Below are 284282 nucleotides of genomic sequence, written 5' to 3' on the forward strand. Positions count from 1 at the left end.
AGGGGACTCTCCATCTCCGTGTGCAAAGCCACACCGAGCCTCAGTCTTTCAGCAGGCGGCGGAGCTCCTCAGAGTGACCCTTTGGATGAGGACTGTGCGTGGGTGGACACAGACCTGGTCCACACTTTGGCAGAGAGGGGCTCAGAGTGGCTCTGCAGGTGTGGACGCCCTGCAGGAGAGGAAGGAGTGGAGGGGAGAGGGCCATTTTCCAAGCACAGGAGGGTGACGGGACCTGGGGTTTGGGTGTAGAAGGGAGGAGGCTGAGCTTTGCCTTGGGGTCTGAAGGGCCCAGGTGAGCTAGAGGGAGGCTGAGGGCCTGGGAGGAAGAGGAGGCAGGAGGAGGGTGGTCTGGGCTCCACTCTGCAAAACTGGTGGTTCCAGCCAAGTTTACCTCCCATGCTTTCTGAGGCAGGACCCCAACCACGCCAGGGCCCCAGGAGGCTCCTCACTGTCCCCACACGGTCCCTCTCCTGGCTGTGAAGAGCTGCAGGGCATAACTACACTGGGCCACCGTTGAGGGAATGTGCTTCAGAACCACAGGTGGGTTCTGACACTACAGTGCGCGCACACACACACCCCTCCTTCCTGTGAACATGACCAGGCCTGGAGTCTCAGGAACGTCGTAGAGTGAAGACAAGACTGTGCTCAGTCGGGAGGGCCCCGCACCAGCTCCAGCTTCCTGGGGGAGGAGAGGTGCAGGGACAGAACCCGGGAAGTCGAGGTAGAGACTGGAGCCCTGTGGCTGCAGGCAAGGGACAGCTGGGACATCGTGCTTGCAAACTTGCTTAAGGCCTCCAGACAGCCAGAGAGCAGAGTTCCATTGTCCTAAGCCACCGGATCACAGTGCTGGGTGGCGGCAGCTTGGGGAGCAGAGGTGGGAATCAGATGTCACTCAGAAGACCCAGTGGGGGAGCTGCTTTCCTGCCCACCGACGCTGTCCTCACTGCCAGCCACCTAAGTGGAACTCGGTTTGCTCAGCATCCTTTCATTTCTCTTTGGATGTTCACAAAAGAATAAAATGTGTTCTAAGAGGATTCTGGAGAGTCAAAAAAGATACTGTCACTTATCTGCTTTCAAAACAGAATTTCTCAAATAAGTAAAGAGAAGTACTTACGGACCTCGTGGGGCGTTTCGCCTCTTTTCCACATGGGACGACTTTTTGATGGGGTGGTAGTTTAACACCCCTGTGGCCCTCCCTGCTGGTCCCCTGACGTGGGTGTCCCGGCTGCAGCACTGTGGTCAGGGACGCCTGGTTGTCCCTCAGTGCGGCACTGAAGTCCAGGAACGTGTCTCTGACCACTCAGCCTCGTTCAAGCTGTCAAACACAGGTTCTCTGCGTGTGCACCACGTGAACGTCCTAGCTCTTCCTTGAGTCCCCACAACAGAACTCCTGGCACCTGTGGTCGCTCACCCTGAGGTGCGTGAGGATCCTACCACGCCAGGTTCACCATCTCCACAAATGCTCCACCCTAGGGAAGAACAGCTGAATCCTGGTTTCCTCAGAGAGACGAGCAGGAAGTGAGTTGCCTTGGGTTCCCGGGAGGCTGGCCTGGGACTCACACTGGGCTTGGGGCCTGAGATGCGGAGCAGACCCAGGCTCCGGGGACACAGCAGGTCCTCCTCCCCAGCCAGGTCCCTCGTCAGAGCGGCGTGTGTGGCACTGATTGTAGGTGAAGCCAAACTGCACGGCCCTTGGGGGCTGCCTCGACCTTCCCTCGCCACCTCATCCCACACACCGTGTCCACCTCTCCAGAGCTCTGGGCTGCCTCTGCGGGGCTCCCCTCTCTCAGGGATGCTTGGTCGCCCTTCGGAGGAAGGAGGGTCCCTTGGTTTGGGGACGTTGCGCTCCAAGGCCAGGGACGGTCTGGGCCTGGAGTCCCTCACAGTTACTCTTGTATCACACGAGACACGACTTCCCTGTGGATCTTCCAAATACCCACATGACCTCGATTTCCAGACGTCGCTTTCTCATGATTCAAAGGCCATGCTCATCCCAAGTGCTCACTTCCCCGGAGCTTCGGAAGAGCCTTTGGTTAGGAACCACAGGTCACCACCAGACACCCCAGGCCTGGCCATGTTCTCACTGAGAAGGGACCATGTCTCTGTGCTGTTTACCTCTTACCACGTTCAGGTGACAGCACCTGGGATGTCCATCTTGTTTCAGAGATGAAGTTACTTTCCGTGTGGTTTTGGGGGAGAAGAGACAGAAGTCTGGCCTCCGTTTCAGGCCTCCATGGGTTCTGATGTGTCCAGCAGCTCCCAGCCCAGCCCAGCCTCACCAGGATGCTGGGTGGATGAAGCGGGGGTCCCAGGTCGGTCTCTACTTACTATACCCAGGAGAAGGAAGTTACAGGAGGGAGCGAAGCATTGGCCAAAATGGGTGTTTGCTTTTTGCCATTCAGTGTCACTGGGCAGAGAAGGGCAGGTATGGAGCACAACTGGGAGCTGGCCAGGCCCAACATCCCAGGGTTTGCTGGCCCCTCCGTCCCACACGTCGCCCCAGGGAGGCACAGGAGCTGCTGAAACCCAGGGTGGTCCAGTCGCCTGGTGGCCCCAGCCATGGGTGGCTGCCTGGGACAACCTGGGTCTCCGCAGCGTGTTCACTTTGCAGAGGACGGTCCCTGTAACCAGGCGGCAGGAACGCAGGCCGAGCCCGCTGTGTGCTGTGTCTGCCAGGCTGGGGCCCCCACCTCGCGGCCTTGAAGGACCCACCCTCCTTCTCAGCAGCCGTCTCTCCTTGAGTCATGTCCTGCGGGCTGGTCACCTGAGCTAGACACTGGCTCCTCCAGGAGCTCATGGCCGTGTGGGCAAATCCGAGTCCACTCAGGGCCTGGCTAGGCTACAGGCACTGCCTTCAGCCAGTGGACACGTGCAGGACTGTGCTCCTGCCGCCATGTGGTTTGGGGCAGCATGGTGAGGAGGGCAGCCCTCTCCCGTCCCTCAGCTGGGCACTTCAGCTCTGACCTCCAGGCGTATCGTGTGAGCACACCACACCGTGCTCAGGGCAACACCACAGGCCCAGAGTGAGCGAGGGAGGTGCGTGCGCCCAGGAGGTCCACAAACAGGGCTGCCCAAGCACAGCCCGAGTGTGCCGGGCCCGGCCCCCAGGCCTGCCACAGAATGGCCGCTTCTCCGAGTGTCCCAGGTGATGCCATTCCTACCATGCTGGCCTCAGAGCTGGCGGCTGTGACCTCAGATCTTCAGACAGTTACCACCCAGCAGGCATGGCGAGGGAGGAGCCGTGCTCCAGTTAGGGCACGTCCTGCTCACCAAGGAGCGCGGACAGACCCAGGCAGGCGGGATGCGAGCGAAGACCCCCTTTCCGCAGGAGCCTGCGGGAACCCATATTCATGGTACTCATGGCGCAACAGGAGGAGGAGAGACCAGGATGAGAAATCACAAGGCTGATGTAGATGCAGTGAGCTGAGTGAAGGCAGGGGTGGGCGGGAGGCTCTCTGTCCTGCCCCAGGATGTCCACTCAGGAGCCCATGACCCCGTCCCCTCTCCCCTGGCCAGCCCCAGGATGCCCACTCAGGAGCCCATGACCCCGTCCCCTCTCCCCTGGCCAGCCCCAGGATGCCCATTCAGGAGCCCATGACCCTGTCCCCTCTCCCCTGGCCTCTCCAGGATGCCCACTCAGGAGCCCATGACCCCGTCCCCTCTCCCCTGGCCAGCCCCAGGATGCCCATTCAGGAGCCCATGACCCCGTCCCCTCTCCCCTGTCCTGCCCCAGGATGTCCACTCAGGAGCTCATGACCTCATCCCCTCTCCCCTGGCCTGCCCCAGGATGTCCACTCAGGATCCCATGACCCCGTCCCCTCTCCCCTGGCCTGCCCCAGGATGTCCACTCAGGATCCCATGACCCCGTCCCCTCTCCCCTGGCCTGCCCCAGGATGTCCACTCAGGAGCCTATGACCTCATCCCCTCTCCCCTGGCCTGCCCCAGGGGTGCCCCTCAGGACCTTGCCTCCTTGGTCCACCTCTCCACCCCTCCACCTGCTCTCTTACTCACCTGGGCGGCAGCAGAGGGTCTGGGTGAGGGCTCTTCTGATTAGCTGTGTGTCTGACATGAACTTTTACAAAACAGCGCCCACACCCACAGAGGCTGGTGGGTGTGGTCATGTACAGACATTTTCAGAGCCTGGCTGGTTCAGGGCTGGGACAGCTTGTCCCTACCCTCCTCCTGGTGCTTCCCATGGGCCCACCAGCTGGGGTCATGGTCAAGGCAACCCTGAGTTGCTCATGGAGGCTACTTCCTAGTGCAGAACCAGCTGGGGAAGAGGCCTAGACGGTCAGAAAGCAGGTTGGCAAAGTGAGATGAGCCCACATAGCCCAGGGCCCTTAGTCCTGTGGACTGAGCGGGGGTTGGTGTCAGTGTCCTGGGCTCCTGGACTCAGCATTCAGAGGAGCTGGGCCCCTGCCCTGCTCCGTGAGCAGGTCAGTTTCACTCTGTCCCTGTCTGGCTGGCGGCTGCCTTCCTTGGCCTCGTCCACCAGAGGCAGAGCAGCTGCAGTTCAGTGTTTTGTTTCTGAACCTGGATTGATCGTGTTCCTAGGAGGCTCAGGTCCTAGAGTCATTTTTTAAACTGACTTTTCATTTTGATGCTAATCCAAAGTAAATTATTTTTACTCGTTAAGAACAGACACTTTTCAATGGTGAAAATGTTCGGTTAAAGATGTAATCATGGCTAAGATCTTGCCTCTTATGTGTGCTTGGGCATCTTAGAAAACGTGTTTCTGTTGAGGAAGGTCTGAGCGTCTTCCACACTGCCAGGTGCTATCTGCTGGGGTCTCATGGCCCATCCCCTTGGCCACTGACAGCACTTGACTCTTTAAAGAACTGGGTCAGGGAGGAGGCCAAGGGCAAGGCTGGCCTCACCCACACTCTGTTCTGAGAGGCAGGACCTAAGCCAGGAACCAGGGCAACATGGGGAGTTTAGAATAGCAGAGTCACACTCTCCTGCAGTCCTGGAGCTGATGTGGGATGCCCAGTGTGATCCCCGGCAGCCCCTGCTGCCCCTTCCAGCTGCAGCTGCTGGGCTAACCAGTCCCACCGCAGTCCCCGGCCACGTCCTCCCTATGTGGCTTCACAGCATCTTCTCTGGGTTTCCCCCCTGTGCCTGATTTCCCTTTGTAGAGACACCCATCACCTGGGCAGGGGCTAACTCAGCAATGTCATCTCACTCAGTTCCTCCATTTCCAAGTGAGGTCACGTTCCTAGAGGCTGGAATCCCGGACTCCAGCCCACGAGGCTTGCAGCGTCGAAGTTCCACCCACACAGCAGGTATTATTCCCTTGGTTCCCTTTCACTGCAGAAGAAACTGGTTCAGAAAGTCGGGGAAGCCTGAGGAAGCCTGGACCAGGCTCTGAGCCCCCGTGACCCAGCCTGGGGCCTGGGGTCTCTTCCCTATGGCAGGCCTCTGTCCACCCACTGTCAGGCTGGAAGGGATCTGCTGCCCTCGTCAGGAAAGGACATCTTGGCCCCATGCCCAGCCTCGGGGTGCACCTGCCTGGGTGAATGCACACAGAGCCCCTGCTTCCTCCTGCAAGTGCAGAGGCTTGCTCTCTGTGGCCTCCCCTGGAGGGAGGCCCAGCGCTGGAAGTCTCCTCAGGAATACCTGCCCTGCTACCTCACCATCCGGCGGGTGGGGATGGCCTGGATGCTCCCTGGGCTCCGGGGGGTTGGATCCTGCTGGACCTGGCGGGAGGGGGGCATGAGGGTCTTGCCGGTATGTGTGCTGGGTGCCACACTAGTGACCCTAGGCGCCATCAAGCACCAGCTTGGCCCAGGTGACTCACATGGCGGAAGTGATGCTCTGGCTGTTCTGGAGGCAGAGTCTGCATTAGTGTTGGCAGGCGAGGCTCCCTCTGAGGCTGCAGGGGAAGGTCCTTCCCGCCCCTGCCAGCTCTCAAGTGCAGCCGCCCTTGGTGGCTCTGGCTTGGGGCTGCATCCCTCTATTCTCTGCCTCCATGCCCACATGGCCATCTTGAAATGCAGCCAGAAGTAGCAGTCTTCCTGGTTCTAGCCACTGCTTAGCCTGCTTCAGGTCGTAGGCATGGAAACCTGGGTCTGGCCTAGAGTGATCTGAGACCCAGGGGAACCAAAGGTCTCGGATGAGTGGAAGCAGGGGGAGGAGGGAGGGCCTTGCACCCTAGATCAGAAGCAAGGCTGCTGCTGACATCTGCAGGAGGGCCAGGCGAGCCCTGGTTCCTCCCTCACTGAAGCCCTCCACTCACCCTCTCCCTGGCCACTCCCAGCTGGGCAGACCTGCTGAGCACCTGTCTCCTGTTGGTTCCCCAAAGACCTTTCCTTTTGCCCAAGCCTGGTGGGTTGTTACTGGCTCCCAGCCAGGCTGGGCAGCCTGTATCTCTCCCTATGCCCCCTGTTATTTCCTCTTTGGGGTCTCTCCTCTTCCTAAACTGACACTGTCATGAGGACCAGGCCCACCTAAGGACTTGCGCTGACTGATTATGTCTGCAAGGCCCTGTTTCCAAATGTGGCCCCCTTCCCAGGTTTGGAGGTGAGAGTTTGTCTCTCAGGAAGCCCAAGAAGCAGGATGGCCCCTGTGGTCTGTCTACCAGCACCAGGGTCTGGAAATCCTCCAGTGTCCCTCACTCTGTGCTCTTAGCCATCCCCATAGTAAAGCGGATGGAAATTTCACCCAGGAAACCTTTGTCTTCACCCCTGAAAAGCCACAGACCCTGTGAACTACCAGCAGTGACTATTCCAGTAGCCCTTCTGGGGGTGTCAGCAGGAGCCCAAAGGCCTCTGCGAGATCCTAACATTGGACCCACACTCTTCTCCTAGGACTGGAGAATATAAGTCGCTTCAGGTAAGTGTAAGTACTTGGCCAAAGTATTACTTACAATGTTAAAAGACCAGAAACTACCTGTGCCACCCGGGAAGGACAACTCACCATGGTGACCACAGACTGGACTGTGTAACTCCTGTGGGTCGGAGGTGAGGTGCAGGGTGTGACTCAGTGGCGGAGCACCTGCCCAGCATGCGTGAGGCCCTGATTCCGTCTCCAGCTCCACAAAGAAAAAAGGAAAACAAAAACAAAAAATGTAATAAGTCAGAAAAGTGAGGAAAATCCAGAAGCTAAAACTGTGTATACAGAATAATCCACTTATACAAATACCTACATAAGAACTCGAGAAACTATATCAAAATGCTAATGGTAGTTCTCTCTGGGTGGCAGAATTAGAAGTAATTTAAATTTCTCCCACATACTATTCTGTTTTCTTAATTCTTGGCAGTAAACAGTAGTTGGATTTATGGGGAACAAAGGCAGGAAGCATGGTTTCTAAACCAGCCCGAGGTAGGTTCTGACAGACCCAGAGGAACTAGAGATTCCAGCCCAGCACTCTCGGCTCCTGGGAGAGGCCCCACACCAGCGCCAGATCCCAGGGCCCCGAATCCACCCGCTGGGGACCCGCAAGGAAAGCAGCACGCCCGGGCCTGGCCGCTGTGGGCACCTGGGGCGTGAGCTGCTTCTGCAGCAGCGTGAGTCTCCGGGCGGCCATGGGGGCGCTGCTCTGGGCAGGGTGGGTGGGCAAGTCCACCGGTCATCATGTTCCTGAACTGAGCCCTCCAAGGTCACCTGGCCCAGGACCTCCGCCCTTCCCAGGATGCAGAGGGGGCGCTAGAGGAGCTGCCCATGTGGTGAAGGCCTTGGTCTTCACCTGGCCTGCCATGGCCAGGGCCCCAGTCCCTCCAAGCGTGGCCCCTCAGGCTCTCCTCTGACCCCAGGTCCCTCCTCCAGACAGCTGGAAGGGAGCCAGTGGCCGGGAAAGCTGCGGCATTAATGGTGGCTCACATCAGCCTTCAGCTGGTACGAGGCCCCCTGGCACCATGTGCCAAGCACAGCAGAGGGTGGCACCAGCATGCAGTGCCTGGGGAGACAGAGCTCACGCCCAGACCCTGGCCGGCTCCAGCTTCCTGGTGACCCTTCCAGCACAATCACACTGCTCCACCAAGAGGTGCTGCTTTCATGAGGAAGGGAGATTTTTAGCTAATCTGAAATTTCTGGCCATATTTATGTAAAATATAAACTTTCAAAATCGCTTTTCTGTGAGATGAGCCCTGGCCTTGGCTGAGCCCCCTCCCCTCTCGTTTGGCCCCCGCCACCCATCCCGCCCGCCACCTCCCCATCGGACCCTTGCCCCTCCTCCTGATCTCTGGGCCTGCACTCCAGGAAAGCAGGCAGACTGGTCGCTCGCAGACCTTCCGCTCCTGCCCTCCAGGGGACGCGGGTGGTGGTGAAAGGAGAGGCTGAAGCAGGAGGGCAGCCTGTGCAGAACCCAGCCACTCCTCACCCCGCCCACCTGCAGGCAGGTCCCCGTGCTGAGCGCAGACCCTGACGCGTGGCAGAGAGGGGCAGTCCACTTTATCAACAGCCACCGTAGGGCTCCCGCCGCAAAGATCACAGTGTGGAAACAAAAGAATCCACGCTGCAGAAGGGATGGTCGGCCGCAGGCCAGGGCCAGTGCCGCCCTGCAGCTCACGGCTTCTGAGGGAACAGTGGCCGTTCACGTCCAGTGTCCCAGCCATGTTGGTCAAAGCTGCAGCCCAGCCTCTGACCTCTGGAACCTCAAAAGATTCTCAGGACACTGTTTTGCACTGGTTCTCTTTTCAACGTTTATTTTTATTTCAAAATTGAAAACTATTAGAAACTCTATAATTGCTAGATTTAATGTCCCATCTAGTCAAGTTTACTAAACTCTGGACTAACCTTTTCCAGCCTGCCCAAACGTTTAGCCTTAAAGTGCATTTGGCGCCTCTGGAGAGACATGGATTTTTTCCTAGACAAGGTTTTTATGGTTTCATTTTGTGACATTTAACTGCAAGTTTGATGAAGAAACCACAAAACCTCATGAACCCATATGCAATAATGTCAGATGAAATCCGCTGATTTCGTTCTGGCCTCAGTATTGCCATATGACTTCAGTCAAAACCATACACATGGGCTCAAGAGCCAAACTGGAGCCCAAGTGAGTGATCGGGGACCCCACTCACGAACGTCTCCAGAGGTCCTTGGGTGGACATGGATCACTGCCGCTGGCCTCCAAGGGGGCCCAGTCCAGAACTACCAGAGGGCCTGAGGGCCTGAGACTACAGAGGGTGTGGGTGTAATAAATGACCAAAGAAGTATGCAAGCCTCTTGCACCGAGCTGGCTCCTGGGGACCAGCCCCAACGTCTGCTCTGCCTCTGCCCTGAGTGGGGCCCACAGCCCACCAGCAGCAAGACAGAGAACCAGAAGGCCATGGGGCCTCCCAGGCACCAAGTGGACACTCTCCAAGCTCAGCCACCTCACTGTTTGAAACCTTGTGGACCACCTGTGAGGATGCCCAGCTCCACGCGGAGTCCATCCACAGACAGGTGAGCAGGTGGGCGTGCTGAGCCCGTGGCCCTCAGCCAGCCCAGCAATGTCATGAAAGACAGCCAACCCGTCCCACCCTGGAATTCCGCACACCCTCCAGTATACTGTCGTCCTTCATCCTTGGAGACAGACTCCAAGACCCAGAGAGGGTGGAACTCGGTAGGTACTGCATTTTTCCTATACCTACCAATGATTAATTTATAAAGTAGGCCCAGTGAGAGATTAATAATGGCTAATAAAATAGAACCACTCTTACTATGTCCTCTAATTAAAGTGATGAATATGGCCTTTCCCTCTCAGTCCCTCTCAAAATACCACACTGTCTTGGACCCGCCTTCCTCCTGTGGTGCTGTGGATGTGGATGTCAATGCTGCGTGGTCAGCTGTGGGGTGAGTGACAGGCGTTGTGACCTAGTGTCAGGGCACTGAGCAGGGTCACATGAACAGCACTGTGTTTCCAGCACCCAGCCAGCTGCTCCCCGATTGACGGGAAGTGGTGGACACGGGGCAGAACACTGGGCAGAGGGAAGATCCACAGCTCCAGGTGGGACAGAGGCACAGCACAGGTTTGTCATGCTGTTCAGAACGTCAGGTCATTTAAAATGAACACACTGTATTTCACCGAGTTTTCAGTCAACATTTTTGAACTAGAGTTGATTCCAGATAACTGAAACCTCTGCAGAACTGTACAAATACTAGTGAGTAACAAGTAACCCCACTGGGATTTATTATGAGAATGCACCAGACATGGAAGGAATCACAGAGAACAACATAAAAACAAGAGGCTACTGTACACACCCATTCGCACACGCAAACACATGCACACACTACATTCTATACATGTGCAAGCACATGTGCACACATGTCACATATCTACACATACATGAATACACGTATGTGAATACCTCAGTCATGTACACCACACACATAAATAAAATACATGTTGCGAGCCCACATACCTACGTTCACACACATGCACACACACAAGCGTGAACTCACATCTATGCAGACATGTATACTCACATAAAGAGACACTGAGAGGTTTTAAGGAATCGGTCACATGTTGTAGGGCTGGCAGTTCTGGAGTCTGCAGGCCCGGGAGGCCAGGCCCTCCTCCTGGACCTCAGCCTTGGTCTTCTCTGTCCTTGGTTCTCTGCACAAGGTCCAGCCACTCTGGGGGGCATGTAGTGGGCTCCTGTCCACCGAGGTCAAGGCAGTCTTGTTTACACAAACCTGCACGGTGATGCTCAGATTGGTGCGTCACCAGACGCTGGGTGCCAGGCCCAGCCAAACGGCCACAGGGTCAAGCAGCATACCCACCGATTAACTCATCAGACGTCAGAGCGGGCGCCAGCCGTGAGGGCACAGAGGAGCTGGCATTGCAGAGCACCCCGGCTTCTGTGCTGCAGTCACCCCCACAACGATGCCTCTTAGCACAGGCGACAGAGGACCTGGGGGCTCTGGGGCTGGAGCATTCCATCTGTGGGCGAAATGCAGGCGCCATGACAGTGTGGCCCTGCTCGTGCTGTGGGTCCCTCATGGAGACCAGCGTCCTGGACGAAAGGCAGTTGGCACTTGGAACCCGTTTCAGCTTCTCATAGGGACTCGTGGCCGGAGGAGCTGCTGGACAGGAGCACTGGTGGGATCCTGCAGAGGTCGCGTGGCCTGAGGGCAGCCCCGAGGTGGGCATGTGGCAAAGAGGGGGTTGTGGTCACCTGCACACCTCTTGGGCCCTCCGCCCACCTGACCCACAGAGGCACTTCCTCCTGGTGGCCAGTGGCCTTCTCTCAAGCCTCATGGAGTTGGTGGTGTCTAGCCAGGATGGGGTGCACACAGCACAGGACTGGGTCCCTGCGCTGACCCTCAGGGACTTTCCACCATTTCAGTCCCACTCCCTCAATTTCCTGCTGTGGGACTTATGGCCCGTGGTGGGGCCCAGCATCGTGTCACCAAGGTGGTCTGCGGACCCAGTGTGCGCTGCCCTGGGGTGCCCCTGCTTCCACCAGAGCCCTGTGAGGCTCCCGTGGAGAGCAAGGCTGTCCAACACGAGGGTGCTCTTGACACCAGGTGGCCACACCAGCATGTTGGGAGTAAGACCAGGAAGCTCTCCCTCCCGTGAGCGCAGGACCCGAGAAAAGAGGACGGCCTCGTGGGCACACACTCCTGCCCCAGGACCAGGCTCCGGCTGCCAGGCTCGGGCTGCCAGGCTCGCTCAGCTGTTCTGGCTGTGAGTCCTGCCTTGCTCCCGGCAGGCTCCGTGGGCAGGAGGCCCCCGCAGTGCTCAGCCTGGGACGGGTCCCCACCTGCTCACCTGGGCCCTCGCACAGCAGTTCCATGAATCAGAACTTCCCCCAGATTCCTCTGGGTGGTTCACCTCCAGCTAGGGTGGAACTGCAGGTGTCCCTTTAAAGCACTGAGCATTGCCCAGAATTCACGGTTGGGTGGGGTCTTGGGTGGAATAAAACTTTACAAAAGCCCGAAATGCTGGCTACTCAACCCAGCCGGCCACGCGGCATCCTGGTTCACGGAGAGAAGGTGCCCTCACCGTCCCTGGAAGCCCAGCCTGGCCGACGGCCTCTCCCACCCCAGGTGTGGTTCTGCTTCCTAGGCTTGTTCCTATTACCAGGATTCAGATTGTCATTTGCACATTGAACTGTATTTGAAAGACTGAATGTCAGTGTTGCAATCCGTGCCGTTTCTCAGGCGCGTGGCTGGCTCAGATGATATCTGGGTGTAAACTGTGGGCAAACCACGGTGTCCCCACGTGCTGTGTGGTCTCGGCAGCCCCCGGGGCCACTGACCTCCCTGGTGAGAGCTGCTTTGGGCTCTGTGCTGCAGAGGGGCATCTAACCATCCTGGGGCCCAGGGGTTCTTCTGGGGGCAACACCCTGGGCAGAGAGCCAAAAGACAAGGGTCACTTGGCTCAGGGACAGTGCTGGGCAGCACGAGCTGTCACGAAGGGCATGGCATGTGGACTCAACCGTTTGTGTGCACTCACAGCCGAGACTCAGCCCAGGGCCCTGGTGGGTGCAGGTGATGGAACAGCACCCAGCTCCCCGGGCTCCCTCTGTACCCAGTGCCCTCTGGAGTCTGCCCTGAGGCAGGATGGGTGGGTATCGTCATCTGCATTTTCACAGTGAGGCTGCTTGGAGCCCCTGGGTTTGAGTCACGTGTCCAGTCGCTGAGTCAGCAGTTGTGTCCAGGCCTGAGAGCTGAGTCTTCTTTCTGGACTTCGCTGCCCTAGGTATCCAGCTGGGCCTGGGCACAGGACCTGGGCTGCTGGGTGTGTGGCTGCCTCTGGGGCTCTGTCACTGCTCACCTGAGTACACAGGTAGTGCTCGGCAGACCCCGGCCACCCCACTCACTCAGGTGGTCTCTTGCAGAAGAGACAGGCGCCACGGCCCGCTGTGCAGGGGCCCCTTTCACGACTGTGTCCTGTTTTCTGCTTCTGAGCCCAGATGTACCCAAGGAAGTCCAGGAGAAGGCAGCAGCAAGGGCTTCCAAACTCCAGCTTTTCTGCTGCACTGGGAATGTCCAGGGTCTGCAGGCCAGGCCGCCCCCACGGGCATGCCAGTCCCAGAGCCACCGCAGAGCGAGACCGCAGACCTTCCCTCTTCCCGTTCTGCACTCTCACCTCCAGCCCCGGGAAGCCTGGGATTCAGGGCTCCATCCTCGGCGGTTGGCAGGGAGGGCGCTGGCTCGCACAGATGTCCTCTCCACCCGCCTGAGGTCAGAGCTGAGTTCTGCGGGACTGGGAGCCAGCACCCTGGCACACAAGGCCCAGCTCGGGGAACAGAAGTTCCAACCCTTCCCTACACCTGATGGCTATTGCAAAGCACCTTCAGATACGTTTCGGTGAGAATAAAGGAATTAGGAACATGTGCACCGTAATTTCCTTTAAAACCCACTTGGATTTCAAGATTGAGGAGCAGAGTGATATTGCCTCCCTAAACGTGATCAGGGACTGACTAGTTCAAATCCTTAAAGCGTAAAGAAGCGTAAACAGCCGTTGTGGGGGATGGTGCCACGGGCGCTCAGCCCCACACAGACCCTGCAGACACAGGGACTCAGAGTCCCCGGCTGAATCACGGCTCAGCGCGGCCTCACTGGGGCCCACATCGTCCCCGCACTGATGGACGGGGACTGTGGCGTGATGCCCGAGGGGCAGGGACTGACGTAGACTTCGTGTTCACGGGATGCCTTTCCTTTCTGTCAAAGGCACGTCATTTTTGTTTCCTGAGTCAATGGGGGCCCCATAGAAAAGCTTTTCATAGCTTACAAAGTGCTTCTAGAATAACAGGATAAAAACGAGTCCATTACACAATCAGTTCAAGTAGAAGCTTTGTCTAGAAGACATGAAACACAGTTGAGGTGGAGTTGGTGATCAGAGTGTGTGCAGCGAAGCTCCGACTGCCGAGGAAACCACAAATGTGTCTGAGCTCCTGGAAACCACGGTGAAGGGAGGAGCAGAATCACTACAAGACTCTGCTCAGTTGTGCAGAGAGAAGCCACCTGGGAGCCCTGGAAGGGCTTGGTTCCCTCAGGGACGAGGCACAGGTCAGCCTGCTTCCCCTCGGGGTCCTGGGGCCCTGTCTCCTTCCACGTGGCTGCAATGCCAGGAGGACTAGGCTCGCCTAGCTCCTGTGTCCCTCCTCCCGCAGAGGAGAGTTCAAGGGTGTGCACTCTGAGTTTGCTCACGTCTGCGGTCCATGAATTTTGATAGCGGGTGTTCGCATGGTTACTCAGTCATAATACTTTGTAATTCACTTCATAATTTCTTCTTTAACCAATGATTAATTCGGGAATGTGTTTTTTTTAGTTTCCAAATACTTGATATTGCTATGTGAATGCTAATTTCCAACACAATGTTACTGTGGCCAATGAATCAGGTCTGTGACATCCAAGCTGTGGAATTTGTCAGGACTTCCTTTGTGGCCAAGTTCTTGTTTTTAATTTTAATGTTTATACCCCACTGTCTTATTATCATATTACATCTCCTTTTTTATTTTTTATTAATTAATTTATTTTATTTGTTCCAATTACTTGTACACAGCAGTAGAATGCATTTATACATTTTGATAGATCATACATAACTGGAGTGTAATCTCTCATTTTTCTGATTGTATGTGTTGCAGGATCACATGGGTCATGCAGTCACACATGCACATGAGGGAATAATGTCTGGTTCACTCTACTGTCCTCCCTTCCCCACTCCCCTCTACCTAATATAAAGTAACTCGATTCTTCCCCAGCCCCCACTTATTGTGAATTAGCATCTGCATATCAGAGAAAATGTTCAGCCTTTGGTTTTGGGGGTTTGGCTTATTTTTTTATCCTGAAATGTCCTCTTACAGAGACGTTGGAAGTGTGGCACGGAGTCCCCACGTCCATCCTTGGGGGCTGACTTTTCACCGTGTCACCTCCTCGACTTTACTTCTCGTGCACATTCCAGGCACACGGGCGTGCACACGCACCTTGCTCTTTCTGAACCCATCACAGGGAATGCTGGGAGGCCAGGGTTTTGTGCTTACCATGCACGAGGCCCCAGCAGGCCAGGAGAGTCACCCCTGCTCAGGCCATCATGACACTGAGACCCCAGGCTTCCCGCTCGCTATGGGTTGCCCACGTCACCACCTCCACTTGCTCTGTGGACACTCTTTCCTCCAGAACTCTTTGAGGATCTTGTGAATATTTGATAGGTCAGATCACCTTTCACGCTGCAAACCTCTAAGTGACGTGAAAGGGCACTTGGAGTCTCCTCAACATGTCTCTATGAGTCACTGAGTAAGAGCTTCCGGGACTTCTGGCATTTTCGTGCAGGGGGTTCTTCCCCACCACCCCTGGCCCTGAGGCCTCTAGTCCCAGGGTCAACAGTTATCTCTGGTCAGGGGCCCTTGCCCTGCAGGGTGCTGCAGACACAACCCCCCAGCCCTGGGGATCTGGGCTGCTCTCCGGCCCTGCAGCTGCCCCTGCTTACTCCGGCAATGGCAGACTGGGGCTGTCCCCTCTCTGCATGTGGTGGCCGTGCTCCTCCAGAGTCCATCCCTATGTGGGCACTTGCCCCGCTGGGTCTGGCTCCTGGGAGCTGGTCCCCATTCCCCTCTGCTTCCTGTCCCAGGTTCAGTGCAAAAAGACCTCAGTGGCCAGCTCATGACCAGATGCTTCTTGCCACCAACAGGACTGGATAGGGTCTTAGCTGAGAATAAAGTTATGCTTGAGTATAACTTTGCATGACATCTAAAATTACTGTGTGCTTTGAGTTTGTCCCGGTCACACTGAAAGCCACACTTAGGATGAGGGAAGCCCGTGTCACTCACAAGAAGCAGTCGATCGGCTCACCTGGGAAAGGGGCAGACGGTGAGCAATCCTGCACTCTCACTGAAAGCAAAGACGGTTCCTTTTTCATGGTTTTTGCTTCAAAAGAATGTACAGTGCACAGACCGACTCGGCTGGTCTACGGCTTGCACATCTTAACTGAGCCTGCCTTTTCTTAGCTTCTCCTGTCCTTCATTCCTTGAGGTCTCCAAGCTCATGTAGGACTACAAAGCAGTTCCCAGATGACTTAGAAACCGTGCAAAGTGTGTGAGCCCCGGTGATTGGGTGCTGACGAGCTGGTGATAGCTGGGTACACTCAGCAGGCTCCACGGCTTCTGTCTTCACACCACAGGCACAAGCTACCCAGGAGGCCTGCATCCCCAAGACCCTCTCCTCTATGTGGGGTTTCCACCCCGCAGGTTCGGGGATCTGTTGGGGCCTGGGAACATGTGTCCTGCAGACAAGAGAGCAAGAGTGTGGGTGGGTGTGATGTCCATGGTGCACACGTGTGCAGAAAGGCGTGCTTACACCTGTGCATGTGTGGTTGTGTCCTAGACCAGGTGTGTGTGCAATCCCCGTGCGTGGGTGATGTGCACGGTTGGCTGTTGACATGGACGCCCAGTCCACTGGCTGCCTCTCTGGAGACGGCTCTGCACACCAAGGGAGAAGCATCGGGCCCTCCCCTGCTGCGGGGCTGCCGCGGGGCTGCCGAGGGGAGTCCACAGCTGGTCCCAGCTGCAGGCTGGGCGAGGCCTTGATCTGTAGCCCTTGCTGGAGGCGTTTGGACCTGTCTTCTGAGGCACAGGCCCAGCTCCCAGGCAGCTCTGAGCCCTTGCCACACAGCAAGGCCTGCCTTCCCGTGCCCAGGTGTGACCCTGCGCTGCACGTCCCCTCACAGAGCTCCACGCCCAAGTGGCCATGCACACACAGGGCCGTTCCATGCCATTTCCCTAACCCTAACTTAAGTGAGGAAGGGTCACAAATGACCCCACCTGTACGCCAGCAGTGCACACCCAGTGCACACCCAGCACAGTACCAGGTGTGCACAGACGGAAGGCTGGACACCGTGTAAAATGCAAACCCCAGAGCAGACCCCAAAATGGGCCTGGCGCAGGAGACTGGTGTGAGGAGGGGCACGTGGGACGGGCGGTGGGGGGCCGGAGCGGTCGGGAGGGGAGCTGACGCCACGGACCCCTGCGGGTCCTGTGAGACCCTCCTCAACACCTCCCTCTCCATCTGAATGGCCTCAGGGTCGCCCGGGGAGCATGGGCTCCCGCCGCGCTGTGGATGGTCGGTCCGGGCAGGCCCCACCACTGCGAGGGTGCTGCAAGGGCGCTCCGAGGGCGCTCCGAGGGCTCCGGGACGCTACCACAGGGCGGATTGCTGGCAGGCTGCCGGGCGGGGTGGGGACCTGGGGAGGCAACGAGGCAGCTCTCCATCCTCCGCGACTCGGCGGCAGCCCTTCAGCAGATGCTCCCTCCTTGGAACCAGGAATGATACCCACACGGTATGGGTGGCCCGAGCTGCAGGACACAGGGAGTCCAAACTCAGGGCCAAACCTGGGTCTTACCTGACGCCACCCAGCGTTTCTTGTGGCTGAAGGTTGAGTCAGGACAGGTCAACTGGCCGCCTCGAAGGAGGGTGGGCTCTGGAAAGCCACTGTCCTCACCCACCAGGCTCACAGGCTGCAGGGCAGAAGATGAGCGCCCACCAGCCAGATCAGCACCCTGTCAGCATTCTGGGGAGCGTGTCCCTCCCAGCTCCCAGGGGACAGAGGTGACCCTCTCCGAGAGCTCCAGGACGTCCACACCTCCCACCCATGCCATCAGCTCTGAACCCGCTCGCCTGATGAGCACATGGCTTAACCACACGACCACACGTGACAAGCAGCCACGTTTATGCTGTGGCACCCACACAAGGCATCTAGATTCCTCCTGGATAAGTACCAGAAGGACAGAAGACGGATGAAGTACCCACATCCAGTGCCACCACTGACCCTACCTGAAGGAGGCGCCCTGTAAGGCTGGCTCCTGCACCTGGTGGGAGTCTGTGTCCCCGAGCGTGTGGACACACACAGTGGAAAGGTAGTGAAGCCTGCTGCAGTCTCGTCCTTGGCAGGCTCCTTCTCTGCCTCCTGCCAAGCCTGCAGCAGAGTGTCCAGGGCTGGGGAGGCCACGGTCACCTCCGGCTCTTGAAGAGTGTTAAACATGACCATCTATGTTATGTTTATATCTTATTCAAAATATAAAATATGTTAAACAAATATCCTTTTTGATATACTTTTCAGGGTAACATAATTGGGGATTTTTTTCTAATATTTTCAACAAATATTATGAAATAGATCTGCTACCACCATGCTGGAAACTGTTTTTACCTATACTTTCAGTCAAGCTGAGGAAGTAATTAGAAAGACTTTTTTTAAAATCTGCATTGCTGATTAGGTCAGATGATTAGTTTATCCACATACCTGCATAATTCCACTCTAATTTTATTAAATATGGAATAGGAATATCCACTCTAATTCACCTCCATTAGTCTTTGCACATCTAAGCCCATTTATAAAGGCCTAATTCTCTGGGGTGCTTATTTGGGGGCAATATAAAAGTTACCTGGGCACCCAGAACAACAACAAAATTTTACTTCCTTGAGTAGAACAGGAGATGACCTATTAACTTTCAGAATTTACCTTGGAGATTAAATGGGATCCATTTTGTGAAAACCAGCTCCTCCTGGTTTTCAGGAGCTCAGAAACCCATGCATGCACATGGGTGCTAATGCAAGCCATGCGTGGCACTTGGCGCCTGTTGATGCCAACCAGAAGCAAAGTGTGGAGCGCTCACAACTGTCCAGGGACACTCACTTCACATTTGCAAGATTTAAGAATCCAGGGTCGTGTAAAGTGCAACCCACTGTCCTGTGACCACTTGCCAGTGACTCCGTATGCTGTGCAGCTCTGGATCCACCCACGGGCTCCCTTGGGTTGGCCTTGTGCTTGCCTCCCCGTCTTCTCGGGCGACCCAATGGCACCACAGTGGCACCGCCATGGGGAGACGTCTTGGTGACCTGGAAGAAGCACAGCCTGAGGAGCACCCCAAGGAGGGCTGGAAATTGGCCGTGAGATGCCACTGGACATTGGACTTCCCACGGGCCCACGGAGCACTCTGCTCAGTTCCACATCAGCAAGCCTCTTCCGCGGGGCATGCTGGAAGCCCTGCTGCCGACCTGCCCAGAGCTCCCGAAACTGGTCACCTCGGACACTGGTCAGAAGCTGGTCACATCGGACACTGGTCAGAAGTTGTTCACATCGGACACAGGTCAGAAGCTGGCTACATCGGACACTGGTCAGAAGCTGGTCACATTGGACACTGGTCAGGACCTGGTCACATTGGACACTGGTCAGAAGCTGGCTACATTGGACTCAGGTCAGAACCTGGTCACATCGGACACTGGTCAGAAGCTGGTCACATTGGACTCAGGTCAGAACCTGGTCACATTGGACACAGGTCAGAAACTGATCACATCGGACACAGGTCAGAAGCTGTTCACATCAGACACTGGTCAGAAGCTGGTCACATCAGACACTGGTCAGAAGCTGGTCACTTTGGACACAGGTCAGAAGCTGGTCACATCGGACACTGGTCAGAAGCTGGTCACTTTGGACACAGGTCAGAAGCTGGTCACATCGGACACTGGTCAGAAGCTGGTCACTTTGGACACAGGTCAGAAGCTGGTCACTTTGGACACAGGTCAGAAGCTGGTCACATCGGACACTGGTCAGAAGCTGGTCACTTTGGACACAGGTCAGAAGCTGGTCACATCAGACACAGGTCAGAAGCTGGTCACTTTGGACACAGGTCAGAAGCTGGTCACATCGGACACTGGTCAGAAGCTGGTCACTTTGGACACAGGTCAGAAGCTGGTCACATCAGACACAGGTCAGAAGCTGGTCACTTTGGACACAGGTCAGAAGCTGGTCACATCGGACACTGGTCAGAAGCTGGTCACTTTGGACACAGGTCAGAAGCTGGTCACATCAGACACAGGTCAGAAGCTGGTCACATCGGTCACAGGTCCGAGTGCACACTCTCCTTTTTTTATCAGCCATGTGTAGCTAAACACGTATGACAACGTGTTATCAGCCCGATCTTCAGAGAATCTGTCAGAGGAGACACAAGTGCTAGGTGACGCGGCTTCGTCCAGAACCTTAGAACATGAAACAGGCGGGAAGTCCTGGGCTGTGGCTCCGCCCTCCTCCGTGGGCTGAGTGCTCCGAGGTTAGAGATGCACGTCGAGTCCATCCACCTCGCCTCTCTGGATCTCTTGGCCATGCACAGCAGGTTGGAGGCATGGGATCCAGCGGCCAGTGCCAGTCACATGTTCACGCTGACCCGCTGAGTTCACGCCTCCTTCCGCCCCTTCTGCAGGCTCCACGCCACTGGTCCTGACCACCCTCATCCCTGAGCAGGCCCCACTATTCTCCTGTCTCTTCTTCCCCTGGCCCTCAGGACACGACCTTAAAACCTCTCACTTTTCGTTGAGCTTAAATCAAATGGTCCGTGTGGGAAACTTGATATGGACTGAAGTGTGTCACCCCAAATATGGCCGAAGCCATTTTGTGTCACAAAAATGTGACTGAAGTCCTCGCCTTAGCATGAGGTGTTTGGAGATGAGGTCTTTGGGGAGAGCAGGTTTAGAGGAGGTGAGGAGGATGGGCCTCTGCTGTGTGTCTTCACCATGTGAGGGACAGACAGTGAACCGTGCACAGGCCAGGAGGCGAGGCTCAGCAGAGCCCACCACCATGGCACCCTGGCCTCGGACCTCCAGGCCCAGACCAGGAGGAAATGAACCCCAGTTTCTTAAGTGCCCATTGTGTGGCATAAGAACAAGATGGCGGCACTTATATAAAAATAATTATGACATCGATAGACTGTGTGTCCTGTGGATTAAAGACGGGGCGAACATCATATCATGCTGATTCTGTTCAGCTGATAAGAGGCAAAAATTGACATGTGGGTATTTCTGCATCTGCCTAAAGAAAAGTTAAATACTGTGACATATGAGTATCTTATTTTACTATTTTAATTCAAAAGTTGATTTTTAAGGAAACATCAACAAAAAGAATGTGTAGCTGTGTTCAAACAGTCAACATGCATCTGGATGCATTCACATGTCAAGAACCAGTTCACAATTCTTGTAGGAAACATTTGTATCTGTGTCTGCTTCATAATTTTCCCTACAACTGGGGCAGCACCAGGAATAACAGAGACCAGGTGTTTGCCGTTCGGTGGCCAACCACGCGCCTTCCAGGACCCTGGCTCTGGACAGTGGCAGATCCCACCCCTCTGTTCTGTCAGTCTGGAGATTGGGAACCCTCTCAAGAGCTTCAGCCCCACAGAATATACACCTCATTTGGGAATCAGGGGACATAGGTGTGTCTTCTCTGCTTTTGGATGGAATGGAAATGGAAGTTGGTTTCAAAGGAGGGTATCCATCAGCCCTGCGCCTATTGCCCCTGGAGCACAGAGCGTGTGTTTGCTGTTTATTTTGTATTATTTCGTATTTGTCAGTATTGTCCACGTCGGTAGGGGATATACTAGAAGAGCCGGACACAGCAGTCAGTCATGAAAGGGGAGCTTTTACATCAGGCGACTTCACAATCCTGCAGAAGGAGAGAGAGGAGGAGAGAGAGGAGGAGAGAGAGGAGGAGAGAGAGGAGGAGTCCATTGGCAAGTGTGGGTGGCCTTCGTGAGAAAGAAGGTGTCTTTCCCAGGATAGGAAAACAAGTGGCTGACAAGAGAGTCGTGTGCCGGTGAGAGTGTCACCAATGACACTGCCACATACGGACCCTGGGACATCCACTCATCCAACCCTCCAACCACCAGACCCGCATCTGTAGGCCAAGGACAGTTTTCTGAGTGCCTCTCTCACACGGGCCTTGCTGGCAGCTGTGCTGGCAGCTCCTACGAGCAAAATGTGAAAAATGTCATTGTCCTCAGCAGTGGAGGATCCCAGAAAAGGACAAGCAAATGAACCAGTGGAAGCGGGTCTTGCTCTGTGAGAAAGAGGAAGATGCTGTGGCCCGGACACAGAGCGAGCCCCCAGGAGCTGCTCCCCGGAGGTAGTGGCTTCAAGGGCCTAGTGGCTGCTCCGTGGAGTCCAGAGGGAACAGCAGACTCAGACCTGATGATGGGGAGGAAGTCCCTGCGGTGCGTCCTCAGACGGGCCGTGCCGGGCTGCTTCGGCACGGACCAGAGACTGCTCTGGATTTGAGCCAAAGGACTCTCACGGAGCTGGTGTGGGGCTCTCTGGAGGGAGCCGCTCACCCTGCAGCCCGAGCACAAGGAGGGCAGAGGAAAGGCAGGCGCGGTGGGGCTTTCTGTGAGCTCCCCACGCTGCAGAACAGATGCTGAGAACAAGGAGCTTCTTGAGGCCCAGAGGGGTGGAAATGGTCAGCCTTCCACATACACACATGAGAGCTGACCAGCTCTGGGAATGCTGGAAGGGCCCAGAAACCAGGCTGCAGCTGCCCACCGTGCCAGGAAGACCCCTCAGGAAGGCAGGACTCCCACCTAGGGCTGCAGGACCTGTCCACCGCTGCACTGCCCCAGGTCCTACTCCAGGCCCAGGCCCAGCAGCTGAACTTGCTGCTCAGGAGAACCTTCTGGGGCAGGGTTCCAGGGTCAGGAGCCTGTCGGGAAGGGGCACCCAGAATCCCCATGCCCAGGAGTGAGGGGTCTTGGGGTGCAGCCTGGAAGAGGACAAGGAGCAGCCTCAGGTCTGTGAGACAGGAGGAGAAGGAGCACCTGGCTCCAGAGGTGGGTGGTGAGCTGCCTACCAGGGTCCTGGAAAGCAGGGCGACCAAATCAGGTGTGGTGGGAGGAGGGCAAGCCGGGCCAGAAAAAGGCGTGGAACCCTCCTGGAGGAAAGAGAAGCCTGAAGACAGAATGAAGACAGGAGCTGCAGACGGCCACTTCTGTCCCTTCAAAGTGAGGTTCTAGATTCACAGTAAAACTAATGGATATGATTTTCAATTTTTTTGATGCATGGCTCTTTGGACAGGGGTAGGACAGAGGAAAAGGATACGTGGTCTCTCTGTTTTTTGCCTGACAAGGCTCACAGAGGAGGACATTCCCAAAGCGACCGCCAGGGGACAAGCCCCAGGGCTCTCTGTGTGGAGGAACCAGGCATGGTGGTGGGCACACAGGGTGGGTCTGGGCTGGTTGGCACTGCATGTGTTCCTGATGGCAGGTCATCTCCAAGCAGCCCTGATCTGGAAGGAGGCAAGCTGAGCGGGCAGCAGGACCTGGGGAGCTGGTGTGGGCCTCGGCAAGGGCCCCTGTGCCTCTGGGGGGGCTAAAGCCGGCGAGCACAGGGCACTATAAGGAGGAGCTTCTCAGCGGCAGCACACACTGCTGCTCCCGGTGGAGAGGGAGCTGGCCACTGGAGGTCAGTGGGAAGCACTGCGGCACCCGTGGCCTTCTGGGGAGACCTGGGGCCCTCGTGCTCCCTGCGGGGAGGATGGGCCAGTGGCTTTGAGAAGCTGGAGGGTGCTGAGCCCTCCCCTGGAGCCTGGCCTATCATCCTGGGAGGGGTGGAGTGCTTCTCCAGCAGGACACAGGCACCCAGGGGTGACACGCTGCTCACAGTCACAAACGCTGGGCAGGCCGAGGGCTGGTACCCTCCCAGGCCAGCTGAGCCACACCAGCGATGTGGCCCAGCCCCCACCTCCTTCATGGAAACGCATCGTCCGTTGGACCAACAGCAGTCCAGACGCATGGATGGGGCCCGGGGTGGGCCACCTCGCCGGGCCGGGAACAGAGAAAATGTTTCAGAGAAGGAACTTCTATGTCGGCCAAAGGGAAAGAAAGACTGGGACCACGTCCAGTATTCTTTGTAAACTCAGGAATATTGGCAGTGAGCCTTGGAAGCTGAAAGAGGTGGCCAGAGGAGATGAGTGGTGGCCAGGTCCACCTCCATCAGCACACACGGTCTGACAGAGAAAACTCCCAACAGAAGGCTCTGTAATTATTGGACATGCGTCTGACTTATGAGCAAGTAAGAGTGCTCAGGGACATTGGTCTGTGGGGCTTTCCAGCACCCGGAGGTGGCCTGCTGGGACTGTCAAAGGTCTTCCTTCCCAGGCCTTATTTACAGGAATGATTTTCCTTTTAATAGTCAAGTCGCATTTCACTGACAATACGGAACACAGACTCCATGTCTTACTCTGCAAAGAGGAAGCCTGGGGCTGCTCAGCATACACACAAAATCAGTTCTTTGGCATGTCCTTCAGGTATGGAAGTCTCAAGGCCCTGAGAAACGGCCAAAGCGCCAAGCGGCTCTCCTGGTCACAATCAGAATGGGAGTAGAGAAAAGAGCTTTTACCGACTGAGATGATGGAAGCAGACTGGTTGAGGGAAATAGCCTCCTTTAATCACAGTGGGGGGTCTTCCTTGCCGTGAGCTGAAAGGCGTCAACACTTCCTTGGTAAACCTGAGATTTGACCCGTGACCCTTGAGACCGCCTGTCCAAGTCTGCTCTTTCTCCCCTCCCTGTGGCAGAACCCGTCCAGCTCCTCCTCCACCATGTCTGTGGCTCTCTTCCTCCTGCTCCCTTTCCCCCTGGGAAAAATTTCCACGACTGAGCACCACTGTGCAGGCTGTTAAAAGGCCACTACTCTCTGACCTGGGAGGGCATTCCAGGGTGGAAGGGCCTCAACCAGGAGGGAGAGGCTCCAGGAGCAGGCGAGAGCATTAAGAAGCCACAGCAGATACCAGAGAAACATGGGGAGAGGTGGGCGCTGCAAGTGAACGCCACCCTCCAGGTTTCTGGCTGTGTGACTCTCAATGCCCTGGCTTTCATCAGAACAAGGGAGCCTTTCCTGTGGTCCCCGTATTTCCTGGCACAGGAGGGTACCAGGTGGGCTGCTCCCCTCCTGAGCCTGGACTCCCCTGGAGCTGACAGATCCCGCACACTTTGGTGGCAGGCCCTGAGCATCCACCTGCCACAGGGCCTCCCTGGTGCCTGGCAGCACCCCTGAGCTGCGGAGGGGGAACGTGGGAGGACAGGCCAGGGATCAAGGTGGAGTCCCTGCCATGGCCTCCGCTCAGCATACACCCTCACACTCAGGAGGTATGAACTTGGTGTTCAGAAAGAAAAGACTCAAGGCAGTTTGATCACCTGTTTTATTTTAATCTATGAAAAATGATTAATTTCGAAGTTCAGCAATATAAAAGAGTATCCAGAAGCAAGGAGGCTCATCGCTGTTTCTTAGACCACGTTGCAAGCGTTGAGCTGGCTCGGGACCCAGGCTTGTTCTTTACCTTTGCAGTTTTAATGAGCACAGGCCTCGCGAGGCCTCCACACACTCTCAGGGTCTTGACTGCACCGGACACGGGTGGGCAAGCCACGAGGGCCTCTCCAACAGAAGTCGGATCTGGCTGGCCTCACACCTCCTGCTTCAGGCTGGGTCTGAGGGTGGCAGCTGTCCATGGGGCCAGGGGATGGCTGGGTGCTCACAGTGGGCACTCAGTTGCTGGCCCTCCTGTCCAGCACCCTCAGGTGGACTCCCATTGGCCAGGCCCCTGCCTGGAGGCTTCAGCAGTGTGAGGAGCGGGGCGCCTGCAGTCTTTCTTGGGGCCAAGTCCACACCCTGCCCACGCCTGAGCCGATATGCCTTCCCTGGGAGAATGTTGGTCATTGATCATGGGCAGCTTTCCCTTCCAGGGGCCCTCGGGACAGAGAAGCAGGCTGGCAGGAGCAGGCCAATCACCAGCACTGGGTCCACTTCTGAAGGAGGGCCCCTCTCGGCTGCCCGCCTAGACTCAAGGGCAAGACTTCTCTGAACCCAGGACAAAGTCACACAGAGGCTTGAAAGGGGAGGTGAAGACAGCTGAGTGCTCTCCCCGGGCGCCCAGCCATTACTGCGGTCCTTCCTGGTTACCTGGCTCGTGGTGTGCGAGAGGCCTCTGGAAAGCAAAGTCACACAAACCAACAGGGTCCCGAGAGACAGCCAGTCCGAGCACAGTAATGCAAGACCTGCAAACTCCCAGTACAGCGGAACTTCTACGGAGCCCCAGCCAGGGACAAGAGCGCGGAGCGGCAGAGGGCCCAGAGGGTGCAGGGCAACGTGGGCAGAGCAGGAGCTCCGCGCCTCCAGACTCCTCTCCACCAGGCCCAGGCGTCCAGGGTGGAGGGCACGCGTACAGCGCGAGTACTTTTCCAGAGCCAGCCTCCCGTTTCACAGGTCCAGTCTGTTTAAATATCTCATTTCTACAAAGTGATTTACATTTAAAGTACAAAGTGCAAATACTATGTGTGTCTGCTGTTGAATTGCTCTTTGGTGAGGGAGATTCCCACATGTCTGGAAGCCGCCGTGGAAGGTCCGCTGCTCATCCTTGCTTCCTGGGCTGGAAGAGAGGAGAGGGAGAGACGTGAAGAGGGCGCAGGTGCCTCTGCGGACAAAGACCTGCCTCTGGGAGAGAGATGACTGGCCACGGGACGGGAGGGCGGTTAAAGCAGCACAGGGAGGGAAGAGTGGACGTGGGGCGGGTGAGAGCGTCCTGGACGGCCAGCACCCCTGCCCTTCCTGAGACAACCAGAAGGCCCAGGAAACGTCAGTCGAGAAAACTCACATCGACTTCAGGTATTTTGAGTGAACTCTACCTTCATGTTCTGCAGACTTTCTGTTCCCTTCCATTCATTACACAGACACGGTTTTATAATCTAATTTATGCTTCAACGAGGATAAAGGTGCAGTTGCTTTTTAAATTTTCCTTTTCATCTTTTCAAAAAATGCACCTTAAAAAGTGTTTTGGGGGCTGGGGAGATAGCTCAGCTGGTAGAGTGCTTGCCTTGCAAGCACAAGGCCCTGAGTTCGATCCCCAGTACCACAAAAAAAAAAAAAAAAAAAAAAAAAAAAAAAAGTGTTTTGGTGTGGGTCTCTCCCTCCATCAGCACCAGACTTTCTATTAAGGTAACTGAGGAGCAGGGAAGCAGGAGGCCTGGACTGTCTCCAAGGCAGGGATCCCTACAGGATCAGGTCCATCCCGTCTTCTGTCGAATTATCTAGGATTATTAAACTTTAAGTCTAGGCACCTTCTGGGTTGGCTTATGTTCCCCTTGATAAAGATTTGAGGGGGAGATGAGATGAGAGAACTGAACTACACCGAGCCGAGGACAGGTTTGCTTGACTAGTCATCAGTAACGACAGCCATCAGAGAGAACTGCTGAGGGGGCATGCTCTGTGGCTGCTTCCTACATCAGCCGCAGCTCCGACACACCAAGGGAGTTGGCATTGTGATTGAACATTAGCTCTGTGCGTCCGCCATCACCCTGCCTTGATGCCTTGCCTCTGGTGACCCACCAAGTGATGGGCTTTGGTGGCGGGTACCACTCTATTCCTCAAAGACGTACCGATGGACTTCAGCTATGGCGTCACCAGCAAGGGCCAGCCCTTACTGCCAGGATGGTGCCTGCACAAGACCAGCCAGGCTACCCCTTCAGGGACAAGGAAAACTAGGGACGCTGCTCTGGCTGCTTCCCCTGGGACAGAGCTGAAGAGTGAGGCTGCTGTTGTCTAATGAAGACCATCCTGGGGAGCCTGGGGGCTCAGCCGGACACCTGCTTTCTCAACAGCCTGGTTCCCAAGTGGTGTGCATTGGGATTTAAAGTTAAAACCATAAACATTTGCTGAACAAATCACGAGCATTTCCTGAAGAAACCATTTTAAATGACAACCAAGATGTGTGTCTGGAGGTCTCCACTTACAACCCAGGGCGAGCCCAGAGGCTGGCTGAGGGTGCCCTGCTGGCATCGGGCAGGGGCAACAGCGCAGGGGAGAGACTCGCCTGGCTTCCAGGGAGGGACAAGTGTCTGCTGGAAAATGGCCTCTGTGCAGGCTGTGGCCCGGGTGCTGGAGAGACACCCGATGGCAGCCTTTAACTGCACCATCCATGTGCAAATCAGAAACACAGAACATGCTTATAAACACACAGGCAGGAAGTCGGGAACCCCTCTGGGGGCCAGCGCCCGCAGCCTCAGACTCTCCAGGGGAAAGGCGCATGACGTGAATGCGAGTCTCCTCACCCACCCACTGCTTAAATGCAAGAGACGGACTTCAAGCACCCAGACAACAGCTTAAAAAAGTCACCTCCACTCAACGCGACTCAGAAATCATCCTTAAAATACTTAAATTTCAAATGATAAAAAGAGGGCAAAATCTGTAAGTTAGTGATTCAGCAAGTCGGTGGTTTCAGGCAGCATCTTGACAGACGGGCAGGCGGTGGGGGTGGGCTCAGGGACGGGTCCCCCGTGAGGCTTCTTCCTGGGCAGGTCCTCCTCCTGCATCTCCGCATTCTGTGAGTGGTCCAGCAGATCGTTAAGGCTCCAGCGGAGACGCACTTACCTGCCTAGGCGAGGAGCCCTCGGCGCTGCCTCTGGGGGCTGTCAGGGGAAAAAGACAGTTACCGAGGGAAGGTCTCACTGGGCGCCAGGTAAGCTGGGGCCCAACTGCCCAGCGGGCGCTGCCGACGGGCGGGCTCGTGTGCGTGAAGAACACGGACACCTCGAGGCCGCGGGCTGTGAGGCTGCTTCTCAAGCACACATACAAATGCTCTGGTCAACTTGAAAGCACGCTTCATTTTACCTAAATCCCTGGGCCAAGTCCTCCGACCCCAGAGAACTTTCTTCTAGAACTTTCCCACACTTTCCCAGAGGAGCCTAGATTCTGTGGATGAAGCCCCGAGTCAGGTGCCATACAAGGTTTTGGAATCTTTGGGTTTCATGTTAAAATCATTAAAAACCACCACGTGTGTCTCAAAATGACTTTCCCTGAATCTTGGGGTACAACTGACACTGCAGGGAACTGTGCCACATGCTCCCTGGCTTCACTGCCCAGGTCCCAGTAACACCCAGGGGTCCCTCCTTCCTTCTCTCACCCCGAGCATCCATTCCTGGGTGTCCCAGCAACTCCTCCTGTGGAGTCCTCCTGCCTCCACCTTCCTGATCCCTGTCTTTGCTCAGTGCTCCTCCTGGTCCACCTGGCACCGCCCTCTCCTTCTCCCAGGTTCTGGGGGCGACTCTCCCCCTCTCCTGGCTTCCTCTTATCTGGAGGGCAGCCTCTCACTCCAATTTCTTTGCCCTTTCTCCTTCCTCCTCCCTGACATGGAACACGGCCCTCCTGGGTAGACGCAGGCCTCGTCTTCTTTGCATCTACGGCCACTCACTGGTGGTGCCCAGGGGCATGCAGGCCCACGTCTCCTTCAGACGGCCTGCCCCAGTCAGATTCTCTCCAACAACACTCGACGCACTTAGATGTGTAAGTATTCCCGACTCTCAGGGAATAGGACAGGCTGGACTCTCCGTCCCCTCCACGCCTGCTGTCCCCTCTCCCAGGACAAGCTGGTCCTGTTCCAGAGCCTCTAGGGCCTTCCCTGAACTGTGTGTTGGCCGGACACACCCTGACTGTACCCCAGCCCTCCAGTCCACGCCCCTGCTCACAGGGACGGGACCCCCACAGCCCCCTCCCCCCTCCTCGCCCAGCCCTTCCCACCCGTGACCTGCACCAGGTGGCAACCAGGGATCCCTTTAAACAGGAGTCAGGACGTGTCCTTCCCACCAGACGGTCTCCTGCTCAGAGGGCCGGCTGGGGTCTCCTGGACAACTCAAGGCTGGGTGCTTCCTGTCCCCACAGGTCCCCTTGGTTCCAGCGTGAGCCCTGCAGGGTGTGTGGCTTGTTGATTTTACTGACTTATTTTGGCAACGTCCAGGACAGGGGCACTTAGGGAGTAAAGTGCCTTCAGTTCACCAACAGATGAAAGGTAATGTTTGTCCACCAAATGCCTTGATTAATGCTTGATTTATATCTACTAAAATGAGTGGGGAAAATGAGATTATTCTATTTTCCTACTCTATCTTCCTTGCCATGCTGAGGCAAATAGAAACCAGTGGAAAGGGTAAGAGGCAAATACGTGTAGCAAACTGCAGACATTAAACAATCAGGAGTTTTCTTTTTCTCATTTGCAGGTTTTAATGACCTAAGTATTAGGATAACCACTGATACTTTTCTCCCTTATTTTGCCTGAAATGACTACTTTAGAAAAAAAAAATGCATGGTGTAGTGGTCACACCTAAAATCCTTGCAACTGCGGAGGCTGAGGCAGGAGGATGAAAGGCCAGTCTCAGCAACTAAGCATGACCCTGTCTCAAAATAAAAAATTAAAGAGGGCTGGAGATGTAGCTCAGTGAGTTCTTGGGTTCTACTCCCAGGACCACAAAAATAGATGGGTTCATTGACAGATAAATAGAGGGATAGATAGCTGAGAAAAAAAAAAAGGATTCAAATCCAAAGAGTACTACAGTGGTTCTTTCACTCTCTTCTGGGCCAGTGCGGCTGTTCAGCAACGGTCTGTTCTTTTTTCTTTTTTCTTTTTTGGCTTTGTCGTATGACTCGTAATTTGAGGTAGCTATAGGTTAAAGGGAAATGACGGTAAAAAAGTTAATATCCATAGGTGTAAGACAAAAGCTTGCTCCCTTGATGGAAAGAGTAGGAACTTCATAACCTCTGACAGGACATTCCATTCAAGACGGGTTATAGGGAAAACACCATGCAAAACACAGGAAGGGAGGAGGAAAATGTCATTAGAGGATCTCAACGGAACAGAATGCAAATTATCAAAATAAATATCCAGCACGGCCACGCTGATGAACACGGGACCCAGGGAGACCACCAGGGAGGGGGAGGGACATGTCTCCCGCCACCCGCGTGGGTGCAGGACATCGGGGGCGGTACAGCTCTGGCACTGCAAGGTGGGACCAGCCCCAGCCACCCTGGCGGCACCGCTTTCAGACAATTGTTTCTTCCTTCTATTTTTATAATGTGATCGTTTAGATCAAGCTTTGCAATGTGTCGTCACTGCACTAATTTAAGTGTAAAATCATTTGTGATCGCTTCAAATCAATGTGGCTGATTTAGAAAGTGCAGGTACATGATCCCATTGCCAGAGGACACCCCTGTGCACCTGCATGCAGACCTGCACGCCTGCATACGTCTGCCTGCACGCTGGCCTCAGCCACTCCACGTCCCTGGGAGCCAGCAGCACACGAGCAACAGAACAGCTGCGTATCTGCATCCGGTCAGTCTGTCCCTCAGCTGAAGCATTTCTACCGGATGAAATGAAAACCAAGAGGGACACCTGGCACCTCTGCATCCCACTCCTCCCTGTGATGGGCGGACACCCCCCCAGCTCCTCAGTGTCAACAGATGCCCTGGTCCCCTCGACCCAGGCAGCAGTGCCAGGAGAACAGCGCCTGCCCGGACTGTGGAGCAGACCCCGCCTGCTGCAGGACGAGACCGCTCTGCTGTGAACCAGAGGAGGTGCGTGACCCTGAGCCAGGGAGAGTCTGTGGTCACTGTGCTGCAGCCGGACCCACGAGGGCGGCCAGCTCACACGACAGGCTTCCATCCGTTGGTGCTGTGATGAGGCCCCTCTGAAGACCCCCCTCTGCTGCTGCCAGCTCTTCGCACTCTCCAAACCCCAGCTCCTCCTGGGCCCTGGCAGGCCCTGCGTGGGACAGGCCACGTCGCACCTGGCTGTTCACACCAGCTTCCAAACACTGCCCCGAGAACCCAGCTTGTTCTTTGGAAGCCAGTCCGGGGCAGTGGGCTGATGCCCTTGGCCTGGGTGTATCGACACTGTCCTTGATGTTCTGCATCTGCAGCTGCGACATCTGGGGCCTTGCTGACCATGAGGAGCGGCCGCTCTGGAGAGTGCCTTTCACACACATGCCGGCCCACCCTGCCTGGCACCGCAGCCTGCTCTGGGGAAGCCTGCACACAGGCCTCACCCTCCTCCCCACCAAGCCTGGCGCGGGGTGCCCCTCATCGTGGGATCTGAGAGAATCAGACTCTTCCAATGGCAATCGAACCTCTTGGCCCTGTGCACCTCAAAATCACGTATACACGCACTATGCTGGGGCAGAGATGGATGCAGGACCATCATGGAGTGGGGCACTTGGGCCAGGACAGCGTCCATGCTCACAGTACGGGAAGGACTTCATGCAGTTCCCAGTTGTCCACCAGGCTGGCCACAGCGACTCCCGTGGAGGGTGCAGGTGTGGTCGAGAAGCCCCCCTGCTCCCCGCAGTGGGACTCTGCTTCAGCCCCCTTGGAGGTGCCCGCGAGGTGTGCCGTCCCCTGCACAGGCCACTAGTCCACGCCTCCACATGGTTCCCTGCACTTTCGACCCCTGCACAGCCCCCTGGGATTCCAGGTGTGCCCCCGAGGGCCCTGCTGCCTGAGACCAGGGGACTCATTCTCCCTCTCGCGGCCTCTCCAACTCCTGTGGTGTCAGGCACCATTCTGGGGGCCGGGCCACAGGCCCCGTGGACCCAGGGCCCAAGGGTGGAACGCACAGGGACAGCACCAAGGGTCCGGCGTGCAGGAGGAGAGGCTGTGGCACAGCACAGGGTGGACAACTCCTGAGAGCCCTCTGCCCAGGGCCAGGCCGGCGTGGAGCCAACCGGGATGGTCGAGAGTCAAGCAGGTGTCTGGTGGAGAGTGTTCCCGCCATACCAGGAGGGTCCAGTGACAGCAGACGCTGGTGACAGGCTGGGGACACGCAGAGCAGGGCCAGCGAGGGCCGTCCTGCGGCACTGACAGGAGCAAACTGTTCTCCCTCCAGGGAGCCGGGCCCTCGGGGAAGTCCTCACTGCTGGGGCTCTGACCAGGCGGAGGCCGGCTCTCAGGAGGCCGCTGTGGGGGCCAGGTGCGAGCCCCACCCATCTGCACGCCCACTCTCTGCGTCACTGCTTCTCTCCCGCCTCCGCCTCCCCCGACGCCTGGGCGGCTCTCCTGGTCCGCCCCGTCCAACTTCAGGCTGGCCAAGGCTCGGCCTTTCTGTACTCACTCCTCAAGCCTCAGCAAGTCAGGCCTTTGGGGACCAGCACACCCCTCCTCCCAAGCCCCATCCTGGTCCCTCCTCCAAGACGGTCTGGGGTCCTCCACGCCATGCTCCAGAGCTAGGCAGCACACCCAGGAGGCAGCACCTCTGAGTCCAGGCCTGGCCACCGGCCCAAGCCAGTGGCTGCAGGCAACACCTCCAGCGTCCCCTCTCCAGGGCAGAACAGGCTCCGCCGCACCGTCAGGCAGTCCAGGTTCTCCACAAAGGCAGCCCCAGCTGAGCGACTGCAGAATCCTGAAGCGGCTCTCCCTGGGGTGCTGCGCCGTCCAGAGGCTGCTCCTGGGAACCTCCTGCAGCGGTCGGCTCCGCGCCTCCGACGCAGTGGTGTGGACACTCTGAGCTTGAGCTGACCTGGAGGATGGAGGCACCGGGTGCCTTGGAGCTGCTGCCGTGGGTCTGGTCCCTCTCTCCGCCCTGGGCTGTGAACTTGGGCTGGACCTGCCTGGGCCCCGAGCCCCGGAGGGACACATGCTCTCCTTTCCACCCCTGGCGTGGGGCCCAGACCACTGTGCTTCTGTGGCTTTGTAGCTGATGCGCTTCTCTCTTCGTACACACAGTGAGATCCACCCAGCACCTGTCCCCTGGGGTCCACCACCATCCCCAACGTCTTCCATGAGCGAACGACAGAATCGTGTTGCGCACAGAGGGACCCATGGCAGGAGCATGCCCGACCCTGGGGGACACACCACCCTTCCTGTGCTGACGGCCTGCTGGGCAGAAGCCTCCCCAGTGCGCCATGGCCAGCCTGAGTGCCGCAGCCTGCTGACCCCAAAGGCTAGCCCTGCAGTGGGCACAGAGTGCCGGTGCCGAGCTGCCCGCGTGCCAAGGCTGAGACGACCCACATTCCGAGGACAGTCCCCACAGTGCCACGGCGCACAGGACAGAGCCGCCGGCTTCCCCGTGAGGACAGGAGAGCTGGGCGCCGTGGCCGCGCCTGCACGCCCAGAGGCTGGGGAGATGGAGGCAGGAGGATCACCGTTCAGAGGCAGCTTCAGCGCACAGCAGCACCCCGTCTCTGGACTGGGAGCGTGGCTCAGTGGTTAAGCACCCCTGGGTTCAGTCCTCGTAATAAGAAAAGGGAAAAAAGAAAACCTGGGAGTAGGCCACGGGGTGAGAACCCGCGAGGGGCACGTCCTTGCAGAAGCCGCTTGAGACTCCCGAGGGACCCCGACTCCTGAATTCTGCCACGCGGCTGCTCTGGTCTTGGAACACCAGCTGACGGCCGGAACTCGTCCGGCTTCAGCCTGCACAGGGCCTCTCCGCTGCTGCAGCTGAAGGGAAGGACTCCGCAGGCCCGAGTCCACCACACAGTGGGGCCACTGCTGCCCAGCCCTCTGGGACCCCTCACGGCTCTGGAGGCTGGCCCCGCTGGGGGCTTTATTCCTACAACGGCACTAGGCCTCCACGTTCCTGGGACCCTAAGCAGCAACCAATGCCAAAGAGAGTGAGGCAGGAGGTGAGGAGGGGCCCCGTCTTGGGCCACAGGCAGTTGGGCGGGGTCAGCAGAGAAGAGCCCAGAGCCCCAGACGGAGTTTCCTCAGCACAAGCAGGTGAGGTGGGGTCCAGCTCCTGCAGCAATGGCCGAGGGCAGGTGCTAAGGGATGTCTGGAGGGTGCAGGCGCACTGATGTGGACAAGGGCCCCAGCCGCTGGGGGCTGAGACAGTGCCCCGCCTGCACCTCCCTGGTCCTGTGGCAGCAGCTGCAGAAGACCAGGCACAGTGGTGGGGACCTCATGCCTGAGCGTGCTTGCCCACTGTGAAGCAGTGGTGACTGATGACCTCACCACCCACGACGGTGGCCAGTATAACACAGCCGAGGTAGCACACAGCCTCGCGTGGACGGGCGGGGTCGGTCAGAGCCACCCGCTGCTCCAGGCAGGACAGGAATGTGCTGCGTCCTGCTCTGGAGCACACACCTGCTGGGCTTCCTGTCCTCCTGAAAATCTGCTTTAAGGGCAGCTCCTGCCACCCTGGCCAGAGTCCTTGACAGACACTTAAATAATAATGAGGTTTGTTCCTTGGCCCCTCAGGCTGTGGCAAGATGGGCAACTCCAGAGCGCCGTCCAGAACAGAGGGCGGCTGAGGTTTCCACTGGTCTTCAGGTGAGACCTGGTCAGGAGAGCAAGCCATGCCAGTACTGCAGAGGTGGCCATTCCAGGCTGAGCTTCCGTTTTCCCAGACGTGACTCCTCACAGAGGAATCAGCAGAGGGCTCACAGGGAGAGGTCCAGTGGAAGCTAAGCTGGTCGCATAACACGGAGACAGTCGCAGTGTGGGGACAACACTGGGTCATTGCCTTTCAGGAGCCCACGCAGAGCACAGTGCAGAGGAGCCATCTCACAGGCCACTTCATGCAGGGGGACACACAGCCCGCCACTCACTCGGCTGGGAAACATGCCCAAACCAGACGCCTTCCCAAGGGTGACCTGAAGCTGACCACAGACTCCTGATTCGAGAGGACGGCCAACACTGCACAGCACTGGCCCTGCCCAGACGAGGACCCAGCTATGCCCCTGAGGGACTTTCCCCCACAGCACATGTGTGGCCAGGGCGCCTGGGCTCAGACCTGGCTTCTCCCCGCATTGCCTGAGAACGTTAGATCCTACTCTCCTGGGACTCTGGCTGCCCATGGCAGCTGGCTACCTATGCCAGACCCACCTCAGAAGATACTGGACTGCTAAGTCAGCCAAAGCCATGGGAAGAGTAAGTCTGGATACTGGTGATTTGTTGTTCTGCTTACCCACTGGACTGGACATGTGGTTGAAGCCTGTGCTGTGGGTAAGTGAGCCATGTCCAATGGCACCTGAGTCATGCTTTGAACATTGAAAGGCAAAACAAGGTTGGAAATTTGAGCCCTGTGATCTGAACAGCGAGAGGCTCAGTCCAGAGCCATGCTCGGCTCATAACATCTACCCTGCCCTCTCGGATCCTGACCAGCTGGCCTGCTGCCCAAGGTCTATGATTCCTACAGCAGTGGCCCGCAAGCACCATGTCCTGTTTCTCAAACGTGGTACCAGATGCAGACTTTAAAACTTAGGAAGTGAACACACAGACATCACACTCAGACAGGAATCACATGGATATCACACCCAGACACGCAGGGAGGGCAGACAGGAAGGGAACACACAGATGTCACGCTCAGACACGCAGGGAGGACAGACAGGAAGGGAACACACAGATGTCACGCTCAGACACGTAGGGAGGACAGACAGGAAGGGAACACACAGATGTCACGCTCAGACACGCAGGGAGGGCAGACAGGAAGGGAACACACAGATGTCACGCTCAGACACGCAGGGAGGACAGACAGGAAGGGAACACACAGATGTCATGCTCAGACACGCAGGGAGGGCAGAAGGAAGGGAACACACAGATGTCACGCTCAGACACGCAGGGAGGACAGAAGGAAGGGAACACACAGATGTCACGCTCAGACACGCAGGGAGGACAGAAGGAAGGGAACACACAGATGTCACGCTCAGACACGCACGGAGGGCAGACAGGAAGGGGACACACAGATGTCACACTCAGACACGCAGGGAGGACAGAAGGAAGGGAGCACACATCACGCTCCAACACAACTTGGCACTCCACACAGGACGTGAACAGACATCATGCTCCGACACAGGCGTGGGGATGTGGGGCAAGGCTCACTGTGGCGCTTCCGTGTGCTGGCTCTGCCCTCCTCCTTGGTGGCCCCCAGACAGCCCGTCAGCTCCTGCACAGAGAGGGCCTTGTTGTTGTTCACGTCGCAGTACTCCACGAACTTCTTCACACATTTTTTGGGCTTGGATTTCTTCCGAAGGAATCTCTTGAAGGGTTTGATTTCCTTCTTGCCGATGTCCCCGCTGGAGTTTTTATCAAGCAGCTTGAAATACCAGTGCACGACCCTCTCCTCCAGGGTGTGGCTGGGGTCTGGTTCTGAGAGCCTGGAAGGAAGAGGCTTGTTGGATGCAGAAGCTTCCCGTCTCCACCCAGCCCCCCAGGGCCTCCACCCTGGGTTCACCCCGTTTGCACTTACATCTGAGACTGACTGACAAGACAGAAAAGGTGACCAGTAAATGCTTTAAAGTTGGTTCAGGATCACGAATGCCACCGTGATTGTGTGCACGTCAGGCATGTGCCTGGCCACATGCTCAGGGAGAGAAGGTCCAGGGCCTGGGCACCATGACAGGCAGGTAGGTGCGCCCACCAGCACCCTCCTGTCACCTCTGGCCTCTCAATGTGATCAGTCTCCAATCATGTAATGCAACACATGGACACGTAAAGGGTCATCAAAGGATCCACAGCAAAATTCCTTAAGGTTGCAAGTAGACAACCCCTTGGATTAAAAACTGTTTGCTATTTTAAGAAATGAGAAGGTAGGGCTAGGGTTGTGGTAAGCAGCAGAGCACTTGCCTAGGTACCTGCAAGGCACTGGGTTCAATGCTCAGCACTGCATATAAATAAAATAAATGTCCACTACCAACTAAAAAATATTTTTAAAAAGAAGAAGAAATGAACAGGTAAAAGTTGCCTGAAGCCTGGCTCTGAGTCAGACTTGGCGGCGGCAACTTCCCACGCGGGCGGTGGCTGTGCATGCCCACACCAGCCTCCCACGGGCTCTGCACGCCACCGTGCCGGGTGAGTGAGCTCTGCTCCTGAGTGCAGCCAGGAACCGTCCAGTTTGCTGACACTGTGGACAGGTCTCCCAACTTGCAGAGGAACTTCTCAGAGAGCAGGTCACTCGCTGCCTTCACCTGCAGCTTCCAGGGGAGAACCCTCCCTCCAAGAACACGAGATGTAAAGTTGCAACTCAGTGATGTTTGGCTTAATTTAATTCAATTTTCCACCCATTCACGACCTTTTCCATTAGTGTTGCCTTCCCTGTGTCGTCTTTACTAGAGACGAGAAGATGGAGGTGCTTCAGCTAAGAGACCAAAGGCTAACATCAACCCGGGTGGATGGGAACATTGAGGGCTTGAGGACAGGAGAGGGAGAAGTCCAACATTCATGAAAACACAACATTAGAATCTCCACCGGAAACGCTCGTTTAAAACACACGGAAGCCTCATTGCTAGTTAGCAGGAGGGACAGACTGCTAGGGTTGCTGGACAACGATGCATGTGGAGCCTCCATCCTCCATGTCACCTGTGGGGTACCAAGCGCACTTGCTCCCAGCCCTCGGGCAAGCCTGCAGCACACCAAGGGGACCCTCTGGGCACTGAGCCGAGTGACCGTGCCCCCTGCCTGCTGCCACCCAGCCACACTTGGAAACTGGCGAGGTGGCTCATTTCATGAGCTTCGAGTTTCACAGTAAGCAAATCACATTTTGAGAGTTTTAAGTGGAACATGTAATCCCAGGGATTTAAAGCCCAAAAGATAACTGTAAAATGGGATCTGAGGCATGGGACCATCAGGAGTAAGGCCTGCCCCCAAGCCCAGTGACCCTTGGAAAGGAAAGGCCAGGCCTCTTCCCTGCGGCAGCACAGAGAACCTGCCGGGCAGCCTCTGGTCTGGAAGGGGCTCCTTCCTTCAGCCCAACTACTTCCAGACGGGAAGTAGTAGAGGCCCAGCCTCAAGGGTCTGCTGCTTCCCGTGACTCTGAGCCCCATGCCCTTGAACGCCTGGGGCTCCTTGCCAGCACACTGCTCTGCGGGGAAGCACAGCGTACCTGCCCGACGGGGAGGAGGGGTCGGAGACGGCGTGGACCATGTCTGTAGACAGCGCATCCAGGATGCTGGTCAAAAACTCATGCTTTTTGGCACCAGGACAACCTGAAAAAAAAAAAAATTCACGAAGGCTAACAGATTTTTCTCCACAATAGAAAGGAATGTTTCCGTGTTTGGAAATTCTAATGTCGGGCTGCCTTAATGCTAATTAGCTAATTTTAATGCTTATAGGTGCTTTGAAATATGCATTTTTTAACATTTCAAATCAGGTATTATTGAATGCAATATCTGACATTTAGTAATTACATGAGACTAAGATCCACACAGTATCTCAGTCGCGGACGCAGCAGTCCATGGCGTTGCTGTCCTTGTCCCACACCAGGCAAGCGAGGTTTAACACAGGAAGCACACCAAGCTCTGCACGTGCGGGAGCTCCAACCCAGGTGGCAAGACGGAGGCTGGTGGCACCACCAAGCCCTCCTGTGGCCACAGCACCATGGCCATAACAAAACAGGAGGTGCTCTGGAGCTTCTCTTAGGAGCAGAGCTGCACATGAGCATCAGCTGGACGGGAGTTAGCACGAGCAAACCCGGAGCTGATACACGCGGATCCCCAGGGTCCAGGAGTAATCCAGCGATTCAGTTCATCTAAAGGTTAAAATCCCACAACGTACTGCACACACAAAAACCATGTCAGTACCAGTCTTGCGCGACCCACGTGGAATTCCCTAACCCTCTCTACCCCTCCACGTCGGAGACCTCCTCGCCACCCTGAGTTCAGGATCGAGAGACGGCCCCTCATTTTGGGGTCTTTCCTTCCTGTGAGTTCCCCACCATGCCTGACACCAGCACGCAGGACTGGGTGGGCATGGTGGCAGCCCCTCAGCCTTACTGCACAGGACAGCCTGAACCGTCCCCCCTGCACAGGCCCTCCAGCCAGAGAAGACCCAGCAAGGCTGGCTGCACAGAAAGCCAGCAGACGAGACTGAGGAGGACGGTGCCAGAGCAGAGGGCAGAGGGGTGGCGCCTGTGCCCCTGACAAACCGGCAAACCAATAAGCACATCCACATTTGAGAGACAGGAAGAGAGACGGAGCGACTGAGACCCTTGGTGGATAACTGCTGACAGGCCACCGTCGTGGGGTGGAGGACACGGTGCCATGTCCAGTAACCAGCATGTGCTGGGTTCTCCTCACACGTGGAGTCCAGGGTGACCTGCCAACAACCCCCCAGGTCCCCGCTGCTCCAGACCCTGTCCTGGCAGGGTGGGGTGGCCTCGGACAGCATGGAGTCTCCTCAGCGGTGAGACACAGTGAAGGGGAGACGCCCTGTGAATAGCCTGGACACTGCTGTGGACAGGGTGCCACGGGCACTGAGGCACTGGTTCTTCCCAGCTGCTGTCAGGAAGCCAGCCGTTCGGACCACAGTAGGGACAGAGAACACAGGAAGTGACCTGCCGACACGAGGCACCTCTCAAGACATCCAGGGCCCTGTGAGTCACGGACAGGAGTTTGGGCTCATCTGAGGAAAGCTGGGAGCCTTGGAAGACGTGGAGCAGGGCAGTCAATGTGGTCCCTGAAGGTGTCACGATGTCCCTCTGCAGACTGTAGATAGTGCGGAGGACCAGAGGAGGTCAGCTGAGGCCAGTGCATGTCCAGGGAGGACCAAGAAGGGCCCTCGGAAGCTGGCTCAGGAGAAACCATGCGGTAAGAGGGCCAGAATCGAAGGGCCTCCTGAACACCAGTTCTGGCTCAAACCCCGGAACATCCTAGTAAGAGGCTCATGCCTTGCACTTCTGTAGCCACGGAAGTGTGAGAAGACATGTCCTGAGCCCCCCACTTCCTCCAAGGAGCATCTGAGGGCTCCTTCCATCTGGCTCTGCCTTCCGTTCTAACATTATAAGTGAGCTTAGCCATAGAGGAGAGCTGATCAGAAGGGAAGTTTCTTCTGGCACTTGTATTTTAAGACCCCAAATCCCCGCAGGCTTTAACAGGTACACAAGTCTCCCCGCAAACCAGAACCTGGCCAGCGTGTCCTCCCAAGGGCAATGGCTTAGAATTCACAGCCCCGAGCAGGGCAGAGTGTCCGTTTCTGAGCACCTTCTAGGTGTTTTGTGATGGATGCACTGCTCATGACCACTGTGAGGAAAACTGATTCAGAGTCCCAGCGAAGCCTCAGCTGAAGCCCATCAGGCCCGACTCACCTGGAACTCTCCAGGTGGCACAGGTGAGAAGGGCCCACTCTCAAAGGAGGTGCAGGAGAGGCAGGGCCTCCCACCATGTGCCTGTGCTCCACCAGCTCCCGGCTGCTCTTCCTATTGTAGACATGCATTTCCAGATCTCAGCTCCTTCCCACTATTCCAAACTACGCATGCCTGGCGTGTGGTGTCCCCCAAGGAGCCCATGCCCTAGGACACGCTGATGAGACCAGCTCTGTGGAGGAGCCGCAGCCTGCAGGGGCTCAGGAGGCCTCCGAGGAGACGCGATAGAGAAAGGGTGAAGGCCCTAGTCCCTGAAGGACCCCTCTGCTCCCACAGGCCTCGCCGCCTAGGGGAGCAAGGAGAGCAGGCCTGGTGCCCATCGTCTCAAAGGGCACTGGTTCTCCTGTGCACACTGGGGGCCCGGCCAGAGGCTACCTGCAAAGCTATCCTGCTGCATGCTGGCCAGGGCTGCTGCTTCTGGTCAGATTGAAGCCAGAATTGGGGACAGGCAGTTAGTGTAGAATAGGGGATCAGGTCACATGGAGGAAATGGAGGCCATGAGAGCCATCTGCCTCTGGAAGTTGGAGACCGTCCCTGGGAGAATGGAATGTCAAGGATCTCGGGGCCCATTGTTTACCAAGTTTACCCGCCGTTGTCAAGGACTGCAGGCAGGGGCTGCTAATGAATGCCCCTGAGCCCTTGCCTGCCGGGCTCACTTTGGCCTCCCCCTGCCATCTGCAGCTCACCTTTCTGCTATGTCACTGGCAACGCCTGGGCCTGGGCACTGTAGGCAGGAAGGAGAGAAAAGGCGGGAGAGAACAGAACAAAGGGGACCCCAATCTGTAAGGGTCGCAGGGCCTCTCACTTCTCTGGAACTCTAGAACACCGGCATGGCCCCTTCTCCCTCCCGGGAGACTCTGAGTTATTACCTCTAAGTGAAGCCTGCTGAATATGCTCGATGCTTCTCTGATGTCATACTTCAACACCTGAGGAAGCAGCACTCGTCACCGGCAAACGGCAGGATCGCGATGAGCTCAGGTGATGACGTCACGGCCCCTGCGCCCCGTACGTGAGCCCCTCTGAGGAGTGTGGGAGCTGAGGCCCCGCGGGGCGGAGCATGGCATCTGCTCGCCACCCACCATGGAGGGGCGGCGCTGCTTGGAAGAGCCCCCGAGGGACCGGGAGCTGGCTGCCCGCCCGTCTCCACTGCCCTCTCCTCGCAGCCGTCCTGGAATCCTGAGGGCCCTGCCCAGCAAGCCTGCCCCGGGCCGTCTCCGGCACTCCCTCTGTCCTCTCAGCAGCCTGCTGCACTGCCCTGGTGCACCTGGCTGAGGGTGTGGCAGAATTCCAGCCTCGGGGTGGCCTGCCTGGGCTCTCCTGCTCTGATCTGAAGGACCCAGTGGATGTCCAGCCCATAGTTTGCTGTGATGAACACCCCAGAGCCAGTTTGCCTTGAGTCCAGGGCCTGGTGCTGGGACCTCCCTTACTCAGGAGGGAAGCCAGCGCTGGCCAGCATGCATACAGCGACAGCAGCCTTTTCAGATCCAGGAGGGCAGCAACGGTCATGCTGACACTATCCACAAACCTAATGACAACCAGGATGGAATTAGTGGCTTTGGTGTCCATGCTGTTGGCAGCTTGGCTGCAGGGCCAGGTCCTCGGGGCCTAGGCCTGGTCTTCACTACCCTCCCTGAGGCCCGATGATGTGTCATGAGCTACTCAGTCAGAGACTGACCATCAGCATTGCCCAGCAGGGCCCTGAGCGACTATCCTCCTCCAAAGAGCTGGTGGCCACTGCCCCTCGGTCCCCTGCATCAGTTCCGTGAGGACCAGGAGGGAAGAGCCAGCGATGCTCTTGTGGGGCCAAGGCACCAGACATGCCCACAGGGGGCCCAGCAAGCCCCACGGATGCCCAGGGGTCGGCACAGACTATTTCTTATCTCCCTTTCCCCACACCTGCAGCTTAAGGAATGCTTTCAAGTGGAAGAGGAACTTTCCTAAAGCCTGGCTCACTTATTTCTACCATCAGTGGTTTGCTCTGCAATATTGCCACCTCATGTCTTCTGTGACAGGTTTGAGAATATGAAGCTTAGCAAGATTTTACACACACACACACACACACACACACACATAAAATCACAAACCTCTAAAAATTTATTTATTGCTGTCATAATATCACTAAGCTTCCACTCCACAGCGAATGCAATGTCCACTGGAAGTCACACTTAGAGCTCCTTAGCCTGCATCTGACTGCACATAAGGACATGTCTGCCTCAACTCTCAGAACACGGATGAAGAACAGGCCCTCTCCTGGCAGCCCCTGCGTGTGCAAGGAAAAATGAACCCTGCGCTTCCTAAGTGCGGTGAAAAGCGAGTGGATGCGGGAGTCTCCTCTCACTGGTTCCAGGATGGGCCTTGGGAGGGCTTCCCAGCTCCCTCCTGACCCTCCATGCTTCTCTTCTCCTGTGCTGTCCAACAGACTTGGACAGATCTCGCCGTCCCCTACGGCCATGGAGTCTGCTGGGGATCACTAGGGAATCTAACCAGTAGCAATAGCATCCCAGGGGGTGCAAGTGCCCAAACCCCTGCAAGTGTCAGGGTCCACCGGGGAGCACAGAGGGGAGAGAGCAGCAACATTCCTGCAAGCTCCAGCAGATTAGGACTGAGTTTTCCAGCTGAAACAAACGAGGGATGAGAGCAGAAGCATCCCTGTGATGAAGAGCTTTCCTGAAGCAGGGACTCCGGTCAGCCCAGCAGTGGAACTGAATGCCTGCCACATAATTTCCAGAATTTCTGCATTTTAAGAACAATTCCCAGTTCTAATTATTTTCAGTGCAAAAGCTACATTCATTTTGGATAAGGAAATACCTTAAAAAATAGCTGCACCGTTGGGTCCCTTTCCCTCGCAAGGGGACATCAGCAGGCCACAGTGGGTTCAGACCACTCACAGGGTGGACCTCACAGCAACACAGGTCTGGCACGGTCTGGAGGTGGCTTCAGGACTGTGCTAGCTGTTTTCTGTGCATCTAGATGACACCCTGGGGCCAAGAAGTGGAGCCAGACGATTGCTTGGCTCGTCAAGGGGGCGTGAGACTGGCTCTGCGTGGACCTCAACACGGAGGTGAGACTGGAACCCTTCCAGGACAGGAAGCGTATTTTCCATCCAGGTCCATAAAGGAAGCCAGGACTTCGCCAAGCGAATGCACATGGTGGAAGCATACAGGGTCATTCTCTCTAGGAGAGTTTGCTCCTCCCTCACACCCCGCCCTGTCCCCTGTCCTCCTCTGAAATTTGACCTCTCCTCTCCACATTAATGACCTGGGAGGAGGCACTTCAGATCGCAGGGCGGTCTTTGTGCTACAGGCTGGGTTCTTCCAGACCCCACATTCCAAGTCCTTTCCAGTCATTTCAGGCCCAAGGCAGGGGAGGTTCTCTGTAGTTAAGTTGAATGCTGGGTGTTCTGAACTGGCTCACTCTCTGTAGTTAACCTGAGTGCTGGGTGTTCTGAACTGGCCCACTCTCTGTAGTTAAGCTGAGTGCTGGGTGTTCTGAACTGGCCCACTCTCTGTAGTTAAGCTGAGTGCTGGGTGTTCTGAACTGGCTCACTCTCTGTAGTTAAGCTGAGTGCTGGGTGCTCTGAACTGGCTCACTCTCTGTAGTTAAGCTGAGTGCTAGGTGCTCTGAACTGTCCCACTCTCTGTAGTTAACCTGAGTGATGGGTGTTCTGAACTGGCCCACTCTCTGTAGTTAAGCTGAGTGCTGGGTGTTCTGAACTGGCCCACTCTCTGTAGTTAAGCTGAGTGCTGGGTGCTCTGAACTGGCTCACTCTCTGTAGTTAAGCTGAGTGCTGGGTGTTCTGAACTGGCCCACTCTCTGTAGTTAAGCTGAGTGCTGGGTGCTCTGAACTGGCTCACTCTCTGTAGTTAACCTGAGTGCTGGGTGCTCTGAACTGGCCCACTCTCTGTAGTTAAGCTGAGTGCTGGGTGTTCTGAACTGGCCCACTCTCTGTAGTTAAGGTGAGTGCTGGGTGCTCTGAACTGACTCACTCTCTGTAGTTAAGCTGAGTGCTGTGTGCTCTGAACTGGCCCACTCTCTGTAGTTAAGCTGAGTGCTGGGTGCTCTGAACTGGCCCACTCACTGTAGTTCAGCTGAGTACTGGGTGTTCTGAACTGGCCCACTCTCTGTAGTTAAGCTGAGTGCTGGGTGCTCTGAACTGACTCACTCTCTGTAGTTAAGCAGAGTGCTGGGTGCTCTGAACTGGCCCACTCTCTGTAGTTAAGCTGAGTGTTGGGTGCTCTGAACTGGCCCACTCTCTGTAGTTAAGCTGAGTGCTGGGTGTTCTGAACTGGCCAACTCTCTGTAGTTAACCTGAGTGCTGGGTGCTCTGAACTGACTCACTCTCTGTAGTTAAGTTGAGTGCTGGGTGCTCTGAACTGGCCCACTCTCTGTAGTTAAGCTGAGTGCTGGGTGCTCTGAACTGGCCCACTCTCTGTAGTTAAGCTGAGTGCTGGGTGCTCTGAACTGGCCCACTCTCTGTAGTTAAGCTGAGTGCTGGGTGTTCTGAACTGGCCCACTCTCTGTAGTTAAGCTGAGTGCTGGGTGTTCTGAACTGGCCCACTCTCTGTAGTTAAGCTGAGTGCTGGGTGTTCTGAACTGGCCCACTCTCTGTAGTTAAGCTGAGTGCTGGGTGCTCTGAACTGGCCCACTCTCTGTAGTTAAGCTGAGTGCTGGGTGTTCTGAACTGGCCCACTCTCTGTAGTTAAGCTGAGTGCTGGGTGTTCTGAACTGGCCCACTCTCTGTAGTTAAGCTGAGTGCTGGGTGTTCTGAACTGGCCCACTCTCTGTAGTTAAGCTGAGTGCTGGGTGCTCTGAACTGGCTCACTCTCTGTAGTTAACCTGAGTGCTGGGTGTTCTGAACTGGCCCACTCTCTGTAGTTAAGCTGAGTGCTGGGTGCTCTGAACTGGCTCACTCTCTGTAGTTAACCTGAGTGCTGGGTGTTCTGAACTGGCCCACTCTCTGTAGTTAAGCTGAGTGCTGGGTGCTCTGAACTGACTCACTCTCTGTAGTTAACCTGAGTGCTGGGTGTTCTGAACTGGCCCACTCTCTGTAGTTAACCTGAGTGCTGGGTGCTCTGAACTGGCTCACTCTCTGTAGTTAAGCTGAGTGCTGGGTGTTCTGAACTGGCCCACTCTCTGTAGTTAAGCTGAGTGCTGGGTGCTCTGAACTGGCCCACTCTCTGTAGTTAACCTGAGTGCTGGGTGTTCTGAACTGGCCCACTCTCTGTAGTTAAGCTGAGCGCTGGGTGTTCTGAACTGGCCCACTCTCTGTAGTTAAGCTGAGTGCTGTGTGCTCTGAACTGGCTCACTCTCTGTAGTTAAGCTGAGTGCTGGGTGTTCTGAACTGGCCCACTCTCTGTAGTTAAGCTGAGTGCTGGGTGCTCTGAACTGGCCCACTCTCTGTAGTTAACCTGAGTGCTGGGTGTTCTGAACTGGCCCACTCTCTGTAGTTAAGCTGAGCGCTGGGTGTTCTGAACTGGCCCACTCTCTGTAGTTAAGCTGAGTGCTGTGTGCTCTGAACTGGCTCACTCTCTGTAGTTAAGCTGAGTGCTGGGTGCTCTGAACTGGCCCACTCTCTGTAGTTAAGCTGAGTGCTGGGTGTTCTGAACTGGCCCACTCTCTGTAGTTAAGCTGAGTGCTGGGTGTTCTGAACTGGCCCACTCTCTGTAGTTAAGCTGAGTGCTGGGTGTTCTGAACTGGCCCACGCTCTGTAGTTAAGCTGAGCGCTGGGTGTTCTGAACTGGCCCACTCTCTGTAGTTAAGCTGAGCGCTGGGTGCTCTGAACTGGCCCACTCTCTGTAGTTAAGCTGAGTGCTGGGTGTTCTGAACTGGCCCACTCTCTGTAGTTAAGCTGAGTGCTGGGTGCTCTGAACTGGCCCACTCTCTGTAGTTAAGCTGAGTGCTGGGTGTTCTGAACTGGCCCACTCTCTGTAGTTAAGCTGAGTGCTGGGTGTTCTGAACTGGCCCACTCTCTGTAGTTAAGCTGAGTGCTGGGTGTTCTGAACTGGCCCACTCTCTGTAGTTAAGCTGAGTGCTGGGTGCTCTGAACTGGCTCACTCTCTGTAGTTAACCTGAGTGCTGGGTGTTCTGAACTGGCCCACTCTCTGTAGTTAAGCTGAGTGCTGGGTGCTCTGAACTGGCTCACTCTCTGTAGTTAACCTGAGTGCTGGGTGTTCTGAACTGGCTCACCCTCTGTAGTTAAGCTGAGTGCTGGGTGTTCTGAACTGGCTCACTCTCTGTAGTTAACCTGAGTGATGGGTGTTCTGAACTGGCCCACTCTCTGTAGTTAAGCTGAGTGCTGGGTGTTCTGAACTGACTCACTCTCTGTAGTTAAGCTGAGTGCTGGGTGTTCTGAACTGGCTCACTCTCTGTAGTTAACCTGAGTGCTGGGTGTTCTGAACTGGCCCACTCTCTGTAGTTTAGCTGAGTGCTGGGTGTTCTGAACTGGCCCACTCTCTGTAGTTTAGCTGAGTGCTGGGTGTTCTGAACTGGCCCACTCTCTGTAGTTTAGCTGAGTGCTGGGTGTTCTGAACTGGCCCACTCTCTGTAGTTTAGCTGAGTGCTGGGTGTTCTGAACTGGCCCACTCTCTGTAGTTTAGCTGAGTGCTGGGTGTTCTGAACTGGCCCACTCTCTGTAGTTAACCTGAGTGCTGGGTGCTCTGAACTGGCCCACTCTCTGTAGTTAAGCTGAGTGCTGGGTGTTCTGAACTGGCCCACTCTCTGTAGTTAAGCTGAGTGCTGGGTGCTCTGAACTGGCCCACTCTCTGTAGTTAAGCTGAGTGCTGGGTGTTCTGAACTGGCCCACTCTCTGTAGTTAAGCTGAGTGCTGGGTGTTCTGAACTGGCCCACTCTCTGTAGTTAAGCTGAGTGCTGGGTGCTCTGAACTGGCCCACTCTCTGTAGTTAAGCTGAGTGCTGGGTGTTCTGAACTGGCCCACTCTCTGTAGTTAAGCTGAGTGCTGGGTGTTCTGAACTGGCCCACTCTCTGTAGTTAAGCTGAGTGCTGGGTGCTCTGAACTGGCTCACTCTCTGTAGTTAACCTGAGTGCTGGGTGTTCTGAACTGGCCCACTCTCTGTAGTTAAGCTGAGTGCTGGGTGCTCTGAACTGGCCCACTCTCTGTAGTTAACCTGAGTGCTGGGTGTTCTGAACTGGCCCACTCTCTGTAGTTAAGCTGAGCGCTGGGTGTTCTGAACTGGCCCACTCTCTGTAGTTAAGCTGAGTGCTGTGTGCTCTGAACTGGCTCACTCTCTGTAGTTAAGCTGAGTGCTGTGTGCTCTGAACTGGCTCACTCTCTGTAGTTAAGCTGAGTGCTGGGTGCTCTGAACTGGCCCACTCTCTGTAGTTAAGCTGAGTGCTGGGTGTTCTGAACTGGCCCACTCTCTGTAGTTAAGCTGAGTGCTGGGTGCTCTGAACTGGCTCACTCTCTGTAGTTAAGCTGAGCGCTGGGTGTTCTGAACTGGCCCACTCTCTGTAGTTAAGCTGAGTGCTGGGTGCTCTGAACTGGCCCACTCTCTGTAGTTAAGCTGAGTGCTGGGTGTTCTGAACTGGCCCACTCTCTGTAGTTAAGCTGAGTGCTGGGTGTTCTGAACTGGCCCACTCTCTGTAGTTAAGCTGAGTGCTGGGTGTTCTGAACTGGCCCACTCTCTGTAGTTAAGCTGAGTGCTGGGTGCTCTGAACTGGCTCACTCTCTGTAGTTAACCTGAGTGCTGGGTGTTCTGAACTGGCCCACTCTCTGTAGTTAAGCTGAGTGCTGGGTGCTCTGAACTGGCTCACTCTCTGTAGTTAACCTGAGTGCTGGGTGTTCTGAACTGACTCACTCTCTGTAGTTAAGCTGAGTGCTGGGTGTTCTGAACTGGCTCACTCTCTGTAGTTAACCTGAGTGCTGGGTGTTCTGAACTGGCCCACTCTCTGTAGTTTAGCTGAGTGCTGGGTGTTCTGAACTGGCCCACTCTCTGTAGTTTAGCTGAGTGCTGGGTGTTCTGAACTGGCCCACTCTCTGTAGTTTAGCTGAGTGCTGGGTGTTCTGAACTGGCCCACTCTCTGTAGTTTAGCTGAGTGCTGGGTGTTCTGAACTGGCCCACTCTCTGTAGTTAAGCTGAGTGCTGGGTGCTCTGAACTGGCCCACTCTCTGTAGTTTAGCTGAGTGCTGGGTGTTCTGAACTGGCCCACTCTCTGTAGTTAACCTGAGTGCTGGGTGCTCTGAACTGGCTCACTCTCTGTAGTTAAGCTGAGTGCTGGGTGTTCTGAACTGGCCCACTCTCTGTAGTTAAGCTGAGTGCTGGGTGCTCTGAACTGGCTCACTCTCTGTAGTTAAGCTGAGTGCTGGTTGTTCTGAACTGGCCCACTCTCTGTAGTTAAGCTGAGTGCTGGGTGCTCTGAACTGGCTCCCTCTCTGTAGTTAAGCTGAGTGCTGGGTGTTCTGAACTGGCCCACTCTCTGTAGTTAAGCTGAGTGCTGGGTGTTCTGAACTGGCCCACTCTCTGTAGTTAAGCTGAGTGCTGGTTGTTCTGAACTGGCCCACTCTCTGTAGTTAAGCTGAGTGCTGGGTGCTCTGAACTGGCTCCCTCTCTGTAGTTAAGCTGAGTGCTGGGTGCTCTGAACTGTCCCACTCTCTGTAGTTAACCTGAGTGATGGGTGTTCTGAACAGGCCCACTCTCCGTGGTTAAGCTGAGTGCTGGGTGCTCTGAACTGGCCCACTCTCCGTAGTTAAGCTGAGTGCTGGGTGTTCTGAACTGGCTCACTCTCTGTAGTTAAGCTGAGTGCTGGGTGTTCTGAACTGGCCCACTCTCCGTGGTTAAGCTGAGTGCTGGGTGTTCTGAACTGGCCCACTCTCTGTAGTTAAGCTGAGTGCTGGGTGCTCTGAACTGGCTCACTCTCTGTAGTTAACCTGAGTGCTGGGTGTTCTGAACTGGCTCACTCTCTGTAGTTAAGCTGAGTGCTGGGTGTTCTGAACTGGCTCACTCTCTGTAGTTAAGCTGAGTGCTGGGTGTTTTGAACTGGCTCACTCTCTGTAGTTAACCTGAGTGATGGGTGTTCTGAACTGGCCCACTCTCTGTAGTTAAGCTGAGTGCTGGGTGTTCTGAACTGGCCCACTCTCCGTAGTTAAGCTGAGTGCTGGGTGTTCTGAACTGGCCCACTCTCTGTAGTTAAGCTGAGTGCTGGTTGTTCTGAACTGGCCCACTCTCTGTAGTTAAGCTGAGTGCTGGGTGCTCTGAACTGGCTCCCTCTCTGTAGTTAAGCTGAGTGCTGGGTGCTCTGAACTGTCCCACTCTCTGTAGTTAACCTGAGTGATGGGTGTTCTGAACTGGCCCACTCTCCGTGGTTAAGCTGAGTGCTGGGTGCTCTGAACTGGCCCACTCTCCGTAGTTAAGCTGAGTGCTGGGTGTTCTGAACTGGCTCACTCTCTGTAGTTAAGCTGAGTACTGGGTGTTCTGAACTGGCCCACTCTCCGTGGTTAAGCTGAGTGCTGGGTGTTCTGAACTGGCCCACTCTCTGTAGTTAAGCTGAGTGCTGGGTGCTCTGAACTGGCTCACTCTCTGTAGTTAACCTGAGTGCTGGGTGTTCTGAACTGGCTCACTCTCTGTAGTTAAGCTGAGTGCTGGGTGTTCTGAACTGGCTCACTCTCTGTAGTTAAGCTGAGTGCTGGGTGTTTTGAACTGGCTCACTCTCTGTAGTTAACCTGAGTGATGGGTGTTCTGAACTGGCTCACTCTCTGTAGTTAAGCTGAGTGCTGGGTGTTCTGAACTGGCCCACTCTCCGTAGTTAAGCTGAGTGCTGGGTGTTCTGAACTGGCTCACTCTCTGTAGTTAAGCTGAGTGCTGGGTGTTCTGAACTGGCCCACTCTCTGTAGTTAAGCTGAGTGCTGGGTGTTCTGAACTGGCCCACTCTCTGTAGTTAAGCTGAGTGCTGGGTGTTCTGAACTGGCTCACTCTCTGTAGTTAAGCTGAGTGCTGGGTGTTCTGAACTGGCCCACTCTCTGTAGTTAAGCTGAGTGCTGGGTGCTCTGAACTGGCTCACTCTCTGTAGTTAACCTGAGTGCTGGGTGTTCTGAACTGGCTCACTCTCTGTAGTTAAGCTGAGTGCTGGGTGTTCTGAACTGGCTCACTCTCTGTAGTTAAGCTGAGTGCTGGGTGTTCTGAACTGGCCCACTCTCTGTAGTTAAGCTGAGTGCTGGGTGTTCTGAACTGGCCCACTCTCTGTAGTTAAGCTGAGTGCTGGGTGCTCTGAACTGGCCCACTCTCTGTAGTTTAGCTGAGTGCTGGGTGTTCTGAACTGGCTCACTCTCTGTAGTTAACCTGAGTGCTGGGTGTTCTGAACTGGCCCACTCTCTGTAGTTTAGCTGAGTGCTGGGTGTTCTGAACTGGCCCACTCTCTGTAGTTAACCTGAGTGCTGGGTGTTCTGAACTGGCCCACTCTCTGTAGTTTAGCTGAGTGCTGGGTGTTCTGAACTGGCCCACTCTCTGTAGTTTAGCTGAGTGCTGGGTGTTCTGAACTGGCCCACTCTCTGTAGTTAACCTGAGTGCTGGGTGCTCTGAACTGGCCCACTCTCTGTAGTTAAGCTGAGTGCTGGGTGCTCTGAACTGGCTCACTCTCTGTAGTTAAGCTGAGTGCTGGGTGTTCTGAACTGGCCCACTCTCTGTAGTTAAGCTGAGTGCTGGTTGTTCTGAACTGGCCCACTCTCTGTAGTTAAGCTGAGTGCTGGGTGCTCTGAACTGGCTCCCTCTCTGTAGTTAAGCTGAGTGCTGGGTGCTCTGAACTGGCTCCCTCTCTGTAGTTAAGCTGAGTGATGGGTGTTCTGAACTGGCCCACTCTCCGTGGTTAAGCTGAGTGCTGGGTGTTCTGAACTGGCCCACTCTCTGTAGTTAAGCTGAGTGCTGGGTGTTCTGAACTGGCCCACTCTCTGTAGTTAAGCTGAGTGCTGGGTGTTCTGAACTGGCTCACTCTCTGTAGTTAAGCTGAGTGCTGGGTGTTCTGAACTGGCCCACTCTCTGTAGTTAAGCTGAGTGCTGGGTGTTCTGAACTGGCCCACTCTCTGTAGTTAAGCTGAGTGCTGGGTGTTCTGAACTGGCTCACTCTCTGTAGTTAAGCTGAGTGCTGGGTGTTCTGAACTGGCCCACTCTCTGTAGTTAAGCTGAGTGCTGGGTGTTCTGAACTGGCCCACTCTCTGTAGTTAAGCTGAGTGCTGGGTGCTCTGAACTGGCCCACTCTCTGTAGTTTAGCTGAGTGCTGGGTGTTCTGAACTGGCTCACTCTCTGTAGTTAACCTGAGTGCTGGGTGTTCTGAACTGGCCCACTCTCTGTAGTTTAGCTGAGTGCTGGGTGTTCTGAACTGGCCCACTCTCTGTAGTTTAGCTGAGTGCTGGGTGTTCTGAACTGGCCCACTCTCTGTAGTTAACCTGAGTGCTGGGTGTTCTGAACTGGCCCACTCTCTGTAGTTTAGCTGAGTGCTGGGTGTTCTGAACTGGCCCACTCTCTGTAGTTTAGCTGAGTGCTGGGTGTTCTGAACTGGCCCACTCTCTGTAGTTAACCTGAGTGCTGGGTGCTCTGAACTGGCCCACTCTCTGTAGTTAAGCTGAGTGCTGGGTGCTCTGAACTGGCTCACTCTCTGTAGTTAAGCTGAGTGCTGGGTGTTCTGAACTGGCCCACTCTCTGTAGTTAAGCTGAGTGCTGGTTGTTCTGAACTGGCCCACTCTCTGTAGTTAAGCTGAGTGCTGGGTGCTCTGAACTGGCTCCCTCTCTGTAGTTAAGCTGAGTGCTGGGTGCTCTGAACTGGCTCCCTCTCTGTAGTTAAGCTGAGTGATGGGTGTTCTGAACTGGCCCACTCTCCGTGGTTAAGCTGAGTGCTGGGTGTTCTGAACTGGCCCACTCTCTGTAGTTAAGCTGAGTGCTGGGTGTTCTGAACTGGCCCACTCTCTGTAGTTAAGATGAGTGCTGGGTGCTCTGAACTGGCTCACTCTCTGTAGTTAAGCTGAGTGCTGGGTGTTCTGAACTGGCCCACTCTCCGTGGTTAAGCTGAGTGCTGGGTGCTCTGAACTGGCCCACTCTCCGTAGTTAAGCTGAGTGCTGGGTGTTCTGAACTGGCTCACTCTCTGTAGTTAAGCTGAGTGCTGGGTGTTCTGAACTGGCCCACTCTCCGTGGTTAAGCTGAGTGCTGGGTGCTCTGAACTGGCCCACTCTCTGTAGTTAAGCTGAGTGCTGGGTGCTCTGAACTGTCCCACTCTCTGTAGTTAACCTGAGTGATGGGTGTTCTGAACTGGCCCACTCTCCGTGGTTAAGCTGAGTGCTGGGTGCTCTGAACTGGCCCACTCTCTGTAGTTAAGCTGAGTGCTGGGTGCTCTGAACTGGCCCACTCTCTGTAGTTAAGCTGAGCGCTGGGTGTTCTGAACTGGCCCACTCTCTGTAGTTAAGCTGAGTGCTGGGTGTTCTGAACTGACTCACTCTCTGTAGTTAAGCTGAGTGCTGGGTGTTCTGAACTGACTCACTCTCTGTAGTTAAGCTGAGTGCTGGGTGTTCTGAACTGGCCCACTCTCTGTAGTTAAGCTGAGTGCTGGGTGTTCTGAACTGACTCACTCTCTGTAGTTAACCTGAGTGCTGGGTGTTCTGAACTGGCCCACTCTCTGTAGTTAAGCTGAGAGCTAGGTGCTCTGAACTGGCCCACTCTCTGTAGTTAAGCTGAGTGCTGGGTGTTCTGAACTGGTTCACTCTCTGTAGTTAAGCTGAGTGCTGGGTGTTCTGAACTGGCCCACTCTCTGTAGTTAAGCTGAGTGCTGGGTGTTCTGAACTGGCCCACTCTCTGTAGTTAAGCTCAGTGCTGAGTGCTCTGAACTGGCCCACTCTCTGTAGTTAAGCTGAGTGCTGGGTGTTCTGAACTGGCCCACTCTCTGTAGTTAAGCTGAGTGTTGGGTGTTCTGAAGTGGCCCCCTCTCTGAAGCTGCTAAGGCTGCTAAAAGCTGGCAGTAGAGCTTTGCAGAGAAAGTCTGCGGAACATCCTGCCACTTGGCTGTTGGCCGTGTGACCTCTGTCCAGCATGTGGTGCCCGAAACGTTCCATGTTATGGCTGAAATGAGGTAGTTGTGGATGGGGATCCCGTGGGGTGGGCTGCCCCTGGCGCTGTGTTATGAGGAGGCCGCAGGAAACCCGGGTTCACACCTCATGGCTGCGCAGTCGTCTCTGACCCAGGGACTACCAGCACTGCAGCTCTGACCCCTCTTCCCACCAACACCCCACCTGCCCACGACGGCAGGCCTGGGACAGCCCACGTCAGGTCTCACCCTGCTGCTCTCCGTCAGTCACAGTGTGACCTCCAGGACAGCAACTGCTGCAGCACATCAGGAAGGAGAAGGCAGAGGCGAGGGAAGGCTACCCGCGGGTTATGGAGCTCACGTCCCACAGGCTGGCACGGGGAGTCCAGTGGGGGCGCCAGGTGGTGCTGGTTGTTTGCTGCAGCCCCTGTCCTGGGCACCACGAAGCCTGGGCCTGCCTGGGCGTGACTGCTAGAGCTCCCCAGGCCCTGGGTGAAGGCTTGAGCAGCCGGATGGCCCCTTGTCTGGAACACCAGGGCCCCACCCTCCCGCCCCACAGCAGAGCAGGCCCGTGGCTTCACTGTTCAGTGCCCGCGGGTCTGGGGCCAGCCTGATGAGGGAGCAGTCTTCGTGTCTGTTTATGTGCCTGCCCCGGTGCCCCACAGTGAGTCCCGGGAGAGTCACGCCACAGGCGTGTGTCAGACCAGGGACCTTCCCCTTAGCAAGACGCCGCCTGCAGAACTGGTCAGGCCAGGACTTGCCTCTAGCCACCTTCAAGGTCAAGGTCTTTATTTTATCACAAAACAGTGAACAAAATACGGCTGACGAAGTCAAAGTGCTGGTAGGGAAAGGAGGTTCACCTTGGGGGCAGCTGCATCGCCCAGCAGATCCAGGGCCAGAGCACCTTCGCCGCTCGGTGCGCGTGAGCACAAGGCACCCGTGCTCCCTCAGGACCTGCTCTCCCTCCCCAGGTGCGCGACCACCAGCTCCACGTGGGGAACGCGGCCCGTGAGCCCCTTGCCTGCCTCACCACCTCTCACCACCTGAGTCTGGGCCTCCTCAGAGGGTCATGGAATCCCTGGTAGATGTCGGACGGCCACGCGGGAGCCGAGGAGAATCAGGCCTCCAGGTGGAAGCTAAAGGGGCTTTGGATCCCCTCCCAGGAGACAGGGCCGACCGGGGTCTGCGCACTTGTTCTCACAACAAGGATGGACACAGCGCCCTCGGCATCAGTACTGTCCTGGGAATGTCCGTCAAGAGGCCCTTCACTAGTGGGCACCCGAAGGTCCCAACCCCTTGAGCCGAAGGTGAGCAGCCCTGTTGATGGAACTGCAGCAGCCTTGTGCTGAGAGAACTCCCCACAGGCTGTCGGGGAGGCCACCTGGCGGTCCACACAGGGCTGCCCTGCGACCAGTCCCGTGGCCCCTGGGTGTGGCACCGAGGGGCATGTGAGCCGCACACTCCTGCGGGAGACTTCCCAGAACCATCGGGACCCTCAGGGGCTGCCAGTTCCGGGTCCAGGGCCGAGCCTTGGAAGTGCCAGCACAGGGCTCGTCCAGCGGCAGGGCTTCTCTTTGGTTTCTCCATGTATTTCAAGGAGTTCCCGAACAATTCCCCTTGGCAAAGGCTGGCTCTCTGAGGTGCCCACTGCAGCCTTGCAGGGAGCAGGCCCTGGCCAGATCCTGAGACGGCTGCCCACTGAAACCTACTGCCTGAGGAAGAGCCCTGTAAAGACAGCGGTGGGCAGCTAATGCTGGCCACCACCAGTCGCTGACGTGTGACATCCCACACACAGACACAGCCCATGCCAACAACACAGCCATCCTGGGGCGCAGCATTTGTGTTGCTCTCTGCTCATGAGACAGCAAAGCAGTGGGTTAACCCACAGTGTGAGCGGCACCAGCAATCCCCACCAGGGTGCAAAGCCCTCAACCACAAGCACACGGTGCCACCCAGAGAGACGCACCAGCCAACAGGGACGGCCTGGCTCCTCTGAATGCCCTCCTGGGTTCACACCTCCGCCTCTGCTGCTCTCCGCCCTCTGCCCATCTGCGCTCCTGGGGACTGGCCCCCGTCCTGCCTGCAGTCTGTACTGTCCTTCCCTCAGGGTGATCCTGGAAGCTTGTTGAGTGGCTTACAATTTGTTCTCCGCTTTCCTTACTAGAATTCAAATTGTGCGCTCAGGGCCCAGCGTCCATTTCCCTGTGAGCCTCTGAGCCCACATTGCGGAGAGAAGTTGGCTAGAAAGCCCTGTGCACAGGATTTAGCCTGGTTCCCCCAGGGGCTCCGCTGCTGCTCAGTCTTGCAACTTGCTCATTGAGATTAAGAAATGGGGGAATATACTCCAAGCCTCTGGGGAGGGGAACTGTGGGCGCCATTTCCCAAGGTTTCGCGTGTGTGGCTTCCCCCAAAGCTCAGGGTTATCTGAATGTGGCCTTTTCCAAACTACATCTTCTGGATGACCCCAGCTTATCCCTGCCTGGAGAACAGAAGAGCTAAGCTGCGCAAAGGAGAAACTCGGGTCCCTTTATCCTGGTGTTTTCAAAGAGAAGGCGGCAGCTGCCCAGCTTCCTCATGGACACTTTCTGGTGAAGGACACAGTGAACCCCTCGTGTCCAGAGCTTTGGGCATCTCCCAGGCATCCCTCCCATCCTGATGATTCCCGTTCAGGGAGCATCAGAAGAGGACGGGGGACACTTCAGGGCAATGGAGGAAGTCAGAGAAGTGGATTGGGACCTCCATGTGAAGACGTGAAAGAGGGCCACCCACATTCTTGTGGTTTGGGAAAAGGAGGAGACCAAATCTGGCCTGCTCAGGGCTGCAGGATCCAGCAGAGAGGAGCACACTGCTCTGACCGCCCCTGGGTATGTCCCTCTGCAGCTTGGGCAGCAGGCAGAGACCCCGGGGCACTCACAGAGGAGCAGAAGCAAGAAGGAGCCGCCAGCCCTGCCATCTCGGCCCAGGGCGAGGACGTCGCCCCCAGGGACGGCCGTTTCCCAAGCCCCAGCAGCCACACCAGAGCAGGAGACTGCACACCACACCGAGAGCAGCCAGGATGAGCCCTGCCCCAGGTGGCGGCCATGCTAAACGCTGCGCCCAGGAGTGGACAGGGATCTCCGGGAGAGCAGAGAGCCTCAGGTCAAGTTGCAGGGTCTCCACTTGTAGGTGGTGATCTCTGTGGAGACTCCGGCAGCCCTGTTCACACGTAAGAGGAGTGCAGGCTGGGCACCTGTGGGAGGGATGGGGCCGAGTGTCCCCTGTGCTGCCTGGCACAGCCCAGCTCTTGGTGCCAAACTGGGACCCTTCCCCTGAACCCTGCACCCTGCCCCACGTCTAGACGCCGAGGCTGCTGCTTCTCTCCACCAGCCTCCCAGGCACCTGCCCTGGCTCCTACGGGAACGTCACAGACTCACCGACGCGGGAAGCAGACACCCAGGCCTGTTGTGGAATGAACTGCTCTTGCTGGCTGCGGGGTTTACACCCTCAGGCGCGTTAACCAGGACAGAAGCCCAGCCCTACGCTGCGTGTAGGAGCAGCTGCTGAAGGCAGGCTTCCGGGGAAGGGAGTGCTACGGATTCACTGCTCCATCCTCGGCACCCTCACGGCAGGACCAGGCCCTTGGTTGCCTAGCGCAAAGGCAGCCAGCTGGAACAGGCCCGGCCTGCCGCCTGGTGCTGGCTGGCAGCGTGCCCTGCAGGGGCCGGGCTGTGGCACCCCTGCCCCCTCCCGTGTTCCACCTGTGGCTGCCGCTCCCCACAAGAGCAGGGGGTAAGAGCTGAGGGCCCTTGGGAGCCAGCGCCTCAAGGCACCCTCAGCAGCGCGAGGCATGGTACCTGGGCAGCCGTGCTGCCGTTAAAGGGCACGCCTGCTCCCCACACTGCCCCCAGGCAACGCGGCGACCACTGACAGAAAGCGCTCTCGAGAGCTCTGCACGCGGGCATGCCCTCCACTCTGCACTCTTGCTGCCTCAGACTGCAGCAGAGGCCAGCTTGGGGAAGGCCGCCCTGCGGTGCGTCTGTGCACGCAGGCCCCGCTCGCCCAGCTCCAGGAAGACGCCAGACACCTCGCAGAGCACGTACCCTGCACAGCGACACCAAAGGTGAAGTAGCAGGGAGGCGCCCACCCAGGAAACGAGGGCCGGGAAGCCTGGTGGGAAGCCGCTGTTTGATTCCGAAGCAAAGTGCGCTTTGGCCCAGGTGAAGCCTCAGTCTGGCTCCAGCAGCCAGCGTGGAGAGGGAGCCACAGACCCAGCTGGAGCCAGGGTGAAGAGCGCAGGTGCAGTGCCACTTCCTGGTGAAGACAGGGGTCTTCCCTTCAGTACCGCCTCAGCCACAGCTCAGAGAGGGGCAGTGTGCTCCCTGCCCATCAGCACACTGTCCAGAGGCGGTCTGTGCAGCTGATGCACCTGCAGGCTGAGGAAGCCCTGGCGCCAGCACCATCGCCTCCCTAGAGGAGAAGCCGGTGGTCGTGTGGACACCCAGCTCACGCTGACCCCAGGTCGACAGGCTGCAGGTCAGAAGCAGGGCCGCACCTCTCACGAGACTTCCTCCAAACGTTTTCCTCAGGCTGGACACCGTCTCTCCGCCAGGGCTCTAGGGCCCACAGTGCAACTCCCCTCTGAGCAGGTTAAACGAGGAGCTCTTCATCCTGACCTAGGAACCTAAAGGCCACCCCACGTGGAATGGTTCCCCTGCGGAGGTGGCAAGTGGGCCACAGCTCTCCCTGGACACAGTGAGAACGGAGCGACCCTGCCCGTCTGCAGCCACACTCCAGCCTAAGGTGTGCAGGCCCAGCCTGCCTTCCCAGACCAGCAAGACCAGTGCTGAGGCTGCGGTGCTGGCTGAACACTCCAGACGCACAGGCCAGAACACACCTAGGTGACAGAATGTGTGCTACCGTCAGTTTCAGACCGACGGTCACTCAGTCACTCAGCCCTTCCGTCCGGGTGACAGTTAGAGAACAGGATGGACATGAGAATGAAGCTGTGTCCTGGACTTCCCAGGGGCCTCACCGCCGGGCTGGCCTTGCAGAGCCCTGGTGCTCCGGGCAGTTGGCTGGGCCCCTGCTTGCCAGGGACTGAAGCAGCAGCCGGGGGTCCAGTCCTCTAAGGCAGCTGCAAAGCTGACCACTTGCCCAGGCAGCATAGCAGCTGGCGGCCTGCACTCCAGAGTCCGAGGGGGCCCGTGACAGGCTGCTTGAAGCACAAGCAGACTCCCTTCCTCCTCCGGGGCCCACTGCCCGGAGCCGAGAAGGCCCAGAGCTTGTCTGTTTGTTTGCTCTGGCCCTGGGCTGGCCTTCCTGGGCGGTGGGGGGGACTGGGGCGGGTTCTTGAACATTGCAAAGGCAGAAGAGCGGCTGGCAGCGTGGACAGGCACATCAGCCTCCAGTGGCTGTGGCCCGGATCCCACTGCTCGCCTCTGCTGTGCACACGTCCCCAGCGAGTGCAAAGAGGATTAGAGCTGCAGGGCAGAGGGCACACCTGTGACAGACCAGGTGGTGGCCAGGCGTCCGCCGTGAGCGTGGAGCTCAACCGGTTTCCTTTCGATAAATAAAGAGTAAAACAAAACCACCAAGAGCAAATGCCAAGGTGAGCGAGGCTTGCGTCCTGGGAGCAAGATGAGAGTCAGGACCAGCTCTCTGTCCACAGCATGTGGAGGGCAGGCCTCCTGGCCTCCCTGGGTATGCTTCTGGGTGGTTGTGTGCCCCGGGCCTGCCTGGGTGCTTCCGGGTCACTGTGTGCCCCGGGCCTGCCTGGGTGCGCTTCTGGGTGTCCCCGACGTGGTTCACAACTTCCTCTGGGTTGCTTCTCACATCACGGGGGTTCCTAGAGGTGCTCTTGTGATGACACGTGAGGTGAGCGCCATCTCTCAAGCCTGCGTGCAGCGTGACTGACAGGCCTTGTAGGACCTGGAAGGATTGCTGTCACCGCGGTCACCCAGGACGCAGGACACAGCTCACGTGGTGCACGGCCGTAATGCAGAAGCCCCCTCTCACAGCAGGCACGCTAAGCAGATTGGGACTGTGATGCTCCAGGACCTCAGCTCTGGGTGCTCAGGGGCACCCTGTGCTGTACCAGGGCTGTGGGGGCCACTGTCCACTCCTAATGACAGAAGCTCAGCCAGAGTGTGGCCGGCTGTGCTCCTGCCAGGCACTCTGATGACACTGCCAATACAGAGCTTCCTCCTGGCCACCCCAGCGCTGTGGCTCCACCTCCTGAAGCTGACCTGCCTCCCTTCCCAGGGCCCAAGAGCCCCTGTGGGTCTTGGCACGTCCTCCACGCCTGGCCCCTTCATGTGAAAACCAGGCACGTCCTCCGCAATGCTGGCAGATTCCCTTCTCGGCCAAACCTGTGAGCCCTAATTCCTTCACAGACACGTGTGACTCTTGTAAACTTCCAGTCTCCCTGTCCTTCGAGAGCTTTGCACGGTAACCTCGGTGGTTTCCTAAGTCTCCCCTGACTGGCGCCTTAGGGAACCTGTGCAGATACGCCCTGGACAGGAGAGTCCAGGGCAGGTGGACAGGTCGCTGATCCATGCATTCCTGCTGCGTGGACAGGCGAGGAGCTGTGGAAGCCGCTTTCTCACTGGGGCGTCTGGAAAGGCCTCTGGGCATTGCTCACCCCGCAGGGCCAAGGCCGGCGGCGGGGGCTCTGCCTCCACCGGCCACCATCTTCCCACATCTGCCCTGTCCTGAGTGGTGGCGGATACGCGGCCCTGGCTGGGAGGGCTGCCCTGTGCTCCCTCCACACTGTCCCTTCTGTGGGCTGCAGGCACCAGGGCCCAGACACGGCTTCTAGCACCTGCGTGCCTGGCTCTCCTGTGGAGGAGGAGGCATGAGGAGACGGTGAAAGAGAGGCTGTGAACCGAGGTGGAAGGCATGGTGGCAGCCCAGCTCCAGCTGTACTGGCTCTCCTGACGCAGGACAGCCTCGCCACCTCCATTGAGTCGGAGTTCACTGCTGCCCAGAAACCATGCCGGCACGGACGCTGGCGCTGGTGCCTTCTGAAAAAGTAGCTCATGAATCGGCACAAGACCTCAAGGGTGACAGCCACAGACGCGCGGTGCTCAGTGGACGGGTGACAGGGGCAGCAGGGGCAGCGGAGGCACAGGCTTCTCCTGTTCTGTCCTCTCTCCTTCAAAGAGATCGCTCCGCTAGAGAAACCGCAGACCAATTCTCCTAACGTTGGAGGCAGAAGGCGCTGACCTCCCACAACCTAAGGGGGCGGAGACGCCAGCCCACACACGCCTCAGAGCGCGCCGCAGGCCCCCACCGTCACGCTTTGTGACAGAAGATCCACGGTTCTCAGCTGGCCAGACCCCACGTGCACGATCAACCAAATAAGGAGGCGCCCAGAGAAAAGCAGGGCCAGGGGGCAGAACCGAGCACTCCGCAGCCCGTCTGCAGGAGGAGGCTGTGGTGTGGCCCTCCAGGGCCCTGAGGTCGACTGAGGGCTGCCAACACTTCCTGACCTGCCAGAGGGACAGTGCTGGGTTTCTAGAGACTCCTCAATTCAACAGGTCGGAGGAGAAGCGCGCCACGGGGAGCGCATTCTAGAAGTGTGCCGGGCCTCTGCAGTTCCGCCTTACCCACGTTTCTAGCCGCTTCTTGCCACCTGATTACCCAATGCGTCCAGGTGTCCCACCAAAGGCTCATGGACATGGGCACACAGGTCTGGGCTTGACCGGCTGCCTTCTGGAGAAGCGAGTTCTAGGACGAAGTTAGCTCCATTCTTCCCACCAGCCCTGCCCCTCTCAGTCCTGGCCTGTTCTAGAGGAAATGGCCCCAGGCCTGGCCAGCATCCTCCATGGGTGGCTGGGCATGGCCCTGCTCACTGTTGGGGCCATGAGCTCCCAGGCACCCCCACAGTGCTACTTGGGTGAGGGTGAGGCATTCCTCACGTGGGAACCTGGAAATCTGGAGAAGCCCTTGAAGAATCCCCCACACCACGGACGTGAAGGAGTCTTAATGCATGCCAGTCTCCCCTTTGCTTGGGCTTGTAGTCGCCTGCAGCGTTGGTCTCTGAGGACGTCCGTTCTAGGGTACTGAGGCTGGGATCCGAAGGCCTGGCTCCACTGCGGGCTCGCGTTCTCTGGAACCCCCGGCTTAGGGCCACCTATGCAATAGGTATTTGCTCACAAATATTTGCCAACCTGCTCCCCCTGGCCTCATGGAAGGGTCCTTTCAGCTTCACTCTCTAGGACACTGCGTGCACATCACTTCCAAGGCCCATATTGCAGGAGGGTTCTGCTCTGGCCATGGTGCAGGTTCAGTGGATCCCGATCAGGTGAGGAAGCCCCATTCACAGCCGTGAGCTGGGTCACTGAAGGCAAGCATCATTGCCAAGTGTGTCCCACACTGGAAAGTTTTCCAAGTGGTTAAAGATTTTAGATAAACTGCTTTAGTAAGGAGGAATCCTTGCAACGGGATAATTGTTCAGCAACAAACTTAACATATTTGGTGGTGTCTGAGGACGGCTTGTCCTCAGCTATTTAAGCTGTCTCTGAGATGCCGCTTACACTATTAATCTGTCTGACAGCTGCTCTCTCAGGATTAATGTGGATCTAAACTCTACTCAATCTCTCTTCTGCACTGTCCTAACTTTCAAAGCCACAGAGGCTGAGTGGACCTGGAGGCCAGGACCCCACCCTGCAGAAGAGGCTCCCAAAGCCCTCTGCCTCCTCGGGTGTCTTTAACTGGCCTTGAGATCCAAAAGTCTGGTCAGAAGAGACAGCAAACCAACCAAGTCACGTTCCCTCCAGAGGACGTGCTGCGGGACCTGCCGGCAGGAGGTGCAGGCTGCCGTGGACCTGGGAGGGCTGACCTGAGGGGGCCCAGTCCAGGCAGGAGGGGCTCGGGCAAAGGTGCTCCAGAGCAGCACGGTCACCAGGCTCACCAGATGGCCCGCGAGGAACGGGGCCCTCCAGCGCGCGGCCCTTCTCAGCTGCATTCTCGTCCCACGGCGTCTACCCTGGAAGGCACCCGCAGGCAGAAGAAAGCGCCTCGCGCTCAGAACCCCTGGGGGAAGCGGCCCTGGGAACCTCGGCTGCCGGAGCTGACGGGTGGAGGAAGCGTGTCCCCGCCCTCCTCGGCCTTCAGGGCAGGCCAGCCTGCGTGTCTTCAGTCTCTTTTCGTTCTTATTGTATGGGGAATGGCTGCTGCCATCTTTTCTTGTGCCCTCTCCAAATTCTCCTCATCCTCCTAAAAATGGAACAGAACTATCGGCTGAACTCACTGTCCTGATGAAAACTCACCAACAGCCCTTGCCACTCTCTGGCTCCTGCTGCGGTGCACCTCCTGGCCCACTGACACTTCTTATGTGAGGGGACCGTGGGCATCAAACAGAGGGGCTGCTTCCAGGCGGCCCTGTGCCAACCCACAGCAAGCCAGCACCAGTGTGGTCTGCTGTCGTGGCTGTGAGGCGGAGCCAGCATCAGGGTCCCACAGGCGCTGGTCTCCACGCCCACACCTTCCACACCTTCCCCACCCTCGGCCGGCCCTAGACTCCGGCTCGTCCTGGCTCCTGAGCCACATGGGTGACCCACAACTGGCCTCTTGCCAACATTAGCCCTCCTTTGATAAAAGGATCCAGTGACCCACTATTTTTTTTTCTGGGCTTTCTAAAAGATACAAGTGTCCTCTGAGGAGTTAGTGATTCCATTATTCCACAAACTTAGTTTTATATCTTGACAAAAATATGGCTGAAAATAAAATCCTGCAGGTCGGGTCCCCTGGGCCTGGTGGCTTGACATGCTGACTCAGTGCTCTGAGGCACAACGGCTCCCTCAGCCTTCAAGGCTGCGTCCTCTCACACCAACATGCCCCTGGTTCCTAGTGCCCTGTCCACGGCCTGTGGGGAGGGCGCCGCTGTGCTCCTCCTCACCTGTGCTAGGGACAGAGGGCAGGCAGAGCTGCCCAGGGCACATGCGGAGCGCGGCCTCCTGAGCTGACATCTTAGCCTGGAAGGCTGCACCAAGGGGCAGCAGGGCCTCGCTGCCCGCTCAGCTGAACCGTAGACCTGGCTGCGAACCCAGCAGCTGGTCTGACGGCAGGCATCCTACAGGGCGACGTTTTAAGGAGGAAATGCTGACACTCGTTTGCCTTCAGAAGCCTCAGGCTGCAGAGGATGATCCTGCTGGCCGCCTGGCTGCCCCGCAGGCAGGTACACAGCCACACCGTCATGCGCACAGGGTCTAGTCTCCTCAGGAAAACACTGAGCCTCGCTGCCGCAAGGCGAGAGCCATTTTCTAAGTCACGAGGCAACTTGGCACCATGCTAACACACTGCTCAACAACCCCAAGAGAGGCCTGGAGGGCATGATCATGCTGCAGGTGCAGGGGGGCCCGGGCTGTCCTGCTGTGGACAAGGAGCCACTCTGGCTGCTTAACCCTGTGGCAGAGGGACAGGGCTGCCAGAAACATGGGGGACAGCTGCTGGCCCAGAGCAGAGAGCTAGGACAGGAGCCATCTGCAGGCTGCCCAGGGCTCTGGAAGGAGCTCCCCCACTGCCACCCCAGGGCACGAGCCCATGTGTCCACAGAACCCACAGCTCCACAGACTGCCGGAAAAGAAAGGCTAAGGGGACCGAGACTTCCTGTGGATGCATCAGCTCACAGAGAGCGAGCTCCTTCTTGTTCTGCTGACTGGTGGGGCTCATGTTACTACCACTTACGTTTCAATAGCTAGAAAATCCACTATTCTATAGAAGATGTGAATAAATATTTGACATCCAACACCCCAACAAGGAAGCTGAGTGTGCAATCTTCTCAGCTTGACGTGGAAGGAGGGGCTACCACTGAGGGAAACACAGAGAAGGAGCGTAAGGCGAAACCATAGCAGGAGAAAACACATCAGCCTATACGTCACTTGGCGTGCTCGCCTACGCAGTGTTGCTGCGTTATTTTGGAAAGAGATTTCTCTTCTCCACCAAGAACAGCCTGTATCCTGGAGCTAATTTAAGAGTCACTTGGCTTTTTTGCCTAATAAGGATAATTATCTTCAAATAATGAAAATGATGGAGTGGGCGTGAGCACAAGTTCCAGACTTCCTGGAGCACAGCCCGGCGCACCTCCCCAGGGCCGCAGGACATCGGCACTGCTGGGAGCCCGATGGGCCGCAGCCTCCGCAAGAGGCCCAGAGTCCTCCTCCCGCACCCTGCAGAGGGAGTGCTGTCCCCGCAGGGGCTCATCTGACGCTCGGACACGCCCTCTGGTGCTGTTTCATGTCTCTCGGTAGCGATGGCCTGTCGTTACCAGGAGATGAAGGACCAGTCTTCAGTTCAGATCTCCATCTAGTGCTTAGAGGGTGGGGTTCTGCCCCCAAAAGGGCTTCCTACCAAGTGCAGCCTGGGGGACCAGAGGGTGCCCTTTCCCAGTGGAGGGCAAGCTCCGGGGACACTGCTGGGTCACATTCATGCTAACCCCAGTGCAGACGTGCTCAGGAGTCATGCGGCTTCACGGAACCCAAAGAGGGAAGGAAAAGCTCACCGTCAGTGGAGCGCCTTGGGCTCTCCGGGAAGTGCGCCAGGCACGTGAGATGGAGGACTCGGCGTCCTCGGCCCCGGAGCCCAGCCAGGCAGAGCCCACCCAGGTGACATGTGTGCACGAAGCACATCCTTTCTTTTTCAGAAACGCATCACCTGACCTCAGGGGCTGGGGCCTCGAGCTGCAGGGCGGCCTGGCCCGCAGGAGGCCCTGGGCTCCACCTCAGCTCTGCAGGCATACAGACTCGGCCTCCGACGATGGAGAGGAGGCCGTGGGGGCTGAGCGCCCTCTCAGGATGAGGCACCAGGGCACGAAGGCCTGTCTGGAGTTGGCGTAGAGGCACCCTGGTGGTCTGCCCTCCTCATACCCAACTTCTCCTGGGCAGAAGGAAGCGCAACTGATGAAACAGGAAGCAGCTGGTCAGTCACCCAGCAGAATACAGGGTGGCAAAATAAAGCCACCGCAGGCCCTCCAAACCTGAGGACCCTGGGCGACCCGAGCCGGGCAGCCGGAGACCTTGAGCATGGAGGCTCTGCCCTGCCTGTCCCCTCTGCCAGGCACCTTTGCTCTCAGGGCTGCCGAGCAGGTTGGAAGCACGCGGGTAGAGTTCGTGTGACTAGGCATCCTGGCCTTCCCTGACTTCGTTTGTAAGCAGGGAACATCTTACTTTGCCAAGTTAAAACCCTCTTTATGATGGTACCACAAATCCTACAGGAACCACAACAGTTCTCTGAAGGGGGCTTTATCCAGACCTTCAAGACAGATCAGATGTGCAGCCTACATGGAGGAAGTAACCAGTGATTTTCATGGTCTCGGGGACAAACTGGAGATATTTAAGAAGAAAGGAGGCTCAAGATGAAACAGAGTAGCAAGCGGCTTTGGAGCATCATCCCGAAGTCTTCGGATTTACCCCGTGATGTCAGGGCACGGGCTGCCTCCAGGGCCCGGGGAGCTGTGGGCCCAGGGCCTGGCTCCCCGGGGCTGCGCTATACTGGGCAGCAGGTGCCGTCTCACACGACTCCTGGAAGGACGCTCTCCCCTGCGAGGCTCCGGTGTGACTGCTGATGGCTGCCTTCCTGGCACATCAGATACCTGTGCACTTCTGGGCTCAGAGAACTTTCCTGAAGCGCCTGGTGGGGAATCCTCACCTCCATTCATTTAAACTTGCTGCCTATGCTTCACTTCAAGTGGTCCTTTGCAATTACTTACCTAACACACAGACTGAGCCCCTGCTTCCTTGAAACTAGCCCTCAGCTGCTCCGCCTGCTAGTTCAACGCTAAGGGAATGCCCTGGAAATATGTAAAGGCCGCTCGCTCGGGCTGTGCGCTTCAGAAGCCCAGGAGTGGTCACACTGGTCTGGGAGTGGCAGCACTGGTCTGGGAGTGGCCGCACTGGTCTGGGAGTGACCCTGCTGCTTCCTTCCCATCACTATTGCTCTCTCGCTTGGTGCTCCTCACGCTGCGGCCTGCAGTGTACAGCAGCCTGAGAAGCAGCCCGTGTGCTGTGGGCCTGAGTCGCCCTCTGCCTCACCACCCTTCAGGAGGAGCCGGGAGGCTCCGGTCCTCGCAGTGCTGGGCCTGGGAGCAGGCAGACACTCCCGTGCCATGCCTGTGGAGACCCTGCAGTGGCGGCGATGCCCGCCGGCTGTGGGCGATACTCACCCTGCAGTTGCCGGCCCTTGTACAGGTCCCGTGCTCTGGTGGGGTGCGCCCGGGCTCTGTCATCACACTTGGGCTGCTCGTACCTGGGGAGGGAGAGAACAGATGCCTGAGGGTCCTCTGAGCTGTGGTGGCCTTTGTCCCGTAAGGACCAAGACGTCTGGTCCTCGGGTCACGCGCCTGTGGTGTAACTGCCTTTGCTACATCGTGCACACGTCCCCACAGTGGACTGAAGAAGCCCCTGCAGCTCTTCCCGCCAGCCTGCCTCACTCTGTCCCCACCTCTATCACACGACTTTACAAACAGCAAGCACTCCGCCACTGGACCCCAGGCATGGGCGGGTCAGGATGGGGACAGGAGGGGCATGAGTGTGAGGACAGGGTACAGATGGGGACAGGGGCTTGGCCACTGGACTCCTCCAAATAGGGGGCAGTGGTGAAGTCTCAGAGTCTCCCACTGGTACACGACTCAAAGTCCAACCCCTTTCCAGTCCAGTGTGTGAAGCCACAAGTGTAAAAAGAAAAAGAACGAGCCATCAGGTTCCACCTGGATTCAGTCAGGAGCCACAGAATCCTGTCGCCTGAAGGTGTCGGGCCCAAACCCAGATGCACCGCCTGTGAACAGCCAGCGACGTGTGTCCACAGCCCCACAAGGCCACTTGGCTCTGGCACTGTGCTGGGTGCTGGAGCTGGAGCCAAGGCTGTGCCCACACAGGGGTCCAGGCAGGGCAGAGGCCGTGAGCGTGGGGGCAGCAGCCGGCCTCAGGCCCCCTCCACGACAACCCTGTCGCTACTCAGGCTTCTCAGCTGATCCCCGGTGAGGACCCGGCCAGCACAAGGGGGTAGGTCCTTTCCTGGGAGACAGGGGAACCCTCGGGGGCAGCACTTGAGCCGAATCACAGGTTCTGGGGGATGCACGTCCCTTGACTCCCCCGCCCCTCCTGGGACCCATGAGGTGCCTGCAGCCCCAGCCTGGCCTGCACCTGCCTGCCTTCCGCGGGTCCCTCCTCAGTCCTGCACACCATCTCCACCCATCGGCTCCTCCTTGTGGACAGGGTCCCATGCAGGACATCAGTGCAGGCCAGGGTCAGGACAGGCCAGTCGAACAAGGAGACACAGAGCTGTGGGAGCCAGCCAGGGCCAGGGTGCAGGAGGACTGCCCTGGGCCGGGGCTTGCAGCTCGAGGCACCGCAAGGCCCTGGGTCCCTGCTCTCCCTCCGTCCCTTCTCACGCCCTAAGAAGGGGCTGCCAGTCACAATGACTTCACAGAGATCATGCCATAGTCCCGTTTTCCATTAGTCACTTGTTTTCCAACCTTCAAAAAGAAAAGAAAATGAATTTCTCCACTGGGGACACTTCAGAGTCTTCTTCCACTGGTGTCCCCAGAGTCAGGGCCAGGCCCAGGGCAGGCCCAGCCCAGGGCCCACACACCTCTGCCTCCTCCTGCCTCAGCGGAGAACTTGGAACCTCGCACACAAGCTTTGCATGTCTTCTGATGGACACTGGCCAGAAAAGGATCACATTTTACCCAAAGCTGTGAATTGAGATTTCCTGTCCAGTAACAGACGACGGAGACTCCAGATCACAGCCTCCCCTGTGCACCTGGGCCACAGCCGGCAGAGGGGGGCAGGACGCACCCAGGGGCCAGGACGTAGCTAGTGGGAAGCACTTGCTGGCCCCGGGCGAGGCCCTGGGTTTGAGACCAGTACTGCAAAAACAAGACAATGGAGATGCACCCAGAGGGGAGGGCGGACGCCCGCCTCCCGAGGGCTGCAGAGCTCTGCTCCTCCTGAGGAGAGCATGGGCAAGCCGGCCTGCATGCTGGCCGCGGCCCGCGTCTGTGGAGGGGAACGGGCTGACCTGATGGCTACCCTAGAATGGGCCACCTCGCAGCCGTGAGGTCTGAGCTGCCGAGGACGGGCAGTGCCGGCACCTCCAGCCTGGACTGCAGGCAGGGCTCCCGTGCCTGACCGGGCCTTGGTGCCGAGCGTCCGCACCTCCCGAGGCTTGCCCTTTTGCAGGGTCAGACAGCTGAGCCAATCCCTGTGGTGCATCCAGACCCCTTCCGGATCTAGCTCTCCTCACGGGGTAGAGAGGCATCGCTTCTAACCCGCGTCCAGCATCTTCTAACTTTGAAGCCATGAGGAAGCTAGCCACTAGGGTCTTGCTCTAAGAGTGGGCCGGGGGTATCGCAAGGATCCCAGCACTGAGGCCTAAGTAAGCCTGCAGGGAGGTGGACCTGCCCCTTCCAGAGCTGAGCAGAATGCCCTCGTGAGCAGAGATGGTGCTCTCGGGGAGGGCTCGGTGCCCCGGGGAGGGAAACACGCCCTGACCTGTCTCCACTCCCTCGGTGGCGTTTGTTTCAACTTGTTTGGTCGGGGGTCTGGCTGCCCATCAGGCCGACTGCCATGCAGAGTGGTTTCGTACCCATGGGGTGACTTGCCCAAGGCCCTGGACCCAGCTCCGGAGTCGGGAACTGAGGTGACCTCTCAGGACTGTGGACAGCAGCTTCACCAGCACCACCAAGGGAAGGGTCTCTTCCGGTTCCTGGGTAGCAGCTGGGTCTCGTCTGACCTGTGCTGACCCAGTAGCCCTTCCTGCTCTCTGCCGAGGGCAAATCTGCCCCACCCTCCCATCCTGGATGCCACCAGCTGGGGGCACGGGCTGGCTCATGTGCCTGGGCCCTCCCTTCAGGGATCTGAAAATTATAGCTGAGGGTTTGATGCCGACACAAAAGGCAGGAGAATCCGGAGGAGCCGAAGCATCCCCTGCAGAGGAAATCCCCTGGATTTCCACCCTGGGTCGGAGGGAGCTGCTCCCTCACTCACAGCACACAGGCAGGTCTATGACCAAGGCCCCTTTATTCTTCTGCTTGAGGACACAAGGCAGAGAACAGAATGGACTTCCAGGCGGTGATGCATTTGATTCTCACAGCTGCTACCACTGTTGGATTTCCAAACTTTCTTCCCCATCAGAAGACACAGGATCATTGAGGGGAACAAACATTTGAGCTCTCTATGCGAATGCAAATCCAAACTACGGAGCACTGCCCGGAACTCCTTCCTTCAGGAAAACAGTAAGGAATCTGTGCTCATGCAACAGAGGGCAAGTGAACAGCCATGAAGGTGGACGCTCCTGTGCCCTGGCTGCTCAATCCCAGCAGCAGAGCAGGAAGAGACCCTTGAGGCTGATCTCCCCAGGCGCTGCTGAGCCGATGTTTCTGACAGACTGCTGGGCACTGAGGATCCACTGCTGGGCAGCTATCCAAGTCCTAACTCTGTCTGGGTTCTTCTTGGAAATGGGCTTTTTTCCCCCCAGAGAGAGAGAGAGAAGCTCCTGTGACCTCTGATGCTGTGGTATGTGGGTGGGTCGCCTGGGTCTTCTGCAGCTAGCCTGTACCTCAGAGGGGAGCCTGCTCAGGAGGCCATTGGAGCAGCTTTGAGACCATCTGTGGCAACAGCACCAGACCAGGGACCAACTGAAACAGCTTCTATACCTCCACGCTCCTGGTCAGGAGCTTAGCCAGCTCCTGGTCAGGTTCACCTGGACCCTGCTGCGTGGGCCGTGTTAGCCCTGGCTGGAGCTCGCAGCCCTCGCTCCCTGGCATCTGCAGGTCCTGACTTCCACCTGCATGGCAGGGGTTGCCCTGGCTCTGCAGGCTGCACCCCTGGCTCTGCCCAGCTGTGTTCGTTTCCTCTGGGGAATTTGTCACCACCCAGAACGCTGACCAGTCCTCTGACCAAGTGTCTGTGGCATCTCCTGCTTCACTAGGAGGAAGCTTCACTGGCAGGGTGTCCAGCCTTCTGCTCACTGGGTATCCCGGCTCCTAGGACCATGGAGGGCATTCAAATGCTTGCTGAAAGAAAATCGAAGGCACTGCGGCCAGGAGGCGTCCCAGAATCAAGAAGACCTACGCCTCTCTGCAAGATGGTCCCAGGCTTCCCACCAGGGCCGGAGGGCAGGCACACCCAGCCTGCTCCGAAGGTGCTGATCTCCCACACGCACGCCGCTGCTCCCGCTGACCTCTGCAACCCTGTGCCCTACGCCCCCACTCAGGACTGCACTCAGTCCCCACCTGGAAACCCAGGAGGGCCAGGACCGGCTGCAGCAACCCCACCCCCTTCCTGGCAGCCCCGGGAGAGGCCTGCCCCTGGGCGCGGCAATTCCAGTCCATGGAGCGGGAGGCTTCCCTTGCCCTCAGAGTCTTTCTTCCAGAATCTGCTGTCATGGCTTCATCTGATGCTTCAAGAAGGCCCAGACAGGAAGCCGCAGAGTGGGGAGGAGAACCAGCAGCCCTGACGACCGTCTTTGGTCACTGACGTCACCGGGAGTCCCAGTCCTCAGAGAGGGGGAGCTGGCACCTTCTGAGGGAGGTGGGGTGGAGGGCCTGCAACCCCTTGCCCAGGGCAATGCAAGCCCGGGAGACGGGGCTGCAGTGCTCCCCCGTCCTGGAGCAGCCTGGGCCTGTCCTTGGGTTACTGTGGAAGGAGACAGGACGGAGAGGAACCACACGCCCCCGAGCAGCCCTCTCCTTGGCTCCGGTGATGTCCTATCCTGAAGCGGGAAGACGAGGGGCTGCCCACGCTCAGGTGAAATGGAGAGGGAAAACCTCGGCTTCCTTTCCGTCCTGAGCCAGATGAAGGGGGCATGTTAGGAGAGCCCGCGTCCAACCAAAAGCGTTCCCGGATTCTCCGGGATGACGTGGTAAATGCCGGTCTCATCATTCCAGAGCCAGTTTGAGGAGCCCTGGTTGTGACAGCGTAAGGATCTTCCTTGGCCAGCACTAAGAGAAGGCCTGCCGGGAACTCTGCGCAGGAGGGACCAGAGCTGCAGCTGGCATAAGCCCGAGGGGAAACAGGCTGCAGCGCCCAAGCATGCAGCACCCTGAGGTCTCTCAGAGAACCACGCTACACGCCGAGGCGCAGGACAGAGTCACAGGTCAAAGCCTGGAAAAGGTGGACGCCGTCTCCAGGCCGGGCAGCCGGCGCTGGCTCCCGAAGCCCCACGGCTGCCCCAGTGCCCTTTGTGATGCTCTGAGCCAGCTCGCCACATGGGGTGCGGGTCAGAACACGCTGTCTTTCCACGGCAGCTGGGGTGGCGGTGCTGGTCACGGGGTTGGCTCCGACGTGAGGGCATTACTACGATTTCCTAAGCAGGGCTCCCACGGCAGCTGGTTCCACTGAAGGGGCCCGAGGGTGGCGGGTTTGGGCTCGACCTCAATGAAGCAGACACTGGCTGGTCGCCTGCCCTTCCAGCTCCTGGGTCTACACTGCCAGCCAGCCCTCTACTCCCCGTTTTCACACTTGAGTAAAGGGGGGAAATTATTTAGGGAGTGTTACACCCGGGCCAGAGATGAAATCGGATTAAATCTGAGACGTTCGAGAGCCACATTTTCACTTATGTGTCAACTATTTTATATGGATCTAGGAAAAATCAAAGGCACATTCATGTGACAAAGAGCTGCTCAAAGGTGCCCACGGGGACCGCTACCTCCGCGGGCCAGCAGCCTGCCTTCAGGGCTGCGGAGGCGGCTGTTCTGCTCAGACTTCACGGACCAGGAGTGGACGAGCTACGTTTATAGGTCAGATCCCGGTCACTTTCATTGCTGCTGCTTTAGCCTCTTCTCGCTGTCGTCAAGGTGAGAATTTCAGGATTCAAGGACTTTAATTCCACAGGAGCCTCAGCATCTTAAATGCCTGGTCTCCTCTGTGAAACTGGGAGTGAGAGGAAGAGACCCCCACTCTCCACTGTGGCGTGCACTCGCCAAGGCACCAGGCTGGCGCCAACCACCCTGCCAGGAACTGGGTTTTCAGGCCTGCCCTGCCACCTCTGCTGACCACTGGACATACACTGTCCCCCACTTCCTGATGGCTAAAGCCGCTCATCCTAAAGACAACCCAGGCAGAGGACAGAAGGACACTCAGGGTGCGAGGCCCCCAGGCCTAACAGGTGCCCATGACCACGGTGTGTGCGGAGGTGGCCCTGCACTCCTGGTTTCCATACCGGAGCCTTGCCCACCATCCCATGGCGTGGGGCTGTACTTTACCTGGTGGACGTGCCGGGGATGGGGCGCCCTGTGTCCACCAGCACACACCAGCAGTACCCCGTGGACGGGTGGCACTGTACTGGCTTGTAGAGACCCCCGTGGGCACACTCAGGGATGACCACGTTGTCATTCTTGGGCTGCCGGGCTTCCTCCAGGGCAGACTGGTGTTCCTGGTCACAGGAGGACACTGCAGAGGAGAAGCAAGGGAGAGATGTGAGCAGGCGGAGGAGCCGGCCAGACCAGAGCCGGCCAAAGGCACAGCTGGGAAGGCAGGAAGTGGTGGCCCAAGAGAGGGCTGTGGACAGGCTGGGGACCAGGGAGGCGGGGCAGCATGGCCATGCCGCCTCCCAGCCGCTCCACCCAGGGGCCGTCCCTGATCTGCAGCAGTGAGCACACTGTGACACTCCTAGTGGACAGGGAAGCTCACAGGCAGCACCGTCACCTGGACACGTGTCCCGAGTGAATGACCCCACACCCTCCCAGGTGCATGGGGTGCCAGGCCAGCGGAGGGACACAGACCCCTCTAGGCCTCAGCCACAGGCCTGGAGGCTGGCGAGCGTCTGCAGCCAGGGTCCAGGTGGGGCCACCCCAGGGGACCACACCGAACGCTCCCAGCATGCCGTTCTCCACCGTTCACACCTCCCTGAGGGCACCAGGAAAATACCCACTTTCCCACAAGAGCCCCTTGATGTCCAACCTCAGCAGGACAGGTTCTCAGTGTCCACAGTGTGGTGGCCCCGTACAATGCAGCTCACTGTGACAATCCTTAAACAGCCAGGTCACCAGCCGTTGGGAGACAGTGTGGTGTTGGGAACCTGTGCCTAGTCCTGTGTGCCTGGCGTGAAACCAGATCCAACGATGGGCACAACCCCAGGAGCCCGTGTTCAGTGCACAGAGGCCCACCCTCCTGCAGCTCCAGCTAGCTCCTCCTCTGTGCTCAGACTCGTCTGGCCTGCGTCCACCTGTGTGTCGGCACACACACGCTCTGACTGGCCCACGCCTGGGCTCAAACCAGTAGGCACCTAGGAACCAAGGCCCTGACTCGTTATGGTCACAGCAGAATCACAACAGAACGGTCCAGAAGAGTCTCCATACAGGCTGAAAGACACACCGCAAGATGTGATGGCAGAGGGTGGCCAGGGGTCCTCGCCCAAATGGGAAAAGGTCTGCCATACCCTGTGCTTTAAACCCACATGAAAATCATTGACTCCAGTTTTCAGGGTTTTTCCCATGAACGTGGTTTCACACAGGAAGCCCGAGGAAGCTGCTAAAGGGGCCTCACGCCAGCCCCACCCCAGCCAGGGACAGCAGGTGCAGCATGTAACATGGACAGCACCTGACGCAGGTGACCATCCTGAGGGTCAGGGGAGACTGTGGATGGAAATGGTGGCATGTGGACTGTGTCCACCAATGTTCACTATCACTTTTATTATTTTTCCAGTGCTAAAATGATACCTGGTGTGGAGAAGGCAATCTTGTCTGAGATAAAAATCACAGTCAGGGCGTCTACAGGTAAAATAACACCCAGACTCTGGCTTGGCCAGTAAGCTCACTTACAAATAGGGGTGATCACATATCTAATTTTATAGTTATCCACCTACTCACTATATCACCAAATGTTGCTGTTGGACTTTCAAAAGCACAATTTGTATTCCCTGAAAGAGAACAAGAACCCTTTTCATTCTTCCCTTACATTTCTATTCAGAAAGGACTAAGAGTGACTCCCCTGTGGAGGCCTCAGCTTGAGGCGCAGATGATAAAGACGGGGCTACATCAGGCTCTTTCCAGACTGACTTCTTCAGGATGGTCTCAGAGCAAAGGAGTTGCTCAAACCTCAAAGTTGGCGTTCAAAACTGGCTTACGGCAAGAGAAAAGAAGGGGAAAATGTGCATTAATGGAAGTCTTCTATTGTTTCTTTTAAGTTGCACACATTTTAGTGTGTACTCTAGATTTGCACAGCACATGCACAGATACATAAAGAGAAATCTACCATGAGTAATGTGCTGTCTTAAAGAGGCATCTGCCCAACTACCATAAAAATGACAATGAATCCTATTTCTTTTCCAATTGCCACATAAGTTAATTTAAGACCATGTGAAGAAACTAAGGAAGATGGTTGAACTCTGTGTTTTTGCTCTGTGGATGTCCTCTCCATGGAAGGAAGTCCTCCTTGTGGAAAGAAGTAAGCACTATGGAATTAAAGTGCTCTCTGTGGAATTAAGTCCTCCTTGTGGAAGGAAGTTCTCTCTGTGGAAGGAAGTCCTCTCTGTGGAAGGAAGTCCTCCTTGTGGAAAGAAGTAAGCACTATGGAATTAAAGTTCTCTCTGTGGAAGGAAGTTCTCTCTGTGGAAGAAAGTTCTCTCTGTGGAAGGAAGTTCTCTCTGTGGAAGGAAGTCCTCCTTGTGGAAGGAAGCCCACTCTGCTGTCAGTGCATAATTAAATGTCAGTGTACCAGTTGATGAGGATGGAAACTTCGCTTCAAGCAGACATCTCTGGACAACTCATGGCTCACTGTCCTGTTTGCTTGGCACTTGGTCAGAATTTTTATTAGTGCACAGAATTTGCAGTGTGATTATCTGGCCACAAAACACTTTCTGTGCTCTATCCAAGGACATACTGTATCTATGGAAGTGGTTCTGGAAAATTCTTGAAATGTCCCTCCTGAGGGTTTTATGTCATATTTGCAGGATCCTCATGAGCAAAACAGGACTGATTAAGTCAACAGTCTCTTAAAATCTCCTGAGCATCCTATAAAGTAGCAGAGTCAGAAGAAGCCCTGAATCTGTGAGCACTTGTGCGATGCGGACGGCTTCCTGTGTGACTTCATGGGTAACCTGGCTCTGTGCAGAGAAGTCAAGCTACCTAGGGAAGACACCCTTGTTTTCGTCTAGAAGGACCACAAAGAAGGTGGTGGTCTTGACACAAATCCGTATAACCCAGGGAGCAGAGGCCAAGCAGAAATGATCCACATCCACACTGGGGTCCCCCTCGCGCAGCGCAGCCAGACCCGTCTTCCGCGGGGACCTCCTCCACACTCTCAGGGACGTCGGGGGCGCAGCAGGCAGGAGGGGCTGCCCAGGCACAGCTCTTCCCATCTCAGCAGGCTGAAAGCAAGCGCGTGGGCGACTGGAGGTGGGAGACCATGCCCCACGCACTGTGAGTTCTCACCCTGGGGCGCCAGGACATGCTCCGGAAAGAGCCCCAGGCACGGAGGCCAGCCATCTTCAGAGAGAATGTCGGGGAGAACTTAGGGAGGATCACAGCTCAGCAGGGGGGACTTGCTAGTGCAGCCACAAACTGGGAGGAGCAGAGGGGCCGTGTTGGCAGTGGGCAGGGGGTGGGCGTTCGCCAGGAGTGCGTAGGGAAGGGACATCAGGTTAAGAGTAGGACACGGGACGTTCTCACCTGCTGGGACCTGCCCTGGGTTGTGCAGAGCAGAAATGGTGTCATAAGCCACGTTCACATCTGAGTGGGGAGGAAAGCGTCTGAAGGAATGGTCCTCAGGAAGGAGAGTGAAGTGCGAGATTTCCAGCAATAATGCCACCAAACGCAGATAGAATATGATGATCGTGCTAATGAGCCATATTGCAATATCACATTTCAATACGGAATGACTTTAACTGTATGATTTTCTCTTTTAATAAATCCAAGGAGTTAATTTATAAAGGAAAAAGAACTTAAAAGTAAAGTGGGTAGGAATAATTCTACAAAGGTGTCGAAATGACCCAGGGAAATCAGATGTCAGAAGGGACCCCTGAACCTGTCCGGGAGGCACTGCCCAGGAAGGGTCACCCATCTGCCAAACACCCCGCCGTTGGAAAGAGGAGTGGAGATGCTACCTGGAATTGATGATGGAATTGAAGGGAGACTTTCTATTAGAAGAGGACTGTGGATTTAAAGGTGAATACGAGATTTAAAACTCTATTCAGTGAGGGTCTTGCTGCTGGAGAATTAGGGCCTGAGTAGAAAACTTGTCATACAGATATCAGAGATGGGACTAGCGGGACATGGAGGCACCGAGGCAGCCAAGGCAGGATGGCCAGTGAGGGTCGGGCAGGGCCAGAACAAAGGAGCATGGGAAGGTCTCCTGATGAGGTCAGCCTCCTGCCTGAGGAAAGTGGACACAGTAGGCGACCCGATCAGACAGACACTCCTGTACTCTGCTCCTAGCAGGGGACCCAATGCAAAAACTAAAACAGCCGCATGGACAGAGGGGGCACCAATCAATAGTGGTGAGGAGCGCGTGTACAGGGAGGAGATAAGGGGAGGAGGAAAGTCCAGAGACCTTAAAAGAACAGGCCAGAACTCCCACCAGACTCCCAGCTCAGGGCCCCTCTCTCAGGAGAAGTCTGTCTGTATCTCTGTCGCCTTGGAATGTGCCTGCTGCTTGCTCGCTGTCTCCGTCCTGCTCTTCAGGTCTCTGCTGAGCGGAGACAGTGAACCCAGCACCCGTAGACGGAACAGCATAGCTCTGAGCCTATGTCATTACAGGGGCAAAGGTCAAGCTCTGGACCAGCACCCAGAGTCTCCGAGCTGCAATTCCAGGACCGAATCACTGGTCTGATGAATGTTAGCAAGAGACTCATCTCAGGGACACAGAGTCCTCGTCCCCCTGGGTGGATGAAGTCAGCAAGCTGCTCGGTTACAGGGTGACAATTGTCTACGGTACATCATCACCACTGAGTACACGTGGGACATGCCTGTCAGACCCAGAGACACGGGGTGAAGAGCTGTATGAAGAAAAACAGGGGCCATGACCCCAACAGAAAACTCCAAGTCCATCCGGCATGGCTGCTCCATTCCTGCCTCAGCCTCGCGCCCGCCCCTGGCACGTTGAGCCCTGGGCACCAGGAGTCTGCTCTGCTTGGCTCGGGGCCGCCTCCTGCAGCGAGGCTCCGGCAGCTGCCCTGCTCTGAGCGCTGCAGGTCGCCGCGGGCGCTTGGTCTCTGGCAGCCCCACGGGAGCAGACTGGACATGAAATCAGCACGCTGGCAACAGTCTTCCTCTGTATTTTCTCACTAAATATTAGGCTAAGGACACAATTCCAATTCCAGTTTACCTCCATAAATGTCAAGTTTCATAACCATGTAATGACTTTTTATTTTTAGAAAACCACCTTTGTGAAGTTGGTAGAATGCCTATTGGGGAAAAAAGAAATTATTTCCAAAACTAGCAGAAGATGCCAGTGGCTTACCCTGCACCCTACCCTGCGCCCGCCAGTTACCCAGATCATCCGACGACCGAGGGGACAGACTCAGCAAGAGCCCGAGATGCTCATCCTCCTGGACCAGGGTGTCCGGGTTCCAGAATGAGGGTGCTGAGGCTCCTCTAGAGGCAGCAACGACTGACCCATCGCTCCTGGAGGGTGCCTCCGGCTTGGGCCCTGCCCCTACCACCTGCACGTGCTGCGCGTGACCCTCACGGCTGGCCTGTCCTGAGCGCCTTCGCCTACAGTGCTGTACCTTCTGGCAGGTACAGAATCCCAGGGAGCCCTGGGCTCGGAAGCCCCCAGACTGCTCATGGGACCACGCTGGGTCTGCACCCCCAGGGCTGAGGGCCCAGGACTCTGACCCAGCACCTCGCGCTCCACTGCTTCTGTGGTCCAGCTCCCCGGGTCCCTGCGTGGCTACCCGTGCCCATGCCTCCCGGGCCTGAGCACATCCCCACGGGTTCCCGGGTGCAGAGGGTGGCGGGCCTGCACGCCTTCCTCCACATGCTCTGTCCCTGGAGGAGTTGGGAGGCCGTCCAGACGTGCCTGGTATACGAAGGACTGCCTGAGCTGTTGCTGGGTAGCTGCCGACGCCACAGAGTCCTTCAGACATTTGCGACAGGTGTGGAGAGCGTGCCCGCACCTCACCCTCACCGTTCAACTAGGAAACACGGGGGCATGAAATCCAGCACTCTCCGTGTGCCCTTATTTCATATCTGGTTTGAACTGGTAAATTCCAATTCTGTTCACTTCTCAGTTATTTCTATGTTGAGTACAAAGAGGAAAACAAGCAGATTTAATTTTTTATGTCAAAGTGTTTTTATTTCCTTCTCTGGTAATTCTTCAATGTTTGGCAGGCTGTGCTGCGTGAACTGGAGAACATAAAGCCATTGGAAGACACGTTGGGTGGGGCCTCGGTTCCGACCAGCCTGGGCACAAGGCCTCTCTGCCCTATGCAAGTGGTGGCAGCCACTGGCCAGTGGAACCTGCCCTGCTCCGGATGCCTGTGCCCCCCATGTTCCTCCTCATCAGAAGTGAGGAGGGGGCTGGGAGGGGATCAGCCTCAAGGACGTCAGCAGGAGCTGGCCGCCTGTCACCAGGTGAGGACAGAGCGGGGCGCCCTGGGAATGGGAAGTGAGCCCCGGCCAGACAACAGGGGTGCTGTGTGCTGACTCCAGCCCTCAGGACCGCGGGGGCTTTGAGCACTGCGGCCAAGGCGTCCTCTTACGTATCTAGCCGGCCCAGACAGCATCAGACCTGCCTCAGGAGAAGGTCAGAGGGACTGCTGGATGGCACTGGTGTTTAGAAAGGAGGACAGACGTCCTGCTCATGGAGGGACTAGAGAGCACTGGCCCGTCACTCAGTGGCCTCGGACTTCAGGAACATGACGTCCTGATGCAAACGCGTTCGGCTACAGCAAGGCAGTCGCCTGACGGGAGGGCTTGGTTCATTTTTATTCAGGTGATGACTTTGTGACTTAAACGGCAAAACTCTCAGAAAACTGTCACAGAAGACAAATCTGTCTGGTGAAGGCCATGTTTTAAATACTTGTAGCTGACATCATGCCCACTGATGAAAGAATGGATGTTTTTACTTTAAGATTGGAAAACGACCCCACTTCTTTTCTGTCATTATATTGGCCGTACTAGGCAATGCCATAAAGACAAGAAAAAGACCGCCATAAAGTCTGGAAAGAAAGATACAGAACTCCTTAATCACACGTGACAGGATTGCGTATGTAAGAACTAAAGGAAAAAAATGCAGGAGTAGCTATATATAAAAAAAAAATCTGTTAGTTAACACACAAAACCACCCACATTCTATACATTGGTACCAATTAGTTGGAAAATTTAAAAATTAAAATCCTTTGTTATAATAGTAAAATATAAGATACTTAGAAATAAATTCATGAAAATATGTGAAAAATTTCAAAACATTGCTAAGAAAAATTCAAGGAATCTGTAATAAATGCTAATGGATAAGAAGACTCAATATCGTCACAGTTAATTCCCCCAAATTGATCAATGAAAACAGTATAACTCCTATCAAAATGCCAGGAAGACTGTTTTAGTAGAAATTGACATAGTGATCAGTGTATGTAGAAATGCAAAAGACTCAGACGATCCAAAGTATTATTCCTCCAAAAGAAAACAGGTGGAGGACTAATGTTGCCACGTTTGAAACACAATTACAGAGCCAGTCGTCTGGACTGCGTGTCAGTGGTTGAGGACAGGTAAACAGTGACTGGAAAGAATAGAGCCAAGAACAGAGTGAAATGCGTGTCCAGCTGACACCTGACAAGCACCAAAGCACTCCAATGAGAGGGGCCGGCCTCCTCCAGAGAGGACTCCAGGACACGGACGTCTGCGTGCCGGCTACGGGAAAAGCTCAGCACGCCACGCAGTCTGTTTAGTGGATCAGAGATGCAGACATAAAAGCTAGAAAGGTAAGGACTCTACCAGGAAGTGCAGGGGACACCAGGTGACTCTGGGCTGATGGGCTCTGGGGCAGACTAGCCACAGGAGAAAGCCTGGGCACGGACTTCATTAAAACACAGGAGCGCCGACACAAGGACACCATCAGGAAAGCCGGAAGGCAGGCCACGACGGGAGACGGCTCCCAGCACACGCCAGACAGAGCTCCCAGAGTCCCTCCCATCAAAACACACGCCCAACAAGCACACCTGAACACTCCGCAGACCCTGTCACACCCCAGTGCCACCGGGGCCGCCGTGGGCAGAATGGGCCCCTGTGGCCTCCTCACAGAATGGCTGGCGCAGGAAGGAAGGCCTCATAACGAGGACGGTGCGCCCGCCTGCTTTCTTCCCAGAGGACTGCCTGCCCTGCTGTATGTGCTCTCTGGTGAGGACAGAGCTCTCAGCCGGACAAGGACGTGAGCCCCGGCAGTCAGGCTACGTCCAGCAGCGTACGCTTGACTTTCCTTTGTTGATGATGACCTGGCGCCTTGCAGTGCTGACTGTGTAGGCAAAGGAAGTTCCCTTAGGGCGTGGGGACGAGACCACCAGAGTGCATCGGGTTTGTCCAGCTCCCGTGTCCAGCGGACGTGGCTTCCTGCTGTTCTAACCCAGAAGCGGCCGCCATGTCCTCCCAACGGGATCACAGTCTTGCACGGCCACCTGTGTCCCTAGCTTGGCCTCCTTGGTGAGCTCCCTGATGGCCTGCTCATTTCTGCGGCCCCTGAATCCACTGCCTTGGCTTCGGATTGCGGCCTGGTTTCTGCAGCCTGCTTGTAGCTCTGACGCGCATGGACTCGTCTGTTTACCTCCGGAGTCTTCTGCCAAGTCCCAATTACTGTTGCAATCACAACTGGAAGGCTCGGAAGTGCCTCTTTTCCTCAGCCGGCACCACACTCATCCCTGATGGTGCCTCTGTGGGCCCCTCCAGCCCCCTTGGGCTTGCTCCCTCTTCCAGGGAAAAGCAGAGTGCGCCTGGGCCTGGCTCTGTCCCTCCCACCTCTGCGGTGCTGCGCTTACCCCAGAGCAGGTGCCTCGCCCTTCCCGAGCCTTTGGCTCCCATGGGTGAGCCTGCCATGGCCAAGCACGCTTGCATCTTGAGGCGTCACCTGTGTGCTCCTGCCTCCTGGGGCCTCTGCTGTTGCCGTGAGAAGGACACCCAGATGAGGACACGTGGCTCCCGCCCAGACCGTGCAGCCCGGGCCGCCAGCAGAGCCACCCAGCTGGCAGGTGCAGGAGAAACGACTGGCTGGCCGTCATGACGGTGCGGCTGTGATGAGAACAGTCTGAGGCGGTGGTCACCACCTCCCCTAGCGTCTTCAGGCCTACACGCAGTGTTTCCTACCTTCCCTCCAGTGAGGCTCCTGACGAGGTCACCAGACAGGGTGCTGCTCCAGGCATGAATCCTCTCTTTGGCAAGCAGCCCTTGCTGCTGACGTGCATGCATTGAGCTCAGAGAGCAGCCTGTGTCCAGCCAACACTACAGACGAGGCCTTGGGCCAGCAAAAGGATGTGAGGCTGGGGAGGAAATGTCCACTGCAAGGACAGACCCACGGGGCCAGGACCCTCCTCAGCCAGACCAAGGACTGCCCATAGGCAATGCAAAGCCACCTCACCTATGCTTTGAAAACTCTGGTAGCCTGCTTTCAGACATGGGGCCCACTTAAGGGACAATGACAGTCTTATCCGGGCGGGGGCTTAGAGACACATACAGCACAAGCACTGGTGACCATAACAACATTACGCAGGAAGCTTATTAGCACTGGGCAACAGAGCTACAGCCCCATTAGAGGTACAGGCTCTGTGCTCCTGTGGCCAAGACCCCAATTTCACCTATTTCTGCACACGGAGCCTGTCGACATGCTAACTAAAGGATGAGACTGACATCTTACTCTGCTAGTTTTGAAATGAGTACGAATGCTGTTGGGCTTAAACAGTGTGAAGGATACTCAATACTGGGCATAGGCCTTGGTTTTTCCAGGGAACACAAACCCCTGCATAGAAGGGAGCTCTGGGAGGTGTTATGAAGTTTAAAAAGGATTTCATAATTTAAAGTGAAAGTTTGTTCATTCGATCCCACTTTCTGAAAGTGTCTGCATCTCACACCTGCTGGCAGGTTTGGAGACAGACGGAGGAAGGCCGACTACCGGGTGTCTGTGGGAGACGAGGTCAGAGGCCTTGGAAAAAGGAGGCTCCTCTGCTCAGGCTTAAGGGGCTACAGAGGCAGCCCTGGAGTCAGGTTGAGTGCTGTGCTGGGGGCACTGGGCAGGGAAAGGGCAGCGGAGAACCAGTGGGTCTCAGGTCGGGATGAGGCGTGTGGCAGAATTACTCCTCCGGAGGTGGCCTGAACTCAAGGTGGAGCTGTGCACTGTGTGTCCAGGGCCAATCTCCACCCCTGTTCGCTCTCAGCTGAGACACTTCCCGTCTCCTGTGACCACTGAGGGACAACGGTGGACATCTACTACTTCGCTCCTCGCTACACAGTGGCTGCCTTGGCAAGCCAGTGCATCAGAGAAATGCCCTGCAGGAGGTCGCCTGGGGCATGGGACCCCCCTGCTCCCGAGCAGCGGACAGGGTGCTTTTGTCCAGGCGTCCCTCAGCGTGCTGCGTGAGGCCTGACAGTCCACGTTTCTCACGAGCTCTTGGATGATGCTGAGGACAAGCCGGTGCTCTCATTTGCCAGAGGCCTCCCCATATGGGCTCCCTGTGTTTTAGGACTGATTACAGTACTTGATTTGTAAGCATGCTGTCTTCATCAGTCATGGCGTCTCTTGTGGTTCTCCTCTTAATTAGGTAACAGATGAGATGATCAAAGAAGGCAAGGAATAAAATAAAGAACGATGCCTCTTTAGATTTTGATTTGCTAGAAATGGCAGAGGGTAGGGAGGGAGGGAGGTGGGAGAAAGGCCTTGGAACTTAGAGTTTTAATGAAATGACATTATTCGCATGTCCACTTTCAATGAAAGATCAAAGCAGCATTTTCAGTGCTAAGATTTTGCCTATAATTAGAATATATTTATGATCTGCTTATAATTTAATTCCAAAGACAGATTTTAAGATGATATTTTAGATCCAAGGTCCCTGCCTTCCTGGAACTAAGTGTTCTGCATGTTCCCCTGCAGTGCTTGCCGCAGAGCGAGGTGCACAGTGAATCTTCACCAGGAAGAAGCCGAGGATCAGGCGGGGCTGGCTGCCCATGGATGGCACGGAGGTGAGGCCGGTCGGGCAAGCGCTCCCGGGCAGGGTCTCACCACGCCTGCTCCTTCCAGCCGCAGCCAGCTCCCTCAGGGGCAAAGCAGGATGCTCACGTTGAGATTCGTATGTAGAAGGGCAAAGGGTTGGGTGAAAGGCTGGGTCCAGCTTTTCCAGAAAGAAAATGATGGCTGCAGATGTTCTTCTGATTTATTTCATCCCTTATTTTTTTATCACAGCAACAGACTCAGAATCAAAGTCACCTCTGATTATAAATCATCTCCAATGTGAAACACGAATCCTGGACCCCAGACAGGGGAGAGGACATTGTACTCCCAGGTCAGGACCAAGACGGCCCTTGCAGAGGTCCTCAGAGTCCCCGGCTGGAGAGCTGCTCCCAGACCACAGTCCCCTGCCCGCCTCTCCTCATTTCCTGGACTCTGGTGCCCACAGAGCGGTGCCTGCCTCCCTCTACCAGTGCCAGCCACACAGAGGCGGTCTTGGAAGAGTGGCGCAGCTCCCTTCCTCCCATCGACTTTACTCTGCTCTGCTCACTAGCCTGCAGCTTCCTGCGGCTCCCCGCCCTCCTCCCAGGCCCGGCACAGAGCCCCGGATGCTTGTCCTCCCTGCCACCTGGACGGGGGTCTCTCCTGGTGCCTCTGTGCAGTGCTGCAGGCTCCTGGTGGCTCCTGCTGCCCTCCCCAAGTCCGTGTGGTGCTGAGTGGCCACCCTGGTCTGCGCTCACACGGACCCAAGGACATCGGTGCATTTGTTTCTGAGCAGGACCTTTGGGGATTAATGAGGTAGACGAAATTGTCCTGGAAATGTGCTACAGAAATGTTGCTGCCTTTTCCTTTACAATCCTGTAGGATTGACTGATGGGTCCCATGTGAAGGAAGTCAGGAGGAGTGGTCTGCTTCGTATCCAGATGCCTTACAGAAAGACCGGAACAGCTCACACTTTCCAGAGGAGCCCACAGTGAGGCCCGTGCTTCCATCTGCTTCAGCTGTCACAGGACGGGGAACAACCGCCGGCCTGCAGCTCCCTGTGAGGACTGCTGAGGCGGGCACCAGCCTGTCCTCACCACCAGCACCAGATGCCACGCCCCTCCCTCCCGAGGTGCAGGCCCCAGGACCCGCCAGCAGGCGCATGTGTGCGGAACAGAGGTTCTGTCAAGGGCGGGGTGACCTCTGCTTAAGAGGCAGGGAGGGAGACCACCCGAGGCTTGAGGAGAGCCGGACCTCGGGGCCGGCCAGTCCTTCCTCCCAGGAGTGCTGCTGCAGCAGAGCCCAGCGAAGTCACGGGCTACCAGGGAGGGCCACCGGGAAGGACGGGAGGCCGTGCGAGCCCGGCACAGTCCTCCTCTTCTTGGAAGACGCTGCCCTGGGCCCTCTGTGTCCTTGGGAAGGCCTGCTTCTGTCAGGAGCCCCGCGAGCCTCAGCCTGCTCCAGGGCTGGTCTCCTCCTTCAACAGGACAACGGGAAGTACGTGCTGTGTTTGCAAGGAAGTGACTCAGATGGCCAGCCTCGAGAGAGGACTGCAAAACCACAGGAGAGGCCACGGAGGCCGTCTTTCAAGTCTAAGACAAGAGTTTCTGCAGCCCCCCCACATCCGAGACCTTCCCTTCCCCGCCTCCCTCGAGGGCACTTTCTCAGACCCCCTGAAGACTCGGTACGTGCTGGGCATGTGTCTCTTCCCAGGAGCTAGTCGGGGTCTCAGCTCCTAAGTTACTGTCACTGTCCCAGTTTATAGATGAGGACGTGGCACAGCAAGCAGGTCGTGTCCCCTCCTCTGGACCCTCGTAACAGCAGAGTCAGAGCCCCACTGCTGACCACCATGTGGTGGCCTCTGGCACCACCCCAGCAAGCTGCAGGGCAGGGATGAGCATCACCCGCGTGTCTCCTGCAGAGACGGCCCGCTGAGAGGGGCCTTCTGCCAGGGCTCTGCAGTAAGTGGTGGACTCAGATCACCACCGAGTCCTCCAGCCCCAAGTCCATGCTGCTCTTGTCAGAATCAATCCTGTGGGCTCAGCTCTGACTGGGTGGGCCTTCCTGAAGTCAGCCCTGCCCTGGGCTCAGCTCAGGGAGTGTCTCGGTGACCCGTGTTGGTGCCTTGCCTCCTCAGGTCTTAGCCAGGTAAGGCCCAGCCTGGTTCTGCAGACCAAGAGTGAGTCTTCTGAGAGTGCCACAGGACTCGGTGACCAGTTCCTGGGGTGGGTCGAGGGTCTGGACAGGGCCAGACCAGGAGGAGTGTGGCCTTTACCGTGGAGCGGCTACCAGCGGTCCCCAGGAGTCTGGGACAACCTGGAGCAGTACCTTCCATGTGGACCAGGCATGCTGGGAAGTGCTGGCACTTGCTGGTGACTTTCAACCTGATCACTAGGTCCAAAAAACCCAGCAGAGGCAAAGCAGAAGGCCTGCCCACCTGCTGGCACAGAACGACTGGAATCACACAAGCACAGACCAGCTGGGCTGCAATCCGGAGTCAAAGCGGAATGTTGGATTGTGTAGAGGCAAATGAGGGGGGAGGGGCAGGGGAAGGAAGGGTGGTGGACTGGACAGACGTCAGTGCCCGGGGTCACCTACGATCCCACGATGGAGTGACTCTTTTCATCGCACACACCCAGAGGAAGGGAAGTGGCACTCTGTGTACAAGGAGTCGAATGCATTCTGCTGTCGTGTGACTAAAGAGAATCAATGCTTTAAAAGGAGGTCTCAGGCCGTGACGCATGGACACCATGGCAACACTGCCCAAAGCTCTCAGCTGTCCTTGGTCCTGCTTCCTGGGGGACCATGGCCCACTTCGCTCCACTGGGAGAACTTTGGCTGCCAGGATTCACGCTCCCCATCGGTCCGAGCCCCAGGGTGGGTGGCAGCTTAAGGCTGGCTGGGTTGCCTGTGGTACACCCTGTTCCTGTCTCCACTGCTGCCACAGCAGTTCTCAGAGTACTTCCCCAGGGGACCCAGGGTGCCATGGGCCCACGAGACATCAGCCACCACGGCGGCCATTCTGGTGAATCGGGAGTCTCAGTGCCAACACAAATCTGAGGTATCAGCAGACGCAACCCCTCTTTGGGATCCTCGGTACCAGTGTGTTTGGAGATATAAGGAATTCTTATGCTAAAAAATTTGAACACTCCCAAATTAGACTATAAACTTAGACTATTTAAGAACACGGACCTTGTGCTATGGATCTCTTTTGCCCTGGCCACGCACTGGAGTCTCACAGTAGTGGCAGATCTACATGCCACGGGCTCTGCACATGCCTGCTAGACTGGCCCTTGCTCAGTTCTCACCACTCGGTGAGTTTGGTGCATAGAGATGTCATTCCAAGAGGAGGAAACCAGAGGCTGAGCAACAGCCAGGAGCAGGCGGCCCAAGGCCCAGGCTCCGCTGCCTCCTGTGGCCTCAGGCCAGGGCTCCCCAGTGCCAGGGTGCTGCTGGGAGGAGGGTTCAGTGACCACCCAGAGCCAGGTCTTCATCCAGGTGAGTTGATCCCATCTGCAGGAAGATTCTGGAGGAGGCTCTGGGACCCGAGGGGCAGACTGAGAGGGGCCTGTCAGACGCGCTCAGCTCCGCAAGCGGCCCTGCCTGTTTGGCCTCCCCCGTAAGGTCAGACCCTGGGCATCGTCCTGCCTTGAACCATCAGAAGACCAAAACCTCCACCGGGAGGCCCCCATCTCCACAGGGAAAACAGGGCTCTGCGGGCCCTCCGGCCCTCCCTCTGCCCCCAGACCCCATACCCTGCTGAAAGGCACTGTGCCCGCTGCACCATGGCTTGGCAGGAACCTGCATTTCCCAACAGTATTGTCACAGACCTCTTGAGAGATGAAGAATCATGTCCTTGTAAGACTTGAGACCCAAAAAGCAAGGCAGGAAAAGGTCATTGAAACTGAATCCAAAATGCACGCGCAACGCTCATGTCATGACCTGAGAGACACCGAGCTCAACGTTCCAGAGCGGCCGTGGGCGTGTAGAGGATCCATCACCTGGAGATGGCCTCTGGGCTGGCCACCACCTGCCCAGGACGCCTGCCAGCCCCTCCCTCCTTTGGCTCGGGGCACTTGCCCCACACCTGCTTTCTCGCACTCGAGACCTGAGCGTCTTGTTTAGTTTACAGCCCTTCAGACAAGGAATATCCTGGCAGAACTGCCTAAGCTGGATGGCTCTGAGGGCTTCGCTTCTGCAGCTCGGCAGCAGCACAGGACCCTGCTCCCCATCAGGGAAGCGGTTCCGCGGTGGGTTCCAGGGTGCCCGTGCCCTCTGTGGGGCCCCACACTGCCTGGGCGCAGTGCTCCGAGGGGGAGGGGAGCCAGCTCCAGCAGAACCTGGGGACGTGCCGGTGCTCTCAGAGGCCAGGGCCCTGGCAGGGACGGTGCCCTGCATGTTGTCCTGTGACTTCACATGGCTCGCCAAAGGTCCTACCTTCTCTCTGTGGCCATTTTTAGCAGAATTGCTTGGTGCTTCAGGAGTGAAGCTGAGATCCCTCAAGTGAACTAGCACAGTCTCTGCTCCCAGCTCCGCACACTGGGACGTTCTCCAGCTCTGTGGGGCGTGGTGGAAATGCCAGCTCCTCGAGAACTGTGGTTTCAGTGCCTGCCCCCACCCAGTGACCTGCACTCTGTCCCTGTCACACGTCGCCCCTGCCTCCCTTGCTCTTGACCCACTAAGGGCAGCTGCCCCCCAGGCCAGGCCTGCAGGCCCCTCGCAGGGTCTCCTTGGCCCACCAGGGCACTCGGAGCCTGGCAGCCTCCAGCAGCCCTTCACCAGGTGCCAGGTGCTGTCATGTCTGTGGAAAACGGGGCTGTGGGGACACTGGTTGTGCGGCTTCCCCAGTATCCTGTCCTCATCCTCTGGGGGTGGGGAGCCCCTCTTCACCATGGGCATGAGGCCAGAAGTCACTCACCCCCAACTCCAGGGAGGGGCCCATGATCCCAGCACAGCCAGGGAGCAGTTCTTGACCCTCTGGTCACAGAGACTGGTTCAGGGATGAAACCATGACCCAAGACAGGCACTGGAACCAATTCCAGGACTTATACTTAAAAAAGGACACTTCAGTGGGATGCTTCCAGCCGGGGCTCAGGTGGAGAGAGTAGATGAGACTGTGGAGTCAGGAACAAGGACCGAGGGGCAAAGCTTCTGCAGGCCAGGTGTCCTCAGACAGCACCTGCTGGTCTGCAGGACGTGCGGCCAGCACACAGCCACAGATGTGCAGAAAGCTAACTGACCAATGAACTCTTCCTGGAATTGTTTATAATTCCAGGCATTAAGGGATTATGAGAACCCATTCACAAGAAATTGCTTCAGTTCACTACATTGTGGCATTCAAAGGCTTAAGACAGAGCCGTAAAGTAATACTGCTGGAGTGTCTTGCATATTTTAAGCATGAGAGTCACCTGGAGACCACAGTACTACTTCCCATGGCCCCTGTGCAGGGTGGGGACCCCACAGACGGCACAGAAAGCTTCACTTTCCAAGGCCCGGCAGAGACGGTTCTACAGTCACCCAGCTACAAGAGCCAAGCTCCAACCCGCCACCCCAGAACTGGAGCAGTCGGGGCATGAGCGAACAGCCACCTGAGGGGACAACCTGAAGGCTTCCTAGGAAGCTGGACACACTCTGAGAAGATGGCCCAGCGGGCCTCTCCTGGCACTGGGCCAAGCCAGTCGTGACTCGTGTCCACAGAAGCTTGAATGTGGCTGTCTACGCAGCTTCGTTCAGTTGCCCCCAATAGGAAGCAACCCACCCGCCTTCCGGAAAGTGAGTGCACAAGCTGGTCCGTCCAGACCAGAAAGCAAATCGGCACTGAAAGCCATGAGCCCTCGGCCACGGCAAGACACGGAGGAGACGAGCGAGCAGTAGCTGAGTGCAGGAAGCCACGTGCCACCTGGCTCCAGCTGCTGGCTTTCCAGAAAAGGCCAAGCCAGGAGACTAGGAGACAGCACAGAGGGCAGGGAGGAGAGGGCGGGCAGGGGCACCTGCTGGCCTTTCAGGTACTGAAACTCACCCGCATGACGGGACGGTGGGGACTTGCCACTGGCCAGTGTTGAGGCAGTGGTGGTGCAACCACGGTGTGAGTCAGCAACCTGTCGGCACAGGCCGGGCAGGCCCCGCGAAGTGCTGAACGCCAAGCTCGAATCCGGTACTGACTCATGGCTCGCCGCTGGGCGAGGCCACACGCCCACCTGGGGACGGCCCCTCGAGTCCTCCGCTCCTCCCCACCTTTCTGTTGCCCAAAACTCCAAATCTTTGTCACTTATACAAATGACTGAACATGTTTTCAAACTACCCTGGAGAGCACAGAAGTATTCAGTACTTTATTAAGTACCTACTGGATATTCAACATGGACTTTCATATTATAAAAAACCACAGAGGAAATTTTAAGTAATTTTAAACATGGAGGCGAGACATGAAGAGAAAGAGCTGAAGTAATTTATTGATTGGCTTTGCCTCAGTCTAAGATTTCTTACATACCCCTAATGTCACATCATGTGGAGTTTGGTTGTGACATGTTGCTATTTTGAAATTAATACAATGACTTTAGATGAAATGTCTTAGCATTCACAAAAAAATGTAATATTGAAAGTGCTTAAATTGAAAAATATCTGGAGCTACTCAAAGCTCTTTCCAGCCCAACCTTTGAAAGGAATGGTTCCACTTTCTTAGTTTTACAAATTGACTTCTCAAATGAAGAAAGTGGACTTTTTTTTTCTTGATGCAGAATCACACCAAATAGAAAAACAATATGATTTCCAAGTTTCCAAACAAAAGAGAAAAAACGCCTTTTAGTTGAAAATAATCTTGGAAAATTTACTTCTGAAGTCGAGTTCAGAAGTTAGGAGCAGGCGCAGCAGGACAGGAGGGCCTGTTCTCCCAAGGGTCCCACACTTGCACTGTCCTCTGTGGGCCTCCAGCAGCGCGTCCCGGTGCCCCGGACGTGGTGGACACTAGCCCTGCAGGCTGGGCATTGCTCTGACACTTTCAAGCTCAGCTAAGAAAGGTTCAGAAGCAGATTAATCTGCAGATGTACAGATGGAAGGCTCGCCTCCTAAGACGGGCTGTTCCACGCCCGACGGGCACTCTGCCATCCTGCGTCTGCACTGGGCACAACCCGCATCACCGTGCCACTGTGTGAACGCCCCTGGCGCTCAGGCGGCACAGAGGACGTCCAACAATGTGCCCTCCTGCAGAGGGGTGGACACTGCTGTGCGCTGGGAAGCGCGTGAGGCTTTTATCAGCTTAACTGAACTTGGCTGGTTTTCATAAAGACAGTTTCATTAAAAAAAAAAAAATCACTGATGAAAAATAACTATTCCATATAAAATATCTGTGGTCATGAACACAAGAGCTAAATTTGGGAGAAATTCTCCCATGGAGCCAGCGTTGGATAGGCAAGAATTAGCTCCATCCCTGTTTAGGATGGAAACACCAGAGATCAGCAAGAAGCCACCCACATGGCTGCTGCTCATCTCTCCCCTTGCTACGGGGCTACAGAGCCCTTCCTGTTGTAAAGGGATACTTCAGGAAAGAAGACCGCACTCCAGGGGACAGTGGGAGGAAGGACAGGGCATAGTCAGCCGAGTCTCACCTCCACAGGTCTCCTGGCTGACTGGCTTTACCTTCAGGGCCAACAACCCTCAGGAAGGGAGCACTCTGTCCTGCTTGTGGGGATCGAATGTGTCCCCCAAGTTGCTATGTGTAAGCCCTGCAGGTGGGGCTTGGAACATGAGTATTTGAGATAGGCCCTCCGCCAAGGGCGGGGCCCGGTCCTACAGGACCAGTGTCCACATAGGAAAAGGAAGAGGCAGTAGGGACCACAAAGGCAGGGCCGTGGAGGACAGCGAGGGCCTCTGGAGAAACCGGCCCTGCCCTGCCGTGATCTCAGAAACCCAGGCTCCAGGAGTGGGAGGCAGTAACTTCGTTGTCTAAGCCACCTGTCTATGGTGTTCTGTTAGGGTAGCAAAAGCAGACATTTGCTTTTTGAAGAAAGCCCAAGGAATTTTTCCCTGATGATTTACTAAACAAATATTGTGAGCAGGGAATGGCATTTATTTACAGGCCAGACTGTCAGATACAAGACAGACACCAGGTTGAGTGTGAGTTTCAGATACACTAAGAACAAATTTTACATACTACATATATATAGGTGCCATGCAGAATTTCTATTTTTAAATAACATTGTTCTCTATTTTTCCCCATTTACCACCGCTGTTTTAATGAGCTTCATTAGCTTAAAATGAAGTCCCTGATGAAGGACTTGTATCTTGAGTACACAAGGAAATCTAATATTCGATGCCTTCAAGAAATATTGTGCCCTGTTTTACACATATGTAATTATAAGAAAAATCTGAAATATGTCCAAAATCACACCTACAATGTATGGTGGTGGCACTTGCGCTTTTACATTGAAAAGCTCCCAAGGAGCGGTTTAAGATGCATTGTCAGGGTGGCACCCCAGAGCTCGTGACCCAGGGGGCACAGAGGGCATGTCTCTCATAGGAACAGGTGCGTGGCTCCGTGTGCACCGGGGCGGGGCATCGTGGCAAGCTGGAGAACAGCATGTGGGCCAGTGGACAGCACAAGGTCGACTTCCACAGCTGGGAGCCAAGCCCCAGAGCGGCTCTGCTGGGCCTGGCATCTGGTGAGGGCCCGTTCCTGACTCACAGATGGCACCTGCTGTGGGTCCCCAGATGGCTCTTTAGATTCTTGGGGCTCTTTCAGATGGACCTCTCCCACAGGGCTCCACCTCAAGATCTAAGCACCTTCACTTCGAGGCCAGGGTTAGAACACAAATTCCAAGGACCAAAGCAAGGAGGTGGAACACAGTGCACAATACTCTCAGCAAAAGGAAAATGAACACGCAGGTAGAGTGGACGCACACGCTGACATGCATGTGCATCCTGTGCCTGATGGCATCTGCGGCTTAACCTGTGGTCGTAGGGCGAGGTGACCCCTGGTTCCGCTGCCTCATCCAGAGACACTATGCCCAGATCTGCCTTTTCCCTCTGAGCCTGACAGGCAGGGTAGCCAGCTGTTGCTATGGCGCCATCTCTTGCTGCAGGGCCAGGGCCACGGCAGGTGGCCAGACCCACCAGGTTCACTGGCTCCCATTGGCAAGCAGTCCACCTGGCTAAGCTCTCCCAGCGGAAGGTGAGGGGTCATGGTGGATCCAGCTCCAGACTGGAGATTTGGGGAGCAGACTGCCTCCTGCACGTGCCCTTGCTCTCCTGAAACTGCGGTCTGTGAGCGCGAGGCCTGGTGGGTAGAGCTGGGGAAGCGTGTGAAGGTGGCCCCTATCAGCACAGCCAGGCAGGGACTCCCTGAGCACAGCCCAGCACCCGGCCTGCTCCACGGCAGTCTGCCCACTCCGCCTGACCACCCCCAGGTGACTAAGAGCCGGCCCTGGTGGCGAGTGAGCAGATGTCACCCTGCACCCGCCTGGGGAAGTTCTGCAGGTGTGCTCAGGGAAACCTCACACTCCTCCTGAGCAGCAGGCGGCTCGCACCACCGAGGCTGGGGAGGACGACGCATGGACTGCTGCCTTCTCCACTCGTCTAAAGAGTCAGGACACGCCACCTCAGGTCTTCCTGGGGGAACACGGGCCCTGGACACCTGTCCCACGGCTGGGACTGGTGTTGCACTGGGCGCATCCTGCGGCAGGTTCTGTCTGACACACAGGAGCCTGCTGCACTCTGACAATCGTCACTCGTGTGACCGTGGAGAAACACTTCCGTGGCAGTGCTCCTGCAGGACAAGGGGCCTCCGAGGAGAAGGTGGTAGGTGTGAGAGGAGCAGAGGTGGCAAGAGGGTTGCACCTGTTAAAAACAGAGGGTTGGGATAAAACACGGATGGATGATGCTCGGCGATGTGCACACACGCCCCGCTTGCTGGGAGTGAATCAAGCCGCTCAGCAAGTACTGGCACGGATGATTCCACAGGACCAAGCCTAGGGGCTTCCTCAGGGTGGGCCTCATCCTCACCGACCCCTGAGGTTGATCACCTCCATCCTGACTCCAAAGTGGACATCAGCCAGCACCCACCTTCTGTGCTTCCTGGGCCCTGGAAGACTCCAAGCAGGAGCAAGGCCCTGAGCAACTCGGGAGAAGCAATGCCCTCACCATCACTTGCTGGGTCCAGTGACACCCACGCGCAGAAAAGAGGTCTGCAGCTGCCCAACCCACACTCAGAACAGCAGGTGCTGCCACTCTGCTGCTCCACCTGTGGTCTGTGGCCCTGCCCAAGCTAGATAACAAGGAGGACAGGGCTTTACCTGAGGGAGTGTACAGAGAGAGACTCCGAGAACCCATCCGAGGTTCCCCGGGTGCCGGGGCTCTTGTGCCAGCGCTGTTTGGCAGAAGGCCACTTCCAGAGCTACACTCCTGCCTGCAGCCCTGTGGACAAGCCCTCAGGGTCAGCCGATCCCTGGTAGCTGCTGGTGCAACCCATGGCTCATCCATGGGGTCAGGCAGACGTGCCCTCGGGCAGCGAGGCCCCAGACCTGGGAGCAGGACATGCCTGGCCTTCTGCTCGAGGTGGAATCACAAGTCTGGGCTAAATGCCACTCATCCACTTAGAGCTGAGAGAACTGAGCCCCGAGGCGAGCGGCCCCAGCTCCCAGAGCCAGGGCGGGAGTTAGTCACGCCACGCCTGGAGCACCCAGCGGTTCGCGAAGAGTGACAAGCACCTGCTCTGAGGCTGAGGCCCGTCCGGGGCTTGGTGTCAGACCCCACTGACTCGGTGGTGAGCCCCACCTTCCCCTCTCCTGCTCAGCAAAGGCCAGTGTGCTCCGCGGGGGTCCTGGGGGGTGTGTCAGCCAGCCCAGAAGTCCTAGTCTACTTCCCTTCATGACGATCTCCACACTCTCTGCAGTTGAAACTCTGCCTGCTGCTGATTCAACCACAGTTTGGTTAAATATTGAAGTCTGAGAAATATGAAATCTTGAAATACTATTGCAATTAAAACCTCCATGTACAATTAGGAAGACTGGGTAAACTCAGCAATGTACATTCTAAGAGGAATAATTAATGCCTTTAAGTAATACAGTTTTATAGACCACGGTTAAAAGGAACTGCTAGATGCATTTTAATATTGTGAGCTCTACAAATGGCCACGTTTTATAACTTATGAATCTAATTGGTACCTTGATACTGTTATCCTGTTAGGTTTGAAAAACAGAATGAAAAGGAAAAACCCCGAAATGAAAAAAGAAAATATAATTTGTATTATTCACCTCCAAGGAATGCAATTTACCATGACTTAAAGCAGAATTAAATGATAATTATCTTTTGGCAGTAATATTAATATGTGCAATAAAACAAAAATTATCAAACTCTGAATAAGGCAGAACGGTGTTTCCCCAGAGAGGCCCCTTTAAACTGCAGGACACCAGGACCTCTCCCTGGACACAAAACAGAGTTGTTTTTACAGTTTGGGGAGGAAAGTAGATTGTTCTTCTAAATAGGAGGAGAATTTTGACAGTTGACAAAAATAGGGTCCTTTGTGTTTTCTCCAGCTCGTGTGCAAAATCTTAAAAGACAGTAAATGAAACGGTGGGCAAAGCCAGAGGATTACCAGAGGGAGGCCAGGGCGGGCCTTGCCCAAGGGCCCACAGCAGGAGGCCAAGGACAAGTCTTCTCCCCCAGGAGTCTGCACAGCCTCAGCCCTGGGCTCCACGGGAAGACCAGGCTCCTGCAAGAGCCCTGGAGGGGGCGGAAACAGACGCGTTCCATCGCCAACCTCAGATTTGGAATTAATAACGGACGGAGAGGGCAGCGCCCAGGTTCTGCACTCCCTGTGAAGCTGGCCTGGCTGAGCCCTGGAGGAAACACTGCAGCCACAGGAGAGGCATGCTGGCCACTGGGGGTCCAGGCAGGGGCCAGTGCCCCAGCAGGGCTGCCTTAGGAGAGCGAGCCAAGGTGGAGGTGCTGACCGGGGCGGGGTGGGGTGGGAAGAGCCCCGGGTGGTCCCTGATCTTAGGCCTGCTGGCTCAAGGGCGGCCCCGCCCCCCACAGCTGCTGCCTGCACAGGGAGCCCAGCAGGGAGGGACTCCAAGAAAGAAGCCTGCCTTCTTGGAGGACAGTGGGCCTCCCACTGAGAAACGCAGGCTGCCTCTCCTCTCCTCAGGGCCAAGCAGAGATGGCCCCGGGGCACTGTGACCCCTGTGCTCCACTCTGACCCCAGGAAGGTGGCTCCAGGGGTGACCCAGCCCAAGTCCCACTTGATTCCCTCCTGGTCAGCATCAGACCCCCTGCAATGCTTCAGTGTCCACATGGGGGAGGGGAGAGTGAGACTCCTACTGGAAATAGGTGCCCGAGCAACAGTGGTGAGGTCCCCACCGCCAAGGCCCAGTCCCAGCAGGGCATCTGGTGGCTCACAGCCCCGACTGAATGAGGCCACCAGCTTGACCCCACCCCACTGATTGATGGTTCTTCATGCGACACCTTGACTGAGGTTGTGCATATGATGGCACCATGGCCAGCCACGTGGGCACAGAGGGTGCACTGCCCACCGTCCTGAGGCCTTGGGCCCTGAGTGAACACGCCCAGCTCTTGGACAGCAAAGAAGAATGCAGCTCCAGGCCCTGGGACCTCGCAAGGGCCTCCACCTCCTGGCCTGTGGGACGAGGCCTGTTCTGGGGCTGAGCCCAGTGTCCTCCTCCTCCTCCACACTCCCTGCAGAGGGTCACAGCCCAGCGCAGAATCCCATCATTGGACACAGAATTAAGAAATCTGCATTCTTGGACACTAGAGTAAGAAGAGCATGCTGATCTTGTTCTTAGCATTTGTGAAAATGACAGGACAGCGGTCCAGTCCACGTGTGCCCTGTGGACCACGCCACGAACACAGCCCCAGGACAGCCACTCAGGTCGCTTCCCACTGCAGGGCTTCCTCTCCAAGGCGCCGGACCCCAGCCTTGTGCCAGCCACTTGCCCTCCTGCCTGGGACCCCACCCCCGGTCAGGGCACCCAGAAGGGCTGCCCACTTGGATGCAGAGACCAGGGCCTGGCCCTCTCCTGGCGCTGCAGCAGGACCCTGCAAAGCCTGAAGGCATGGCTCAAGCTTTCTCTAGAGGAAGACTCGGCGCGTGGAGGGCCGCAGACCCCAGCACCCGGCCTGTGACTCCCGCTGCACTCAGTGCATTCTCTGACCGAGGAATGAGACGCTGCGGCTCCTCTTCTAGATCCTGGGTCGGGTGTACGGGAAGTCAGGCTGGGGCTGTGGGAAGCAGTCACTGACACAGGAAAGAGCAACGAGCGGGCTTATACTTGCCGAATAAGCGAGTATACTGACAAAGCCATATAATTAAAAGAATCTTGCAAAATCTACCTGATAGACATTTGTCATAATTTGCGTACCGTTATGAAGAGATTTAGGCTGGATATGGAAAGATGGGTCAAGACAGTAGACATATCAACACCTAGACTTACAGAGATGGGAAAAATGGAGAATGCACTCCCAAGATAGAACTTTTCAGATCTGATCGTTTCTTTAACATATATTGATCATAAAATGAATGTGATGCTTTTCTAACCAAATGAACAGAGAATGTTTTGTGTATAATTATATTGCATTGAATTTCAATCAACATAAATCCAGAAGCAAAGTACAGTGGTACTTAGATTCTCTCCTTACTTCCTCAATTTTTATCTACTTGGTTATATTTCTGTTTCCTCAAGTCTGGTTTAGAAAAAAAAGCAATGGTGCCACCAGAATGTCCCTGGAATGTGTGACGGTAAAACTCTTTATTAGTTTAGTAAATACGTATTTATTGAGTAACTACTATGTGCAAAGCTTCCTAGGCTGAGAGGACTTGGTTAGTTTTGCAAGAACAGCCCCTTGGAAAAGCTACTGCCACTCTGCTCTAGGCCCAGGCTCACGGCACACGCTCACTGCCCATCAAGAGGCCTGGAGCCAGGTGCTGGCACTGCTACCAAAAGATATATCATATTTTATTTCAAACACACAGGGAAAATCCTACATTTTGCCCTCCTACAGGAATATCAGAGGATGACTAAGCAAGACCATTTCTAGTTTGACCTTTTCTACAAAAGAATTTGAAAGAATAAGGACAAACTAAGTATATTTTTAAAAACACAGAGTAATAAGTCACAAATTATTTATTTGGTCAAATAAATGTGCCTATGTCTACCAAAAATGATGATAAGTAAAAGTAGCTTTTAATAACAGAAAATAAATGTGAATATAGGTCTTGTGACATTTGAAGCTTCAATGACAACAGAGGCCATTACAAAAATCCTGATTGTGATACATCATTTCACATCATTTTACGGTTAAAACTAAACAAATTAAATACTGTTTCTAATGTCCCAGAATACCAGCCAGCCTGCATCTGAACAGCTGCCAATAAACACGGATCTGGTCACATCCCTGCAAGCCCCACGTCCACACAACAGCCCACGCCACCTTTCTGTACCCGACTCACACGGGAGAGTGGAATCAGGTTGTGGGGCAGGGAGCTGAGCGGGACGGGAACTTCCTGAAACCCCACTGCATATGGGAGCCTGTGCAGCTTCACGGGCTGGTGGTAACCGCGGCCACGCAGTAGCCCGGAACCCGGCACGCACGAAGGTCAGACAACAGCGCACTTGTTCTTGGGCCTCAGGGAGGCCGGTCCTGCCCACCTGGAAAGGACCTGCCCACAGTTCTGTGTTAGGAGTACGCCCAGGGACGGCGTTCACAAAGACTGCGTGGGACCCCCGAAGCTCAGGACTGCCACGTGCCTCCCTGAGAAGCTCGGGAGCTCACGGCCAAGCTCCTGCCTGCATGTGCTAAGCATCTTCTCCTGGGCCTATTTGTAGGGCTCAGAAGCAATCCAGCAGCTTTGTGGTGACAAAAGTAAACAAAACTCACTTTCTAACGTTTATGAGAGAAGCATGCAAACTAATATTTTTACACAACAGAGAGAACTTATGTCTAATACCATTCCCAAGAAAAAGTCCACACTTTATAAATCTGTTTTAACTTACTGCATTTGTACCTAGGTATCTGGTGGTGAAACTTTTGGATCCCGCATTTCTTCGCCCAGCAGGAAGGTGAGCAGGGTAAGGGCGGCAGTATGTTGGGCGACGCCCTGGGCAGAAGCCAGGTGAAGGGAAGCGCCCGGACCCTGCCACCCAGCCCCTCCAGGTACCTCCTGGGGGTTCCTCAGCAGCTGCAGGTCGACACACGCCCCACACAGGTCTGTGGGGCTCGCAGGGGGCCCGCACCACACCAGAGCAGGACACTCCCAAGTCCTCCTGGGGCTGTGCCTGCAAGTCCTGTACGTGGGTGAGAGCAGAGTCCAGTGGCCCTCAGGGTCCTCGGAAAGCCATTCTGACTTTCCAGTAAGTGCTTATTAAAAATGCCATGGCTGCCTCTGGGGCGATCACCACGCGGTCTCCCCAGGAGGCAGCACAAGAAATCCAACGGGTCACCAGCTCAGCCTCCTCTGCACCAAGCTACTTGAAACCCGAGACTGCTCCCTTCCAAAATGAACTGTGCACCCTCCACTTGAAAAGACAAGAGAACCAGCAGAAAGTCAACAGCAACCGCAGGAAGAAGTAGGTTTCCTGAAACCAGCCAAAGCAGCAATCCCGGAGGAGGCACCCACTGCCTCCGCACACCCCGAGCACTTGATCCCAACAGCCAAGCCTCTGCCATCAGTGTCTTGACATCGACGAGGCCGAAAGCTTATTAGCAAACGTTTCCACTTTCATACATAAATCTTTTGAAGAGTTTGTAAGATGTGATAAAAGACACCCACATCTGGTGGCCAGAACATAGCACCACTTTCAGGACACTATGACCGAGGACAGGACACACAACACGCTGAGCCCTCACTGGTGAAGCTCCTGAGCGAGGCGCCCATTTGCAAGGGACCTCGGCCCACTTTACCTGAGTTCTTATTGGTCTTGTTCTGTCGGCTTTTGACTTGCTCAGTCCAAAGGGTAGGATAACGGGAGGCAATATCTAGTGAAGGAAGCAAAAGATAATTATTCTCATCATGAAAACACAGAGCTCCTCAATTAAAGATTCCAGCAGGTAGCAAAGCAAACAAAAGAAATGGTGTATCAAGTCAGTGCACAGCACACCTTCTAAAGACAACTGTTAAAACAATCAGATGCACTGAACAAAAGGAAATATTATTTATAATATTATTTTAGCACATTTCTTCTTTATGCAAAAGTGTAATTAAAAATAGTTTAAGTCCAGTTTCCTGAGAACTGGGTACTAGAAAACAACTCAATGCATGAAACTGCACTGTGAGGTAAAGATGGTTATCCACCTAACATGCAGGTCTTCCCTAAGTTGAAGGACTCAACACACAATATAATTTTTGTGAAAATCTTTTCAGGAATGCAACATTTTAGTGACACTGTTTAACAAATGCTTTTGAATGTTCATGGTGGAGGTCAGGGCCCCGTGTTGAGAACACAGGCTCTGAAGACCACCTGAGCCAGGACCCACCTGCGCCTTATCACAAGGCACCTCTGAGCTCCACCCTGTGGAACAGGGTCCCGGGTGCAGAGAGCGTGACCCCCAGTGCTCTGTGCACGTCAGATTATTTGCAAAGCAAGGTGCAACTGTATTCCAATATCTGATTTATTTATACCGAGTTCCTTATACTTTTCCTTCAAACCCTGATCCCAATGGACCTGAGAATCTGACCAGTCCAAAACAATTTATTAAAGGTGAAGATAGGAAATCTATCCTTGTCATAACAAAGATGTGAAACATGAGCAAAAAAATGGCATGTGCTTCTGCGTCCTTTTGAAATAGACATTTTATATTCTCCGAATTGTAAAATTTCAACTTATAGATTTGTATTGAAAATTGAATATCTCAGTGTTCTGCTATGTGAAAATACCAGTCAACATTAAAATCACCCGGAAAACAGCAGGTGTCCTCACACAGGTGCAGGTGGCCAAATACCATCCATTCTTGACTTATTTGGTTGTCTGTATTTAGGGTGCACAACATGATATTTTAAGACACACATCGAAATGATTGCAGCAATCAAGCAGGTGACACGCCCTTCTTCACTTAAGTTACATGTGGTCAAAGTACCCCAGTCCACGCCTAGGAAATGCTCAGGCTGACTAGCGACTGTGACCCCATGCTGCACATCAGATGGCTAAGCCTACTCACCCCACGCAGGTGCCGTCAGCATCCTCTGACCTACCCACCCCTCCACCTTCCCTCTCTCTCTCCATGCTGGGCCTTTGCTCTGGGGCTCTTTCTGGATTGCATGTAAGTGAGGTTGTACAAGCTTCTCTTTCTGTTTCTGGCTCATCCCAATCCTCTGAATGGTATGCCAACCAGGATCCTGACTCTCCCCGCCCCCTGGCCTCCCCTCCACAAGCCCAGACCACCGCCTGCGCCTGCGCTCACCTTCTTCATCTCCTTGAGGCTGTGCCTCCAGCGCTGGAGCTGCGGCATCATCTGAATTCAGAACGGAAAAGATTTGCAAGGAGACTACAATTATGAGAGTAAGCTAAGTGAGTGTGCATGCAGGACAGCTCAGGACTCGCATGCAGCCCCCGACCCCACCACCGCCCCTGCAGCCCACGCCAGCCCTGACCAGACCCCACTCGCAGCCTGGGGGGCTGCGACTTAGAAACTCAGCTCAAGTGTAACAACCAGGTCCCAGGCCGGAGAGGCTGGATGTGGTTCTAAGCCAGCGGGCGATGCTGGGCCCAGGACGGATGTGGAAGGGCGGGACGGCACGAGCAGGGGAGTCTAGGTCTGGGAAAGGGCTCGAGTCAGCAGAGTGGTCAACTCAGTCCTCAGGAGTCCGGGAGGAGAGAGGTCTGGGGCCAGGGCGGGCGGCTAGAAGCAGCACTGTGTGCCTGCTGTGCTGAGTGGACAGGCAGCACTTAGGGGGCTGGACTGGACCCCGGCCATCGGTTCTATGCACCTCCACCTCTCCCTCAGCAGAGGGACATGCAGGATGGTGCCGGGCACCACCCAGAAGGCCAGGTCGGGGAGGAGAGGGCTCGGGAGCACGGAGCAGAGCTGGAGAGGCCACCGCTGCCGCACAGAGGGCACTTGCTCAGAGGGCCGTTTTCACTCGGGCACTGATGGGTGCTCCAGCTCCCAGGGAGGGGGAGGCGTAAGAGCCCAGATAAAGCCTGGGCGCTGCAGCCTCTGCTCGTCCTGCTCTGAGGCAGTCCCTCTGGGCAGTGGGGAGGCCCTGGGCCCCAGAATCCCTGGCCCATCTCCACCAGCTCACCCATGCCCCCTGCTAGGCAAGGCAGACCCTGGCCTCCTACCTTCCCTGCTGAGGAATAACAGTGAAGCTTATCATAAGGTATTTTAGGAGGAAAACCAAACAGAAATTTTTAAACATCTTTAACATTGAGCTCTCTTGTTTATGCTCCAAATAAAGACAAAACGTGGCCTCACTTCGCTGCAAAGTCTGCGCCCCACAGTGGTGGTGGTGGTGGCCCAGGGCATTTCCTACTACATGCCATCTTCTCCGGCACGCGGGGTCTAACCAGAATCCTGCTCAAGTCCTCAGCACAGGTGGCTCGAGTCTCGGGCTGGTGGCAGCCGTCAGAGGCACTGCTGTGGTGGTCTAAGCAGATCGCCACCCTGGGCCTCCAGCCGCCCCCGACTCATAAGCTTCCTGCCACCTAAGGGCAGCTGGCTGCCCAGGGGAGGCAGGCGGGGTGGGCGTGGCAGGGGGTGGAGCCCTGGCTCCCACTGGACCCAGGCACCCTCAGCCCCTCCTGCCCTGCCCCTTGAGCAGCTCTGTCCCAGCACAAGCCCTGTGGTGGCCACACACAGCCCCGAGGAGTGAGGCGCCAGTCTCGGGGGGCTGTGTTCTCCATCTCCTTCTGTTAAATGCATGTCGGCAGGTGGGGGGCTTCGGTGCAGGGGCTGTTCTCTCCGTAAGTTCATTTTTGTGCCCACGTGCCAATTCCTCTGTGCTTCCCCACCGCAGGTTCCATGTGCCTCTGTGCATCCTAATGCACAGGATGGAACCCGTGCTTGAGAGTGGGCCCCTCTGTGCCTGCTGCTGTTTGTGTCTAGAACCTTCTATGAGCAGAGCACCGGCCCACCCTTCCCTGGCAGCCGAGCACAACACCTTTGTCTCACAGGTGCAGGTCCAGACGCTTGTTCTAGTGCTCGGCGTCCTTCGTCCTTCTCCCCCACACGTAGCGTGAAGCCAGGACCCACTACTGCCTGTCACTGTGCCAGCTAGGAAATGGGCCCTTTTCCCGCACAGTGAGGCTGTCTCCTCAGGACTGGGGCTGGTTCCCATGCAAGAACCACCCTCCTGATCTTCCCTGAGTGGTCCCTGGACAGCCTGGAGGTGACCACATGCCCGCCTGTGTCTTACAAATGCAAACACCTGACAAGTGGCCCTCCAGGGTGGGACAGTGCCCATCAGAGTTTCGATGTATGGTTCAGGAATGGGGTTGAACAAACAAGGGTCTATTTGTCTTTATATCGCTCTTCTTTGCTATGGGTTCACTGAGCGATTACCCAGATTAGAAAAGAGAAGTCTAAGATCTTTGCCCTAAAGTCTGGTTTGATTTAATCCTGAGAAGAGCATGCTGGAAAGTTTGATATAAGATGAAAGCAGAACGCGTGTTCTGGGAAGGAGGGTGACTTCCCTGGTAGCCACAGAGGCCCCTGCAGCCCACGGGAAGCCGAGCCCAGGCCAAGGGGTGGCTCTTAAGGGAGGTGCCCATCCAGCCCTGCCGAGGAGTGGCGAGTGCTGTGGATGGAGAAGGGATTTCTTGTTCTCACAATTCTCCGTACTCTCCAGGGCCCACAGCAAAGGCTGTGACTGAGGACTCCAGCCGCAGCCCAAGCCTGAACCTGCCCCCTCCCCAGAATGCCTCCCACAGGCCCCCAACAGCAGTCCTGAAGCAGTCAGGGCAGGACCCCCGAGGTGGACCCCAGGGCTGGCCAGGGACCTGTGCCACAGCCACAGGGTGACTGCAACCACAAGGCTGGCCACGTGTCTGTTAAACAAATAAAGAACTGACCACCATTTCCACTCCATTACCGTTACTAATACATGTTTAAGTCTTGACTCAAGAAATTATTTCAAGGCATCAACTGGATTAGATACAAAATATCATGTACTTTGATGTTAAGATAGTTACCTGTTTTCCCTGTGCCTTCCCGTGGGGGTAACTTTTCATTTACAGAACCTAAAAGAGAAAAATAAGTAATAAAATTATTTTTGGTCACCAAATGGTGATCAATCATTTAGATTTGCAGGTATTTTATCATTGACTAGTCCACAGTGCCCTGGAACTTTCTAGGTAAGGTGTGCAAGCTCTCTGGCATGCTGAGGAGCCATAGCCTCCAAAGAGATGGCCTGAAGGCCATGCAGCTGCTGCTCCCGGGTGGGAAGGCATGCAAGGCCGCCAGTCCTACGGACAGCCTCTCTCCCTAGAAGAGACCTTCTGAGCAGGTACCACACCTTGGGCACTAGGCAAGGCAGGCAGGAAAGGAAATGGTTTTTAAAAACAATTAACTGAAGACAAGTAGTTAATTAAACAATTAACTAAGGAGAACTAAAACCCCTGGTGTCAACCTGAATCAGATTTATAGAGAAGAAAATTGAAGAAGTACCTTTATAGAGAGGAATAGAAGATGTGGTACTTTGTCACAAAGAGGTTTGACTCTTAGGTGGTACTGACAGATCTTGTCACAAACACAAGGTGACGAGGTGACTTTTACAATGGATCAAAACTGCCCGAGGTACTTTTCTGTCACTCATCATTATTAAACCTACTCAATGTGATTTTTTTTAAAAATTATTCCATGCAGATTAACTTAGAACTACCATGCTCCTGTGCTAGGTAATTCTCCTCAGCAAAGTCAGCTCAGAACTTGAATGTTATTGTTCTTTTTGCAATTTCCAATGTGACACTGAAATGTAGACCAGCATTTACGTTGAAGACGCACCATGACGTTGCCCGACGTGGTTAACGGGTGCCAGGGAACGCACGAGGTGCCCATCCTGGCTGAGGATGGGAATGGGGATGGTGGGGTGCTGGTCAGCCCCCGCTGCTGGGTCACTGTGGGGCTCTGCCCCCAGGGTCCAGAGGAGACGCCAGCCCGGAGCCTCCTCCCTGGAGACCTGTACCAGCGAGCGCAGCCTGGGAAGGTGATGCCCTCGTGAGCTCCTCACCTGAGACTCACTTGAGACTCAGAGCTGCTCGCGGGGGGCAAGGAGCAGGACGCCAGCTGGTGGTCACCATTTTTAGGCGCTGCCTGTGGCCTCTTCCTTCCCCGCAGCCTGTCTGCCCAGTTAACTGTGGCTGTGCCTCTGGCTGGGCGCACCGGGCTTCCTCGGGGTGAGGCCGCCCCTTGGACTTCCTGGCCGACAGACCAGTGTTGCTGGCCCCTCCAGGAGCCAGCTCTCCACAGAGCCAGGTTTCAAGAGCTTGCTTCTTCCTCACCAGCTCACTCTCATCACTGTCCCGTGACAATGTCCTCCCTTCGACTGGAAATGGTGACATCTTAGTAATGTATCTCAACATAGAGCGCGGGTTTTGATCTTGAGTGAAATATAAACATGCTCAATAAGAAGTACCCATGCCCACGGGAGTGCTTTTCAACCAAATTAAGAATGTTTTCGGTGTTTTAAGGACAGGAGGATACAAAGGACAGGCTGGAAGTCTGACTAGAGGTGGGACAGGCAGCAACGCCTCCTCCACCTCCCCTCGGCACCTCCTCCCGGCCCACAGCACTGCGGCTGGCCTGGCATGTCTCACGTTCAGTCAGCTTTTCAACAAATCCATGCAAAACAATTGTATTTCCTCGTTCGTGTGCAAGAAAGAACTTCACAGCCGAACCAAGTGCCCGTACCTCGCGCCCCTGGTGCACACACTGCACAGCCGAACCGAGTGCCCGGACCTCGCGCCCCTGGTGCACACACTGCACAGCCCAGGACTGGGACGCGGTCCTGGCAGTGCATCTCCTCGGGTCCCCAGCACCTCGGGACCTGCCCTGCAGTGTCCTGGCCACAGGGACTTGGATGTCACTCTGCACACAGCACAACTGTGGTAACTCGCCTGAGTCCACAACCCAAAGAGGGAGCCTCACCCTGGCTGCCCCTCCTGGAGGCAGGATCGGCTGAGCTCCCGGGGCACAGCAGGCACTGTTCCTGGTTGCAGGGGGCCTCACCACCCTGTCGACGGGCAAAGCACCACCCTTGGCAGCTCTGAAACACTGGCCCGAGGTTACCCTCCAGAACTGACTCCATCCACAGAGGCAAGACCCCGCCCAGCCACGCTCCTCAGCCCAGCCAGGGCCGCGGCCGGAGCTCTGCCACTTCTGCACTTCGTCCCACTTCATGACATAGGAAGAGGCGGCTGTCCTGCAATCTGGGCACACGTGTCCAGGGAAAGAAACCACAAAGCAGTGTGAGGACGGCCTCCGGGCCCTGAGCAGGAGTAGCGCGTCTTCGGTCCCGTAGCTCTGAGCACTTGGTGCAAGCCCAGCGGCTCTCAGCAGTAACCAGGGTTGCCATCGGCCCCAGTGAGGGGCCACGTGCGGCTGAGTCGGTGGCCGAAGACTGGCTCCTTCCCTCAGTACTTGACGCATGTTAAGAGTAAAGCCAGGAGAGGGAGATGGTACCGGAGAGTAGGGGTCCAGGGGCCGACCAGGCGGGGAGGCCTCCTCGGCTCCCCCAGCGCTGGGCCGGCCGGTGAGCGGCCCTGCTGTGCTCACGCTCCTCCAGCACCAGGACACACTAGGCTTTGCTCCATGGGCGAGCGAGCAGAGGGGGGCGAGGGTCACCTCTTCCCAGCCGCAGGGCGTGTCTGCTCCCAGCTCTCCTCACGGTGCCAGCCGCTTCCCCTTCTCTTTCTCTAACCAGGACAGCAGGAAGGTGACCAGAGTGTGTGTCAAGACCTAAGAGATGGCCTTGTGGGCAGAGAGGGAGCCCGCCCAGCAGGGCACACCTCGCCAGGCCTGGCTGGGCGGCCTGCACAGACGCCTTCACCCCAGTGTCCTCGCTGCAAATCACAGTTGGAGGAAAAGCCAGGGTCTGCGTAGGTCGCACATGCATCCAGCTGTCCCCGTGTGTCCGACTCGTCAAGGGTGGAGGAGCCTGCCGTCTCCGCTTGGCCGAGCGTGGAAAGCACGGCAGCCATCGCAGGGCCCCAGGGGCCGCTCCACCCGGCCCTCTGTGTGCAGGTGCTTCAGCACTGGCCGGCTCAGTCAGGTTTGGGGAGATGGTGTCCAACAATAATGTCCAGGGAGAGTCCAGCGGCCCAGCTCATGCCGAGGTAGATCTTAGGGCGTGTAGGTCTCTGTCCAAAGCAGCGTGCCTGCCTTGGGCCTCTCAGTGCCGAGACGACCCTCTGATGTGGGTGCCACTGTTATGTCCACTCCACTGAGGAGGGGACCGAGGCCCAGAAGCAACCTGGCTAGTGAGCGGCAGAGCCGGCCCCGGTAGGTTCTCTGCTCTCAGGCGAGAACTTGGTCTGAAGTCAGAGGCCCCCTGAGGAAGACAGGTGGTGAGCAGGCCCAGAGAGGACGGCCAGAGGGGACAGCAGGAAGGAGACCACCGAGGTCTGCGGGGCCCATGGCTGTCCAGGACACAGAGGACGCAGGCCCTGCCTCTGCGCCGTCTGCTGACAACACAGACACAGCTGCCCAGCAGGACCATAGCCTTCAGCAGAGCCCATGTGGGAGGCCTGAGGAAGAGACCGGCCCTCAGGCCTGTCCCCTAGCCCTCAATGCGTAGCTGGACTTCAGCCAGGGGTGGAGAGAAGAGCCAGAAGAACAAGAAATGCAGGGGACAGAGCTGCCCAGCACAGCGCTGGGTGGGGTCACCAGAGCCACTCAGTCCAAGGACGGGAGAAGGGGCCTAGGTCAGTCACGGGAGACGGTGAGCTCAGTGGGAGCCGTCTGGGCTTTGATCTTCTCATAAACACGGCAGCATGCTGCTCGCCTGGTCCACGTCCCAAGGTGCCCGGAGGACTCAGCAATGTTCCCCTCAAAGCTTTTTGGAAACTGGACCCAGCCTGGCTTGTCCCACAGCCCCGTGAAGGCAGGCCTCCTGCTCCCCTGACCAGCCCTGTCTGGCAGGAGGTGGCTCCTGGGCTCTGCTGCTCTGGATGCAGCACTGACCCCTCATCCCCGGCAGACACTGGTGCTGCCGGATGGGTAGAGGGAGGGATTGGCCTGGGAGGGACCCACGCTCCCCGTGCTTCCTGGAGGATGTGCTGCAGGAAGTCAGATCCCGGCAGATGGAAGCGGGGGGTGCACGTCACCGCCATGATCTCAGGCCCCGCGTGCCCTGATGGAAGGATCCAGACCAGGGGAGGGAGGAGAGGAAGCCTGCGCAGCTTCTAGTGCTGAAATGGAGTCGAGGGACGAGACGGGAAGGCACCAATTCACACAGATGTCCAGGTCCATCCCTACTGGGAACTGCAGACTTCACAATGGACAGACGCTCCCAGCAGAGTGGGTCCTGAGATAATGGGAGGTTCCCCGAGTTGACCTGCAGTGTCACTGTGCCACCTGGGACACAAGGACGCATGTCTCAGCCTGGGACACAGGTGGGTCTCTGGCGTTGGGGGCTGATGCCACGTGAGCTGCCCAAGGGAGGCAGACACAGGGACTCCGCACGGAAGCACATGCTCCGGAGCAGGCGGCGGACCCTGCGCTGGCTATGCTCCTCCACGGGGTCGTGTGCCCTGGAGTCTTCTGTGACGCTCACGTGGAGCCACCTTGCATCTACTCTGACAGAGATCTGGAGATCCTCCTGCATGTGCCAGAGCCGTGACCAGCTGGCCCCCAGGGACCAGAGCTCCTGAAGACCCAAGGCAGGGCAGCAGGACAGCGCCAGGACAGCAGCTCTGGACAGGACAGTGAGCACCTAGGCAGACACTCTGCCTCCTGGGCGGCTGCAGCAAAGGGTAGAAGGTTCACCCGACCACGGGCAGCACTGGGCAAGTTCCCAAGGCCCAGCACCACTATGCTGCACGACAGAAACCCACCGAGCCTCCGGGCTTGTCAGGGACTCTGCAGGAGTCAGACCCCGGCCAGTGAGGAGGCCAGAGGCCCACACACACCGTGCCTGCCACCCCTCCTTGCCCTGTGGCCCCTCTTTTCCACCCCGTCCTCGACAGCTCCCCCCATGGGGCAGAAGCCCCAGAGTCAGGGTAGACTCTGCAGATTCTGACCCAGAAGGAGCTGCTGACCTGTTCTCAAGCCTGGGGAGATTGTACCTGAGCCTGCCCTGGCCAGCAGTCAGTGCCCTGCAGAGGAAGGTGCTGTCTTCCTGGGCTCAGCGTCCACTCTCTCACTCTGAACCCTAGGGAGGGCTTAGCAGAGCATGGTTCATTCTATGTTTTCTGAATGTTGGCGATCTTCAAGGCATAGGGACTAGAAGCATCCATATTGCCTGCTCCAAGGAGGACCAGGCCACACAGCAGGTCAGCTTCACCAGGGTCTATGTGGAGATGCTCAGGGTCAGCAGGCAGCAGGGTCCTGCAGTCCACTGTGACTTCCGGCTGACCCAGGTACCATCAGACAGCAAAGGGGAGCAGAGCAAATTGGTCAGGCATGGAGCTGCTATGGCCACCTGGCTCCCAGCAGGTGGTCAGCTGAAGGAGGGAGAGGCAGTACTGGGTCCTTCACAGGGGCAGCAGGGCTCTGCCAACCCCAGGCCTCCCACAGCTCACCTGTGACACACTGGCCTGGGCAGCTGTGGGGGGCTCTGGCCTCACTGCATGCCCTCTGCAGGAGGTGCTGGGTCTGCAGATGGCACCACGTGGAGACCTGTCCAGAGGCACAACCTGAGTCACAGCCAGGCAGGCCACTGTAAGGAATGTCCAGCTGGGGTGCCGAGGCACACTGAACTCCTGCTAGAGCCAGGGCCAGCGGCTGCCTGTCACATGCAGTAACGAGAGACCCAGCTCCCCTGACGTCTGTCCTCTGTTGTGGGAGTCTCCAGCACAAGCTGCCGGCTCTCTCTCATCGAGGACACGGCTCAGGCTCAGGCCGCTTTTGCCATTTCTGCAGATGCAGAAGCCAAACCCAGTCCAGTCACTCTCCCAGTGAGCCTTGGGACCACAGTGGACATGCAGGGCTGGCCTTTGCTCCAGGGGTCTCTCTTCTTCACTGGCAATTCTGGTTTGGAGTGGTCAGGACTCCTGGCTAGAGGAGCACCAGGCAGTGGGACTGCTGTATACTACGACCCTCTGGGGAGCCCCATGGTACCCAATCTGAGGACTTCCTCCTCTAAGTTGTGAGAGGAGTGCTTGTGTAGCCACGACTGCCCCTTAGGCGAGCTGAACCGTGCCCAGATACCCGCCTGCCCGCCTCGCGCACTCTAGCTTTCCTCTAGTGTCACACTCTTCAAGGCAGAAGGCGCGTGGGGGCAGCAGTCCGCTCATGAGAGGCCATGCACGTCGGGTCCTGGCAAACCCTCCCTGCGCCCGACTTTCGTAGCTGCACACAGGAAAAAAAGATGCTCGTAAAAAAAGCAGCATTTGTTCAAAAAAGAAAAAAACATATAACTTGTTTTCATGTGTACGAAACCTCTAGAGGGACACAGGCTGTTGGTTTAGATGAGAGACGTCCCCGGAAGCTCATGTGTGAGGCAAGGCAAGAGCGCTCAGAGGTGAAACGATCGGCAAGAGCGCCTTACGCCCACTCCAGACGTCGGTCACCTGTGTGGATTAACTGGGTGGTGACCAAGGGCAGGCAGGGTGTGGCTAGAGCACAGGCCCCTGGGACGTGCCTTTGGGGTTGACGTTCTGTCCCTGGTGAGCACAGCGCTGCTTCCTGGCTGCCCTGTCCTGAGCTGCTTTCCTCCTTCACACCTTCCCACCCTGATGTTCTGCCGCACCTCAGGCCCAGAGCTGTGGCGTCTGCAGGTCGTGGACTGAACCTCTGCAACCACGAGCCAAAATGGCCTTTGTCTCTTCTAATTGTTCTCCTCAGGCCTTCTGGCCACAGCCAGGCAGAGCTGACTAAATCATAGACCTCATTCTTCAGATGAGCCAAGTAAACAGGGTCCATTCACTTCTAGAAAACCCTCTCTCTCTTTTAGAAAGTGTTGCTGAATACTAGAAAGTGTGAGGTTGAAGTCATCTGTGGACTGGTATTGTAAGGGACAATTCACGGAGTCCCCTGTTAAATCCATGTGACGTTCAAGTCACAAATCAGACGCTATATCACAGGTACAATGAGGTAGAGTAAGAAAGCAGATAATTAAAAATGCAATTATGAGACATGGAAAAGTACTTCTTCCTGAAAGGAAAATCAGGGATAAAATTAATAAGCATGTTTCTCGGAGGGAAAAATAATAATACCAAAATTCTTTCTGTCAGATAGTGGGATAACTGTAAGCACAGATGTAAAGACCAGGGGACAGAGGCTGGCTGGGAGCAGGATCAGATGAGCCCAGGGGCTGCTCGGCCACAGGGCCCAGGATGTGCAGGAGGCCGGGTCTCTGCTGGTGAGTAGGGTCCTATGACCACAGACCTTAATATTTGCTAAATTTCTTAAAAAAATCAGTATCAATTAAACACCTTCAAAATATGTCCGCAACCAGAACTTCTGCTGCAAATTTTACAAGCCCTTTGCTGGCTTCATCTGATTGCCATTTACCTCGCCATGGACAAAGCGAGTGTACCAGAGTGTCAGAGAAGTGCATGGGATTGCACTGTCCTCTAGAAACATCCCTTCACGGGGTCCCAAAACACAGGTGAAATCCAGATGGACGTTTGCTCCTGAAGTCTGATCGCCAACTTCACAATTTCTAATTCTTCCACTTCCACCTGGGAAGGGTTGGATTTTCAGTGCATTTTCTACTTCTTCAAGTTGTGTTCTTACTTTTCTTTGTTAATATATATTAAATTTTTAATAACTATCTTTTTTAAGGAAGAAAACTGTTAGACCTAGAGAAAAGGCCATTTTGGGGGATAACTGTTGTTTCATTTTGTTTTCTTGGTTGATTTTGGTACCAGGGATTGAACCCAGGGGTAATTAACCACTGAGGCACTTCCCCAGTCCTTTTTAAAATCATTAATATTTTTATTTTATGCTTTACTTTGAGACAGGGTCTCACTCAGTTGCACCCCAATCCTCCTGCCTCAGCCTCTTGAGTGGCTGGGATTACAGGTAGGTGCCACTGCACCTGGCTGAGGGGATGATTTTTTTAAAAAGCAAGTTTTTAGCAAAGTGGTTACAATTTTTCATTTTAGTAATTTTTATAAAGACATATTTGAGAGAGGTCAGAAACCAACTACAGCTTCCTACTGACTTCGGCATTTGGGGATTTAATTGTTCTGGATGTTTCTTCCGTGTCCTGGGCTAGGTGGGGTCCTCCACTGAGTGCCAGAGACACATTAGTGAAAAGCAGGATCCCGACCAGTTGCTCATTAGCAGAACTGCTCAGAGATCACCCGAGCGCTGCTGCAGATGTGGCCTTCTGTCTGTAGGACATCAGCTAGTACTTGAGGCAAAGCAGGGATCATAGCTAAGTCAACATCAGCAACTACTGAAATTAGTCAGTCTAATCCGGGATCCTCTGTCAGTCACAGCTGGCTCTCCCAGACTCGGAAGCAAACATCTTGGGACAAGCAATCAGGCTCTGCAGGAGCAGAGGTGGGCAGTGGGTAAGATGCCAGACCTCATGGGCAGTGCAAATGCTTCAATAATTAAATCAAATGACAAAGTTTGATGTCACAAAACTTGTTAGGGATGAATAATTGGTTTCTTTCCTCAGCTGCGAGAAGGGACGACTCTCACTTTCCATGTGGCTGGGCAGACCCTAGCCAGCACCTGCCCTGGCCCTGGGTGAGGGGATGGGGGTGGCATGCATGGTGGGCACCAGCTGGGCTCTCCCATACCGAGAGCCCACAGACCACCTCAAAGACATGCCTCAGATGAAGTTCTATAGGAAGAGTCCTGGGATGCCATGATATTAAACATTCCTGCATGTTGATTCAGCTTTTCATATCATAAAGCACTTTGCTCTCCAGCCAGGAATAAGCTCTTGGCCAGGGTGCAGAGTTATAGAACAGACGAGATCAAAAACCTGAAGCGATTTCCAGATAGTAGAGAATAGGTTAGGAACAGGAATCCTTCCTTGGAGAAGAAACGTCCTTTTGCTTTTAGGCTTTGTTCCTGTCCCCATCGGTGTTAGTCTTCAAATCTTAGAGAAAGAGACAGACACCCCCAAACTCCATGAGTTCCCAAAGGCCTGGTCCGTGCCCGCCCTCCACCCAGGTTTGCAGAATGGAAGCTTGGAGCTCTCTGTGGGGATGGAGGGATCTCTCCACAGCGCTCTGGGCGTCCCACAGGAGGGGGTGGCAGCAGCCACAGAGCCACTCCCCGACTGTGAAAGGCTGTGACTACCTGGCGGGAGCCCTGTCTTCCAGGGAACCTGTCCCAGTCGGCCACACTTTCAATCCCTCCTTGCTTCTTGCTCGTTAGCATTTCTACACAATAAATACCGCACTTTGAAGCAGAAGGACAGAATACTCTCTTTCCCAATCCATTTCCCAGAACAAGAAAACCAGTGGGATCAGTGAAAGATGGAGGGCTGCTGCCGCCAGATGCTGCTGACAGCTGGCTGGGACAGCGGTGAGAGAGAGCATGCCGCGTGCCAGCCGCGTCGCACCGCAGAGTTCCACCAACTTCGCACACACCCTCAGAACCTAGCGAGGTCCTTCCACGCAGCTCTTAGATGCTCAGACTGCAATACTGCGATCACAGCACAGCTACTCCTGGGCCTTCCCCTCAGTGACGTCAGGCTCCACCCAGGCCACCACATGGGTGACAGTGGCCTTGGTATAAGGGCTCACAGAGGCCACCTTAGCATGGCCTGCTCTGTCCCTCCTTTGGGTTCCTCCAGGAGTTGGTGAAAGAGCTGTTAGATGTCAACGTGAGCTCACCAACACGTTCTCCGGCACTTTTGAGGCCTTCGGTAACCAAACAGCTTGGGAAATACCCATATATTTCAATTCCACGTGACAGGCCACGTGGCTGCTGAGGACCTGCCACGCAGGCTCTGAGGTTCACACTGCTGAACGTGCACCTGGCATGTTCCCAGGAGCCAGGTGCCATCAGGAGCCCCAGCCACGCTCCTGCAGGTGGGACGCTCCCCAAGAGAATGAGCAAGAACAGAGTCCCAGCTAGAAGATGCCTGCCCTTAAGTAGAAAAGAAGTCCACACATAAATTCTAAACGCAAATGTTTCAGTACTTTACAAGAAAAATTGGGGAAAATGTTTTGTGCTTTATTTGATCATATAATGACAGGTTTTGCCTATGCTCATATGTAGAATGTAAGAATTTTGAAGGCTGCATCGTGAGATTTTTTTCATTGAAACTGATGGATTTCCCTGCCAAATTAAACTTGGGTTGCAGACCATTTTCAAGTAAAAATGATCTGAATCATTTATAGCCTCTTTGGTAAAATGAAGGGGAAAAGAACATTTTATAGCTTGATATCTTGCCAGTGTTCTTACTTTTAGGACCTCAAGCCCTGTTATGAGTAATAAAATAACACAAATAAACCCTCTGGAGTTGACCCATGAAGAATGATCCACTTTCTCTTTGAAAACCTATGCACAGAAAACCAGAGATTTTTGCCTTTTTGGCCAAAGAAAGCCCTGGGTCATTTCCACTGGCGACCACGGTCTCTGTGGTGTTTGAAGGCTGGGTGCCCATGTTGGGTCATTTCCACTCGTGACCACGGTCTCTGTGGTGTTTGAAGGCTGGGTGCCCACGTTGGGTCATTTCCACTGGCGACCACAGTCTCTGTGGTGTTTGAAGGCTGGGTGCCCACGTTGGGTCATTTCCACTGGCAACCACGGTCTCTGTGGTGTTTGAAGCCTGGGTGCCCACGTTGGGTCATTTCCACTGGCGACCACGGTCTCTGTGGTGTTTGAAGCCTGGGTGCCCACGTTGGGTCATTTCCACTGGTGACCACAGTCTCTGTGGTGTTTGAAGACTGGGTGCCCACGTTGGGTCATTTCCACTTGTGACCACGGTCTCTGTGGTGTTTGAAGCCTGGGTGCCCACGTTGGTCATTTCCACTGGCGACCACAGTCTCTGTGGTGTTTGAAGCCTGGGTGCCCACGTTGGGTCATTTCCACTTGTGACCACGGTCTCTGTGGTGTTTGAAGCCTGGGTGCCCACGTTGGTCATTTCCACTGGCGACCACGGTCTCTGTGGTGTTTGAAGCCTGGGTGCCCACGTTGGTCATTTCCACTGGCGACCACGGTCTCTGTGGTGTTTGAAGCCTGGGTGCCCACGTTGGCCATTTCCACTGGTGACCATGGTCTCTGTGGTGTTTGAAGGCTGGGGGCCCACTTTGCGGTGCCTGCCGTGGTGCAGGCCCGGGCAGCCTTCCTCGGTGAGCAGCCTTCCTCGGTGGGCAGCCTCTGCCCTGAGCCTGTGCAGGCATCCCAGCTTCTCTCTCCCAAAGACGCCTCGGGTAGCCCGCTCGCCTTCCCACTGTCAGTCAGTGCCCCCAGAATGGACTCACTCTTGAATCCCAAGCAAGTGTAAAGAAGACAGCCAGGAGAGACTGCAAGCCGGTCGCCACAGAGCTCGCAGCCCTATCAGACCTACCTGGGCACCTGGGCGTCTTGTGGGCCACGGCGGTGCCGCTGATGGGCCGTCCGTTGGGTGTGACACACCAACAGTACCCCGTGTAGCTGTGGCACTGGACCTGAGGAGAAAGGACGGCGGTGAGCTCTCCGGGGACACGGGAGCAGAGCCTGTGGCTGAGGGCCCAGCTCCACCTTAGGGCCGTCACCTCAGAGGCCTGAGGAAGCCAGCGCTCTTGAGGTGAGCCCCTGGTGGAGGGCAGGGCGTGTGGACGCGAGAGGGGCCAGCGTGCTGGGCACCTTGTGGTGGCAGACCTAACTGCCCTCACTCTCCAGAAGCAGCCCACACCCTCACCCTGCAATGGGGAAGCTGAGGACGGGCAGTCAGCAGGCGCTCAGATCCCTGCCAGCCCGCCAGAGAGCTGGGGCAGGACGCTCCCCCGGGGGCCTCCTGGGTCTCCACCCCTGCTCAGACCACAGCCAGAGGAGCACCTGCACTGCCCACGCCCGCTCCACGTCTCAGAGGCGAGCCACTGGGTAAGAGGCAGGGAGCCCGCAGTCACCTGAAGGTGGCCCTGCCCTCTGGTTCCACCAGATGGGGCTGGCTCTGTGCTGCGGGGTCTTCTGCCTGTAAAGGAGCAGCATACTGCCACTCGCCACCAGGCCTTCGGCTAAGGAGGCGAGCACAGGTGGACAGCAGCCTGGCTGGGCCGCTTCCAGCCGTGAGCTGCCCGGGCTGTGCTGGAGCTCACTGCTGGCTCTGACACTGTTCCCTGGGCATGCGCCCCGCAGCCTAAGGGCAAGCTGGAGTGGCCCAGCCGGTTCCACGGTCTAAGAGGCTGGTCGACCCTGCCCACGCCAGGTTCTGGGGGCAGCGATGGGGTGGACGGGGAGCAGAGCTGGACACTGCCTGATGGCAGCAGGACGTGTTCACCTGCCTCTGTGCACACAGGCTCCAGGGAAGGGACATCTGAAGTGTGAACGGGCGGCTCACAGGGCACCTCACGCTCCCCCGAGAGCTGCCCGCCCTGCCTGGTGCCCTCCACCCTCCGCCCGGGGACGCCCCCGGCAGGGTGGTGACCTGGCTGTAGGTGCCGTCGTCATTGCACTCCGGAATGAAGACCTGCTGAAGCTCCTTCCGGGCCTGCTCCTGGGTGTACTTCCTTTCGGCCACACACCTGGACACATCTGCAGGAAGGAAGAGGCAGCGCGTCATGCGACAGCAGGGACACTGAGACGCAGACCAGGACAGCGCTGGCAGGGGCTCCCCAGCAGAGGGACGCTCCCACCACGCAGTCCTGCCGTCCCCTCAAAGGCCTGGCAGTGAGAAGAGGGTAGCTGTCCACACTGAGCGAGAAGGACACTGAAGCTGAGCACGGCTTCCCGAGCGTGTCTGTGGGAAGCAGGTGGACCTTGCTTCCTGAAGGTGACCCCACGGGCACAGTCAGGCTCTCCTCAGGCCCGAGAAGACCCAGCTGGCCCTCAGGAGTGCCGGCGCCAGTGGAGGCTGGACGCCTCAAGGGCAGGGGACTTGCACCCAGCGGAGGGCCGGGCCTGCCCCAGCTGAAAGTGCCTTGCAGAGAGCCCCAGTTCATTCTTCCTGTGTCCCCAGGGTCCCAAGGTGCACAGGAAGTTCCTGACTCTTGCAGCTGCACACAGGAACCCAGACAAGCAAGCAGGAAAAGGGGTCACACTGCCCGAAACACCACAATGTGCAGTGCATCGGGGACAGAAGGCACAGTGCTGCCAGCGCTGCGAGGTCGGACTCCCCAGGCCTGGACGGACACACCATCGTCAGGCCCCAGGCAGATGGGACCTGTCTCTGCAGAGGACTGAGGAGGACCGCAATGGAGGGGCAGGTCAGTAGTGCAGGGCGCACGCACTCTCGACGGGGCTTCTCCCCTCGGCTGTGCCATCAGGACGGGGCTCCATCCCGAGGACCCCGGAGAGCACACCACCCACAGTGCAGAGCTCAGGGCGTGGAGTTCAGATGCCAGCAGGGCAGATGGGAGGCTGGGCCGCAGAGCAGCCTGGCTGATCTCCACCCGGGGGAGGCGCGAGGAGCCCTCGCGGCCGCCGGCAGGGAACTGTGGGGAGAATGGCATGCTGCTCACACCAGGCCCCCACCCAGGGCCACCTCCACAAGCACGCCCACACCTGGCTTCCTGGGACCTCGGCCCGACACAGCTCCTGGAGTTAACCCTGAAAGGAATGGCTTCCCAGTGCTCACAGCTGTTCCCGGGCCCCGACGACGCAGCCAGGTCTCTGAAAGATGCCTCTTCACGCAGCCCCACTCTCGCCCTCACATGCTCCTCCCTTGAGCACTGAGTGATTGCAAACTGGCGCAGTCACAGCACCAACCTGGATGCCAGCTGGGGTCCTGCAGGCCTGCAGCAGCTCTGAGCTTCTCCAGGTCTCTGCACCCTCACCTCGGACCCTCTGCACCCCCAGGCTGCACCCAGGGCTACAGGCCTGTCCACCAGAGGAGCACGGCTCGGCCAGCGCTACCTCCCATCTGCCCGCACGCTGGCCTGGTGGTCACCTCGCTGCAACAGGAGGTTCTGTTGGCTAGGAACACTGCCAGCAGCACAGAGCTGCCTCCCTGTCTCGTGAGGCTGCGGCTGACCATCCAAGAGGAAACGCAGCCTGGGTTCCGGCTCGTGGCCTCCAGCAGGGGACAGAGGGGATCCACTTTCCCAGTACCTGAGCTCTCCTGGAGCACGCCAAAACAACACGGCTTTCCTGGCAACTTGAGGCCTCTGGGTTCACACTCGCTACTGGCTAGAGAGTTCTCAAACTTGCAGCCCTGGGGTTCATGAAGACATCGAATCCCAAGCTTGCATCTAGAATACTGCAGACCAGTCAGCCATCGCAGACAACAGCGGCATGGGTCACAGGGTCTGCGTGCACAGCCCCTCCCAGTAAGTCTGCAGTCGCCTGGTGAAGTGGAAGTGTCAGACACAGGCTCCCGCCGGCTCACACCTCACCTGGAGCTCGGCCCAGGTCTTCACTCCGGGCAGTGGGAGCGGAGCCATACAGACCCCACCACGAGGCGCCTCGCTCTCCAGGCAGGGCTCCTCCGTGCTCCGAATGCCACTTGGAACCGTGTTTGCGTCCTGCGCACCTCAGAGCAAAGTCATCAGAGCACACCCGTGAGTCACTCCCACCCCGGCGGCTAGTTCTCCAGTGGCTCTAGAGAAGGTCCAGCGAGCTGGCCTGGGGCTGTGCATTCCTGTCGTTAGGTCTTACTTTTCATACTCCTGTGATTGAGTTGAAGATTAGACTATAGTAATGTGACCTTACTGAGATTTACAGCAGTGACACATAATGATTGTAGATATCTATGCCCCAAACGATGGAGCAGCTGTGTACCTCAGTCAAACCCTTCTCAATGTCAAGAATCGACACACACACAATAATACTGGGTGACTTTCACACACCTCTCTCACTACTGGGTGGATTTTCCAAACAAACACTAATAAAAGAACTATAGAACTAAATAATATGATCAATAATACAGACTTAACAGACATGTATAGAATATTTCATCCATCAACAAATGAATACACTTTTTTCTTAGCAGCACATGGACCCTTCTCTAAAGTAGGCCATATCTTATGCCACTAAGCAACTCTTAGTAAATACAAAAAAAATGAAGATAATACCCTGCATTCTATCAGATCATAATGTACAGAAATCAGAAATCAACAGTAAAATAAGAAATAGAAGCTACTGTATCTAGCATATGGAGGCTAAATAATATACTATTGAATGATGAATGGATAGTAGAAGAAATCAAGGATGAAATGAAAAAATACTCAACAGTAAATAAGAATATCAATACAACATACCACAATTTCTGGGACACTATGAAGGCAGTACTATGAGGAAAGCTAATGGCATTGAGCTCATACATTAAAAGAATAAATGACCTAACATTACAGCTTAAAGTCCTAGAAAAAGAAGAACAAATCAACACCAAAAGTACTAGAAGACAGAAAATAATTAAAATCAGAGCTGAGATCAATGAAATTGAAACAAAAGAAACAATTGAAAAAATTGACAAAACAAAAGTTGATTTTTTGAAAAAAAATCAATAAAATTGATAAACTCCTAGTCACACTAACAAAGAGAAAAAGGGAGAAAACACAAAGTTAAAAAATATGTGATGAAAAAGGGAATATCACAATGAACACAACTGAAATACAGAAGGTAATTAGGAACTATTTTGAAAATTTATACTCCAATAAAATAGAAAATATTAAACATATTGACAAATTTCTAGAGACTGAATCAGGAAGTCATACAAGATTTAAACAGAACAATTTCAAGAAAAGAAATTGAAAAAGCCATTAAAATTCTACTAATGAAGAAAAGCCCAGTATCAGATAGATTCTCAGTCAAGTTCTACAAGACCTTCAAAGAAGAAGGTCAAATTATTCCATAAAATAAAAAAGGAAGGAATCCATTCAAACTCATTCTATGAGGTTAGTATCACCCTGATATCAAAACCAAAGGCACACCAAGGAAAGAAAACTTCAGACCAACATCCCTGATGAACATAGATGCAAAAATTCTCAATAAAATTCTGGCAACTCACATACAAAAACATATTAAAAAGATAGTATACCACGATCAAGTAGGGTTCACCTCAGGGATACAAGATTGGTTCAACATATCGAAATCAAACATAATTCATATCAAAAAACATGAATCATATCATCTCAATAGAAGCAGAAAAAGCATTTGACAAAATACAGCATTCTGTCATGTTCAAAACATTAGAAAAACTAGGGATAGCAGGAATATACCTCAACATCACAAAAGTCATATATGCTAAACCCAAGGCCAACATAATTCTAAATGAAAAAATTGAAAGCATTCCCTCTAAAACCTGGAACGAGACAGGGATGCTCTTTATCACCACTTTTATTCAACATTGTCCTTGAAACTCTAGCCAGAGCAATTAGACAGCAGGCAGAAATTAAAGGTATACAAATAGGTAAAGAAGAACTCAAATTATCACTATTTGCAAATGATATCATTCTATATTTGGAATATCCAAAAAAATCCACCAAAAAACTTCTAGAACTAATAAATGAATTCAGCAAAGTATCAGGATATAAAATCAATACCCATATATCAAACACATTCCTATACATCAGTAATGAATCGACTGAAAGAGAAATTAGGAAAATCACCCCATTCACAATAACCTCAAAAAAATAAAAATAAAATACTTGGGAATCAATCTAACAAAAGAGGTGAAAGACCTCTACAATGAAAACTGCAAAACACTAAAAAAAGAAATTGAAGAAGACCTTAGAAGATGGAAAGACCTCCCATGCTCCTGGATAGACAGAACTAATATTGTCAAAATGGCCACACTACCAAAAGTGTTAAACAAATTTAATGAAATTCCTATTAAAATCTCAATGATGTTCTTCATAGAACTAGAAAAAGCAATCATGAAATTCATTTGGAAAAATAAGAGACCCAGAATAGCCAAGGCCATCCTTAATAAGAAAAGTAAAGCAGGAGACATCACAATACCAGATCTCAAACTATATATACTACAGAGCTATAGTAATAAAAACAGCATGGTATTGGCACCAAAACAGACACATAGACCCATGGTACACAGACAAACCCACATAAATACAGTATCTCATACTGGACAAAGGTGCCAAAAACATTCACTGAAGAAAAGATAGCCTGTTCAACAAATGGTTCTGGGACAAATGGAAAACCACATGTAATAATATGAAATTAAACCACTATCTCTCACTTTGCATGAAAATCAACTCAAAGTAGATCAAAGACGTAGGCACTAGAACAGAGACCCTGCAACTAATATAAAAAAAGTAGGCCCAAATCTTCATCGTGTCAGCTTAGGACCTGACTTCCTTAACAAGACTTCTAAAGTATAAGAAGTAAATCAAGAATCAATAAACGGGATGGATTTAAATTAAAAAGTTTCTTCTCAGCAAAGGAAACAATCAATAATGTGAAAAGAGAGCCTACAGTTTGGGAGATAATCTTTACCACATGCACCTCAGATAGAGCACTAATCTCCAGGATATATAAAGAACTCAAAAAACTTAGCCCCTTGATTGATTGGGTTATTTGTTTTTTGGTGTTAAGGAACTGAGCAGACACTTCACAGGAGATATACAATCAATCAACAAACTTATGAAAAAATGTTCAACATCTCTAGCAATTAAAGAAATGCAAATCAAACCTACTCTAAGATTTCATCTCACTATAGTCAGAACGGCAATTATCAAGAATACAAACAACAATAAATGTTGGTGAGGATGTGGGGAAAAGGTAAGCTCATACATTGCTGGTGGGGTTGCAAAATGGTGCAACCATTATGGAAAGCAGTATGGAGGTTCCTCAGAAAACTTGAAATGGCACCACATTTGACCCAGCTATCCCACTCCTCGGTTTATACACAAAGGACTTAAAATCAACATACTACAGTGACACAGCCATATCAATGTTTATAGCTGCTCAATTCGCAATAGCTAAACTATGAAACCAACTTAGATGCCCTTCAACAGATGAATGGATAAAGAAAATGTGATATAGATATAGATATAGATATAGATACAAACATGATGGAATAATACTTAGCTTCAAAGAAGAATGAAATTCTGGCATTTGAGGGTAAATGGATAGAGTTGGAGAATATTATGCTAAGTGAAATAAGCCAAACTCAAAGAACCAAAGGCGGAATGTTCTCTCTGATATGTGGAAGCTAATTCACAGTATGAGGGGGGCTAGGGAAGAATAGAGTTACTGTATAGTAGGTAGAGGGGAGTGAAGGGAGGGGACGGGATGGGGTAGAAAGGACAGTAGAGTGAAACAGACATGATGACCTCATGTGCGTGTGTGACTGCATGACCAATGTGATCCTGCAACATGTACAACCAGAAAAATGAGAGCATACTTCATTCACGTATGATCTATCAAAATGTACTGTCCTGTACGACTAATCAAAACAAAGAGAATTAAAAATTTAAAAAAGAGATTTCACTCTGGACACTTTCTATTTGTTAAATCCTCAAAACACACACAAAACCATTTTTTATCAAGGTCCAACTACATGTAACATGAAACTTGCCACTTTGGTCACTTCAGGGGCACGTGTCAGTGGTACTTGGCACGTCCTCAGAATGTCACTTTTCGAGCAGGCTCTCGAGCACCAGGACAGGTACACGCCTGGAAAGGAAAGTGTGCTCCTGAAGCAGCCCCTCCCACCCGAGTCCAGAGCTCTGGTCACTCTCTGTCCCATGGCCTTGCCTGTCCTGGATGTCTTAAGACAATTAGAATCACACACCATGTGGACCTTTCCTCTGTCCTGCACATACCGTAACACTGCCAAAGTTCATCCGTGTTACAGCAGGATCCGATCGTCACTGCTTTCCCGAGCTCAGAAACGTTCCATGCACAGCAGGATCCGATCGTCACTGCTTTCCCGAGCTCAGAAACGTTCCATGCACAGCAGGATCAGATCGTCACTGCTTTCCCGAGCTCAGAAACGTTCCATGCACAGCAGGATCAGATCGTCACTGCTTTCCCCAGCTCAGAAACGTTCCATGCACAGCAGGATCAGATCGTCACTGCTTTCCCCAGCTCAGAAACGTTCCATGCACAGCAGGATCAGATCGTCACTGCTTTCCCCAGCTCAGAAACGTTCCATGCACAGCAGGATCAGATCGTCACTGCTTTCCCGAGCTCAGAAACGTTCCATGCACAGCAGGATCAGATCGTCACTGCTTTCCCCAGCTCAGAAACGTTCCATGCACAGGCAGGCCACGTTTTGTTTGTTCGATCACCTGCCGATGGACACAGCTTTGCCCACCTTTTGGCTATCGTGACCAGTGCGTTTTTGCTTAGTTCCTGCCTTCCCACCTGGGGGCGCACGCCTAGCAGCAGAGTTGCTGGCTCCCCTGTCCGTTCTGCTTCAAGTAGACCAAAGAAAATCACGTGTTTTAGCAATGGCTTGCCATGTCCTGAAAAAGCCAGGACTTCATGAACCAAGAGTCCAGTACCGGTCAGCAGACATCACTAAGCGGACTTCGACAGCACTCGAGCTGGTCAACATTGAGGGGGTGTAAGAACTGATCTGCCTGGTGGCTGCTTTCCTCTCAGTTGTGGAGAGGAGCAGGCAGCGAGGAGATGGCGGGTTGTTCCCGGGGAGCGTGCGCAGCGTGGAAACCGCAGCGCGAGGCTCACCGCGAGGGACCGTGCAGTGCTCCGTGAGGCCTACTTCTGACGATGGCTTTCTTTCAAGCAGGAAGCAAATAATTTTCTTCTTTGCTAAAATCACTCAAAACAAGATTAAGCAGTAATCGGAAAAGACGGCTCTGCTGAATGTTCCCTGCAGAAGGACTTTGGAGAGCAGCAATTAAAGGATCACTCGAGGATGTTGAGCGAGCTGGCCAGGGCTGGGCAGGGAGGGCGTGAGACAGCCCCAGCCAGGAACTTGCCCAGTCTCCTGCCCACGGCTGCAGGCCCAGGCTGGGTCTCCTCCCCTCCTCCCCCGGTTCCCTGGACACTGGGCCGCACTGTGGGGTGCCCCCAGCCCCATGCCCTGCACAAGTGGCCTGCTGAGCAGGTGAAACAGGCAGAAGTTTTGTTGTCCATCGCATGACAGAGAAGCAAAGCTACCTCTGGACATGGGCAAGCTGGACTCCAGACTGCTGCATGGTCACCGTGGTGTGGTAGCTGTAGGGCCTCCTGATGTCAAGAGCAGTCCTCACTGTCCTTGGTGGCTGGGGCTGGGCCCAGCACAGCGGAGTGGGCGTTTCACACGGGTTGAATGAGTGCGGGCACCTGGTGATGCCACGTGCACCCCTGTGGTGGCCACAGAAAGGACAGCTGCAGAGCGGAGGCCTCCTGTTCACTGCACCAGGTGAGGGCAGACACCGGGCTCCGCAGCTGCAACATCTGCCTGTGTGATTTTGAAGACCAAACTGGGGAGAAGCTGGGCATTCTGTCCGCCCGCTCAAGTGTGCGAAGTGTGTTCCCAGCACAGACAGGCCTGCTGTGACGGGGTCGGCACAGCCCTGGCAGGGACCTCTGCCTGCCCATGGCCACCAGCGCAGCAGGTAGCATCCCCTCGCAGCAGAGCACCAGCTCCCTACGGCTCCCGCGCCAGGAGGCACCGGGGTCCCAGAGCAGGAGCAGGGCTGGGTTCCCATTCCAAACTCAGCGGCAGCACAGAAGCTGGACGGGAGCTCCCAGGAGCACAGCGGGGGCCAGCTGCCCAGGAAAAGGGAGCCCACGGCCTCCTCCCTGCTGCCTGTGCACAGTCCTCAAGGTCTCTAGGAGGCACTGTGACTCCCAAGGTCCCCACGACGACGATGACACCCTCAGTGCCCCAGGAAGGACGCATCCAACAGCCTCTCCCTGCACCAGCAAGTGCCGGCCATGGTGAGGCAGAGAGCACAGGAGCATGGTCAGGACGCACCAGGACAGTGAGGGCAGCCTGTCTGGGGAAAGAGGACCCGCCAGAGGACGCAGGGAGAGGGAGGCACGCAGGGCCCACCAGCACACTCACAGGCACACTCACACGGGCACACCACACACTCACATGGGCACACACTCACATTCACACTCACATGGGCACACTCACACACTCACACTCACATGGGCACACTCACACACTCACACATTCACGTTCACACTCACACACTCACATTCACACTCACACAGGCACACTCACACACTCACACACTCACGTTCACACTCACACAGGCAAACCACACACTCACATGGGCACACACTCACATGGGCACACTCACACACTCACATACTCACATTCACACTCACACACTCACGTTCACACTCACACATTCACACCAGCACACTCACAGAGGCACACCACACACTCACATGGGCACACTGACACACACACACACTCACACTCACACAGGCACACTCACACACTCACATTCATATATGCACACTCACAGGGCACACTCACACTCACATTCAGACCAGCACACCCACACACACTCACATTCACAGCACACTCGCGTGCACAGTGGCAGGCCTCATGCAGTGTCACTGGAGACAGCTCCCGGCCACGTCTGGCGGGCAGTCCTCAGGTGACGTGCAGGTGCCTGGTGAGACGGGGCTCCCTCCATCCTGCAGGGAGAGGCAGAGCGGGAGCTCCCCACCTGGCCCTCGGCCCCTGGCCGGGGGGCTGTGATGACCGGTCTTCAGCAGGGGTGCTGAGGGTCCACAGGATCAGGCTCCTGCTCAGGGCAGATGGGCCAGGAGCAGGCACCTGCCCAGCTCAGAAAGGCCAGCGCGGCAGGCCGTGACCCTGGGTCCTGGAGCAGGACACGCCTGGCTGGACGAGGGCCCGTCAAGGCCCGTCTTCCCGTGAGGCCATGACCACTGCCATGTGGACCCCCAGAGTCACGCTGGGCTCCACACAGGCAAGAGGCAGGAGCTCACAACCTCGCGGAAACAGTGACTGAACGACATCCACTCCCCCCACAGGGAGCAGGCCCGGGCCGCCCGCGCCCCGCACCAGACCACACACCCCGCCAGTTCCAAGGCACTGGGTGCCCAGGGACCCAGGCTGAGGTGGGAGGCAGCCGCCAGGACAGTGGCGAGCGGCAGGAAGTCCTTTCTGATATCCTCCCACACGGCCTAGGAGTGGGCCTAGGACACGACGGAAGCAGCTCTGGTCAGCATCCGCTACGATTCGGTTTCCAGAAACCTCAGAATGGTTCCAAGGCCTCCTGGCACATAACCCCCTTTTCTTTTCTTTTTTTGCCTTTTTTAATTCAATGTTAAGGAGAAAGTTCCACTGGTCTCAGATCAAAAGAAAGACATTAATGTGTTTGCTGAGTTATGAAAACACAAGTTCCACAAATTTCTGTGAAAATATGAGAAAAATCCATCCCTGTAACCCACTGCGAATTGAGTCAAGGTTGATGGTTAGATGGTATACGCAATGCAGAAAACACTCTAATCCCACTTCATCCAATGTAGGCTCAAGTATTTTAATTGTTGTTTCCAAACCAGGGCATCTAAAAGGAAGCCTGCAGAACTGTCACCCACCAAAAATGCAAAAGTGCCCTCAAAATACTGAAGTCAGCAGCAGCTGCAGGCTTGTGGGGGACGCACCGCCCGGGCTTCAGGACCAGCAGCAGCTCCCTCAGAGGCAGGGCAGCTGCTCCTACTGCCTGAGGGGAGGTCAGGGGACAGAGAAAGCTCTCGTCCTCCACCTCCAAGGAGGGAGGCTCTGCTGGGTCTGGACACGCAGCTCCTGTGCTCTCAGTGGACAGACGGAAACAACTACTGGCCCCACAGCAGCCGAGACCCCGCAGCCTCAGGGTCACCTTCCCACAGCCACGAAAATCACCAGGCAGTGCAGGTCGCTCAGTGCTGGGCTCCAGGACCAGGTGGGAAAGGCCAGCGGGCAGAGCAGCGGCGGGAAGGAGCCCATCCCTCACACTAAGTCCTGCTCCCTGTGAGCCAGGGCCTGGCAAGGGAAGACCCACCCGATGCCAAGCCTTTTTCAGAGCAGCCCCAGTGTGGGGTGGGCTGAGCGCCTCAGAGCCCAGCCCTGCACACGGACTCGGTGCGTCAGAGGCGCATGGGGGACGCGGCTGGCCCTCTCCTCAGGCGAGTCCCGAGTGCTGCCAGGTGGTCCCAGCACTAGAGAAGCAGCTGTGGGCGCCTGCAGCCCCTGGGCTGTCTTCGTCACAGCCCTTGGCTCACGTTAGCCTGCAGGCAGGCAACTCCAGCTAGCTTGTCTGTTTCCCATCGTCACAGTCTTGGATCACAAGGTCACTCTGTAAGATTTCTTCCATGAAGTGGATGAGAATCCAGCAGAGGTAACTACCCAGGAAGCCAGGCTGGGTGCAGGTGCCAGCAACTAAGACCCACTACCAAGAGGCGCCCACGTTCCGTTCAGATCCCCTCTTGACAGGAAACACGACCCCCCGCAGGGTGTGGCAGAGACATAGAGCCGAGGCCCCAGAGAGACCACCCAGAGAGACCCCCGGAGCTGGATTCCACCTTCCTCCTGAGGAAGGCCCTGGCCGTGTCAGAGGCCCCAGCCCACGCCAGGCTTGCCCCAGCAGCTCCCAGAGGGCCCTGCCACAGGGCGCCTGACGGGGTCAGCCCAGGGCAGGTGGCAGGAGGGACCGTAGACCACCAGCCCAACGGGGTGGCGAGGTTCCACCGCGTCCCCGAGCTAGGCCTCCCAGGCAAGGGCCTCTAGAAGCACCTCTGAAGTGCAGCCTCCGACCTTCAAGCCCATGCTTAAATCAGCCCACCTTCCTCAACACAGAGCCGAGGTAGCAGTGGCCACGGCGTAAGACCACGTCTGCATCCATGTCACGTGTTCAGCACACAGCACTTCAGCACGGAGGAGGACAGGGGACGTGCCCTGCAGAGGGACGCACCTCACTCGGTGCTGATCCCACACCCCACGGCCACGCTGCTCCTGAGCGGAAGACCCTAACCCCAAGAACAATCATCCAGGACACTATCCTTTTCAGTAAGGGCACAAAATCTCTCAGAGTAAGGGGTCTGTGGCTGGAGAAAGCAGAGATGACATGGAGCCCATTATTGGTGGGCGTGTGTCCTTGGGTCTGAAAAACGCTGCTTAAATGAACATTCTCTTTCTAAATAAATAGGCGGACTCTTTCTTTGTCAAGTGCAAAGTAAACAATTTTCCTGTTCTGTCAGCTGCGGGAGGCCTGGTGGGTCAACACTTCAGAGATCCAGTGGTGACAGCCCAGAAAAGCAGGTGTCGCTGGGCATTGGATAAGCAAAGCAGCCCACAGCACACACACACAGGACCCATGCCTGGCCCTGAGGACATGTGAGGTGTCCGGCCACGGTGGGGCCCAGCACCCACCTCCAAAGAAGGTCTGGGGACAGGTTGGGTGGTGTAAGCATCTGGGATCAGCAGAAAACGTCACTGGAGACCTTCCCAGGTACTTAGAGAAGGCCAGTTAGCTCCCAGCCTCTAAGATGCCACACGACAGTCAGATTCTTATAGGCCCCTACCCAGAGATGGCAGGGCACCATCCGATGGAGAGAGAAAGATGCCTGGCATTTCCAGATGGAGAGTGACACTGTGTACCTCAGACCCGCTACTGTGTAGGGGCCAGTCCTGAGGCAGAGGATGAACCTGACAGGTTTGTTCCTACCTAGTACCTGCCCAGAACCTGCTGAGGAGCTCAGGGTGAGCCAACCATAAGGTGTTAGAACCGGAGACGGACCCGCCTGCAGAGGACCTGTCTTAAGGGTACTCATGCATGTGTGCACACGATGAGTGAGGCTCCTCATCCATGTTTTCACCAAGGAAATTAAAAATAAAATATTAAGATCTAAACATGGAGAGCAAAACATTGATATAGAATGAGGAACTTCAGGTAGATGACACTTATCTTCTGCTCATTTCTGTGGATCAGAACGGATGTTTAGGGAGAAAAAAACAATTAGTCGTTTGTAAAAAGTCATTTATCTTAAATAGCACATCCCAATTTCCCTTACCACCACCAAGAAAGTCAGAGCAAGGACTGCAATTTTTAAAATCAGATTTCCAATATTCATCGTAGACAGCACACACTGCGTGGAACTGAATATAATAATTTGAAATGCTTTGATTTGCACTATGTTTATCTTTATTTTCACAGAAATTTTCTTTTAAAGAAAATATCTCATTAACTGTATTTAAACATTTTTGAACTATTTTCCCCACTAAAATTTTAATTTGTGAACAGTATTAGTTTTGTACAACAAAAACGGTAGTTCTTTCCCTTTAACACATTCTGCAAGGCGTGGCTGTTTCCGATGTGGGCTGCCAGTGGACGGTCTACCTGTACACAGGTGACCTGCAAAGCCAGCTGACCCGTCCTCAGCTGCCAGCTCTTTCTAAAGGGTCCAGAGCTACCTCGGGCCTAGGAGGTGGTTCTCAGCAGGTGTCACCTGGTTCAGAGAGGTTTGCACTCCCATGCTCAGGTCCCTGAGGGACGGAGAGCTCTGGGGTCCTCCCGGGGACTGACGGGCTCGCCACCCCAAGTGCACTGAGCTCTGGAGCCCTCCTATAGATTGAAGGGCTGGCCATGCCATGCAGTCCAGGTCCCTGAGGCTCGCAGAGTTCTGGGGTCCCCCATGGACGGATGGCTTGGCCACCCCTGGCAGCCCCAGGTATCCAAGTATGGCCAGTCCTGGGCACTCCTACTTCCACTGCAGAATGTTGCTTAAAAGTATGAGTCAAATTCTTTCTTTATTATATTTTTTGTCTTTGAAAACCCAAAAGCATATTGAGCTTAATGAATGAATCCAAATTACATTTCCCATTTGAAAGTGGCTGTTCTCTTCCCTTCATCTGGAAGCAAGTCCTGATTTAGCACACTCAGACTGAACTTGATGGCACTAGCTGGCTGCAGCCTGGGCACACCTGGCTGAAGGCACAGCACAGGTGCTTAGGGGCAGGGCAGTGTGTCAAGGTGTGGGTACCTTCTGGTACTGAGCCAGGATTTGCATCTACCCACATCTGCCCACAGCTCCCTATAGCTGCTGTTTCCTGGAAGGTACTAAGAACAGATTCCAGAATCTCACACTTTGGGGGTCCACAACCTGGTTCTACCTGCTCTCCTGGACCTACATGTTGCTCCTCGTAGGACACTCGGATTGGCTTCTACCTGGGTTGTCATAACTCTCTCAGCATAAGGGGACATCACACCAGTGTGTCAACGTCTCAGGAAGAGCACCTGACCAGGGAATCGGCCTTGTAGTGCCGTCCCCGGTACACCCTCGTGGGGAGAGTGACGTCCCCAGGACGCTTCCTGGAGGGTCTGCCTCCCTGACGACATGGATCAAGCCTTTCTGCAGCCTTTAAATGCCGCATGTCCCAAAGACTGACTTTGAACAAACAATGATGACAAAAAATGTCCTCAATAATGTGTGACCATCAGTCCTCAGCAAAGCCACAGGCACCTAGGAAGCCCAGGCCCAGGCCAGCCGTCTGCAGACAGGACACGCAAACACATGCAGAGTGCAGGTTGGGGCTCCAGAGGGCATGCTAGCTGTCCCTCTGGAGCCGCGACTCTGCATATGAACTGTTCTCTGATCCTGTCAGTAAGGAGAGCTCTCAGGGCTAAAGAAGGTGGCAAAACTCTGCCTTCATCTGACAGAGCACTCCCAATCCACTGGCCTGGCAAACTGCACTATGGAAGGAAGAGCAAAATGTTTTCCGAGCCTGGTTGACTGCGGACCCGACTGTGCCCCTGGCCGTCGCTTCGTTCAGGTAAGAGGGCTGCGGGGGCTGATCCCAGTCTACCAGAACACCACCCAGAGGCTGCTCCAACCTGTGTGGTCTTGTTTCCCGGAGAATAAGAAAAAGAAGGCAGATCTCTTTGTGAAATGACTCTGTTTCTGTTTGAAACACCAGTATCTCGTACTGAATCAAACCCTTCATTAATGTGGGCAGCATTTCAATGTGCTGCTCCAAGAGGAGCGTGAACTCTAGATGAGGTTCTAAGTCAAGAAAAGTGAACATTGCCAAGGTAAAATCAGCACTCGCACCTACTGGGAACTGTGCAGGTGCTACTGAGCATCACCTGAGAGCACCCCGGAAGGAAGAGTGAAATACCAATGACAAACTTCGGGATCAGGGGCAACTTTACAGGACACTGGGGAAAACTGCAAAGTACTTGGATAAAGGCTTCATGACATCACAGAGCACTTTAAGAATAGAAGCATTAAATAATTTTTAAATGTTCTGCTTTGAAATTCATAGAATCATTCTCCACCCTTCACATGCTGAAAAAATCATAAACAAAATTATTTAGTCTTTAAATATAAACATTAAGCAGATATGAAAGTAAGAAACACCGGCACACGTTGGAATGACGGCTCCGGGTTCTTCGCAGGGACCACCCAGGAGCTTACCTTTGCAGTTTCCCCGGTAAGCAATTTCCAGCTGAGGGTCCTTGCATTTGGCACGCTGGAACTCGCAGCGGGTCAGGAAGGTCCGCCCGTCCGACGCGCAGAGGGGCTTCTGAGCAGAGGTGGTGCAGTCCAAGCTGCAGTCTCTGTCTTTATCTTGATCCACTCGCAAAAACTTTGGGGAGAAAAGAAAGCAAGACAGACGTAAAGAACTGCTCTGTGTTGGGCAGCAGGAAAGAGAAGGTCAAGGAATGAAACTGCAGGGAGACCACCATGCAGCGCTCAGCACCTGCAGGAACACCGTGAGCCTCTCCAATGTTCCAAGCCTCACCTGACTCAGAAGCCCTGATCTGCCACTGCCTTAAACCCACGGGTGACACCTGACACAAAGTGTCCTGCACAGCCCCTTTCGGGTCCGGAAGGGGACGCGCCTGTGTTCTGCCTGACGGCATTGGTCTGAGCAGCGGGGGCTTTCTTCTGACTCACTCAACCACCTTTCAACTTATTTCAGTACTGGCCACGTGGCTCCATTCTCCTGGAAGTTACAGAGTTGGGGACCTGCACGGTTTGGAATTGGAAGTTCATCCTTCCTCCTTGAAATGGCCCTTCCCGTTTGGACTAGGTAAGTTTTGAACGAGGTTTGTTGAATAGATGAGAGATCCAGGTTTTCCTGAAATGCCAGCACCTGCACCTGCCACAGTGTCTCAAGCTTACTCCAGCCGGAAGCAGTGGGCAGCCGGGACAGATCCCTGCCCTCTGACTGGGACGGCTTCCCCGGCGGCAGAAGTGTGACAGGCAGGTGCTTGAGGCGAAGGCCTGGGTGCTGCACCTCGGGAAGCTCGCCCCACGGCAGGCTGCTGCCTCGGCTCTCAGCCCCAGACCAGCGCCCCCAGGCCCTGCCCACCCACAGCAGTGCTGTCCTGCACCAGAGAGGAGGAGGAGCAGGGAGGTCCGGCGGGAGCAGAGCCTGGAGGAGGCAGCACCTCTGCCTAGGAGGCGAGAGGCAATGGCACCCGCCCCCAATTCCAGGTGTCAGCAGGGGTCCGTCTGCACTTGCTGAAACCTGGGGAGGAAACGCTGAGGACTTAGGCGAGACGTAATCACCACCCTCTCGAGGGAGAGAGAACACCTCCACGTTTTCACGTTCAGCATCGAGCCTTTGGAATCGGAGCCCAGGCCGGTGTGTGGTGTGTGGGCAGCGATGGGAGGGGCCTCACAGGCCAGGATCACGCGCTGTGCTCGCGGTCTCCCTCCCCACACACAGCCATCAGACTCCGGGGAGTCTGCATGGACAAAGCCAACTGCTAAGGCCGAGCTGTACTCTGTAGTAAACAGAGCCCACTCCAAAAAATAGAGCATCCCTCTTCCATGGCACTTGCTGTGTGCCAAAAGGACCTCACTGAGGGTCTTCAGAGTGAGTCCGGATGGAAAGCACTTGCCCAGATTCACACTGAAACCAACTGGGCCTCGAGCCACTTTCCCTTGGGAAAGCCCACCTGGGCTCAGGGAATTCCCGGTTCTCGCTTTCCCAGAGCAGGCTGTTTGCACAGGTGTGAGGCAGCAGGTGTGGGGAGGTGCAGGCCCGGCCCAGCAGCCTCTGTGGGTGCCCGGCAGCCGTGCCTTGGAAGAGCATGGGTCAAGTAGGGATCAAAGACATTGCCTTTGTCTCTCTTAATCAATGCTGGGTGCAAGCCAAGCCAAAGAGTGCAACAAAATCAGACCCGTTAAGAAACAGGTCAAAACACTCCGAATTGCAACACAGTTGAACTTCCTGTTGCCTTGAGCAGTAGAGGTTCTTCTCGGGACCCTGCCATGAGATAACTTAAGGGAGAGCACGGGGAAAATTCCCTGGAACACAAAGCAAAGCTGATGTGTTTGTTTGTGTTTGCAAGATTCGACAGCAGACCCTGAACAGGCAGGCAGCCCAAGTCCCTCACTTGCCCTGGGAGGTGCTGACTCCCAGGAGTGAGCCTTCAAGGACAGCACAGTGGGCCCACGCAGACCTGGAAGCTCAGAGCGTGAGTAGCAGGAAGGTAGCACAGTCGGAAGGCACGGGGAGGCCTGCAGACCCAGCCTTGCCTGAAGAGCACGCCTGGTTTTCTGGAGTTTCAGGAAAGCATTCCAACTCCTACGGTGAAAGGCAGCACAGCGATCTATGATGACGTGAGGGAGGGCTTCCAGAGCCCCAGCTGAAACAGCTGGCCCGGACCAGCCCAGGGAGCCACCAGTTCTCCCACACACTCCTGCACCTGATGCAAGGAACTCACGCACTTTATTCGAGTTCTGAGTCACCTGGCTTCTGGTTTGAGGGGCCTTGCTTCCTTCCATACCCCTAGTCAAGAACAGACCTCATCTTTCCACCCTCACTCACAAGTCAAGCCCTTCAGAACGTACTCGCGATCGCCTGGGGATGGCTCTCTGCCAGAGGCAGTCGCTGGGCTCTGAGACCTGTCCAGCTCAGCTGGAGGCCAGAGGGCTGCAGAGCAGGTCCACAGGTTACACTGTGTCCTGAGGGGAGCACAGGGCCTGGCAGGCTGGAGGAGGGATGGGCTGGGGACACATGCTTCCTAAGGGACATCTCAGAAATCCAGAGAAGACAGGAGCCACAGGAGCCTGGGAGGCAGGTCAGCAGAGGCCAGCACACGAAGTCAACACAAAGAAGTCAGAAAGCGACACTCCTCACACGGGGCCACAGACCTGTGCATGGGCTGGAGCCACCATGGAAAACAGGGAAGCCCAGGAGGCCAGTGAAAACCAGCAGCAGAAAGGACATGATGGGTGGCTCTGTCCTCCATCTGAAAATTCTGAGCTGCATATTCTCATCGCTACAGCACATGGATACCAACGGAGAGCTACGGGCAAAATCCGACCGCTCTCCCGCCCGCGCTCTAATGCTGTTACGGTGTGGCTCTCGGTGTCGTCCAGAGGTGTGGCAGCAGCTCGGTCCTCAGGACGGCACTATGGGATGTTGTTTAGTCAGCCCTTTTGATGCTGTGACAAGAGGATCTGCCCAGAACAGCAGGGGAGGAAGATTTTATTTGAGGGCTCACAGTTTCAGAGGTCCTAGTCCATCGAAGGCCGGCTCCATGTGAGGCTGGACAGCATGGCAGAAGAGTGTGGCAGAGGGGAGCAGCTCACACGGTGGTCAGGAAGCAGAGAGAGAACATGTACCCAAAGCCAGGCCCCAGTGTCCACGTCCTCCAGCCACACCCCACCTGCCTTCAGTTAGCACTCAGGGGATTAATTCACTGATCAGGTCATCATGACCCAGTCATTTCACCTCTGAATAGTCTTGCATTGCTTCACACATGAGATCTGGGGGCACCTCACATCCAAACTGTAACAGAGGTGGGCTCACTGGGGGCATGCCCAGGTTGGTCCCCTGGCCCCTCCCCTTCTCTCTCTTTGCTTATCAGCTTCCTCTGCCACGCTCCTCCACTATGATGCTCTGTCCACCAGACTCAGAGTGACAGGGCCAAGGGACCATGGCCTGCAACCTCCAACACACTTGGTCAAGCTGAGGCTTTCCTCCCATTAAGTGGACCATCTCAGGTATTTTGTCAGAGGACTGGAAAGCTGCCCGGCACAGACGCTTTCTAGTGAACTAGGACAAATGTCCACATCCATGGATGTTAACTATCAGTCAGTTAGAACTGGACTCCAATGCCACTCCTTACGCAGCACCACTAGCAAGCCAGCGTCGTACCAGCAGTCACAGGGTTCTGAGGCAGGGGACTGATGGTTGGTGAAGGCCCTGCACTTTCCACCCCCACCATCTCTCCGAGGTTCCGCCTCCTTGCCTGTCACTGGGAACATGGCGACGTTTCTCTCCTGCGTTTGAGGCAGCTGGGAGGAGATAGGGGGTGTTACAAGGTGAGCGAGGCTTCTGGGAACCTGCTCCCCAGCATGTGCGTGGCCTTGGACAGAGCCGCCACACAGAGGCCCGATGGCTTCACAGGAGGAGTGTCACCCTAAAGATGGGCGCAGGCTCGCCGGCCGTCTTGTCAGGCAGGGGAGTGAAGCCATTGGAACACAGCTTCCCATGGGGAGCTATCTTCAGAGGCTGAGGATGGCGGGTGGAGCCCTCACGAGCAGGGAGGCAGTAGGCGTCCAAGAGCTGGAGTGGTCAGGCCTCTGTCCACCCTTCCCTACCTGTGCTGGGAACCTGCAGGAACAAAGCGCAAGGGCAAACTGCTGGAGAAGAGCAACACCCTGTTAAACATGGCGGGGTGGAGGGAGGCCAGGGTCCCGTCAAGGGGCCACACCCTGTTAAACATGGCGGGGTGGAGGGAAGCCAGGGTCCCGTCAAGGGGCCACACCCTGTTAAACATGGCGGGGTGGAGGGAAGCCAGGGTCCCGTCAGGGGGCCACACCCTGTTAAACATGGTGGGGTGGAGGGAAGGCAGGGTCCCGTCAAGGGGCCACACCCTGTTAAACATGGCGGGGTGGAGGGAAGCCAGGGTCCCGTCAGGGGGCCACAGAGACAGTTATGTGGTGGCTGTCAGCACCACAGGGCTCAGTGAAACTAGGCTTGACCTGGAGAGGGGTCTGGACGCTCACCTGGCACATGAGCCTCAGCCTCTGCAACTGCATGGCGATGGTGGCAACCCTGCCCCTGTGGTCAAGACAACTGTGGCATGAAATAGGGACCAGGGAGCAGCAGGAGGCAGGGGCAGGAAGCCTCCCAGGCGAAGGCCCTGCTCGCCGTGCTGGAGCACAGGACCACCTGCCACGCAATGCTGTGAGTGCCCAGAGGGACTCTTGCTCCATCAGTGACACCAAGAGGCCCTCCTTCTCCTGAAAAACCTAGAAAGACCCCTCTCAGGGCCAGGCACAGGAGTGTCCACTGGAGAGCAAAGCCAGGTCCCTGGGGATGCAGAAGCCTGGGGAGAAAACCAACCCTGACGACCTTGCGGGCTCAGGAGGCCCCGGGCAGGACAGCAGACCTCAGGGCTGCTTTTCTTTTCTCCCAGGCTGGGTTACTGTCTGAGAAGGCATGAAACATTGTGCAAGTGCTTTCACAGACAAACTGGCCCTGGGCACCTGCCCCTCTCCTGCGAAGGTTGAGTTTCTTCTTCTTCCTCCCATCCCAGGAGGGAGCCTGAAGACCCTGAGCCGTGGCTGGCATGGGCACGTCTGCCTGTGCTTCTGCTCTGCGTCCCCTTCCTTCTCCCCAGACACCGCCTTTTTATTTCCTTCCCTGTCTCCATATCAAAATCAAGTTCAGTGATGAAAACACACATCTTTGCTTCTTACTAGTTCTTCTTGGAGATAATTCAGGAGGCGCTTGGGTATTCATAGTTTCAGATCTAGGTTAATCTGAGATTCAGCAGGAACTCTGTTATTCTAAGTTCTTCCTAGTCAGAGACCACATGAGCAATGGTACTTGATGCAAGAATTATCTTCAACATAAAAAAAAAAAATAGCCTGCCTTCCTCAACCTCATGGAAGAGGTCAGGGGATACTTGGCCAACTGTGCTCCTGCCCTCAGAGCAGGCACTCTTCCAGGGCATTCTGCTCCTCCTATGTCCTTGGTGTCTCCAGTATCCAGTATACAGTCAGTGCTCAATCAATGTCTGTTGTCCGAAGAGCTCTATTAAAGTCATTATGTCAGGTCACTGTCAAGTGGATGGGTAGTGTGGTAGCAGAGAACTTGTCTGACAAACGGGCGCAGTAGTCCTCACTGGAATCCACTTGGGGAGCCCAGGCCTCGGGCAGACAGGGCATCAAGGGACCCATGGGGAGCTCCACTGCCCAGCAGGAACATGTGCTTTCCACCTGACATCCCAGCAGGAGACACGTGGAACATCAGACAGGAAGCACTGGTAAGGAGAACGTGCTCTTCTTCCCACTTCTGTCTCCTCATTTCTGCTGTCTCAGGACAGCATCATCAGACGGCTCCCTGATAGCAACTTGAGCACATCAGCTCAGCTGGTGTCCCAGGTTTCGTGCTGAGTCTAGCTGTGTGCGCTGTTACCTGGGTTAACTGAGAGTTCCTGGCTGTGTGTGCTGTTACCTGGGTTAACCGAGAGCTCCTGGCTGTGTGTGCTGTTACCTGGGTTAGCCGAGAGCTCCTGGCTGTGTGTGCTGTTACCTGGGTTAGCCGAGAGCTCCTGGCTGTGTGTGCTGTTACCTGGGTTAGCCGAGAGCTCCTGGCTGTGTGTGCTGTTACCTGGGTTAGCCGAGAGCTCCTGGCTGTGTGTGCTGTTACCTGGGTTAGCCGAGAGCTCCTGGCTGTGTGTGCTGATACCTGGGTTAACTGAGAGTTCCTGGCTGTGTGTGCTGATACCTGGGTTAGCCGAGAGCTCCTGGCTGTGTGTGCTGTTACCTGGGTTAGCCGAGAGCTCCTGGCTGTGTGTGCTGATACCTGGGTTAAGTGAGAGTTCCTGGCTGTGTGTGCTGTTACCTGGGTTAACTGAGAGCTCCTGGCTGTGTGTGCTGTTACCTGGGTTAACTGAGAGCTCCTGGCTGTGTGTGCTGTTACCTGGGTTAACTGAGAGCTCCTGGCGGTGTGTGCTGATACCTGGGTTAACCGAGAGCTCCTGGCTGTGTGTGCTGATACCTGGGTTAACTGAGAGCTCCTGGCTGTGTGTGCTGATACCTGGGTTAGCCGAGAGCTCCTGGCTTGTGTGTGCTGTTACCTGGGTTAGCCGAGAGCTCCTGGCTGTGTGTGCTGTTACCTGGGTTATCTGAGAGCTCCTGGCTGTGTGTGCTGTTACCTGGGTTAGCCGAGAGCTCCTGGCTGTGTGTGCTGTTACCTGGGTTAACTGAGAGCTCCTGGCTGTGTGTGCTGATACCTGGGTTAGCTGAGAGCTCCTGGCTGTGTGTGCTGTTACCTGGGTTATCTGAGAGCTCCTGGCTGTGTGTGCTATTATCTTGGTTAGCCGAGAGCTCCTGGCTGTGTGTGCTGTTATCTTGGTTAGCCTGACAGTTCCTGGCTGTGTGTGCTGTTATCTTGGTTAGCCGAGAGCTCCTGGCTGTGTGCGCCATTACCTACGTTAGCCTGAGTGCTCCTGTGCCAAGTACAGCCCTTAGCCCTTCAGAAAGAGGAGAAGATGGCAGAAGAACCTGTGAGCTCTTGCATAAGCAGTCCCCAGCTAGTGAGCATGGTCCCTGCAAGGTCCCGCCCAGGGCCTGGCCCGATGTGCCATGCTGCTCCTGAGCAAGCACATCATGCAGCCTTGAGGGCTGCACACAGGAGCTGGGGGTGACTTGATATCAGGCCATTCAAACATCACTCATGGAGGACACCGACAAGGGGGATGGGCGGGCACCTTGTGTTTATGCATGAAGGGACGTCAACTGTGGAGGTGACATGCCTTGGTGATTGCAGGGCGGTGTGCAGAAAACTGGGCCTTGACCCCATGGCACTCTGCATGTCAGGTCTGAGGTACAGAAGGTCAGGTCAACTCCACTGTGCAGTGACATGAGCCCCGAGGACACTCCCTGCAGAGACCCCCAGGGCCAGCATAGAAAGATGAGTGACAAGCTTTGAAAACAAAAGCATCAGTCTGAGGACAAGCGGAAGCATGGTGGCTCCATTTCCTAAGCACCCATCTGCGCTTGGCACCAGAGACCCCGAGTACTGGTGCACTAGTCCTGGGCAGCAGGATCCTGGCCTCCACCCAGACCCTCTGCTTCAGAGACCCGGGGTGGGACTGGGGGGTCTCCACATGCAGGAAAAGGTCACAGGAATGTGTGGGGCCCTTGGCCACACTTTACGGAGTGGTACACTCAAAGGGCACAGGAGGGGACTCTGGCCACGTGTTCGGGAAGCAGGGAGGAAGACGGACTGCTACTTGGACCACAGGTCCAGGGGAGGCACCCAGCAGCCCAACGGCCCCAGTTGTTCTACTGAAGTCAAGCTCTATATTTTTACAGCATGAAATTCACCAGTTCCCCAATGACCTCAAACTCTCTGGAACAGCTGAACCAACTGTTTTAGTCAGCTTGCTTTCTTTTTTTTCTGACGTGACCAAATGACCAGACAAGAACAATTTTAAGGAGGAAAAGCTTATCTGGGGTCCCAGGAAAAAGAGCGAGAGCGCTGCTCAAAGAGGACAAAGTACAAGCCCCAGAGGTGACCCCGGAGGCCCACCTCCTCCAGCCACACCGCCTGCCTGCAGTCCCCAGCCAGCTAAGCCGAGCAGGGGCCGTGCACTGGCCAGCTGAGGCTCCCGTAAGCCGAGCACTTCTCCTCGCAGTCTTGCACGGTCTCTCACATGAGCTTTCGGGGTCACCTCACGTCTGAATCATAACACAGTGGACAGCCAGCATTTTCCAAGTTGTCTTTACTTTCCTGAAACATCAACTGTGATCCCAGTGAAGAGATTCTTTCTCAAGTCTCCTGCTCATTCCAAAGCATCTAGAGCAGATTACACCGGAATACGAGTCAGGGGACGTCCAAGGAGCCTGGAAGCAGGGGCCTGGAGGTGAAGACGAGGTGCCGATGGCCGCCTTGCAGCCAAACCTTGCAGCGGCCACCGCACGGGGAGCTCATCTGCACCAGGAGCCACAATGAAGGCTGGAAAATGAGACAGAAAGACAGGGCCTCTCTGGAAACCAAGCCTGAGAGGAGCGCAGAAGGGTGGCCATGCCGGTCCCTCAGACGGGAGGAGAGAAGCTGCCCTCAGGAGAGGAAGCTTTGGTGGCTGTGGGATCTTAGGTGTCAATGCCCTGTTTTTACGTTTTAAAGAGCTGTAGCATAACTCCATCCTGCAAAGATCAAGTCTGTGATCTCCACACAAAGGCCAGGCATGGCCAGCACCATGTGCCCATCTAAATCCAGGAGACCCTCTTACTGTTCCAAACATCCCACATCCCTCTACCTTGCTGTGTTAATCGACTTTGTATTGCTGTGACAGATACTTGAGAAAAACAACTTAGAAAAGGAAGTTGTATTTTAGCTCATGGTTTCTGCCCATGGTCAGCTACCTCCAAGGCAGAAGCATCATGGCAGAAAGGCACGGCAGAGGAAGGCTGCTCCGCTTATGGCAGCAAGGGAGAGAGAGCGAGCCGAGGCCAGGGACATCGTACCCAAGAGCAGGCCTGTGACCTACTTCCTCCAGCCATGCCCCACCTTCTGCAGTTACCAGCACCTCCTAGTGTCCACTCAGCTACCAATGGATTGACCCACTGGGGCGGTCAGAGCCCTGGTGGTGGCAGCCCCACCTCTGAATAGCAGGGACCGAGCTTTCAACACGCCACTCCAGGCCCAAATTACAGCACTCGCCCTTCCTGGGGTAAACACACTCTCAGCAGTTTCTGGAAGCAACTAAGCATCAGCTGCTAAAGAAGGGTCAAGAGTTAATGACCCAAAAGTCCAAGGTCAGGGGACCACCTGTGAAGGAGTCTGGGAATGCAATACTGGCAGGAAAGCTGTCTGGGTCCCTGGATTCATGAGACTCCTGTGTCCCCATCACGGAGAAAGACACCCGGTAACTGGGGCAGGCAGCAGGGGCCCTGGAGAAAGACAGGGCACTGGGAAGAATCCCTTCTCTCCCACTAGATTCCCTCCACCACCACCAAGGCAGGAGGATCTGGCGAGGAAGTTGTCAAAATTCTTGGTTCACATGCCCTGGGGCAGGCTCAGAGAATGTTCAGCAGTGCCTGGGGGCTGCGGACTGCAGCTCGGTCCAGCCAGTGGGAGGAGCTCCCTGGGCCCGCAACAGCCTGGCAGGCACTGTCCCCAGAGCGCACCCACAGGCCTGCGGGGCCCTAGAATCACACCAAGGGCTTCCACGAGGGCCTCTCCCTCCACGTCAGCATGGGTCTTCCCACAGGGCCAGAGCTGGGTCCTCCTTCTCCAGTACAGGGGCTCCAGGCCTTCTGTAATCCGCTCACCCACACTGGACTCAGAAAGGGACCCTAGACAAGGTGCGTGCAGGGGGCAGGGACCTGCTGAAACCCCCACAGCACACCCTCCCCGCTTCCTGGCTTCCTCCCCTTGCTTGGAGGAGACCTGGTGCTGCTCACGACAGGCAGCAGAGAAGTGGACAGGGCATCCTTTCGCTCTCACCTTGGTGCACATGCAGAAGGAGATTCTTGGAATTTCTGGGCAGTCTTTGTTTACACTGTGAGATAGCTGGGCCTGGAATCCCTCCAAGAGCCGTCTCTTCCCAGCGTCCCAGAGGGAGCAGCGGGACTCGCCCAGGTCACTGCCCAGCACTATCGCCATCCCGAGGCACACGGGCACAATCTCAGAGATAGGCGGACAGCGCTGGAAGCCCTGTGAGCACTCATGCTGTGCTTCTGCAGCCCTTCAGCGACACCTCCCAGGGCCCTGCACCTCCCGGGCCCACTGCCCTGAATGCCTGGCTGGGGTCATGCTGGCTCCATGGCCGCTCAGCCAACACCTAGCCATACCTACAGATTTCCCTAGGCCGCACAGTCGCCTGCAGAAGCCATCGCCACACGGGGCCATTCCCAACTAGACAGCTGGAACACGGCCGGAGTCTATGTGCCACCACAGGCTGGCACTAGCCACCGTGAAGCTCAGTGGCCACCTGGGGCAGGGGCTGTCATTCTGGACACTGCACGTCAGGAAGCACTTCTGCCCTCGAAGGCTGCTCTTTCAGACAGGGCTTCCTAGAAATGAGCACCAAGTGGAAATTACTTTCCATTTTTTCCATAAAATGCTGACGAAAGGAAGAGTTGCAACCAGACCAATAAAGCTCAACTCCAGGCTCTACGACCAATTCAACAATCCCAAAATGCTAAGAAAAGAACTATTTTTTAAAAGTACCTTGAAATTCACACTTTTAATTATAGAGGAAAGAGAAATGCCTTGATTACAGGAAGAAGAGAAACTGCAGATTTTTGTGGAGGAAGAGAGGGGTTTTGGGGGACTCCTAAGGCACTATAGGAGTGGAAGGAGGGGCGGCTCCACCCGAGCTCCTGCCATCTGTCCCAGGACAACTGCCCACACCCAGAGCCCAGCCAGGGGAGGCCAATGGGAAGCGATGGGGGCCGGGTAAAACCAACAGCAGGTGGAGCCTTGTGCTGGGCAGTGCCGGCGCGTGTGGCCAGGAAGACAACTCAGGCGGGAGCCAGAGAGGCATCCCTGCCCCAGGAGACAGGCTGGCCTCCCCGGAGCAGCAACCTCACCCAGCATGTCCAGGCCACCACTGGTCCCAGGACTCACCACAGAGCAAACATGTGCTTGGGTTTTCATAGGTTCCGGAAGCACCCAGCTCTACTATGTGCATTTTACAGAGAAGCTAAGCATTAGAGATGTAACGATCGGCCCAGGGAGCAATCCCCCACGGTGCTCTGGGAGGATCCTGGTGAACATGGGCCAGGGTCAGAGGGTGGTCACGCATGGCGTCGGGCACCATGAAGGATTTCCCGGGATGGCTAAACCCACAGCCTGCAGGTGGCAGGGATACCTGAGCTAAAGGAAGGTGGGCAGCCAGATAGCACGAGGGTCTCGCCTTGACCCATGGCGCTGTGCCCCAGGGCTCCTGAGGCAGAAGTCCTTTCCTCAGCTGCAGACCCCAGCCTCAGCGCAGCGCCTGGAGCTCAGCTCCCACCTGGAGACTCCCAGACTGCTCCCAGGAGGCAAGGAGCTGGCGGCCACACGGGCATGCTTGTGTGTGGCAGGCCGGCGAGGGGCTCCCCAAGGGTTCTCAAGGCTCGCTGGTCGATGGCACTGAATTCAGAGTGGCCTGGAAGCAGTCCGGCCCTGGCTGGGCCAGCCTCCCCGCCCGCTCCTGGACGACACCTGCTTGGCCAGTCCTGCCCCCCTCAGTCGCTTGGCGCTGGGCACAGGCTTAGCGCTTCTCTATAAAAAAGTGTCAAAACCCAAACAGAAGGAAAACTACTTCCCCATTTAAATCTGTTCCAAGCCCTAGGGCTCCCCGGCCCAGGAAATTGATGAAATTCTGAGAGAGAACATCAAAGACACTGCCTTCAGAAACGCCAGGCCTGGATTCCCGCATAGCTTAAAGACAGTGGGCGCGCACCGAAGAAAGCGAAGAAAGCATTCCCAGGCTGTGCTCCTCTATCCACAAAGGACAACGGCTCCTTACCCCAGAAAGTGCAGTGAGGGTCCAGGAGATGCTCCTAGGGAAAGGCAAGGAGAGAGGACCCCTGCCCTTGGTTCTGTTCACGCCCTAACCCACAGCCTTTCGAGCAGGCTCTGCCCGGGCCTGCTCCCACCGACCGGGCCTCCTGGTTCCCCACTGCTGCTTCGCCACCCCTTGAGGGACACATTCACTTGAAACAGTGCCGAGGAAAACCTTCTTGACATCTGCTAGAACTATTGAGCAAGCCTGCCAAGCTTTAGCCCAATTCGCCTGGAAGAACGTCAAACCAAGAAAACAATGAGGTTTTCAATGGAAATAGAGACAAGCTTCAGTAGGGCAGCTCCCGTGGCTCAGGATGACTCCACACTCATCATGTCTTAGGTTGCTGAACTCACAGAGCAGAGGTGCGGAGCTCATGAAGACGGCCAACTGCACTGGGCTGATACCATGTTTGGACAGTGACTCCTGGAAACTCTTATCAAAAGACACGACAATATGGATTTTCTTAGTCACCATTTAACTGAGAAAACTAGGATTCATACACTTTTCTGAAAAATGAAATCATATCCATGTTGCCAATTTGTTTGTTCAAAGCTGATTTTAGCTCACTAGGATTTACTCTACCTAACAAGTGACATTAGCATAGCTTTGTCCCCGGGCGGCTGCAGAGCAGAGCTCATCACAAGGTGTCCATTTCACAGCAGCCTCGACTTCTCATTTCGAGCACTGTCCCCAGTGGTAGGCTTTCCTCTGGCTCTGGACACCTGTCACTTCAACGTCTGTACATCACCCACAACAGCTCTCTCCTCACAGCACAGAGACGCACGGCCCCCTGCACACTGCCAAGCTGTGAAGTGAGAAATCTGAACCCACAGGGACCACAGGGAGGCGGCCTGAGCACAGCCGCACACCGACAGCTCGGCCTTCATGCCGGGCCAACCCTCCTCGGAACCACCTGCACCACTCAGGAAGGTTGGCGCTGGAGGCACCAATACTCAGATGCCTCCGGTCAGATCTCATTGGCTCAGGAAGCAAGGCCCTCCCTCCACACAACGGCAGCACGGAGGCCAAGACAGCGCCTCGCCCAAGGAGCGAAACACGGTGCTGGGCGACGGGGGTCTGGACACATGCGCCTCTGCTCGCACCCACTTTGTGCTACGAGACAGGGCTCTCTGTGATTGTCAGCTCACTCTCTGCCTCCCTCCTCAGAGGTTCTCACTATTGTTATCCTGCTCTGCTACCTCACTTCTGGCACTGGGTGGCCCCTGATTCCCACACCTGAGAAGGGACCTGCTCGGTTCGGATGGGTCAGACTGGACCAACAGGGCTGTGAGCATTTGACCCTCCTGCCCTAAGGGCAGGGCTACTGACCCTGGGGGAGGGGGTGGCCCTTGGGTTCCGTGTGCTACTCCTGCCCCTAACGCGTAAGGTCAGCTGAAACCCACCCACAGGCAGGACTCCTGGATCTGCATGAGCCGTCCGTCACGCAGAGTCTGAGCCTGCGAGTGCCCGGCATCTTCCGGCGGAGTGTCCGGCTGGGGCTGTGCTCCTGGAAGTGGCGAGGGGGCCGCCATCGTAAATACAGCTGGCTTCTCCACATCGGTTGGCAGGGCCCACAGTGGTGCTCCCCTGGGAAAATTTCCCTTCAAATACAACCTATGATTGTAAAATCAGGATGGAGAGCACATTATTCTGTTTAAGCAAATTCATCAGCTCTCCAGAAGCAGACCAGTGAGACCGAGCTGACCAGGCCTCATCCCTCCCACGTGAGAAATGAGGCTCATCAAAGAAGAACTGCGGGGACTGTGCAGGCCACCCTGAAACCCATAACAAGGGCATTTGAGGACTTAAAATGTCTTAGACACCAGCGGTTCTGAGATGCTTCTTTCTGTGACCCTCAGGCCCGTAACTACTGGAGACCTGTGGGCACCTGCTGGGGAGCCGCGTGGTGAGGGTGCTCGCAGACAGCAGGCAGCGGTCAGCCTCTGCAAGACCCGACCTGGAAGCCAGGCGCTCGTGCTCCGAGGACGCTGGGCCGGTGCAGAGCCCAGCAGGGCAGGGCTGCGCAGCAGGAGGTCCTCCACTGGACAGCGGGGTACTCCCATGAAGTGCCCCAAGCTCTCCTTCCACAGCTTCCTTTCCCTGGACACTGAAGCTAGAATTTTCCCTTCAATGAAAGAACAAAACTCGACATGGTAATTGCAGATTGATGCTTTTTAACCAGAGATAAACTTGAAATACTGGAATACATTACAACCTAATCATAGACAGTCTCATGAAATGTATCACTTTTAACTAGTCTTAAAAACGACATTAAAAACTAGCCAGATTCCCCAGAAGACTTGGTTTTGCAGTTGAAAAGAATCCATGAAAAGCTCTTCCCAAGCAGATCCCAATCTCCAGTCTGTGTGCAGGCGGATCTTTCTGTACATAATGTCAGTGGTTAGCAGCCAAATGTGCTTGTGAACATTAAAACTAGTCAGAAGACAACAAGTGGCATTTCAGTTCAGTTACCAAAACCCAGCCTTACCCCAGAGGAGGCTTGCGACATCAGACCGCGTCCCTCTCCCTGGGTTTGCCGTTTCTGCAGTCCAGCTTTCCATTTAATTTTGATGTTTATAACACAGCCAAAATAAAGTGCCTCTTTGAAAACAAAAAATAAAATCACAGTTAAATAAACTCCATGGCTTTTCTGCATCTGCGTCTGAGAAGCTGAGGGCTTTCCTCCAGCCCCGATGCACAGACACCCTGACGAGCGCATCCAGTCCGTGTTTTGGTTTGAATTGTCATCAAGCATTCCACTGCTATTAGTTTGGTTCTTTTCGGTCTTATTTCACTTCTCTAAGAAAACAGTGCTGACCTGAGGAGGGCGGGAGGCATCTCGCACGGCTGCTTCAGGGAGCACCTTCGAGGCGGGTCTTCCGGGTCATGGAAGCGTGACACCTGCTTGCTGATCCACTGCAAAGTGCCAACACTCTTTAGGGAAGAGCTTGAAGTCTTCGCCACACCAGCTTTCGTGGAGTTAGTTTTCAAGCCACAGTAATCCACATAACCACTACCAATAGCTGTTTCCAGTTCCGCACCACACGGCAGACACATGAGCGCCACACATCGGGAGTACACAGACTTGATGATGATCCTCCACCAGCCTTCGGAAAGTTAGGGGGACTTCCGCCGCCAATCCAGTTGGAACCTTTGGAGGTACGGTTGCACGCCCCCAACATAACTGTGCTACACAGGCTGTAGCAGTAATGTGCTCTTGAGGTCTGCACCCAGTGCTCTGGCTGACTTAGGCAGAAGCCACCCACCCATGATAACTTAGGGCTGAATTGGTCACAAAAACTTATTTTTAAAATGCATCTGGGGTAGTATCCTCACGAGACTCCCAAACCAAGCGGAACTCTGCCTTCCAGCCACCAGGGCTGCAGCAGACTGTCCTGGGTCCTGGAAGCATCTCCCAAGTCCTGTCCTTCACTGTCATGCTGAGAGTCAAAAGTTCTAGAAGGGGACATCTACACGTTATCTTTGCATCCATTATTGGACATGAACAAATTAACTTGCGCTTTTAATAAAAAGAAAGTCGCTTTCTGTTCAGCCTGTCTCTTGTCTCTTCATACTACAAACTCATCCAGCTTCAACTGGCCCTCAATCTGAAACGCTGCATTCCTTGGAAAGATGATAGGGAAGGCCTGATAGGAGAAGCATTTGCAATTAATCGTGCTGGCCCACAGCAACCCAGACAGGACGACCCAGAAACACTTCTCATTGTCAGGGATGAGCTACCCAGAGTTCCACAAGGTCATCCTTGAAGAGAGAAGGCGGTGCCCTGTCGCTCTGCCCGCTTTGTGACACAGGAGCCTGCTGAACCCAGGCAGAGGGCTTTCTCCTCTCATGCAGCCTCCACAGTGTTAAGGGGTACTGAGAGCCCAGTTGCGGCCAGACAACAGGGGGCTGCAGTGAGCCTGGGGTCCTGGTGAATCCTGATGAAGAGAGGACATCCTGGGTGGCTGGGCCCCCTGGCTGAGCACACACTGAGGCCCAGCACTCTCTAGCCAGGGCTCAGTTCCCATGTGCTGGTGTCAATCATCTTTCTGTTGCTGTGACCAGGACCAATTTAAAGGGGGGAGTTTACTTTGGGCTCATGGTTTCAGAGTTTCAGTCCATGCTTGGTGGGTTCCATTGCTCTGGGCCCAAGAGGAGGCAGAACATATTGGAAGGGTGTAGCATAGGAAAACCCACCAGCTCATGGCTGCCCGGAAGCAGAGAGTTATGCTCACCAGGGACAAAATGTGACCCCCCAAGCACCCCAGGAAAGCACCTGCTCAAGCCACACCCCACTCTGCAGTCATCACCAGAAAGTCCATTACAACCAGGATGGACAGATGCCGTTACAGCTCTCACAACAGAATCAATGCGCCTCTGAACTTTCCTGCAGCAACAGGACTGTCTAGGGAAGACCCCCCAACAACACTTTTCCCTCCAGCTCCAGGCAGACTTCTTACTGACGAAGCTGGGTGCCTGCATCAAGAGCATGCTGAGTCCACCAAGTTTCCAAAGCTGGACTCCACTCCCCTTCGAAAGGGTGCACCACTTTGCTTCCAAACCCAGACATGTAGTGTCCTCATGAGAAAAGGAAACAGAGGTGCAGGGGGCACAGAGGGAGATGGCAGGAGGACACAGGCAGAAGACAGCGTGAGTCTGCAGAGATCTGCCCACAGCCGAGGGGCACCAAGGACTGCCCAGAGACGGCTGAAGCTGGAGGAGATGGGCTTCACCCAGAGCACAGTCCTGCCCACACCCTGCCCAGAGCAGAACTGCCCAAGGCCAGCACATCGGATCCACAGCCATCTGCACAGTGTGGCAGTCGGGGCTGGAAGAGGAGCCCGGCGAGAGCACCAACTTCACCTCACCTGTGATGGAGCTCAGAGGCGACCTGCCGAGCACGGGACTCAAATGTCAGGGGCGTCGTGAGGACTGCATGAGGGAGGAGCAGATGGATCAGGAACAGTGGCCTCAGCTATGAGTGGTGAAAGAAATTAAAAATAAAAACGCCATGGATCCATGGGTAACTGAGGAAGCAAATAAGGCTGGGGTTCTAGGGGCAAAACGGAAGCAGTTAGGATACAGGAAGGTCCAGCTTCCACGTGGGAGTCACTCTGCTGCGGCCCCAAACCCCTCCGCAAACAAGTTCAGGCACCAGGAGCTGCGGGAGAGGGAGGTGAGCCTCACACAGTGCTCAGGTGTCCAGAGGCCCCACCTGCCAGCCGCCAGGCCGCCCAGGGGTCTAGCCCAGAGGGAAGCCACCACGTGTCCCCGGCCCACACACAGCAAGGGTGGCAGGAGCCCTGCTCGGGAGCTGGCTGCAGGAGGGGCCCCGCCCCGGTGCAGGACGATGGCTGCCCTGGGAAGGCCGAGGCAGCGCTGGGAAGGCCGAGGCCGCGCTGGGAAGGCCGAGGCCGCGCTGGGAAGGCCGAGGCCGCGCCGCTTCCCCTTGTGATGGCAGTTATGAGTCGGCTCTCCACCCAGAGGGCTGGCGCTCCCAGTGTTTCCTTGCCAAATGCTGAAGAACCACAATAGAATGGGAGCAAACTCAACAGGAGGCAGCTGGGTTTCCACAGATGGGCCTCCAAAACGCCCGCGGATGAATCACGGTGGGTTTGGAAGCGCCCGCGGGCCGCACTGGCCTGGAGGGCCGCGGATCCAGCTCGGAGGCCAGGGCAGGGGAGGGCGTTTCTGCAGGAGCCAGGCCACTGCCTCCTGTCCCGTGTCACTGCCTACTGCTGACCCGTGGAGAGACATGGGAAAGCATGACAGTGCTTTCTAGCTTTTCTTTCATTTTTCCCTCCGTTGCTCAAATGCACAAGGAAAAGTGAGGGTCTTTGTAAGTGCTAGGCAGCAAAGCAAGGCCGACCGAAGCTCTGCAGGAGAGGGGTGGTGGACGCAGGCCTGCCTTGAGAACAAGGCACCCGGCATTTTACTTCCGCTCTGCCCTTAGCTATTCCCCAGTGACTGTGGGGATTCACTGAGCCCCTCGGGTGCCTTCAGTTTACATTGAATGAGCCTCTGCCACCTGCCAGGCACTATGCTGGACCAGCAGGTTGAATGAAGGCACCCATGGTCAGAGACCAGCTGTCATGAACCTGCGGTGCACCTGCAGAAGAGAGGGCCAGGAGCTGGCGGAGCAGAGGAGTCCTCTGGCTCTCGCCAAACTGCTCTGTACCATGCAGGACCGAGTTGCTTAGTGCTCGGAATTGCTAACACTAGTTTATAATCTATTGGACAGAACAGGTTTGAACCTGATGAAAAGCCTTAGGGACCAATGAAGTAGACAAAATCTATCATTAATACAAACTACCAGCAATTCTTAAAAGGACCACTTTATTGAGATAAAATTCACAGACCACACATTCACCCATTTGAAAGGTCCCACTCGCCGGTCAGTAGCTCGTTCTCAGTTGTACCACTGGAGCACGGCCCAGCTCCTCAGTGGCACAGGTGGCCAGTCTGCCTCTGCCCTGGCAGGTCTGCTGACTGCAGGCGGCTCTCACGCGCCCCTCGGCACGTGCACGTCCAGTTTTCTCAGCTCCGCTTCTTGAAAACACTGTGCTTTCCCTCTGGGAAGGGTTTGGAAGCCTTGTTGGGGCCGCTGGGCCGCATGCCCCAGGGTTTTCCTTGGGATCCGGTCCCGCTGCCCACACCCCATACCTGTCTTCACAGGGCACTGCGCGCACGTGACTGCGGCTGCTCCGCGGACAGCCTTGAAATCAGGAAGGGCATTTCCCTGTGTGCCCTTCTCTTTCGAGGCTGCTTCATCTACTCAGGGTCCCTTGGGATTCTGTGTGAACTTTGGGATGAGTTTTGCTATTTCAGTCAAAAAGAGTCGTTAGAATAGGCTGCATTACATCCGTAAGATTTTCTTGGGCGGCACTGACATCCGAACAGTCCTAATTCTTCCAATCCATGTGGGTGCGCAAGCCTCTGTTTACGAGTGCACTGTTCGACTTCTGGTGAGCCTTGGCCACTTTTTGTCATCGTCATTGTACATCTTTCACCTCCTTCCTAGAGTTTACTCCTACAAGTCTTATTATTATTGATACTATTTTGAATGGAATTGTTCTTCTAATTTCCTTTTAGGTTGTTCATTGTTCATACATAGAAACGAACCTGATTTTTGTACTATGAATGTGCATCTTGAAACTTTGCTGAGTTAATTTACTAGTTCTAACTGCTTCTGTGGAATCTTTGGGATTTTTTACATATAAAACCACCATCTGACAACAGATGTAAATTTGCTTCTTTCCAATTTGGATATTATTTCTTTTCCTCACCTAACTGTCCTGGCTAGAGCTCCCAGAACTGGAGCAGCCAGAAATGGCAGAATCAGGTCTCCTTGCCTGACTCTGACCACAGAAGAAAGCTTTCAGTCTCTCCCCACTGAGGACAGGGTTCGCGTGAGTGTTCACCAATAGTGTACCCGACAAGGTCCTGGAGGCTGGCTCCCCTGTCCCTCATTTCTCAGTGGGCCACCTTTGGAGAAATGCTTTTTCTGCATAAACCACAACGGTTGTGTGGTTTCTGCGATCCCTCCATCTGTGATGTGGTTTGCCACATCGATGGATTTCAGACATTGAACCATTCTTGCATTCCAGGGATAAATCTCACTTGATCATAGCATGTCATCTTTACAATGTGCTACTGAATTTTGTTTTCTGAAATTTCCTTGGCAATTTTGGCATCAATGTTTACAAAGAGTATTGGTCTACAGCCTTCTGACTTTGGTATCAGTGTAATGCTGGCTTCATCAAATGAGCTAGGAAATGTTCCCTTTTAAATTTTGGGGGAAAGTTTAAAAAGGATTTATGGAAGAGTTTTAAATGTTTGGTGGAACTGACATGTGACCAGGGGTTTTCTTTGTTGTGAGAAAACCAGGGGTTCTCTTTATTGGTTCTAAGTTGACACTGATTTTCTATTTCTCTGTGATTTAGTCTTGGTAGGTTTTGTGATTCTAGGAATCTGTTTTATCTGGGTTAGCCAATGTGTTGGTATACAATTAATCGTTCATAGTACTCTCTTATAATCGTTTTTATTCATGTAGAAAGACACCAGCCTCTTAAATCACGTGGAGCACAAGGAGTAGGGTCGCACACCATTGTTCTAGTCACACTGGGTTTTATAGTTGCCATGTACCCACCTCCTGGAAAGCCCTGTTCTTCACACAACTTTGGGCGCTGGCTGCGACCTTCGATTTCCCTGCGGGGCTCCCTGGAGCACCTCTGGCATGGTGGTCGGTGATGGTCACGCCCTCAGCCTTCATTTGTTGAGACGTCCACCTTTCTCAGTTTCGAAGGACCCCTTTCTGGACATAGGTGTCCTGGTTGGTCCTTTCAGCCTTTGAATGTATGTGCCCACTGCTTCTGGGCCTCCATCTTCTGATGACCTCACCGAGGGCTGCTGAGGGCCCTTCTTCTCCTGCAGCTATTCCCTCCTGGCTCCGTCTCCAACTCCATGGCTGCCAGCTTCCAGCTGCTGCTTCTTCAGCTGTTGCCCCTACCTTTCCCTCTGTCCTCTCCTGAGGGCCCACCATCCCACTCTGTCTGCCTGACGGTGCCCCGTAGGTATCAAGGGCTCCGTTCACATTCCTCCAACCTTTCCCTCCGTCTCTCTGACTTGTAATTCCATTCTCTGTCATCATGGTGGCTGCTTCTTCCAACTGCTCAAATCTGCCTTTCACTCCCTTGAGTGAATTTTTTATTTATGTTATTTTAATTTCCAGCTCCAAACTTTCTTTGTGGTTTCCTTCCAGATTTCCTATCTCTTTATTGCTATTTCCATTTTGCTCAGACATCATTTTCTTCACTTTCTCCACATCTTCCTTTGGTTCTGTGAGCATCTTTAAGAGAGTTGTTTTAACGTCTTTGTCAGGTACAATGGCCAGCAGGGAGCTTTCTGATGGTTTATTTTCTTCCTTGAAGGGGCCTTCCTACCTGTTTCTTTGTGTGTTTTGTAATGATTGTTTCTTGATACTGGACATTTGAATCTAATATTGTGATAAGTCTGGAAATGATTCTCCCCGTCCCCCTGTGGTCTTTTATTCTGTGTCTGTTTGTGTTTGATTGTCTTCGTTGTTTGACTGGCGTGGTGCCAAGGACCTGCTGATGTGCGACCTTAGGGTCTTCTCAAGTCTATTCTCAGCCTGTGCTTTTCCCTAAACATGCATGACACTTCTAACTCTGATATTTTCAGTTATCTTTGAATGTGCTAGTCTTTAGTGCCTGGCTCACAAAAGGTGAAATAGAGAAAAACGGAGGGTCTAGAGAACGTTTGGCCCTTGAAGTTCCGTGGAAGTCCTTCGTGAGACAGGAAGGTCTTACAGTTGGGGTGTGATATTGGGGTACAATATAGCCACCACCTCTTGGTCCACACTTTCATCGAAAGTTACAACCAGCAAGTCAGCACGGATATTTGGAGGTCAGGTTCCTCTCTGCCCACCCTGGCTCCTGGGAGTCATGTGCCCACTGCCCCAGAATTTGTGCACGTTCACGCCAAGGGCTAGGCAGAGGCCTGTGCAACAGCAGCTAAGAGCTGAACTGACCTAGACAACTGCAGTGCATTATCAAACCTTCCCCTGAAGCTGCAAGCCTTCAGTAGAATCCAGAGTTTCAAAACAGGTGAAGCAGACGGATTCATCCAGTGCATCCCTTATCCAGGTGGGGAGAGAGATGCCCAGGGCTGCCTATTTTACAATCTTCTTCAGACTGCTAGCATTTTTAATATTGTGACTCTTTTTAAGGGATGGAACAGAAATGCCTTATAAATGTGGTTCATAAATATATAATAATAGATCTATAAACAACTACCTATAGGTAGTCTTGCCAAGACTCCCAACCATAAGTCAAATATTGCATCTGAAATTGTTGGAAATTGCTAGTCAACAGCAGGACGATTCTGTAAGCTAGGGCTGTTGGGAACCAGACTCCTGTGTCGCCCCAGGTGGCTGGTTCTGCCCTGAGGTGGGCCCAGCACGGGCTCCTCCTCCCACAGGCAGTGCGAGGAGCCACCAAGCCGGACACTCTGTCCTCAGACAATCCTGCAGGGCAACCACACCTGCTGCAGCTCTGGGCGAGCAGAGACGTCCACTTCTGGCAGGGCACACTCCAGTTTCCTCATATGCACTCCGTCGCACCTTGTGATGGGCCGTGGCCCGTGCTGACCTCTGCTCACAGACGTAGAGTCTGCATCCCAGGAAGACCCCCACAGGACTGCCTCTGCGCACCGCCCTGGCCACCCAACCACAGCTGTCCCAATTCCCACAACCGTCATCTTCCCGGCCATGTGGGGAAAGGCAGGAAGCTCTGCCCCGGGTTCTTGTGGCACCATGTCGTAGGCCAGCCTTTCAGCTGGACAGAGGGCGTGGAACCAGTCCCTCTAGCTGTTGACTTTCGTGCTGTGGCTGACTTCTGGGCCCGGTACCCCTGCCAGACCTTTCAACGGGCTGGTGCGGGTCCCATGTGCTCCACCAACCCTGGGCAGAGGGGAGCAGTAGAGCAGGAAGTCTATGGGCAAGGATCTCACAGAGAAGCTGGGCCATTAACAAGGTCTTCCCCAGAGCAGAAGGGGGCAGGCTGCAGAATAGGAGAGCACTGTGCAGGTTACACAGTGCTGGAGAATTGAGAGGCACTTCTGTATGTGGGCCTTTATCTCAAATGGACCCTCAGAGGCAAGCACAGTGGGGTCAGGGTCAGGGTCAGGGTCAGGGCTGGGGGTAGGCAAAACACTTTCCCGCCTCCCCCTGCACTCTCCCCCTCCCCAGGCCACAGGCCACAGCATCACACATACAACACTGTTCTTTGTCATTCTTCTTTTTGGGGTTTTGGGGTTTTTTTTGTTTTTTGGTACCAGGGATTGAACCCAAGGGTGCTAAGCACTGAGCCACATCCCAGACCTTTTTACTTTCTTTTTATTTTGAGATAGGGTCTTGCTAGGTTGCTCACGGTCTTGCCAAGTCATTATGGCTGGCTTTGAACCTGTGACCCTCCTGCCTCAGCCTCCCCCGCTGCCATACGTCCTTCTCACTACACCTCCCGGTTCCTCTTAGGACTTGACATGGCCACCGACGAAAGGGGGAGGCTTCGCTAAATGCCTGAGCCTGCAACTGTGCTTACGCGTCCTCGCAGCACGAGCAGAAGCTGTGGCAGCGCCTGCCGATGGTGCTCTCCAGGGAAAGAGAAGCTCCGCAAGCTCACCCCACACCTCTGAGCACCCACCACAGGCGCCAGGGAGTGAAAGGTAAAGAGCAGTATAGAATCTCGGGCGGCGGGCGAGGCGGCCCCGGAGGCCTCTGCTGCGGCCAGTGATCTCAACGCACGACCCACACATGAGCTGTGGCTCGGAAGTTCATCTGAGCTCTCACTTGATCAGAGCGTGGGCTGCAGCGTCCACAGGAAGGGCTGTCCTCCAGGGTCTGAGCCCATCTGTTCCCACTTGACACTGAGATCAGAGAAGTGCCGACCCACATGAAAACAAGGCCTGCCAGCCGCAGCCTGCAGAGCCAGCCAACCGCAGCCGGGACCAAACACGCCAGCTGAGCCCAAGTGTGGTTAAGGTCTGGAGTTGCTGGTGTTACTGCATACAAAAGTCCATAATGGATGCGGATTCTTAGATCAAAACCAAGGAAAATAGACTTGCTGACTCTGAACTTGGACCAGTGACCTGCTTCAGACACTCCCGAAGCTTTCCTGGCTGCGGGAACTCCGGCCAGCCCTGTACATCATCGAAGTGTGTCGATGCCGATCAGCTCAGCAATTCCACGCCCGAAGCATCCTGAAGTACATGTCAGAAATGCACATAAACATTCACGTACTAAGTTGCTCACTGCAACATTATTTTTAATAGCAAAATAAACCAGAAAGAAGTTGAATCTTCAATAATAAAGGTTTGTCTAACTAAATAACTAGTTCTATACATCAGAACTATGAAGTCATTTAACATCATGTAAAAATGTAGAAGATATCTGCTATAGGTTTTCAAACAATATTTTAAAATGCAAATGTAGAATCTGACCCCAGTTCTATACCCACTGTGCACGGACACACACACGCTGCCCAACACGCCCTGCTTGGGTAAAAGACCTCAAGATGCTCAGCACAGCAGGACACAAGAGCCCTTAGTCTCTGGAGGACCGCACTACAGGAGGTTGTGCTTTCTACTTTGTGCCCAGACAATCCCCAAATTTCTACAGTGGTCCTCAACTAGTTTTTAAAAAATGATCTGTTTTCCCCAGACTTCATTTTTAAATGTTTAATTTACTTACAATCTACTGGAAGTCTACAGCCCATCACGTCGATGGACACGCATCAGTGGTAAGGAAGAAAGAGCATCAGTTACTCAAAAACATAGAAAAGTAAGTACACCAACATCCAAGGAGAGGCAGACCACATGCCCTCCGCCTTGCGGTGAGCAAGGATGCCACTTCCTCAGCCAGTGAGTGACCGGTCACCCAAGAGCCCCCGGGACTGGTAGGCCACACCTGCTGCTCCCAGACTCCAGCCCTGAGCCCAGCTTGTCCCCGCTCCCAGCTGCCTGAGGTGAGAGGCTTCTTTGGCCACATTTCCACATGACAGGCTGCCTGGTCAGACCCAGAGCAATGAGGCCAAGCAACCATGAACTGAGACCTCTGAGGCCGTGAGCCAAAATAGCCCTTTCCTTCCTGGAAGGCGTCATCTCAGGTGTGTTGTCCAAGCCCTGGCTTCCCTAGGAGGGAGGGCTTGCAGGGAGAGGGCGGGGTGGGACCAAGCACGAGACACCCCAAGAGCTGGAACCCAGGCTGGGCATGGAGAGGAGGCTGAGAAGGGTCGGCCAGCCCTGGGACAACACCCGGGAAAGGGTGGTGCCGCAAGGCGGGCAGCGCACTGGCAAAGGCTCAGGACCCGCTCCCGCCCACAGCCACACAGGGCGAGCACTGCACAGCCCGCCATTGCAGCAGCAGAACCTGTAGGGGCCTCGCAGGGCCTGGGCCGGGCCTTGGTTGGATTCCCTAGCAGCAGCATGCCTTCCCACGCTCAGCAGCAGCTCACGGCTGCTGCTGTGGAAGAGGAACAAACGGGTCAATAAGCAAGTGCACTAGTGAGCGGAGAGAACCTGCTTGCCATGTGACACAGACCCTCCTCCACGTGTGCACGAGCGTCGGCTGCCAGGCTGTCTCAGGAGACTGAACCCAGCAAGGGGTAAGACTCCAAAGTGTGGCAATAACACCTGCGGTCTCCATCCCCGACCTGCAGCACAGACACTGCGCTGCTCCTCCTCTGAGTGAAGGCCCACACTCCCCACAGCACCCTGCACACCTGGGCACAGTCCTGGTCCACACTCCCCACAGCACCCTGCACACCTGGGCACAGTCCTGGTCCATACTCCACAGCACCCTGCACACCTGGGCACAGTCCTGGTCCACACTCCACAGCACCCTACACACCTGGGCACAGTCCCGGCCCATACTCCCCACAGCACCCTGCACACCTGGGCACAGTCCTGGTCCACACTCCACAGCACCCTGCACACCTGGGCACAGTCCTGGTCCACACTCCACAGCACCCTGCACACCTGGGCACAGTCCTGGTCCACACTCCACAGCACCCTGCACACCTGGGCACAGTCCCGGCCCATACTCCCCACAGCACCCTGCACACCTGGGCACAGTCCCGGCCCATACTCCCCACAGCACCCTGCACACCTGGGCACAGTCCCGGCCCATACTCCCCACAGCACCCTGCACACCTGGGCACAGTCCTGGTCCACACTCCACAGCACCCTGCATACCTGGGCACAGTGCTGGCCCACACTCCCCACAGCACCCTGCACACCTGGGCACACAGTAGGTCTGCATGAGCCTCACTGGCTGCTGGATGCTCTTGGCTGCAGTTCTGGTTTCCCCTGTGCTGTGCCCTCGTCACCTGGTGCGACCTGCTTGTTTCCTGACCTGTTAGATCCCAGGTGACACACAGGGACACCCTGTGTGCATTTCTCAAGACTGACAGCCTTCCCCAGAAGCCCTGGCTCTGCCGCTTCTCTGGAAGGGGACCAATTATAGATGCCAGTTCTGCCTGAAGTCGCTCCAGGCAGCCCTGTGTCGGGGCTTCTGGAAGCAGGTAGCTGCAGCTGGAGGAGCGAGGCTCTGCCCTGCTGGAGACAGGTCGCAGAGAGAAGGAGATTCTGACCCCTGCGGCCGCTCCGATGAACCCCAAGGACACGTGCTCCCTCAAGACTCCTCACAGAGCAGACCCTGCGGCCTCATTCCACCCACGGAAGCCCCCGCGAGACCAGTGCAGAGAGACAGAGAGGCGGGTGGAGGTCTGTGGGGTGCCACGGGGGAGGCCGGAGCTCTTGCCGAGTGGGCACAGTTTCAGTCTTGCAAAGTAAAAACGTCCTGTTTGGGGGCAAAACAGCGTGAACACCCTGGCTAGCCCTAAACTGTACGCCCCAAAATGGTGAGGATGGAAAGCGCGCTGGAGGTGGGGGATTCCACAGCTCTTCCGACGTCGATCTTAGAACTTTCTACAGACAGTCTGTGCATGTGGCAACACTGCCAGGTGGACTTGGTAGACCCACTGGACACTTTCCCAGCCAGCGCTCAGCGTCTCGCAGCCGTCCTCCTGCCCTCACGTCTTGGCGGGTCATCACCAAGTGCCTGGAACGCAGAGCAGGGGTCCAGCCGGCAGCTCTGACTGCAGCCGGCCCGGCTGCCGGGCATCCGCCCTCACTCACTGAGGACTGCAGTGTCAGGAACCCCCTCTGGCACCCTCTCTGACACGTGGCCATCCAGCAGGACAAAGCGGCACTGTCCACGGAGACCAAGTTTGAACGTTGGAGTTTTGATATAAGAAATCACACACCTATTGAAAAATAAACTGGAACGTGTTTTTCATGAAAAGTGACGCTGCCTCGTAAGGAAAGAACCAGGGTCTGCTGACTGGACGATTCCAGCGTGGACTGCCAACAGGCTCCCCAGCTGGCGTGTGGAAGGTCACCAGGAAAGGCCACTCTAAAAGAGCATGTTTGGCTCTGTCAGGTTCTGAAAATGGACACAAAAGAGCAAAACGAGAGCCCTAGCTCTCACCACAGGCAACACCAATGAGGCATGAGCCGAAGAGCCCAGGGAAGACCTGAACCCAGAGCAGCTGGAAGAAGGCGGGGCACTCTGCAGCCCTGAGGGAGGTCAGCCTCGCCCACACCAGGGAGGCTGCCCTGAATCAGGGCTCTCACGCAGCCCAGTCCCAGGGAGATGGACACGTTTTAAATTTCATATGTGTTTTCTATGAGCAGATCAAACTTAGAGAAAATTATTGTTTCTAATTTAGTCCTCCAGCCCCAGGACCAGGAAGAGCGTTGCACTGCCTCCAGGCATGAGCTGGGAATTTCCACTCCGCTTCTTGAGGAGACGCAAGGCACTTCCAAGGGGGCTGCAGGCAGGCGGGCTGGCAGTGGCCGCGTGTGCTGGGTGCCGTCGCCCTGACCGCTGTGCTGGTCCAGAACCAGGGTTCTGCTGATTTTTACCACCAAGCCACGTGATCAGGCTCTCACAGATGGTTTGAATCACTGAAGTTTATTGATTTCAGGACCGTTTACAAACAGAAAGATTTAGAGAATCGCTTCTGTATCTCAATCCTGGTCCTTCAAATTCTATTGATCCTGGGGTTCGGCCAGCAGAGGCTTCCTGTTTACATAAACTGCTGCACCCAGATCTGATTCCAAAATACCAAGTCACCCCAGCAAGCCTGCCCCTCAGCTCAGTGCCGTGAACTCTCTCTGCTGCCAACGGCTGCGCGGTTTAGAGGTTTCCGAGGGAGTGAAGCTTCAGGCAGTTCCACTGTGAGCAAAGTCGCTCCAGGCCCAGCTCCGCGCACTGGGAGGACCGGCAGAACCCGGCAGGGCTCTGGTCTCTGGGTAAGGGCCCTTCTCCCAGGCACGACAGGGCAAGAAAAGTCCATCTTGCAGAGCCAAGTAAAGGGGTAGGACTGTCCTGCGGCTGCCCTGTCCGGGAGATGCAGGAGCGTGCGGAAGTTGCCCAGCCTGTGAAACGCACCCCAAATGGCAATGCGTGACCAGTGGCAACTGCAGACCGCTCCGTGCTTCCTTTTGAGACACAGGGAGGAAGAGGTATCATCAGCACTGCTGACTGGTCCAATTCCTAGCAGAGCACTCTGGACACACCGCTGCAGGGTGCAGCAATGAGCTGCGCACACAGAAATGTCATCATCAAGAGCAACACAGAATGAGGCTCCAGCAGTACTCCATCACCGGCAGTGAGGAAGGTGCTGGTGGACGTGCAGGGTCTTCCTTCATGGGCATCCACACATTGTGAACGGGGTCCCTTGGCTTGAAGGCCTTGGACCACCTAGCTCATGGGCTGCAGACACTAGAAATGCTTGTGCGCTTCTGGAATTACGGAGGACTGGCGGGGGCTTGCTCTCACATGGCTCACCCCAGTGGTCACCATGGGACCTCAGAAGCCTGGACTTTTCCTCTGTCCCCCTGGACACAAACACAACCTGCACCAGGGCCTTTGCCCAGCTTCCACTCTGTCCCCTGCTGCTGACACTGACTGGCCCAGCGTCCAAGCTGAGCCACAGAAAAGCAAAGACCAGGAACCCAAAGCTTCCTGAAGGTCCTTTAATCAAGGGTGTCCGCCAGTGAAATGCATTCAGCACTTTTAGGGAAACAAACACAAGAACTCATACTTCCTCAGAACGTGGATGTGTACACAATATTTTTTCATAGTTTCAATTCATATATGGTAAACCTTTTCACAGGACAGATGCTACACTGAATTTAAGAAAAATCTAAGTCAGAATAATCCACATTAGAAACATCAAAAGGAGGAAGATCCAAGATGACGGACCAGAGGGAGCCTGTGTTCCTCGTAGCTCCGTCACTCTGGTTTCAAGCAGAGGATATCTATTTCTTGAGTGCTCACTGTCAGGCGCCTATCATCCACTATTTGCTTGCCTCTCGCCTGTCCATCGCCTGCCTTTCACCTACCCATCACCCACCACGCAAGGTTCACCTCCTGATCGTCCAACAGCTGCCAGCAGACTGACCACAGACCGCCAGTGGAGTGCCAGCTGCCTGCCATTGCCTGGAAGTTCACTGTCAAAGTACCTGCAGGTTTGATTACACGTGGCTGCCGCCATTTTGAGACAACAGCCAGGCCCCGTAGGACCCCTGGCCGGACAGACTGAGCCCCGTCTCCAGGATCCCTCAGCCCAACCGATCACTCCCTGCCTCCGGGGTCCTCCCATCAACTGCTCCCTGCCACCAGGAACCCCAGACCAACTGACTACATCCTATCACCAAGACCCCAGACCAACTGACTGCGCCCTATCACCGGGACCCCAGACCAACTGATTTGTACCCAGCCTCCAGGATCCCACAACCACATCAAACACACCCGACCTCCAGGACCCCTGCCTGACCAACCGCACCCTGCCTCCAGGACCTCCAGCCGACCACGTCCACACCCCGAGTTGCAGCTCCCCATTTGCCAACACATTTGGAAGCCACAGCGGCCATCTTGGATAATCCTGGAAGCCAGAGCTCCAATTTCTAGGTGGGGCAAATACCATCCTGAGATGCCTGCTGGAGGCTTGAAGCTCATTTTCAGGTACCTCTCATGCATCAGGCTGCTGAAGACTGGGAAGTTTCATTACTATATTACTGTTATAGTGTAGATTTTCTTTCTTCTCCTTATTGAACAATTTTAAGTTTTTATTTCTTTACTTTTTTTTTGGCTCTCTTTTCCTTTTGTTTACCTGTTCCCTCGGAGTCTCTTTCTCCCTTTTTGCATGCTAACATCCAATTTCTTTTGATTATACTCTCACCCTTTCTATTATCTAAAACTTCTGTATATTCTTTTCTTATCCCATTAACAGCTACATCCTACATCCCTCTGCATCCTCTTTGTCCTTCATTAGAAACTGCAGAACTTATTGAAATCAGTTTGTTATACTGAAGATAATATTGAACTCATTCTGTTTATTATGACAATTTTGTTATTGTCCTCATAGGGGCTATTTGGTCTAGGATTGCATAGTGTCTGAATTGGGCACTGCTAATATTGATCTCCCCTTAAAGAAAGGGTTTTGGAAACCTATAGGCCCACTATAAGCCTATAGAGGGAAATCTGCAATACCCCAGATCTGCACTGCTAGAGGGGAAGATACATGAACAACATGAAAAAACAAGGAAAGAAAATGATCCAAACAAATCTAGATTCTATATTAATAGAATCCAATGACAGTATGGTAGAAGAAATGTCAGAAAAGGACTTCAGATTATACATGATTAAGATGATTTGGGAAGCAAAGGATGAGTTAAGAGAGCAAATGCAGGCAATGATTAATAATACCAATAAGCAGTTGAAAGAGCAACTGCAGGAAGCAAAAGATCATTTTAACAAAGCGATAGAGATTCTCAAAAAAAAAAAAAAAAAACCAGAAATCCTTGAAATGAAGGAAACAATAAACCAAATAAAAAACTCAATGAAAGCATCACCAAAAGACTAGACCACTTGGAAGACAGAACCTCAGACAATGAAGACAAAATACTTAATCTTGAAAATAAAGTTGCCCAAACAGAGAAGATGGTAAGAAATCATGAACAGAATCTCCAAGAACTATGGGACATCATGAAAAGACCAAATTTAAGAATTATTGGGATTGAGGAAGGCACAGAGATACAAGTCAAAGGAATAAACAACCTATTCAATGAAATAATATCAGAAAATTCCCAAACCAGAAGAATGAAATGGAAAATCAAATGCAAGGGGCTTACAGAACACCAAATGCGCAAAATCACAACAGGTCCACACAAAGGCTCATTATAATGAAAATTCCTAGCATTCAAAATAAAGATAAAATTTTGAGGGCCACGAGAGAAAAGCATCAGATTACATATAGGGGGAGACCAATACGGATAGCAGCCGACTTCTCAACCCATACTCTAAAAGCTAGAAGGGCCTGGAACAACATATTTTAAGCTCTGAAAGAACATGGTTGCCAACCAAGAATCCTATACCCAGCAAAACTAACCTTCAGATTTGAAGATGAAATAAAATCCTTCCATGATAAACAAAAGTTAAAAGAATTTACAAATAGAAAGCCTGCGCTACAGAATGTTTTCAACAAAATATTCCAAGAGGAGGAAATGAAAAACAACAATGTAGGTCAGCAAAGGGAGGAACTACCTTAGAGAAAAACACTCAAAGGAGAAACCAAGCCAACTTAAAAACCAAAAATAAGCCAAATGACTGGGAATACAAATCATATCTCAATAATGACCCTGAACATTAATGTTCTAAACTCATCGATCAAAAGACATAGACTGGCAGAATGGATTAAAAAGAAAGACCCAACAATATGCTGCCTGCAAGAGACTCATCTCATAGAAAAAGACATCCATAGACTAAAAGTGAAAGGATGGGAAAAAACCTACCATGCACATGGACTCAGTAAAAAAGCAGGGGTTTCCATCCTTATAACAGATAAAGTGGACTTCAAGCCAAAGTTAGACAGAAGGAATAAAAAAGGACATTTCATACTGCTTAAGGGAACCATAAATCAGGAAGACATAATGATAGTAAATATTTATGCCCCAAACAATGGTGTATCCCTGTACATCAAACAAATCCTTCTCAATTTCAGGAATCACATAGACCACAACACAATAATTTTGGGTGACTTTAATGCACCGCTGTCACCACTAGATAGATCTTCCAAACAAAATCCAACCAAAGAAACCATAGAACTCAGCAACACAATCAATAACCTAGACTTAATAGAATATACAGAATATTCCATCCATCAATGAGCAGATTCACTTTCTTCTCAGCAGCACACGGAACCTTCTTGAAAACAGACCGTATGTTGTGCCACAAAGCAGCCCTTAGGAAATGCAAAAAAATAGAGATACTGCCTTGTGTTCTATCAGATCATAATGGACTGAGAGTAGAAATCAATGACAAAATAAAAAACAGAAATTACTCCAACACCTGGAGACTAGATAATATGCTATTGAATGAAACATGGATAACAGAAAATATCAAGGAGGAGATAAAAAAATTCTTAGAGGTCAATGAGAATGACAATACAACATATCAAAATCTCTGGGATACTATGAAAGCAGTACTAAGAGGAAAATCCATTGCATGGAGCACATTCCAGAAAAGAATGAAAAGTCAACAACTAAATGACCTAACATTACAGCTCAAAGCCCTAGAAAAAGAAGAACAGAATAAAACCAAAAGTAGTAGAAGACAGGAAACAATTAAAATCAGAGCTGAAATCAATGAAATTGAAACAAAAGAAACAATTCAAACAATTGACAAAACAAAAAGTTGGTTCTTTGAAAAAGTAAACAAAATAGACAAACCCTTAGCCACACTAACAAAGAGAAGGAGAGAGAAAACTTAAATTACTAAAATTCATGATGATAAAGGAAATATCATGACAGACACCAATGAGATACAGAACATAATAAGAAGCTACTTTGAAAATCTGTATTCCAACAAAATAGAAACTACCAAAGACATTGACAAATTTCTAGAGACATATGCTCCTCCCAAACTGAACCAGGAGGACATACACAATTTAAACAGATCAATATCAAGCAATGAAATAGAAGAAGCCATTAAAAACCTACCATCCAAGAAAAGCCCAGGACCAGACGGATTCTCAGCCGAGTTCTACAAGACCTTCAAAGAAGAACTCATTCCAATACTTCTCAAAGTATTCCAGGAAATAGAAAAGGAGGGTACCCTACCAAACTCATTCTATGAAGCTAATATCACCCTCATACCTCAAACAGGAAAAGACACATCAAGGAAATATCATTCCTCAAATATCATTCCTCAAACAGGAAAAGACACATCAAGGAAAGAAAATTTTAGACCAATACCCTTGATGAATATAGATGCAAAGATCCTTAACAAAATATTGGCAAACCATATTCAAAAACATATTAAGAAAATCATGCACCACGATCAAGTGGGGTTCAGCCCTGGAATGCAAGGATGGTTTAACATCCGTAAATCAATAAACGTAATCCATCATGTCAATAGACTTAAGAATAAGAATCATATGGTTATTTCAACTGACGCGGAAAAAGCGTTCAACAAAATACAACACCTCTTCATGCTCAAAACACTAGAAAAAATAGGGATAATAGGAACATACCTGAACACTGTAGAGGCTATTTATACTAAGCCCACGGCCAACATCATTCTCAATGAAGAAAAACTGAAAGCATTCCCTTTAAAAACGGGAACAAGACAGGGATGCCCTCTTTCACCACTTCTATTCAACATTGTCCTCAAAACTCTAGCCAGAGCAATTAGGCAGACTAAAGAAATTAAAGGGATACGAATAGGAAAAGAGGAACTTAAGCTGTCACTATTTGCTGATGACATGATTCTATATTTAGAGGATCCAAAAAACTCCTCCAGAAAACTTCTAGACCTCATCAATGAATTCAGCAAAATAGCAGGCTATAAAATGAACACACATAAATCTAATGCATTTTTATACACAAGTGATGAAACATCTGAAAGGGAAATGAGGAAATCAACTCCATTTGCAATAGCCTCAAAAATAAAATAAAATACTTGGGAATCAATCTAACCAAAGAGGTAAAAGATCTCTACAATGAAAACTATAAAACATTGAAGAAAGAAATTGAGGAAGACCTTAGATGATGGAAAGATCTCCCATGTTCTTGGATAGGCAGAATTAATATTGTCAAAATGGTCATACTACCAAAAGTGCTATATAGATTCAGTGCAATTCCAATTAAAATCCCAATGATGTTCCTTACAGAAATAGAGCAAGCAATCATGAAATTCATCTGGAAAAATAAGAAACCTAGAACACCTAAAGCAATCCTTAGCAGGAAGAATGAAACGGGGTATCGCAATACTAGAACTTCAACTATACTACAAAGCATTAGTAACAAAAACGGCATGGTATTGGCACCAAAATAGACAGGTAGACCAATGGTACGGAATAGAGGACACAGACACAAACCCAAATAAATACAATTTTCTCATACTAGACAAAGGTGCCAAAAATATGCAATGGAGAAAAGATAGCCTCTTCAACAAATGGTGCTGGGAAAACTGGAAATCCATATGCAACAGAATGAAACTAAACCCCTATCTCTCACCTTGCACAAAAATCAACTCACAATGGATCAAGGACCTTGAAATCAGACCAGAGACCCTGTATCTTATAGAAGAAAAAGTAGGTCCAAATCTTCACCTTGTTGGCTTAGGATCAGACTTCCTTAACAGGACTCCCATAGCACAACAAATAAAAGCAAGAATCAATAACAGGACAGATTCAAACTAAACAGCTTTCTCTCAGCAAAGGAAACTATCAGTAATGTGAAGAGAGAGCCTTCAGAGTGGGAGAAAATCTTTGCCACTCTTACTTCAGATAGAGCACTAATTTCCAGAATATATAAAGAACTCAAAAAACTCTACACCAAGAATACGAATAACCCAATCAACAAATGGGCTAAGGATATGAACAGACACTTCACGGAAGATCTACTAGCAATCAACAAACATATGAAAAAATGTTCAACATCTCTAACAATTAGAGAAATGCAAATCAAAACTACTCTTAAGATTTCATCTCACCCCAGTCAGAATGGCAATTGTCAATAATATAAGCAACAATAAATGTTGGCAAGGATGTGGGGAAAAGACACACTCACACATTGTTGGTGGGAATGCAAATTGGTACAACCACTTTGGAAAGTAGTATGGAAATTCCTCAGAAAACTTGGAATGGAACCACATTTGACCCAGCTATCCCACTCCTTGGCCTATATCCAAAGGACTTAAAATCAGCATACTACAGTGACGAAGCCACATCGATGCTTATAGCAGTTTAATTCACAATAGCTAACCTGTGGAACCAACTTAGATGCCCTTCGGTAGAAGAATGGATAAAGAAACTGTGGTATATAAACACAATAGAATATTATTCAGCCTTAAAGAAGACTGAAATGATGGCATTTGCAGGTAAATGGATGGAGCTGGAGAATATCATGCTAAGCAAAGTAAGCCAATCCTAAAAAACTAAAGGCCAAATGTTTTCTCTGATAAGTGGATAATGCGGGGAGGTGGGGCAAAGAAAAATGCAGGAACTTTGGATAGTGCAGAGGGGAGGGTATAGGTGTGGGAGAGATGGGATGAGACGGACATTACTGCCCTGCGTACATGTGTGATCACACAATGGTGTGACTGCATCATGTACAACCAGAGAAAGGAAAAGCTGTGCTCCACCTGTGCACAATGGTTGAACCACACTCTGCTGTCCTGTGTACCTACATGGAACACATTTAAAAAGCAGCAGGAAGCGGGGAAGACAGCCGGACCCGTAGTCGAGGCAGGACTGGCCCTGTGCCCTCGGTCTGCTGGGTGGGGCAGAGCGCACCCTGCGGCCCGCTGCCCTTCGGCCTGGGGCTCCGCCCTCCCAGCACACCTCCAGTCCACCTCTGGTCCTCTGCTTGGCTCCAGCCACCTCCGGGCAAGGCACACGGGACCAGGTGACAGCACGCATGTGTCCTGCGCCTCCAGGGCTCCCCGGGCACTTCTGCAGACACCCGATGCCACTCCCTGGTTCGGCAGGTGGCTTCTGCCCCTCTGGCATGTGGGTTCCTCAATTCGAGACTGTTCCAGAAGCGCGTGTTTCCGTCAGGTCTGGACGAAGCTGGCTCAGCAATCAGAGGGTCTGAGAGCTGCCTCCACACCCAGCCGCACACCCGCTAGAGGACCGGCACGCGAGCCCTCAGGCCTAGCTGTGGCTCCGCGCTTCACTGGCAGTGCCTGGCCCTTGGGTTTCTGAGTCTTAGATGCCAGGACGGCTGGACGAAAAGAGAAAGACCTAGGTGACCTAGGTGACCACCCAGGGGAGGACACGTCACCACTTCACAGCGGGAACAGCGTGCCCAGGCCACAGGTGAGTGCCCGGGTGGATCTCAAGAGTGTGCAGTCCTGCCCACTGTGGCCATGGAAGCATGGAGGGCCTGTCCCCAGTGCTGCCATGACGTGGAAGGCGATGCGAGTGCTGCAGTGAAACGGGACGTGCTGCAGGCCAGCCACCACCTCCCAGGAAGCCCGCAGGCCCGACGGCCACCGCCAGGCTCTGCTGGACCCAGTGGTGTCCAGAGCCCAGGAGGGCTCGGTGGGAGGCCCTTCCTCGGGTGCTGCTTCCTATGAGCACAGGACACCCCCTAGAAGACCTGCAGCGTCCAGAACCCTGGGTCACCCCATCCCTACCACCCCCTTCTGCACGTTCAGACATCAGAGTCCTGAGTGCCTCGTGCATTAATTGCAAAATTCAAAACCATCAGCGTCTAGCAACTCAGAGTACTCGCAGCGGTGACAGCGACTCACACTGCTCGCAGCGGGTGACTTTTTCCTGCACCATCCGAAAAAGACACTCCACCAGTGCTGGAGCCCAGACAGCGGTGACCTCGGGCCCCAATGCCTCCACGGTCACTGCGTGGGCTCACCTGGAGGAGGAGCTGCGGCTCCACAGGAGAGCAGGCTCTCACGCACGTCAGCACCCTGTTCACTTAGGGTCCGTGGCACATTTCAAAGAGAGAACAGGACACCAGTCGGGTACACAGTCCTCCTCACACGGGGACTCACCGATCAGGTGCTGAATGGGAGCCCAGTTCAACTTCCCAGCAGGAACGGGAACACGTTTTCATCAAAGATAAACGTGGGAGGTCTCCTTCTGACAAGCTGCCGTGTATGACGGTGTCCAGTGGCGGCAGAGGCCATTTGAGTCACGATCTTCAGGGTGCTTGATCTCCCAATCATCCACTCAGCAGGTCCCCCAAGGCCACACCTTGCCTCAGCTGGACATGGTGTGACAGGGCAGCTAAGGAGCCGCCTCCTGAAGGGCCCTGCCTCCCAGGACCGCTGCCCTCACTGCTAGAATCCGCACAAAGCCCGCGCCTGCGCGTCTCAGGAACCTCCATGCCCATGCAGGCCTCCGCCTCTCCTCACCGTCTACCCTGGACGCCCCGGCAAGAGTCCTGCAAGGCCTGGGGTTCCCACACAGGAGAAGGGACCTCACAGCCACACTCAGAAGCTACTGGGAGGAGGACACCTGCCTGGAGCAGCCACAAGGCCTTGAGAACACCACATTGCAAGAAGCGAGGCTTCCCCAAGGACACGGCGCCCTGGGTCAGTGGGACGTCAGGCCGTGGGTGTGGTCGGAATCACACAGCAGGATTGGATCCCCAGGATTTAGCAGCCTTGTCGATGGACTCCGGGAAGCTGCATCTCACAAGCGACCAAAAAGTGGCTGCAGGAGGGGAGAGATCAGAAGGCCAGCAGGGGAGGGAGGGCCAGGACTCAGCTGGTCTGTCTGCTGCAGCAGAAGCCATGGAGGGCAAAGACGGGCAGAGACGGGTGGTGGCAGGCAGCGACAGGTGGGCGAAGGCTGAGAACCCAGGGGCATCCACGGCTGCCTGAGCCCGTGTGCTCTGCACCTCGATGTAAAACAGCAGGGCTTCTCCTCTCCAGAAGGCAGAGGTCCCCAGGAGACTCAGGGGCGCAGAGCCACTGTGACAGGCCAGGTGAAGGGGGGTGGAGAGCGTCCCGGCTGCCACCTCGCCTGCCATGCCGTTGGAGCTTCCTGGATGAGAACCAGCCTCCCGCGTGTCCCGCAGCGCGGCCTGCCTCAGGAGCTGTGCGACCAGAGCCCAGGTCTGGTCAACACCCAAGGCCGCCCACCACACAGAGGTGCACCACTCCTCCAAACGTGGGAAGAGCACCTGCACGGCTGCAGCCAGAGGCCTCGCTTGCTTCGCCCGAAGGGGGACACACAAGAGCTCGCCCAGTACTGCATTAGAGGGTTCTCTGAAGAGGCTGCACAAGAGCTTACGTGACTGACTTGAAGTGCATGGTGCTCCTCACACCAGCGGGGAAGGGGCGTGGCAACGGGCGACTTTTCCTTATTTCCACCAAGTAACACCAGGCCGGGGCATCGCTGCAGAAGGACAGGACTGCTGAGCTGGTCGCAGGGCCAGGAGCCCGGCTCATCCCAGGCCACCTGGGTAGACATCACCACTCCCAGTTCAGCAAGATCCGAGTTCAGCAAGCATCCGAGCCAGAGAATCCCGGGATGCTGACGGACTGTGCACCATGAGGACAGCAGTGTGTGGACCATGGGGACAACAGGGTGTGTGTGGACCAAGAGGACAACAGTGTGTGGACCATGGGGACAACAGTGTGTGGACCAAGAGGACAACAGTGTGTGGACTATGGGGACAACAGTGTGTGGACCAAGAGGACAACAGTGTGTGGACCATGAGGACAACAGTGTGTGGACCCTGAGGACAGAAGTGTGTGGACCATGAGGACAGCAGTGTGTGGACCATGAGGAGAGCAGTGTGTGGACCATGGGGACAACAGTGTGTGAACCATGGGGACAACAGGGTGTGTGTGGACCAAGAGGACAGCAGTGTGTGGACCATGGGGACAACAGGGTGTGTGTGGACCAAGAGGACAACAGTGTGTGGACCATGAGGACAACAGTGTGTGGACCAAGAGGACAACAGTGTGTGGACCATGGGGACAACAGTGTGTGGACCATGGGGACAACAGGGTGTGTGTGGACCAAGAGGACAGCAGTGTGTGGACCATGGGGACAACAGTGTGTGGACCAAGAGGACAACAGTGTGTGGACCATGGGGACAACAGGGTGTGTGTGGACCATGGGGACAACAGTGTGTGGACCATGAGGACAGCAGTGTGTGGACCCTGAGGACAGAAGTGTGTGGACCATGAGGACAGCAGTGTGTGGACCATGAGGAGAGCAGTGTGTGTGTGAACCATGAGGACAACAGTGTGTAGACCATGAGGACAGAAGTGTGTAGACCATGAGGACAGAAGTGTGTGTGTGGACCATGAGGACAGCAGTGTGTGTGTGGACCATGAGGAGAGCAGTGTGTGGACCATGAGGACAACAGTGTGTGGACCATGAGGACAACAGTGTGTAGACCATGAGGACAGAAGTGTGTGTGTGGACCATGAGGACAGCAGTGTGTGTGTGGACCATGAGGACAGCAGTGTGTGTGTGAACCATGAGGAGAGCAGTGTGGACCATGAGGACCGAAGTGTGTGTGTGGATCATGAGGACAGCAGTGTGTGGACCATGAAGACAGCAGTGTGTGGACCATGAGAACAGAATTGTGTGGACCATGACGACAGAAGTGTGTGGACCATGAGGACAGAAGTGTGTCGACCATGAGGACAGAAGTATGTGGACCATGGGGACAGCAGTGTGTGTGTGGACCATGAGGACCGCAGTGTGTGGATCATGTGGACAGCAGTGTGTGTGGACCATGAGGACAGCAGTGTGTGGACCATGAGAACAGAATTGTGTGGACCATGACGACAGAAGTGTGTGGACCATGAGGACAGAAGTGTGTCGACCATGAGGACAGAAGTATGTGGACCATGGGGACAGCAGTGTGTGTGTGGACCATGAGGACCGCAGTGTGTGGACCATGAGGACAGAAGTGTGTGTGGACCATGAGGACAGCAGTGTGTGGACCATGAGGACAGCAGTGTGTGTGGACCATGAGGACAGCAGTGTGTGGACCATGAGGACAGAAGTGTGTGTGGACCATGAGGACAGCAGTGTGTGGACCATGAGGACAGCAGTGTGTGGACCATGAGGACAGAAGTGTGTGTGGACCATGAGGACAGCAGTGTGTGGACCATGAGGACAGCAGTGTGTGGACCATGAGGACAGAAGTGTGTGTGGACCATGAGGACAGCAGTGTGTGGACCATGAGGACAGCAGTGTGTGGACCATGAGGACAGAAGTATGTGGACCATGAGGACAGCAGTGTGTAGACCATGAGTAGAGCAGTGTGTGGACCATGAGGACAGAAGTATGTGAACCATGAGGACAGCAGTGTGTGGACCATGGGGACAGCAGTGTATGTGTGGACCATGAGGACCGCAGTGTGTGGACCATGAGGACAGAAGTGTGTGTGGACCATGAGGACAGCAGTGTGTGGACCATGAGGACAGCAGTGTGTGTGGACCATGAGGACAGCAGTGTGTGGACCATGAGGACAGAAGTGTGTGTGGACCATGAGGACAGCAGTGTGTGGACCATGAGGACAGCAGTGTGTGGACCATGAGGACAGAAGTGTGTGTGGACCATGAGGACAGCAGTGTGTGGACCATGAGGACAGCAGTGTGTGGACCATGAGGACAGAAGTGTGTGTGGACCATGAGGACAGCAGTGTGTGGACCATGAGGACAGCAGTGTGTGGACCATGAGGACAGAAGTATGTGGACCATGAGGACAGCAGTGTGTAGACCATGAGTAGAGCAGTGTGTGGACCATGAGGACAGAAGTATGTGAACCATGAGGACAGCAGTGTGTGGACCATGGGGACAGCAGTGTATGTGTGGACCATGAGGACCGCAGTGTGTGGACCATGAGGACAGAAGTGTGTGTGGACCATGAGGACAGCAGTGTGTGGACCATGAGGACAGCAGTGTGTGTGGACCATGAGGACAGCAGTGTGTGGACCATGAGGACAGAAGTGTGTGTGGACCATGAGGACAGCAGTGTGTGGACCATGAGGACAGAAGTATGTGGACCATGAAGACAGGAGTGTGTGAAGGACCATGAGGACAGCAGTGTGTGGACCATGAGGACAGCAGTGTGTGCACCATGAGGACAGAAGTGTGTGCACCATGAGGACAAAAGTGTGTGGACCATGAGGACAGCAGTGTGTGGACCATGAGGAGAGCAGAGTGTGCATCATGAGGACAGAAGTGTGTGGACCATGAGGACAGAAGTGTGTGGACCATGAGGACAGCAGTGTGTGGACCATGAGGAGAGCAGAGTGTGGACCATGAGGACAGAAGTGTGTGGACCATGAGGACAGAAGTGTGTGGACCATGAGGACAGCAATGTGTGTGTGGACCATGAGGACCGCAGTGTGTGGACCATGAGGACAGCAGTGTGAAACATGAGTAGAGTAGTGTGTGAACCACGAGGACAGCAGTGTGTGTGTGGACCATGAGGACAGCAGTGTGTGTGTGGACCATGAGGACAGCAGTGTGTGTGTGGACCATGAGGACAGCAGTGTGTGTGTGGACCATGAGGAGAGCAGTGTGTGGAGCATGAGGACAGAAGTGTGTGTGTGGACCATGAGGACAGCAGTGTGTGGAGCATGAGGACAGAAGTGTGTGGACCATGTTGAAAGCAGTGTATGTGTGGACCATGAGGACATAAGTGTGTGGACCATGTGGAAAGCACTGTGTGTGTGGACCATGAGGACAGAAGTGTGTGGCCCATAAGGACAGCAGTGTGTGGACCATGAGGACAGCAGAGTGTGGACCATGAGTACAGCAGTGTGGACCATGAGGAGAACAGAGTGTAGACCAGAAGGACAGCAGAGTGTGGAACATGAGGACAGCAGTGTGTGGACCATGAGGACAGCAGTGTGTGGACCGTGAGGACAGCAGTGTGAGGACCATGAGGAGAGCAGTGTGTGGACCATGAGGACAGCAGTGTGTGGACCATGATGACAACAGTGTGTGGACCATGAGGACAGCACAGTGTGGACCATGAGGACAGCAGAGTGTGGACCATGAGGACAGCAGTGTGTGTACCATGGGGACTGCAGTGTGTGCACCATGAGGAGAGCAGTGTGTGTGTGGACCATTAGGACAGAATTGTGTGGACCATGTGGACAGCAGTGTGTGGACCATGAGGACAGAAGTGTGTGGACCATGAGGACAGAAGTGTGTGGACCATGAAGACAGGAGTGTGTGAAGGACCATGAGGACAGCAGTGTGTGGACCATGAGAACAACAGTCTATGGACCATGAGGAGATCAGTGTGTGGACGATGAGGACAGAAGTATGTGGACCATGGGGACAACAGTGTGTGTGTGGACCATGAGGACCGCAGTGTGTGGAACATGAGAACAGAAGTGTGTGGACCATGAGGACAGAAGTGTGTGGACCATGAGGACAGCAATGTGTGTGTGAACCATGAGGACCGCAGTGTATGGACCATGAGGACAGCAGTGTGTGTGTGGACCATGAGGACAGGAGGGTGAACCATGAGTAGAGCAGTGTGTTGTCCATGAGGACAGCAGTGTGTGGACCATGAGGACAACAGTGTGTGAACCATGAGGACAACAGTGTGTGAACCATGAGGACAACAGTTTGTGAACCATGAGGACAGCAGTGTGTGGACCAAGAGGACAGAAGTGTGTGGACCCTGAGGACAGCAGTGTGAACCATGAGTAGAGCAGTGTGTGGACCATGAGGACAGAAGTATGTGGACCATGAGGACAACAGTGTGAACCCTGAGGACAGCAGTGTGTGGACCATGAGGACAGCAGTGTGTGGACCATGAGGACAGAAGTGTGTGGACCATGAGGACAGCAGTGTGAGGACCATGAGGAAAGCAGTGTGTGGACCATGAGGACAGAATTATGTGTGTGGACCATGAGGACATAAGTGTGTGTGTGGACCATGAGCACAGCAGTGTGTGGATCATGAGGAGAGCACAGTGTTGACCATGAGGACAGCAGAGGGTGGACCATGAGGAGAGCAGAGTGTGGACCATAAGAAGAGCAGAGAGTGTGTGCACCATGAGGACAGCAGTGTGTGTGGACCATGAGGACAGCAGTGTGTGTGGACCATGAGGACAGCAGTGTGTGTGTGGACCATGAGAACAGCAGGTGTGGACCATGAAACAGCAGTGTGAACCATTTGGAGAGCAGTGTGTGGACCATGAGGACAGAAGTGTGTGGACCATGAGGACAGCATTGTGTGGACCACGAGGACAGCAGTGTGTGGACCATGAGGACAGAAGTGTGTGTGTGAACCATGAGGACAGAAGTGTATATGTGGATCATGAGGACAGCAGTGTGTGTGTGGACCATGAGAACAGCAGGTGTGGACCATGAGGAGAGCAGAGTATGGATCATGAGGACAGCAGTGTGTGTGGACCATGAGGACAGCAGTGTGTGTGGACCATGAGGACAGCAGTGTGTGTGTGGACCATGAGAACAGCAGGTGTGGACCATGAAACAGCAGTGTGAACCATTTGGAGAGCAGTGTGTGGACCATGAGGACAAAAGTGTGTGGACTATGAGGACAGAAGTGTGTGGACCATGAGGACAGCATTGTGTGGACCACGAGGACAGCAGTGTGTGTGTGGACCATGAGGACAGCAGTGTGTGTGTGAACCATGAGGACAGAAGTGTATATGTGGATCATGAGGACAGCAGTGTGTGTGTGGACCATGAGAACAGCAGGTGTGGACCATGAGGACAACAGTGTGTGGACCATGAGGACAGCAGTGTGTTTTGGACCATGAGGACAGAAGTGTGTGGACCATGAGGACAGCAGTGTGTGGACCATGAGGACAGCAGTGTGTGCACCATGAGGACAGCAGTGTGTGTGTGGACCATGAGGACAGCAGTGTGTGGATGGACAGGAGATGTTGGCACCACTGTCTGTCAATATGTCTCTACTGTGCTGTATATTGCTTCCCACATTTCTTTATGTCTTAGACGGCCTCCCTGTGATTCTTTCTGATGCCTGTTGGAGGACTGGTGTGCCTGGCTCTGTGTCACTTGCGGGGCGCTCAGGTCACTTTCACACATGTGTCTAAGCTCTTAGTTTTCCTGAGAGGACTGCTGACCAGATGTCATTTTGAGCAGACACAGTTCACCTGAGCAAACCTTTCGTAGTATCAGTCCCTCAAATCCAATATTATTTTATTTATAATAAATGAAAAGGTGTCTTTGGAGGGTCCCCAAAGAGTGAAAATTTCTGTGAGAGAAACACTGATCATCAGTCCAGATAATTGAAGCCAAATTCCGTGTGATTTAGAGACCAGGGGACCAGAGCACAGGGAGAAGTGAAGCCAGCACCCGCCACACTGACTTGGGATTGCTGTGGGCAGGTACTCATCCACCAGGCTCATGCTGTCCAGTCCCCCACAGCAGGAGGCCAGGGTGGGCCTTTCGTCGGCTCTCCCAGTCATGAGGGTGACATCATGCTCCATGCACCTGAGGAGTCTCCTTTCAGATGTTGCAGAAGCATCCCTCCAGCTTCTCCCAGCGTGGTGCTTCCTGCCACTCACCCAGAGCCCTCCACCATGACCAGAGGAGCTCATGACCGCATAGGAGTTTGTCCACCAACTCTAGACACTCCCCATGAATGAGGCTCAAGGCTCTCAGCTTCTCACTGACACGCATGCAGCGACTGGAACCTTCCCCTGTGGTCCAGGGAGCCAGCAAGGTACCCAGGCTGGGGTTCTAATGGCTGCATGTCCCTGGGCACGCTACTCAGTCACTGGGTGCCAACTTCCTCTTCTGCAAAATGTGGTAGTGTGAGTGGCCCTGCTGGGGTGTGTTAGACGGGAGGCCCTCCAGCTCAACCTTTTTGAACAGAGCCCTGAGCATGCTTAACATTGCAGAAATAGTAACTGTTATTGCCTCGATTCCAACATTATTAGAGCAGAGTGTTAAACTTCCAGAAAAGCAAACTGTTGCCCTAGCTAACATCAAACGTTACGCTAATTTCTTCTTAGTAAGTCAGCTTAGAGCCATTGTAAGTTGAGAACAAACAGAACATGCCCGACTGAGCACCCCAGCATCCTGCCTTCCGCCCGCGGAGCAGCGGACCTAGGGCGCTCCAGGTGCCCTCCTGGAGGAGGTGTGAGAGGAGGCCGGAACACAGGGCAGCAGAGCAAGGTGAGCCCGCACCCACTCCCCAGCGCTGCAGGGCCACACTGGAGCCTGCACGTCCTCCATCTGTCCTGTAGCATCTCGGGTGCTGACGAGGACAGACTGCTCACAGGGTGGAGCCCAGGCGAGCACTCTTCCCTTCCCTAGCAGAGGAGAGAGAACCAGTAGCTGGTCCAGACCCCCTGCCAGACCCAGCACCCACAACAGGGCCTGCGGGCCCCGGGGCAGGCAGCCCACTCAGTCCCCCTGCCTGCCCATGGGTGTCCTGAGGACCCAGGACGTGGGTGGTCCTCGCACACAGAACCTTCTTACCCTGGGGTCGCCCTGCAGGATCCCATCACCACAGGTCCCTCTGCCTCCCAGGAGACTGAGAAGGTCCAGAGACCGTGCAGCGCTGGACCCGGTCAGCACAGGGCGCGGCCCGCGGGCCACGTTATTGCAGGCAGAGCAGTCGCCTCTGCGTGACTCTTCTACCAGGGAAGATGGCCAAGGACCCAGAAGCCAAGAGGGACTCGAGCGCCTCTTCCTAGCAGGCTAGCTGACTCCAGCGCTCGCCCCGAGTCGTGCCTGCAGGGGGATCTCTGCTGAGCATCCCCAGGCGCCCAGGACAGGGTGGCCTCAGGCAGAGCCCGTGCTACGGTGCCCGGCAGCGCTCACGAGCGGCGCGGCATGAAGGGTGCGTCACTGAGCTCCCCGCCATGTTCCGTGAGGACTCTGGCCCCACGTGACTGTACCTGGCATCCTGTGCTCGATGACAGCCTGGGTCACTGTGTGATCGTGAGACACCCCGTGGGCAAAGCAAGGGTTAAGAAACTGCAGCTGGAGAGAGTCACTCGGGCGCCACTTGTAACTCCACCGTCAGCGTCACCAAGCCCCTGCGCTCGGTGTGCTCTGCTGACACAGGTGCTGGGTGGCATCTGCAACCAGAGGGCCACGCTGGGGTTCGGGGGCTGCTCTCCAGCCCCGTCACACCACTTCTGTCTCCTGACACTCCTCATGGGGCCCCCTGTCACCTCCAGGTGACATTGGCAAGACAGAGCTGGTGGGGCTCAGCCTCCCTCACAGTCCTCAGGGAGCAGAAGGATGTCCAGGTTGGCCTTTGCCATGTCTTCCAGGTGAACTTCATTGCTGAGGAAAGACCTCCGGCAGGTGCCCGCCTGCCGCTCCTAGGCAGTCCCTCTCAAGCTTCCTGCGGCCTCAGCTCCGCTTGGCTGTTTGGCTCTCCCTGTGCTCACACGCCGGCAGATACCACTCACTCTGATGGGCACGGAGACGCACCCTGTTCTGCTTCCCTGTGTGAGCCCCGGTGTCCGCCTCTCTCTCCCACATATCCCTCCTCCCCGCATCCTGGCCACCCTGCTGCCCCACTCTGCCCAAGCTCCTCACTCGACCTGGGGCACCCTGCTCCCAACACGCTCAGTCTCCACTGCCACCTGGGGTCTTCCTGTACACCAGCCAGCCTCAGACAGGACCCTGGTCACATGACACGTAAGTGCGTGGCTGTGAGACCTCTGGAGAGTGACCCCTGACCACAAGTCATTCGCATCACACTCTTCAGCAAGGGGCTGACGTGCAGCTTAGAGGCACTGGCTCCTCCCAGCACAGGGAGTTGCAGGGTGAGGCTCCTGTGGTCCCGTTGGTTTTGGAGTTTTTCCTTTTCCATTTCTCTGGATGGGCATTAGGAAAATTCCCAAAAGAAGCTAAGTGAGGCCGGAGTTGGAGGCTGGCCGTCCACCTGCAGCACTGCTGGTCGCGGCTCCCCCTGCAGACCCACACCTGAGCTCAGGCTGCACTGCCTGTGTCCCAAATGAACCTGGAAACCCAGACATCACTACGGAAGCGTGTGTATGTGATAAAGTCCAAAGGCCAGTTCAACGTGGCTCTGAGCCGGGCTCTGGGGTGGCTCCTTGAGTCTTCCCAGGCCATCCTGGCTCAGGCGGGGTCCTCAGCCTCTCCATTCTCCCTGTGGGAGGTGACGATGCTGGTTCTCACTGGAGCCTGACCACAGAGCATGAGCAGAAGAGGAAAGCAGGTCCCAGGGGGTCAGGACGGGAGCAAGCGGCCACAGGCATCTGAACAGACTGGACAGCACCGGAGCTAAGGCAGGAGAGCACTCTGCCCCTCCTGCCTGGTGACTTCCAGGACCAGGGTCACTGCAATCCACAGGTACACTTCTTTTGCATTAAAAAGAAAACTGGCTAAAAAGCAGCAGTCAAAACGAGGGTCCAGAAAAGGGTAGGAGGGGATGTGAATCTGAGTGGGGGCGAAGAATGGCTTTCAGAATTTTCCCTCCAACTTTTGGAAATAAAGAAATATAAATTGTTTTTGAGTCTAAACTAGAGTCCTCAATAAGAATAAGAGCATCTAAAAAGAGTGTACCCGAAAAGAATGTAAGAACACACCTAGTGAGACTGTATCCAGGTGCACCTTGTAAGGGTGCATCCAAAGGGCACAGCTGGTGAGAGGCACCTGACAGGAAGCATCTTCGGGAAGATGTCCAAGGAGTGTCCAACAAGGACACACCCCGTAAGGACATGTCTAAAGGAAATGGGAGCTGACACCTGACCTTCCCACAGAGTTTGCATACAGCATAACAAAGACTTTATTGGGAAGAAGGCTCGATAGGAAAGAAAAGATGAAATCCAGAGCACAAAATGTTCATTTGCTACAGTCCCGTTCTTCTGGGTTTCAGTGTATCATAAAATGACATCTCTGCAAGTGTCCATCCCTGAAGAACACTGGAATGCAATATCAAATCAGCAATGAAAACCTTCAGGAGTTGCTTTTCAGAAGCCCAGTTCACTAAGTGGATTGACTCTGCCACAGAAAGAAATGACATGAGACTTAGCGAGCCCAGGGTCCCTGCACAACCCCACCTCCAGCTCCATCCCTGAGTCTGCTCCTCATGAAACCAAAACTCTGCTTTAGTAACATCTCACTCTTATCTGTTATTTGGGTAGTAATACTGAACTTAACAGGCATTTCCCGACTTCTAAATAAAGTCACTAGAGACATCAAATAAAAAATGTCCTGGCTTTTTAATTCCCTAATATAGCATTTTGCATCATGAGTCAAATTTCTAAAATGGGAAAGTTCAACTCACACTAAGTGGCAGATCAGGCCAGTCAGCAGGGACTTGGCTGGTGGCAGGAGCCCCAAGCCCACCTTGGGACCCCTCCCTGAAGGTGTGCTCTGCATTCTCGGGCGCCCTCCTGTGGTGGAGTCAGGAAAGGCTGAAGCCTGTGGGTAAGGAAGGTGATTGCAGAGCACCCATGAGAGAGCCAGGCGGGTGCCCAGGCAGGGGTGATGGGCAGAAGAGGTGCCAAGAGCATAAGGTGCATCAGACTCCACTGGATTGTGCCTCTGAGTGAAAAGGAAGACCTGACTTAGGCAGCTCCCTCCTAAGGGAAGTCTGTTAAGAATGAAGAACCCATGAGCATAGGCACATGTCTGCATCTGCTGAAGAAAGCCCTCGAACATGCAGGCTCAGGTCCCGCCACTGCCCGCTTTGCCTGCCCCGAGGGGTTCCAAAACCTGAGAGCTTACACCCAGGGCATGCGCCCACAGCACCTGGCAGGATGCAGCCAGCAGGAGAGACAGCGTGTGGGAGAGCACAGAAAGCCAGCTCTGCATGTCAGGAGAGTGGTGCAGGGTGTGGACACAGGTGATCCTGACCCCACGGGGCCCATGCAGTCCCCCTCTCTCAGAAGAAGGTTGGTGTCTCCACCAGGTAGTCTCTGCACGTGGAAGAAGCAGGTGGATCGCAGCTATGTGCCTCTGTAGCTAGTGCACAGCCTTAACCGCAGGGCCAATTACGGGATTACTGTAAGCTTTTCGAGCTGCAGTCTCAGTTATGTGTGCCTGGGAGTCTAATTAAGCATTTTATGGAAGAAGATTTTGACATCGAGTGGGGCAGACCTATCCAGCCTCCTGGGCCTCTTCCAGAGGCCATGACAGCGTAGCGAATGGAAATGCATCTGTGCTAGCGCTGGGAGTGAGTCCCAGCCCCTCTGTGCATCGAGGCTGCCCTTCACGGGGTGTTCAGCCCATCACGTCAACCAAGGGACGGTTCCAATCCAGGATAATGAAATCCAAGTGCAGATCTGCTTTCAATAGGAATAATACATAAAGTTCCACCTTTGGGTTCAAAATCCTTTTTAACAACCACTACTGGGGCTGACCGGCTTAATAGCACCTCTGATTTAGAGAGTTGCATAGAAATGTCAGCAAATGCAAATGAGTGCCATCTCTCAAGGCTGTGTTCTGTCAATCAGTGGCAACTACGCTTGAAGTATTGTGTCCGTGTTGAGAGACACACGCTTCAAAGATGGGAATTTTAAGCTCTGATTAGAGACAGAAGAGGAGCTTGGATGAGAAAGGAACAGGAATCCTTGGGCTCAGGATGGTGAGGAAGACCGGGAAGCAGCCCTCCAAGTGCATGGAGCTGGGCTGTCAGGACCCCGTGGGGTCAGGGGAATGGGGCCCTGTGTGTCCTGAGCCCCTTCAAAAACCTGAACAACAGCCCTTGGGAAACAGGTGGTGTCAAATCTTGCTGATTTACCAAGAGGTAACTTTTTAGCAAGATGTGATTCCCAGCCTGAGCTGCAACAGGGGTCCTCCCAGCGTTCCTGCTGGTCACTCTGCCCACGGTCCACCAAGAGCTCCCCGTGACAGATGTCACTGCATGCCGAGAGGCCAGGGAGCAGGCAGTATGTTTATCGCCTGTCCTCCAGTGTTTAAGACTTCGTGTGCAGACGACATGCCGGATGTCACATGCCTCACTTTGCTTTGACGACAAGCAGACTCCACCTTCACTCTCCGATTTCCTCCTCCTCTCCTTCGCTTCCTCTTCCCTCCCTCCTGATAAAAGGGCACGTCTGGAGGAGGGTGCAATGCCTGCGCGCTGACCTGAATGGGGGCAGGCAGACACAGGGCAGGTCCTGAGGTGGAAGGGCAGGCATGCTGTCGCCTCGCCTGGTGCTGCCCCCTCCGGGCAGAAGGAAGCGCCTGGAAAGTGGGCTTTTGCGGGAATGCTGCCCGTGGTTGTTCCTGGCATAAAAGCAGGAGGAGCAGCACAGCATGCTCCTCGTGGGTCTGCAGTGCCGGGAAGGTCCCCAGGGAGGCCCCAGTGGGGCTCACGGTGGGGAGTGGCTCCACCGGAACCTCAGCCCAGTTACAAGGCCACACATGGACAGCAAGGCCACACATGGACAGTCCTGGGCCCCCCAGCCACCACCGAATGCAAAGACACTAACGGGTTTTTCTCAAAGGTCAATTTTTTAAAATTAATTTTACTGGTATGTTTAAAAACACATACCCGCATCCTATGTGGAACAAATTCAATATCTACCACCAAGTGAACAAAACACTGAATTCTGCTTAATTATTTTCTTTCAAATTTCTGGAATTTTTTTTAAAATCAGGAGCACAGATGGAATTTCCATCATCGTTTTGAAAGTCCTACTTCCTGTTCAAAGTGATCAGCTCCTGTGAATGGTGGCAACTGGATCCTGTGAAGTCTTCCACTTTGAATTGATGTCTGATGCAGGGAAGCAGCCCAATGGCCACTGCAAAGGAGAGGGAGGTGCGGGCAGGGCCCAGGACACAACTTTTGAACTATACATTCTGCCGGGTGGTACGAGGAATTACAGCAGCACAAGGCCTGTCCATGGGCATACCCACGAGTGAACAGAAGCGTCCAGGGCTGGGCAGAGGAAGGGAAGGGGACTTGGCCCCACCCCGACACCAGGCTGGGTTTGGGTGGTGTGTGGGAGCTACGACGGAGCACGCTGCAATACTGCCATGGAGAAGTTCGGTGCAGCTGGGCACCACTGAGGTGGCGCCACCTCACCACCCTAAAGTGAAGAGCACCCTCGGAGTGAGAATGACCTCCCCTTCTTTAACAGAGCACGTTGCCATTGCTGCTCAGAGTGCTTCAGGCGTTTGAGTCCCTTCAGCTTCGCACCAAGTCATAAGTGCCAGCCCAGGGTGCTCAGAGATGAGTGCAAGGAACAACCAGAAAGAACAACCAGAGACACCCTTGCCTGAGCCTCCTGCGGGCAGCAATGCTCAGCAGCTGCTGGCACCAGCACGCAGACACCTCAGCTGCTCACGGCTGGCTTCTGTCAGTTCTTCTCCAGCTCTCCGCAGCAGAGTCAGGCAGTGGCTGATCTGCAGTCAGTGCTGGGCAGTCTTGCCCTGGCCCAGTGAAGTGGCCACCATTTTCTAGACCATGTGGGCTGATATCTCTGTGCTGACAAGGGCCTACACCACCTTAGGAGGTCAGGAAAAGCTCTTAATCTCGAAAGAAATCAATGCTACCAGTACACTGACTGGGACAGAGGGCTGATCCACTTGTCTCTAGTGCCTGGGTAAATGAACAGAAGGAAGAATACAGAAAACACCCCAATTAGGACAAGGCCAGTTTGGTACCACAGCAGTTTCCCACCTGAGACAAGGTCATCTTAGATACCATACCACTTTCCCACCTAGGACAAGGTCATCTTAGATACCACAGCACCTTCCCACCTGGGACAAGGTCATCTTAGATACCACAGCACTTTCCCACCCGGGACAAGGTCATCTTAGATACCACAGCACCTTCCCACCTGGGACAAGGTCATCTTAGATACTATAGCACTTTCCCACCTAGGACAAGGTCATCTTAGATACTACAGCACCTTCCCACCTAGGACAAGGTCATCTTAGATACCACAGCACCTTCCCACCTGGGACAAGGTCATCTTAGATACCACAGCACTTCCCCAACTAGGACAAGGTCATCTTAGATACCACAGCACCTTCCCACCTAGGACAAGGTCATCTTAGATACCACAGCACCTTCCCACCTGGGACAAGGTCATCTTAGATACCACAGCACTTTCCCACCTAGAACAAGGTCATCTTAGATACTACAGCACTTTCCCACCTGGGACAAGGTCATCTTAGGTACCATAGCACTTTCCCACCTGGGACAAGGTCATCTTAGATACTATAGCACTTTCCCACCTAGGACAAGGTCATCTTAGATACTACAGCACCTTCCCACCTAGGACAAGGTCATCTTAGATACCACAGCACTATCCCACCTGGGACAAGGTCATCTTAGATACCACAGCACCTTCCCACCTAGGACAAGGTCATCTTAGATACCACAGCACCTTCCCACCTAGGACAAGGTCATCTTAGATACCACAGCACTTCCCCAACTAGGACGAGGTCAGCTTAGATATAATAGCTGGGGTTTCTCCTTGTATATTTTATGTTTTTTGTCAGGAAACTGATGGATTTATTCTTCGTGAAGCGGCTGCCACCCAGCAGGCTGAAAGTACTTGTGAGGAAGAGTCCTAACAGATGGTCCTGGGAGCTTCCAAATGCCAACTGCAGGTACCCAGGACTGCTGCTTCCTGCCCAGCACCTGGGGCTCTGTGAGTCCTCATGTCACCGGAGTCCACATACCTCCACTCCCACGAAGCTGCCCTCGGCTTGGGAGCTACGCGTGAGTGGGGTCCGTGCCCCAAGCTGGGTGTTGGAGGACCAAAGAGGCCCAGTCACCAGAGGGGAACTGAATGTGTTGAAGACTTGAAACCAAGAGCCCTGGTGGAATTTCAGGTCCTGCTGAAGTAGACCAGGGAAGAGAACGCCACCCCGGTGTGAGGAGGAGGGAGAGGCGCTCGGTGCAATTTGGGCAGAAGCGTAAGAGAGAAAGGAAGGAAAGGAATGACCAAGGAGAAAGATGGTCACCAGGGCTGTGAGCGTGCCCACCTCGTGCCTGGTCTCGAAGACGGGCTCGGCTGTGGCCGAGTCACACCATCATGCTAAAGAAGCCTGGTCGCCACGGCGGCTCACCAAGGAGACGCCACCATGCGGCGCCTGTGCCAAGGGGCTCATGCAATCTGGCCCGATAGCGACCTGGAACATCCCACTTAATCTTTTTTAATCCTGAAAATACAAACGTCAGGTAGCGTTTTACTTGGTTTCATTGTGTTTTATGGCCATCTTTTCTTTTTCATTCTCAGTCTGGCTGGAGTTCATTTTCAACTGCTTTTCAGCCATATGAAATCGGGGTCCAGCAAACACCAACTCGGGTTCCACGGTGTTCCTTCCGTGGGACTCAGGTGAGACCCGGATCTGTGAACTGATACCAACACTCAGGTGGGACAGGGAACAGCGATGGACCTGGCCCTCCCCACGCCACCCGGGGAGCGCCCTGGCAGCTGCATGTTCTGCAGGTGAAGCACTCATACCAAGCGCCACTCGTCCTCTGCCCGAGTCACAGTCCTAGCACGAAGTCACCACCAAGAGTTTGTGTCACACACAAGTAGAACCAGAGATCGCTTAACTCAGAGGCTGGGCACCATGCACGCTCCCGGACCCACCCCGCCTGCTTGTACCACACCAGAACACTGCCAGTCTACACCACAGCTCCTACACCCTCCCTACACTGCCTGTCAGGTCCAGAACACTGCCCGTCTACACCACAGCTGCTACACCTTCCCTACACCCTTCCTGTCAGGTCCAGAACACTGCCCGTCTACACCACAGCTGCTACACCTTCCCTACACCCTTCCTGTCAGGTCCAGATCACTGCCCGTCTACACCACAGCTCCTACACCCTCCCTACACTGCCTGTCAGGTCCAGAACACTGCCCGTCTACACCACAGCTGCTACACCTTCCCTACACCCTTCCTGTCAGGTCCAGAACACTGCCCGTCTACACCACAGCTCCTACACCCTCCCTACACCCTTCTTGTCAGGGCCAGACCACTGCCCGTCTACACCACAGCTCCTACACCCTCCCTACACTGCCTGTCAGGTCCAGACCACTGCCCGTCTACACCACAGCTCCCTACACCCTTCCTGTCAGGTCCAGACCACTGCCCATCTACACCACAGCTCCTACACCCTCCCTACACTGCCTGTCAGGTCCAGAACACTGCCCGTCTACACCACAGCTCCTACACCCTCCCTACACCCTTCCTGTCAGGTACAGACCACTGCCCGTCTACACCACAGCTCCCTACAGCTTAGCATCGTCACAGGACTTGTTTGGATGCAGAATGGCTTAGAAATCTGTCCTGAGCCATTGCAACAGGGGACATCCATGCTCTCTCCCTTGTGAGACGCAACGTGATCATGTGATCCTGATTTCCTTTCTGCATCGGGTGAGCTTTCCAAGTGCCTGGTTTAGACATGGTGTACCAGGTCTGTGAGCTGATGCATCCTGGGATCTGTTCCTTTTTGGCCGCCCCTCTGTGGCTGTCCCCAGAGCCGCCAGCGCAGGAGAGAAGGCACGCCATGGCCTTATCTGCCCGGTGCTGCCATGGCGGCCCCATGGCCTGACAGCGGGGAGTGAAGGGCCACCTTGTCCTGCTCCAGGCCTAGCGGCTTCAGGCGCTCATGGACTGGCTCGCAACTGGACTTGCCTCTGAATTCATAGGTGTCAAATACTGTCTTCCTTCTCTCTCAGAACAAACAGTACCCTCAGGGGTAGAAAAGGATCATTTCAGCACAGTTGATGCACAGTTTCCCAGACCAATGCAGGTCTCTACTGCGCGCTGCCCGACAGGGCATCTGGTGGCTCAGGGTGGAAGTCCTCCACAAGGTGCTGAGGGAGGCGGGGTGGGACCCCAGTCCTGAAGATGACACAGAGGTCCTGCTGGGCCCCCCTCTGAGGGGAGAAAAGTAATTCAGGCTGCCTTCAGAGGTGCAGACCAGCTTAGCATCCAGGGGCGTGGGACAGACTCTCAAGACTTCAGATCCTCCTCCCTGGGGACAGGCACATACGGCTCCTTCAGTGAGCACTGGGACAGGAACCCAGGAGAGTGCTGTCCACTGCTGACACAAAGACACAGACCTGGGGCTCGACCAGCCGTCGCATGCGGGTGAGATACCAGTCGTCAATTCTGAGATGCACTGAGGCTCTGGCTCCACGATTCTGGAAAGGGGTCATGTTATCCTTCACAGCTCCCAAAGGAGATGCACATGTGCATTCGCGGGCTGGTCTGTCAAAGTCGATTTAACTCTATCTATGACACAGTTGAAAACCTGTGCTCACGTCTGCTCACTCCCTGAGGAAAGTAATTACGCATAACCAAAACAATTTATGATAGGAATGATTCCCTCGTCTCTGTCACTTACAGAAATAAGAAGAAAAATACACATGGTCTGGCCTTGGAATGCACCTACTTTTTCAAAGAAGAAACAGATGTCGATCCAAATTAGGGTGTGCTACACACACTTACGAAGGCCAGCTGCTCACTGGAAATAACACAGGTCTGAGGGCGAGCAGGTTGCACAAAGCACCAGGAAGACAGAGGGGGGGACACACAGTGCTGTTTCTAAGGAATCATTTGGGTGCAAAAAAAGATGATCACCACGTGCAGCAGATCCTCTCAACCTTGAACTAAGGGAATGGAGTGACGGTACCTGGTAAGATCCGGGAGGACGGTGCCCACAAACAAAGCATCGGCCTTACGGAGAGGAGACATGGACACAGCCTTGGGAGCCCAGACATGGTAAACTTTAAGCCCCCAAAGAGAGGCCTGGGCCTTGCTGTCTCCACGAGGACACGGATGGGATAGAAGGAGACAGAGAATCGGGCTCCCTGCTCCACCGGTGCAGTTCCATCTGGCCTACCTCAGATAAGCTCATGGTATCCTGAAGCCACGTGTGCTCCGGTAAAGCTGGTATCCACGCCCCGACCGCATGTGCTTGACGTCTCTGTTTAGTACTCTGGGCCAGGGGCCAGGGGCATGGCTACTGAAGCAGTGTGTAAGAACACACGCAGGGCATGCTCAACACCTCTTGTGTGATCTTCACGGTGGGCTAAAAAGACGTTACTACCTTCTCCCCTTTTCATAGAAAAGGAATTGAAGGTCAAGAAAGCTAAGCAACTGGCCTGAGTCACACATCCAGTAAGACACTGAGCTGTGACTCCTACGCACCGTCACGGACTCCCGCCGCCTAAGGCTCGCCAGAGGCAGGGTGTGAAGCTCCTGGAGAGGAGGACATTCTCTGAATGCAGCCTCTGGACCCCAATGAACCTTCCAAAGCTCAGAAGGTGATTTGAAAAGAGATCAGTACCACAGAAAAGTCCAGAACATCCAACATTTCCCAGTGATCAATCAGTCAAATTTCAGTCTTATCTCGAGTACTCTGCAAAACTCAACTATGTCTTGATATTCTTGATTAGAGGAGGGAGTAAAAAGAAGATGCCAAAGATTTTATAGCTTTAAATATTTTCCTGGACGAGAGAGGACCACAGCATTTTATACGCGACTGTGATTTTAAGAAAGTGTTCTTGGGGAGTAAACAGGATACTTCCTGAGTGGTGTAAGCTCAGCTCCTGCACAAGGACCCCACATGTAGTTGGCACCACTGCAACCCAGGAAATCCTTGGAGCTATACAGGGAGGCAAAGGGCGAGAGGTTTAAAGCAAATAGTTTTGAGAGGGGGAGGGAGTAAAAAGACAAGAAAACCTACTGAGCCTCAAACTGTTCTTCTAATCTCGAACCAACAGGCCCCCACTGCCAGGGTAACAGGGAGGACACACTACCTTCTGCACGTTGAGAAATCCCTGGCAATTTCAGGTAGCTCCTGCGACGACTCTGGGGGAGAGTACCAGATCTCATTTTGAGAACTGGCCTCAGTTTCCCTATTGTCTTTAATGGGCTTTAAGAAAAGATGTGTTTATACATAGGAGTGTATGTGTCTGCAATTCTATCTGCACATGTATGTACAGACACATACAGCAGCTCTCCTTGAGGGTCCTTTCTAAGGTCTCAGAGGTCTACAGAGAAAGACTGAGTGTGTGAAACTCCCAGCTCCAGCTATGGTTTCTAATCTACAAGTCATTTGTGAGACAGAAGGCAGGGGCCTGGGAGCCCCAGAAGAATTTTAGGTATGAACAATGAACTCCCTAACTCCTTCCCCCTCACACTGCTGAGAGAGGGAGAGAAAAAGAAAAGGAAAGCAAAAGCGGATGCCACAGCCTGCCTCGCTTTACTGAAGGGCAGAGGGACTCGACTTCTGCTAACCATAGTTATTTTCCGTAAGATAAACACCCTCCTAGCCGTCCTGGCCACTTGAAAGCCCCTCGACACACGGGCGTTCTCTCTACCTCCGTGTTTTCTCAAGCACTTGTTCAAAAACACATTTAAGTGGAATGTTTTCGTTTCTGCAGATTGCATTAATTATGGGTTCGCAAGCATGGCAGGCGCACGAGGTCTGCCCGAGCTGGGCGCTGCAGACACCCGCCTTGGCGGAGCAGCCGCGGTTGGCTTGGCCGGCCGCGGGCGCGCTCGGCCCGTCACAGCTCGCGTTTGGCTCGGCGCACCTCGGCCCCGCCAGGGCTGCCGCTAGGAGAGACAAACAGAGCGGTCCCGCTGTGCCCCACCGCTCGGGAGCGCGCCTGCCCGCGCACAGCATCTCGCCTCCGAGAAGAGGACCCGGCAGGAGCAGGCGCGCCTCCTGGCCCATTTCTGCCCTGAGAAGGGAGGAAGGTGCTCACAGTCCCTCCTTCATCGGAGCTTAGTGGAAGCGGGTCAGTCATCTGCTTCTTCCTGCGCTCCCTAAACAGGGTCGTTACCGGGGAGAGGCCCACGAGTGGGACCTCCGCTTGAGCCCATTTCGCCCAGCAAGTGACCACTGGATCGGCACGGCTCCCTAGCCAAGAAACCACCTCCTAATGCAGTCAGGCCAGATCCCTGCGGGGTGAGGTGGCCTGAGTCCTCAATGGGTCCGTCCTGGGGACAGCCCCAGGGCAACCGTCCCATTCCTCCTTGTTCCCGCGGGAGCCCTTGCCCGCCTGAGGGTGGATAAACGCAGGGCACCCAGACAGACCCCTAACTTTCACCCTTCTGGAGACCTTCTGGGGAGCCCGGTTCAGCCCAGTGGCCATGGGCCCAGACACGCACTCCGCTGGACGGGTCTGGGTCCCACCTGCTCCAGGCACGCGGGCGGAGGCGCCAACACCCGAGGGCCACCTGCTCTCCTTGTCTGGGTCGGGAAGGGAGGTGGCACTGCTGGATCGCCAGACTCCGGGGTCTGGGGCTTACCGTGAGCGCCGAGAACTTCTGCGCGGGGGCGGGCGGCAGCAGCCCCGCGAGCAGCGGCAGCCAGCAGAGCTGCGGCGGCAGCATGGTGACCCGGCGCGGGGTCGGCACCGGCGACCCACAGGGAGAGGCCGCGCCCTGTGCCCTGAGTCCTGAGCCCTGCGCCCTGGCACGGCGGCCGGGAGCCTGTGGGCTAGCGCGACCGACCCCACGGCGGAGGCGGTTCCTCCGCGGTGCTGGGCCCAGGACTTGACCGGCTCAGCTGCAGGCACTGAGCGCTCCTCCAAGAACTTTGCGGCTTCCCTCGCTCCTGTCAAATACCCTCAGAACTTTCCGGATCCTCCCCTCCCTTCCCCCCGCCCTCTTCCCTCCCTCTCCCCTCTCCTCCCCCAGCCCCACCTCCCTGCGCGGGCCGCAGAGCTGGACTAGGCTCTTAGGCGCGCTCTAAGGAGGGACTGCCCTGGGAGCAGATCTGCGGAAGGGAGATGGAGAGGGGCCACCAGAGAGGGCTAGCGCCCCAGTGTATTTTCCTGCCTGCTTTCCTGAGCGCAAACTAGTTGCACATGCACTCACATATATATGCGCGCACTCACACCAACATGTGCGTGCAGATAGAGCTCCAGGGCACAACAGGAGGCGAATGTGCAGTCCTGCCCCAGTGCAGAGTCTGTCCACTCCAGACCAGCCCACGCGCCCTGTTCATCCACTAGGGTGAGCCTAAAGCTTTGGCCAGTCTGCCAAGCTGGTGGCGCTCCTTGAATTCTGAACTCCAGGACTCCTCCTACAGACCAGAAATGGCCCTTCCATGTGCTGGCTGATCGGCTGCCTCTCCAGTGCCTGGAGCTGAGAGACATCAGGAACACTGTGCCATGGGTGCCATTTTGCTGTTTCTCCCACTGGAGGGGGTGGACACACAGCTCCGGGAGGGTCTGACTTGGACAATAGCCTTAATCCTAGGCGAGTGGGGCTGTGGTTGGGCACGCCGTGTAGACAAATGTGGCTGCTTTTAACAGCTCTGTTGGAGCATTTCAGGTGTTTGTGCAAGGAGCACAGGGTGGTAGAGGCTGTTAATTGGTCCGTGGAGACTTGATGGAAACCAAGAGAATTTTGCACACCCAGATTCTGGATAACATCCACTGCAGAAAACATTGCTGAAATAGTTTAAGCCTTGGCTTGTAACTTTACAGGAAAAGGCCCTCATTCCATCTCACACAGAAAGCCAACAAAGTGAAGACTTTCAAGAACAATGAATCAATTGACTTGTCAGGGGCTCTGGGGGAAGAACAGAATAGCAAATCCACATCTGAGCTTTCGTCTGCTGTCAGGTTCACGATTTGGCTACGAACAAGGGGACAGAGGGCTGCCTCAGAAAGTTTACGACTGGCTTCTTGGAGGGGCTGCACTCCTGCAACCTGTCCACATTACGTGGGAGGAGGCATCCACACCGCCACAGGGGTGATGCTGGGGACCAGGAAAGATGGCAGAGGAATGATCCTTCCCAGGAGGGCTCCTCTAAGAAGTCTCTTTCAAATTCCAAAGCCCAGAGAATCTATTAAACACTTAAACACATTCCTGCTGGTTTGAGGACACAGAAGGAAATTATCATAAAACTCTCCAGGGATTGCTCTTGGGCCCAGGGAAACAGGTGAGCGTGCAGCTGCGAGCAATTAAGTAAATAAGCACTGCTGTTAGGCAACGTCAATAAAAATTAAAGTGAAAATAAAATCGATCAATAAACGTTGCATACCACTAATTCTAAAATAACCTGAAGAAGAAGATGTACATCCAGAGCTGATGTACCTCCTTTAAACAGCATTTGCTATTGAAGATTTCTTCTCCTTTGTACTCTATTGAGAGTGCTGCAAGTTATGAGCTGTCTGATATGCTCCACTTTTCTGCAGAATTCAGAAGCCTGAGAACACATGCATTTATTTACCTGCATCTGCTACAAAGTGGCAATCAAGGAGTAGACCTAACCACTCCCATTTTACAGAAGAGGAAGGAAAGCAAAAGAGACCAAAGGCCTTAGCCAGATCTCCTAAGCCACAAAATCAGAACAGAATCCAGATGTCAAAACTTGCAATTCTGACCAAGCACTTCACTTCCTCTGAAGATACAGATGGCAAAAGTAAGTTTCTGGGCCCTCCAGGCCTTGTATCCGAGAATCTCACTGCATCCTTCATGTGTTGACTGCAGAATCCTCTGACAATTCCAAAAAGATCAATAAAGTATATTTGTCCAAGATGCTGACAGATGAGGCAGGATTGTAGCCTTCAAAGGTCTTATAAAATCTGGATGAGCTTATGTAGACTGAAAGCCAAATTTCATTTTTTCAAAGACCGTAGAAGTGGAATTTGGAGAGATATTGTTTCCATTTTTGTGGAGAAAAATAATACATTCATTTAAAACCAGGAGATAATTTTCCCTCTCTGTTATATTCAGGTTCCCAGAAAGTCACTATTGGCCTAGCAGCTGACACCTCAGAAAGCTTCAAAGCTAAAGCAGAATGTACCCATCTCATGATTTCTGAGAGTTCCCACAGCACAGAAAGAAGTCCTCTTTGCTTGGAAATGAGGCCATATTTTAAATTAAGAGGTGATTTAGGGCCCATCCTAAAGTGTGGCCTGTGGATCCAGAATCTAAATTTCTGCCACTGATGAGTTACAATAAAGAAGAGCCAGAGACATTAATGACAAGAACTGGCTCTTCTCACAGGCCTCAGCTCACTTCCCCTCTTCGGTCATTAATATTGGCTTACTGTTCTGCTGCTTGTACTATGCCAACCCTGCAGAAGGGTTGTGCGCTTTACACAGGCATGGTGTGATTCAGTTATCTATCACTCCTGGCTTACTCCTGCTCAGCAGAAAGCTCCTTGTCAGCCATTTTCCATATTCCCACATGAGTGTGCAAGGTACAGGCTTAACTGAATGTCCTTTTGTTGTTCAGTGACTTCCAAAACTTTCCTTGGTCATCCTTCTGAGTGTCCACTGAGGCCAGGTGGAGTGGGCGGGCCCCTCCACTGTGTGATCAGCACGCCTGCCTCCTGTCAGCGGCCCGTCTTGCTGATGTCTGCCCCACGTTTCATCCAGCCATAGCAAGTGGAGTCTTCCCAGCTCACTAGGGTTCCCTTCAGCAAATTCTCCACGGTTGTCCTTTTAAACTGCCCCCACTGCTAGACAAGAGGTGGGCAACTTCCAGGGCCTGTGAAGTCTCTCCCCTCTGCTCCGCCTGACGGTTCTCACGGCCCACATTGTTCTGTAATTTGCTCCTCAGTCCGTGGGCAAACCGGTGGTCCCCATCTGTCCCAGGCTTGGGCTCTGCACCTCCAGAGAGCTGCGTGCCGGGGAGAGCAAGCCACCTACACGCTGGATTCCAAAGTCGGGGAGAACCTGGTGCCCGGAGGGCAGACGGGACAGTGGAGCAGGGAAGGTGTCTGAGCCACTCAGGGTCCCTGCCCCACTGGGGTTGTTGCTGTGCCTGTTCACCCACGTCGTCACCTTCTTCAGATGCTGATGACAGGTTCCATGAGGGCCCTGTCGTGCACTTCATGGAAGTTTCCATGAGAACCGGAATGTGCAGGGGTCTTGCACTGGCACCCAAATCACTTGCGCGGGGTGCGGGGAGGTCCGTTGCATAGCTGGCAACGAGGCCCAGGAGGCTGAGGATGTGAGGCTGGTGGCAGCAGACTCCTTTCCATGCTTGGCTCGGAGGCCAGGGTCTTTCCCTGCGGCCTTTGCATCTTGGATGCTGTTGAAGGACTTGTCCACTGCAGTGGACCCAGGGTCCACTCTGCTCCCTGATCTGGAGAAAATCAGTTCTCATGTGTTTTAAAATCATAAACCCCTTGAGGTGTGATGACAACTACTGGCTGTCTTGTCCCGAAAAATGAGCAAACCTGTGGACGAGACCCCCTCACTCACCGATTTGCTACTCTGTACACACACACCTGGGGCATCCACAGTGGGAACTGCCCTCCAGAGTGATGCGTGGTGGCTGTCCCCTCTGAAAGGCGTGGTTGTGGTGTGGGAGAAAGCCATCCTAATAATCAATCTCATTGATTATTCAAAACACACAGCAACGGCCGACACACATGGCCAGGCTCACTGGAGGCCCTCAGCACGACCCTGGGGCTGTGCCTGCCTGTGCCTTCATGACGGCCTCTCCCAGCCTGTGAAGTTCACAGAAGCCTCCTCCGCCCAGAGCCAGTGGACGTCACTGCCACCAAGGCGAAGCACCATACAAGGTGTGCTCCCGGGAGAGGAGGAGCAAGTGCTGAGAAAGCTCCCTGCGCCCCGGCTCTTCCAGACGCAGGTGTCCACGCTCCTTCAGGCTTTCTCTCCTTGTTGACCTGATCTAGGAGTCCTGCCTTCCTCTCTTCATATGAGACCTTTCTTAGCATGAGAAAAAAACGTTGTATTAAATTTTCATTTTATTTCTTCTATTTAGTTGTACATGAGAGTAGAAGGCATTTATACATTTTAATAGATCATGCATAAATGGAGTGTAATCTCTCCTTTTTCTGACTGTACTTATTGCAGGATCACATCAGTCATTAAGATGGCCACAGAAATACCCCTTGCCAGGAATACTCGGGCTGTGTGCAGACTAGGCAGATGCAATGTACACCACGAGAGAGGAAGAGGAAGACCCCCAGTGAAGGGAGCCTCCGCTCCCCTCTGAAGCTCCCTCCTCCCACCTGTGCCTCGCTGTGCTCAGGCAGCATGGACTCCCAGCCCCCCGGCCCCACTTCTCCCTCTGACTCGAAGCTGAGTGTCCCACTGTATCACACACCAGGAACATCTTTAGCTCCTCCAGACACAGCATCAGGCCCTGGCTAACCGGCAGGAAACAGCAAAATGAAAAGTGCTCCCAGGTTGACCTCCCTCCTGCTGGGCCTGACCCTCTTGTGGGCTGTCCATCATTAGCTATCTTTGTCCATCTGCATAACCAAGAACCCTGGCTGGTGTCAGCCAGGAACTCAGGATCCCTCTGGTTTGGGCTAGTTCCGCCTCCATACTGCAAAGTTTCTTACTGCCTTTGTCCCTAGAAAACAGCATATAAACTAGAGATTCAGTTATGTGGTTTTCAGGCCGTTTTACTCCTAGTTCCACAAGCCCAAAGAAAACCAGATTTCTTCTTTGCTTTTCCCCTTAAGGTGACGTGGCCTTGAGGGCCATGGTGCTGACGGTTTGCAGGTGGCAGCTCCTCCGGGTGCCCACAGGCCTGCCTTCTGTGGCTTGCAGACTTGCAAAAGGTGATCTTTATGTGCAACGGATGTTTAAGAACGCGGCATACGATGTGGATCAAAAGTGTGCCCTGGAGTGTAGCTGGCACGCCTGTGCCGGAGTGGCCCTGCAGGCACCCGGGCGGGTTGGCCTGGTGCAGCTGCGAGCCTGGCAGAGGTTCAGGTGAGAATCACACAGCACCTGTCCACTGCCTCTGGCTCCAGGCTCCTCGGTGAGCCCTCCTCTGCAGGCAGAGTCATTATCCATCCTCCCACGTGCTCAGCCTCTTAGGACCTTCTGGAACAACAGCACCAAGCTCAGCCACTGCAGCATCATAACCCAGAGCACAGCGAGACACGCGTTGCTCGGTTTTCTGTGACAGACAAGTAGTTGTCTCTTGAGAAGTCAGAAAGGATTTCCATGGAAATGCACCTTGGTTTTCTAGGACCAAGTGAAATTACGACTGTCTAGATTGTGTCTGTTACCTGGAAGGAACCCATTTAGTTCAGGGGTACTAAGAAGTCTGTGCTTGATTGGACAAGGTCACAGGGTTGCCTCGCTCTGCACCCGCCCGGTGTGACGGGCTTTAACTGCATGGGGTTCGGAACACTGGTCAGCCTGAAAGAGACTGAAATTATCAGCCAAAAAGAGTATTCTTGGATTTCATTATCATCTGGTGCTGGAGTATCATCAGCCTTGTTTTTATTCATTTTTGAGATTTAAAAATTCGTTTTAAGAATTTTTAGTTTATTTTATGATCTTTTAGAATATTTAACAAGTCTGATTCGTTTTCTACCTGGAAAATAATGGCATTTGCACCACACAGTCCACAGGAAGTATGCCATTATTTTATCTACCACAGTGAACAGAAAAATGCTTCCAACATACCTAAGACGCAGCACCTTCTTCCCAGTAGATTTCAGGGCCCTTCCTTCCCAGAGATGCCAAAATGTGCATGCAGGAGCGAGTGTGCTTTCATTTCAAAGAGACTGTTGGACAATGATGGATTTGTTTTTATCTTATGTTATCATTTTTGTTAGAAATAAGAAAAGTGAATGCCCACTAACCCCCAAAATAACAACAGTTGAAAACCTAAGAGAAGCAAAAGAAGAATCCAGACAACCTCCAGACTCCTCCAAGCAATGGCCACACAGGAGGCGAGGGTCTACCCTGCTCTCCGTGGAAAGCCCCTGGCGGCAGGGCCATGAGAGAAAAGAGCAGGGCAGAGGGCACCCCCTCGAAGGCTGCGTGGGCCCATCACACAGCGATGACAGTCAAGGATGAGGGTGCGCCCCTCCCGGAGGCCAGCCGAGGAGCAGGGCCACAGGACAGCAGGCAGCAGGGCTGGGCATGCCGGGGCAGGTCGCAGGACAAACGTGGCAAGGTCTCCGCTCTTCCTCCCTCTGGGGCCCTTCTCCCTCTGGAAGGAGGCTGCCATGCATCCTCCTCGGAAAGCCAACCCGCTCAAAAGAAGCCGGAGAAGAGGTCCTCAGCGGGATTCCCCAGACCGTGGATCCTTATGTGGGAGGCACGTGGGCAGGCCTCTCCCAGGCTCAGACCAGAACGGCTCTGGACTCTCTCATCCTCCACGGAGAACCGACGCCAGCACCACCGACCTTGGAGGGCAAATCTGAGGAGGCAAGCTGCGGGGGCAGGGCCCGCCTGTGCAGGGCAGCAAGGGGACCGGGCAGCAAGGGGACCAGCCCGCAAGCTGCTCCCGCCCCTCCCCAGCACCTGAGGTCTGCAGGGGAGCACAGAGGGAGGGTGGGGTGGGCCCACCACACAGGGCCAGAGAGAGGGGTGGGCAGGAAAGGGAGGGCGAGGCGAGGGTTTCTGAGGACCGGGTCACAAATGGAACCTTCGGGGGGACTGCTCAGGGCAAGACTGGATGTGCTCACTGCTCTGAAGCCACAGAGAGGGGTGCTCTCTTGAGCTCTCTCCTGGCCTGCGGTTCCTGAACAGCAACTGTAGCTGACATTTGCTCCTGGAGACAAGGAAGCCTCCCCTTCGGAAGCCAGCTACCAGCATGGACCTTCCCAGACTTGCCTTGGAAAGCTCCAGGCCATAACCCACGGGTCGGGCACCTTATTTTCTATTTCTGCACAACAGTAGACAAAGAGGGGGCAAAACTTCTGCCAATGTCCCTCTTTCCCCAGTTGTTGGTGATGTTTTTCTGGCTTTTTAAAATGTTTTCCCCGGAACCTCCTCAATGCCCCAGGTCCTGTGCACAGCATGTCTGAAGACCCACGATCCACAGCATACTGCTCAGAGTCCGCTCTCCTGACCCAGCTTCTGCCCCTCTCCAGGCTCAGAGCTTGTGTCTCAGAGGCCATTTTGGTGGTGCCCCATCTCTAGGCACCGAATTCTGTGCTAGTTATCTATTGCCCCAAACCTCAGCAGCTAGAAAAGACGACCCCTCTGACCTTGGGTTTCCATCTCCCAGGTGAAGAGATCTAAGAAAGAGCCAGACAGAGCAACCCAAATGGAAGCCAAGGTCCTTTTAGAACCTAACATCAAAGCACATCAACCATCTGCTGTAGTCCCTGATTAGAGCCAAATCCGCGTGCCAGCCACACCAGGGCAAGCCTGGCCCAGGGTGAGTCCTGGCAGCTGCCCAGCTCAGAAGGCCACTGAAGACGGGGCTTGGGAAGCCTTCCGGCACAGGGAGCAGGTCTCTGGGCTGAAAGACACTCCACACGCACACAAGTGAGAAAGCAGTCTGAGGCTACCTCACACGTCCTGAGAAGCCAGCAGAGCAGGGGCACAGAGGGGCCCTCAAAACGCCCCCAGGAAGCAGAGCACGCTGCGTACGTGAGATCGAGGGTCAGGAGGGCTTCCAGCTTCCCAGAAGTGCAGTAGAACGAGGGACAGGTAGTTACACACACACACACACACACACACACACACACACACGTATACACAAATACAGAGTATAATAAACACATATATATAGAAACACTAACACAAATACACACACACATAAACATATAATCACACGCATACACACGCAAAAACACACATACACACAAACACAAGCAGACACAAAGACAGAAATGTTAACACGTTCACATACACATAAACACTAACATGCACACAGATGCACACTCATACACAGACATGTGCATGAACATACATGGAAACATGAACGTATTACACACATACATAAAAACACACACACACACACACTCACTGTCACAAAATTGCCTCAGACCAACCATCTGGAGAAGGCTCTGTAGGCAGTGCTGGGAGGGACCCCGAGTGCCATCCCCAGGGCATGTGCCGCCCTGTGGCTTCCCTGCAGAGTGCCAGCCCACAGGAGAGACCCAGGGAAAGGTGACACAGGTGACCCCCAGCCACGAGTTCCGAGAAGGATTTAAATGACCGGCTCTGGGTCAGGGTGCGCTGAGGTAGTGGAGGGAAGTTGTCGCCCGCTGGTCTTTGTGGAGCAGAGAGAAGGTGAACTCAGGATCACGGGGAGGCCTGGGGAGAGTCTGAGTCTGACTCAGACTCGGAAGGACCACTGGCCTGCCCCATGGCCACCCAGCTGGTCGTCCGAGCCCGCTGTGAAGCAGGGAGGTCACCGAGCTCCTCTCCGAGGTGTGGCACTCGCTCTGCCCCAGCCCTCACCCCGTCCTCCAGGAAGGCCCTCATTTCCAGGCCTGCAGATGCCGCTCCTCGCATCCTGAGGCATGGTCTTCATACACCTGCCCACCCTTGAGGCCCAGGAGAGAGGGGCAAGGGCAGCTACCCTTCAGAGAGTTCGCGGTCTCCCGGGGCGCTGGCCAGAGGACCATGGGCTGCTCTGAGCCGAAGCCCCAGCCGTGCCCTGCTCGCTGCAGCTCAGCACCTGCAGGCTGCACGAGTTGCAGACGCCTACTTGGGCAGAGGCCACCGAGGGCGCAGATGCTCTGCAGCTGAGATAGGGCACAGACAAACCTCCTGGCACAGCTGGCACACATCTAGAACTTAAGTTTCCCTGTTCTGCTTTCTTGATTTCTAGTGTGCAGCTCAACTCAATGGACCACCATGTTGGTCCACGTCCCTTTGGCTATGCTGGACTCCACTCCGTTGACATCCCTGTCCCTGAGGAAGAGGCCCTTTGCCTCCAGGCTCAAGGGTCACATGGTCTTGTTTGTTTTCAGGTTGTCTAGGTTCTCATCAAAATTAAGGCCTGGCTGGATCTCCTCCGAATTTGGCTTTCAGAAAGTCTCTGACTAATATCCCAGCGAATCTGTTTCCTTCTATAGACACAGGCTGCATGAGTCCTGTGTCTGTCTCACCTCCTCGGCAGTAAGATCCTGTGACAGATAAAGGGGTCTGCTGGGCATCCCATCACTGGGCACCTTCTCCAGCACACAGCAGTCTCCCTGTGGTTGTTAAACTACAAGATGGTGAACGGAGGAGTACGAGACAGGCAGATCTCTGGATTAACCACGGAGGACGTGAAGCTTGAACCCAGGGTGGATAGGTCTTAGATCAAAAGAGGAGAAAGAGAGGGGCTCACCACAGGTAATGCCCACCCAGGCATGAGGTGAATGTGGTCCACAGGAGACATGCCTGACCAGGCAGAACTGGCTCATTCAGGGTACACACTTCGCAGAGCTAAGTATGTAAGTTTGGGCCCCACCTTGGTGTGTCCCATACTCCAGCAAGAAACTCAGGCTTTTATGGAGCTAGTGGAGAATCACTGCATTACCCAGGCTTCTCCAAAGAAACAGAAGCAATAGCATGTGTCACATATTCTTGAGCAAAAGAGAAGGAACTGGCTGCTTCTGTACTGGGGCTGACAAGTCTAAAACCTGCAGGGAAGACCAGCCGCTGCAGACCTGGAGAAGAGTTGGCGCCGCAGTCTTGAGTTCGAAGGGCGTCATAGGCAGGATCTGTTCTTCTAGGGACCTCGCTCTCTTCTCCGAGGACGTCAGCTGACTGGAGGGGCTCGTCTGCGTTGTGGGAGGGCACTTGCTTCACTCCCTGCCGCCACATAAACAGGCATCACCTGTGAAGTGCTGGTGCTGCCGGGGCTCCCTGGCCCAGCCACGTGGGCACACAGGAGCCAGGACGATGTCCTCACAGCAAGCAGAGTGGGGAAGAGTCTCTGGCAGTGCGGCCTGGATCTGGGGCACTGCAGATGTACACACGCCAACCAGAACTGTCTCTGGCTCCACTCTAGGTCCCTGCTGCAAAGGAGACTCTACCTTCAGAGGAAAGATAGGGCAGATGAGAAAATCCAGAGTGGACAGCTCAGTCCATGAAGCACCCACACACTCTGCTCTTCCCCCTTTTGATGCCTCCTGCTACTTAGTGGCTTCACCAAGGGGAGGACAAGAAAGTTAAGAGGATTCTAACAAGGCAGCTTCCTGCTGGAGCCCTTGGCCTCCAGTCCAACCAGAGAACAGACTGGAGGAAGGGTCTGTATTCATCATACCACCTGCTTTTAATTACTCCTGTTTTATTTTATAAGTCACAGATAGATTTGGCTTCAGAAGCAAAGTAACAGTGTGTTTGTGTGTGTGCGCATGCACGCGTGCACGCACATGTGTTGTAACACTAAGGCCATGAAACTAAGCTGCAAATGTACAGGGACATAGAGGAACAACAAGGAGGTACAGACCAGATGTGAGAATCATGCCAGGGTGGGAGGTGGTTCCCCAGGTACTGAAAGCTCTTCACCTGGGTGTTGACCCTGGGCACGTTTCTAGTTCATTATACTTTTAACCAAAGATATACACTTATAATTTACTATATGCTTGCCACTTACATTTCTCTCCAGGCTTGGTATTTCTGGCATTGATTTGTTGTCTGCATCGTAGGCCACAGGGAGAATCATATGTAGCTATGGACTTCAAAACAGAGGTAAGAGCAAGAATAGGTCTGCTTTGTTTGGTATGTGGGCAAAGCAGGCTAACTTTCCTCCTCATCCATCAACTCTTCAACTAGCAAGCCCTGAACTGGCTTGGAAATACTAATAAAGACAAAGATACTCATACATGTTCAACATTTTCAGACAACTAGGAGCAAAAGAAAATCTACTCAATAAGGACTAAAGCAAAATGACTGCTCTCACCACTCTTATTCAATGTAGAAATAGAGGTTCTAGTCACTATAAAAAAAGAAGAAGAAACACAAGGTACACAGGATCAAAAGGAAAAGGTAAACTGCTCTATTTGGAGATAAAAATGATTGTTGATGTAGAATATCCCAAAGCATCACAAAAAAAATCCTTAGAAACTAGAGTTTACTTTACTTTTTTTTTTTTTTTTTTTGGTGGTGCTGGGGATTGAACCCAGGGCCTTGTGCATGCGAGGCAAGCACTCTACCAGCTGAGCTATATCCCCAGCCCCGAAACTAGAGTTGATATGATTGAAGTATACAAGATTAACTTGTAAAAATCAATCACATTTCCATATGCTAATGACAAAAGTGAAAACTGAAATTTAAAACACAATATTATTTATAATCACTCGAAAGCTACAAAATGAACATTTAGCAAGTAAAACCTAGCAAAATATTTATAGTGTCTATATTCTTAAATTGTAAAATGCTGATGAAATAAACCAAGGAAGACCTACATAGGACCCATGGAGATGCATACCATGTTCATGGATCTGAAGCACAACAGAACAAAGATGTCCTTTCTTCCTGAATTTATTTACAAGGTTAGTCTAAGTACTTTCAAAATTTCAAGGACTTTTGTAAACATTGACAACTTCATTCTAAGATGATATGGAAAGGCACAAGGCAAAGATTACCAAAATTTTTGAAAGAGTAGAATATATTTGGAGGAATTATTCAATTTGAGGTTCAGCCTAAACTTACAGTCATACTAACCAAGGTAGTGTAGTATTGGTGGAGGGATAGACAGCAGATCAGTAGAACACAGAAATAGAATTGGCAGTCCTCAAACTTAACATTGAAAGCACAAGCCAGTAAAGGGAAACTTAGTTGACAAGTTGGAACTCATTAAGATTACAAATCTTGCTCTGCAGAAAACCTATGAAAAGGCAAGTTACAAAGATGAGAGAAAATATTGACAGATCACCTATCTGATGAATGACTTGTATTCAGAGCATACAAAGAAGTCTCAAAACTCATCAGTGAGAAAAAATTATAAAGTGAGTGAAAGGCACAGACATTTCATCAAAGAGGATATACCAATGCCAATAGGAATAGAAGGGCATCTGACATCATACGTTGATGGAAAAACACAAGCTAAAACCACAAACAAAGATGGCTGCACCATTAGAAAGGTTGAGTCAGGGAGAGAAAGACGGGGTGCATGTGGGAGAAGACAGAGAAAGGAGCCAGTCACTCAGATCTGTTGGTGGGGCAGGCATGGTGGCTCTTCCTGCCTTCCTTCTGTTTGGGGCCACTTACAGGGACCTTGATCTAGAGAGCAGAGTCCCTTCAGCTGCTGTGCTCTGCCCCTCCGTGTTCCTCAGGATAAGAGTTCACCTCCAAGCATTTGCCCAGCCTTTCTCTCCTTCCCAGCTGCAGCCTCAGGGACCTGCTCCAGATCTCACCTTCTTTCCTATCCACTCCTACTGAAGACTCCACCCTACAAACCCTCCCCACTGCTACCGATGTTATTTTCAGGAACATACTTTGTAATCTTGTCACTCGGCTAAAGAAAACCATCACTAGTTTACCCAGAGTCTTAAAGTACATTATGAACCTTTCAACTTGATATTCAAATGCTGCCAGAGTTGGCCAGGATCTGTTTTTTCAGACCCATGGCGGTGCCCATGCCCCTCATGTGGGCACACTACATTCCACAGCTCCACACACTTGTGCCCTAAGTGGGTTATATGCAGTAGCTGCCTGGTGCTCTTGCTCCCCTGGGTGCTTCCTCTGCTGAAGCATGTTGCCTGGTCCTCATCCAGACCCAAATTCAGTGCCCCCAGTTGCTCACCACCAGAGGGAGGTGTGGCGTGGTGCTCACTGCGGTATGTGAGTGCAGGCAGAAGAGGCATACCTCTCCACCCATGGTGTGTCCTAGTATCTGTACAGGTGCATATATTGTCTATTCAGATATAAAGATCACTTCATGCCAAGTCATGATGCAGGAACCAGCAGTTGTTCTGCTCAAAAGTCTCACTGTAGACTAAAAACATTTCTGTTCAATTTGGTTGCTCTGTTATTTTCCACAGGGCAGCTCAACTGTCCTATGCAACATGGTCATTTGATTCCTTAAAGTCTTTATGGTTTTGAAAGTAGTCATGATAGCATCACCATTTGGGGGAGAAATTATTACCTTTTAGACACATATTTTTCCCTGTATATTCATGAAAGAAATTGAAGTGATATATGGAAAGGTATTCTACATTCATTGATTGGAAAAATTAATATTGTTAAGAAGTTAATACTACCCAAAGCAATCTACAGATTCAATGCAATCCCAATTAGAATTTCAAAGACATTTGAAATGAATAAAAAATAGTTCTAAAATTTAAATGGACATAAAAAAGACCCCAAATAACCAAGCAACCTTGAGAAAAAGAATGAATCTAGAGGCCTCATGTTTCCTGATTTTAAAGTAATATCACAAAGCCATTGTCATCAAAAAGCATGGGACCAGCACGTAGACAATGACACAGAACTGGAAGCCCAGAGATGGACTCACATTTACAGTCGACCTCAAACAAAGGTACCAAAAAGGTATCAAGAACACACATGGCAGGAAAGGAGTCTCTTCAATAAATGGTGCTGGGGAGTGGCACTCGTGTGCAGAAGAGTGTCACACACCTTCAGATCACAGCGCATCAGCACCCAAGTGTGAGAAAGCCTTACGAGGAGTGCTCGGCTGCTGAGCTGCTGGAGGAGAACACTGGGAAAGCGTCCGGATATCGGTCTGGGCAGTGATGTTTTGCAACAGAAGCCAAAACAGACAAATGAGATGACATCAAAATAAAAATCTTCTGAACAAAGGAAACACACAACAGAGTGAAGAGACGTCCACAGAATGGGAGAAAATATTTGCAAACCCATTAAGTGGTTAATATCATAAACATTGAAGAAACTCATAGAACTCCATAGAAAAAGATTTTTAATAGGCTAAGGTCCTGAATGCATTTCTTAAAATAATACAAGTGTCCAACAGATGTATTAAAACTTATTCAAACTCATTAATCATCATGGAAATACTAATCAAAACCAAAGTGACATACACCTCACATCTGTTGGGATGACTATCACCAAAAGTCCAGAAATTCGTTGTTGGCAAGGATGTGGAGAAAGGGAGTGCAGATCGGTGCAACCACCGTGGAAAACAGTGGGGAGGCTCCTCACAGAACCAAACCAGAACCACCACACGAGCCGGTACTCGCTCTGCCCACACAGCCAGCGGAGCTGAACCTGACCTGAAGACGCCCACCCCATGTTGGTGGCATAGTCCTCACAACAGCCAGGTTGTGGACGCCACCCAAGTGTCCCTCAGCAGATGAACGGGAAGCCCAGGGTGGTGCTGAGATACGGCAGAACTCCTCCATTAAGGACAACACGGATGGACAGGGGGACTTTCTGCTAAGAGGAGGAGCCAGGCACAGAGATACCAGTACCAGGGGGCCTCACTCATGAAGTCCAAAAGGCCAGGCTCAGGGAGGCAGAGAGCTGCATGGCAGCCTGAGGCTGGAGCCGGTGAGCCAGCTTGGGAAGTGAGGTGTGACGTGTCCGTGATGTGGGAGCCCAGGCTGCAGCATGGTAACGGTGGTCAGTAGTTGCGACTAGCAGAGGTCATTCAGTGCAGGGAGAACAGGCCAGCAGCACCTTGGTGAGTCTCCCCAAGGGACGGGGCAGGTGTTAGCGTGTCCTTAAACCCAGGGTGTCTTGCCTGGCTCTGAACCTGGCAGATCCCTCTGGCTTCTAGATGTCACTGAGGGGAGCGTGGCTCAGAGGCAGCAGAAATCCAGTAGTCCTCTGGCTGGACTTGGTGTGAGAATGGACTCCAGGGGTGGCAGCAGAGAGGAGGGCAAGTGACACCCGGATAGGGGCCTGGAAGCGCCATGGGCAGGGCTGGGAAGGACTGAATTGGGAGGATGGGTTCTGGCTCGGGTGACTGAGTGACTGAGGTTGTCACCCAGAGAGACAAAAGAAAGACCCAGCAAACCGGGAAGGCTGGACAAGGATTGCCTTTGGGACCAGTCGTATTTGCAACGTGGAGTAGCAGGGACACACAGAAAACTGGAGTCCAGGAGAAGGTCTGGGTGGAAATCTCGCAGAGGAGGCCACAGTGGGGCTGCCCAGGTGTGTGGGCGTGCAGACTCACAGGCAGGGGAGTCGGCCCGGCCCCGAGCCCCACCAGGCCTGGTCTGCTGGGGTGCCAGGGCTCTCGGGGTCGGGGGCGGAGCACAAGTGTCGCCTCCACACACACAGGAACCCGGCTGCCTCGGGCTCCTCCCCGTCGCTTGCTCTGGGACTCTGCTTCCCTCCTTCTGTCCCGCCTCCCCTCCTCTTCATGCTCTCTCAGGAGGCTCAAATGCCTTTTTGGGCTGCAGACAACACAAGACATCCAAAGACGTTTCCTCTCTCCTAAAGCACAGCGATCTCCTTGGGATCAGACTGGGCCCTCCAGGGACTCCATCCACGGCAGCCCCGGTTTCCGAGCTTATCCAGAGAAAGTGGAAACAAGGGCAGCTGCACAGATGTGAATAGCATCTCTGTTGAAGCCCAGCATAGCGAACGCATTTAGGAAAGGGCCAGAAAAAAGCTGGGCTGGCCCTCAGTCAGCCAGGCGGCCAGCGCCAGGTGTGCAATCTTACCTTTCATCAACAAATGAAAATTCTTGGCTCCTTTGACACCAGTTTTGCCTCTTCTTTGGCCCACCTGGGACATGAACAGCTTTTGACATGTCTCAAAGTAAGTTTGCTTTGCAAAATTGATGGTGGTTTAGGATGAGAAAGGCGGGATTCATGAGCGCAGGCTGCACACTGGAGTCGCTGTGTCCACACAGCTGCCTGGGGGAGGGTGGAGCCACAGAGGCCTGGGCCTCCGCCAGCCAGGCCCACTGTCTGCAGTGCGGCGGCCCACGTGTTCTCTCTGGGGTTCTAGAATGATCAGCCCTCCCCTCCGTGTCTGCACAATGTGGGTCTTGGTCAGCAGCAGCCCTGGCTGCCTGGGACTCCCTGCCTCTATCCTTGAACGGGTGCAGCGGTGACGTCCGGCAGCAGGGAGACTTTCTGCAGCAGATTCAAGATGGTGTGGAGAACCTGCTTCCTTTCCCCCGGGCTCCTGCGTTCCCAGGTCATCAGGGCGCCAGAGGCACATGCTCCCCCAGGGCCTCTGGCCAAGAGCAGAGGAGAAGCTGAATTCTCAGCAGGCCTCACAGCGGACTTCCTGAGTCTTTGGCAGCACCAGTATCCCCTTGTCTTCATGATACTTTTCAAAAATAAGTGTTGAATTCATCCTCGGGTTGAGCAACATCTCCTTTGTGAAAAGATGGGGGGAACAGCTGCCCTGGGCTCCCTCCGGCACTCTCCGTTTCCCTGTTCAGCACGGGGACCCTGACCTCTTCCTACACGTGAGGGGACCATGCTCACCAATCCCACCAGACCCAAGTCAGCCCGTCCACCAGTGCACACCCTGGAGACAGCAAGGCCTGAGGCCACTCAGGTCCTTGCTCTGGTTACAGCTGAGTGTCCTAGGAGAGACACAGTCTTTGGGCACATGTGACCCCTGGTGAGCCCTGGCCTGCAGAGCGAGAAACTGGACAGAGTCCTCTCAGACTCTGTCCCAAGTCCTTCCTTTCATCTAGCTGCAAGGAAGCTTCATGGTAAACAGTGGTTGCTTCGGGCCAGCTTTTTAATTATTTGATAAATATCTAATGAAGAGTTCACACGCCAGAGACTGCTTGTATTTTCACCATGAAGGTGCACCTCTTCTCTGCCAGGAGTTGGTAATGTCGTTCCAGATCAGGAGCTCTGAGCGGGTGTTGCAGCGATGCTGGCGCTCGGCAGAAACATCCAGGGGGTCCAGGAGCTGGTCCAAAACGTGAGCTCAGCAGCCGAGGAAGACTCTGCAGCACAGGCAGAGCACAGGGGCTGGGCTGCCGTGGGGGTATTCCGAAAGCCCCTGCCCTGTCTGAGCACCAGTTGCAGGGCAGGGTCCATCTGCTCCCCACCCCACTTTTCCCTCCTGGGTCAGTGGGGAGAGCATTCTCTGCCCCCTTAGTCCTGGGGTCAGAACAGGGCCTGAAACATCTTCAGGAAGCTGCCCTGCAATCTCGTCCTCCCTCGGGGCAACTTGGTGTGGCCCTGTGGTGCCCAGCAGAACCTGGAGGTGTGCTTGTAACTGCAGGACCCAAGCCCAGAAGACCCACTGCCCCTGTGAGGCAGGGACCATCACGCGGGAAGAGTCGCCCCTGAAGAGCCAGGCATGCAGCCATCGCTCCAGGAAAGTGGTCCCCTCCTCCCCGTGACCAACTGCCCCCCTGGAGCCAGGCGATCTCCCTCCAGGGAGGCCACGGCTGTCCCTGCAGGACCAACTTCTAGTCCACTTGTCCATCGCATGGTCTCTTCAAACTCAGTCCGCGGAGAGGGCCACAGAGAACGTTCCCAACAGGATGGTGCACACATACCACACACCCGGGCAGACGTGCCAGCAGGGGCTCCTATTTCTGACTTAGACTTACTACTCCTGCATGTGGAAGGGGAGGGCACTCAGTTCTGGGATATGCCGGGACTAACCTCATCTGCTCCGGTGGCCACTCAGCACTCCCCGCCCACCTCTTAGCCCAGGCCCAGCCCTGCTTGCCCCGAGGAGAAGCAGCCTCCCTCCACCGTTAACACGCTGGGTGCACTTGGGAAGCCTCCTGGGACGGTCTGTTTCCCTCTTTGGCTGCAGCTGCTGCTGCTGCTGAGACTTGCCTCTCTGAGTGGGAGCTGCCCAGCACCGTCCAACACAGCCCGCAGCGTCTCCCGCAGCACAGGGACCGGAACACATGCCCACTTGGCTCAAAGCCAGGGAGACCAGAGGCTGTCCATGCACCTGTAGAATGACCCCAGTCTGTGCATGGATCAGTATGTCCTGCAGCAGAGGGTGTGATGGGGCTGCGGGGAAGAGCAGAGAAGTGAAAAATGATTAAATTTCAAAACTTCTTGTGCACACACAACAAAATATTTACACGCAGTACGTCAGCAACTGTGAAATGATCCCCAAAGGGAAAAGAACCAATGCTCAGGGTGTGGGGGGAGGAGGCTTGGGGCGCTGGGGAGGAGCAGGTTTGCAAGCGAGGTCTTGGAGCTAGCAACACCAGGAAGACTGTGGCGGCTTGTGAGATAAACGGCCGTGGCTCATGGCAGCGCACGCTGGGCGCCCAGCGTCCCCCGACACGACGCTCAGCATGCTGGGCTCGAGCTGGGCTCCCTCAGCCCTGAGCACCTATATCTAAGAGTCATCATTTCTGAAAACTCTTGGAAACTATTTAGTCTTGTTCTTTTTTTAAATCTTCCCTCCAAAGAGGTGATTTTGTGTGACTGTTTAAGACTGAACAAAATTGTGTTTTGTTTTTGAATCATGGGAGAAGGTATTTTAAAAAATAGTCTCTGCTGTCCAACATTTTAAGTGGTAGAGCCGAATTATTTAGATTTCATATGCTTCTGAAGAATGCTTGTTTATCCTCAAGACCAGCCAAGGTTATTTGTGGACATGGACTTTTTTTGTGTCCACCAAAGGCTGCACACCCATCTCTTCTCCCCCGAACGTAGACAGGGCAGGGGAGAATGGATGCCCATCCACCTTGCAGGGCTGAAAATCCCTCATGGTAGGATTGCACGGTGGCCGAAAGGGAGAGGACTAAGGCGTGAACACCCGCATTGGCGGTCCCCAGGCGGGACTGTCCAGAAAGTCACTGCCCCTGGCGTCCACACACAGAGACCCGTGGGCTCCTCTGATCCCTGAGGGCATCCTGAGAATGTCACCAGGGCAGCGTGGAATTGGACCCCCTTTCCTTCCACCAACAAGCACAGGAGGAGAGGCTGAGGGGCAACCAGAGCAGAGCATTCACTGAGTAGCACCAGCTGGGGAGCCAGGAGCTGGGACCCGGGCCAGGTCAGCATGGCACCACGGTGAAGGAGAGGGCAGGACCCCGCATGGGACATGGCTGCGGGGGTTGGAGACTTTCTGCACAGCTGACCTGGGCTGGGCTGGAGCTGGGGCTCTGGTGGAAGACCATGACCAGCAGCTCAGAACTGCAGCAGCGAGCGCCTAAGCGACTCTGGTGGAAAGGCAAGCCACGGCCACAGGCACCCCCACACCACTGCACTGGCCCTGAGAAGGGTATGCTTTTGTTTTTACAAGATTGAAATGGGACAGAAAGGAAAATGGCCAGGGCCTGAGCTTGGTGTTGCCGCTCTGGGCTTACTCCATCCAAAGGGCACCCCCTCCTCCCAGGGCAGCTGGGCACCCTCCCTCCTCCTCCTCCCTGGTCAAGCTCGGCCTCCCCGCGCCTCCAGTCTGTGTGGCTGACTGAAGTGCCAGTTTCCCTCAGGCGGAGAGATTCTTATACGGAATCTCCCCTGTACAGTTTCCCACATGGTGTGCACAAGATGGGGTCTGAGAAGCATGAGGTCAACTAGGGAATGTGCAGGGAAATTGGGAGCTTGAGTCCGGGTTAACCCATTTTCGGTTGCTGTATATAGAATCCCTGAGACTGACTGCATTATCAAGAAAACAGGCTAATTTGGGCTTACACTTTAGAGTCTGGGAAGTCCAAGGACAGAGGGCCACTCTTGGGGAGGGCCCTCTGCCGCTCCATAGCTCACAGAAGTTGAAGGAGCACCAGATCGGGACACACAAGCTAACTAGTCCAGCCCGAGAGTGGGACTCACTGCCTGAAAACAATCCAGGAGAAAGAAGGAGACCCCAAGGCGTTCACCCAGAGAGGGGCCGGACTCTCCCGCAGCCCACCTCCCAGCGCTCGGCAGGGCAAGCGGATTTCAAACTGAGCCAAGGACATTCACGCTGTGGCGGGCGAGGCTGCCATCAGTGAAGGAGCACTAACGCTACGTACGTTCCGGCCTTACCCAAGGAACTCCCGGGGGCCTGAATCTGTAGGTGGCCAGGTTCACCAGAACTCAGCCCACACTCTGCACCAAGGGCATTGGAGCATCTGGATCAGAAATCAGATTCTGCACCTCACGGAGAAAACCTGTGTTAAAATGGCACCCGCATAGGACCAGGAGTCAAACCAGCACAGTCGTCTCTTCCGAGGACAGCGGAGGAGTGGATTCCAGGGCACCTTCCACCCCAGACGGTGCACCTGGCCCTCCACCAGCCACTTGTGGGAGGGAGGGAACAGATCGCTTCCCACTGTTTCCTCGGAGGCTCCTGGAGGTCAGGCTGCACTGCGAGGCAGCGAGGAGTGGGAAGGGGCCAGTGCCCAGGGTGGGAGGAAAGGACCAGGGGACCCGCCGTGGGAGGCTCCAGTCCCTGTGCCCCCCAGCATGGCTTCCAGCCTGCCTGGCCTGTGCACCTGGGCTCTCTCCCCGTGCAACAGAGGGGACATCCGTTGTCACGGAGTGAAAGGCAGATGTGGAAGCCCCATGCCCAGTGGTCAAGTTTGGGGACAGGGCCTTCAGGAAACAGTTGAGGTTAAACGAGGTCACGAGGGTGCGGCCTCAAGTGACAGGTCTGTGTCCTCAGAGCTTGCACTCTTCCCCTCTGCACACAGAGCCGAGGCCACGTGAGGACAAGGAGGAGGCAGCCAGCTATGAGCAGGGAAGGGCCCCACCAGGAACCCAGCTGCCCGCATGTGGACCGGGACTTCTGCCCCGCAGACCGTGAGCAGAAATGGAAGGAAGCCTGTCACGAGGCCACGCTACGGGGTGCTGCTGCTGCAGCCAGCCAACCAAGGAGGCGCACCCTGCTGAGTCGGGCGGCCCTGTCAGGAGCGCTTCAGAGAGGCCACCAGGGCTTCCCACTCCTGACAGGCCTGCAGCCCCTGATGTGGGGCCAGCACCACCCAGAGGCACTCCTGTCCATAACTGACCCCCAGAGCTTGGAGGAGGCCACATGGGTGGACAGGTTCAGCTTCTCACCCTCTGGGGCTGCCACAGGGACCCGCAGCTTCTTCCTCATCGATCATGTGAATCCTCTGCTGCCTTCACATGCCTCGAAATGACCACTAGCAAGACAATGGAAGGCTGCATGGCAGACAGGAGGGACGCTGCTTCCGGTTTCCTTTCCCTTGGCTGATGTCTTCTCTGTCAAAACCCAGGAACTCCAAACTTTCATCTCACTGCTGAGCACAAGAAGAAGCAACCCAAGACAGACCCTCCACAGCAGAATCATCCTCCATTTCTCCAATGTGCGACCCAAACAACAGAGACAGGGGTGATCCCATCCCCAGTGAACGCTGCACTTCTTGGTTGCTCTCCCCTGAGGGCTGCCGGAGACCCTGAGTTCCTGGAGGCTGATCCACAGCAGTAGAGCCTGATGGGAGGCGGACCTGGCTCAGACAGGCAGGGACCCCTCAGGTCACAGAGCAGTTGTTCTCTCTTCTCCCTCCTGACTAAGTATCAGACCACAGTAGCTATGAACATATTTTTAGCTTTACTTATAAATATTTGAGTTGAATCTTTATTAAATTTCATGTGATTCATTCCATAATTATGGTTCAGTACCTCTCCATGAATCACTCAGTGTTGGTTTCTGGATTTAAAAGAAAACTTATAGGCACACCAGGGATGGGCACCTAGACTGGAGAGACCCAGGCCTCTACAGGGTGGAAACCCTCATCCTAGGCAGGATGGACCTTACCCCGGACCACCATGCAGTCCCTGCTCCAGGTGCATCCATCACCCGCCTTACTGGACCATGTACCTGCTCCACCAGGCCACGCCCTGCCTGGCCACACCCCACCAGGTCACACCTCCACCAAGCCACACCCCCACCAGACCACACTCCACCAGGCCACACCTCCACCAGGCCACACCCCACCAGGTCACACCTCCACCAAGCCACACCCCCACCAAGCCACACCCCCACCAGGCCACACTCCACCAGGCCACACCCCCACCAGGCCACACCTCCACCAGGCCACGCCCTGTCTGGCCACACCCCACCAGGTCACACCTCCACCAAGCCACACCCCCACCAGGCCACACCTCCACCAGGCCACGCCCTGCTTGGCCATGCGGGTCTGGTTGTTGAGCTGTTTCTCTTCTACAGATCCCTTTCCTTTTTCTTTTTTACAGAGATTTCTGGATTCCAACTTTCACGTGTGGAAGAAGAGGAAAGTGGCTTTCTGAAGGGCTCAGGGACAGAGTACTCCCATTTTGGAGAATGACAGAAGAGCGGTGAGCTGACATCACCTCCCTGCAAGCCCGGCTACTCTTCACCACCCACAGGCTCATCCTCTGACCTTCAAAGCTCTTGTCCAACCTCTCCAGCCAGCGGCCTTGATCATTAGCAATGGCTTTGCCACCCGCTTGTCAGTGGCTGGACGATCCACCCCTGGGACAGCTGGGGGCTGTTGCACTTCCCACAGCGAGGGCTGAGGCAGGACGTGAGCGCCCAGGGAGAGCAAGCCAGGCACCAGGGTGAGCGCCACCTGCCCCACTGCATGTTCCTGCTGCCCATCACCCGGCACTCTGCCCCAGCCACCTTCCCAGCGTTTCACTTGGTCCTCGCCCACACCAGGCCATTACCCTGAGGAGAGTGGCCTCTTGTCCACCTGGGGATGAGGAAATGATCACCTGCTGTCCACGACTTCCAACCCAAGCCTCTGGCTCCAGAGGCCAGGGACTACCCCAGGCTCAGGGCGTCATATGCAAAAGGAGTACTGACCTCTGCTGCCTCCAGTTCAGGGGGCCCTGGGTGGAGCAGGAGGGTAGACTCCTGAGCAAGGACCTGTCCTGCCCGAAGGCAGAGCGGCTGTGTGGAGGAGGGCATCGTGCAGAGCTGGGGAGGGCCGTTCGGAAGTGGCCGCCAGCTCTTCTCCATGTGCTGGTCTCCAACAGGAGGCACAGGGCTGAGGCATGGCCTCCCTCCAGAGTCTGGGCCTGGCAGCTCCACAGCACATCCTGAGGTGTTTGGACCCCAGGTCTGAGGAAGCGTGTGGGTGACGGTCTGGCTGGCTCACTCTAGGACCTTCCCGCAGGGGTACCAAGCAGCATTGCTCCTCCTCTCCACACCTCCCAGCACTCCCGCTCTTGGGCCCACTGAGGTCCCCAGCCAGGCCCACGCTGGGGTCGGGCGCCCGGTGCTGTCTGTGCTCGCACCTCAGCTGTGTCTGCGAGGCCTCCGCACATTGGCTGCCAGGGCGCAGGTGTTCGCTGCCTGCGCCTCCAGGCAGAGTGTCCAGTCGGCCTCCTCAGGGAGGGCGACTGCTGCCTTCTCAGGTGTTGGCTTCGCACCTCGTCTGCTGCCGCGTGAAATCAAGGCTTCGTTCGCCATGTTCTTTGCCAGCCGTGGCCACTGGCTCCACTGCCCCGTCTCTGCTGATTGCTGAACTCCGGCCTCCACCGTGGACTGTACTGGCTCCCAGTTGAGGGGGGTGCTGCCTGCACTTCACTCCCTTCCACATCCTGTCCACCTGGCAGCCGAGTTGGGAGGTCCTGCCCTTCTGAGTTCACCAGCCAGCCTCTCTCTGTGGCCACCTGTCATCGCCAATGGGCTTGTGAACAAAGGCAGGGATGGAGGCCTGCCACGGGCTGAGCAGCAAAGACTTCCAACCAAGGGCGGCCTGACCATGACCACAGTGCGCCCAGCCACCCAACTGGCCCCTGAGCGGGTGCCATCCCCCAGGTGACCGTCCAGCTACCTGGGGGCAGCTGATAACATTGGACTGCTTCCCTCTTGGAGGCAGTGCCGTTCTGTCCCTACGGGAATGAACACTCAGATATGAATCTGCCCCAACTACCTTCCATGGGTCACAGAAGGCCCACCCCCCATCCTGGTATCCCACCAGCTCGGCTGCTGACCAGCCACTCACTTCACAGCCTAAAGTGTGGCCAGGGGCTCCTGGGCATCGGGTTTGCTGGTGCACCTACTCCCCACATGCAGAAGCGGACGCCTGACAGGACACAGCATGACCTTTCGGAGCTGTGGCGGACTCTCCAGGAGGCTGCAATCGCTGAGCCAGCGTCCAGTGCAGGGGCTCTTCCTCCCAGGCCAGAGCCAAGGTTCCAAGACTCAAGGGATGGGAATGGGAGTGGCCCACTCACCGTGCCCCTAGGGACCTTCCTGCTTCCAGCACCTTACGCTCGGCTGACCTGGAGCTCTCAGTTGTGAAAGGAGGGAAGTTTCTGCCAGCAGACCCCGCAAGGACTCCACAGAGCCGGAAGTCAAGAGGCCACATGCCACTTGGGCTGCTCATGCCTCTGAGTCCACAGGCAAGGGAGGGGACTGCAGCACTGCTGCTCTGCTGACCCCACCCCAAGGGGAAGCTGAGCTGCGTCTGAGGAGCGATGTAAGGAGGCGAGTGGAGGCAGGAGACCTTAGGGTGTTCCTCAATACCACCACACCTGGCATGAAGCTCGATCGAAATCAGGAGCCCAGCCAGGCAGGACTAAGAGTGGATAGGACCCCTCGGGAGGAAGTTGGACCTGTGAGGGCCGCACAGCATGCAGAGGAGCCCAGGACAGAGGGGCAGGAGGTGGCAGTAAAACCCAGCTCTGCCACAAGCCACCAAGAAACCAGGCTTTGATCACCATGACTGCCTCACCATGGCTGGATGTGTGTAAGTGCGTGGCCCTAAGCACAGTCCACCCTCTCCAACTTGTCACCCATGCGTGTTTCCTTCAACTAAGTGTAATTCCAGAGTAGAGACGATAACAGGGCACAGCACTGCCTCATGAGAGACCAACGTGTGACCACGTTATTTAAATGTAGTGTGCATGATGTATTCTTAACCCACTTGAATCTCGTTTGTAGTATCTTCCTGTCTTGCTCTTGTAAGTAGCATCTGAGCTCACATCACAGTGTTCCAGTGTCATTGATTTCCATCACACGACAGCGTGGGCTCTCCAGAAGAGCGGACGCCACTCCAGGACTTGAGCTCCTCTGCTGGGAAGGAGTCGGTGGGCTTTGGTCGGACTCAGGATGGTGAATCAAGGTCGGCAGATGACCTCACTATTGTCTTTACTTGGAGTTAGATGTGGTTGAAGGAGATGAATATGGTACCAAGTTCACTAGCGGTGGGCTTGCTATAGCTAATTTCATGAGACAATTTAACCAGTCTGGGGTGCCAACTATTTGGTCAAACACAAGTCTGGCATTTCAAAGGTGTTTTGGATGAGATTTGTCTTTGAAAGATGACTGAGTGAACCAGACCATCCTCCCTTACATAGGTGGCCTCATCCAGTGGGTTGGAGGCCAGGCAGAACCAACAGTCTCAGGAGAAACTCACTCCCCTCCCCAGTGCTGAGCTGGGGTTCTGGCTTATACTGCCTTAGAACCAAAACATGAGTTCCTCCAGGGTCTCGAGCCTGCCGGCCTTCAAAGTGACCCTCCTAGGTCTCCAGCCTGCTGGCTGCAGATCTGGGGCTTCTCAGGCTCCAACATTGCCTGATCCAACTCTTTATGATGAAGTAACAAGTAAATAAAGTAATAAGCCATGAATCCTATTTCTCTTGAGAACCCTGAGTTACACAACCTGGGCCCTAAGTGAAGACAGGGCCGTGAGCAGGTCCAAGAACTGAGACAAGTTCCAAGTCCACATTACATGTCAGGGAACCATGGGGACAGGACCCTGAGAGAGGTAGGCATGACTGGAGGAACTCAAGCAGATGAGTCTAGTGACCTTACATGCAGGAGGCTGTCAAGGGGAGGGAGAGATGGCACCAGATGCTAGAAGAGGCACATGCAGAGGCACCACTGGGTTGAGTCACATGGACATCTCCAGACACCTTGTCAAGACTGGCTTTGCTGGGGGGTCAGAGAGAGGATTCCAGAAACCAGGACAAGCTCAAAGCAAGTGTGGGCAGCAGTCCTGAGGGGTTCTGATGTGCCGGTCAACAGAGAGGTGGGCATGGAGATGGGGAGCCTGAAGTCAAGAGGAAGACTGTCGAGATGGGAGGGAAATGGCCATCCCTGGGGCGGAGGGCGGGAGCTGGCAAGGCAGGTGGGACCTGCGCTCAGGCAGTCAGTGACTCACGGAACTGCCCTCCGCTGGGGGATGCGCGCCTTCCTCACACGCCCCTCTGGGTTTCTCATCATGGATCTTCTTGGAAGAAACACACATCCTCCTTGAAGACCTTCCAGGGGCTCTGACTTCCTCTTCCAAACCAGACTGATGTACTGCCAGGGTGTGTCCTCTGCTATCCTGGTCCCCACACTGCTTTCCTGGATCAATTCCATCTCTTCTCGAGCCCCACATCTTTCTTGTGCTTTAAAAAACCCTTTCTGTGACTTGCTGGAAATTAATCCTTTATCAATGAATGTGCATGTATTAGAAAAATTTTATTATTTTCAGCTGGTCTGAAAATGCCTCATTTTTCCTGTTCACATTTTCTATAAGTTTCTAGTACTTTCCTGAACTTTTTCCTCAAAATCATACTTATTTCAGAGCAATTTTTTTTTCTTGCTAAAATTATAGTGGTCTTTCTGGTAAGATATTTGCAAATCTGACCCTGTTTCTTTGTAGGTGACACTTTTTGTTCTTTCTGAAGACTTTTTACATCTTCTGATTGTCCTTGCAAACCTAAATGCCACCAAAACTTGATCTGGCAGGACTCAATACAGTTTCTTCTACTCTATAGCCAATGAGCCCTTTGAGTCTAAGGACTTGTGACTTTCTTCAGCTCAGAATTTTTCTTCTATTATTTTTATTAGTTTTTATGTCTGTTTTCTGTTCTTTTCTACTGTCATTCTTTTGAGAAAGGTATTGGGTCTCCTAACCTGGCTGATCATACTTTGTAACAGTTTTTGACATTTTTCCATCTTTTTATTTTAGTTCTTGTTCTGAGAGATAATCCAGTTTGTGTCCTCAAGCTTATGAATGTTATCTTTGATCATCTTACATGTCTTATCTAACCCTCTGGTGGAGTTTTAGAACTTTCCTTCAGTCACACATGTGGTTTCCAGAAGTGGTCCTCATTCCTTTGTCCCTGAGGACTTTGCTTCTCACTCTTCTTAGCACCACAGGAACCCTGATTTAGCACCATGCAGGTGTTCATGCAGACCAGTTCTTCTCCGCTTCCTAATAAGTATCTGTGTGGCTTGCTGTGGCCACAGTGGCCACCTTGCTGTGACTGTGCATGTGCCTTTGTCACACATACCAAGACCTTGACTGTGGACTCACTTTTATGAGTAAAAGCCCAGGTCAGTAGGGAGAGTGTCCACCTGGGTAGAAGTTCCTCCCAAGGGCCCAGGGTGATGTGAACAGGTGCCCCTTCCCTCCGACTGCTAAATGCAAGTGCTGGACTGCCCTGCCCTCCTCCTGAGCAGAGCTGCTTTCCTCTGCTCCGCCTGCTCTCCAGCAGCATTCCGGGCTGCCCAGCAGAGCTTCTCTTGGGCAGACGTGGGCACTCACACTGGGAACAACTCTCCCTAGTGTGTCCTCCACACAGAGTGCTGCTCTGCTGACAGCCTCCCGTCCCCACAGAGGCACCGTGTCCTCCACTCTGATTCTCCCATGGCCTGCGGGTCCCTCTGGTTGTATCCCCCAGGTTTGCCCACATCCCCCAGGTTTGCCCACACTCCGCATCCGCTCTTTCTTCTCCCTCCTGTGCTCTTTGCTTTTCTAATTTTATTCCCTCTTGCAACTGAACCACCATGATATGAGCTTGGGGACAGCATTGGTCCCAAATGGATGTGTTTGCCCCACCATCTTGAGCCCCAGCTGGATGCCCCACTTTCAGAAGCCTGACCCCAGAGAGCTTTGACTCTATTCCCAGCAGGTACCCCAGTCTCTCTAATCTCCTCCTCGCCACCACTCCCTCTCCAGTGGTCCCCAGGAATTCCAAATGGTGCTCAGTTCCTCACGGAACAACTCAGATCTCTCCAGTAAACCTTCTGGACCTAGCTGCACTCACCTCACTCTCCAATAGTTTGCTAAGGTTTCTACCTGAAAAATCACCATCTGCTCTTTGCAGAGAGACCCCAGAACCCACCTTCCTCTAAAGACAATTATCATAAATAGCAGGTGCTTCCTTTCTATGCCTGGAGGAAACATGTCCTTAAACATCAGAAAGCCAAGTCCTTTGCCCTTGCTAAGGCCATCTGCAAAAGATAGAGGAGCAAGACTCTCTTTACCAAGCAAAGTTGGTTCAGTGCTCTATTATTCATTGCTGTAGTGTGGATCTAAAATATCCCGAAAGGCCCCTGTGAAGGTCTTGTTCCCCAGATCGGTGCTGTATTGAGGTGAGGAGCTTCAGGAGCTGGGGCCCAGTGGAGGCCTTGGACGGGGCTGGGGACTCCAGTCTCCTCTTCCTTCTCGATGCTTCCTGGTTCACAAGATGAGCAGTTTTGCTCAGACACATCCTTCAACCATGATGTTCTACTACCTTGCCACAGACTCAGGAGGATGGAACCAACGGATCATGGACTAGCATCTCCAAATCTATGGGCCAAATGAACCTGTCTTCTTCATGCGCTGACTACCCCACATTTCTGTAGTGATGGAAACCTGACTCCTGGCATAGGGGGTGTGTGCTTAGTGGAACAGGAAGGCAGGACACCAAGGGACCCCACGCCCCTGCCCTGGGTGGGCCTGAGGACCTGAACGCCATCTCTCTTCTTTCTGAAATGCAGGCCTTAAGTACAGCACCCTAGAGAAGCTTAGCTAGTCTATTCTGGGGTTAAAGTATAAAATTGAGTACTCATTACTTTGAGAAGGTGAATCATCATTTATTCATTTCCTGTAGCATCTTGAACACATTGTAGAAGGACAGATAGATTCCTCTGTTCCCAGCTGACTTCCGACCCCAATCAGTGGCCTGGAAAAGTCATTTTACTGGTCACCAAGGACATCAGATGAGAGAATACAAACAGATGAACACATCTACTTTTGCTCTTAGAGGAAACCACAGAGCCTGTGCCCACGTGAAGATGAATCTGTATAAACATTTGGTTTGCTACTTGCAAGACAGTAGTATTTACCAAGGGGGCAGTAGGAATCTTAGAGCCTCTGCATACTCAGCTCCAAGGTTACTGACATCAGACAAATTGACTGAGTTCCAGGCTTTGTGGCAGAGCCACGGAGCAGGGCTGTAGGAGAGGACATTGGGGTGTCCCACGCACTTCCCACTCGCCGTTGACACCGAGCCCTGGCACATCTGGCTTGAGCGCCACCTCGTGCAATCCAGATCCCTGAGAGCATCAGTTGATCAGCTTCAGTAGCTGCTTTGTTTGCTATGACTAAACCAGTCACACATATCGCAGGGTTTACTAACCGGAAATATCCAGGGCTTGATATGAACAGGACTGAACGGTCGCCAGGGAGGTCTCCCGTGAGGAGGCTGCAGGCAGCACTGAAAGGAGTCAACTGTGCCAGCAGCTTACCTTCCGTGGCTCACTGCAAGACTCTTGTTCCCCACAGTCTGGTCAGTACGAGGTCACACCGGCCCCTCTGGTCTCTTGATCCCTGCACACAGGCCTCGCCCATGGTCAAATCCACTTCCCTGACCATGCTCTGCAGGAGTCGGCGCATTGTTGAGAATTCCTTAGGCAGAGGTCCCCGCCCACCACACAAGGGGGCTGGCTAACAGGAGTCCAGTTGTTTAACAGGAGTCCAGTTATTGGACCTTAGGTTAGGTGACCCTGTTGGACAGGATCATTCCGTGGGACAGCAGCCTGAGACTTTGGTCTCTCTGCAGACGGTGGGCTGGTGGGCTCAGGAGTGCCTCACCGAGCACACGTGCCTGTTGGAGTCTGTCTCTGAAAGCGTGCTGACCCGAGCAGGCCGGAGCACTTCACACCTCTTACCTTATCCACACTTGTGACAGCCCTGTGAGTTAGAGACTGGCTGCTCACTGGCCAGAGGAGGACCCTGAGGGTCAGGGGTGATGTGGGCTGCATTGTGTCTCCCCCAGGGGCTCATGGAGGTCACTGAGTCAGAACAAGTTCAGTAGCATGGTCCTTGCTGTGATGTGAGAGCGTCCTCGTGGAAACTTGGACACAGGAAGAGCAGCATGGGAAGGCTGGCGTCATGCTCAGGGTCCAAGACCTTCAGAAGCGAGAGGCCTGGTGGGGACCCCTGGTGCCTCCAGAGGGCTTGTGGCCCTGCTGGCACTTGCTCTCACTTTCTGGGGCCGCAGAACTCTGAGAGGGAAATGCCGATCATGGATTGTGGTCAGTGTTTGGACTTTGTGCCCAAAACTCTAGAAGATCTGCATGGTGCACTTGCCTGGGGTCATGTATGCTGGTGGAGCGAGGTAGCAGCTGGGCACGTCCTCGCTCCCAATGGCCCTTGCTTGAGGGGTGGCCAGGAGGCCTGTGTGCCCCGACCTTCCGCACTCACTGCCGACTGAGAGTGGCTCACCCACTCACCACACTCAGACGGTGGACGTGCCTGACATCCAGGCTGCTGGGAAGGGGCAGTCCTGAGTTTGCCGCTGATTCCTGTGGGGTGCATTCTCCCATCCCATCTCCGACATGTAGGGCCACCACCACGAAGCCCTGCACAGTTCTCCTGGGCAGGCCTGGCTGGTGGGCACCTGCCTTCTCAGACCCACCTTCAGGACCTCATGGAACCTGACACCCCCCAGGCCCCACCTCCTCCTTGTCACCCGGGCGAAGGCCTCAGCATACAACTTTGTGGGACACAACTCAGCCCAGAGTGACTCCACCCAGAGCCTACCAGGGCCGTGCGCGTCCAGAGGGTTGCCCGCTCCAAGTGCGCCCAACCAGTCCCTTCACCAAGTGGGCAGGCCCCTGCGACAGGGAGCCGGCCACCCGGCGCCCCTCTGTGGAGGACGTGCTCTGAGCTCACAGCAGAGAGGACCTGTTGGGCCAGGCACGGGTGCACAACGGGGCTGCGACGGGTTTGCCCCAGGCATGGTGGGCCCGAGCGTCAGGGCCCTCTGGCCCGCGGGCTTCGGGCTCCTGCTGCCGACCTCGCCTTTGGCGGCACCCTCCGCAGCAGCACTCGGTAGCACCAGCCCAGCCGCCATATACCACCGCCCTGCAGGAAGGAGGGTGACCAGCTGGGAAGACGAGGACAGTGTTTGGGAAGTGGACACACAGGATTCGCAATAAGGAACGACGTCCAGCTGCAGAGAAAGCCGTAGTCATGACTGGCCACCAGGGTGACAGAGTCACTCAGTCCCAGCCCCAAGAGAGGACCCACCGGAGGGCAGGCCCAAGCCCTCACAGCACCCCGGAGCCAGGGTGGGTCAAGCCTCTGACGCCACCTGCTCCCGCCTGGTCCAGCTGGTCCACGGTCCCGTGTCACTCTTCACTGGACTCCCGCTCGCTGGCTCCTCGTGCAGAGGAGAAGCCTCTCTGCAGGCGGCATGTCTGGCGTGGGGCCCCGCCACCTCGAGGACCTTGGGGACCAAGTGCGGGTCTCTGGGTCTCCCAGCCACCAGGGGGTCCAGCTGGCCTCCACGGGAGCCCTTTCCACATGTGGACTGCCGAGGGAAAGGCGCACGGGTCTCACTGACAGCATCAAGCTCGACTTCCGACTTGACCAACATGGCCAGACTTTAAAAACAAACGGTAAGTAGAGGAAACTGGTTCTAACGGGCGGGCAGGAGGGGGCTCAGGGGAAGGAGGAGGCACGGATGGAGGCAGGAGGCGGTCCACGGACCCTGCCAGCCTGCGTCCAGTCCCGCTTCTGATGACTGAAAGGAGAGAGGGCAGGGTCCCTGGGAGAGGGGACGTGCTGGCCGGTGCCGCTTCCTGGAGTTGCAGTGGAATATAAGTCGGGTCAGCAGCCCCACCGCTAAACGGACTCTGCTCTGGAGTTCACACACTTCAGCTTAAAGAAATGACAAGAGGAGCCCAGAGGATGTCCCCGAAGCCATGCACGGAGGGAGGGGCCAGGGTGCCCCAACAGCGGGACTGGTGTGGCGTCACGGCAGCGCCATGCGGGAAGCGTTGAGATGCAGGGTCTGGGAACCGCAGGCGTGAACGGGGGCCGCCTCCTGAGCACCTAGGCCAGCGCCCGGCCAAGAAGCTGGTATTTCCTGGTACTTGTGGGGCACAGGTAGCCCTGGGGCCTTGCTGTTTCCCTCCTGAGCCTCTCACCAGCCTTCGGAGTCTCCGCTGTCGGTGCTCCATCTCCAGGAGGAGAAGTGGAGCACAGGAAAGCAGGCCACCGGGGACCTCCGTCCACCGGCTGGATGATGAAACGCAGCGTTCATTTCCTCTTCGGAATCCATACAGCAGGTGTTTCTGCATGGGCGTGCCTGTGTGTTCACAAGAGTGTGTGTGCGCACATACCTGCATGTGTCAATGGGCGTGCCTGTGTGTTCACAAGAGTGTGTGTGTGCATGCACACCTGCGTGTGTCTGTGGGCATGCCTTGGCTTTCTTGTGCATTGTGCACCCACACCTCCATGTTCCTGTGGGGTTGCCTGTGTGTTCCTGTGCATGTTTGTGTACCCACACCTGCATGTGTCCATGGGCGTGCCTTGAGTGGGTGGGCTTGTGCATCTGTGTGTGAATGTCAGCATGCACAGGTGGGTATTTGCACACTTGAGTGTGTTAGGAAATGAGTTAAGACTCTCAGCAGATCTCCAGGTGCTGAGGTTATAAAACCAGCTCTTCCCTCTCGTCCCCTCTTGCATTCTGTTTTCCGTTTCCTGGAGTGAACGTGTGTCACCCTCACAAGGGCAGGAGAGGTCAGCTGGAGAGGAGATGACCCATGCGGTGGCAATGCAAGGCCACACACGAGCAGGATGGTCACTGCTGGGCTTCGTCCTGTCCTAGGACACTGGCTCAGGTTCTCACCCTGTTAAGATAACAATGAGGCTCAACATCCAGGGGAGGCTGTGGTGTCCTCCACCCCGGAGTGAGGATGGAGGTGGCAGGGCAGGTGTGCCTGTGGGGAACATGTGTCCTTGTCCTGAGTTCGTCACGGGCGACAGCAGTTCCAAAGCCCACCAAGGCTGCCGGCCTCCGCTGCAGGCCTCCCCTCAATCAGGTACATGTGGGCTTCAGAGGCTGTCCAGGTTCCAAGTGCCCATTGGCACTTGTCTCCTGTGCTGGCAGCCTGCAGGGCGGTGCTCCAGGCCTCATCTGCATGCTGCTGGGCAGGGTCTTGGCGCCTCGCCCTGGCCCTCTGCAGCTCACTCGTCTTCGGTGGACACTGCAGAGCAGCAGCGTCTGTCTTCTGGCCCCCCAGGGACCAGGGCTCAGGTGGGAGCCCCTAATGTGAAAGGAGTCCTGTGGGGAGGGCGGGGCCAGGCAGAGAAGGCAGCACCCACGCTGGCATTGGGGTGGCCCTGGGTGACTCCACAGCTCCACAAAGGTGCCACCAGCTGTCCCTCAAAGTCCAGGGAATGCCTCTGGCCCTGTGAGGGTGCTGACCCAGGACCACAGCATGACCCCGAGAGGCCCAGGGGCTCTGGTTGACAGGCAGCCCTGGGGCTACCACAGAGACCAACAGCCTAGGGTCTCAGACAAAGGTCGGTGGGGACATGGGGCCCTGGTGAAGATCTGTGGGGACATGGAGGCCCTGGTGAAGGTCTGTGGGGACATGAGGTCTCTGGTGAAGGTCTGTGGGGATATGAGGTCCCTGGTGAAGGTCTGTGGGGATATGTGGTCCCTGGTGAAGGTCTGTGGGGATATGTGGTCCCTGGTGAAGGTCTGTGGGGACATGGAGGCCCCTGGTGAAGGTCTATGGGGACATGAGGTCCCTGGTGAAGGTCTATGGGGACATGAGGTCCCTGGTGAAGGTCTTTGGGGACATGAGGTCCCTGGTGAAGGTCTATGGGGACATGAGGTCCCTGGTGAAGGTCTGTGGGGATATGTGGTCCCTGGTGAAGGTCTGTGGGGACATGGAGGCCCCTGGTGAAGGTCTGTGGGGACATTAGGTCCCTGGTGAAGGTCTATGGGGATATGAGGTCCCTGGTGAAGGTCTGTGGGGATATGTGGTCCCTGGTGAAGGTCTATGGGGATATGTGGTCCCTGGTGAAGGTCTATGGGGATATGTGGTCCCTGGTGAAGGTCTATGGGGATATGTGGTCCCTGGTGAAGGTCTATGGGGATATGTGGTCCCTGGTGAAGGTCTGTGGGGACATTAGGTCCCTGGTGAAGGTCTATGGGGACATGAGGTCCCAGGTGAAGGTCTGTGGGGACATGAGGGCCCTGGTGAAGGTCTGTGGGGACATTAGGTCCCTGGTGAAGGTCTATGGGGATATGTGGTCCCTGGTGAAGGTCTGTGGGGACATTAGGTCCCTGGTGAAGGTCTGTGGGGATATGTGGTCCCTGGTGAAGGTCTGTGGGGACATTAGGTCCCTGGTGAAGGTCTATGGGGATATGTGGTCCCTGGTGAAGGTCTGTGGGGACATCAGGGCCCTGGTGAAGGTCTGTGGGGACATTAGGTCCCTGGTGAAGGTCTATGGGGACATAAGGTCCCTGGTGAAGGTCTATGGGGATATGAGGTCCCTGGTGAAGGTCTATGGGGACATAAGGTCCCTGGTGAAGGTCTGTGGGGACATGGAGGCCCTGGTGAAGGTCTGTGGGGACATGAGGGCCCTGGTGAAGTTCTGTGGGGACATTAGGTCCCTGGTGAAGGTCTATGGGGATATGTGGTCCCTGAAGGTCTGTGGGGACATTAGGTCCCTGGTGAAGGTCTATGGGGACATAAGGTCCCTGGTAAAGGTCTATGGGGATATGAGGTCCCTGGTGAAGGTCTATGGGGACATGAGGTCCCTGGTGATTGTCTGTGGGGACATGGGGCCCCAAGAGGCTGCTGCCACAGTGCTTAGCATCACACTGCTCAGCATGCTCAAATAAAATGCCTAGCAGAGTCTCTGCAGAGGGAACACTACTGTGTCATGACTTCTGGAAACATCCGGCCTGAACGCTCACACAGGACCTGAAGACGCTGTGCAGAGAATTAAAACACCTTGAAGAACACAGAGTCACTTCAGTCCACCTTTCCTCACAGGCAGGGCCCAAGGCTGCCTCCACCTGTGTCATCAGGGAGATCGGCGTGTGACAGATGCTGAAAACACCAGCTCAGTTGAATCTATTCAGGTAGATTTACCTCTACCTGTGACCTGCACATTCTCTGTGAATGACGAAGCAGCACATTTTTTTGGCTTTTAAGTTTTAGGGTTTTTTTTAACTCAAAGTTGCTTGCTGGGTAAAATGTCCCTGAGCTTTAAGTCCTTGGAGCAATGCTGAATTTTCTGATCACCAGAGAGTAGAGTGTGGTCAGCGTGTCTCTGCTGGGCACCTCGGGGGCAGGGGCATCTGTGTATGCTAGGGTCCCTGCCCAGGAGGCCAGCAGCTGTCACGGGACAGGAGATCACAGCTGTGGGTGGGGTGGAGACAGAGCGCACTGAGCAGGGTCTGTTTTAGCACAGTAAGTGCATAGCAATCAGGAAGTCTGCCGTCAGGGTTTCCAACTCCTCTCTCTCCCTCTCTCTCTCTCTCTGTCTCTCTCTCTCCTCTCCTCTCTCTCTCTCTCTCTCTCTCTAACTCCTCTCTCTCTATCTCCTCTCTCTCTGTCTGTCTCCTCTCTAACTCCTCTCTCTCTCCATCTATCTCCTCTCTCTCTCCTCTCTCTCTCTCCATCTCTCTCCTCTCTCTCTGTCTCTCTCCTCTCTCTCTCTCCATCTATCTCCTCTCTCTCTGTCTCTCTCTCTCTCTCTCCTCTCTCTCTCTCTCTCTCTCTCTCTCTCTCTCTCTATATATATATATATATATATATATATATATATATATATAGTTTTTAGCCTCAGACTCAGATTCCTCTTCAAAAGCTATCTCTCCCAGAAACCAACAGGTGCTGCCTGGCACAGAACTCTGCAGTCCTCCGCCTCTCAGGAGACCTCAAGTCAGGAGGAGCCCTGAGGGGCAGGAGGACTCACAGACCCAGGCCAAGGCTGGACACAGAGGCCAGGGCTTGGGACAGGTTTGCACACGTGCAGATAAGATGAGAGGAGCCCCAGAGCTGCAGGGCCTCCTCCATGGCTCTGCTGCCAGCCTGAGCCTTGCCCGCTCCTGCCCACTTCCACACGCCACCAGGACAGAGAGGGAGAGACGCCATGCTGGGGTGCGGCGTGCCCTGTCTGTGGAGGCTCCTGCAGGGATGGGCGGGGTGGGGCCTGCTGCCACAGCTGTCTGAACTCCAGGGAAGCCGAGTCCCTGGGCCCTGGGGCCTGTGCACAAGGTGCTGCGGCACGAAGTTCCCAGCAGAGCTGGGGCTCAGGACCCTCCATCCCACCTGCAAAGCAGGCCCAGAGCCGGTGCCCAAGCAGGGAGGCATAGAGGAGGCCACAGGCTGCTCAGAACCAGGCTGCCATTTAGGCAAGCAAAGCCCTGGAGGCCAGGGTCAACTGATTGTCCTACAGTGGGTTTTGGTCAAAAATAAAGTGTCCACATGTGCGCACACACGCGCGCGCGTACACACACACACACACACACACATGCCAAGTTAAAGCCACAGGAAAGAGCCTGTGGCTGCTCAGATGCGCCCACCATGAAAGCTGCCATGTCCCTTTTCTCCTAGTTTTGCTTCATGGTGTGCTCGTGGCCGCTGACCTATTTCTGGCTTCTTCAAAATCAAAGAGGTGCACAATCAGAAGGCAGGCCAGTGCAGGGCTCACCTGGTCTTCCGTCAAACCCATCTTCCCTCCCAGCTCCACTGGTTCTGGAAGGAGGAGGAGAGCTGCTGAGCGAAGCTTGGCTCCCAATCAGCCGGAGGGTTGCCCAGTGCACGGGCCCCAGGCAGGCCACAGTGGCCATGCGCTGGAAGCCCTGTGTCCTGGGCCAGCTTCGGGGGACTGGTCAAGGGCTGGGAACCTCGGGACTGGGGACCCCAGCCAGCGTTGGCAGGGGATTCCACGGGCCTTGGCCAAGTGAGGGGTCTCCTCTGCATCCTGAAGCCAGGGTCTGCTTGTTTCCGAGAGCTGCCTGCGGCCAGCAAGCCCTCAGCACGCATGAGCTCCGGTCTCCAGGTTCACACACGCACACGGAACACCGCGTCCCCTGGCACGCGTCACGTGAGGGATTACAGGCTTGGTTCAGAGGAAGGAGTGACAGTTTCCAGCTTCAGGGACCTGGGGCTGCTTGTCCTCGTGTCTCTACCAGGAGGAAGCAGCAGCAGCGGGAGCAGGAGCCTGCGCGCCGTGCTCACCTGGCGTCTCGCCCGGCTTGTGTCCTGCTGGCTTCCCCCACTCCAGAGCCGCCCAGGGCAGGGCCGTCTCCTGTGGCTGGGCAGGTGTGTCTAGGCCATTTCCTTTTCCGGCCCCACACCGGTTCTTATCTCTCGGGATATAAATCAGGACATGTATCTTGCTTCCCGCGTTTGGAGCAGAAGGCCTCACGCACGGGGGGCACCAGGGCACACATACTCCGTCCCACCCGATAGGAGAACACCCAAACCTCCACTAGGTGGTGGTACCAAGCAGAGCCTCAGCTGGCAGCACAAGAACCACTAGCCTCCCTGTCCTCCCTCACACCTGAGGATCAGGACAGAGCCTCAGGCGGCTCTGTGGTTCACGCGCCCCCAGGCACCGATGCCCAGCAGCCCTCTGCTTGTGTCGGAGGCCAATCATCCCCCTCACTGGGCTCACGCTGGCCGGATGCAGGGAGCTCTGCCGACTGCCGCCAAGCTCCAACTATTCCTCAAAGCATGTTCCCTCTGCTCTGACTGAGAGAAAGCTCAGGTCTCACATCCCAGAGGCAGGATCACAGGCCTGCCCGCCACACGCCACCAGCCGCTTCCCTTTGCTGCTCTGGCCGACCACAGTATGCAAGAGAGTAGGACCTGTCCTCCCGACTCACTGCATCAGTGAGATCTTCCCGGAAGATGGAAGCTGCGTTAGCCAGCTTTCCAGCACTGTGACTGAGCACCTGAGATCGCTGGCCGTGAAGAGGAAAGGCCATTTCACTCATGATTTTGGAGTTCTCACGCCAAGGTCAGGCAGACCCATTGCTCTGGGCCTCTGGTGGGTGTTGGATGGCAATGGTGGGGAAGCTGGCAGAGCAGACAGCTCTCCTCATGGCCAGGAAGTCAGTGGAAGAGGATGAGGCCAGTTCCCACAATCCCAAATCCCATTCAAGGATGTGCCCCCAGTGACCCCAGACCTCTGGTGAAGTTCTAAGTTCTCTGGTGAAGTTCTCACCACCTCCCAGTAGTGCCAACCTGGGAAGACAGTCTTGAACATGGGTCCTTGGGAGACATTCAACATCCTAATCCTAGCATTCTACCTCTGGCCCTGCAAAGGTTGGTGTTCATCCACAATGAAAAATGCATTCAGTCAATGCCAAAAGTCTTAACTTGTAGCATTGTTCAGAAGTGCAAATTCAAGTCTCTTCCAAGAGTCCAGGCAAACTCAGCTGCGAGACCCTGTAAAATAGTTAAAAAGCTATGAACTACCAAGATATAGTGATGGGGCAGGTCCCGAGGAAGCATCCCTACTCCAAAAGGGGAGAATAGGTTCAGAAGTGAGGACTCAGACCACAGAAAGGTCAGAATCTCCTCATCCAATACCTGGGGCATGATGATGGCATGTGGGTTCCCCAGGGCTGGGATACCGCTGCCCCTGCAGCTCTGCCACAGCAGCCCACATGGCCACCCCCGTGGGCTGACTGTGTGCCATCCTCAGCTCTTCCTGATGAGCGCTGCACATTGCTGGGTCTGCATTACAGCACTGCACAAATCATGCTGTCTGGAAACAATTGCAGGGTCTCTGACCCCACCACATACTGCCTAGAAACACAGGGACTTTAATCCAGGAAAACAATTCCAAATCCTGGTTTCCCTGCTGGCCACTCAAGGCTCCCTTTTGAAACATGGGTGCTCTGGAAGGCCTTGCATTCCTATATCTTTGAACCTGTGGTGAGACCTGAGACAGTGCCACGCCCTGGGCTTCCTCTCATTGGCAGCAGCAACCACAGCCCACTTGACTTGCCATAACACACGCTCCTTTTCTGGCCAAGTTGCAAACTTTCCAGAAATCTCTGCTCTACTCCTCTTTGCAGGAGCTAATTCTCACTGTAAGTTTGATTAAAAATAGCGAGTAATACTTTTGCCGCAGTCTGAATGCTGTGCTACCTCAAAATTTCCTCCACCAGATAAATTAGTGTATGATCTTAAAGCTCAGCCTCCCACAAAGTCTCAGGGCACGACAAAATGCAGCCAAATCTTCACCATGTATCATAAAGGGGGCCTCTGGTCCAACTCCTGAAGTACTCATTTCTGTCTGAAATCTCATCAGCATGGCCCTTACTGTCCACAGTCCTATCAGTTTTCTGATCTGAGTCTTCACTAGAACCACCTGGTAGGCTCTACTCACAGCATCCTATGATGTCTTTAACCTCCAAACTCTTCAAAACTCCTCTGGCAAAAATATTCCAAAGGCTCTTCCCCATTGTCAGACATAGCTACAGCCCATAACCCCACTTCTGGTACCAATTTCCTATGTTAAGGATCTTCCATCTCTATAACAAAATGCCTCAGAAATTTAACTCACAAAGAGAAAGGTTTATTCTGAGTAACAGTTTTGGAGGTTCCCATCCAAAATTGGGTAGACCATTGCTTCAGGCCTCTGATAAAGGTACAAGATGGCAGGAATGCAAAGCAGAACAGACCATTCACTCTTGAGTCAGGAAACAGAGAAAGGAGGCCAACCTCCTACTGCCCACAAGGCACACCCCGATGACCTCAGGGCTTTCCACCAGCACCACCCCAGGGACCATAGCTGCACCACATGGGCCTTGGAGGACCTTCATCAAACCACCCCAGGAATGACAGCCCTCCTGACCTTAGAGGAGGGAGCCATTGCTTTAATGAGAGGTGCAGAAGCACCTCGACTGATGGAGAGGGACCAGCATGGTTCTCAGAAGAGAGAGTTGCTGAGTCCCAGTGACCAGGCAACACATGCTCGAGGACACCCCAGGACAGCCGTGGGCCCTAGAGCTCCAGGAAGCATCCTCCCTGGCCCCAGAGTATAAAGTCATCTAAACTGTGTTGGACCTTACAGAGATGGTGGGTGAGCATCAGCCAGGGAATCGGACAGGCTGAGGCAGAAGCACGCGGACTGCGTCTGACTCATCTGCTTCACCACTGTGTCTCAGCCCAGCCCTGCCCAGACAGGACTGTTGGTAACAGGAAGAAGCTGCTGCTGACCCCGATGTCCTGCATGGACACCAGCAGCCTGGAACTTGCAGTCCACGACCACCTTGCTTGTCCTCATGCTGAACGCCCAGGAGGACTCCACCCGAGAGAAGCAAGGGGCCCTGACTCACGTGATCTGCCAGAGCAGCGGGAGCTGGGGCCCAAGTGTGGAGGTCTGCTTGGTGTGAGTCAAGGTCGCTTGGCTGCAGAAAGTGGGTCATGGTCCTTTATTTGACACCCGTATTTTCCGTGAATGAGTGCCATTCACTCTTGTTCCTGGGGGCCACAGCCCAGCACCTTGGAGGTCAGCAATTCTCTAAAAATGAATCTTCAGACTTGGCTCCAGGGAGCACTTGGCAAGTCAGTCACTCCGGGCTAGCAGAGGCTTGGGGGGGACAGGAGGCAATTTCAGGGCTGGAAGGTACTGAACATGGAGGCGTGAAGAGCCAGGACATGCTCAGCCTCCTTCTAAGCATTAAGGGAATATTTACCCAGGATGGAAGGCTGATATTGACCCCAAAGCTCTTGGTGCTGACCCCCAGGGCCTGTGAATGTGGTCCTCCATGAGAAAGGAACTGCAGATGTGACCAAGTTAGGAATCACGCACTGGGACGATGATCCTGAGCCATCTGGGCCCTGGACACCGGGGCCCTTACAGGAGTGTCCATACGAGAGGGAGGCAGAGCCTCAGGGGCCACAGGAGAGCAGATGAGGCCCTGCCAGAGGCAGACCCTGCAGTGACGCTGTCCTGAGGAGCAGGGGGTCCCCAGCTGAGAGAAGCAGCACCTCCAGAAGCAGAAAGAGGCCAGAGAGACCCTCTCCCCGGGATCTCCAGTCCTGTTACCACTGCAGCTTCAGACCTGTCAGGCTGAGTTTGGATTTCTGAGCTCCGGAGTCAGAGAAGAACACATTTGTGCTGCCTAAAGTCCCTGAGTTAGTGGCAGTCTGTCACTGCAGAAACAGGAAACTCATACCCGCTGTGGAACTAAACCACAAACAGGAGGAGTCACAGTTGTGATCCCCATGGCCTTGACCTTGACCTAGTCCCCACTCTCCTAGGGCCTCATTTCCAGACCATGAGTGAGATGGCAACCCTAAGATTTAGTGCTGCACTGAATTAAAGAAAGCTCAGGGGGTGGAGCGAAGAGGGAGAGCCTCTGCCTGTCTCTAGAGCAAAGTCCGCCCTGAGAAACTATCCAGCAAGCTTGGCTTTGGACTGGCCCTGGTGGAGCTGGGAAGTGAAGCTTGGCCAGTTTTCCCAGGAGACTCCCTGTTATGTTCACGGGCCGTCGGAGCAAAGTGCATGGTCTGTTCAACAGGGCTGGGCCGGGGAGTGGCTCAGACCCAACACCCACGGGTCGGCAGGCAAGGCTGACTCGGGAGTGCATGCTGCCTCTGCTGCGGACCGTCATGGCAAGCCCAGAAGATGGTGCTGATCCCCATGTGTCCTGGCCCTGCAGGGGGTCTTCTCCCTTTCCCCTGAGAGACAGGCAGCTGGTACCCCAGTCCACCTAAGGTTGTCAGTGGGGCTGGAACTGGAGGAAAATGGCCCTGTAGGAGGCCATGAGGCTCCCGGAGTCCTGGAGGAATCAGCTGCCCTGGCCAGTGGGGTCGAGGAGAGTTTGAGTCCAGCACAGCAGAGCTGTGAGACCCGTCCGTCAACCGCGCAGCCGCCGTGAGTGGGCTCAGGTACCTCCTCTGCAGACCATGCTGTGGCCTGGCCTGTGTCCAGATCTTCCCTGGGAGCTGACCTGCCTCAGAGGCCAGGCGTCCTCGGGGACCCACTCTGTCAGCGTCAGAAGTTCCAAAGCCACAAGCAGGGAGTCCTCAGGGGACGTGGGGCACCGGGCTTCCCCGTGCCATGCAGTGCACGGGACTCAGTGGGAGGAAACCATGCCAAGCTCTGCCTCACCCAGACGTCAGAAGGGACAGACGTGCCTGTCACCAGCCGACCGGAGCCCTGGGGCTGCCTCTGGGGTGGCATTCCAGGGCCCTGTGGGCTGGGGGTGCAAACATCACGTTTAAAACACTGAGCTTCTTAAAAGCGAGCTGAAGGTGGGCAGAAAGAACAGAGATTGCCAAGAGAAACTCAGCCACGGCGCAGGCTAGACAGCCGGCCACTCCGTCACCCAAACATGGAACCCTCAACAGCTCTGTTCAAGAGTTAAAGGGAGACTGGCTGCATCTGTGGAGAAGGCACAGGGTGTCCCTGTCACCAGGCGGCCCTGGGACCCCGGAGCCCAGGCCTGCTCCCTTCTTCATTCAGGTCTGTGCCAGGTGGTGGGTCGCCAGCTCTGCTTGGAGACCCTCGGGGACTGAATGCACAGTTCGCCACACCCCTCGACAGAGCACTCAGCATCCTGTGGCCTGAAAACAGAACCCAAACCGAGCCAAGGGGAGGCCTTCGACGTGTGCAGCATCAGAGGTGCTGGTCTTTCATTTTTAAGCTGTGACTACAGAGAGATGGTAGATGTCAGAGTTCAAGAGGCTCTGGAGGAAAGATGCGTGGGCTTAGATGTTCTGAAGTGCCAAGCCCGTGGACACGGCTTTGTTGATCGAGGAAGGTGTTTGCAGGACCTGGAGAGGAAGCTTCTAAACAGAGAGGAACCCGTCTTTGAATGTGTTACTTCACGTGGATGCCAGAGACAGAGGGGCAGGAGACAGGCCTGGAAGCTGACCTCGGTTCCTGTGGCTCTCACAGCCGGACACGACTTCTCCCTCTGAGTTACTTCCCGCTTCCGGTGGGAAAGACCAGGTGAGAGGGACCTAGGCCAGGTGAGGAGGGACCTTGCCCTGGTCCTTGTCCACCTCACATTCCCACAGATGATCCTCTGCTACAATTTCAAGAGGTGACTCAAAATTAAATATGGCTGTCCTGGCTTCTAAGATGTGAAACCACATCTTCCTGCTCAGTATCCATGGGCCATTTTCAGACGAGAAACCCAGCTCTGAGCCTGTACAGCAAAGGCTGGTCTGAGTTCCGACGCTCACAGAGGCCCTCAGGCAGGCAAGCCCAGGCCAAGAGCACTTCTGCAGACCTGCCATAATAGATCCTCCAGCGACATGATTGAATGTGTCGCTTAAAACAGAGAAGCAGAAGGTTCTGTACCCGTGTGTCCCTGTCACAGTGCCAGGGATGGACACCGGACGCGTCTGCCTGGGAGAGGGGGCAAGACAGCACCCAGAGCTGGGGGGAGGGGTCAGGGAGGGGACATAGTGTCCTGCAGAGCCAGCACTCCCCGGGAACAAAGCCCAGGTGGTTCAAGGGTCTCTGTGCTCAGGTCTGATGGCCCACAGGCTGCCCCCATCAGACCCTGGGCACCTGCTGGGTGGCCGGGAGACCAGGCCTGAAGCAGCACATCCCATGAAGTAGGTCTGTCAACGCTCATTTCACAGACAGGTTGAATCCCCATCTGAAGCCCCCACAGCCTGTTCTCAAAACTAAAAATGGCAGAACCAAGGTACGAGACCTCCCTCCCTGTGCTTCCCCACAGCCCAGCACCCTGAGGCCACCCCAGGGCTGGCTGGAGAGACAACCCAGGCCTCCAGTGGTGCACCACTGGCCCGAGGCTCACCCGAGGTGCCACCAGGCCCCACCGTTCCGGGAAGGAGTCACCCACGTCCTGACTCAGGAGCCCAAACCCTCGGGCTCACAGTTTCCTTGACATCAGATCCTTTCCTGCAAACACCACCAAACAGAGCAGACCAGGGGAGGCTGGCAAGAGTGACAGGGCCTCTGCAAGGTGCCAGGCTTGCCCTCAGACCCTCCGCCTCAGACGGCCAGAGTCAGGTTCTGACACCGCGGCAGCGGCCCCAGCGGACCTGACGAAGCCCCGTGCCTGGAACCTGAGCAAGCACACCAGCCAGCAGGCTTCCAGGGGTCCTGGAGCGGCCAACCCCACGCCCCGACCTCTGCAGGAGGAACTTGGGTTTGGGGCCGGCCTCAGCACATGACAGACCCTGAAGGAGGACCCTTGTTTGTTTTTTCTGGTGTTAGGGATTGTACCCAGAGGGTGCTCTACCACTAAGCTACATCCCCAGTCCTTATTTTTGGTTTTAAAACAAATCTCACTAAGTTGCCCAGACTGGCCTCCACCTTGAGATCCTCCTGTCTCAGACTCCCAAGGGGCTGAGTTTACAGGATGGCCACCACTCCCAGCAAAAGTTCATTTCTGGAAGCAAAGCAAGGGGTGCCAACGTGCCCCTTGCCTCCCTGCCAAGTGTGCCCTGCCTTCACGTGGCCTCAGACACACCTGTGACCATGTCTGAGCAATCTGGCTAGGCTGTACGTGGAATCCTGAGCTGATACCAGGGAGGGTCAGTGTCCCTGCCACAAGCAAAGATCCCCACTAGTGCCTCACCTCCCACCCCTCCAGGACCCACCTGGGCCAGCACCCCACAGCTGTGTCCACCCTGGTCTTCTGATGCAGTCCCATTGGGGACATGGACATGTGGCCTGCTTCCTCCTCCTGAGCAGAACCTGGTCTGCCACGTCCTAGCCCCTCTGACTCCGGGGAACAACACCCAGCGGAACCCCTTGCTTGGTGACAGTGGGTGAAGGGACCACTTGGGCCATCCTGCCTGAAGTGTTCCCGAATCCGCCCTCAGAGGTGGTTTGGAAGCATCCTGTCTCCCTTTGTCCCATGACCTCCATGTACTGGAGCTGCTTGGAGAGGGTAATAAAAGCAAGGACAGAGGGCTAACCTGCCGCTGGACTAAGGTTCAGGGTGGCAGAGGCGCAGGGCCGCGCCCTGGGGGGCGAGCAGCCAGGCACAGGTGTCCAGGTGCCACGGGGCCGCTAGCCGCAGAGCTGTGTGTGCACACGCAGCGTGAAGGGCCCCTCGCTGGGGGCTCAGCCTGAGGCACCGCCCTGGCCCAGGCCCCACCTGGCAGGGAGGCCACCGTCAGTCGGCCTGGCCCAGCGTGGGCTGGGCTGCCGCAGCTGGTGTGCCCCAAGGCCTTCCTCTGTCGCTTCCTAAGGCGGGGCTGAAGAGAGCCCGCGGGGCTGGTCTCCACTCGGCCGCCCGCCCGCCCGCAGCGTGCTAAGCCAGCGCAGGTGTTCCCGAGCCGCCAGGCAGGTGCCGGTCTGTTTCCTTTACAATCTCCTCTGTGTTCCCCTCCTGTCACAGGTGAGCCCCGTCTCCGTGTGGATCACGAGGACTGTCACCTGGCGCTCGTCAGGCACTGAGTTTCCTTGTCGATAACCGCCCACTCGGCCCACTTGCCCCAGCTGCAGGCACCTGCTGCGCTGCAAAGACTGCTGGGAAGGGGTGGGCTGGAGTGCCGAGATGCCGCGGCCCGGCCAGAGGACCCCTGCCCCGGACGGAGGGAGGCAGCCTCGGAGGGAGCAGACCTCCAGCCAGGGCCAGCTGAGTCCTCCGGGGCCAGGAACAAGTCACAGGCAAGCAGCCCCCGGGGAAGAGGCCCACCACACCTCAGGCAGGAGGCAGCTCCTCCACGTCAGCCCCGGGAGGCTGCGCGGGGAGGAGCGGGCGTGATGGCACAGGATGGGACGTGGCCTCAGCTGGGTCGAGGGGGAGGCAGTGCAGGCGCAGCCTCGCCAGAGACTCTCGAGGTGGCTTGGAGTGAAGCACAGGCCTGGGTTTGTTTTTCTGGTGCAGAGGATCGCACCCGGGTGGTCCACCACCGGGCCACACCCAGCCCTTATTGTTCTCTTTTGAAACAGGGTCTCACTAAGTGGCCCAGGCTGGCCTCCTTGCGATCCTCCTGCCTCTACCTCCTGAGGCAGGACACGCCTGGTCTGCCATCTAGACACAGGCCTTGTCATGATCGAGTCTGGACAGTGTCCGGCCAAACACCTGGCCAGTCTTCTGGGACATGGTGGCAGCGAGGCTCCACTGCAGGCAGTGTACGCGCCTCAGTGTGTGTGTGCATGGTGTGAACATGTGTGTGCACAGATGGACATGAGCGCATGTGTGTAGACATGTGTGAGTGTGTGTGTGCGTGGGTGTGTGAGAGTCCATGTGTGTGCGTGTGCACGTATGTGCATAGATGTGTGTGAGTGTGCATGTGCGCAGATGTGTGTGAGCATGTGTGAGCATGCATGTGTGTGAGCATGCATGTGTGAGCATGTGTGTGTGCGCGTAATGTGTATGAGTGTGCGTGTGTGCGTGCACGTGTGTGTGTAGATGTGTGTGGCATGTGTGTGTGGATGTGTGTGAGCGTGTTTGTGAGCATGCATGTGTAAACGTGCATGTGTGCATGTAAATGTGTGAGTGTGCATGTGAGCATGTGTGTGCACACGTAGATGTGTGTGAGCATATGTGTGCGCACGTAGATGTGTGTGAGTGTGTGTGTTTGTGCATAGATGTGTGTGAGTTTGTGTGTGCATAGATGTGTGTGAGCATGTGTGTGCGTAGATGTGTGTGAGCATGCATGTGGGTGCATACATGTGAGTGAGCCTGTGTGCATAGATGTGTGTGAGCGTCCATGTGCGTAGACATGTGTGAACATGTGTGTGTGCATAGATGTGTGTGAGTGTATGTGTGTGCATAGATGTGTGGGAACATGTGTGTGTAGATGTGTGTGAGCATGCGTGTGTGCGCATAGATGTGTTGTGCGTGTGTGCACATAGATATGTGTGAGCGTGCATGTGTGTGCATGCATGTGTGTAGATATGTGTGACCATGCATTTGAGCATGCGTGTATGTGCGTAGATGTGTGTGCATGTGTGCACATAGATATGTGTGAGCGTGCATGTGTGTGCATGCGCATGTATGTAGATATGTGTGAGCATGCGTGTGTGTGCGTAGATGTGTGTGCGTGTGTGTGCATAGATGTGTGTGCATGTGTGCGCTTGGATGTGTGTGAGCGTGCATGTGTGAGCATGCGTGTGTGTGTAGATATGTGTGAGCATGCGTTTGAGCAGGCATGTGTGTGCGTAGATGTGTGTGCGTGTGTGTGCATAGATGTGTGTGCGTGTGTGCGCTTGGATGTGTGTGAGCATGCATGTGTGAGCGTGCGTGTGTGTGCGTAGAGGTGTGTGAACATGTGTGTGCACATGCACGTGCAGGTGCCTGGCTTTGGAACCTTCTGTGGCTCCTGCTCTGCAGCTCAGGTCCTTGCATCTCTGATCATTTCCTCCCAGAAGAACCTGCCCCCAGCCCCTGCCCAGCAGTACAGTCAGACAAAAGCAGACCCACCGCTCCTGCTGAGCCCAGCTCCTTGCTCCCTCAGCGCTCTGCCCCACCCACTGAGAGCCCAGAGTGGAGAGCGGCATCGCCCAGCGCAATGGCCTGTGCACACACTGGTCCACGGATCTGGAAAACACGCATAAGTCAATAAAAGAAAACAGATTTCACTGTGACCGCAAGTCAGTTCAGAGGAGCTCGGCACAGGCCTGGGTCTCGGCACAAGCATGTGCTTCATGCAGATCAGAGGAAGACGCCCCAGGATCAGTTCCCCTCTGAGGGTGCAGAGCCCTAGGCTCACCTGCTCCTAGTCCCAGTGCCATCTAGTGGTGGTGACCTGCTCCTGCAAGCTGCAGGCCTCCGTGCAGAGGGCAGAGAGGGGAGACCCTCACAGCCCCTGAGAATGCAGTCTGACGCCTTGGGACACTGAATTGTGCCCCCCACGAGGTCACGTGCAAACAGTGCCCCCTGGTGCCTGTCAACGTGACTCTGTTTGGAAATAGGGTCTGTGGATGTCGCCAAGTTAAAATGAGGTTGTACTGGAGTCCAGCTGACCCTAATCCAATGACTGGGTGCTGGTAGGAAGAGACAGAGGCACAGAGATGGAGACAGGAAGGATGCAGATGTGGGAGGACAGATGCCATGGTCAGGTGATGCAGCCACAGCCACGGAGCACAGGAGAAGAGCTAGAAGCCTCCCTGGAGCTGTCCTGTCACCCCAGGTGGAAGCTTCAGCCCCAGGACCAGGAGGGAGCAGCCCTGTCCCTGTGGTGCAGGAGCACGTCCCTATGGCTGGCCTGCACCCACACTTGGAAATCTGCTTCCAAGAGAAGAGAAGAGAAGGGCCCCACCATGGGCCTTGGCTCTACCCACAAGATGATGCTGGCCGTCCCCTCCTTGAGGAGGGGACACTGGGGCAGAGAACAGGGGTGCAGCAGACCCTGGAGGGTGAGCCGTCCCCACAGGACGACCAGGAGGATGGAGGGGCACTCAGCCCCCTCACCTGAGCTGGGGTTCGAGGCCACAAGGGTCAGCAGGAGCAGCTGCCCTTCCCAACAGAGCCTCCCTGGCTCGGGAGAAGTGTGGCTTTCCTGCTCACCCAAGCCAGAGTCCCTCAGTCTCACAAGGGTGCCGGCGGTGACAGAGCCATGTTCCTATTCAACCTTTTGAAAACCAAGACTTTTTGAAGCCAAAACAGCCCAATGCAGTGCCTGGACTGGGCAGAGGAGGGTGGGGCCCCAAGAAAGGCCTTCTCAAGAGAGTGACCCTTAAACGGTCAGGCGGAACGCAGCCACCCAAGACGAACAGCGTGCCTCTTGTTTTAGATGAAGGCAGGTCCGAGAGAACGGGACACTCCCTGCGGGGAGGGCTGATGTCCAGGAGGAAGGGCGTGAAGAGTTACCCAGCCTCGCAGCCCAGGTCCTGGTCCAGCAAGAGCCTGGGTGGGATCTGCCAGAGGAAATAGCCAGGGCTCATCCATCTCTAGTAACCTTGTAACCATCTGTGTTTGCAGAGCCTCAGTGAAGTGTACAGCATCTTTGGGTGTCAGAGTTGCAATTTTTCTTGTGACCCCAACATCAATGCCATTGCAGATTCTAGGAGACGGTGAGGACAAAAGAAGAGGCGTCCAACACACAACACCTGTGTTCATTTGTTCAGGGAGGTCTTTCCTGTCGAGCTCTGTAAACAATGAATATATCCAAGTTATCTGTCGTCTCAGGCACATGAGGAAAGAGGCTTTTCTAAAATAGATCAGCTGCAGATCCTGATCTGGCGCTCAAACAGACATCCCTTTTGGAAATCAGGCTGATCAACAACTGATCAAGTCCCTAGCCCTCTCGCAGCTGGCTCCGCAGGATGGAGGGACGCACTTCACAGTCGAGACGTGTCCACAAGCCGACTGCCTGCCGCCCGGAGCTCTAGTGTCAGCCTGTGGCAATGCAGTGGGAGTGACGGGGACGCTCTCCAGGTTGGGGACTGCAGCCTCTGATCCCAGGGCGCCTCGCCCCTGTCCTGCTGGTCCACTTGCTGCAGACTTTCTGCTCTGGGCACCAGTGTGGCTTCTGCCTCTTTGTTTTGCAAATGAGAGAAAGGAGGTCAGGCAGCCTTGTATTTTCTGACCAAACTACTCATTACAAGTCAGTTTTGCAAAATAACAATTCTTTTGTGTGGCATTTTCTAAATCATAAAGCTCTGCAGATCCTGGAGTGCCACATGCCTGCCAACCTTCAGGAACAAAGGGAGGAGAAAGAAGGTTCAGAGCTTGCTCTCCTGAACCCCCACTCACCAGTCCAAAGCCAGAGGGTCCAGCCAAGGTTTGCCGTGGACACAGATGGGCCGCTGAGGACCTGCTCAACGTGGGCCAAGTGTGCCCCCTGGTGGTGCATTGTGGCACTGCAAAGCCGGGTCCTGCCACAGAACCCTCAGGACCCAGGTCTCACCTCCAGGCAAAAGCTCTCCAGACTGTTTAATGAGCTGGTCACAGCTCTTCCTGTGAGCTTGTCCACTCATGAGCACTGAGCACCAAGCTTTAGGTCCACTTCGTCGCAACAATAAAAAGAAGCAGAATTTCCTATTATCAATAAAGTGACTCCACACGTGACCAGCTTCATCGTTCAGGTCCTCGTTGCCCTAGAAACACATGAGGTGGACATTCTGTGAACGGTTCAGATACACAAGCTGCACAGCATGTGTGCACTGGAATTCAGGGTAGGAAACCAGCAGCAGCTGCCCCAGGACGTGCACGGCCTGGCATGAAGACGCTCTAGGAAAACACTCGGCACTGCACCTCATGGGTGCGGCCAGACCAAGGGGGGACGTCCCTTGGGGCTGGGAGGAGGCCTGCATCAGCTTTCCAGCTGCCAGACCTGTGACTTTCCCACCCAGGACCGCTTTCCCACACTTAGGCTGTAGGATCAACAGCGCAGGGACAGACAGGCCCTGCCCTTGGAATCAGTGCAGCCGTGAAGCCCAGTGTGTGCTTATTTTCCTCAGAGCCCGCAGCAGACTGCAGTGCTGAGCTTCCAACGCACGCTGTTCTTTTAAGGAAAGATGGCTTTGTCCCCTTGGGTGGCACTGTGGGGTGTGGGACACAAGGAAAGATGAGGTTCCTGACACTACTGTGTGGGGGGCAGGCAGTGAGGCCCGGGAACCACATGCACATAGACTGTCAGGACTCCTGTGGGCGACCCAAGGTGGGCGGGTGGGGCAGCGAGAAGGGGGCACCTGGCTGCCCAGGGTGGACATGTGATAGGGACAGCAGAAGCGAGGCCCTCGTGGGGACAGGTGACTGGCTGTGGCGCAGGGGGTTCAGGCCCAGTGTGCTGAGCAGCGGGCTGCACCCACGTCAGCGTCCTGTCCACACGGCCACCTGTGCTTCCAGCAGCAGCACACGGTCCCAAGAGCAAACCGTGCCTGACCTGGGGCCTCCCCGCTCCTGTGAAGTCTGCCTCCTGCTGAGCTGTGTTCTGTCCTAGACTCTCAGGGGTCCGTACACAGGAGAGTGCGAGGGAGGCAGGGCAGAAGGATGTCTACAGACTGTCACCAGGGAATTTCCCAGCTCCTCCCCGCTCTGCAGGACGGGCCCATCCGGACAGCCCTGCCTGACTGGGGGCCTGGCTCATGGTGCACCTGCATGGGGAGACGGGCGCTCTGCTTTCGCCTGCAGAGTCTCTCACTTTAGGAGCTTCTGTGGCCCTGGTGTCCTAGAAGCCAGGACCCACGTGAGCCCTCCTGAACCTCTCCCTCCTGCGGCCCTGCTGACGAGCCAGGCCCTGCCAAGCAGGCGCCCCTGTGTCTGCCTCCCGGAAGGGACCGCCCCAGGGCAGAGCCCGCAGCTTCACCTCAGAACCGACCTGAGCCCCCAGCACCCTGGCTGCTGGCAGAGGACCGAGGAGGGTTGGAGCAAGGCCCTGGGCCTCTGCCCCAGCGTGGGAGGGGAAAGAGGACGTGCCCCGGGACTCCTGCACTCCTGACTGCAGCCCCACCTCCCCTCTGCACCCTGACCGCAGGGCTCTCCTGCAAGCATCCTCATCCAGACTCTACCCACTACCCTGCCACAGCTTCTGCCAGAACCTGGCAAAATATTGCAGTGAGGCTCCTGATGCTCAGATGTTCAGGGGGAGTCAGTGAGTCTGCAAAATTTTAAGATGAAAAATAAAAATGATCACCTTGCCTGGCGAGGTGGTGGGCTGAGGGTGAGCAGCTCCCATAAGACCAGGTTCCCAGGGTTCCACCAGGGTTCCCAGGGTCCCAGGGTCCCACCAGACATCCCAGGATCCCAGGGTCCCACCAGACATCCCAGGATCCCAGGGTCCCACCAGGGTTCCCAGGGTTCCCAGGGTCCCACCAGGGTTCCCAGGGTCCCAGGGTCCCACCAGGTTTCCCAGGATCCCAGGGTCCCACCAGGGTTCCCAGGGTTCCCAGGGTCCCACCAGGTTTCCCAGGTTCCCAGGGTCCCAGCATCCCACCAGGCTTCCCAGGGTCCCACCAGGTTTCCCAGGTTCCCATGGTTCCCAGGGTCCCACCAGGGTTCCCAGGTTCCCAGGGTCCTACCAGGCTTCCCATGGTTCCCAGGGTCCCACCAGGATTCCCAGGGTCCCACCAGGCCAGGCCTTGCCTCCACTGGCCTATGGGCCCACCCCTCACCTTCGCCCTCTAAGTCAGGAGCCGCAAGGAGGAGTCAAGGAGAACAATTATGGTCCAGATCAATTGAACTTTTTTGGTGCTAATCACACAGGTGTCATGATCAGCTCAACTCTATTCACACCAACGTCACACACTACTTAGCCACTGAATTAGGATACTATAAGCCCCGAGTAGAGCCGTTCCTAAGGTCCACTCTGTGCGACATGTCTTGAGTCAAAGGGCAGCGGCTCCTGGAGGTCAGTCAGGAAGACAGCTCAGATCTCGTTGGGAGCTCCCTCTGGCCAGAGTCCTGATGGGCCAGGCTGGAAGGCGAAGGAGGGTGGGGAGGTCACGGCCGGCAGGCTGGGCGGAGATGTCTTAGGCTGTGCAGGCAGGACACACCCGGGCAGCTCCACTGTCGCGAGGAGGGCGAGGCAGCTCCGAAGTCACCCCCACAGGAATGTCTCGGTCACGGTTGGACGATGGGTGTTCCAGGCCAACACGCGCACGTCAGCGGGTCTCCTCCAGGCTTGGTGCAGCGCTGGCGTAGTGGATGTCAGCTGGAGACTGGGCAAGGCTCAGCGGTCAGTCTACAAACCCTCCCCATGGAGCTCTGCCAGCCGGTCTTGGTCAGCAGGAGCCAGTGATCCTACTTGGGGCCAGTCACACGTGTCCATCTCACTTGGGGCAATGTCAGTCTCTTCTTGGGACAACAGGACATCATGACATCAGCTAGGCACACAGCATCAAGCTACCTCTGCAAGATACACAGCACACAAAATGCCACACATTCAATCTGCTCCTTACCCCCTCACCCCTCTCCCCTGTCCCCTGTCCCCTGTCCCCTGTCCCCTCTCCCCTCTCCCCTCACCCAGACGCTGCTGGGAGCAGCCTCAGGGGGCCCCTCTCAGCCACAGGGGTCAGGATCCACCGTCTGGGCAGGGCCCAAGCCACAGTCCCAGGCGGTCTCAGCTCCACAGCCAGCCAGCCAGGCCAGGGGGCAGCGAGCGGGTGTGACCCTGAGCCTGCAGGCTCCAGCCGCAGGACACCAGCCTGCTGCGCGGGGGCCTGCAGACCTGAGCGGCGCCTTGTGAATCTCAGCCAGCAACCCTCACCCCTGTCCGCACTCCGCCCCGCACCAGGGGTCCAGAGCAGCCCCGTGAGACCCCTGCCTGTGTGCACAGGAAGGGGCGCAGTTACAGCAGTTGCTGTATTTTGAAAAAGAATCAAAATCAGCTTTCAAAACCGATCCCCTTAGGCAGAGCCGGGGGGAGAGCAGACTGCTCCAGAAGGTCCTTTCAGGTCCACTTGGGAAGAATGTACATTTTTACTTGTAAAGTGAAATAAGAAGAAAACGCAAACCAAATTTGGAAACAAATGACACTGACTGTTTCCCAGTGTGGCACAGACGGCGGGAAAGTGGCCGGGTCTGGCCTGGCTCTGTGCTCCCAGCCCAGGGCTGCACTGCACCGGGTCCTCCCTGCAGGGAGGCGGCCGAGCTCGGCTCCCTCCTTGGCTGCTTGCTTCCTCCCGGTGGGTCTCTAGGGGTGCCCTGTGTTCTCCCAGACGCAAGCCCGCCACGCCACCATTCAGGGCCACCATTCAGGGCCTGCGACTGTCCCCTCCCAGGCTGTGAACTCCGCTCTCCATTTCCGTTGGGATCCTCCAAAGGGCGGGCGCTATGACTTTTGAAGAAATCTGACTTAACAGTGTGTGTGCTTGTGTGTGTACGAGAGGGTTTCTGAATTGGCGTCTGTGTGTGTTTGTGTCTGTGTATGCATGTTTTTGTGTTTATGTTTAAGCATGTGTTTATGTGTGCATGTGTACATTTGTGTGTTTGTGTGTTTTTATTTACCTAATGTTTGTGTTTGTATGCATTTGTGTGTCTGTGTTTTGTGTTTTTGTGTGCTCGTACTTATGTGTGTTTGTATGTATTCCTGTGGTTTTTTTGTGTATAAGTCTGCATATTTGTGAGTTTATGTGTATATTTGTGCGTGTGTGCATTTGAATGTGTCCTTGGGTATGCAGGCAGGTGTTTTTCTTTGTGGATGTTTGCATGTATGAATTTTTGTGTGTTGGTGTGTATGTTTGCATGTGTTGTATGTGTGTGCCGGTATGTATAAGTCTAAGTCTACATGTCTGTGTTTGTATGTGTTTGTGCTTGCATGTTGGTGGGTTTATGTCTGTGTATGTTTATATGGGTATGCATGTGTGTTCACGTGTGATTTAGGGTGTATGTGTGTGCATTCACATGTATGTTAGTGTGTGCATGTGTGCTCTTTTTTGTGTTCGTATGTTAGTGTGTGTGTTTGTGCATTTGTATGAGTGTTAATGTGTGTGTGTGCAATTATGTGTGTTTTGTTTGTTAGCATGGTTCTTGTGTGTGTGTGTACATGCTTGTGAACTTGAGTATGCATTTCTGTGTGTTTGTGTGTGATTTGTGTTTTGTGTTATGTGAATGTCAATTGATGTGTGCATGTCTATGTGTATGTGTGCATTTTTGTGTTTGTGCATGTCTGTGAGTTTGTGTGTATATGTGTGTGTTTCTGTGAGATTGTGTGACTGTTCATGTGCTTTACTAGATAAGTGCTTGTGTATGTGTGAATAGGTATCCATTTGTATGTGTGTCCTTGTATCTCTGTGTGCATGTTTGTGTGTTTGTATGTACTCACTTGTTCAAGTGTGTTTTAGTCAGCATTTTTGCTGCTGTGACTAAAAGATCTGATCAGAACAATTTTAGGAAAGAAAAGTTTATTTGCGTTCCAGAGGTCTCAGTCCACAGGCAGCTGACTCCATTCCTCGGGCTTGAGGTGAGGCAGGACATCATGGCAGAAGAGCGTGGTGGAGAGAACCAGCTCACAGAGGGTCAGAAAGCAGAGAAAGAGTCCACTCTGCAGAAGCGAAATAGCCAGGCGCCCAACGAACCACCTCCTCCAGCACACCCCACCTGCCTCCAGGCACCACTCAGTCAACCGCACCAGGGATGGATCCGCTGACAGGTCAGGGCTCTGGCCCGAGCACGTCCCCTCCAGGCCTTCTGCATTGTCTCACGTGTGAGTTGTGGGGGACACCCCATATCTAAAACATAACGGTGTGTGTGTGTTTTTGTATCCTTTTGTTTGCACTTGTGTATGTGTCTCTCTCTGTGTATGTTTTTGTGCTTGCCTCTCTGTGTACATGTACATATTTTATGTGTGTGCATGTGTTTGTGCATTGGTGGGGATAGGTACATATATGTCTTGTGTGTTTGTGTTGGTGAGTTTCCATGTTATGTGAGTGCTTATATTTTCGTGTGTGTGTTTTGTTTGTGTATCTGTTGTGTGTGTTCATGTATTTGCACATTTGTGTGTGCATGTTTGTGGTTGAATGTGTGTATTTTTGTTTGTTGTTTATGTATGCATGTTTTTGTTTCTTTCTGTTTGTGTATACAAATGTGTTTGTGTTTTGTGTCTGTGTTTGTATGTGTTTATGTATGTGCCTACTTATGTTTGTGTGTGTTTGTGTTTGTACACACACTTGTGTTTGTGTAGGGGTGTTTCTCTATGTGTTATTTTCTGTTTTTGTGGCATTTGTATTTATGCATGTTTGAGTGTGCATTTTTCTGTGTGTTGTTTTTTGGCATTTTTGTGTGTGGGTGCACATCTGTGTGCATTAGTTTGTGTGTGTATTCATGTTAATTTATATTTGTGTGTGTTCGAGTTTGTGTTTTTGTTGATTTGTGTTTTATGTGTCTTTGTGCATATGTGTGTGAATGTGCATTTGTTTCTCTGTATTTGTGTATGTGTTTGTGTGTGAAAGCATGTTTTGTGTCCGTATTTTCTGAATTGTGCATCTGTGTTTGTGTTTGCGTCTGTGTCGTGCATTTGTGTGAGAATGTGTGTGCACATCTGCATGTGTTTGTGTTTGTGTGTGTGATGTTTGAGGTTGCACTTCATGTCATGTAGAGGGGTCCTCTCTCAATGAAGGATCATGAAGACCCCCCTCCGTTTTCCTCTGGAAGTCTTATAGTTTGGGATTTCCCTTTAGATTCATGATCTATTGTGAGCTAATTATTGTATGTAATGCAGCTTGGACTCAATTTTTTGTTTGTATTTTTTGGTTTTGGCATATGGATAGACAATTGTCTCTGCACTAACACACAAAAATGCACAAATGCTAACACATAAGCACACATACACACACTAACATACACATGTATACAAATTCACACACACCCTACACCACACATGAACAGACACACACATAAATACCCATACAAATGCACACAAAGATAAGTACACCCACAAACTCACAAGCACAAACACACAAACAAGCAGACTCACAGACAGACTTACACACACCAGCGCACACACAATGGATCTTTAACTGGAAAGGTGTCCATGCCCTCGTCTGGGGTTCTCCTCAGTTGTCTTGCTGTTGGAGAGCCTTCACATTTCCAGACAATGCTGGGACTGCCTGTCACTTTGTGAAGAATCCCTGTGGGTGTTGGTTGGAACTGGCCCCTAGCAATACGGAGCAGTGTCTGACCATGTCCGGCCCTTCCGCCCTCCTTCATCTGCTCCAGCTTCTCCAGCAAACCATGTCCCTCAGTGTGTGGGCCTCTGCACATCCGTCACCGTTATCCCTCGTCTATGTTCTTGTGAAGGGAACTGCAGTTTTTACTATGATTTCCCAGTATCTGCTGCCAGTATTTTATAGAAATACAGTTATTTTGAATATTAGTCATTTCTCCTGTAACTTACTGATTTTATTCGTGCTAACAGATTTTATGAATTCCATTGCATTATCTTCCCTGAAATAAACAGCTCACTTCTTCCTATCTGGATTTATTTATAAGCAAATGGCACAGGAAGGTCGAATGAATAAAGAGACAACGGCCACTTGTCCTCCTAGGCCCTGGTTGGCGCCTCAGGGCAGTGCTGGCTGACTTGGTGAGGGGACGTCTTTGCTGGCTCCCGATCTGGGCAGCGCCTGGTATCCCCCCTCTGTGTCACAGACTGGAGTTTCTTGGTCCTTTGCTTTACTAGCCTGGGGACATTTGCTTTACTAGCCTGGGGACGTCCCCTACTTCTAACTTGCCTGAAGCTTCATGTCACTCTCACCAGGAGTGGTGGATTCCACGCCTGTGCAGAGAAGCCCTCGCTGCGAGGAAGCCTAGCTGACACCACCCTATCTGGTCATCAGAACAGTCATCACCAGCCAGGAGACACACAGCCACGCACCCCAGGGACGCGGCAAGAACCCTGACCCCGCGTGGACCTGGACCCAGGCACGAGGACACGAAGGGCGGAGCTCAGTCAAGCATCTGCAAAATAACTGACTGTCCTTCTCAAAAGTGCCCGAGTCACCGGAAAGCCCGACGGACCAGCAGCTCCCCACGTGAGGAGAGGCCAGGGCACCAGCGAGGGCAGGAGCTGATTCTGACTGGCGAGACCCTCAGGGCCAGGGCTGCTGGCAGAGAGGCGCGTCCTGATTTCGGTGGTGTGGTCACCAAGGCCATGCAGGAGCACACCCGGGGACAGGAAAGCACACCAAACTTCTGGGGTGACAGGTCGGTGGCAACTTGCTTCTCCTTGTTTTCAGAACTGAATGAGTCCTGGCACCACCGTCCCGCGCTGCGCACGTCCGCGACTGTTCCAAGACTACATGCGGCTTTCAGATGGATTTCATCTGTTCCCTCCCAAAGTTGAGACTCCAAGTTCTTCTCTCTTCTGTTGTAGAAAAGAGCCCTCAGCTGTCCTTGTCAGAAAGAGAAAAGCAGCCCATTCCTCAGGGACCGCGTCACGGGACGCGGCTCCCTGTGCTGCTGCCCAGGCTCAGCCATGACACGCAGTGTGATTTTAAAGAGCTTCATTGTCTTCCTACTTCTCTAAAACGCTGATGTTCTCAAGAGCCTCCCAGATCATCATTTCCAGGGATTCCTCATTTCTGGGTGAGGGGACTCTCCTTCCACAGTGGCCGGGAGGTGAGCACACAGAGGATTCTAGGGTAGATTGTCATGGACGCCAGAGGTCAAGGTGACTGCATTCACTTGTACTAAAGTCCCTGAGCAGCTGAGAAATCTCATGGACTTAGTTGAAATTCCCCTTGGGAACACTACTTAAAAGATGTTGGTCAAGGACCTAGAAATTAGACCGGGAACCCTGCACCTAATAGAAGAAAAAGTAGGTCCAAATCTTCATCTTGTCAGCTTAGGACCAGGGGTCATTAACATGTCTCCAGAAGTATAAGAAATAAAAGCAGGAATCAATAACTGGAATAGATTCAAACTAAAAATCTTTTTCTCAGCAAAGGAAACTATCAGCAATGTGAAGAGAGAGTCTACGGAGTGGGAGAAAATCTTTGCCACTCATACTTCAGATAGAGCACTAATTTCTAGAATATATAAAGAAATCAAAAAACTCTACACCAAGAATACAAAGAACCTAATCAGTAAATGGGCTAAGGATATGCACAGATACTTCACAGAAGAGGATCTACAAGCAATCAACAGATAAATAAAAAAATGTTCAACATCTCTAGTAATAAGAGAAATGCAAATCAAAACTACCCTAAGATTCCATCTCACCCCAATTAGAATGGCGATTATCAAGAATACTAGCAACAACAGGTGTTGGAGAGGATGTGGGGAAAAAGGTAACTCATACATTGCTGGTGGGGCTGCAAATTAGTGCAGCCACTCTGGAAAGCAGTGCGAAGATTCCTTAGAAAACTTGGAATGGACCACCATTTGACTCAGCTGTCCCACTCCTTGGCATATAACCAAAGGACTTACAATCAGCATACTACAGTGACACAGCCACATCAATGTTTATAGCAGCTCAGTTCACAATAGCTGGATTGTGAAACTGACCTATATGCCCTTCAGTAGATGAATGGATAAAGAAACTATGGCATATATACACAATGGAATATCACTCAGTCATAAAGAAGAATAAAATTGTGGCATTTGCAGGTAAATGGATGGAGTTGGAGAACATTATGCTAAGTGAAATAAGCCAATACCAAAAGACCAAAGGTGGAATGATTTCTCTGATAAGTGGTTGATGATAAATAATGGGAGCAGGGGGAGGTAAGGAAAGAATGGAGGAAGGATGGATTGTGTAGATGAACATGAGGGGTGGGGAGGGGGCAGGGGAAGGAAAGATAATGGAATGAGACAAACATCATTACCCTATGTACATGTATGAAAATGCAAATGGTAGGAGTCCACTTTGTGTACAACCAGAGAAACAATAGTTATGCTCCATTTGTGTACAATGAATAATAAAAAAAAAAAGATATTGGAACCACCCACTAGATGATGTCAACTCCAAGAATTCAGGGCCTCAGGACCAGAGCATCAACTAGGAGCTCTTTCTGCTTCGCCTCTCGCACACGGAGAAAGTCCTGGTTACCAGGAGGGGTGGCTTAACAGGAGTTCCTATGGCGTCCACAGGCGCGTGTGGAGAAAGGTCCTGTCCCAGCCAGCTGGGTTGGAAGTCTCCGAGGTGTGGCCTGCACTCAGGTGGGTCGCCAAGGGCCTCAGCAAGGCCCTCGCTCTTTCCTCCGAGCAGGAGCCCACATAGGATGGACACTAATCAGCCCCACAGCTCTGACTCCTCTGCCCTGACACAGAGCCGCCGCTCACCCTGCGTTCCCCGTCCCCGTTATCTCAACTGTGTCTGAGCGCTGACGGCGTCGTCTGAGGGAACCCCCAGCCTCAGTGCACACGACTGAACCCTGGGACGCTCTGAAGGTCGCTCCACTGGGGCACAGACTCCCCACACGTCAGAATCCCTGATGCTGCCTCCCGGGGTCCCGAGTGAGCACAAGGAGGCTGTGTCTGGCAGTGGGGGTGGTTCTCCACGTTGGAACGTTACCGTTTACAAGGGTGTGATGATTTACACAACCTCGCCTTGTGTACAATTGAAATAATCCAGATTCAAAAAGAGAAGATGAGCGGAGAGTCTCATCACCCGGAGCTGGGGACTGATGTGCTCCGGCAGCGACTTTGAACTCATGCACCAAAGCCCACCTACCTTTGTCCGTGGAAACCTCGGGTTTGTGAGCTTGGTGTCGGGAACCCTCCGGGACAGCCAGGCTCCTGGGAGGCAGGGCACCTGTGACCCCAGCTGCCGATGGGACCTTCATGCATCCTGAGATTGAGCTGCAAGGGAGTTGGAAGTAAGCAGCACATTCACGACAAAAAAATCACAGGGGGCCTGGAGGCTGGTGGGGAACGCAGCCGGTGGTGGGCTGGGCGAGGTAGGGGAGGAGGAGCGACCGGCCTCCACAGCAGGGCTGCTGGGAGTCCCCTCAGCTGTTGTGCCTGGTGGGTTTCAACCTGCAGATGCAGCGTCTGACCCACTAGCGCCTAGTCACCAGCTGAGTGGTGAGAAGCACGCCACTTAGCAAGTCTCCCCGATGACCCAGGGAAGGGCCGGGCGCTGGACTCTGGCAGCAGCTGGCTGAGGTCCGTCGGACAGCGTCCTCATCGCAGGCGGACGTTCACCTGAATCGTCCACCTCTGTCCCATCATGGCAGAAAGCCCATCGAGGACAGGAAGTCAGGCGAGCAAGTGGGTCAGCAGTCATGGAGCCCGTTGGCTGGTCATGAGACACTTTCGGCATGGAGTTGGCATTTGGAGGAGCTGCTGCGGTGTCCTTTGTAGGGACTCCAGAAGGCGCCCGCCCAAGTGTGCTCCTGCCTCAAGCTCTGCTCTGGCCCAACCTGCAGTGCAGAGTGACCGGCACTGGGCTCCCAGCTGCCGTGCAACCAGGGAGCTGGCCCTGGGTGCCTCTGGGAGAGACGCCTGGGAGAGAGCCTGTGGTCACCTCTTACTGAGGGCCGTGCGCCCGGGCTGCTGGCCTGCCCTGCCTGCCACTGCCCTTCTCAGGGTCCCTGCCTTGTGGACACTCTGCCTTCATTTCACAGCTGAGGAAGGAGCAGCCTGGGGCCTAAGAACCTCATCTGGAGTCAGAAAAAGTCATCGCCAAAACCTGACCAGCGGCAGGAAGGAGGGAGGCAGAGAGGAAGGACGCCAGGCTTGGGGCAGGCGAAGACAGAGGGCGTGGGTGCCGGCAGGTGGGGCACCTGGCCAGGCCTGGCCACAGTAGGCCGGTTGGAGGTGCAGCTGCCCGCTCGGGAAGAGCTGGGCGCAGGCTGATGCTGTGACCTGCCCAGGAAGCACCGCTCTTCCCGCTCTTCCTCCTTTCCACCTGAAGACGGAGGCCTCCCGTGTGGACAGCAGGGGGTGCCCTGTCCACGCTGGAGGGACGGCTCTGTGCAGAGGGATGTCACAGCCCTTCCCGAAGCCAGGCCAGGCCCCCCGCAGTGGTCATGTTAAACCTGGACTTCTGGCTGATTTCCGATCACTGGTCGGGGAGCGAGGCTGGACGGGAGGCGGGTCTGGCCCTTGCCGCCCCAGATCAGCCTGCTGCTGTGAAGTGGGTGATTTTCTAAGGCGCGGAGCACACTGTGGTGCTGCGTGCGCAGGGGCAGGACTCCTGGAGGACCAGCAGGGGGTGCCAGCAGCCCACCACGCACCTCCCTGGTGACAGGGGCAGGCTCCCTGGGCCTGCTGCCACCCGGTTACGGTCCCTGTCCCTCTCTTTCCATCCACTCAGGCTTTTTATCTGAACTCAACATGTAAGCACTAGAGGTCCATTTACACCCTGTCTCGGAGGTCGATTTTCAGTCGACTGCATTAGGAGAACATCATAAAGACCAGAGCACACGCTGGGGTACTCGGCAGGCCACCGTCCACGCTGCCCCTCACTGGCTGTGACGTCACGGTGGCTGATGACTGTGTTTGCAGAGCTCCCTATGACAGGTGGCAAAGTGACAGAAATATCTGTCTTTTCGCGTATTAAATCCACAAGAAGAGCTCACCTGGGGAAAATGCTGCAGGCGTGAAGACTCACGGTACATAAAGCCTGGAGAGTGCCCTGCCTGCAGTGGCCACTGCGCGAGCCACAGGCCGGCGCAGAAGCGCAGGGCGGACGCTCTCTCCGTGTTAGGTGACTTGTTCATATTTGGTTCCATGACTGCTGCATGGGGGAGTTTATTTGTTACAGACTGCTTCTCGGGTCACTTCACTGTGAGAACATGGGCTGCTATTCTGCAGCACTGGCCACACTTTCCCCAGAAACATTCAGGCCAAGCAGCAGAGAAAGCCATGGCGGGGAGCCTGGGCCGGATCTGCAGCCTGGGCGCCGGGCCGTTCCTGGTCCAGGTAGTGGAGGGACCTTGGCAACGGCTCTCCTTCCCCTGCGTGGGCTCCTCTGTTAGCTGTGGGTCAGAGCAGTGGACGCCCCAGGGCTCCTGTCAAGATCCAGGTGAGACAACCTGTATTCAAGCCGCGTATCAAGGATTGTCCCCACCAGAACAGCAGAGCCTCGTTCCAAGTCTCCCCTTCCAGGGACACAGCTCGTTCATTTATTCTCCAACATTTCTTTTTCCCATCAGTCAGCTGGCCAGCACTGGGGTATGAAGACCAACGAGATGCTAATGGGCTCCTGGAAGAGCTGCGGGCCCTGGCAGGTGGAGCGCCCTCTCTGCCTCCCCCAGACCGTGTCACCTCCTGGTCCACACTCCGGGCCCCTGGAGGAAGCTTCCTGTGGCCCCGCAGTGGGTGACTGATTTCCACCTCGGTGTGGCTTGTGCTCTCTCCTGCGTCATTCTGCGACCACTGCTCTTCTCTGGGGAAAACCCCCCACTGAAGAAAGGGTCTGGGAGATTCTATTTGTCTGCATGTCTCAAGTGGCCAACAGGAACTCCACGTCCCCAGCGCTTGCTGGGCAGTGGTTCCTCCTCCAGTGACTGCAGGCCCTGTCCGGCAGCAGCACAGCGCCAGCCGGGCCTCCTTAGCCTGGCTCAGCTCGGCTCCGCGGGATGCCTGGCCTGTGTGAGCTGAGGGTGAGGGTCCCCCTGTGGAGGGCATGAAGCCTTCAGCGCCTGCGGCCTTCTGCGCAGAGGCCGAGCCACCGGGAGCTCGGACGGGTCAACAGGGCTGCAGGTCCTGTGTCAGGTCGTGCGGCTGAGAAGGCCTCCTCTGGGAGGAGTCAGGCCAATGGCAGCTTCCGACGAAGGCCACCTGAGTGTGACATCCGGGGCTGGGCCAGGTGGGCCCAGCCTGCCTGGGTGCCTCCCTCGGTGGCAGATGTGTTAGAACTGGGATGTGAGGACGGAGACAGCTCGGGCGATGACCACAGCTTTCCTCCTGTCCACGGCCAGAAGTGACCGAGACGGTGTGAAGCTGGAAAGGGAAGCCAGGAGTGGCCCGAGGGTGGCCAGGACAGGCGGCTGCCACCGTGCTGTGGGCGCCCTCCGCCCAGCCCACTCGGGTCAGTGAGCCCTTGGGACGCCCACCCAGCAGCTGGAGGGGTGCTGGGGCACACTTGCCACGTTGGCCCTCCTTGGTGGGCAGGTCAGGGGCACAGGCCCACTGACACCACCTTGCAGTCCCCCCACCTCTGCCAGAGCCTCCCTTCTGCCCAGCAGGCTCCGGCCCCTCGACACTGAGTCCCCGTCCCGGCACTGCCGTCGCACTCTGGAGTCTGACTCCGGGAAACGTCTGGATGGAATTAGACAGTGTGTCCTGCTGAGGCTGGTTTCTCAGAGTTTTTAAAAATCAAGAAAACCCTCATAATGTATTTCCAAGCAGGTAAACAGTGGGCAGTCCCCCACTGGCCAGGTGGGTGTCCCACAGAGCTCCTGGGATCAGAAAGGGCGTATTGGGCGGGGGCTGCTGGTCTCTGCAGTGGGAGCCCCCTCCGTCCTGAAGGAAAGGCCCAGGGCCTGCAGAGCAGGGAGTGGGCGGCTCCTGCTGATGAGCTGTGGCCGAGGGACCTTGTTCCCCTTCGGCTTCTCCAGCCCCGTGACCTCCCGTCCTGAGTGAGACGGCTCCCCAGGCCCTGCTCCTCCTGCCTGGCTTCCTCCTCTCCTCCCGGCTTGTCCCACCTGGTGTCACCTAAGAGTGCCAGTCTAGTGCCTGGCATGCAGAGGGCAGGACGGCAGCCGTGGACTCCGTTTCTTCTGGATTGTGACCCTATCGAGCACAAAGGACCATCCCCTCCCGTCACAGCCTAACCGGAGCATTGCCAGCGACAGCTAGTACTCACTGAGAGCTCACCACACGGGCTCCGCGCAGAGCGCCGTGCAGAGAGCTCCACACACCTGCAGCCTATTACTCCACAGCCCCCGATGAGCTCCACACCTTGGGGCCATTTAGGAAGCAGAAACCGAGGCTCACATTCCAAGCCACCAAGAGGCCCCACCCTACAGACTCTGCCTGTGGGGCGCAAGGTCAATACCGGTGATGCAGCCATTTCAAGACTTAAGATGATTTCTTCTCATCCTTAGAGATGGAGAAAAGAGATCACCCTTCTTAAAATGACCCGAAGCGACTGGAAGGCTTCTCACCTTGCTCCTGTGAAGTTCCCCAGGAATTCCATGACCCCAGTTCCCCAGAGGCAGGGCCGGGACTTCTCTGCAGCAGGGGCTGTCACTCCAGGGGAAGCCTGACCTGAGGTCCACAGCCGTGCAGCTGGACTGAGCCACATGCCAAGATGGTGGGAAACGCCCCTCGCACAGCTGAGGGCCCCGGGGTTGATTCTGCTTGCTCGGTAGCGAGAGAGCCTCTGCCGCCGCACACCCCGAGGCAGGCTGACACGCCTCCGGTGTCCGGGGTCCACTGAGCACAGGAAGGTCACCTGGATGCAGACCCAGGCCCTCAGAACTCCTGGAGCAGCAGAGGGGAGACGTGGCCCCACGTGGCCGTGGAAGCGCCAAGCCTCCAGTGCAGGGGTCCCTGCAGGACCCCAGCTGCGGTCACCTGGGAGCATCAAAGACCAGCTCACAGGCCCTTCCCAGTGATCTCATGCTGGGCCCCAGGACGCCCCATGCAGCCCTGGTGGGGAAGGAGGGCAGAGGCCCTGGCTGTGCCTGGAGAGGGCTCGGGCCTCCCCTGGTCTCGGCGACAGGGAGCCGACCCCTGACAGCAGCCCCCAAGTCCCCTGGCTCCGCGGCGCGGGCCTTGCTAAGCAGCGTGGGGAGGACGGACGCGCCATCTGCCCGGGCTCCCCTCCCTGCTGCTTCTGCCCTGCCTCTGGGGCTGCACATTGACCCGAAGTGCTGGCGGGAGGAGGTCCTCGGAGGGCAACCTCTGTGGCCCGGGGCTGCCATGGAGTGTCCCCGCCTGGGCGGAGAGCCGAGCAGGCGCTGGCCGCAGCGGAGCCACCATCGTCGGCACAGCGACAGAGAGACACCTGGACGAGACATGCTCCCTTCCCCCCTCCTGGCCGCGGGCAGAGGGCTGGGCCCATTCACAGGTCCAAGCTTGCACTGGACCATGGTGTTGGTCCTGAGGCTCTGCGGCACACCAGGGCGACAGGGCTGGTCTGGACTGCCTGTCCAAGAAGCCAGGCAGGGCTTCAATGGCTCTCACCAGGTGGCTACCCGCGGTAGCCACGCCATGGCCATGCACCACACGTACATGTATCTAGCACCACACGGGAGGCCACACACTTCTCCATTACCAGCTGTCAATTAAAAGGCTCTGAAAACCAGGAGTAAGACCTGGGTGTAGCTCAGTGGTAGAGTGTTTGGGGCCCTGGGTTCAAACCCCAACAACACAACTACAGCAACTAGAGCTGGCCACACTGGGCAGCAAGAGACCCAGGAGTCCTCCTTCAAAGCACTCCTAGTCACTTCATGACAGTATTTTCCAAGTCCTGCACATTGCTGTCCCCAAGTCAGGGCGCTGGGATGCTCCGTGATTCCAGGTGGCTCTCAGGACCTGTGTGTGCTGCACAGTCCAGCTGTGTGTCTGGCATGGACAGTGTGCGTGATCCCTTGTCCTCTCCTCAGAGACAAGCCTGCCGCAGGGTCATGTGGTGATGGCCTTTCACTTCTGTGCCACTGCAGACTGGCTTCCCGGTCACCCTCGTCCCCCTGGTCAGTGGCAGCTCATCACAGGTGGAGGGCCGAAGCCCAAAGTCCACTCATCTCAGGAGAGTGGCAGAGGGGAGGGAGGCGAGCTGCAGCCTGCCAGGGACGGCCGAGGAGGCTCACTCCACACCTGGCGGGGAGGCCGGGCGCGGTGGCCCTAGACTGAAAGCAGGAGCCCTGGGAGCGGAAGGGCCCGCGGCCTCTAGGCGTGGGGGCCGGGCGAGGCCCAGAGCACTGGGAGATGGTCAGCGCCTAACCAGGAGCCAGGCAGTCCTCTTCACCCGTCCTGCTGCTCAAAGATCAAAGCGTGCTTGGACTTCCGACCACAGTGGACTGGTTGTTAAAGGGCTTGCGGTTTCTGTAGGACAATGACCGTGGGACCGTCTGTGTGCCGCTTTCCAGGATCAGCTGCCCGGCGCGGGCTGGTGCGTGTTAGTGGAGTGCTCAGCGCGCGGGTCCACACGGCCCGGCAGGGCAGGAGCACCGCCTCTCAGCTCTATTCCCTGGATTTCACTGGGCCTCCTTCCAAAATCTGTGATTCCCACTTAAAGAATGGTGCTTCCTGTGGCAGATCTCCTGACACCAGGGCTCTGCAGCTGACGACCTCAGGCGGCACCACACTCTTTCCCGTTCAAGTGGACCCAGATTTCTTCTGATTTGTGTCATTTTGTTATATTTTCCCATGGCATTAATATAACACTCTTATGTACCAATAATCAACATTCCAATTAATTTTCTGGTGGCCATGGGGTTAAACCCAGGGCTCCACACCAACTAGATTTTGACAACAAAGCCAACAGGAAGCAGGTGTTCAGGTATGCGGCTTGCGTGGAAACGGGTGTCCCCTCAACAACTGGAGGCCTGCAGAACTGGGTTGTTCATGGCCACACACTGCTGACGAGGCTTTGGGGAGGGAGGAGAGAAACTAGTGCTCCTGTGCAGGAGATGCAGAAGAGTGAGGAGGGATCAACAAGTGTCCATCACAGAGGACCGGTAAACACAGGACTGTGCAGCCACAGGATGTCAGCAACTGTACTCTGCTATTATAGAAAACAGAGAGACACCCAAAGTGAGAACGAAGTTACGTCTTCACTGATGAGCACTGTCCACAGAGGCCTCCGCAAAGCCGTGCCTGCCGGGCAGGCGGCAGAGGTGAGCCCCTGCTGCCCACGCCTCAGCCGTCTTCTCTTGTCTCCCCGACGGTCAGCGAGCAGGGCAGCCACCTGCAAAGGGAGGGATGTGGGAGGTCCAGCTGGGCCTGTAAGGCTGGCTGGCCATTGCCAATGGCCACAGTGTTGGCCTTCCAGGACCCGCCTTGGTGGAGCAGCCACATACGGCAACACTGACCAAGGTGACAAGGCCGTGGGAACCGCAGCAGATCAATGACACAGTGGCACCATGTCCCTGCACTCTGGCATGGATGCACAGGAGACGACTAATAACCTCCATATCCAAACACCATGGCAGGTGAGGAGGTCTCCTCCCTGCTATTCACACTCGGAGGAAGGACAAGGCAGGACCGCGGACAAGCTAAGGTGGCTTTACCCTCAGCTCAGCTCCTTCCTTACAGAGCTGTCTATCCTCGGCTCTGTCCTGAGACACCAAAATGGGAAACGATGATCCATTACTAATCAGCCACAGGACACACAATGCCATCGTCTCTTAACAGGGGAACACACACCACACAAACTCCACGTGCAAACACACACGTGCCCACACTACATGCATGCTCACACAGAGAAACCACGTGCATGCACATACACACAGGCACACAGGCACCGCACAAACAGAATGGGCATGCACATACACGTGCACTCATCTGCACACGCACACAGGCCCACACACAGGCACAGAGATGCCACGTGCATGCACACACGTGTACAAACAGGCACCACACACAGAGACAGCATGCATACACACACACAGGCAGCACCCACATGCTCACACACAGAACTGCATGCATACGCACACGTGCACACATAGCACCACACACACGTGCTCACGTGCACACTCTGCATCCCACACTCCGTGGACACATATTCTACATTCTGATTATTCTGCCTCCCGGCCTGTACCGCTGTATCCCAGAGAAAGGAGACAGGAGCACCCGCCCATCACAGGTCACACGCCAGCCCACAAGCCGGCACGTGGTGGCCAGGGGTGGGGTTGATCACAGAAATCCTGGAGCCAACCTGTGGCAGAGGAGAAGGGGCAAGGCTCTGCGGCAGGTGGTGCCCAGGAGGTGCCCAGGTGGCACTGGGGTGGCTGTGGGGCACAGGCTTCCCTCTCAGACTCATCATGGCCCTGCTTCTGTGAGGAGTCAGACACCGGGTCATACGATGATGAGCAGCTGTAGGGCCACAGCACAGCTGGGTGCACGGTGCCATCCTGCCGCTTCCTGGCGCCCACCGCTGGGTGAGGGCTCCCCTGTGGGCAGTGTCCATGGAACCCCAGGCGCCCTCCTGCTGCCGCCTCTGGAGACAGCACAGGGCACGGCGCCTCCCTGCAGAGCAGCCCAGCTCCACCTGCACGGCTTCCTCCAGCTGTCTCCACCTGAGGGCGGAGTGGGCCTTGAGCACACCCCACCGCTGGCTCCTCCCCCTCGGGGACGCCCCCATCCTTGCTAATGGCTGAAGGGCAGGCAATAGGCCTGCAGGCCCAGGAACTGGACGGTGGAGGGCACAAGCCAGCAGTGCTTCCTGGGATCAGCTCTGGAAAGGAAGGTCTGCTGCTGAGGGATGAATGGAGACGGCACCTACTGCTCGGCCCGCTCGCCTTCAGCAACCCTGTACTGACCGCTTAACCGGGCTGGAGGAGCGAGCCCAAAGCCAAGTGCTCGTCCTTGAATCCAAACAACAGGCTCCTGTGCTCTCTATCGAGTCCTTGCAAAGAACGCCCACAAACTGACCCACTTGTAAAGTTTCTCCTCACTACGGTACAAACACAGCAGCCTGAAGACAAAGCTAACTGGGACACTTTGCCTAAGTCAAGGAGAGTCACTAGTTGTTACCCTTCTGTTGACCACACAGACGACACCGGTAGAAAAGAGAACGCAGGAAAGGGCCCTGGCTTCCCTTCACCAGATGCAGCCCTGTGGCATTCAGAGCTTCACTGCTCTCTGCATGCAGAAAACCCACACCCACCCACCCACCACACACGTGCTCCGAGCACACGCACACACACCATGCACACGCGCACACACCATGCACACACACTCTCCATTTTCAACGGAGCTGAGCTACAGTGCACCCAGTTTGCTTGCTAGTCTCAACAATCTGTCACGTCAGTTATCATGCAGGCACTCAAGCCAGGTTCCTCCTGGGATCCCACAGCCCATGGTCAGCGTGACCGAGACCTTGGGCGCAGGAGCCCCAAGGGTCCGAGCAGTCAGCACACGGGTAGCACACGGGGAGGCTCACAGGCAGGTGAGCAGCCAGTGGGGAGACCTTAAGGCCAACTGCACCACCTGTGAAAGGCACCTGGGAGGAGGAAGGCACCCATGGACACCAGGGCTGCCGATGGCCATCTGCCGAAGAGGGGGAGGTGCTGGCCTGTGGGCGCCCCAGGAACACAGCTGGAAGCCAGCAGAGCAGTGCACGCCGCAGAACATGGGCACAAATGGCAAGCAACAGGCCCTGGCGGAGTTCCCAAGGGCTGACAGATCCAGACCAGGAGAGGCGCTGTCAGCCACTCCCAGAGGAGGAAATGGAAGCCACTGGTGCATGGGAGTGTGGATAGAGGAGGGGAGCAGTGACTGAGATCAGGGTTCTCTGAGGACCTCAAGGCTGTGACCTGCCCGGTGCCTGGGAATGCTCCTGTGCAAGGGCACAGCATGCTCAGCGGCTGTGGCAATGCCTTGCATGAGGAGGCTGTGCAAGAGCCCTATCAGCTCCGACCTTGATCTCAGGCACACAGCTCCTGGGAAGGAAGCTCAACAACCCCAAGGTTTCACCAGTCGCCTTTCAGTAACCTTAAACAATGGACTTTCTTGAGACTACACAAAGCTCCTGACATTGCACTTCGCAACTGTGGATTGCAACTGTGGAAAAGCTTATAGATGTCCTGGTTTCTAAAACTTTCCTGAATACAAAGAAAAATGGTTGCATAGCCTTTAACCTGATAAGGAGTCATACACACATAAAGATTGCTGGCATAGCTCTTTAGATCTGCATCTCCACCAGAGAGCAGGCTGCACCTGATCCCAGCTTCATCTTCAAGATTTGTCTGTGAATCTTTATCTTCCGATCCCTCTGCGCCCCTCTCCAGACCCGAGAGTTTGGTCACGCTGGTCGTGACAGTGCTGAAGGACGCCGGATGCCCTTGGCCACCAGAGCTGGGAGGACTCACACAGAGGCCTGGCAGTGGCAGGACAGCATGGAGCTGGGCTCTCCCTGCAGCCCCGAGCTGGCCACACCTATGCCTGGTTGAGAAACAAGTACACGCGCCAGTGACAAGGGCACACATCTCGGAGGGTGTGGCCTCTGGAAGGAAGGCCAGCATGGGGCCGGTGATCGCGGCTTTCTGCAGCACTGCTGCAGTCAGAGGGTAAGGACCACAGAATGTCCATGAGAAGGAGAGGGACCACGCCAAAGAGTGATCACCACGAGAGGAAAAGCATCCAATGAGAGGAAAGACAGAGGTGCACAGTGACCTGTGTGGTCTGCATGGGGAAGGGACAGGTGGAGGGCTGGAGAGATGACATAGGTGAGAGACAGAAATGATGGTGCACAGGTGACAGGTGAGAGATACATAGATGATGGTGAACAATTAACAGGTACAGATACACAGATGATGGTGGACAGGTGACAGGTGAGAGATACACAGATGATGGTAGACAGGTGACAGGTGAGAGATACGCAGATGATGGTGGACAGGTGACAGATGGGTGAGAGATACACAGATGATGGTGGACAGGTGACAGGTGAGAGATACACAGATGATGGTAGACAGGTGACAGGTGAGAGATACGCAGATGATGGTGGACAGGTGACAGATGGGTGAGAGATACACAGATGATGGTGGACAGGTGACAGGTGAGAGATACACAGATGATGGTAGACAGGTGACAGGTGAGAGATACATAGATGATGGTGGACAGGTGACAGATGGGTGAGAGATACACAGATGATGGTGGACAGGTGACAGGTGAGAGATACACAGATGATGGTAGACAGGTGACAGGTGAGAGATACACAGATGATGGTAGACAGGTGACAGGTGAGAGATACGCAGATGATGGTGGACAGGTGACAGATGGGTGAGAGATACACAGATGATGGTGGACAGGTGACAGGTGAGAGATACGCAGATGATGGTAGACAGGTGACAGGTGAGAGATACATAGATGATGGTGAACAAGTAACAGGTACAGATACACAGATGATGGTGGACAGGTGACAGGTGAGAGATACGCAAATGATGGTGGACAGGTGACAGGTGAGAGATACGCAAATGATGGTAGACAGGTGACAGGTGAGAGATACACAGATGATGGTGGACAGGTGACAGGTGAGAGATACGCAGATGATGGTAGACAGGTGACAGGTGAGAGATACACAGATGATGGTAGACAGGTGACAGGTGAGAGATACACAGATGATGGTGGACAGGTGACAGGTGAGAGATACGCAAATGATGGTGGACAGGTGACAGGTGAGAGATACGCAAATGATGGTGGACAGGTGACAGGTGAGAGATACGCAGATGATGGTGGACAGGTGACAGGTGAGAGATACGCAGATGATGGTAGACAGGTGACAGGTGAGAGATACGCAAATGATGGTGGACAGGTGACAGGTGAGAGATACATAGATGATGGTGAACAAGTAACAGGTACAGATACACAGATGATGGTGGACAGGTGACAGGTGAGAGATACGCAAATGATGGTGGACAGGTGACAGGTGAGAGATACGCAAATGATGGTAGACAGGTGACAGGTGAGAGATACACAGATGATGGTGGACAGGTGACAGGTGAGAGATACGCAGATGATGGTAGACAGGTGACAGGTGAGAGATACACAGATGATGGTGGACAGGTGACAGGTGAGAGATACATAGATGATGGTGAACAATTAACAGGTACAGATACACAGATGATGGTGGACAGGTGACAGGTGAGAGATACGCAAATGATGGTGAACAGGTGACAGGTGAGAGATACGCAGATGATGGTAGACAGGTGACAGGTGAGAGATACATAGATGATGGTGAACAAGTAACAGGTACAGATACACAGATGATGGTGGACAGGTGACAGGTGAGAGATACGCAAATGATGGTGGACAGGTGACAGGTGAGAGATACGCAAATGATGGTAGACAGGTGACAGGTGAGAGATACACAGATGATGGTGGACAGGTGACAGGTGAGAGATACGCAGATGATGGTAGACAGGTGACAGGTGAGAGATACACAGATGATGGTGGACAGGTGACAGGTGAGAGATACATAGATGATGGTGAACAATTAACAGGTACAGATACACAGATGATGGTGGACAGGTGACAGGTGAGAGATACGCAAATGATGGTGAACAGGTGACAGGTGAGAGATACGCAGATGATGGTAGACAGGTGACAGGTGAGAGATACATAGATGATGGTGAACAAGTAACAGGTACAGATACACAGATGATGGTGGACAGGTGACAGGTGAGAGATACACAGATGATGGTGGACAGGTGACAGGTGAGAGATACGCAAATGATGGTGAACAGGTGACAGGTGAGAGATACGCAGATGATGGTAGACAGGTGACAGGTGAGAGATACATAGATGATGGTGAACAAGTAACAGGTACAGATACACAGATGATGGTGGACAGGTGACAGGTGAGAGATACGCAGATGATGGACAGGTGACAGGTGAGAGATGTGCATATGATGGCGGACCGGTGAAAGGCAGGTGAGAGATACACAGGTGATAGGTACAAAGGTGACAGATTCACAATTGCTAGGTGAGATTCATAGATGATCGAGGCTGGAGAGATGGTGGATCGTGGATGATCCATGTATAGATGATGATGAAGGAAAGAAGATGATAGGAAGACAGAAGATGGATGATAAAGATGATCAGTAAATGAAAGAAAGATGGTAGGTCGAGGACAGATAAACAGATGATACTAGCTTGATAGATTGATAAGACAGTGGATTTGTGAAATACAACAAAACACATTAAAAAGGTTCGAGTCTAGGGAAATGGAGGAAAGGCCTTCATTTTCCTTATACATCTACAGTATCTTGTGTATCATTTTATCTTAATGATATAAAAATTTTATACTACATGGGAGATAATTTCAGAAGACCATCATATAATTTTTAGAATTTTTCTTTTACTCAATGATAAAAAAACTCACCGCATATGTTTTCAGGAAATATTAAGCAGTTGCTCTGAGCCAGACACACATTTCCAAGTGTCAACAGGACACGAGGGTGTGGCCTGCAGCTTTGGCTGGACAGTCTCAGCCCAGGGGTGGGAGCACATGGCTGAAGTCCTTTTGAAAAGCATGTGTGAAGCCTGTCAAGGACGAGTGTAGCCCAGAGTTCCCTCCGGGCAGGTAGAAACACAGAGGGACGGAGCTCCCGCAGGGAGAGGCCAGGGAGGGTCAGGGCCATAGATCCCCCTCACCCCCAGGGCACTTCCTATGCCTGGGGCTGGGATCTTAGAGTCACAAGGCTCCCCTGCTGCAGTGCTGGGACAGACCACATGGGGGCGCCGGAGCTGGAGGCCCCATCCCGGTGCCTGCAGAGCTGGAGGAACCCCAGCCTGGGGACCAGCTGAGCTTCCAGAGGCTGGGGAGCAGTTCCGTGGGAGCACACTGTGCAGCAGGAGCTGAGTAAGTCCAAGAGACTGGCTATTGTAGATGGGTGGCTACTATTAAATAAGATTGCATTCACTTACTCTTTTGCTTACGTAGGAGGGCTATGTCCCCAATAGCAGAGATTAAAAACAAATAAGCAAAAACCTATCCCTTTAAAGTCATCAATCTTAATATACCCCTTCTTCACATGACCATTTCATGCTTCGTTCAACCGAGTCCTTGGCTAGACCACTTCCAAATGTTGCTATTCCCAGCAGCGTTCACGTGAACATCCTCATAAACTCCTCTGTGAATGCACCACTGGTCACTTCCTTAGGATGAAGTCCTAGCAGGGACCCAAGAGCATGATTGCTTTAAGGTTCTTGACCATCCTGCTGAGTGTCTGCCAGGAATAGCCTCCCAACTGCACACCCCGGAGGACCATGAGGGGCTTCTCCAGTCTCTCACCAACGATGCACTAAAATCAGCACTCTTTTCTCTGCCAATCTCAGGGACAAAAAAGGGTTTGTAATTTTATAAAGACAGTATCAAATGTATGTACATGTGTGAGTATTGAATTAGTGCACAAATTAAACAATAAGAAAATAAAATTAGCCCTACAGGAAAAGTCACCCACAACCATAGCAAACATAAATAAGTGCTTTAATTTTCTTGTGGTTCCATGTGGACCCTGTAAATATGCATGCATTACAGTGTGGCTGCAGTTTTAAATGCACTTTTCTTCTTGGCATCTTATAAACATTTTCTTCATTTCTATTCTGTGCTCCAAGTTATAGTCTGTAACTGCCACATGTATGCATATTAGCTACCAATGGCAAACTTTCAGACCCCCTGTGATCAGTGGGAAAGGAGGTGGACGGCCAGTGCTATCCCAGGAGTCCTCGGCCTCCCTGTGGAGTTAAAGCGAGAGGAGAGAGAAGGGGCTGTACAGGGGCACAAGAAAGCCCAGGACTGAAACCAGGAAGGCCACATCCACAAGAGCAAAAGCCAAAGCAGGGTCGGCATCCGAGGGAGCTTCAAGAGGCCATGGTCAAAGGAAAGCCAGAGGTCAGCAAAGTCCTGGTAAAAGTCTAAGTTTGATAGACCCAGATTTAGGAAAAACAATGTAAGCACAGGAAATCAAAGTTGAAAAGAACTCTCAAAAAATAAAATGCAATAGGGAATACGATGGGATTATGCCAAGTACAAAATGAGGGTCTAGGTGTTGCGGTGAGGAGGAAGTGAAATAGGAGGAGACACTCATCAAAGAAATAACAGAGGGGATTATCCAGCGTCCCTTCACCCACTGGAGGGGCAGGGAGGAGGGTCCAGGCCAGAGCGCCAGGCTGGCAGCCACTTCCCTCCCTGGCCTCTGCAGAGCGCTGGTTCCACCTCCACAGCTGGCCTGGGTGCAGGTGAAGTCCAGACGCAGCTTGTGGGTGGAAAGCCTGCAGGGCCATCACATGGGCGCCAACCACGAGGACAACCTGATGAAATAGCACCTCTCAGCGACCTGACCCAAGAGAACTGGAGGCCGAGCCACTAGACACACCATTGCTCAAGGACCAGTGTTCGTAATTTACAGTTCTACAAGGAAACCCAGGCTCAGGTGCTGTGCTAGCAAAGGCTGCCCAGGGCTTAAGAGTGACGTGAGTAAATCTCCAGGAGGAGGCCTGCCACTCATCCAAGGCCGCCCACCAACTCCAGAGCCTCAAACAGAACGCAAGAGAAGCAGCAGGTTCCTCAGGGACGTGGGTGCACAACCCTCAAAACAAGTGGCAGCAAGCTACATCTCAGGGTGTAAGCGGGGGAATGTCACAGCCAGGGCGGCCTCTTCCAGAAAGGCAAAACTGACCTGTATCTGCAAATTAATCACCATGATTCATGAAATTAAGAGGATAAAAGGAAAAAATAATGTGACCACTTCAATACCTTAGAAAATGCGTTCGACAAATTCGACCTGTGTTCCGGGAGTAGAGGGCTATCTCCTTCACCTACGGAACACAGTCATCACCCGTGGGGCATGAGGAGTGGCTCCCGGGTGCCCTTGGGAGCGACACATGGACACCGGATAGGATGGCCTTCCGACACTCCACTGCAGTCTCCAGTCGCAGCAGAGAACCAGGAAAAACAAGAGAACAGTGTGCAGACTGGAAAGAAAGATGAGACTGCCAGCCCAGAAGATGGAGTGCGACGAGAGAACCAAACGGCCCAGAGACACTCTCCTGCTGGCTGAGCGACTCTCACAGGGCTGCGAGCGGGCGCATCGGGGCTCTGCGCAGCTCCGGCAAAGACCAAAAGGATTTTGGAAAGGTAACATTGAGAGCAGCATCGGAAAGAAGGCATTACGAAAGGGGGACAAGTAATTACGAAGAGTGGAGTAGACTGCTACTCGCAGTCGCAGTGAGAGACCCCGGGGAGAGCCTTCATAAACCAAGAGGCACTCAGGACCCAGGCCAGAAAACCAGCGTGGTGAGAGACATCTCCCCAAATACACCTGTAGACTCCACGCAGTCTCATCAAACACCAGAGGCTGGGTGTGTGTGCGTGTGCGCATGTGTGTGTGCAAATTTACCTGCTGCTTCTAAATTTAAGTAGCATTGCAAAGTACCAAGGACACTTGAGATGTCCTGAAGAGGAACCGGGTGAGCTAGCTCTGCGGAACACCCACCCTTCACATAAAGATGCAAGAAATGAAACAAGCCCAAGAGCAGACCAGAACCTGACCAACTGCAGACCCAACGAGATGGACGGTTCTCTCTGGACAGGGGTGGCAGTGCAGAAGGGGCCAACAGGAACTCTCATTTCATTTGAGGTTGCCCTGAGACATGTGTTCAGAGAAAATTCAACTGCAACTCCTCCCCAGTTCACATAAAACACAAGAACCGTTCTAGGTAGACTATAGATCTAAATAAGAAGGTCAAACATGATCAGGTTCTGAAAGACCGCAGTCTTAAATAATTAAGTAACATTTTTATGAGTAAAAAAGTAATTATTCAAAGAAACACAAAATGATTACCTAAAAGTCCAGACCTGGTGCTCACCAGACACCAATAAGAGAGTTCCAGGTACACAGACTGATAAAGGTCTCTCTTGCCACCTCTCGTCAACATCATGTGAGTGGTCATCTCCAGGACTATTAGGCAGGACAAAGAAAAAAGGGCACCCAGATTGGAGAGGAAAAAGGAAAACCATCTCTCTTCGCCAGTGACATGGGCTGCATATAGAAAAGGCAATGGAATCCAATAAAATCTATCAATCAATGAATCTCCAGGAACTAATAAGTATGGCAAAGCTATAGGGATCAATATGCAAGAATTGATCACTGAGTCCTGGACACCAGTGACAAGCATTCTGGAAATGAAGCTAGAAAACCATTTTAGTCACAATCATACCTCCAAAAAAGGAAAATGCTGAGAAATAAAATTTTTAAAGTACAAGACTCACGTTCCCAATCTGCAAAGTACTACTGAAAGCAATTAAAAACCTGAGCAAACGGAAGGAACCCGTGCATGCAGTCCAGAGTCTCCACTTAAGGTAGCAGGGCCTTCAGGAGACCTGCGGCCATGCTGTTTGGCAGAACCTGACAGGCTGGTCCTAAAATCCATGTGGAAATGCAAAGGCATAAAACAGTCAATCCAATCTTGGGGAAAAAATGCAAAACTGTGGAACTCACACTTCCTGACTTCAAAACTCAGTACAAGTGGCAGTGATCAAGGCAGCATGTCCCTGAATAAGGATGGAGAACACACCAGTGGGATAGAATTAAGAAGCCAGAAACTGCTTTTCTACCTCAGTTGATTCTCAACACAATCCAGCAGGGAGAGAACTGTCTTTCCCACAAATGGTGTTGGGGCCAAAATGGATAAAAAACTTCAACCTAAGTGCTGACGCTACAGAAATCTTGGGAGACATGGCAAAATCTTTGACCTTGGATTAGGCAACAATGCACAAACAACAAAAGAAAAATAAATTGGACAAAATTTAAATCAAAAATATTTTGCTGCAAAGGACATATCACATGGAAAAAGACCTGCAAATCACGTTTCTCATTGGGGAACCGTATGAAGATTCGCTTCTTGAGAAGAAGATCATTCAGCTCCAGAGCAGGCAAGGATCTGATGAGACATCTCTCCAGAAAAGATGCAGATGAGCACCCACAGAGACACTCACACCCTTGGCCTCAGGGGAAAGGTGCTCACATCCTCAGCCCTGGAGAAATGCAAATCAAACCAACCTGAGACACCACTCTGTGCCCACTGGATAGATGCGACCAGTGACAACTGTTGGTAGCCCATGGAGAAATGCCGCCCTTCCACCAGCAGTTGAAGGTGTGAACAGTGGGCTGCAGATCAGTCTGGCAGTTCTCCCAAAGGTTAAGCATGACCTTAACTACAGTCCATCTCTTAAGTAGTCCCAAGTGAAATGAAAGCTGTTTCCCCACCAGAACCTGCACAGGAATGTCCTGGCTGCATTCCTCTCAGAGGTGAAAGGTGGAAACAAGCTGTTACAAAAAGAGACGAACAGATAAGCAAAAGGTGCTGTATCCACAGGATAGAATATTATTCAGCCATAAAAAGAATGACGCTCCTACCGCTCTGCACGCGCACTTGGAAACATCAGCCTAGTGATGGAAGCCAGCACGAGGCTATATGGCATGATCCCATTCCCGTGTCCGCAACTGCAAAAGGGTCGGGGTGTGACAGAGGAAGTGGGGGTGACAGCTAGGGGGTACAGGGCTGTGCGGGTGGTGAAAGTTTTTAAAGTGATCTTGGGGATAGTCTCACAGGTCCGTGAACGCGCTAAAGGCTACTGGATTGCACGGTTAACTAAGGTGAATCCGCAGTATGTAAATTACAGCTCCACCAAACTATCATTTAAAAACAAAATTGAAAGGCAAGTCAAGGTTTCCAAAGTACAGGTATCCCTTAGGAAACGTTGCTAACGCCTTGTTTTCAACTTTGTAACAGTTTATAAATGGGAACATGCTTCTTAAAATGTGATACTTTTAAGAATCCAAACGAAACCTTCCTCCGGTTTTGTCCCACTTGCGTCTCCTTCCCCTCTCCCGCCCGGCTCCTCCTCCCCGACTTCGGCCGCCCTCGGTGGCGCAGGTACCGGTCCCCGGCGCAGGCCCAGCGCAGCCCAGTGCAGCGGGGCGGCCGGGGGGCCGGGGCGGGCCTGGGGCGGCCGCTGTGACCTCCGGGCGTTGCAGACGCCGCCCCCCGCGGCCGGCGATAGGTCCCTCTCCACCTAGGCGACCTGAGGAGCGGGGCGGGGAGAGCAGACGCTGCGGCGCGCGGCAGCGGGATGTGGGCTCCGGGCGGCCCCCCGGAACCCGCGGGCTGGGACCGCCGCAGAGTGGGCGCGAGGCTGCGCGCGGCGCTGGCTGGGCTGCAGGAGCTGCAGGGGCTGCGCGCTGCGCAGCAGGCACGGGTGCGGGGTGCCCTGGCCATGCAGCCCGCGCCCGCCGGTTCCCGCCGCCCCGGCGGCCAGGAGTTGCGGCTGGAGGCGGCGCTGGCCGCGCTGCAGGAGCAGCTGGTAAGGACCGGTCGCGAACGCACTTCTACCTGCGCAGGCGGAGGCCGGGGTGGGCAGTAGGCGAGGGGCTGTCTGATGGGGCGAGGGGCAGTCCTTGCGCCTAATTGGGACGCAGCTCGGTGCCAAAGAATCGGGACCTGCAGGCCCGATGCGTAGGTGCGCAGGGTACCGCGCCGCAGGTTGCGATCCCGGCAGCAGCAGGAGGAACCGCCGCCCTCGCCCAGCTTGCGTGGGGAGCGCACCCCCGCCACAGGCTTCCCACACAGACCGAGGTGGGGTGGCCTTCACGCCCGAGTTGCGGTGCTGCTCCAGTAGGGATCATGCCTCCATCGATCGCCCCTGGCAGGAGTTGACTGGCCGTCCCGGTCTCATCCCAGGGGGCCAGGTCTTTGCTGTGCTGCGTTGGGTTGGGGACAAGAGTGCAGAGCAGAGCGTGCTCCTCTGGAACCGTGCCCGACATGTGCTCAGGTTGAATGGCCTCCGGCCATTGTAAGAAAACATTGGTGGGGTCCACGTGTGTCCCGCTGTCTGAGGAGGGCTTCTCTGCCCTTAGCAAGTAAGGGAGGTGGGAGCCAGACCTTGAAGCCTCCTCTGCCCCTGTGTTGCCTGAACTAGCCAAGAACATGCCTTGGTAGACCCTTGAAGGTTCTCCAGTTATTACTCCTCTGGTGGTTACTGTTGTGTGTGATTTCATACAACTTATGGAAAACAACTCAACAGAGTTGAGTTGCAGTATTGCAGTTTTTTTTAAAGATCAATTAAAATGCTATGCACAATGTCTGTTTGATTGAGTTACCTCTATTTCTCCAAGTGGAGTTTCTTTTGTACTAGAAATCCGACCTGCCCTGTTAAAAATCACCCTCTTTAACAAGCCTCCCCGGAGGCCTCAGCAGCGTTCCTATCAGCTTAGCTCATTCGTGGCCTGAACTGGGCAAGTGCTTCTGGATTAAAGAATCAGGAAGTCCAGTGACTGGGGACACCTCTCTGGACTCCTGTTACCTTCCCTTGCTGCCAGAGACAGAGGTGAAGCCTGCCAGAGGGGGCCTGTCCCCTCACCCCGCAGCCTAGGGGCTGCCTGAGGAGGCCCCATGCCCTAACTGCAGCCTCTGCAGCATCGGCTGCTCATCAGGAGAGGAACAGAGCTGGCATGGAGGTGAGGGGCTCCCTCAGCTGGTCCAGCCACCTGTTAACCTTGCGTGGCAGCGTGTGGGGGTTAGTGCCCAGGCGTCCCGGTGGCCTCAGCCAGGCACACACGGCCTGCAGGCATGTTGCACGCACGCACGCGTGAATGTTCTCAGGGAGGTGGGAGTGTGGCTGATGATTAACCTGGCCTCAGTAACACACCAATCAAGCTGTGAACACAGGGCCTCTAATTACAAGTAACCCTTTGGAAGAGATCAAACAGGTTTTTGGTTTAATTTTTTTTTTTTTTTTTTATGTGGAGACCAGAAGGAACATGCAGACTCTGTCTTGAAACTTTGTTCTTGGAATGGATTATGTGATCAAAAGAGAAGAATAATTGAATTTGTGTGACATCAGCCAATGCTTAACACTCTTACATTTTTCTTACAGGGAAAACAATTAGGAGTGATACTAGTTCTGTAATAAAGAAAACAATCAGGGCATTAGTCCAGCAGCTAAACCCTCCAGTAACCAGCCGCCCTACCCCCCCACCCGCCCCACCCCTCCCTGGCTTCACCTGGCCTCGGTCACCCTCCAGGTGTGAAGACAGGAAGAAGTCTCTGGAGCCTCAGTGCCTTATCCTGCAGGAATTCTCAAGTGAGAACGTGCTTTAGCATTTCCAGGGTTTTAGCTGAGAAGCAGCAGCATGTCGGGTGAGCAGCACCTTCTGATTGTAGGATCAGAGGTCACAGAGGTGCATAGAACGCTGCTGTTGAATAAATCCATCAGTGACTTTGATTTATGGAACAAAAGGAGAGATGGTCTCAGCATGTAGATCTCCCTCCTCCAGGTTTCTGTGCTAATGGACCCGTGCCCTCTGACTCTGGCAGTTGGCAGGAGCCCTACCAATCTGGGCAGAACCAAGGGTGCTCTACCTGTTCACCTTTTCAAGAGCATTGTCCTCCCAGACAGTGGCTGGCATGCTCATTTCTGTGAGATTTACATGGCACAGCAGCACCTAAGTAGAAAGGTGTCACCCACCGGTGCCCCGGGAGGGCCTGAAGACCTCTCCCACAGAGCCTGCCCTTGGAGAGAAGCGGGCCAAGGGATGGGCCCCTCGAGGTCTCACCTGGAGACGTCCCCTGGCTGGCTTTGTGGCCACAACTGCTCTAAACGTGGTAGTTCAAGGAGCCATTCTTGCTGGCAGGCCCCGGCTTCGGCCCTGTGGGAGTCGGCCGCGCAGCTGTGGATGTGAATGTGATGCTTGGTACTTTCCCTGGACTGACCATTTTGCTTTGTGAACCCTCGGGGAGGTGAGGAGGGGGTGAGAGCTTGCTGAAGATCAAGAGTGAGGGCAGGTGTCCCAGGACCCTGCAGGGCTGCCTCCCAGGTCACCATGCCTGTTATCCATGAGTTCACTGTGAGTCCCGGCCCCTTGGCTACTGATTGATGGTGCTCTTTTTAACTCAGATATAAAGTTTACCCCTCTACAGGACAAGGGCCATAGCTGCGTACTTCATGCATAAAATATTGCCATTGTACATTCTCAGCTTTCAGCAAAGGAAGGAAGTGGCTTAGATACCATCTCCAGAGTCTGAGGTTCAAGACACTTTCAATCTCCATCCTCTGAACACAATGAAGAACGTTGATGGGGAGGGCAAAGCAAGCGCAGGTCGGATCATTTCCGTGGACTGTAAAGTCGGCATTTCAAAGAAGGGGTTTAGCCAAATACTCGTTTTTAGAATCCCCCCTGTGATAGACATTCTGGCTCTTCCTGGCCGGGGAAGATGGGTTTTGCCCCGGCCTGTTATTAACATCCAGGCTCCAGGCTTGCCCTGGAGCGTCTCAGGACGCAAGCCCAAGATCTGCAGGTGTGCCCGGTGATTCACCTTGGACCCTGGGTGGTCCGCACATATGCGTGTCCTGCCTGGTCAGCCCCTGACTCTGACCCTAGGGCCCCAGCATGTCTTGAGAGGCACGGCCCCAAGTGGGCCTGAAGGCTTGCCAGTGGGAAGTGGCAGGGAGGGTCAGTGGCCTGCGTGGAGAGTGGTCTGGGCGGGCATGCAGGGGCCTTCCAGTCTCACCACGTGCAGACTTGGAGCACAAAGGGCCAAGGCACAAAAGAGGAAGGACAAGCACAGTCGTGGAACACCCACAAGTCGGGGACCGTGGAAAGGGGCAGCGAGGGCCGTTTGAGATGAGTGGTGGACCCATGGATGGGAGGCGGGGCCTGAAGACCTAATAAGTCATCTGCATCCCTTGACCAGTGATCAGAAGCCAGTCTGCAAAGGCTGGTCAGCCAGATGTCAGCCACGAAGCAGCAAGCCCCAGTGCAGATGGTGGGCTTGTGGAGAGGGGTCGGGGGTGAGGGAGGCCAGCCGGGATCTGGAGGGCTGGCGTCCCTAGAAGGAAGCAGAAGCTGTGACTTGGAAGAGAAGTTAAGTAGATGCTTTTAAAGACTGAAATGAGACCTAACAAAGGAACCTAGCTTTCTGTGGGTCCCATGGCTTTATGACGGGAAAGAAAATCAAATACTTGCTGGGCCTTCAGTAAATCTGTGTCTTCTTTGTTTTTTCAAGAACAGTAACTGGGCTGAGCCCGTCTGTACTGCAGGGCTTTTTGGTAGTGCTCGGAAACATTTTGCTGTTGTGACGATGTGGCAGGTGGGACACCAGGACACTCAGACCAGTCTGGGGTGGTTCTGGAGGCCCAGAGTCCTTTCCAGCGTGTGACTAGTTCTGCCACGCTCTTGTTTACAGATAGTTTTGAGGCTGGGAGACTCCATTCGGACCTTGGAGGTTGTTCCGGGACCCCTGGGCTGGCTCCTGGAGGGAAAGCTCAGCTGAATGACATGGTCTCCCTGGCTGTGTGTCACCTCACCTGGGGAAGGGGTTGTCAGTCATGGCTGAAAACCTGTGCAGAAGTGATTCCATCCTGTGGACAGGAAATCATGACTACCTGATTCCCCCTTGTGAAGATTTCTTGTAATGCGAAATTACTGAAGTCACTCCCCCCAAAAATGCAATCCATCACTTTCTTAGGATGAACCCCATTCATTAATTATTTGCCTTAAACTTAATTGTTAATCAAGAAGTGTTACAGCGAGCCTGGAAAACAGGATGGAATTCTGTAATTGAAAGAAGTCAGCCTTTACTAGACAGCCAGTGCTGGGTTACATAGAAATGTGGGTGTGGACACATCAGTGCTGGGTTACATAGAGATGTGGGTATGGACACCTGGTGTTTACCTGTGTGTATAAATGGTGCTCATGACACACACATGCAGCGAGTGCTCATAATTACCCACTTGGCAGCTAGGTGCCAGGCTGGAGGACAGCCTCCGTGGGCAAAGCAGAGTTGCCCTTCTCCAGAGAAGACCCCAGCATTTATTCCACCCAAAGTTGAATGACCTCTTGGTCTCGCTTGGTGCCTGAGGCCCTTGCTGAGAGTCTGCTCCCTGAATTCTTCCAAACCCATGGCATCTCTCAGGGAGGGAAGCAAGATGCAGGAGGCCTCTCCTCTTCACAGGGGCTTTCTACCCTGGTCTGCCCTCCCCAGCTGCTCCTGAGGGGCTGCTGTGAAGGTCTCTGTAATCACCAGTGAATTCGCGCCTGAAGCAGAAAGAAAGCAGCAGGGTGAACTCGTCCGGGTCCTCAGATGGGGTCCCTGTGCCGTCCCGACCCCAGCGGCACTCGTGAGGAACTGCTGTTCTGCCTCCCCTTAGGAAGAGATGTCTTAGTGAAAGTCACGATCAGTTTTAAAATCTGCGTTGGAGAGAAGCAGGTGTTCGTGTGTGACCTTCTCAGCACGAGCGGGTAGCACAGAGGCTGCTCGGCCTGAGTGAGGCCCTGGCACGAGGCTGGCTGGAAGCCGCCCTTCTGCGCGTGGGGCCTCATTTCCGCACCTGCTCAGCTTGCTTTCTGTTCCTTAGTCCCGGCTGAGACGGCAGGACACTGGCCTGAAGACCCACTTGGACCAGCTGGACCAGCAGATCAGTGAGCTGCAGCTGGGCGTGCGCAGGTCTTCTGCCGAGGTCCTGGACAGCGACAGCAGGCCCAGCTCAGGTGGGCGGGCAGGACTGTGGGAGGGGACCACCTGCAAGGCCCAGCGGCAAGAGTGGCACCATCCGCCCACACCCCTCCTGGGGACCCTGCCTGACACGGTGGTGCTGGCCCTTGGCCTGGGTCTCAGCCGATCTGGAGGTTAGGAGGCAGGTGGACCCCGAGAAAGCACACGTTGTCAGAGAGACTGAAAACAAAAGGCTTTTGAGTGGTCAGTCCAGAGTCTGTGCCTCCTCACCGGCTGGAACTGCCTTGGAAGGAAGGCGGGCGTGCTCCCGCCTTCTCCCGACGCTGTGGTTCTGCTTGGTTGGGCGGTCGCCGCGTGCGAACACCCATCTTATGGCCGAGGAACAGGCTCGCCTTCCAGTCTGCAGACTGTCAGTCTTTCAAGTCTGCATAACATGTGAAGGTGACATTCATCCCCTTCCTGTGCCCGCCTCAAAGGCCACAGGGGGCAGTCGCAGTGGCTGCTGGCATGCGTGGCTCTGGTCACTTTTGTCTCCATCCCCAGTCTGCACCTGGTAAGCAGATCTGTCTTCGGATCACTGGTCAAAGGTTCCAGTGGCAGCTGCGGGCCAGGACCTCCAGTGCTGCCTACCGCCTCCCTTGTCCAGCTTGGCCTGGGTGTTGGGTGCATCCCACAGGCCCAGGGCTGAGGGGCTCCTGAAATCACCCCTCACAGGAGGTGGTGGGGGTGGGATGAAGGAGAGGCCTTAGGCCTGGCTCAGGCGGGACCCAGCCACAGAGGCCTCCCCTTCCCTCGCACCACCACAGCTGCAGGAACCGCTGGCCAGGGCAAGGTGGGATGGGGCTGGCGAGGCAGTTCCAACCTGCCCACCGTGCTCACAGCTGCTGGAAGATTCCGCAGCCTTCCCCCTGGGTCTGTTCTCACCGGCCTGCCTCATCATGGGGCTCCCTCACCCTCCCTGGGCCTTGAGGAGCCAGGGGGGAGAGAGGAACCCAGGGTCCTCTGGCAGAATCCGCTGCCCAAGGCATACTGACCCGCATGTGTCTGCTTTGCCCAGGCTTCTATGAGCTGAGCGATGCGGGCTCCTGCTCCCTGTCCACTTCCTGTGCCTCCGTGTGCAGTGACCGCCTATCGCCCTCGCTGGGCAGTCTGCTGCCTGCAGTCTCCATGGCGAGGCCCAGCATGGGGGACTGGCGACCTCGGTCTGCTGATGAGACCACTGTGCCAGCATGGAGACCTCGGCCCATCAAGGAGAGTGACAGGCTCCTGGACAGCATGGAGGACACTGGCCAGCCCCGGGGCATATTCCGGCCCAGGCCAGTGTCTACAGGTGAGAGAGCCAGAAGGAAGTGGGGGACAGCAGAGGGCAGCCTGCCCAGATCTGCTGGGGACGGAGTAGAGACCCTCCTGGAGTGGGCTTGGCCCTGACCAGCAGGGAGAGGAACAATCGCTGTCAGCCTCCGGGCGTGATGGGCGTGCTGTCCTGGTCTCCCAGTGGTGTGGGGTTTTTTCTTAGTTTTTAAAATGGGTATCAGAAAGTTAAAAAAAGCCATCCTTCCAAACCCTCTGGTCTGCCTACGTTTGGGGAAGGTGGAGAGAGAAGCTGCTCCCCCGGAGCTTCCTCCTTGATCCATTTGGCCTCCTTCTATTTCCACGTGAACATGCTGCCCACGGCTCTCCTGGGCGCAGGCACTGCGGCTGCCTTGGGAGGAGCCTCAGCCCGGGCAGCCGGCTGCCCCTGAAGTGAGCCTGAGCTGACTGCTGTCTGCGGGCAGGGGTGGCCAGACCGCCCACAGGCCCGATGCCCACAGAGGTGCCCCTGCAGGCCGAGCCCGTGGCACCCTGAATTCTTCCGTACTGACGGGCTTGTTCACGGTTCTCTCCTCCCAGGCGATCTCGAGCGAGTCCTCCCAGTCAACATGGGGCTCCCGAGCGTCGACCAGGATGCCACACCCCCCTCCCAACTCTGCCAGGGGACAGACGTTCCGTCCCCCGAGCTGGACCCCAAGTACCAGTGCCACCTAGTGTCCAGAGGTGGCCGGGAGGTGTACCTGTACCCCAGCCCCCTGCACGCAGTGGCTCTGCAGAGCCCCCTGTTCGCACTGACTAAGGAGACCCCGCAGCTAGACAGCCATTTGCCCCCCAGGAACCCTCCTTTGGGCCCCAGGGGTCTGAGCACAACCCCTGCCGAGCCTGTCCTGGAGGCAGGTCCAGCTGGAGCCTACATTGACAGGCTGCTGCGTCTGCCAAGCAGAGAGGCCCCCTCAGCGGGTGTTGGGGGGGACCAGGGACCCTCAGGACGTGAAGCATCCCCATCCCCCCGGAAGCCAGATGCCCAGAGACTAGTCAGTGGAGATGGAGCTGGAAAGCTGCTCTGTGCCCCAGGGAGAGGGGGCCTGGGAGGGGCAGCTCAGAGCAGGCGCAGCAGTGGACACAGCCCTGGGCTGCGGGGGCCTGCACCCCTCCCGCACGCCCAGTCCCCCAGACGCCCCCCGGAGCTGGGGCCCGAGCCCTGGAACAGCCGCACCTACAGGGAAGACCCGGTGGGCCCCGCTCCCTGCCCCCAGGCCCCGCAGCCCCATGGGGACTGTAGCCCATGCACCTCCTCCCCCTCCGGGAGCGTGGACTGTGAGAGTCCCCCTAAGGCCCCAGGGCATCTTGTCCACCCTCCCTGCACCGGCAGCGAAGCCTCCCGGACAGGGCTGAAGATGGGCCACCCCAAGCCTAAGCCTGTGAAGGTCAGGAGGAAGGCCAGTGACAAGACGCCGAGGCTGGGAACGCAGGCGCCACTGCCGCCAGAGAGACCTGGGGGTGTCCACCCCGCCCCCCAGCTGCCCCCAGAGTATGAGCCCACACACAGGCCCCAGGAGGGAGGGCTCAGGAGGAGGCCTGTGCTGGCCGGGGGCACTCCCGGACGGTCCTGCTCCGAGTCCACTCTGTACCCTGTGCCCTTCTTCGTCCCCCTGCTGGTGGCCCAGCGGGAGAGCTACCGGGCCTCGTCCCACGCCCTGTCCTCCACTGAGGCTGCCCAGCTTTGTGCAGCCACCAGGAGGAAGCAGCACAGGTGGCTGTCCACTGTGGAGATCTCAGCCGAGGCCCACCCGGCCAGCGGTCAGGAGCCCAGCCTGGGGCCCCAGAGGCCCCCAGCCAGGAGAGCAGGTGGCCTGCAAGCCCAGGGCAGGCCCACGCTGGCCCGCCAGGATGCCTGTGCCAGGAGCCAGCCGGACCCCTCCGAGCCCTCGGCCGAGTGTGCTTCGCTGCTGCAGGTCACCACCGCAGAGAGCAGCGAGGAGGCGGCCAGCGACCACACCGCCAACCGCTTTGGGGACGGGGAGTCCAGCAGCAGCGACTCGGAGGGCTGCTTCCAGAGCCGCAGCGGCCGCCTGGGGGTGGGAGGTGCAGCTGCCAGAGACGGGGAGCTGGCCCGGCCCTGGCTGGCCCTCCAGCAGCCCCCACGGGCCCCGGCAGGTGCAAGGCCTCCCCTGCCCCCTGTGCCTAAGCTGTGCCGCATCAAAGCCTCCAGGGCCCTGAAGAAAAAGATCCGCAGGTTCCAGCCAGCGGCCCTGAAGGTCATGACCATGGTGTGAGGCGGTCCCCTGACAAGCCTGGCCACGGCACAGAGGCCTGGCCGCACTGCGTGGACAGTGTGGGTTCGCAGGTCACCTGCCAGCTTGCTGACCTCCTGAGTGGCCGTCCGAGGAGCCCCTCAGGTGGTGCTGGCCCTGGGATACAGCTGCATGCTCCGTGGGGTGATTTTTCTTCCCCAGCAGATTTGCGAGGACTTTGAAGTTGCAGAGGATACAGCCTCTGCCAGCAGCCCCCTCCTCTCCCCTGTGCCCCCTTGACCCACTTCAGTGTCTGTAAGCCATTCCCCCCAAACACCATTACTTTAGAGACGTGGCGGACTCTGTGCCGGTGCTGGATTCGAGTGTGAACTCCGTGTTAAGCTCTCAGTGTGAATAAACTACCGCACTGCCATTGTCCTGGCCAGGGGAGCCCACTGTCTGCTCTGTCTGCAGCCGCTCCTCCTGGTCCCTGTGCGAGAGGCACTGGGTGCTCCTTCCTGCTCTGGCCCCGAGGGCGGGCAGGCGGGTGACGAAAGTGGGGTCACGTTCTAGGTCCCATACGGGTGTTGTAGGAAAATAACTTTCTTTAGGGTGTCGGTTTTTCCAAGCAAACTCCTCTCCGCTTTTCAAGGAGAAAGATGGAGGCTTTTCAGCTTAGCTGCTCTGTGCCTCAGTCTGCGCAGCCCACACCCGGCTTTTTCCTGGGTGATCACAGCCGCCTCTAGGTGCACTCTGGCCCAGAGCTGCAGAAGGGGTTGGGGGCACCAAAGTCCTCACACTTCTGGACCCCTCCCTAATTTGGGGAAGAAACTCTTAAGAAAATCAGCTGAAAATAGTAGTGAATTTTATTATACTAGTTGCCAATTATTCCTGGAACATGTCGCTGGCTCCAGGATGCAGTTTGAAGAGCCTGACATTTTAAACACCGATTAGCATCTTAAGAAGAGGAGTCCCCCTCTTTTCTGTAAGGCTTTCAGTGCAGACCACTCCAAAACGCAGGCAGCACAGGGCAGAGCAGACCTGAAGGGTGCACGCCTCCTTGCCCACGCAGATGCCCGCCTGTGCTTCCTGGAACTGCCTGCCAGAGTCTTGTGCTTTTTAAAAAGCTGCCTTGAAGTTTCAAGGATGCTTCAAGCCCACTTGTGTCTGGGCTTCCCGTAAGAGACATCACTCCGGACAGTCTACACACACGGTCCGACTCCATCCCAGGTGAGGGAAACTGGCTTTGCCAGGACTCCTGCCTGCAAGGCCACTGAGGCAGCCTGGTAGTCCCGCTGGCAGGTCCACATTTGCTCAGCCGCTCTGCATCCCCAGCTGGGCGTCCTGGAGAGGGCTGCTGCCTCTGCCTCCTGGACATCTTCTGTGGCCTCTGCTGGAGCTTCCACGGTTGGAAGCTTCGAGCAAACTACAAGCAAAGTGCAGACCTCTTGTTCCTTGTGAGGTGCGTCCCATCCTGTGTCACCTTCCGGGGGCAGTCTGTGTCCCTGGCAGGCAGAGTGCAGGCAGCACAGAGGGGAACCTGAACCTGCATCAGGGCCTGTCTGCAGCCCTGCAAACCAGCCATGGAAACCGTGCCACACCACCCCAAAGCAGTGGGCAGCAAGGGTCCTTGGTGGCCAGACCGTGCGGATCAGCCCACCTGTGTCTTCCCTGCTCCCTGTCCACCCTGTCTTTCTCAGCAGCTTGCTCTCTCCTTGTCCACCCCCCTTCTGCCTCTTGCCTGTCCTTAAAGAAAAATCATCCAGTGACACTTGCTGAAACAAGGGAGGAAGACGCTGGGCAGGACTATCCTGACAGGACAGGGGATCCTCAGGGCAGGGTCTCAACTCTGAGCAGCACAGGCCAGAGGGGCTCTATGGCCAAGCAGCAGACAGGGGCTCTGGACAGGAAATGACGGAGAGGGGACACCAGGGGTTGGGTACTGTGGCCAAATCCTCCCAACAGGATTCTTCCTGAAGACGGACCTGGTCCTCAGACTTCCCCTGGGCAGAGCCCATCAGACCTCAGGGCAGGGCTTCTTACTGAAGTGACTCAGCAGGCGCTGGCCGAGGTGGGATTTTACAGGAACACTCAGTGGTGGGCCGGGGAAGCTGCGTAGCCCCACAGAGGGATCGGAGCTCTGTCTCATGGTCTCTCAGTGGGGCCGACAGACATTTTGATTTCTGAGCTAGACCCTGGCTTTTGGCTCTCAGTTCCTCTCAAGAGGTCTGAAGCAAGTGGATACAAATCCCATGATTCCTCCTAGTCCTCGTCCTCCTGCCTGTGTGCCAGGTCCTCGCTCAGCAATGAGCAGGGCCACGTGACTGTGGGGCAGTGGGCAGCTTCAGGACTGGCCGAACTGGCTCCTGTCATAAATGAGGTTGATGGTAGCTTAGGTTCGGAATAAGGAGCAAATCGATGGCATTGAAAACCGAACCCTGGCCTTCTGGGCTCCGCAGAGTGCCTCCAGCCAGGCACAGCCTCCCTCTGGGTCGAATCATCCCTCAGGCTCTCCAGACGAGTGGACAGGCTGCGGTGTGGGCGCTGGTGCAGGGGGGACCCAAGGAGATACTTTACGTACTTGTTACAGGGCACCGTGACCCAGGCCTGTGATCCCAGGGATAGGAGGCTGAGGCAGGAGGAGGCAAAGTTTGAGGCCAACCTGGGCAACTTAGTGAGACCCGCTCTCAAAACAAAATAACCAGAGCTGGGAGGTGGCTCCCTGGCCGACTTCACGTGTGCGTGAGGCTCAGATCCGAGTCCCAGCCCTGCAGCCAAACAACAGAACAGAAAACGTCCAAGTCAGAGCCCCAGGGACAAGAAACGTGGCACAGACGTCGAGGGCGGAGATGTTGCCCAGGAAACCACCCGGCCGCCAGCGCAGTCCCGCCAGCATGGTCGTCTTCGAGACAGGCAGGGGTGTGACCACTCGCACGGAAGAGGATGAGCAGAACCCGCAGACAGGCTGCGGCCTGGCACCTGGGGACTCAGGCAGCACCGATGGTGCACCCAGAGGGAGACGAGCTCACCCACCCCTCCTGCGTTAAGTAGAGAGCCGAGGATTCAGCCTCAGGGCCCGTCAGAAATCCTTTGAAACTAACCCCCAGCACGCTTGAAATATGCTAGCAAAAAGAGAGGTCAACTCTAGGTCAGAGCGAGGTAGAAAGTAAATAAGCTTAATTGTTGTGTTAGAGAAAGTACCCCACATACCTAGCACCTCCTGTTACATCACTGAAGGAAACAGGATGTGTTGTCTTCACTAATTAGACCTGGGAATTCTCCGGGGCCTCGGAAGGGCTTCCTCTGAACCCGCTGTGCGCCGTGGCTGCCGGCTGCTGGGTCCCCAGCCCTGAGCACACGGGCCTGGGGAAACCCGGGCCCCGCAGGTCCACCCGGACCCACCTGACCGTTGACTGCGTAACCACTGCCGAAAGGGGAGGGATCAACGGAAATGGCGGAACTCTCACAAATGCAGGCTCCCCACAGCCGGTTTATGATCAGTCCACAAGCCCAACTTTAAAGGGGGACGTCTATGAGGATTCATCTGCTGCCCCAAGATCTCCCGGGAGAAGTGACTCCCTCAGCTCCAGACTGGAGCTCCCCTGGACCCTCCTGCGCATTGCAGGGACCCACCTTCTGCAGCACACAGGGCCCTGTTTCAAAGCGGGGCTGGCGAGTGGCGGCTCGTGCCCAGGACTTCAGGAGGTGCAGGGAATGGCCCCCGGCCTCCCCTCACCACAAGAGACCCTCTCACTGCCGTGCCCGAGTACCAGTCCTCTTCCCTGCGACTGGGGGAGCGGTGGGGACTACCAGAGATCCTGCTCCATTCTCCCTGCCACTGAGTTGCGTTTATCGAGCACCTGCTGTATGCTGTTTACTCAGAGCTAGGTGTGGGAAGAAGCAGAGTCGGGGACCACTCAGGGGCAGCTCCAGCTCCTTGCAGAAGGTCTGCAGGAAGCACTGACAACCCTCCAGGGGCTGCGGACTGGGAGGGCTGGCAGTGGGAAGTGCAGTCAGGGGTTGAGTCAGGGGCTGCATCTGGTTGAGGGCAGGAGGAGGAAGGAGAGAAGGAGAAAGGGGTGCTGGGGTAGCCGGGAAGAGGGCCAGCACAGGGCCTGGGCCGGGTTGAGGCTGGACAGGTGGTGGCATAGGTGCCCTTGGACCGAGGTGGTCAGCAACCACCCGGGACTCCGATGTGCAGGGTATGGAGCCCCACCAGACAGAACAAGCAGAGGCTGATTGCACAAGGCCTGCTGCGTCTGGGCAGCTGGAGACTCAGGCGGGCACAGGAGCCACAGGTTCTGGCTGGAAAGGAGGCCTGGTGCACCCTGAAGGCCATGGCCAGGGAGGTGGCCCTCCCAGGGGCCTGCTGTGGGCAGGTGGAGGCGCCTTCTGCTTTCTCTGGTTGGTCCCACATTAGGAGGAACGATGATGTCAGTTGCAGGCCACTTCCTGGCAGTTGGGCCTACGCCCTAGAGGTCTCTGCCTCCTAGAGGGTGCCTGGACACGGGGCCTGGCTCCCAGTGGGTCCCAGGGCGGCTGCTGGGCCCAGGTTGTGTATTGGACCAGGGGTCTGCTTGCTCGGCAGCCTGTCCTACCTGTGAGTCCGAGTTCTGTTTTCCCACGTGGCCTGGCCTTTGTCCTTTTGTGTATTCGGTCTTGCAGAAGCAGGAGGAGGACATAATTAGATTTGTGTTAAGCAAGACCCCCTGTCTGGGCTGAGGCTGCCTTCTGGATGGAGGCCGGACCCAACTTGTGGCTGGGACCTGGTGTGGGAGAGGCACCGATTGTCCCCTGCCTTCCTGCATAGCTCCCTCTGCAGTGGCCACCCAGGCCAGTCACCTATGAGCAGTGAGGGTCCTTAGAGAAGGTCCCCGTGCCACCACCCCGTGAGCAGCGAGGGTCCTTAGAGAAGGTCCCCGTGCCACCACCCCGTGAGCAGCGGGGGTCCTTAGAGAAGGTCCCCGTGCCACCACCCCGTGAGCAGTGAAGGTCCTTAGAGAGAAGGTCCCCGTGCCACCACCCCGTGAGCAGCGAGGGTCCTTAGAGAAGGTCCCCGTGCCACCACCCCGTGAGCAGTGAGGATCCTTAGAGAATGTCCCCGTGCCACCACCCCGTGAGCAGTGAAGGTCCTTAGAGAGAAGGTCCCCGTGCCACCACCCTGTGAGCAGTGAGGGTCCTTAGAGAAGGTCCCCGTGCCACCACCCTGTGAGCAGTGAGGGTCCTTAGAGAAGGTCCCCGTGCCACCACCCTGCAAGAGTCTGAGGCATCCAAGCATGTGGCAGTGGACAGAGCGTCAGGGCACAGAGGGTGCACAGAGTAGGTGTGCTTGGGGTGCTCGGTGTGCACAGTGTGGGGCTCTGTGGCCAGAGGCCATGCCCTGGCCAAGGCCTTCACCTCCGTCAAGCGATAAGCGTGGCAGCTCCAGGGTTGAATGCCAGTCACGCTTTATTTGTAAGTATTTACTCACTTGGCCAAAGGTCAACCGGCTCGGCCAGCGGAGGCTTGGGGACCCGGGCTCCTGCAGACCCCAGGCACTGAGCGCATGCATGCTTGTCCCAGCCGAGTCACAGTGCCCGCGGCAGCTGTGCACCACTCCAGGAGGACCCGGGCTTCTGCAGGAGCTCCTCCCCCGGAGCAGATGAGGCCAGCACTGCACCGTCACACCAGCTGCTCAGGTGGACACCAGGTGACCGAGACCCTCTCACGGTGAAGATGCGCACACCTGATCTTACATGTCCTCTAGACACAAGGAGGTCACCAGGGGATCCCAGGGCCTGCGGCAGAGAGGTGCCACGCACCTGGGTACCTCTGAGGCTGCGGCCCAGCTGATCCTGGCTACCGCTGACTCTCTACCACTTGTTTTTAACCAGTGTACGTGACCAATAATCCATATCTACCTGCTGCCTTCCACCAGCCCTTCCCCAGCCTCCTTCCTGCTGCTGACAACTCTGCGAGGTAGACGAGGTGGGCATGTGGCACCCTGGCTGCATCCTGGAGCCGAAGAGCAGGGCAGAAATGAGCACCTGTGTGGCTCCAGATCCAGCCCCGCCCCACCCTGGGAGTCTGTCCCCACACACCTCTTGGTCCCTGTTGGCAGTGGAGACCATGGTGTCAGGAGCCACACTAGCTGTCCTCTTCCTCAGTCCGGGTGGCCCTTGGGGCAGCTTTGAATGTGACACTCAGGGACAGTCCTGCTTTGCTCAGACTGTGTCCTGTGGGAGTGGCCTGAGTCTGGGGATCCCGACACCCCTTCTGCCTCTACCCTAGGAATAACCGGAGGTGGGGCAGGACTGTCCACAGGAGCCTGTTGCCACACACCTGCAGGTCACTCTGAACTTCCCAGGACCCCAGAGAGCCTGGACCAAGGGGGACAGATGCCCCCAACCAGCCGCAGAGTCTCACTGCTGGACAGCAGCCCCCGCTGGTGGCGAGGCTGACCGTTCTCAGGACGAGGCTGGGGGCACGGCGTGGAATGCTCATTCCTGGAGGGCGGCGGGCTCTCTCTGCCTGGGAACTTCAGCGGGGGCCCTGGTGCATGTCCGTGTTAGGTCCCCGGCTCTGACTGCAGCCCCACGCCAGCTCTGCCCTACACGGAGGCCACGGGGACCCGGCTCTGGGTGCTGGCGTGACGCTGCTGAGCTGCGCCTCCCGTCTGTCCGACCCCCTCTGCTGCCGACTGGGCCCGACTCAGGTATAGGCCCCAGAGCGTGCACGCCTTCCTGCCCCTCCCCCGTGACACAGCAGTGTGATTCTGAGTGCCTGGGCCAGACAGGCCAGGCCAGGGGGACAGCAGCCGCGTCTCCACCCTCACTCCAGGGGCACATCCACCTCCCCACACCTTTTATTTTAAGAAATCTTATTTATTAGTCTTTTAAATTCTCTCCTCTTTGTAGTGCTGGGGATGGAATCCAGGGCTTCACGTGTGCTGGGCAAGCGCTGACCACTGAGCAGCACCCCGCCTAAGGATGCTTTCAACCACGATACACGGGTGCGTTTCTTCCTTCCCCTCCCGTCATGCCTCAGCAGGAGCATCGGTCAGTTCCGGCGTGGCTCCCAGTCTGTGTGCAAAGGGAAAGCTCCTTCTCAGAACTAGGCTGGACACCTGGCCCTTTGC

General features: G+C 55.0%; 2 protein-coding genes across 12 annotated transcripts in view; one reads left to right on the top strand and one right to left on the bottom strand.

Moving 5' to 3' along the window:
• Positions 1-24866: 24866 nt before the first annotated feature.
• On the bottom strand, positions 24867-189350 carry Smoc2 (SPARC related modular calcium binding 2). 2 transcript variants are annotated; one of them, XM_047558715.1, is made up of 13 exons: positions 189026-189350; positions 131130-131301; positions 116269-116375; positions 115210-115309; positions 103757-103804; positions 101028-101111; positions 99531-99605; positions 72764-72950; positions 66722-66804; positions 38307-38409; positions 36308-36582; positions 28100-28137; positions 24867-26102 (listed from the first exon to the last, which is right to left on the bottom strand). In XM_047558715.1, exons 1-13 carry the CDS (start codon positions 189107-189109, stop codon positions 26085-26087), a joined length of 1374 nt encoding a protein of 457 aa, XP_047414671.1. In that variant the 5' UTR covers positions 189110-189350; the 3' UTR covers positions 24867-26084. The 2 variants fall into 2 exon arrangements, with proteins under 2 accessions (XP_047414671.1, XP_047414673.1); XM_047558717.1 differs by having other exon boundaries at positions 101028-101078; positions 189026-189349.
• Positions 189351-268112: 78762 nt separating this feature from the next.
• Positions 268113-284282, top strand: part of Dact2 (dishevelled binding antagonist of beta catenin 2) — a 20204-nt gene continuing 4034 nt past the window's right edge. For 2 of the 10 annotated variants that reach the window (XR_007109454.1, XR_007109462.1), the window contains exons 1-5: positions 268113-268470; positions 273523-273655; positions 274678-274950; positions 275511-283859; positions 284062-284282. The exon at positions 284062-284282 is cut by the window's right edge. Coding sequence is in view for 1 of the 10 variants with exons in the window: in XM_047558258.1 (XP_047414214.1) it covers positions 268240-268470; positions 273523-273655; positions 274678-274950; positions 275511-277207 (2334 nt within the window). In the remaining 9 variants the exon portion in view is untranslated. The other 8 variants (XR_007109460.1, XR_007109456.1, XR_007109459.1 and 5 more) reach the window with 8 other exon arrangements.

This window comes from Sciurus carolinensis, chromosome 7, assembly GCF_902686445.1.
Source record: "Sciurus carolinensis chromosome 7, mSciCar1.2, whole genome shotgun sequence".
NCBI lineage: Eukaryota > Metazoa > Chordata > Mammalia > Rodentia > Sciuridae > Sciurus > Sciurus carolinensis.

What these genes read in the sequence shown, in the direction of transcription:
- Smoc2 (XM_047558715.1), bottom strand. Translation starts at nt 189,109, where the DNA reads ATGCTGCCGCCGCAGCTCTGCTGGCTGCCGCTGCTCGCGGGGCTGCTG. An exon ending in GGAAGGCACAGGGAAAACAG is followed by an intron (nt 101,112 to 103,756) that starts GTAACTATCTTA and finishes TCATAATTGTAG; the next exon opens with TCTCCTTGCAAATCTTTTCC. An exon ending in GCCTCAAGGAGATGAAGAAG is followed by an intron (nt 99,606 to 101,027) that starts GTGAGCGCAGGC and finishes TTCCTTCACTAG; the next exon opens with ATATTGCCTCCCGTTATCCT.